Raw genomic sequence first — 288358 nt, forward strand, 5'->3', positions numbered from 1 at the left:
CCATTTTAAATTATAGAGAATGGACAAAGGAGAGAAAGGTTGAAACAGGGACAGGACAGAGGCAAAGAGGCACTGTGTGCAATATTAAATGAGGTACATCACTGCATCTACCACACAACCAGACAGAATTTAGATGTGATAGGCATGAACATCCATGTCCTCTATAGACACTGCTTTCTGCAAGGGTATACCTTGAAAGGTTTTTCTCTGTTATTTTGGCAAAACTGCCCCATAACAGAACAACAAATTGAGGATATATTCTTTAAATCTTCTGGTTTTCCTAATGCTTCTATTCATATGAGAATTCTTGTCTCAGACAAATCATTGTTATTCCACCCTACTCTCATACTGCTACACCTGTGTTTAATGTGACTGGTTCTGCTGGTTCTTCCAGGCAGACAGGACTCTTAAAGATAATTAGTATTTGCACCATTGATCTGAAAGACAATTTGCTGGGGTTTTTTTTCAGACCTGAAGCTGTACATGCTCCAGTCAGTTCACAGTGATACCGAGGCACAAAGGGACACAAACAGGATCAGCTGTTTTGCCTAGGAATGAAGCAATCCTCCTGTATCATAATGATGCACCTTATCCATCCTGTGGGAATATAAAACTTCCTACATGTGGGAATATAAAACATTGCAAAGGTGTGAGAGCATGGCCAGGACAGGCCATACTCCAGTTACTTTTGGCTAGAAAATTAAAATAGTTTATCAGTTTTGTCATGTTATCCTGTGGAAGAATGGCCGCATGAAGTATGAAAGTAGTAGGAGTATGAAAGTAAAGAATTAAATTAAATTCTTTACTTTTATGCTTGACAGAATTGTTACAAACTGCCCAAGGTGTAACAACATAGTAAGTCAGACTTTTGGTTTTTATGTGTAATTTTTACGAGAATGCTTAGCTTAGAGTGTCCTGAGGTATTACTGAAAAGCTGTGTCTGGAAATTGTCCTCAGCTAAGGACAGAAAGGACATAGATAAGAGTATGTCCAAATATTAATTGCTAGTATTTTTCAAAGTGCATGCAGAAAATCATTTGGCTGAAAAAGGATTTGGCCCTCGGTTCAAATCTTAATGCATAAGCTTTGCAGAATTCCTCTGCCAACCTGATTAGCTATTTTGTTCTCATATGTGGAAAAAAATAGGGATCTAAATCACTATTCCCTTGGGTTATTAACAATTGGGCAGATCACACGGGTGAGCATCCAATGCTGACAGACCAAAAGGCTTCACTCCAGACCTGTGGGCTGGTGTGAGTCCCTGCAAAGCCAACAGACAGTCACATAAGGTAGCTGGAGAAAGCAGAGGTACTAGGACCAAGAATATATTGTGTTCACTACTGGATATGTCTTTACTGTTCATGGACAAGCTTAATAGTCTGACTAGAACAGGATCTGTTTTATCAGAGTGTCTGGTTACTTATGTATCTGAAGCATACAGAGATTTCTGAGCAACATAGCCTATTCCATTAGCCAGCATGTTAGCTGTAATAAATCCAACTAATAAATCAAAGTTCTTATCATTCTTTTGTCCTAATGTCCTGGCCTCCTTTCTAAAACTAGTGCTAAAATGTGTGCTGTGCATGTGACAAACTCACCTATTAATTCAATCTTACAGGCACCCTACAGCCATAAATGGGGCTTTGCAGACACTTGTGGGACATTCTTCAGGTTTTTTCTACTCATGAAGAAAAAATACATTAAAATTCCATAAACAAGAAAAAATCATGTTCATTTACAGGAGAACACAGTGAAACCTTTGCTATAGCCTTCAGTGATCTGATGGATGGAATTCATTAAAATAATCAAATGTACAATACTCACAGCTCCAGACTTCCTTACACATGAAAACCTGTTCCCATGTGAAAACCTGCTGCCCCTCAGTGGCTTCTAAAGAAATCAACAGAACAACATCATCGAACATGCAGAACAAGGAGAACCTGCTTAGAATCTGCTCCTGTTGGTTAAGAATAAATTAAATCGAATTATTATAGCTAACTATTTGGTTAATACTAAAGAACAGTCTGATGCCAAGGAATAGTTTGTAAACAGTGTCTTGATGATAGTGCTACTTTGTTCTGCTTATTTCCTGAGCTTACCTCCTTCTATCCAAACAATGTCCGTTGCAATTCCTCTAGGGTGACAACAAACTTCGAGTTAAATGTTAGATATAGGTCTTACTAGATCTGGGAAACTTCAAGAAGGTACTACATTAGAGAAATTTTGCATTTCAGAAAACTGGGCCTGATGTTTAGAAGCATTGAGTGTTCTCAACTATGGATTAATATATGTGACCCAGCACTTTCTCTGACACAAAAAAAATGTTCATTAAGCAAAGGAAGTAAGACTGGGATTCATCATCTGAAATAACATCTAGTCCCTACAACCACTAATAATTCAAATAAACAATGTAGCAGAAGGCTGTGGTAATGAAAGTGTAATTCATCTGAAGAAGTTTATATAATTAGATTACATTTATATAACCTCCCTTCTTGCAATATCTCTGTGATTCATATTCTTTTAAAGTCCTTAATTTCACAGGCACCCAGTGAGTTAAAAAAATACTGACCATCTATTTTACATCTGGGAGGCCAAAGCAAAAGAATGAACAGGGGCAACATTCAGACTGGGTCATATAAATTTACTTCACTATTATAAATACTTTGTCCACTAGCTGGATCTTCCAGTTTTGTATAAATAGTGCTCTGAACTGCTGTGTGGCACACTCTTATAGGTAGATGCCATGGCAGTTGCAAAACCAAAGGCTTGTACTGACAGCACGCGGTCTGACTGAGGCCCTAAAGAGCTTGTCCATTGTCACGCTGAGGCTGAAGAAGAACAGAAAGCTGTCTTTGGATGCTTCCCAAGTCCTGCAGGTCAGGCAGGAAAAATCTGGGCAAAGGAGGATTTCTGAAAGTAATCCTTTAATGTAATGGCTCTTTAGGCAAATCAGAGGAAAGCACAGTGCCCTTACCTGGCTTCATAATGTCCTATAGGAGCTTCTGGCAGATATTCACAAACACACTTTGCTCTGGGATTCCTTTATCCCAAGATCTACTTAGCTCCCTCTCTGTGACTTCCCCCCCCCCCACCTTTTTAAGAGATCAAGAGCTTCATTTTCAATTCAAGTGAAGATGATTATAATTGATGTGAATTATGCAAAGCCTTTTGTTACATTTTCCATTCTGGCACATTCAAAGCCTTGGATCTGAAACACCACTCTGTATTGCTGTTCCAGGTTTCAATCTATAGAGCAATCCCATTTCTTGTTTCAGAAATTTTTGTCTGGTGGATCATATTAGTAATTATGATTAATAGGAATATAAGTCACTACATTTAAATTTGGGTCAGTGGATGAATACCATCAGATGAAACTGTCCTTTAGTAAGTCCTTTGCAATCCATAAATAACCCTGATGAGAACATAACAAAGGCCCTTTGTGTTATTGCAGAGTGGAGCCAAAAATGTTCTTGAAGCAAAGTTTGTTTTCAATATAATTACATACAGCTCATACATAAAACAGCTTCTTGTGCTGAAGCCAAAAATGTAGTCTTTTAGATGCTATGAACATCCTCATCTACATTAACAATAGAAACAAATGTATGGCAAGATCATTCATGTTTCACAGGTTCTTTTTATTCTGTTTGATATATTACTTCTAAACTGAGGACACAGTCCTGCAAGAATCTTACTGCTGGCACAAATATCTGCCTGTACAAACAGCCTTGAAGCACTGGGAGTTCAGTCAGTGAATGCAGGGCTGTTTTGCTGTCTTTTGCAGTACTGCCTGTCGCTGATCCTGACTGAAGACTTAGTAATCCTCAGAAAATGTAGCAAGTATATTTTAAAACACTGCAGTAAAAGTTGAAAGTGAATACCTAGGGTTTAGGTTTTCTTATATTGTGTGTACTAAGATGCATTCAAACTTTCCAATCAAAGTTAGATTTTTTTACTTTAGGAAACTGAGTATGTTCTAAGCCACCACCATCAGCTGAAGCATCCTGTCAGGATGGTCCATTTTAAGACTCTTCCACAATTAAATAATCATTCTGTTTGGCATGATGGAGACAATTTTGAATCCCACAAGTTTGGTGGGACAACCAGACAATTTTCCTTGCAAGGAAGTACCATAATTCACCTAGGAAATTTTCTTCCTTAGTCATTTGTCCTCACATCATGGCACCCTTCTGTGCCACAGCATAATGACGACAGAGTCAATGTCAATAATATCCTAATTCTCCATTGAGTTGACTCATATATTTCAGCATTTAATCTTTCTTTTTTAGAACACTAGTGGAAAACAAATTATGATTATCCACAGTGCTGTCTCACTCCTCACTAGCATATGTTTCTCTGCCATTGCAACATCTGGGTTTGTATGGTGCCAGGAAGAATCATTTTTTACAGAAAAATTGCCCCTGCACAGACATTTATAGTGACCCATCCCATCTTCATCATTATTCCCACTGAAAGGACAGAAGAGACGCAATGGCTATACTACAGTGAGAAGTGGAATGGACAGAGACAAAAGGACAGAGGTAGTTGGAATACTTCATATAAATGTCACTCTTCTCTGCTGGGGACAGGTCAAAACCCTGGAGGCTTTTGATCAACATAACCAATATTTGTGCATATTGCAATTTGCTTTGCTAGGAAGGCATGATCCAGATGCCACAGTTGGAAAATTTCTCTTACTGGTAGAAAAAGATTTTTTTCCATCTTAGTTTCTGAGTTCTTTTTCCAACAGGCAAACGACAGTTCTGATCCAGACACAACCTACACAATAAGAGCAGTATGTAGCTAATATTTCCACTGACATAACCTACACAATAAGGGCAGTATGTAGCTAATATTTCCACCAAAAAAATCACATCTTCAGAGAGCAATAGTACTATGATTTCTCTCTTTCACTTTCTTGCAGCACTTAGGGAAAGAGAAACATTCTTACAATAATGCTATTTTACTGTGACATTACCTGGCATCTCACCAGGGTGGAGCTAATGCTTGAGCACCACCTCTGACAGAGAAGCAGGGTGTAATAGAAAGTAGTGACTCTACAAGAGGCCTGCAGTACATTATAGTAGCAGCTTTGCCCCTTCCACTGCTTTATTTCCATTTTCTCACACTTCACACTCTACTGGTAGCAACAACTGGGAGCAACAAAGGCAATCAAAAACCCTTTTGCATTTCCCACACACATTTCCCTGACACATTGGTCAGACTAGCCTTGTTGCAAATAACAATCTAGATAAACACAGCCTGGAAATCATTGCGTCATTTAGGTTGGAAAAGCCTCCTAAGACCATTGAGTTCAACTGTTAACCCAGCACTGCCAGGCCACCATTAAACCATGTACTTAAGTACAACATCTACACACCTTTCAAAGACCTCCAGGGGTGGTGACTCAGCCACTTCCCTGGGCAGCGTGAGCAGTTCCAATGCTTGACAGATGAAGAAACTTTTTCTTAATATGCATTTAAACTTTATATCATCATGTTGTCATATCAACAATGACAACACAAAATTGTAACACAGGGCATAAAATAAATCCCTCACTGTCCCTTAGGTTTCTGGCTCTGATAAAAGTCACCATAACTCTAGAATGCATTTTTCTCATGGCACTCAAAGACAGAATCTAGAAAGAAACAAGATAAAATAATATATATTACGTAGGCATATCTGACCTAAAATTTAAAAACTGCCTGCTCATTACCTTGCAGAAAATGAAAATGTAAATTCTAAAAAAGAAAAAAAGTGAATAAATACATAAAAATACAAGGTCCCCACCCATGATGGATAATATCATTACATGGAAAGCATAGCTTTGCCTTTTCCATGGTAAGTAACTATTGGTTTATTGAGGCCAGGATTGAAGGCACTTGAGACAGTAGTTCATGTTTGGACTCAGGTGTTTATTATTTCTTATCAGTGAAACAGTCTCACAACTGTGAATTTGGTAGCCTTTCATTAGAAGGCACAAAATGGCTAACAATCTCTCGTTACAAGGTCTTTTAAGACTAAACTATGCAATTAAGAACTGACACCTAGATTATTTTCCCTTTTAACCCAATAACTGATCCCACAGAGCCCACAATGCAGACTTTTCTGTCCAATTAAAAAATGCCACCCAAAACCATGAAAAAGAAGGAAGAAGAAGATGAAGAAGAAGAATGTAAAGAAGAACAACCTGCCTCCAGCCTAAAACCTCCATCTTGCTAGATATTTATTTCTATATTCTAAAACCCCAGACTTCAAGTTTTCCACCCTGTGACATTACACCCTTCTAACTAACCACACACCTGTAATCCCAGTGCTATCAATCAATTTTGGAAGTCTTCTCCACAGCCTCACGTCAATTGCAGTGTTCTCTTGTGGGTCTGTGCCTTTAAGCACAGAAAGTTTAAAATTCTTACCATCCAGGATTCCAACAGTAACATCACAAGGGAACAGATTATTTTACTGGTATGACCTAAATAGACCTCATCACCAAATAGAAGATATGCCCCAAGGATTAATATGCATTTTATATTTACTGCTAAATCTCTGGAAATAAAAGAGTTAAATAACTGCTTGTGTAAGCAGTTTCAAGCTATCTTATAACATGCAGTGACAAAAAAAATACTTCATATAAGATCCAGAAGAAAACATAAATCCCATAAGGAATGTGTTGTGTTAAGGAAGGAAACTTCCCTATACACAATTCAAATGTCATAAATAAACCCTGGCAGAAAAGGGTTCCAGAAGAGAAGAACCTACAAAACAGCATTTTAAAATTTCAGCAGAAAAAAAAAAATTGAAAAACTAATAATAGATTTTGACTCTTGAAACCTTAAACCATGGGGAGAGTCTACCAAAGCAGAACTACCTGCAGCAAACTTTAAGGTAATGTGGCATGTATTCTCAACACACTGTGACCATCTATATATCTATGTAAACTGGTAGCACACAGGCAGCCTGGATCCTAATTCTATCCTTAAGCTTGTAGTTCAATGAAACTTCAGAATTAAGTAATGAAAACAATTATCAAATGCACTAGACACCTAAAGGGAAAAATTAGAAAAGCTGACCTGAAATTTTTACTATAGAACTTCATTCTAGTATGCAGCATTTATTTAGACAACCCAGTACTCAGCGAAGAGCAAGCTTAGTAGTAGAACTAAATCCCTGTGTTTTACTCTATTTCCTAAAATAGGAAATACTCCATATTCTGCCATAAAGAATATTCCATAGTTCTCCATCAGCTAACTTCCAGTGAATTAGCTTTTGTTCTGTGGGCAATTGCTTTGATGAAGTTGCTGGCACAACAATTATCCTTCATCCAGCTTATTTCAGGAAACAATTTGGAGGGACCCTCTTGTTCAGCAATGGCTAAAATAGCAGCAAATCTGTCACACAAGGACTAAGCCACTGAGGGTGGGGCAACTGCTCAACTGTAGGGTCCCATGAGATCTCCCCAAGTGTGGGAAAAGTCTCAGATCTATGGGATTGATTTGAATGCAGAATAATGTATATGAGTCTGTGTATGCATTCACACACAAGTGAACGTGTGTTTTTAACAAACATAGCAGCGAAGGGAATCTCTGCAGATGCAGACAAACAAGTTGGCAAAAAAAAGCAAGATATAGCCAGCAAAGGAGTGGCAGGAACAGGACTGTGAACAAAATCAAAGCAGCTTTTGGGCTCTCTGTGCTGTAAAAGGCTTCAAACTGAGAAAAGAGACATTTGCTTCTGTTACTTGAGTTCAAATATACTCAGAGGAATATGTTCAACCTCTTTAAAATCCCTGAATTGCATCATAAAATACCTTGCTGCATCTTCATTTTCTTCCTTTAGTGGAAATACCCTGAAATACTTTCCAAACTGATGAAATATTCATGCCAATAATGGTGAAACAATATTTAGAGAGAAAATTTGCAAAGCTGTACAGGAAGTGGAACTAAAATCAGAATCTGGAAAATATCTGCAACTAGTTTAATTTCTGGGGTTTGGGTGTATGTTTTTGAAATTGAAAGAAGGAATCCTTTCAGCTATTTGACTTATGAAAGTTGCACAATGCTATGTCTGTACTTATGTTCATTGAAAAAAAATCAGGTTGTAATTCAGTTTTTATTTAAACATATCTTGCTGCCTTCTGTAGCAGCCAAACTGCTGCCTCCGGCATGATGTTTTAGTCTTGCCTGCTCCTCCCTCACCTTGCCTATCAGAAAGCAAACCGAATGCACATCGTGACAGTGTCAAGGGGAACAGAAGAGGCTGTTACTGACTGAAATTACTATATTGGAAAAGAAACTATACCACATACATACTACAAATGAATTGCAGAATTTTCTTTATTTCTTTAAAAGCAAACAAACAAACTAAATAACCAAACGAATCAAAAGTTAAAAAGAAGAAAGAAGTGATTTAACAGATGTATTACCCTGTATTTCAGAGTAACTGTGCTGTTCCAAACATCATGTTTTTGATGGAAATCCAAAGTTATTACATGCTAAATACTGGAATATACTCAAAATATTACGTTCCTCCCTGTTGTAATTGCAAGAGCTTATAGAAGATTTAAATGATGCCCCTTTCACAAAGATGACTCCATATTAGAATCAAAATGTCTCATGGGAACTGGGAATTACAACTAGCAATCAAATCCAACTCCTGTCATGAGCAGTGCCAGTTACAAAATGAAAGAAAATTGAAGAAAATGGAAGTAAAAAGCATGCAGAAAAGAGCTGATCAAAGATGAAGGCACAGAAACCATTGCTTTGATTTAAATGTTAGTAATACTTCAAGGAAGAAAATGAGAAAATACCTCTGTGATGTATATATTCAGAGGCCAGTAGGAAAACCACTTGGAACTATTAATACATGGGTCAACATTTCAATTCAATTTTGTCATACACCAAAAACCCTTTAAGGCAAGATATACTGTCTAAGGAGAATGTAGTAGGGAAAATATTTTTTTCAATCCAAAAATGTAGTTAGATTTTAATTTGGACACTCAAAGGAGGCCAAGTGACAAATGATGGAGATAGACAGCAAAGAGGAAAATAGTAGCTAAATTAGGAAGAGAAGAAATGTAGGGAAAGTAGAACAGGAGGAAGGAGCAAAACAAACTATTTAGCTCTTGTTGCAGCTCCTGAAAGCTTTTGTGTTCCACATCTCTTTGACATTTACTGTGATCTCCCCAAGGATCTCTGTGTTGCACAACAGTAGAGATCATGAAAACATATTTGCATCACAGAGTATCCATTTCTCAACCTTCGTTTTTCTTAACTTGCTTCACACCTCCATCATTGACTACAATCTGCTAAAATTATTTAAAGTGCTTTTCTGAGCCACCAATCTGTCTCCAACAAACCCATCACCACAGACTCCCACCCAGCAGTCTCCTGCTCCTCTACAACTTCACCTTCCATTTCCCGCCAGGCTGCAGGTGCTCTTACTGATAGAGCTTGTAAGTGGTAAAATATATTCAGGTGTCTACATTGGAGAAACTGTTTCTTTCAAGACAGTAGAAAACCTAATTACAAAACAGCCCCTAGCCCATAGTTAGGCACCAATTAATTCCTATTGGGCTCCAAAACCCTTTCGTCTTCTATATCGAAGGCATAAGAGCTCGCATTGCTCCTTTGCAGTTTACAAGTCATAGTATTCCAGCAAAATAAGTTTGAAACTGCTCAGTATTTACAAGAAAAATGTTTATATTATTTAAAAGATTCAAAAACTTTCATTTTCAAAATGAAACAAATATTTTTCTCTAACTTCTGAGAAAGAAAATAAACAAAAACACAAAACCTATTTTCATTACATTTCTATGTAATGTCACTGAAATATCTTCTATTTCCAGCTCAAGGGGAAAAAAATAACAAAATTGAAAAAAGTCTTTGGTTTTTCTTGAAAATATTTTTATACTAAATCATCTGCCTTTTCCTACAAACTCAACAGAGTGAAAAGGCTGGACCTCCCACCTAGAACGTGGCCTAAGGAGGTGAAACATGTCTCAGGTTGTCCAAAGCACAAAAATCCAGCTCAGTTGGTATGAAGAAGATATGCAATCAATCTGATGGGAACTATTTAGTAGACTGCAAGATGAGAAATTAAATATATTAAATGTAAGTGAGAGTACATGTGCCACCATCTCAAGAGAAATGCAAGGGTTGGCATCCTGTGCGGAAGCCCAGCCAGAACAACTGTTTTGAACTGGGAGAAAAAAGGGACATAGAGACATCATCTGGTTCTAAAAGAGATACAAAAAAAAAAAAAGAAAACTAAATAAACTTTCATGGATTTTTAGTTGGCTGGTTGGGTTTATTTTGCAGCCAATTAGTGAGACACTGGAACAGGTTTCCCAGTAGATTCCCCATCCCTTTAAATGTTTAACCAAGGTTGAATGGAACTTCAAGAAACCTGGTGTAGAAGAAAACTGGTGAACATAGTGTTCAAGAAACCTGGAGTGGGTCTGTGTCCACAGCAGAGGGAGGTTTAAACTATATGGCCTTGAAGGTCTTTTCCAACACAACCTGCTTTACAGTTGTGTTATAAAATTAATGTTTCCTCCCAAAGTAATGAAGACAATGGTTAATAAGTAATGTTTCCTCCCAAAGGAATGAAGACAATGGTTAATAAGGGCCAGTTGACATTCACCCTCTATCCATTCCTACTCAAATAAAAGTGTAATGGTTCTTTAAAGAAAAAACACTCAGTGGCATGGCAAATCATGGTATTCAAATAGTTATGAATGGCTCTCAAACTGTAATTGGAATAGCATCTCAGATAATCTGAATATCTGATTTCCAAAGGCATTTGCTTTGAGAGAAGCTCAGAAAGGGAAATAATAGTCAGGAAACATCAGAGTTCAGCAAGCTGTCAGTGTTATCTACATAAGTCAAGAAAAAGATTAAAGAAGATTAAAGCTTGAAAGATCTCCAGGTACCTGTCCAAGCACCATGAAAAGACTGTGTGGCAAACAAGTACATCCATTGTGACCCCTCTGGGACTTTACTCAGCCCTGAGAAACACCGTGACTAGAGCAATGCCCGGTGTGTGCATGATACTGACTCTTCCTCCAGCTTCAGCAAATGCAACTGCTGAAGACAACTTTCACTCCTGCCATCACATCTTTTTACCAATGTCTCTTTCACTCCCCAACATTTTCTTCATTCTGGATCACTTGCTATGCCTTCAGCTTATGTCTTAGTTGGCTAGATCACTCTTTTTGGCAGCACCGATGCAAGTCTAAAACAGGCAGAGTAAAACAATGCTTTTGAACAGCTCAATGCTCGTAAAAGCCAAATCTTGAAGTCACTGTGTCTGCTCTAAGAACAATGCCATAAATGAAAGTCAAAGCAGAAACAGAAGATATATTTTCTAACTTGGGTTTTTTCTTCCCTTTTCCTCTTTGTGTGTCCATTCCCTAATTCATCATTGAGGAGGCAGATTCAGGCTTTTACCACAAAAGTAATAACATCAACTCCAGCTACTTCTTCATCCAGAAAGAACAGTTACTACCATCTTTAATACCACCTAAAAGGCTGCCAAATACAACAGCTTCCATTATTATAAAATACAAAACAAAATTAACAGCCACTACTGCAGCTATTGAGAAGGGAAGTAAGAAATGTGGTCAAAATTTTCCTCAACTCCTTTCCTGATTTTTTTTTGTCTTCTTTGTAGCTAATAAAGGTTTAAACTTCTGGGATTTGGCTGGATTTTTGTTGGTTTTTTGGTTTTTTTTTAAGTCTGGGTGCTTGTTGACAGATATTTGGGTGTCTCTGAATGGCCAGACTTTAATTATGTAGTATGTGCAGTGGGTCATATAAATAAATGCCTTTTACCCTCCTGACTCAGTTGTTCCAGTAAAACAGGCAAAACATTTGTAATTAACACAGGATGCCACTATCATGTCTCCGTCCCTCAGTGAGGACTCTATAAACTCTGTGTCATTGTTTCTTCATTATTTCCTTCATCCTAGTGCTCTTCCTCTCACAGCTCAGCTGCCAATCCCTGGGTTACCCCCCTGTTTTTACTGCCTTAGGAGCCTCAACCATGTCTCCTCTCCCTAGGCAAGAAGCTGCTCCAATCCTGACATCCATTTCTGAAGTGAAAGGCAGTCCTTTCTGCTAAAACTCAGAGTCTTCATTTTTTGATTGTGAAAACCTGAGAAACACAAAATGAGGTCTGAGGGCCTTTTTATATCTCAGATTGTTCATATTCTTGCCTTCAAGATTCTGGTTTACAGCTAAGGTATAATGGTTACACTGCAGTTCTACCCCTCCCTTTTGGCCTAAGCAGTCATTGCAGCATCTCCAGTCCTTTTTACAGCACCTCCCTCCTTTTTACAGATTGTCTTTTGTGTAGCCACCTTCCTTGGAAAGACTCTATACATGATGGGCTTCTGGGCATCCATTCTCTCAATTCACTATTCCCTATCACAGATTCCAGCAAAATATAGAGCCAAAGCACTTCACCCACTCTTGAAATGACAGAAGGTAAATAAATCACACACAAGGAAACATCTTCCCATCAGAAAGAAAACTCAGTGGTGTAGTTTACCTAACAAGACAGAGAAATCTCTGTTGTTGGACACATCAGTAAAGAGATGGCAGTCTTCTGGCAAGTTATCTTGTGAGGAGAGAGTTATCTGCAGTGGATTACATTCTGGGAGAATGGATGTTCTATGTGATCTCTTGAGACTCTTCCACACATAGTTCCTAATTTTGCAATAAAAGTAGGAATATCTGAGTACTGTTCAAGCAGCCATTTAAAAGCTATGGTTAAATTGCATTAGAGCTGAGCACTTGGTAACAAGTTGCTTAACAAAAGAAGTATGTTGCCACCACCTACGGCCTGGTTGCAGGTTGCCTTTTAAATGCAAGCCTTTTCCCAGATCCTTTCCCCTGCTTTGTAGTGCCTGCTATGACTGCAAACATGACAGGAGAAATAGCAGGAATATTTGCCATACCACTTGGAATGGAAAATATTCCTTTCAAGTCAGGGAGGCAATTCAGAGTAGTGAAGCAAAGCATGTAATTTCTGCAAAATATTAGTGTAATAACAATGAAGATTTGAGGGATTGTGGAGACTCGCACTTAAAACAGATGTAATAAGGAATTACAAATGGACCACATTGAAGGTAAACTTTCAGTGAGGGGAATGGCATTGAAGATTCTGATGTTGCACAAATTAAAAATAATGTGCTTCAGGAAATAGGTTTGGTAGCATTCAGATTACTCAGGAAAATTCCAAACGCAATTTGTGAAATTAAAATGAAGGGTGCTAAACAAAAGCACCAAATGGGGAGTCTGCTATTACTGATGAGATCACAAGGGAAACATTTGTTCCCTGAAAGAAATGATCAGTGTCTCACTGGAGGAAAGGTAAACAAAAGATGAGGTGATAGAAATTCTTGATTCAAGATGTTTAAACTCCCCTGACATATCCAATAAAATAAGAATGCAATGCAGCTGACTTGAATTAGTTGCAACTGGTGAAGTTCTTCAGTTGGTCCATTTCTGCCACCAGGTGGATTCAGAACTTTGAAAACTATCAAAATACAGAATAGATTAAAGTCCATCAAGTTTTATAGAAAACAGGGAGCCACTACAAAAATGCAGCTGTTAATTACAGAGGAATCATTGATATTTTAAATAAGCAGAAACAGAGTGATCAATGCAATGTGTAAATGAGTTTTCTGTGTTGGTAAACAAACAAGGAATTACCAAGCAAAATGAACAGGGTCATCTTTCAGTATTTACTAATTACAAAATTACATAATCAGACAATCAAAGTCTGTCCTAGTCCTGTAGACAATGTAAAGAGGAAGTAATAGAATTTAACAGCTACTGATCGTATCAATCAACAATATTTTTAAAACACATTTTTCTCCAACTTCATTTGTCTAATAAAAGGCATATCTCAGTCATTTTAACCATTGTTAGACTCTTTTTTTATAGCTATGGTTATAAATCTGAATATCTCCAAAAGGAGTAAACATACAGAATACAGCTTTGATAGAATTAAACATAAAACATTTGCCATGGTATGATGACAAGAAATTACCAACAGGAACTTTAATAACAACTCTGAATTCTTTAAATCTTGCATCAACAGCAAAGGATGTTGAGATGTGTTTGTCATATGATGTAATTCTAAGAATAAAGACTGGCTGGAAAAGGTGTCAGCTGGTAATTAATGACAAGCACATGACAAATCTTTAATAAAAGCTATTCCTATGGATGACCAGTTTCCATGCAAAAGCAAACAAGATCACAGTCATAAAGCAAATATACATTACCATAAGAAAAGTTGTTTTTTATGTGATTCTTTTACACATGCTATATAATGTTAAAATATGTATGACATATTATGTTAAAAGTAAACTGGTGACTGTTAGAATGTGTAATTACGTATAGAGTCGTTAAATTTCGTTTCAGTAATGTCAGGTATGAAACAAATTTACTGAACAGATGCTGAAAGTAGGACTTGGTAATATGAGATGCAGAGCCTGAGCTGGTAACTCTGAAATGAGAGTCTTGTACCCCACTGCTGGGTGTCTGAGGTGTCTGAGAAAAAAGGCTCACACAATCACCAGCCATTACTCTGTGTCCCTGCCACTCCACACCTAATAACACTTGAATGGGCTGGCCAATTCTTTCATTTGAATTGCAAAACAGTAATACATGCTGGATGAGTCTAAGTGATGAAGAATCCAAAGTTAAATCAATTTTAACAATTTGAGTCACAAAATTATTTGCACTGGATTAGACCTCAAGAGGTCATCTGGTTTCCACTGATGACGTGTCAATGGGTAAATTCATTTTTTCTAAGTTAAAAAAAAATTTCCATTAACTTGCATATTTATATGCAGAGCTTATGCTTTGTATCAGCTGACTGACCAACTAAGACACATGTACTAGTATTAACATAGCTCTAGGTGAGTCATAGCACATACCTATGCTTACCCAGATGGGATGGCACCCTGGCAAGTGCTGCGTGAGTTAGGACATTGAATTGAGGATACAGAACACAAATCTGTAAGAAAATAGCTTTGAACATTATATTACTCATGGAACTAAATTGTTGGCCTGAGGCATAAATGTAAGAACTGAAAATAGTATGACTTATTAAATGGGCTACAGAACAGTAGCATAACATCTAATGTAGGTAATCTTCTAATTTCAGCTTAAAACACCACGTTTCATTTACTTTAAAAAGCAATTAATTGTATGGACATTGTTTCTATTCTAAAGGGCCCACAATCAGAAGGTGAATTTCTGTGCAGAGTTTGAGATACTGCTTGAGGGGAAAAATGTTTATTTCTAAAAATGAAAGCTTCTTCTTCTCATTTGCAAGGCTGATTTTCTTTCAGATCATGTATTCACCAGCAATTACATGAAAGTAATAGACTCAAAGAAAACACCACCCTCTACAAATGCTGAACATTTTTCAAACTTCTGATCAAGACTTCTCTCCCTTCTTCAACACTTGCATTTAAATCACAAATCATAGTTCTACATGATCTCTCTCAGACTTTATTACTCTTCAAAATCTGATCATCTGACTCTGAGGAGGGATTTTATATATCTGTTGGGAAGCAGGAAGGCCCCTCAGCAGAAGATCTGTACTTGTTTTTTACAGAACTGTTCTGCTTTCCTCAGTGCAGGCAGTGGGATCACATGGCAATTTATCTGAGGATGGAACCTGATGAAGATACCATCTGTTTCTTCCGTACTGTGTAACTGGATCAGACTCAAGTATGTAGCAGCTGTGGGTGTAGCTATCTCTATAGACTGCAGCTGATGCTATCCAATACTTCTCCAGAAAAGTTTAATCAGGATGAGAACTTCTTTGGAAAGTCAGTTAATTGTCAGGCCTTCTACTGCTGCATATAGGAGAACACCTTAGATCTCCTAGATGTAGTGTCCTGTCTTGACATGCTCGTATGAACACTCAGGAGGAAGTCTTCACTGAACATCAGCAGCATTACAGAACACGAGTTTGTGCTGTTGTGTAGAGTGTTTCCACAGTAATCTGGACAATTTTGTTGCAAGAGTTTCTCACTTGTGTGTTCCTTTGCCCAGCAGGTTGTCCTCTGTCTTGAACTGTCTCTGATGTCACTGGATCCCAAAATGCTGGAACACAAATGTGCCAAACTATTACTGCTACCAGTAGCTATTTCTGCTGAAAAGCTGGTGAGGCTTAAACTTTACTCTGACTTGTGTTTTACAAGACGACAGAATTTCCAAACACCACGAAAAATAGCTGTGTTTAGTAAGTATCATAGAAATCTAGTTATTTTTTTATGTTCTAAAGTCTGCTAGTATTGGTGTTTACTTTCTGTTTTAGCTTCTGTCCCAAGTCTGCCTCTGTTTCAGCATACTTGGTTGCTCTTTTGGTAACCAAACCCAACTTTTTTAAGATGTTCCTTGTCAAAGGAATATTTAAGTATGTCTATACCAGAATCAGAGCTGTGACTGATCCCTGCACAGACTTATACAAGGCAGCTTTAACAGAAGGATGTTGGATATTTAGAAAAGTAAAGCTGAAATAGCAGGGACATTACAAACAGAGAGACATACTGTAGTTTCTGTGGTGAGTCTAGCAAGTGAATTAAAAGGCAATAGACATCCCTGAGAGAGAGAACAAATAATAAAGATCTCTAATTATTCATGGTCATCCCTGACCTGTATGAAAGCTGGGCAGAATGATACATATCATAATGTCTTGGGGAAAAAAAATACAGTGTGTTTATAAATATAAATTACAATTTATAATTGATACTTCTTATTATTGTAAACAAAATAAAGAAAGCAATAAAGATTAATGGAACAGGAAAAGGCAAATTCCCTGTCATTTCCTGAAGGTATTGCCTTGATTGACATCAAATTCCTAGTCTGGTAAGTCCTCTTTGAAATCACAAACATTGCAAACAAATCCTGATGTTTTCTTGGATCAGTGCAGATTTTTGTCATATTAATACATTAAATTTACCAGGTTTGAGCTAAGACCTCTTGTGTATTGGCTAGAAATGTAACACTTACCCCATAATCATGTAATTGAGCCATTGAGGTCCCTTACTTGATATATACTTGGCCTTTTAGAGAAAAGTATTTAGAAATTTTACAATCCAAACTGTGACCAAAAGACAGCATTGGATGTGCTTACAATGAGTTTGTTAGGCTCATCTGAGCCAACATATATGCAGTGACATAAACTCTGCAGAATCTTGCATAGGTCAGATTGCCTGGAAATGTACTGGAAATACAAGTGACTCATCAGTGCTCAATTTTCTTCCCTCACACTACAGAAAAAACAGCTTAAACATTTATGGGATATGCCAAGGATTACACATGAGAAAGATAAGAGGTTGCAGTGGGTTGATGTTAGCTGTCAGCTGGCCACCACAGCTGCTCTATCACTGTCCCTCCTCACCTTGATGGAGGGGAAGTAAATATGATGAAAGACTTGTGGGTCAAGGTATAGACAGGGAAAAATCACTCACCCATTACCATCATAGATAAAACAACTTGGGGACGTAATTTTAATTTATTGCCAATCAGATGATAAGAGGGAATAAGAAATAAGGACCAAACTAAAGACACGTTCCCCCCACCCCTCCCTAATTATTGGGCTCAACTTCACTCTGATTTTTTCTACCTCTTTCCCTTAACAGGGGAAGAGGGAATGGGGTCTGCAGTCAGCTCAACACAGATTGCTTTGCCACTTTTTCCTCCTCACACTCTTCCTCTACACCCGTGTGGGGGTCCCTCCCATGGGAAACAGTCCTTCATTAATTTCTCTGACACTAATCATTCCTACAAACTGTGGTCTTCAACTGCCCCAGTGTGATTCCCTCCCACTGGGTGCAGTACTTCAGGAATCACTGGGCTCTCCATGGCTCCAGCCCAGGCTCTCCATGGGCACACAATTCCTGCCAGCAAACCAGATCTAGTGTGGGCTCCTCTGTCTATGGATCCATAGGTCCAGCCAGAACCTACTCCACTGTGGGCTTCCAATGGGGGTTACAGCCTCTTTTGGGCATCCACATACTCCAGCTTGGGATCCGTCACAGGAGGCAGATGGATCTCTGATCCACCATGGATCTCTATGGGATACAGGGGCACAGATGTTTCACCTAGTCTTCACTACAAGCTGAAGGGGAACCTCTTCAGTGCCTGGAGCACCTCCTGTCCCTTCTTCTTCACTGGCCTTGGCATCTGCAGAGCTTTTTCTCTCTCATCATTTCACTCCTCTCTTAGGCTGCTGTTGCTATTGCATAGTTTTATCCCCCTTCTTGAATACATTATGAGATGAATGGCAGAGATGCTGCCACTGTCTCTGATGGTCTTAGCCTTGGGCATGGGCAGGTATTTCACAGAGCCACCTAGCATTTGCTCCATCAGACACAGGAAGCTTCTCACTGAGGCCAACCCCTGCAGCCCACTACCAAACCCCGTATAAACTCAATATAGAGGCCAAAAGCTTAGTGGTCTTGAATGTACTCTTTTAATCCAAAAGACAGTCCAGAATTCTTCACATAAATAATTTTCCATACATTCAAATAATTTTAGCACAGGCCTGGTATGATCTTGCAGACAGAGAGATTGATCTATCAGTGTATCAGAGATAGAGATGACACCTTCAAAATATCTGGACTGTTTTCTTGTCATTCGTTCCACTGATTAACCAGAAGGCAGACTGTATTAATGGCCATAGGAGCTATAATTTCCATTTTTAAGATTTGTGTAGGTATTTTATCTGCTGTAACTTGATGGCTGTTCTGTGGTTTGTGGCTACCCCTCCTAGTTCCAAATGTTCTTGATTGAGTTGAATTGTGGATGTGGCTAAACATATTGCTTCCTCTTTCCTTGAGTAATCTCTTTCAACACTCCACTACAGTCTTGATACTGCTGCAGAGATCAATACACTGTATTCAGAGCCAAGCAGACATCTTCTTTATAGAGAAATATTTTAAGATTCCGCAGGAATTACTTATGACTGCAGTTTTTCACTCTTGTCCTCAAAGAAAAAAAGACTTTTGAAAAACGTTTTTATAAAACTATTTTTTAAAATAATAAGATATTAAGAACAACAAAAAGTATTTCTAATGCCAGAAATATTTATTTCATTTTTATACCTAAGATAAAAAATTTTTTCAAAGACAATTTTGTATTTATCAAAGTTTAAAATTGTTCTTTCTGTCATCAGGATAGTTTTCTGTATCACCATGTACTTCCATATACAATATAAGAATAGTGTTTCTGTTAAACAAACAAGTTGACAAATTACTTTGTAAACCACTAGAAGAGCTGCAAGAAATACCACTCCCAAACAATCCAGCTTCCAAGAAAGGGGTCTTCCAATTTTCTCTCTTGCTGAAAAATATTTTCTATCTACCACAAAGACTACTTGTATCTTTAATGCAATTTAGTAAAATTCTTACTACTTAAGAGTGAAAACTAGTTAAATGGCACCTTTAAGGGTTTTGCATCATCTGATCTTACAAAGAGGGATTCTTGAGTATTATCAACATTATATTAAATTAATTCTGCCTTTTATTTGTACAGAGAAACTGACCTTGCCAGTGTATTTACTTGTTTTACGAGAAGGGAAAAGATCAACTTTCATGAACCATTATTTTAAAGGGAAGGAAATTATTTATACTTAAACTACTGTGCTCTCTCAGCAGTAAGCAAGCGATTACATTACACATTCAGTTCATCACACATTTGTAAAACTTACCATACAGTTATAATTCCACATGTTCTACAACTGCAATAATACTTGGTTGCAGAAAGTTCCTCAGTTTAGAGCCAGCATAAATACCCAAAGTATACAGTTGTGCTCCATAAAATGAATGGGCTATCACATGCACTGTAGCTATACTGGTACTGCTGTACAATGCAAATCCTTGTCCTTGGAAACTACCTGAAATGTTTTCAATCAAAACATTTCAATCAAAGCTGTTAGGGATGGGCACTTCCAGAATCTCAAGTGCAGATACAGCTACAAAGTATGCTTTCGGGTGGGTATTTCATTGCTACTAAGACATCACAAAGCCAACAGCGCTTGTATGCAGCTAGTTTCTTGTCTCACTTCACACAAACAGAATCACAGAAACACCATTAAAACTTTTGCCAGAATAAAAGAAGGACTCCAACCAACAACAAATAGATGTTGCTATTTGTCTTGCCCACACTAAAATTTGAATCACACTATCAACAGAAAACTACTAAAATGGCTTGTCCAGCATAGCAATGTTAAGCACAACACTTAACAGCAATTTCAGGACACCTAAACATAGTCCTGATGCTACAGTTCTTTGAATTACCTCCCCCTTTCATCAATTACAGTACTGAATTATCTCCCCCTTTCATCTCAATTACCAAAAGAAAATGCATTAACTGAGTTAATTAGTTAACTGAGACTCTATAGTTTTGTATTCAGGCAGAAATCACTTTTCTATAGCATGTGTTTGGAATTGATCAAACCTTAAACCAGGCTTCCCAGATGAGGCCTTGTTTCTCATGAACATTTTGTACTAAAGCTACTTTATCTAAGGTGGTCAAGGATTCAGATCCAGATGGGTATAATTTCAGCGCAGCCTGCAGCATGCTGCAGAAATCACAGACCATGTGCTAGAATGCTTGTATAAATACATACAGGAATATTTCTATTCCTGTTCAGAACATCAGCATGCAAAAGACAATTTAAGCAGCATTAGATGAGATCACTTTGCAAGGGTTCAGGTTAATCAAAGCATTTACACCTGGCAATTACTAATCCACCTCACACATGTGCCAGTACACATAGATGTGCAGTTCCATAGGATTTCATTCCATGGCCTGTTCACGTTTTGCATTCATTATGCATGGATCTGGCTAGGCAGGTCACCTTTTCTGCCAGATTTGGACTCTTCATTTTCCCTGTTCTCCCAACACTAGCCTGAACTGAGATCACATTGATAGAACCAGCAAACAGAGGCTCAGGGAAATGATACTGCTAGGGAGAAAAACCAGAAAACTCCTGGAAATTTGCAAATCTACTAGTTGCATTATCACTTGTTCAAGATTTTATTAAATATCACTGCCCAGGGGCAGCAATGACTCAAAGTACTCCCTACCTTAGTGCTCCCTACCTTAAAAGTTCTGTCACTTGACCCACTTCTTACAAAGAAATAGGACATCAATTGAATTCCTAACTTTACATTTCAGCTCACTAGTAACAGGACTCTTGTGGCCCTCTCTCATGGTTTGACAGTGGCTGAATGCCAGGCACCCTAGAGAGCTGCTTGCTCACCCTCCCCTGCAACAGCTGGGCAGAGGAGAGAGAAAAATTTAACAAAGGGTTCATCAATTGAGATAAGGACCAGGAGAAAACGCTTCAAGGGCAAAACAGGCTCAGCTTAGAGGTACAAAGTGAGTTTATTGCTAACAAAATCAGATGGCAATGAGAAGTAACATAAGCCTTTAAAGAGCACCTTTTACCCCCAACCCCTCCCTCCTTCCCACTGACAGGGCAGGGAGACAGGGCGTGGGGGTTTTGGTCAGTTCATCACCCGAGGTTTTCTTCTGCTGCGCAGGGGGAGAAATCCTTCCCCATTGAGGCCGTGGGGTCCCTCCCACAGGACACAGCTCTCTGTGAACTTTCCCAGCATGGTTCCAATCTCACAAGCAGCATTCCTCCCAAAGTGCTGCAGTGGTCACTCTTCCGTGGGGTGCAGTCCTCCAAGGACAGGCTGCTCCAGCCTGGAAGCAGGGCCCCCTCTCTCCATAGAGTCTCCCCCTGGACCACAGCCTCCTCCAGGCATCCACCTGCTCCAGCACGGGCAGCTGGTGAATCTCTGCATCCCCCATGGATCCCCATGGGCTGCAGGGGCACAGCTGCTGCACCATGGTCTGCACCATGGCCTGCAGAGGAATCTCAGCTCCAGTGCCTGGAGCACCTCCTGCCCTCCTTCTGCACTGACCTTGGAGTCTCCATGTTGTTTCCTTCACATGTTCTCATCTCCTCCTCTTCTCTGGCAAGGAAAAACTGTGCTCACTTTTTTTTGTTTTTATTTTTATATATGTTATCACAGAGACATTATCAACACCTCTAATTGGTCCAGGCTTGGCCACCAGCATGTCCATCCACAGAGCCACCAGGGATTGGTTCTGCCAGACATGGTGGAAGCTTCTGGCAGCTTCACACAGAAGCCACCTCTGTGGATCCCCTGCTACCAAAAACCAGGCTGTGCAAAACCAGCACACCCTCAAAAAGTTTTGGCTCTATTAACATAATAAGCCAGCTTGTTGCTACTTCTGAAAGCCCTCTTGGTAAGGTAAGCACGCCTCTCAGGCATGCAGTTTCCATGATAGTGGCAGGATTTCCATGTGCTGCAGTGTCACACTCTCAGCAGCAGCATGGCAGCAGCAGCAGTTTCCTTTCTCTCCAGAAAGTTTTGGGGTTTTTTTCAGAGACACTTGGCAGTAGTTCTTTCAGTGGCTGCAAACTTACCATCTTTTTAAGACATGTGAATCAACAACTCAGGTGGATTGAGTGCTACCTAAACCACTTTTTTTTTCAGTGGTGGATGGTCCAGTACATCCCACCACAAACTGCAAGCAATCTAGGTCTTTTAAAATGAGGTTTTAATTTTTTGCTGGTTTATTCAGGAACAATCAGTGATGTTTTGAAGAGTTATGGATGTTCCCCAATACAGAAGCTGCTATGAAGGCTACTCAATGCTTATTGGTAATGTAATTTTAAAAAGTTATTTCCTTGCAGGTCCCTTTCTGTAGGGGTACAATTTTAGCAAAGTATGACAGCTATTGAGACCTGATGCCATGGCTTTTCTGTGCCTGAAAAGAGGCTTATCAGAAACTTGATTGTGGCCAAGTGATTCCAGACTAGTTTTCAGCCAGCTCCTAAATGCGACATTTACCTAGTTCTTGCTTTAAATCATACCAGTTTTCCCCTCTGCAGTCTGAGAACAGCCAGAAGACCTCAGCCTCTGCACTAGTGTACCTGAAACAGACCAGGAGTCTCATCATTTGTCTGATGAAACATATTCGATCCATGTTAAATTTTCTTAAGCCTGGACATGTAGAGAGAGATATATATTGCTGCATCTTCACTGTTTTTTCTTTAACACATTAAAAAGACAAAGCTGGCCTGCTGATTACATCCCTCACATATAATTTTTTTTAACAGAATAACATAATCACAGAAGAGTGAGGGTTGGAAGGGACTCCTGGAGATCACCTAGGCCAAACCGCCCACCTACAGCAGTTTTCAAGCAACACATCCAGATGAGTTTCTAATGTCTCCACAGCGGGAGACTCCACCACCACCCTTTATACTTAACAGAAAGATACTATATTTTCTCCACCAATGTATTCTTTGCTTGCTTGAATGGCCACTTCTGGATGGGTTATAATCAAATATTTTTCACACCATTTCACAGGTGCTTTGGTCTGATGCCTACATTTACAGTAATAGGGAAGAATACTGCAATCCAAGATGTACAGAATATGTTGCCCTTAACCTTAAGAACAGAGATAGTACATCTTTGGGATACTGAGCCATTGTCCCCTCCTTTTTTCTAACAGCTAGAACTTTCAGAGACGTAACCTCTATTCTCCTGCACACACGAGGTTGCTTGGTTAATGCCCAGAGAATGCCTGAACTGCCAGAGGCCCTTCTCAAATACTTCAGCCTCCAGGGACAGGATGATAGTCAATACAGTAACTTTAGAAAAAGGTTGTGACTCATTCTGCCTTTCCTGGCAAAGTCTAATGAAATTTTTTTATTTCCTCAGCGTTTCCTCTAATTTGGAGCAGGACAACAATATCACCGATGGGCTGTATTTGGCCCAGCTGAGATGAATTTAATTTTCCCTACAGGAGGCCTCACAGTGCTGTGCTTTGCACTGGTAGCTACAGAGATGTTGATAACACACCAGTGTTTGGCTTCTGCTGTACAGTACTGGCACAGCACCAGCATTGTCTTCCCAACATTCTGCTCCCTGGGGGTAAGCAAGATTTTGGAAGGGGACACAAATAGGACAGCTGACCTGAACAGACCAAAGGGGTATTTAATACCATAGGATATAAAATATCATAAAGCATAAAAAATGTAAAATCTAGCAAAAGGAGGAAGAAGAAGGAGACATTTGTTATTTATGTTTGCCTTACAGAGCAATGGCTACTTGTGCTGATGTCCTGCTTCCCAGGAAGTGGTCTGACGTCACTTGCTGATGTGACATAATGAATAAAATCTTGGTATTTTTCCTTGACTTGTGTGCATAGAATCTTTAGCATTTGCTTAAGTAAAATGCTCTCAACTCATAAAGTGTCTTCCATCTTATTCTCTGTCCCCTGTCCAGCTGAGGAGGGGGAGTGATCAAGTAGTCGGTGGCTACCTGGCATCCAGCCAAGGTCAAGCCACCACAGCTCTTTTTGGCTTCCGATATGAGGCAAGACAATGGCAGTTTTATATCATGCATGCTATCATTATAGTGGTTGTTATGTAGCAAGCTCCCCTGCAGAACACTAAGTTTGTGAGCTGCTTTATTTTGTGAAGTTTAGGAACACGTTTACACAAACAATGACTCTATCCTTTGCCCTTACATTGATGGCTTTGCCATGCTGGGGGAGCTATCTTATGGGGATGATGAGGGAATACATCTCAATTTCTCTGACCATGATTGATGTAGATGGTTTTATTATGCAAGCTCCTGCAGTCCTTGTTCATCCCCACAGTGAGCTGTTTAATACTAATAATTAATACTGCTAGTATATTACGGGATTTGGGTAATCTGGTGTTGTCCTGATGTAATGGAAAACAGAAGATGCAACAGTTAAATGTGCTGAAGTGCTGCTTCCCAGGAAATGCCCAGACATCAGTTGCTGCTGGTGAGTAGAGAATGAAATGTCTTTTTCCTTAGCTTGCATGCAACATTTTGCTTTTGCTTCAGTGAACTACCTTATTTGAACTTACTGGTTGTTTTCTGTCCTACGTTTTCTCCTTTTTCAGGGGAGAGAAAAACTGAAAATGGGGACTGATAAAGCATCATCCAGCAAAGGTCAAAGGTCACCTACCATATCGGCCAATGCATATTGTCCACCAATCTTATTTTTGATGCAAATATTTTCAGTTTGTTTTAGTTAGAAGTATTTTTGTTCACTTGTACATAAGGATAAATGGGATATCCTAAAGTGCACCAGGAAAGAGCTTCCCTTGAGCTCAGAATCATTCAAAACAAGCTTGTGAGAATTGTCTCTCCAACCACACTGAAACCTACGTGTTTTGCAATAAAATTGGCAACCTGGGAAAGCACTACAGACACTGAAAATTCCCAAGGTGTGAGTACAAAACGCCAGGTCTCAGTGCAGTTTCCTTCAGTTATAAAGTATGTAACTGCCTCAAGACAGCTATTTCGGAACATGCCCTTGTCGCCAGGACTCCTCACAGAAGCTGCACGCTATTGCAGACTAAACAGGAGTGCACGCTCCTTTTGCACGGCGTGCCGCTAGGCGCTCCCGACGGCTATCTTTAAACTATTTTGCTTCAATGGCCAGTCAGAAATAACGCACAAACAGCCACCGAACCACTCTCGCCCGACGCCGCCTCCCTCTCTCCGCCCCCGCCGCTCCGTCCCCTCACAGCCCCCGCCGCACCGCCCCCTAGCGGCTCCTCCGCACGGCGCAGCGCCAGGGGCCCGAGCGGCCGCGCTGGGGCTCCGAGCGAAGGGGCGGGGCGTCGCCCTACCACGCCTACCGAGGTAGAGCGAGCGTGGCGGCTCCGCGGCGCGGCCGGGGCGCGAGGCTCCGCCCGCCCCTCTCCGCCAATGGGGGAAGGCGTTGCGGGGGGCGGGGCTGCAGCAGGCCGCGCGGGGGGCGGGGCCAGCGCGGAGTTGCCGCAGCGCCGCCGCTTGTAAACAGATCCCGCCCCACGTGACGCGCGTGCGGGGCTTGCGCGGGGGCGCCGCGCATTGTCCGCGTTGGTGACTGGCGGGACCCGCGCGGGGAGCGGAGGAGGCGATTCCCGTCCGCCCTTCCTCCCTCGTCGCTCCGGTGGGGAAGCAGCGCACCCTCCCCCTTGTACCCCGGCCGCTAAGATGGCTGGTGGTGGGCGGTAAGGCGGTGCGGGGCTGCGGAGCAGCTGACGGGACGGGAGCGCGGAGGGCGGGCGGCGTGTGCCCGTGTGCGGAGTCGCGCAGCGCCATGTCCGCCTTCGCCCTGGAGGAGACGCTGGAGGCCGACTGGGTGGCCGTCAGGCCGCACGCCTTCCAGGAGCGGGAGAAGCACAAGTTCGCCTTCATCGTGGCCTGGAACGAGATCGAGGGCAAGTTCGCCATCACCTGCCACAACCGCACGGCGCAGCGCCAGCGCAGCGGCTCCCGTGAGCTGCGCCGCGGCGGCCCCGAGGCCGGAGCCGTCCCCAAGGCTGGCGGCCCCGCGGTGCGCAGGGACCCGGGGCCACCCCGGGGCTGCGCCCATGCCCGGGCCGAGGCGCTGCCCAAGAGCCCGCTGCGCCCCAAGGGCAGCCCGGCGCGGAGGCCGCAGCGCGGCCCGGAGGCGGCAGGTGCCGCCGAGGAGATCGAAGTGCTGGAGCTGGGGAAGGAGGACGTGGCCGCCGCGCTGTCGCTGCCGCCGCCGCCCTCGCCGCCTCGGGCGAGCGAGTTGAGCGCTCCCGACGCGGAGCCGGTGGGGGAGGAGTGCAGCTGGGCCGGCCTGTTCTCCTTCCAAGACTTGCGGGCCGTGCACCAGCAGCTGTGCTCGGTGAACTCGGAGCTGGAGCCTTACCTGCCTGCCTTCCCCGAGGAGCCCTCGGGCATGTGGACGGTGCTTTTCGGAGCACCGGAACTATCCGAGCAGGAGATGGACGCTCTCTGCTACAAGCTGCAAGTTTACTTGGTTCACAGCTTGGATACCTGTGGCTGGAAGATCCTTTCGCAGGTGCTCTTCACCGAGACCGACGACCCCGAAGAGTATTACGAGAGTCTGAGTGAGCTGCGACAGAAGGGGTACGAGGAGGTGCTCCAGAGGGCCCGCAGGCGCATTCAGGAGGTGAGGTTGCTGCGTGTTGCAGATGCTCCCACTTTAGTGTTGCATTTAGTTTAATCTGTGCCATCTTTTTTAGCCGATTTTGTTCTTGTTGTCCTGTTCCTTAGTGACAAAAATGGGGCTTAGCCTTTCCAACGTCCCTAGGGTCAGGATTTAAGGAAGTGCAGATTTCCCGACTCCGATATCGGAGTGTGTGTGGCTCAGTACTTTTTTCCGTGCAGTCAAATGTAGATGTTTGTAAATAAATATCCGATGGATTTGGCAAGGTCTTGATCCCATATTTTTGTTATTGCGTTGTCTTGCGCCAGGAGGTGTTGGGGGCTGAATATTTTTCTGTTAAATGAGAGCAGCAACATGTGGTGTTTATTTTGATAGTGCAGTTTAGGCATTTAAGACCAGAAAATTCCAGGTTCATACAGTGGTGCTGAATCTGGTATTTATATAGCAAGATTATGTTCTCCAGTGGAGTAAGGGGTAAGTACAACTTTTGTTCAGCTGAGATGTTCCTAGAGTTGGAATTTAAAGAAAAAGGCAAGCTGTCTGGTCCTAGTGGGTATTTGCTGTGTTGGTGTTGGTATTGTCTGTCAAGACTTGGTTGTTACAGGACACTTCGTGTCTTTCTTAAACCATATACTGTTCTAGACAGAGTAGTTGAGGATGCCCATCTAACTAACTTCTAGCATTAGTGTATGAGAATTTTTGCTTTATCGGCCTTCGTGGACTGTGTTGTATGAGGACCCAGATTTCACAGGTATAAAATGAGAATTTTACACTCGTTTTTGTGCGTTTTGTGGCCTTCGTCCGGAATATACCCGGATCTATCAAGGTGTGACTATGAATATGAGTCAGGCTACACTGTGCTTTATTTTTACAAACATCATCTTAGTTCTGTTGTGGATATAGGTCAAGTTTGGCTGCTTCAGCTACCCACGTATATCCTGCCAATATTCTTTTGCAAAATGTGTGGTGGTAATTTTTTTTTCCTTGATGGAGTGTGAGTATATCTTCTTGCTCTCTCATGCATAGTTTTGAGTCCATAGAATTCATGCCAAGCTTTTCCTTTGTGACTGGAGTTACAGAGTATGAGAAAATTGTAGTATCCATGATGTAATCACGGTAAGAACATCCAAGTGTAGCATTGCCAGGTAGTTTAGTTCCAAACTGTTGTGTTAGGGTATATAATTTTGATTTTTTTTTCATGTCTATTTCAAGGACTTAATTAAATCTTGCTATATGGTCTACAATTGGCAATTTTTTTGATAAAATTCAGTGTAGAAGAATCAGTTTGATAAAATTCAGCAGTGGTTTTAATGCACAGACTATGAAAACATATTGTCTTTCACTGGCTTTTTAAGCTGTATGAATGCTTGGGAATGTATGCTTAAATTAGATTTAGTTTTCAATTCAGCAGTTTTTACAAGGAGCTGTGCAGGATAAGAGAAGTTCGTGTTAAGCACATGGAATTTGGGAGCTGGATACCTAACTCGAGGGATGTGGTGTTTTTGAGGAAATACTAGTTAAGAATTACTGAGCAAGAGCTACTTGTTTCTGGGGGAATCTCAATTTCTATTTTGCCAGTACTACTGGCAAAAATAAATTGGTTCTCTAAGCTACATAATTTTATTCTGTGTTAATGTTCTGAACTTGGTGCAGGTAAAATGGCAGAGCCTGTGTATGTATTTGACTACTGTACAACCCTCCTTTCCCATGATAATTAGTCTGGTAGTGTACCTAAAGTCAATACAGCTGTACTTCTGTCAGTTGTGTAAGTCGATCCTCCTTTAATTAAGGGTAGTTCATGTTTAAGAAAAGAAACCAATGGAATGACCTGCTCTTTCCCTCTTGGCTCTCGGGTTTCTCTTTTCCTACCTGTTAGGGGTTTGCTTGGTCTACAGGAAATGTCTTCCTTTAAGCAAATACTGATGCTCCTTGTCATTGCAATTCTAAGGAAATGAAGCAGTGGATGATGGGCACTGCTTGGTATTTTTGAAGTAAAGATTTTTGTACTTTAGAGAAAAAACATGCATTCAGTAGGTTATCTCACATTTTACTTTTCCATCTGTGCTGGAATTCTGTCAGCTGATAGCAGGAATGTTGGATCCAAGGAATTTTAAATAATTTTTCAAATTCTTACAAGAATTTTTTGGAAAAAGAGGAAGTGTGTGAGAAGCATTGGTAACCAGAATGGTATCTAGGAGGAAATGTGAAGCGTCTTCATTAATGTAAAATTGTGCAACTCCCAAGATTTTGACTTAGCATCTTAAAATGTGACTCTGTAGTTTATACTTATTTAATATATCTCTTACATTTTCTAGGACAAATTCCTCTGTGCAGTTAGACTATTACTTGAGAAATGCTTGTAGTCTCTGTTGATTTGTATTCTTAAGTGAGCAATCAAACCTCATGTTCATTGTTTTAGCATCCCCTGCTTGGACAGTCATTGCTTTCCATAAATAACACACAAGCCAGTTTATTTTCACAGCAGTTAGTAATCGTTGCTTTTTGTAATAGTAATTTTTATGTCAGTCCAAATTTTAGGCCTTTAATAAACCATAAGAATGTTGCAAGTAGAAACAGATCCAAGATGAGTAAGTACAATAGTTGTAGAGGAGCTGTGTGACCTGGGATTAATTTCTTCTGCCTGATTTGCAGTTTTGAAATAACATTTCTTTTATTTCTTTTCAAATAAAACTTAATAATTTTGAAATAGTTGAGGAATTTATTTAAAGTAAAAACTAGTTCAAATAAGTTTATACCTCTTTAAAAAAACCTTCAGGTACTCAGTTAAAAGATAAAAAGATATTATTTCAACAGAGAGTATACCATTGAATCCTTTTTTGGGATTCCAGCTTCCTGGACAGTATTTCCAAAATACTATACTTTGTGTCAGGAAGGCAGAAAAAGTTTGTACTCTTGGTCCTGCCAGTTGCCTGTTTATGTTCTTCCTACATAGAGAAGAGTTTTTCTGGATTAAGTGTAGATGTTTGTAGATTTCTGAGTTTAGTAATATCAGTAATGGTGCTGTATCTCTTTGTCCGTTCTGTGTTTTCAGAAGGCTGAAGGTTGTCATGTTTTCCTGAATAAAAAATGTTGTTAGTGTAAACTGTCATCAGGAGGGATGGGTGGCTTAGTCATGCCCCAAACATATTTCATTGTGTGCTCTTGCATAACAAGTTGACTATGTGGGAAATCTATCTGTATATTACATGTCTACTTCAGCACCTTTGAAATACCAGCTTCTGGGAATGTTCCTGTTCCATACAGCTCTTAGTAGACCAAAATTTGGTCTGTAGCCCCGGTTGGGTGAAATTTATTGGATGATAGTCTACAGGATCTTGAGCGCCAGGTATAAAACTAATCAGAAGCTTGCTTTGGTGTTCTTTTTGCTTTATAACATCTATGAATTCCAGTGTTTGCAGTCTTTGTCCAGTAGACAAAGACTCTTTTGTATCCCCACGCTGTGTGTTTTATTTTACATTTTTTTTAAATGTGAAAGTTCAAACACTTGTAAGTGCCCGATTAAATTCTGAAGTAATTCTGAAAGCATCTTCTCTTCAGTGGCTGACTTTAGACTGCCATGAAAGTGAGGAGCTACTGCTATTTATAATCTCCATCTCCTGTATGGTGATGTATTTGCTAAGCATGAGAATAATTCTGCTTGGTTTAGTTTTCCTTTGATTCAAAGAACTAGAAAGGCGAAGGAAAAATAAATCTATTTTGTTACAGTAACAACTTGTATGAGAAGAAAATGTAGCATTTTTTGATGGAAAGGTATATGATCACTTTATTTCTTTCATAATCAGATTTTTTCTATAAATGACTTTTGTGTGTTCTGAATGAATGAAATATGCTTGTGAAATTAGAGGAAGTGGCAAGGAATTGGTTCAGTTACATATAATGGAATTTTACATTTGTTACTTATCAACATGTATTTCTTCCATATTGTCACTCATTTCTGTTACAACAAAAAAGGTATATATTATCCAATAACATTTTGTTTTGTTGAAGCTGTTCCAATATTTTAGTAATCAATAATATTCAGGGTTGTCTCAGTAACTAGAAGAATTGCATTTCATTGTTTTTGGCTGTATGCATTCAGTTCTAAAATAAATGTTTATATGGTAGGTAGTGGGGCACTATAACAAAAGTGGAAGTTTTCCAAATGTGAGGTGACTGGATGCTGTTCAGTGATCTGCATCTAGACACAATAAGATTTGAAGAGAGTTTCAACATCAGAATCAAAGGTAATGCGAAAGTAAATATAAAACATGACAAAAAAGTATTCCGTGTTCCAGTAAAATATAAAAAATGTTAGCAACAGTAGTGTTTCCATCGAAACCAATGTAACATCTTTCTATGCAAGAAGAAAGAATAACTTAATATTGTATATGAACTGCAGTAGTTAGGTTTAGAAGATACATAAGGTGTTTCAGGAGGGAACAGAACACTGGTTTGAATTTAACATTGGGAGCACAGAAGATTAAAATAAGATACTGGGGATTTTTTTTCCTATTGGTATGAGGAAAGCAGAGTTAAGGCTAATGCTGGGCATTTGGGAAGTCCAAGCTAGTCTTGTTGGAATGCTTTTTTCTGTGTTTATTATTTGTAGAGTTAACGCTTGTTTCCACTAACACGGTTTGGATTATAAATGCATTGCAAAGAAGCTGTTTAAGTGCTGAACTGGTACTGTAAGTTAGTACTGACCAAAATATGTCAGCAGCTGTAGGATAAACTCTGTAGAACTGGCAGGTAGCCTCCAAGCTCTTCGGAGACCCCTACATGATGTTAATGCTCTGGCTGGTCTTGGGCACTTGCTAGAGCAAGTTGACAATGAGTACTGCACCTGTACCTGAAAGTCAGAGTGGCTGAAACAGTGTACATTTCTTCAAAACATGGGAAACTTATATGTTTTAAAAAGAAAAAGGCATTGACTTAAAAGATTAGATCATTCTTGACAGAATTTAAATCCTAGATGAAAAGTAAGGTGCATTCTGTGCAATATAGCAGTATTAGTAACCCTGGTCTTAATTTTTAGACCTGAAGACAGCAGCTTGCAAGTTTAGTAATTAATTTCCTTATCCAAATACCTGAAAGAGAAAAAACCCCCCCAGAAATGCAGTATATGGTCTTTTTAACTGCCTAACGTGGGATTGGGGAACCATTTATGTCTATTACTTGGGGGAGTACTCTGATGCTGAGACCATTTAATTTGATATTCCCCTAGTTTTCCTAGATATAAATTTTCCTCTGTTTTTTGTTTAAAATTGTTGGTATGTATTTGTAGTATTTTCATATGACAGAATATTTTGAAGAGGTGCAAACAATCTATGTAAGATATGTTCTGTACTCCACTGTGCTGCTCAGAATTCACAACTTCCTTCATTTCTTAGCCTTTAGAGATTATATTAGGTTGTACTTTCTTTGTGCTTACCCTTGTCTTGTGTATTTTTTCTCATTTTTTCCTACCATTATTTTCTTTGTCTTCAATTGGATGCCCTCCCTTCAAGTAAATGATGTTTTAAACTGCTTTCTTAAGCCAGTAACATTTTTTTCCTCTCCTTTTCTGCCTAGCATAGTATTTTTACCCCGGCAGGTGTTGAATTTGAAAGCAGATTCACTGTCATAGTTTAATGTCTTTATTTTTCTGTAACATGACAAGACACTGTTTGCAAATAGTCAGGGACGGTTGTGCTTTACATATGTAAATATTGCTACCACAAACCTAAAGAAGGCGGTAAAGAGGCAGAGATTTTTGGAAATTGCTGCATTTTTTGGTTTTGAGGCTGTGCTTTTACATTTATTTTTTAATATTATTGGAAACATAGCATTGCAATGCACCAGGATATTGCTGTTATTGGAGAGGACTTCTGCTGAATTGAGGGCGCAGTCCAGCTAAAGATATATCTGCCAAACTATTTTTGCAAGAGATGAAAACCTTGTCATTAGAAATATGGTAGAGAGAGAAGGAAGCTAGGACAGGAGGAGATGGAAAATTATATTCTAAGGATACAGAGCATCTGTGAGTTAGTCAATATATATATGTATATATGAGAAGACAGCTTCCCTGGCAAGCCAGGCTTTGGACATGATCATCTGCAGCCATTCATTGTAGATGTAAATAGAACGTGGGTGATATATCCTCATGACACCACTCACCAGTTAGAAAACCTTGGGCAGATACTGCTTTCAATTCAAAACCTTTCAGTGGTAAGACCCTGTGTCTGGGTTTCTTTTCTATCTATGCTTTTCCAGGTGTGGTGTTTTTGTAGGAATATCAGATGTATGTCTGTGAGTCTTTTTGATTACTAATGACAAACATTACCCATTCAGAGAAATTTGAACACTTGGACTTTTTTTGTTAAGGATTTGCTTCTGGAAAGGTCTTAGAAAACACTTCCAGTCTTAGAAAACACTTCCATTCACAGCAATCATTGAAATTTTTTTTAAAGGACCTTGAGTACTTCTGATTTCTTAATTAAAAATTTGGATTGTTTTATGTATTTATATACTGTTACAATACTTTCCAAAATGTATTTGTGGCAATTGGTTCTGACCTTCTTTTGGAAAAATGCTGTGATATTAGTGTGAGGGAACTGGATGGGTTTGGGTTTTTTTCTCTGAAAAATGTTATTTAAATAATCAATTAGCATTTGTTTGTGGTGACTTGCAGATGACTTATGTGACTTTTCACATAACAGTACTGCATCATGACTTGTTTGAGCTACTTTAGGGAAAGGTTGTTGTAAAAGATTTTCAATAATTTAGAATAATAGATTGTTATGTTAGGAGGGACCTTATTGTGTTTTCTAGTTTGACCCTATGCTTAAAATACAACTAGTTTTGATTAGGGCTTGCTTTTTTTTTAAAGGAAACCTGAAATTTAAAAAACACTGTGTTTTATATCTGTTGAAAGGAAATATTTTAAAAATGAAGAAGAAAAAGAAGAAATGAAAAAGATATGAATGTATTAATTAAGTTGTGAAAGTTTTGAGGGGTAAAATCTATAGATTAGTTCTAGAAGTTTCTAATTTTGTAATTTTTCTACAGTGGAAATAGCCTTGTGACTTCAGGTCCGAAATTCTTTAGCCTTTAGTAATGCGTTACTTGTTCACTATCATATGTCAAAATTTTAAATTTTAGCATGTTGTCACTTCAGAGTAGTATAATTCAGAAAAAAAAAATCATGTATGGGAGGAGGTTAAAAAAATCCCAAACTACTTGCAATATTGGAGGTCTTCTGGAGGAGTTGAATGAGTAGGTAAATGGTGTGTATAATTTCAAATGTGTTTTATCATGCTGCTTTATTGCACATGGATTTTATTTCCCTTAAACGTTTAAACTGAGTATCCGCTCCCATTCATTTCTCCCTAAGAACAGGAATAAAACCAATTCAAACAATTAGCACCACAGAATAAAAGTCTGTGTTCTCCTGGTGCTAATAGAAATTGCTTTTGCCTGAAATACTGTTCTGGTATGAAAGTGATATAGTAGCTTGTAATTTACTGTATTTGCTGTTAAGGTAGGAGGAAAAATATGCATGATTTGGGATCTAAGGATTTTCTTCATATCTTATTTAGCTTTTTGTTCTTAATAGTGGACTGTAAATATGTTCTTTCTACTGGGCTTTTTTTTGGACTTATTCAATTTTTAAATAAAATCCCTATTATTTCAGCTTGGAAGCTTTAAAAATTGCATTTAGGAAGGCAAAATGCTATTTTCTTAGGCCTGCCTTTCCATGATTGCACTGTAGTATAAGGCGCCATAGAGGCTGAACTCTACCAGCATTGAAAGAATTCACAGAGGGCCATTTGAGTTACCTCTCATCTGTCACCCAGGCTTAAAGGTGGTTCATCATCTATGTTGTTGAAGGGAGCTGAAGAACTGGATCATCAGCTTGCTGGCGTTGACAGGGGGGGATGCTATCGCTTTCTGTCCTCCCCCACGTCAGCTTTGTGTTCCTTCCTGTTCTGCTTCTATGTCCTTTCAGTATGCTGATTCAACTCAATAAACCTCAGTAAATTACTCCTAGAGAGACCACAAAGTAGTTTTTTGCCAGACGCTGAATTAGTTTGTTGAAGGATCTGAGAAATACTAAAGACAGTGAAGTGGAAAAGGAGAGCATAAGGAACATGGAACTGGAGTAGACTGGGAAGAAGAGGGGCAAGAGGGGATGGGAAGAGGAATCTTCTCTCAATGGGAGCAAGCTATTGGGTCAGCTTTAAAAAGTAAATTCACCCTCACAAGTACTTAGAATCTGGTATTGTCGTAAATCTTTTCCTGCTTTGAATTCAGTTTTTAAAAGTCTTAACAGTAGACTTATCAGACATTTGAGAATTATTTGCTACCATGCCAAATGCACTGTAAAACTGCTAAGAGTACTAATTCAGTGCTGCTGATCTAATTCCCATGAGCTGACTTCACAGTGAAATTGATTGTACCTCTTTTTTTTCTTCCCATCGAATGTTCTTTGTTTTCATAAAAGAACATTTGCTTTTTATGGCAGGTGAGTATTTGACTAGGCCTGTGTCTTGACATGGCAAATGTTGTATGAAAGGTTTTAAGACTAGCACTATAATACCTGCTAACTAAATGTATTTGTTCTATGCAAGTATTAGTTTGTTTAGATTATGGTCAGTTTTGATGCTCTTGAGTATATTGTCCTGACTAACAGCATAGTTCACAACAATAGAAGAAGACAGTCTGTGGACCAAAAGTTAAAGTATTTTATGGCACAGCCTGAACACTTATGTAATGCATGTTCTCAGTCTTCTAACCTGCATAAAAAAATACTTAGAACTCATTAGGATATGTGTAAAGTAAGTTCTTTGCCAAGCCTTCAGGGTGAGGTGTTGCCTAGAAGGCTTTTTGTTCAGAGTTACCATGTTCCAACCAACCAGTGATTCGTTAGTGACTTTATCTTTTAATTATTTTGCCCCTTTTCAAAGGAAAGGAGTCCCAAAATACCATAATAACTCTGAAATACAGATCTAAACAGATCTATTTCATTCATGAAATTGTGTTACAATGTAAATACCTATTTGGGTGTTACTAACAGGAAAAGGAAAACCTACCACTCCTGTACCATGACTGCTCCCATGCACTTAGCCCTTTGCTATGATTTCTGTAGCTCATCTATGGCTATCCAAGTAATATACTGAATTCAAACTAATACCTCATAGTTCTGGACACTCATTTAACATGGCAGTCTGACTAAGGAGTTGTACAGCTACATCACACAGTAAGGTAAGGTGACCAGACTAGTACCAGCTTAAAAAAACACTCCATGTGGTGTTACATGTTTGTCCTGTTTACAGAGAAGGAGATGCATAGTTTTTAGGTCTTGACATTTCCCTTTTGAGCTTTCAGAAGAGATCTAGTTTGCCATACATTGTTGTCAGAGCTGAGAGCTTTATGCCTGAGCCTTGTGATTTTCCAACAAGTTATATATATGTACATATAGTTCTGCTGAGATTTCTATTTAGAATTCCATGTGGGAGGAGAGAAGTTGCATTGTTCAGTAATGATGTATACATGGAAGTAATGTTTTGGCTCACTTGGCTGCATTAAAATACTGCTTCAGTTTTTCTTACTCAGTTCAGTTCTTTTCTTTATCTGTGGAGTAGTATTACGGGTAGTATGTTGAAATGAGGTGTGTTTTGGTAGGCAGTGTAAAAGAGCTAGACAAAGGTAATTGTTACTGTCCAGGAGCTGTAACCTGTGTATAAGGGAGAGTCACTGATAGGAGTGAAAAGTGGCCAAGCAATCTGTGCTGGTCATAAACTCCTGGGGTGTGCTCTTGCCATGGGTAGATGTTGTACATCAGATGGCCACCAGAGCTGCTCTGTGACTCCCCTCCTCAACTGGGCAGGGTGAGAATATGATGTGGCTCATGGGTTGAGATAAGGATAAGAAGAAATCACTCACCAATTACTGTCACAGGCAAAACAGAATCATCTTGGGGAAATTAATTTCATCTATTGCTGATAGATCAAATTTTGATAGTGAAAAATAAAACCAAATCATAAAGCATCTTCACACCACCCCTCCCTTCACCTTGGGCTCAACTTCCCTACTGATTTCTCTACCTCCTCTCCCTGGATACCATAGGAGGATAGGGAAGGAGGGTTGTGGTCAGTTCATCATGTGTTTTCTTTACCACTCCTTCCTCTTCATGTTTTTCCCCTGCTCTAGCATAGGTACTCACCCACAGGAGACAGACCTCCGTGGATTTCTGGCAGTGTAAGTGCATCTTATTGGGTGAAGTCCTTGGGGAACCAAGTGCTCCAGTGTCCTCCATGAGATCATAGGGGGTCCTGTCAGAAAACTTCTCCATTGTGGGCTCCCTTGTGCATAAGGCCACAGGTTGTCAGGAGCCTGCTCCAGCATGGGCTGTCTGTGAAATTACTTCAGGGGCCATCCATCTGCTCCAGTGGAGGAGTCTTCCACAGGCTGCAAGGATATCTCTACACAGCTGCTTGGAGAACCTCCCCCAGATTCTTCTTCACTGACCTTAGTATGTGCAAAGTTGTTCCTCTCACCTGTTCTTGCTCCTCTCTTGGGCTGCAGTTGTTGTGCCAGCACTCTTTCCCTGTCTTAAATGCATAATCCCAGGGTGCTGTTGTGGTTGCTGATGGATTTGGCCTTGGCCATTGGTGGGTCCATCTTGGAGCTTGCTGGCTTTAGCTCTGTTGGACATGGGGGATGCTTCTGGCATCTTCTCACAGGTGCCACTTCTGTAGTCCCCCAGTACAAAACCCTTTCCGCCCATCTGGAACACCTCTACACACATGTACTGAGGTCCTAGGCTTACTGTGTACAGGTAAAGGACTGTTTTACATAGTGTTTAAAGGGGAATGATGTGGTTCATTTTGTGTTAGTAGCTCTTAACAGGCCTAGATGACACATCTTAGGCAAGTATTCTTAATTTCTTGTGTTTTAAACACCCTGTGTTTTGCTTTCCAATATCTTTGTTGGGTTTTCTTGTTTGCTGTTCCATTTTTTGAAAACATGCAGCCTTTGAGCTTGTTTGCTATGCATGTTTTTTCTGTGCTTTTAGTTTAATTAGTTGAATTAGCTCAGTTCTTCTTTAAACAGCCATTTTAAAAACTACCCAAATCTAGGCAATAACCTTGCCAGTGCATTAGCATACACTTCAATTCCCCGTCTTCAGAAGCCTCTTTGAAAAAAAAATGGACAATTTTTGTGCGCTCAGTAGGTGGTCAGTTGCTGTGTTGTTTCCAAATAAATTACTATGGAATTCACTTGTTTTTATCTTTTTTAAATCTTAGAAGGTTAGACAGATGTAGTGCTGGATCCAGCACTTCCCATGCCAGTCAGTACTAACTAATTTATTTATGACATCCTCCCTCTCTATCTAGATTTTGTGTTCTCTTAGATGATTTCTGCCCTAGCAGTAAAATGTACTTTAGATCTGTGAGGGAGAGTCTGGCTTTGGTCTGTTACTGCTATAGTAATGCAACTGATATTTATTTACCACAAAGGTAAAGATTATTAATGGCAATGCAGTCATGCAAACAGCTGGATATCCTGGCAAGTCTTAATCTCTTAACTGTGATGGGTGACATTTAAGTACAGGACCACATGTTTGTAAGAGCAAGAAAAGCAGTTTGCCTGTAGTGAAGATTTCATGTAATTGAGTCTTCTGCTTATTGTCAGGACATGTAGGAGTATATTTGCTTTTAACAACAATTTCTTTTGTTTGGTTAAAGAGAAACAGTTCTAAACATCTGCTATGCAAAAAAAAAGGTGCCTTCTAAGTTCAGTTGCTAGAATTTTGCATACAGATTTTATGTATTCTCTAGCTTTACTTCTTTATAACTCATTGTCTGAATGTCGTTGCATACTATTGCCAGTGCATCATCAGGAGGCTTGAGTATTTTACTCCTAGGAATGCTGTTCTCTGGAAAAAGGATGGAGTATCTAAAACTACTCTTATCTGCAGTACTGTACTTCTCTCTGACACCAGCTATCTCTGGTTCTGCCTGTGAAACTGAATATGCTTCAATTTGAATCTTTAGAACTCTTCTTGGAAATGGCAGGTAATACTGCCAGGCTTCTGAGAGCCTAAATTCATAGAAAAATGGGGTGTTCTGTAGTTATTTCTGAAGTATGAAGGAATTTAAGAAGATACTGAAAAAATACCTCTATGACTGATTTTATCTAAAAATGCTTATGAGTCATATTGCAATGTTTTTATAAAATATGCCAAAAAAATAGGAGTAACAGGGAAAGTTTTGGGAGTATTAGCAAAGGAAATGTAAGACTTGACTCTTCTATGATTAAATTAAACTTTGGATTATGCACCCAGTTGAGGTCAACCTGCACATAATTACACTGTCTGTTGTAATGCTTTTAAAGCTTTTTGAACAAAATAAAAAAATAGAGAAAAAAATCTTTGTTATGTGGTTCAAATATATGTACTGTTACATTAAAAAAAAAAGTGTTTCCTGCTGGTTAGAGTGTATCTGCATAATAGTTGCCTAAAATATATGGATTCATTTAGTTGTGAACAATGTAACATCTGTGAAACATGGTTCTTAAAATAAATGCAGCATTCAATGGGTACAGAGCTAGTCAGGCCTGTACAGGATGTTACTCTGCTCTCCTCCACCCACTTCTTCAAATAATGTAATTAAAAAACTGTGAAAGCCAAAAATTCATACTGAGACTGTTGAAGTAAATGAGCAATAACACTGAATGTCTGTGCTGAGAACTAGTCCTCACTGGGGCATAAAACATGCCACAAAAATTGTTAGTGTGTTTTATGCCAACACCTTGAAAACTGCCTGGCTTTAATATTCTGGGTTGGTCTAGACACTTGGCTAGGTACTCATTTAGTACTGCCTGTGTGAAAATGGGAGCATACAGAATCAAACTATCTGTGGGTCTATGGAGGGTGGGTTTTCATTGTGACATTAATTCTCTGCTAGTCCCAGCATCCCAGGTATCTAGTTGTCTGAATACTGTCTGGGTAGCAGCCAGCTAAAAAAAAGGCTTTGGCTTGCTTTGGTCTGGAGCAGGAAAGCTCCATCAGACTGTGTGACAATGTGAGGTGCTCTGTGCAGCCAGTTTTACACCACCTGTTTCCTGTGTCAGTGCCCCTTCCATACGGGCGGCAGTGAAGCACCTGGATTCTTCATCAGGGTTAAAAGCCTCCATATAGAAGTAGAATCAAAGCCACTGGTCTTCTGTTCATACCAGCCCGGACTGTTGAAGCCTTGGTGGTTGGTACGCACTCCACTTCCAAAATGTGAGAGAGAATAGTTCTGTATTCCTTTAAACCACTTATACAGAATCCTTTAGGTCAGAGAAGGCCTTTAAAATCATCAGGTCAAACCATTTTTGTAGCGCTGCCAAGCCCACCACTAAACCTTGCTCCTAAGTGCTACATCTGTGCATCCCTTAAAAACCCCAGGGCTGGTGACTGAGCCACTTCACTGCACAGCCTGCTTCAGTGCTTGACAGTTCTTTCTGTGAAAAAATTCTTCTGCTGTCCAGTCTAAACCTGGCACAATTTGAGGTTGTTTCCTCTTGTCCTGTCACTTGTTGCATGAAAGAAGAGATGATCCCCACACAGCTAAAAAATATATATATATATATCAGTTAAAAAAAACAGTCACCAGTAAGACAAGCTCTACATTTGCGTTAGGCAAGATTAGGGAAGAGGGTTGGCAATGGTATTTCCAAGTGCTGTATAGCTATACTATTTTTTTTCTCTTTTTTTAATAAATTTAGAGTTGTCTTTTATAGTTAGTTCATACAGTTCAGGTGACTTTCCCTAGAAGCTGATCTACTCTTTTTGGGGAAGATTGGATATTTGCTTAAATACATCTCTTGAAGTGGGTTTTAAGTAAGCTACTGTACCATTTTGAGAAGTGCTGTATCTAGAAATCCCATTTGGGTTTTTGTAGATCTTTCCCTTCCTCTCTTCTCTTGGGGAAGCACATATTGCAGTAGGGCACTATAGTTTTTCTGCTTCCTGGTTCCTTGGTAGCTGGTAGGGCGAGCAGCTATTTTTAACCAGAAGGAGTCTGATCTTTTGATTTATTTAGGCTAATCTTGTAAAACTTATTCTCTAGACAATTCACCAGTTCCATGAAAGGCACCTTAGTGCTTTTTTTGTAATGAGGGTTCCAAAGCTGAATACAGGATTCAAGCTTTATGTCCAAGGTTAGTATTTCTCGTGAAAATAGGGTGTGAATAGATGGATGGGTGTAAAGAGGCTGTATGTAGCAAGTACTCTCAGGCTGATAATTTTCCTATCTGTTTTGAAGAATTGAAGAATACCCCTATTGAATAGCTCATTGATCTTTACATTGAACCAAATAAGATTATACTCTTTGGTTCCTAAGTAATTTTTCTTACTTTTTTTTTGGAACTGCCGAATAGACAAAATTTTGTTACCATTTTCGTTCAGAAAGCCCTCATTAGTAATAGGATTCTGCTTGCATCATTGCCTTAGAGATGAAGAATGGAAGCTTACCTTGTGTTAATAGTTAAAGAGTAAATATATGTATAATTCTGTATTAATTGGTTATGAATAACCTGCCCTTACTTCTGTGTTTGGTTTTTTTAATTGAAGGTTTGGTATTTTGGAAGGAGTTGAGAATTAGGATTTGATTTAGGTTTTGGGTAATCCCAGCAGCAGACTAACACAGACAAGACCATGAAGTTACGGCCATTTGCTTACCATTTGTATGCACAGGAATGTATTGATAATTCATTATTTTATCCCTGGTGTTTTCAGTGAGAGATGATTTTTTCAGAACAGCCAACTAGTTATAAGTAGCTACTAGTTTTTAGTGTTCTTAAGATGTCTTTGTACTATTCTGATAGTCATAAAATTGGGTTGGTCATCCATTTCTTGGCACTTTGACTCCAGCTTAGGCAAAGTTGTGCCCATCTACCAAAATATCAGAACTATTAAAAAGGACTTAAGAATGGTCTGTGAATAGAAAGGAAAAAGCCCTTCCATTGTATTGTTCTGTTCCTGGAATAAATGTACCTAAAATTCCCTGTTAAATGATTACATTTTCTTGAATTGTCATTTTTTGTTGCCCTCTAGAATTTATGTCCTAGTGGAGTAGTAATGTTTCACAATGAAACAGAGATGCAAATTTATTTAATAGTAAGATAATAATAGCCTAAGCAACTAAAAGGAAACTGTCATGTACTGGTAGAGTTTCTCCTTTGTGCCATGGGTGGCTTGAGAAGAAAGAATTAATACCTTGATGGAAGTCTGGTTATAGCTTTGGGACTGCAGAGGGATTTCTGGTTGTGCTCGGAGAAAGTAGGAGAAAGCTGGTATATGGCAACTCTGCTTTTAGGCCCTAGTGGCATGAAGTGGAGCTGAGGAAGATGGTGCATTCTTAGACCAGATGGTTGAAGCAAATAGTGAGTTGGAATAGTGTGAGATTCATAGGGACTTAAGGCATGAATCCAAGAGTATCTGGGTTTCTGTAGTTACAGGTTATGTTATGTGTGTCTAAGACTGAAAGTTAATAAAATATTAGTCTTACAGACTGCAAGCCCAAAGGCTTGTCTCAGTGAGAACTCAAATGCTACAAAATGCTGTGTGCTACTGGAAGAGTAGAAGAGCATAGGCAATGACTTTGTGACAGGAGCAATTGTCTGTGTGAAATTGTTTAGGTAACAAAGCAGTTTGCTGTGTGCTGAAGTTTCCTCCTTGAGAGGATTCTCACATGTGTTGTACATCCTCTCTCCCAGACCTTTCTTCTCTGCTAAACCTTAAGTGAAAGCTTTTCCTGTCTTCTCATGGAATCTGATTGTTGCTTTAATGGTGAACGTATGAATAAAGCCGCTACAAGCATCTCTGCTTTCTGCTCTGCACCCTCTCTCAAACCTTCTTTAGTGCTTCAAAAGTGGAGCTACAGAGATGTCCTAAAACAAACTTTCCATTACAAAGAAAGACATTTTTCATACCCATTCTGGTAACTGAAACACTGCTCACTATAGAGAGAAATTTCATGGATGGTTAGCATCCAACTTCAATGAACAGATAGAAAATAGGATGTATTTACACCACAGTGTTACTAATCTTTAAGTTTAAATAAACTTGGACTGTGAATATGTGCTTTTGGGATGATAATATAAAGGGCAAGAGACTTTGACTTAGAAAATTATATAAGAGGGAAATTAATTTCACATAATCTTGTCTTTGTAAATACATTAACTACTCTACATGTCTGTATGAGATTAGTTTTTATTAAACAAGTAAATATTTTTTTTAGACATGGTGAAGGGTTTCCAGCACCATGTGAAGTCTGCTCAGGCAAATGCCCGAAATAGATGCAAAATGAGCATATAGAATAAAAAAATCATACATCATAGCTGCTTTGTACAAGTGAATTTTCTGCTTCATAAGAACTAAAAGATAGAACAGACAGACTTCGATGTTGTATTTTCTTATATGAATTAAAGTCATTTTATATTAACATCTAAGTATTTTTTAAAGATAAGAATGCTTAGGTAATTCCCATTGTAAAAATAAAATGAATGAAAGGTTCATACATTTGAAGTTTTGTGATTGAACTTTCTAGGAAGTTTTGTTTCATATGGGTTACTCTCTGTCTGAGGCCACACGGATGTAGTGGGAGCTGTGTGTATCCAAAGAACAGACTGACAAAAAACTGCAAAACCTGAACACCAACATTCTCAAAAATTTAGAAAGTTGAAAATGCAACTTCTCTTTCTGTCTCCTTGTCTATCACTCAGTTTCCCCTGCTCTGTTACCCAAAAGTGGGAAGTGTCTGAAGTAGCATACCTGATCACTACATTATAAATTGTTAAGCTAAGTTGCTTTTTCTGTTTTCTTTGTGCTCATATTCATTACCTTCCAGAAATCTTTGGAAATTAAAAAGTCAGTCTGAGTGTTGCTCAGTTAAAGTTATCAGAGATGTGCTCATACTTAATTAGCTGAATTGAAGATGTGTTTTGGGGACTAAAATTGTTTTGTTTATTTGTCTGGTGATTTTGTGGGAAGGGGAAGATGATACAAAAGGATAGGTTAAAAAAAGTTTTTTAAATTGCTTTCACTTTTATCAGGAATGTTCCAATATTTTCATTAAAACTTGTACTTTTTCTGCAGCTTCTGGAAAAACATAAGAATACAGAAAGTATGGTAGAGCTCCTTGAACTGTACCAAATGGAAGATGAAGCCTACAGTAATCTTGCAGAGGCCACCACAGAGCTCTACCAGTACTTACTGCAACCATTCCGAGATATGAGGGAACTTGCGATGCTTAGAAGACAGCAGATAAAGGTAGGATAAAGTCAACTGAGATACTTATTATTTGGGAAGTTCTGCTTTCTAGTTCCTATTTACTAGTTCTATTATGCAGTATATGAAGTGATATTTTTCCACTCGATGCTGACCCTGTTTTTCTGGGCTCTTCACTAACATGAATGTTTTTGATGAGTGAGAACGTCTGACATATGTAGCTAAATACCACCTGTTTATCTTGCTGTCTTACCCTTCAAATGCATGGCTGAATTAAATAGGTCAAACTTAAAATTTTATGGTTGAGAATATTGAGTAATATATAAAATACAAAGAGATGTGCAGTATTTATGCTATTGTATATTCTAGAAGATTATTTCAGGTAACTAAAATGAAAAGTAATTTTCTGTGTAATCTGGTGAACTGTGAAAAGTCAGTAGCTTTTTTTCTGATGTTGCAAAAATCTTAAACTCATGTAACATAAATTAAAATACATAATTTGTTGTAACACTTGGACAGTGTATTTTCCTAAGAGCTAAAAACGCCATCTGAAGAATACTGCATTTTGGTAAATTTGTTCCGGAATTAGTATGTTTGTTATATTTGAAAGTAATTCTAATCTTCAATGCTTAGCCAGAACTAACAAAGGTTATCTTTATTGCATCTTGGATGTACTTTTGGTAAAACTATTAGTTCCTGTGTAGATTATTAAGACTACAGCCTTCTGATTCTAAGCTAAAATTTTATTTCATTTAATCTGTATTGTAAATGTCATTTTATCTCAGCTTGATACCTTGTTCAGTTAGCCAACAATTTTTTTACTGTTTTCAGCTTAAAAATAGCGTTCCTCTCTGGTTTTGAGAAAGAATGAGGGAGACAAAAGGATTTATGATGTACTAGTTTTATTTTGACATATTGTTGTGAGCCTAAAGTAATTTTTCAGAAAAATCAGCAATCTTAAAATAACTCATTTTATAATGTGATGATGTTTTAACTAAAAGTGCTTTTTCGTCTCTTGAATGATGTTACTGCACAGAGAATTGGCATGAGTATTTTTTTCAGACGTATGATACAGTTGAAGCCTATAAACACTTCATTTATTAATATGCTTTCTTCAAAGCATGGTGAAATAATTCCCATTTTATTGGAATTTATAGTAGAGAAAAAGATCATTTGCTTGTTCTTTTGTCAAATAAGAAAAGTAAATATTACAATGAGTAGATATACATATTAAGAGTTGTGTTGTGCTCTGTTTTGATCTTTTTTAAACCTCAACAATGTCTTGAATTCCAGTTTTAAAATGCATCATTTAATACTCTTCCTGAAAGATTAATGTTGATAAACTTCAGAGGTGTGTGCTGTGGTTGATTATTTTAGTAATACATAATTTCTTCTGAGGTACATTGTGTTCTCTTCCTAACTTGGCAATTTGTGAGTTAAAAAACTTGGTTGTCTGTGTAATGCACTAGAGAAAGATGCCATGTCTTGTTTTTCCTTTCATCGTTTGAGAGAAAGCAGTATCTATGATGACAAAACATATATTATACTGGGTAGCTAGGGTTGAAGAAATGTTTTATAAATAGAACTTGTGCATGAAATGTTTTTTATTAACTGGCTGCATATGTTTTTCTGGCAGGCTTTAAGTTTCAGACCTTTTCTGTATTAGGTATCTGTTTCTGATTTGTGGGGAAGTTGTTTTTGTTTGGTTTGTTTTTTTGGGGTTTTTTAAAGAATTTGGAAGGTTTTAAGTTTTTTAATGAGCTTAATTTTGTCAGTTTTCACAGTGAGTTTAGAAGGAAGTTAATTACATCACCCGTAATCTTTGGGAAGAGTGTTTTCTGATATTGAAGCAGGACATAAAAATTGGAATATATGTCACATGGTGTTAAATTTCTGCTGTTCTGTGAAATTTTGAGGAAGAGACAAGCCTGTAGGAGTCAGGGGAAAAACAAAAACAAAGTTCTGTCTTCAGTGGAAGCTTACTAGAGAGGGACATCTGTATTGTACCCAGATTCCTTCTTTGGGGAAAAAAACCAAACCAAACAACAAACAAAACAACTCAGAGTGAAAGTTCATAACAAGGTTAGAAACCATGTGGAAGCTTGGAAATGGAGGTTACTGCTTGCCATTTTAGACATGATAGAATCTTGTTTCATTTTGTATTTTGATCGTACACTCATTTTTCAGGTGTATTTTGCTTCATTTAGTGTAAAGGATGGAACATTTAGGTGTGTGAAGAGTCAAAACTATGAAGTAATCAAATATTTCTGGATTTGAAAAGCAGGATGAAAAAGGTATAAGATCATGAAAGGAAAAAAAGCTGGGTTATTATGAAATGAAATGTCACTGTGGAAAAGTAACTTCTAATGGCATTTCTGCTTAATTATGGGCTAGTCATGTGACCCTAGAACAATGTGTTCAGTAAGTGATATGCTTGTCTTTTTTTGGGCTTCCAGCATCAGAAACCTGATTTTGTTTATGTAAATGCTCTTTATATGTAAGTGCTGCTCAAATCCATGGGGACCTCCCTCCAAGCATGTCAAGATGCTTACCAGATACCATGCATTCTTGCAAGAGCTGAGCATTACAAGCACAGCTGTGTTTTGGACGTAAATCTTTGTATGTATAATATGGGAACGACCTTGCTTGCGCCAAGGCCTTTATGAGGGACACAGAAATAAAAGCCAACATGTAATGAATGGTATTACCAAATTGAGAAATGTCTATCAAAGAGGCAAGTCTGAACTCATTTCAAGATTAAAATAAAGATTCACTTACTAGACATACTCAGTGTGTTTAGTATGACTGTATTTTGTAAGGTAAATGTGAAAAGTTGTATTTATAAGCCAACCAAACAGTTCATATGTTCTCTGAATGCTGGAGAAGGCATAATAAAGGAATTGAAGACAGCATTATATTTTTTTATATACATAAAAGCTGGGCTGGATTTTTATAGGCATTTTCTGATTTAATTACAGACTGTTACTGATTTAGTTGTAATAATAGGTAAAGACATTCAAGCAGTGAGTTCTAGCATGGTAATTTCACTATATGCATTACTGGCCCTTTTCTTCTGATTTCACCTTTTCTTTCTGATTTCGCTGAGTATTATATAGGCACTAGGCAAGTGAAGCTTGATACTCAAATGCTGTGTTACATGTTTTGGGCTCTCTCTATAATCTTCCAAGAACTGGGAAGGCAACTATGAACATAAAACCACAGGATAAACAATGTTCATAGATTAATCTAGCATTGATGTTGGATTTTAAATGGAATTTAAGATACTCTTTTTGCTAAGAATCAGACTACTTGGCAACTAAGAAAGGATGTTAAACTGTTGATTCTAAAAATGTTTCACATTTGTGCCCACAAATTTTTCCTTAATCAAAAGAAATAATTTACCTGTGAAAAATTGCTTATTTTTTGTGTGTGCAGAACACACATTGCCATAGCAGAAAAGTTGGAGGTAGTAGTCATCAATAGCTGGAAATAAAAATGCTAAGTGTTTCTGAAATTTGGAGAAATCAGAGTAGGTACCTCTGTTCTGGTGCCTTTGATTTCAGAAAGTTAAATCTAAACTTTGTGAGATCCTCCATATATAGTGGTGTGTTCTTCAGAAAGTATGTAAGGGAGCAATGAGTTAGTGGTTGATAGCTGGTTGTAGAACTACTGGCCAGGTTATTGTAATCAAGCTTTAAGTCCCGTAAGACTAAGACATGAAGTTTTCTTTGATACAGGATACCAAATCTGGTAAATTAGAAAAGACAAAAAAATTATTTTAAAAAATTACTTCATGAGCTAAACCTCACTGGCTTTTTTGTCTGTACGTCTGCGTTCACCAGTTTTCATGCAGTCAAAGAAACTACCTTGCTACTTAGAATTTTTATGGCCTTGTAGTTGTGGACGGTACTTCAGTCATGATGAATAGGCACTGGGTTTGTTCGAACGCCAAGTGAAATCAGTGGGAGGCCTTCTCTTTTCATGCTTGAGGGTTTTTTGGATGTCCTTGATATTGGACTAAAGATAAAATGTAACAAATTGCTTCACATGTAGATGCCAACAAAACTTCAAAACATGCATTATTGAAGGTCTGAGTTGAGCTGGTTTTGCTTAACTGGAAAATGATAATATCTCATGATGGGTGAAAGCTTAGAGCCACCATTACATCTCAGCTCATCTTCAGGAAATAAGCACCCTGAAAACTTACTGTATGTTAAATGTATTAAACATACTTGTAGCTTCATTGCTTATGTGTTAATGATTTTTCCTTGCATGTTAGTTCACATGAATGTGAAGAGGTTTTAATGACTTCAGATACATTAATATTGAAGTCTGCCACTGGAAGCTAGAGATTAGAGCAGTATATATGTTGATGATTCATAACATCCTGCTTTTAAAATTTTTGAAATCTTTTATTAGTCTGTCTGAAAGTTTGCTTCCCTCTCAAGCTCACTTATGAGAATTCTGGTATATTAAAAATACAATTCTAGCTCAAACTATGTTTGAATTCCTTAATATATCGCGGTGAATTGCAGTAGTGAACTTTATAACTAATTTAACTTTGATTTATGCAAAATTAAGTACTTAGAAATAAATTACATTGTATTGAATATGTAAAATTTTGGTTAAATAATAGTTTAATGAAGTATGAAACAAGGTCAAGGGAAAAGAGATCTAGAGATGAGAACAGCTGGCAAAACTGAGAGAATTACTTCTAAAAGTACTTACAGAATATTTTGTTTTAAAAGTCTCTAATCACATAAAGATGTTTTGGACAAACTGTAAAACATCAAAGGATTTTAAACTTTTTTTAAAATCTATTTGCAGCTGAATGTGTGTCCTCACATCGTTAGGAATAGTACTTAAATAAACATAGCTTTTGAAAAACCTGTAGACTGGAGAAGAAATCTAAGTTTATGCAAAATGGTCAGAAACTTCGGGAAAATTACTGCTTGCTTGTTTGAGAATATGCTGCAATACGGTGAATTATGCTAATTGTCTTTATAGTTTGATTCAAGAAGATTGTATGTCAGTCTCTCTTTACAGTCTGGACTATAAATCCTCTAGACTATTATATGAACTCAGAACAGAATATTTTGCTGACTTAAAGTCAGGACCTTATGGACTTGCTCAAAAAGAAACTTGTTCCAAAGAGACAATCTGATAGAAAGCAGGCTGGTACCCTAAGTCATTTAGTGAAACTTAGTTCCCGGTAAGAGGTAGCTGGCTACAGAACTGTGGTGTGTGTCTGATTGGTTAAATCTGCTTCTCTGCAAAATGAGTAGAGTACAAGACTGCTCTAGGTATTCAGCTATAAAAGTGGTTAATAAGACTTAGAGAAAATTTTGATTATGTTAGAATGCCGAAAGGTTTGTTGTTTAGTTTTTTTTTAAAGTCGCAGTACAAAAAGCTGGTTTGGATAATAAAATGGTAGCTGAAATTTCAATAAGTAAAAATTAATGCACGTGCAGAAGGTTGATGACAACCTCCAAAAGGAGATATGCATATTTATGTGCACCTAATTAACTAACTACTACTCTTAAAGAAAAATGTTTAAGATTTATCTTGAGTTTGCTGCCAAATGCAGCAAAATGATGCTTTTGCCAAGCACCAAATAGGAAACATCTTTGGTGTACATTCATGATATATTTGTGTCTTGAATGTCAGAGTTTTAGTTTCTTCCTCTCAAAAACATACCACAGTATCAGAATAATGGCAGTATGGAGTGTAATGGTGTTTCCCTATTAAGCATCCTCAGTGCTAGACCGGAGTAAAAGATTGGATTGCCTTAATTTGGAAAGCATGTGATTTATCAAAGATATATAAATCATGAATGTTAAGGGGTGGAAAGTATAGAAAATAGGGGTACCTCAATGAACCTGTGGTGCTTTAAAACAACCTACAAATAAGGCAGAAACAAACTCTTAGTACACTTTACGTGCTCTGTGGCAATAATTTCCACAGTTGAACTCTGGACACCAAATATATAGTGTACAAAAGGAGAATCATCAGTGGCTGTTAATGATTCAGATTAACCATCAGCTTAGCAGGCATGTAAAAGAATTTAGGAGTTAGCAATGTATTTGTACCTTGTCTTCATTTTTTTTTCCTCGAGTGTTAGTAATGGAGGAAATAGTGCAGAAGAATGCAGAATCAGTGTATCGATTCAAAAAGGCATCTTGATGGAACTTGGAAAGGCTGGTGAACATGCAGAAAATTCTAAATTATGTGTCCCTGAGGATTAGAGTCAAGGAGGGTGAACCCTAGAAATTTATGTTGTTGTTTTGGTTTTTATTTTTCCTTGCAGTGTTGGTGATAGGGAAAGAGGGAAAAGGAGGAGACTTTGATGCAATGTTATTCAAACTGTGGAGGTCAAGGAGAGGGACCGAAGGCCTTCAGAGGCTGAAAAATTTGCTGAGAGTTTACAAAAAGATTTTTTACCTAAATATTTTAATTGCTTGAAATCTAGTACTTCTCAGTACTTCTTTTCAGTAGTGCTTTTTCAGTAGTGAAGAAAACCTTTTTTGTAAGCTTTCATCATATTTTCTAACTTCATACTGAAACTTATCAGACTTTATTTGCTAGTTATTACAGTTATTTTCAGTCTCTACGTTCATGGCTATTTGTATGTCTTTAATCTGATTTTTTCTGGCTAGTACTTTTGTCACTATTTCTCTTTTTTCAGTATATCTGTATATAAAAATTGTCAACCATATTTTGATGAACTCTTGATATATATATGCACTTAACATTTCATGTATTGCATATATTAAGGTTTTTTTAACTGAAGATTTAAAAATCCATCCAGTCATTTTCATGCACAAACAGAAACTGGAAACTGTCTGGAAACACTCAAGCCCGCTTGCCTTTGAGTTAACTTGGCTTAAACAACATTTTCAAATAACTAGAAGAATATGTCTTCTTAAAAGTATATTTTCTGAAAAATCATTCGTTTTGAAGGTGACCTCTCTTTTAGTTTAGGTCTCAGTCGGTGCAGCTGAAATCTATGGAAAGGTTTTGTGCTATACAGATGAATGAGTAAGGAAGGCATAATGCTGGGTACACTGTTAGCTTTAGTTCTGTCAATTTCCAATATAAAATACTGTAGCTTAGTGTTCCTAACACTGTAACTCTTTACATAAATGCTTGTGTGTCTTGGGAAAAAACACCAGTTAAATAAACCCAGTCTTTCCTCTTATACTTGCCCTAACCTACATCTTCTATGATTTTTCTCTTCTGACTACGTTTTAGTTTTTTAGCATTCTCTTTCATTTTGGAAAAAGCATTCACCACTGCACTTCACAGTAGTATGACAGTATTATTCAGTCTTCTTTCTGTATGTCCTAACATCTTGTTACCTTTTGGTTTGTTGCTTCCTTTACAGTCTCAACTGAATTGTATATGTTGTTCTCCTGTGTTTTAAGATAATCAAAACTCCTGCTGTTTGTATTTTAGTCCCAGGTGCCAGATATTTTGAGGAATCTAGACCATGCAAACTAAATGGGTTTTTGTGGGAACTCAGCACCTCAGGACTGATGTGCAGAGTAGTGACCGAGACCACCCTTGGGGGGCTCGGGAGTCCTGGAATGTTGCCAGAAGTGTCTGGTGGCTGGACTTTGATCCTACACGGGAGACGACGCCTGTATGAGGATAGGAGGATTTCACTGGGGTAAATGGTGAAGGGATAGGTTAATTAGAGTGTGAAACACAGGGTTTAAGATTTCTTTACAGGGGGGTCTAAAGAAGTAAGATGGAGGAATTGGGGCGTGTCCTGTCCTTCTTCTTCTTCTTGGCCTCCGTCTTCTGTGGTGATGTTGGCACTTTGGGATTGGTTATTACTAAAAGTGCACTGGTCAATAAGGGTAAAAGGTATTGGGGAAAATTGATAAATATTGTATACGTAACTTCGAGTATAAAGATAGGTGACCGCCCCGGGGGCTCTCAGTGTGCTCATGGCTGGCTTGCTGTGCAGACCTCTGTCGGGCCAAGAGAAAATCTTTTAGATAAACAACTAATAAACACTGGAGACCGAGAAAAAACCTGAAGCCTCTTCTCGTCCTTTGGAGCGCGGGCTGCCCAAAGCCATCTCCGAGCCTTTCCAGGTCATTAAAACAGCTGGGAAACCGACAGGTTTTTATGTATTAATATTGAAGTGCATGTCCATATTCCTTAGGGTAAAACTGTGAAGCTCTTTTCAAAGCAGAATGTTTTCACCTAATATATTTAGACCGGTATGTACAGAATTATAACTTATTTGGGGAAATAGTGTTGGGTTTGTGTTAACAGCTGGGAGCACAGTTAAATTAAAAACAACAACCATTAAAGTTATTAGGACTAACTTTGAGAAGTCTCTGACTAGGTGCTGAAATGTGTGTTTTCTGGCTGCTATGTCTAGCAAGCAGTGGTTGGACTTGCTTGTTTGACCTCTTGGAGAAGGCAGATAGCTGAGCCTTTGATCTGAAACATGCTTTCATGTATAAAGCCATTTAGCCATTTCCATTTTCTGTTTTGCCACTGTCATCTGCACTACTCACTCAGCTTACTTTTTTTTGTTCTTATAACTAACTGACCTGCTGTTACATGTCACATTTTTCTCCTTTTCTACCTATTACAAGTCCATCCAGGAGAAGGATAAAAAAGGGAGCTGGAGACATGTGGCATGTACCTGCCTAAGTTATTACATGGCCTGGGCCAACTCTTACTTCTGTCAACCTTGTCCGTTGTCCAGAAAAAAACATAGAAAGTATTAAAGACCTTCACTTAGTAGATGTATATTATATGTGTATCCCATCGTTTCAGGCCTGTTGCTCATATTTTCTCTCAATAAGCTTACTTTAGTCTCATCATAACTTAACCATATTTTGCCAGCTGTTCCAGAGAAGGATATTTCCAGTACAGGATTGCTTCTGTTGATCCATCCTCATTTGCTTATGGGCTAGTTTAGAAGCCTCCTTTCAGTTTGTTTTCTCTGAAGAATGCATTTGTTCTCCTTCAGAAACATATCAATACAGTGTTGAGATGCATTATTTTATGTTCCATTAGTCTGAAGCAATAACTGATGAAAATAGGTGTTTGTGCGATGTGTTGAAGTTAATGGCTTCTGCTGTTTCTATCCCTTCTTCTCTCTTTTGCGAAAACTACTTTTGTGAAAGTTGTCATAATTTTCTTAGCTTCAAAGCATCATTTGGAGTAAAACTTGTAAAACATAAAAGTGTACAAAAACAAGCTTCATCATTGGGGAAAAAAATCACAGCAAATTTTACTGTGAAGCTTGGATTCCTCTCAAGGAGAATATAGGATTTTTAAAGGAAGAATAGTTGGATTGTTTTATTGGTAAAGTGATGAGTAGAAGAGAAACTGTAGATTTGGCTTCTCATCTAGTTGTGAGATTAGAGATTTTTCTGTAGACCTGGCTTTCTCCAAAACTTTTGAGTCCAAATGAGCAATTCCAGGCCAAAAGTTCACTTTGAAAAAATGTTAGGTAACTGCAAAGCCTTTTAGGTTAGGAAGAAACTTCAACTACATTAGACTTCCTTAATTTTTAACTTACTTAATTAACTAATTTTAAAATATAATTAAGTCAGAAGTAGATACACAATTTTACAAGAAATGTCATTAGATGACAGCACTTTTGAATTATTCTTTGCCTTCTTTTAGTCATATTTAACATGGATGATGGTAATTTAAAAATTATTTGTTTAGTCTCTAAAATGACATATGCTCTTTTATGAGCTATAAAAACTGATGATGCTTGCATCATAAAGGTGAGCAAAATAAAGCATAAACAGGTTATGCATATATTGCAAACAATAATGGAATGCAGAAGCATGTTAGAGCTTCCTTTGATTCCATAATGAGAGTTGTTGTCTTACATCAAGGTGATTAATTATTGAAGAGAATATGGAAAACAAAGTCTTCAAGATTCACAAGCCTGTTCATGCTGATGTTTAATAGTCCATGGCTACTCCCTTTTCCTGTTTGAATTCTTAGCTAGGACAAAATGAGGGAGTGGTCACTTCTGTCTTGGAGGTGTTTGCAGGTGGGGAGAAAACTTGCCATTTCATAAGCATCAAACTCCAGAGGCATGTTCCTGATCTGATCTGTACTTCTCAACTTTTCCCCCTGTTACAGCTGTAGTCTTCATTTAAGCTATCTCTTTCCCCCAATGGGCTTACTTTCTATTTCCTGTGATAACATATACTATGAATAATTTCTATCTTGTATATAAATGTACCAAAGTAGTATTTTTTAAATTTAATATTATGATTTAGTATATATTTGTATAGATTTTCTCTAGTGGCATTTTGTTGGACTGAGATACAATGCCCAGACAGCTGTTTGGCAAGGGGGATCATATATTTTTCACCCCCATGTCTCAGTTTTTCGTTTCTGTTTTTCTCAGGAGATTCTGTGTCCTGCCCAGGATGACAAGCATAAGTTTAATTAATGACCAGTAGATTACAGTAATTCTCTAGCTAGGTTGCACTTGAGAACTGGTAATTCTTCTAAGTTGGTGCTGTCAGGATGTGTACTCATAATATGGCTATCTTTTTTAATATGTTTTCCCAAAGTGTGCCAGGTCCATGGCTAAAAGTGTCTTTTTGTATGCCCTCCATCTTCTAGTTTGTCATAGTTATTTGGTGTTGATTGTAAGGAATGACTGTAATTACCTTTGGAAAGGTTGCGATCAGTATTTTCTTTTATACTTCAGGTTTTTTTATTGTTTCTTTTTAATAACTATTTTTCATTTTTACTTTTTGATGGCAAAATTGAATCATGTAGAATGAAGTGGCTGGGTAGGAAGAGATGGGTTTTCCCACAGGGAGCATTGGATCACCTTCAGGCCACAGTGAGTGGCTCTCAGAAGGCCACGGGGCATGTGTGTCAGGCAAAGCCAGCAGAGCAAGCTTGGGCAGGAACATCACAAGCCTGAAGTAAGAAGCAGGGAGCAGTAGCCAGCTAGATCTGAGGCACCAAAGGAACTCCTGGAGTTTGCTGCCACTCAGAAAGTCATTGACCTAATAGAAACACGGGTGGGAGCTGTCTTCAAGGAGGCAGTGCAGACTCTATTATTTGAATACTTTTTTGGAGTCACCTTTTGACAAGTCTGCTTTTCCCAAAATTAGATCCTGTCTTTCATGTATCTAAAGAGTAATGAAGATCTTTGTGACTGAGAATTGTTACTCCAGCCTGGAAGCTTGTTCTTGAACTTTCTCATTTGGAATTTGTCACCTTCAACCTCAGTTCTCTCAGGCTGTCATAGCTGTGGAGAGGTTGTGACTGTGGTAGTCTGGTCCAGCAGCTTCAGAAGTGAAGGGAGCAAGCTTTTCAGTTCAAGGTTCATCCTTAGCTTCCAGCTGTTCAACTTTATTAAGAAAGCATGTGGGATATTTCACCTGTCAAAGATAGTTCTCCAGTGGTACTTAGATTCTGTTTTCACCTTTAGATTGGATGCTGCCTTTGTAGTAGTGAGAGCCTCATTCTTTGTCATAGTTGAGCCGTGCCCATCAACTAAACCCCACACGGCTGGAGGAGCTCACTCTAGCTCAGTGGTGGTGGGAAGAGAATAGGTGAGAAGACTCATGAGTTGAGATAAAGACAGTTCAATATGCAAAGCAAAAGCTTTGCACGTGAAAAAAGCAAAACAGGGAATTCATTCACCGATTCCTATGGGCAGGCAAGTGTTCTGCTATCTCCAAGAGTGCAGGGTAACAGTGACTTAGAAAGACAAACACCCATCCTTCTGAACATTACCTACTTCCCTCAGCTTTACTGCTGTGCACAGTGCTCTATGGTATAGAATGTCTCTGTTGTTCAGCTGGGGTCAGCTTTCCCACTTGTTTCCCTTTACTACTGGGAGGAACTCCCGATCTCCTCACTAGTGGAGTGGGATGAAAAGCAGAAAAGGCCTTGTCTGTGTGTCAGCACTGCTTAGCGGTAGCCAAAATATCCCTGTATTACTAAGACTGTTTGCACCACAATTCCAAAACAGAGCCCATACCAGCTAATACGAAGAATATTAATCTAGCCAAAAGCAGCACATCCATCGTCCATTATTTCGTGTCTTCAGAGCCAGAAAGCTAACACTCTGTGTGTGTATCCCTTATCCAAGCTGCAGAATGCAAAGTCCAAACATGAACGTTAGCTGTACCTTTGATTTTCTTTATTCTACTGCAAGATATTTAAGAACTGTTCTAAGACTTGACTATCTGGCTAGATGTGTAGGTGGGCAAGCATGAAGGCAGATCAAGTAACATTAGGGAAAAGTTTCTATCCATTTTATCTTTCGGGGGCTCCTTTCACGCTTCTTTTAAGCATACTACTGTTCCTGCAGCCTAAAGGCAAGTTGTTGATCTATTCTTCTTCATGCAGTTGAATAAAGCCACAACTTCTTAGGTTTTCTCTGTGTTGCTTTATGAGTACCTTTAGTGCTAATTATGATATATGGATGACATACTTGGGATTGTGGATAATGAAAAGATGCTTCCCTTTTTTGTTATTTGTAAATACTTGCTCTAGGGAACAAAGATACAATTATATTATGCAATCATAAAACTCTTTAGCTTGCACCATGTGTGAATAATATTTGGCAGACAAAACTTTATGAAAAAATGTTACTTTGAGGCTTATTCTCCTAGAACTCATGCCTAATAAGAATGTTATTCACATTATCAGTGATCCTTTGTCTATTCAGTGTCAAGTTACCTCATCTCTACCAAGGAGCAGAAAAGGATGACTTTTAACTGTGTTGCTTTTTATCCAGCTTCACAAATGAATTAGCTGTTTCAGAGTTCTGTGTAAATGGAAAGCATTAATTTCACCAGTGAGTAATTCACTGATATGTGTGTGTGTGTATATATATGTCTACAGTTCAATATTTATTTGGAAACCTCTAACATGGTGCATACCTGCTTCATAGAATGACATGTTACAATGTATCTTGTAAGTGTTATTCACTTAGCACTTGTCCACATTATGCTTCATCTGTTACCTTTCTAAGAGTTTGGGGAAAAAAATAAGTAGATGCAAATACCTTATTAATGTCTTAGTGTTTTTCAAGAAATGAACAAGTATTTAGAAGGCATCTGTTTTGTTTTACTTGTGAAAATCATCCATCTGAGAGACGCAGACAAGTGGGTATGCAGAAGTAGGTCCTGAACAGTCACTTAAAAACCTTTCACTCACAATTTGAGTGGAATGGCTATTTAGACCAAATTGAAGCTCTGTGAAATCAAGATTAATACTTGAGGCACTAGAACTTCAGGTTGAAATATTCAGGGATATACAAAGCACTTTTGGTTTTGTTCAGTTTTGCCTATACTATTAAGGTGTCTTTTTGACTGATAGATATGAAAAATATTAATAATTAATACTTTGGTATTGCATGAGCAGGCTTAAATTTTTAATTAAGATACAAGATATGTAGTCTATTGTTGTAGTGTGAATGGTGTGTAGAAATTCTCAGGTTTGGGAGAGAAAGCTGTGTATTTATTAATTCTAAAACAAACTCCAGGTTTTTATTGGCTTCAGATACTGGAATCTCAGAATAAAATTGCCTTGATCTTGGCAATGAAAGGATGTTTGAGCTCCCAGACACTAGGAAAATATACTTTTTAAAGTCATCTATAACAAAGAAAAACTTCTAAAATGTTGATCCTCACTTAGCACTTCCCCAGGACAACCATGGTTGCCAGCTTCATTCTGATCAAAGAGCATTTATTTACTTCAGAATGAAATAATCCAGGCTGGAAGAAAGCCTGAATGAAACATGAAGCATGTAATCTGCAGGTAATAAGATACATAATAAAAAGATGCTGACAAATCAAGCTTATAGGTGGGGGTTTTATGTGTCCAGTAAGAACAGTAATTATGAAAGATGGATGTACTTTTTCAGGAGGAGGGAGTGCTTCCAGAGAGTTTTTTACTGTTGAGTAGAAGCTGGGTGGTGGTTTTATCTCCATTTTGTTGCATTTTCATTCTTAGCCCTGAAACTGTTTGCTGTTGGCAGAACAGCTGCAATTAATTGTATTTTTAATTATGGGCTGATTTATTTACAGATCTCAATAGAGAATGACTACCTGGGGCCCAGAAGAATTGAGAGTCTGCAAAAAGAAGATGCTGATTGGCAGAAAAAAGCTCACATGGCTGTGCTTTCTATTCAAGATCTTACAGTTAAATATTTTGAAATAACAGCTAAAACACAAAAAGGTAGTTATTTCCTGTCATCCTATCCATCACATAAAAAATTAAGTTATTTAATGTTTACTATGCCTATGTTGTACCATGAGTAATTTTTTTCATCAATTCTTCATGAGGAAAATGCAGTTATCATTCTTGTTTGAATCTTTCTCTTGTAAACCTTTTCAGAACATTGTCAGCAGTGAACAGAATAGAAATTTTAGGTAGAAGTTTTACAGCCACTTTCTCAATGTAATTGTATTAGTGGTACTCCGTATTTGCAAAGGATTTAGGAGCATAGAGTCCCTGGTGGATTCTGTTTTCTGTATTGGATATGGCAGACCCTCATAGTAAATGTTAATTGTCTTTCAGTTGATTTTCTTTTCTAGTCTTCCTTGCCTTTCAGTAATTTTTTTCATAACTAAGCATTAAGCAGCACCTCAGTTTAACTACCCAATGAAAGCTGCTCTGTTGTTCCAAAGCCTTCATGGATATAGCCTTGGCTTTTCTGTGTTTGAAGAGTGTGATGGTTTCACTGAAAAGTGGTTCACTAAAGCGAGGTCAGATGACTTGGTATGTACACCCATGCTCTCATCCTTGTACCATTTTAACTTAAATAACCAGTTTAATAGGGCAAACAGACCTTTTTCTAGTTCACTGACAGAGTTTGTCCTGGTGTCCTCCCCTGCCTAACTGCAGGTCCCTGTTTCTTTCTTTGCCTTGGTGATAGGGATTGTGCAAGATCCACAGGAGAAATCCTTTTTTGACTGGTAGGTCTCTTGTCATCTCTGTACATGACTGCTACATCTGACTCAAGAGATGCAGGGCACTGCAAATTTATTCTGTTCAGTGACCACCCAAGTTAATGTGAAATTTCACATTACTCTGACTGAATGACTTAATAGGTTAGAGCATGTTGGAATAAATTTAATTAGAGGAAATTCTAAATGTACTAATCAGCTTTGCTTCTTTTCTAGTATTACATAGGCAGCCAGTAAGATACACTACTAGTTGACAATGCATATTTGTAAAAATTTACTTGTTGTTTTTGTTCACCCGATTTTTTATGTACAGCAGTTAGGATGTGGGGCAAAACCAGTGGAAAGTGACATGCCTGAAGGCTGATTACCGTGTAGATATTTAAAATACAGGTTACTTACCTGTTTTTTGTGTTTGGAGTTTTTCTTGGCCTCCTGCTGATGCAGGGTAGTCTTACATACCCAAATGTTAACAGACGGCAGAGGAAAAACACATGAAAATGTAAAGGTGCTTCTTATTACCTAAGAACAGCATGTAATAGCATGCGCTGACTTAATGCAACCCCTTTGATTCAATTACTTTTGTGGCTTTTGCTTTGCAATGCTAAGTACAGTGTTACATGACCTGTATATTAACAGTGGTGACAATCTTGTATGTGTCCGCCTAGATGTTATCTGAGGCCCAAGAATAGTAAGTCTGAATCACGCAAAGGACTTCAGTGTTTTGAGTTAAAAGATAGATGCTGTTTTAATGTCATGCAGTGCTCTTACAGAATTGCACTTGAAGTTAAGCTGAAATATTTGTTTTAAGTAGTATTTTTTTCAGTCTTCAGATTGACTTTAATTTATGACTGTACTATAAATGTTGTTAAGGTAAGCTGGAGACTTTAGTAGCTGATAATTGGTGGTTACAGAAGTGGGGAAAATTTGGGATCCTGTTCAAGACCAAATAGTTGTATTAATGAGATTTTTATGAAGTACAAATGTGTGCATTTTCTTTGCAGCAGGACGACTAGTGTTTGAAGAGTAGACTAATAAGATGCCTGCCTCTTTTTTTTTCCTTTCTGTAGCTGTGTATGATCGAATGCGAGCAGACCAGAAAAAATTTGGTAAGGCAGCATGGGCAGCAGCAGTGGAACGTATGGAAAAGCTTCAGTATGCGGTTTCTAAGGAGACTTTGCAGTTGATGCGTGCTAAAGAAATCTGTTTGGAGCAGAAGAAGCATGCTCTGAAAGAGGAGGTAAGTTTTCATGCCAGCAAGTAGAAAATTAAAGCACACAGAAAGAAGCAATGTTAGACAAATGATGTTGCAATGTAGGTGTGGTGAGTTTTGTGCCACTTATGTATGTTTTCTGCTCACCTTTTCCTGGTTAGTCAACCAGAAAGACAGTTTTTACTGTAAATGTTTACAGCCATCCACTGGGATGAGTAAAATGAAGATAAAGGATAGGACAGAAATTGGCTGCTGTGTAATCTACAGTTTAGCTCTGAGACATGACCACTTTTTCAGAAAAGCTCTGACATTCCAGATGGAAGGTGTCTAACCACTAGTAAATATATAGGTAGCTGGATGGTTGTGTTGCACTCTTCCTCTGCTTACCTTAATTACTAAGGTAATCTTCCAGAGGGGGCTGTACTAGTTACGGTTTTCCTGAGGAAAGAGTTCATGCATGAAACTGTGCTTAAATGCCTTAGCAGGAAAAAAATCCGCATTTATTGGATTTTATGATGTCTCAAAAGTAACAGTGTTTCAAATTCTCTTTTAAACTTTGCTACCATATGGATGTTTGATGCAAAGAACTTTCTGTCATACTAATGTTAGTGTGTGTTCTAGCAATTAGATGATTGTTTTAGGAGAACTTTTCAAATGTTTCAGCAAAATTTGACTAAACTGATGGTGCTGTTATGAAAAGGTTATCCAGAGAGCTCACGACTTTAGCACTGCAAAGGCTGGTAGATTTGTAAGGCTGATAGACTACGTGTCTATTTTGGGAGCTTCTGTAGAAGACAGCTTAAACTCCAGGGAAGGGAGAGTACCTGCAAGACCCAGAGCACAAAAATAGGTTTACTGCATTTCAATGCTCTTTAGATTTGGAAATCCAAGAGTTGTCTGAAAACCTGAGTTTATCAGGCTTTTGTCATTCTTAGTCAAGAGTTGATGAGTCAATCCAGCACAACTAATTGGAAATATGTTGAATATTTTCACTTAGAGTAACTGTGCATCTTCTTTTTGTGGCCCATTTATTTTTTTCCCTGTTGAGACCTGTGCATTTTCATAGAATGAGATCTCAGTCTGGTAAATGAGTGAGTGTTTGATCTGATATGCTCAAGTATTAGGGGCTGCACAGGAAAAGAAAGGATTCCTTGTAGTATACATCAGGATGAAAGTGACCTATGAGTTTGGGGCTTTTGGGGACAGAGAAATAAGGAATATCTAATGGCCATGGTGCTTTGGGATGGTGTATTACAAGGTATAGAAAGCTCTCAGTCTGAGTATAGTGATAGGGAGATAGCACTAACCAGATTCTGCTCTGATACACACCATGTCTTCTGGGAATGTAAAAGGTTTAAGTATAAAGAGTTGAATGTGAAAAACTTGACTGGGAATCCCATCTTTGCAAAGAATGGTGGCAGTCTTATAAAGATAATGTTTGTAGAACTGAAATACCTCCTGGCAAATCATTTAGCTACTATATTCTAGAAGATAAAAACAGGATGTTTGTTTGAAGATACTAAAATGCTCAAGAAATTAATACATCTGGATGTTAGCTGAGAAAAATGACAATTCAGAACAAAGCCGTGATATGACTTCACTTGAGGAAAGTGTTTGTGTTCAGCAGGATGTCTATGGATTTTTGAACATATAGTCTTGGAAAAGAAATTTTTTGCAAGGGCATATTGTAGTAAAAGAAGGGGAAATAGCTTTAAACTGAAGGTGGATGAATATTTTCAGAAGAAATTCTTTGAACTTTGAGGAAGCAGCACTGGAACGGGTTGCCCAGAGACGTTGTGGATCAACATCCTGAGAAGTGTTCAAGGCCAGGTTGGATGGAGCTCTGAGCAACCTGGTCTAGTAAAAGGTGTCCCTGCCCTGTGGAGGGGTTAGAACTTGATGACATTTCAAATTCCTTCCAACCCAAGCTGCTCTATGATTCAGTGAATGCAGCCACTCTGATTGGTATAGAGGCAACAACAAATACTGTGGAGATTAAATTATTTTCTTTCATTAGTGCAGAAAGTTGTGACATTACAGGAAATTGAACTTGGATCTTCCAAGTTTAAAGTTTTTGTTCCACCAGTGTGGTGTTTTAACCCCAGCCAGCAACCAAGACCCATGTGGCTGCTCACTTGCTCCCTCACAAGTGGGATCAGAAGGGTTGAAAGCTAGAAAACTCATTGAAGTAAAGACAGTTTAATAGTGAAAGCTAAAGCCAAACATGTGAGCAAAGCAAAATGAGGATTCATGTCTTCCCAGGGGCAGACAAGCGTTCAGCCACCTCCAGGAGTTCAGGGCCCCATCACAGGTAGCTGACTTGGGAATATGAAACGCCACTAAATCCTAACGTCCCTCCCTTCCTCTTTCTTCCCCCCACTTTATATACTGGGTGTGATGTCACATGGTCTGGAATATCCCTTTGGTCAGCTGGGGTCACCTGTTCTGGTTGTGTCTCTTCCCAACCTCCAATGCACTTCTGTCTTTCCTGCTAGAGTGACCATACAAAAAGCATATAAGGCTTTGGCTCTGTGCAAGCCCTGCTCAGCAATAACAAAAACATCTCTGTATTATCAACCCTGTGTTCAGCACAAGCCCAAAACACAGCACTAAAACAGACACTGAGAAGAAAATTAGCTCTAGTCCAGCCAAAACCAGCACAACTGCAGAATGCTGCCCCTACTGTTCCCATGTTAAATTTCTTTGTGTTTCTTTCACAATGTTGATCAACCTGAGAGCTACCAAGGATGCAGAAAATTAGTAGTACAGATTAGGTAAAAACTCATAAGAATTGCTCTCAATTAAGAAAAGAAATTTTTAACAGCATATACTGAAATATGTCCAAAAGTGATATCAAAAAGTGTTTTGAATTATCACACATTGAGTATCTTACATGAAGTTTTAACATAAATTGTTGAAATTCAAGGTCTTTGTTTTACTTTTTCATGGGGAGCCATTATGTAGCTAGGATATCTGCCCATGAATCATACAGCAGTACTAATTTCCCATTTCCTTTGCACCTGAAAGCTGAATAAAGTGGCGGGGTACCCCTAAAACAGAGCAGGTAACTAACATCATCTGTAGTGTATGCTCTTCGTAGGGCAAAGGTGCAATTGTCAGATGCTAAGGTCCTATATCAGTGCAACTGAATGAAGTACTCAGCTGTTATAACTTGGTGAGCTGATACTTTTGGAGATGGTCTATGTGTGTCTTTATGTCTTTATTCAGTTCTATATACATTGAGTATTTAAATTTTGGAACATCTGTTTTTGAGAAAAAAAATATGGAGGTTTGAGTAATTTTCACAGTTCATGGAAAAAGGGTAGTTCTTAGGTGTGGTCACATTTTACACTACCTTAATTTAAAAAGAAACAGACATTTCCCACAGTGACTTTCCTTACCCCCAAACCCACCGAATTTTTGCCTTTTTACAGTGAGGAAATCCTTGAAAAATGTCAAATTCTTTGAAAAATGCTAATATCGTGCCTGAACAATAAACATTATCCATCTTGCATGCAAAATTGGAGAGTTCAAGAGAATCAGTCCTTTTGTCTTGAAAAGTACCATGTGGTTCACTCTAATTATGCAATCAGTATGTCATTTACTGTTCTGGTCAAATTAACCTAATATGGATGCAAAGTAATAAAATGGCATAATAAGATATTTTTGTGTAACAAAGGACTAGCATATGCACGATACATTAATGATTGTGAGGTTTCTGTGTTCACTTAAGGACTTACTGGAGTTTTCAGACTAATAGTTGATATATGAAAAATGCATACAGAAGTAAAAAATATAGCAGAAGAAACTTAAATTAGAAGTTGCAAGAATTGATTAGCTGATCTTCTGTCCAGCAGTCTTATATGGAATTAAGTGTAGTACACAGAACTATTTGTGTTAAATTGAGCTGTGAAATCCCTGTCAATGGATAATGGTGCAGTTGCTAAAAGCTTACATGCTAAAAAAAACCAAAAGAGATAGGACAAATGTATTAATTAAGTCTAGTAAGTCTGTTTCATATAGGAGGCAGCAGTGTGGTTTAAGTTGTGCTACAGGTTGTGCTAGAGGCTGGTGAATTGTTTTGGGAAGATATCACTGCACTGCCTGTTTTGTTTCACTGTCATGGATTTCTGCAACATTTTCCCAAAACAGGATATTGACTGAAATGGGTCATTGGTTTAATTCATTACAGATACCTTTCTAGTTTACTACAGTCATATTTAAATACTCAAGGAACCCATTTGTAGCTGTTCGTTACAGACTCAGTTTTACAACTTGAAGATAACACCATAGTGTACAGAACATGCTAGCAAATATTTTATTAAATGTATCACTAAATAGGTTGGGTGTTTTTGCTTGGCAGACATCTCTCTTTAATGACTAACTGTCTATATTATGAAACTGGACATTTCTTCTGAATAATGAGGTAGACAGATCACAAATCTCTATTAAAATTTACCATTACTTTCATCCACTATCTGAGAGAAACTGTCGTATATACATAATTTGAGCAGGTAAAGAATTTGGCCCTAACTCTTCTGCATGCAGGTTGTAGAAGTGTGTGAAGAACACAGCCTCAGCACATAAGATTCCCTTATATGCTGGTATTTCTTACATAAGATCTGAATGGCTGACTGTATTGAGCAGATAAATCTTGTTTGACTGAATGAAGGAGAATGGTTGCAGTTCACTTTGGTTGTGTGTTACTTTTCTATTCAAACATATAATACAAATGAGTACTGAAATATATATAAGTATTTTAATCTGTGTTATTTATTCTCCTGTGAAGGATTCCAGAAAGAACAGAACAACTAAATTGTCATTACAGGATGATCAGTGCATGTATTTATCCCTGTCTGCACATCCTTTCACATTTTTTCCTCCTTTTACAGGTTTCCTCCTTTCACATTTCTCCTTTTATGGGTTTAAACTGTAGCTTTCTAGATGCCTACTTCCAGACTTGGGATTGAAGATAGTAGAATTCTAATTTAATTATGTACCCTCAGGGAATCAAGTGGTAGAGTAAAAGAATGTGTGGTGTGTTTCACACTATGCACTGTATGACTTGACACTTGACAGTTGCAAAGTGTAATTCAATGCAAATTGAAAATTTGCAAATTGCAGTTACAAAATGCAATTCAATGGTTTTATTTCATTGCCATGTAGAAAAAAGTCAGTTATTAAAGGCATCTTAAAGTGTGTGTCTGATCAGGACATATCTTAGGGACTTGATGTGTTCAATTTTAACATGTTACATTTACTGTACCAGACAGTATCTAGATGTAATAATAAAATCTGTGGTTCTGTTCTCATAATTATCCTGGAGTTGTATGGTTTTTGTTTGTTTGTTGTTTTCTCTTTTTATTTAGATGCAGAGCCTGAAAGGTGGTACAGAAGCATTAGCCCATTTGGACCACTTAGAAGCTGATTACTATGATCTACAGCTTCAGTTATATGAAGTGCAGTTCGAGATCTTGAAATGTGAAGAGCTGCTACTGACAGCGCAGCTTGAAAGCATCAGAAGATTGATGTCAGGTGCTTCATTATTTCAATTAATACAAATCTGTGAAAGATAATTTTCTTCCTAGGAGTCCACGGAAGCCTGTGGGAGTGAAATGAGAACAGATTCTTTGGCATGTGAAGAGGTGCAAAAGTACTGTTAAAGTAAAATTTACACCTGTTTATAAGGCATATACATACACATAAAGAAGTTCTGGTATGGTTCTCATTGCCTGTATTTGAAAATTTGCATATAAGATATGCAAACTATGTATGTTTGAAGAACTAAGATGAGGGAGGAGGAGATGTCTTAATTACTGGACTTGTCTGAAAATACGCAATATGCATTGATATTGCTCATTTTTTGAAAGTGACGGGTTTTCAAAAGCTATATCTGCAAATGGGGTTCCTTTTGCTACACTTGAAGCTCATATTGTTATCTCAGATTCAGAGCAGCAATGAAAACCTTATGCTTCCAGAACTATCCTACTACATCTCACGTACTTAGAAACTGTGAAAAGAGTACATGTAAATCATACAGCATTTTTCAATCCAGTTCTGTCCTTTAGACCTTTTTATTTTTAATGTTTGTATTTAAGCAAGCCTTGTTTTGCTGTTTTTAAGAGTGTAGGGGTTGAATAAAAAATTTTGCTATGGATAGAAAATTCTCCTAAGAGAAGTTTGAAGCTGGGTTGTATTTTGAGTTGCCACTGGAAAAGGAGAAAACAAAGGTATCACAGATTTGTCTCACTGTAACAGTTATCTCCACCTTTATGGCTTCTGATGGAAACAACTATAACTGTATGCTTGGAACATAAGGGTTGGAAATTTTGTAAATGAGTCACAGAAATGTGGCAGCTTTGACTGGGTAGATAATTAGTGCTTTTGAGGTAGATAGATTTTGGACTGGGAAATCAGACATGTAGTTTTGGTACTGAAGATGTCTGCTCATTTATGAACTGAAAGAAGTCCCCTGAACAGGAGATAGAGAAGACGTGTATCAAAATCCTTTGTCTTTGGTGTAGTAATAGTAAAACATCTGGGCTGTCAGAGACTAAGCTGTAAAAATGTCACAGGGCAATATAATTTGTTATTCATGTTTTCTCCAGAATCTCAGAAAAGACCTCAACCCACCCTAATCCAAAATAAAACCCTCAGACACCTAAACCATCACCCTGTTCCTTCCCTCACGGCAACAAAACAGTTCACCATTCTGGCTTCCTTTGCTATTTTAAATTTGTAAGATACTGCTTAATAATAAATCCAAAACTATCCCATAGGACAGAAGATGAAAAATACAGTTCCTGAATGTCTGGGAATTGTTCAACACGTGAAATTACCTTCTCAAGCTTTCCTTAGGTAGATAGAACAATTAATGTGAAAAATAATGTGATGTGCAAGTGACTACATATGTTTCAGACTATTCAATACCAAATCTGAATTCAAGCATCTAAAACATTTAGTGGTCTTTCAATATGTGTTGTTTCCTATGACATCAAAAGAAAAGCATGGACTGGTAAACTTTATTTTTGAAGTGTGCTGATAGTCAAGTAAGAGACTTTGATTTTGCACATCTGTATGATTTGAAATTTCACGTGTGTAAGCTGAGTAGATGCTGTTGCTTCTCTCTAGTCTCTGACTGTAGTGGTTCTGCAGAGATAATTCAGAGAATTCTCGACTGATGTTTTGAGAGCATGGTTAGAATTTACTGCAGTTGGCTGTGACCTAGAGGAACATCTTTGTAATAGATACATCTTTGATAATAGATTGTCATATTATGAGCAGCATTAGTCATTAAGCCAATACCTGCATTGAAATTGAAAAAACATGACTTTGTTAGGTAGAATTTACAATTTATGTTACTCATATGAAGTATGAGTACATTCTTGTCAAAATGGTTTTGTGATGAGTGAACTTCTATATTTCTGGTTTTAACTTTGCATTAAAGTCTTGTAAAGCAAAATTCAGGTGTAAATTCTCCCATTTTATAACTGCATGGTGAAATACAATTATCAGACATGAGTCTTCTTCTTACTCAGTGGTATCTCAAAGGCAGTTCCAGTGACTTGACAATTACATATTGGTGAAGCTTTACAGGGATTTTATTTTTTTAAGCTGAGTGCTGAAGTAAAGGGACTGTTTGGTATATTTTATTAGTTTTTCTTTTAAGGTGAATATCTTGCTGTGCTTTATTGTCTGGTCCTGCCATGGCTTCTGCTGAGCTGAAATCAGCATGGCAGTCGGAATTCTGGTTGCAGCAGAGACTGTACACACAAATTACATGAAGTGACAACTTAATGACAACAGCTTTTAAAATGGACTGTGTACTGAGGGAAATCCTGTGCCTTTCCCCAAATAATCAAGTAGCTGAAGTAGGAGAAATTACAGTCCTTCTGAAAGTAGTTGAAAAAAAAGTTTGATGTTGCTGTGGAATAGACACTTTACAGACATGCCAGCTGCATCTGCCCGTTTCAGACAGCAGTAATGCATTTCCTTCTTGCTGTATGACAAATATATCCTACTTTGTATGCCAGTGGAATAAGAACAAGAGGTCTTCACTGCTTCTTCATCCCAACATCTTCAAGGATTTATAATCACCACACTTTCCTTCTTGGCAAGAGATGAGAAGGCAGCATTTAAAGATGAGCTCAGTGTTATTCCAAATGCTTCACTCAGGAAGCTAAAAATCATGAGTGTTGATAAAACTATTAGTAATTACCTCCTTTTCAGGCCTATAATGCTTTGAAGGATTGCCTTGAAATTGCCCTCCCTCCCAGGAGCGGTGACTGGGACATCAAAAACCTGTGGGAGGATTTTTGGTGTCCTGTTGTGTGAGTCCCTTACATGAAATTACAAGTTGGTTGTAACAGAAGAATCTCATACCGAGGACTTCAGATAGTCTTGTCTATCCTGAACTTCATGGTGAACACCGGAGAAAATTGCTACACACCTTGGGTCCCTTGTGAGACCCAAAGACATGCATGGGCATTGTGTTCAAATTAGGCTACACATTATAGCTGTATGTTTAAAATTGCATTTGTGTTTTAATACTCTGAGCTTGCCTGAATAGCAGGCTGAGCTTCACTGGTATTAATTTCTGTTCCTCATAAAGACCTTAAAGCTGCACAGTGCCTTGCTGTGTAATGCTTTTCCTCTGACCTATTGATTTTTGGTAGTAGTCCTCTGAAAGGGCTGTGGCATTCTTCTGCATCATATCTTGCAAGTCAGTGGGAAGGTTGTTGTTGAGGAATACAAAATGTTAATCAAATGCAAACCATTGATTTGATTTTTTAATTTTTTTTTATTGCTGACATCTTTTAAACAGAGAAGAGAGATGAAGTGGTGTATTATGACACTTACGAAAGTATGGAAGCCATGCTTGAAAAAGAGGATATGGCAACATCTGTACACTTGCAAAAAGAGGAGCTGCAAAAGTTACAACAAAAAATCCGCCAGCTGGAAGCAAGGCGTGGACGTATTTCAGCCAAGAAAGCCTACCTCAGAAATAAGAAGGTACTGTTTTATTGCCTTTTTTTTTTTACATAATTAGCAAATTTAATAAAACTTCAAAAGGTTTCCTTGCAGATACAAATTTTCCAGAACTCTTGTGGATTATGTTCAATGTAAAGGGACTGTTTGCTAAAAGTTGTTTTGCAGAATACAAAATAAAATAGCATGTATTATTATATTGATACATTTAAGATTCTGTTTACCTTTCTTGTAGCTGTAAAGGAACCTTCAGTTACTTTGAAGTCAACAAATAGAAATAAGTTTATTAAATAATCAGAGTACTTTCGTGCAGGAAGTCCATGCTAGAATGAATGTTTTTAGGGACAGTAAAAGTATCAGCATAGTTTTGTATATGTTTGCCGGAAAGAAATTTCAAGTGTGGTTCTCACTAGTGAATTCTCTTTTCATTCTCTTACCATCCTTTTAAACTTATGTCATGTGTTGTTGATACTCTGTGTTTGGCAGATCTATATGAAATGCGGTCTGTATTCTTAATTTATAATTCTGGGTGTGCTATTTAGGTCAAAGTTTTGGGAGACCATTGTAATAATTGTTAGAAAATCAGTTCCACCCCACACTATGTGCTGTAAAACTATGCAGAAATGTCAGTTGATAGGCCTCATTCTGGTTTAGAGTGATTGGTCGGTTTGGTTGTGTGTTTGCAGTCATGCCCTTTATGTGAAAATGACCCCTTCATATAAAGAGTTCTAGCAGATTGACAATAAACCATTCAGGTTTTGCCTTCCCTTCATAACTAATATATATTTATTTCTGTATTGTCATGGTTTGACACTGGCACAATGCCAGTGGCCCCATGAAAATACCTTCTCCCTGGTGTCTACTGTGAGATGGGACCAGGAATAGAGCAAAGCAGGCTCCAGCTTAGGAATAGAAGGAAAAAAACTTTATTAACCTACAATATATAAAAGAAACACACAAAACTCAGGATGAAAACCTTCCAAACATTCCTCCTTCCCCCAAGCAAGTTCCCAATGCATCACAGTAAGACAAAACCTTGGACTCTCATTCAGTTGCCACGCCTCAGATCACCAACTCTCAGTCCATCAACACCCTTCTGATAATCAATTCTGAGTTCATGAAGAGGAGTCCTTCTTGTTCCCATGTCACTCATGGCATCACCTGGAGAACATCTGCCATTGTGATCTCTTCCGTCCATGTCCAGTGCTCTCACCGCTGCACATGGACCAGAGCTGCTTCTAGGGTTTTCCTTTTAAGGATGCTTTGTCCAGTTCCAAAAAGAGCACAGTCTCTCACTTTTGGGACACCGTCCCCCCCCAAAATTCACCCCCTGGGGCCGAGGGGTCTCAGTACTGAACTCTGTTGCCTCTCAGCCATTGCCTCCCCCTGTATATTGTCTCTGTGTCACAGGAAACATGGTTCTGTCCATGGCTATACAAGAAAAGTCCAGTTAAGGCCACTTCATCCTCTCCTGCCACCTAGTATTCTTCTCTACTCATTCAACTGCAGGAGGATCAGCATTAGGAGGATCAGCATTTGCAAGGTTTCCGTCATCTGAGAAAAGGGTTAAAAATCTCAGGCTCTGCCTGTCCAGAACTCCCACGGCTACCGGGCAACCCCCTTCTCCTTCTCGCCGGTCCTGCTATCAAATTTCAAGGTGGCACCGGCACAAACACCGGCTTTCTCTCTCTCCCTCCCTCCCTCTCTCTCTCTCCCCCTCCTGGGGGCAGAGTGGGGAGAGGGTGGCTGCCCGATGCCTCTTGGCGCTCCTCCACTCTTCCATCCTCAGGGCCAGGCTCACCTCACCCTGCCGCATGGCTTCCCCTCCCCTGCCCAGCCGCAGCAGCTGGGCAGGGGGGAGGTCTGAGCTCTTTCCCCACCGGAACCCAAGAGAGGTTTTCCTGGGAGTTCTCTGCTTTTAACCCCCGTATTCTCAGAGGCGTATCCATGTCCCCAGTGGCCACACCAGGTGCCAATATTCAAATCTGAGCACCTATTGGTTTGACCACAGCATCCCAAAAAACTCACTTCCTCTCAAACCATGACATGTATCTAAATCTGAAGCATAACAGAGCAAATGAAAAGCTGTTTATATATAATTTTATGTATTTTATTTTTTGTATTTTGTCAACCACTGCCTGGTTTCTAGTTAAGCCAATATGGAGAAGACTGCAAATGAAGTATTAGAAGAGAGGTCTCCTGTTAGCCGATTATGTGAAGTAGCATGCTTTGTCATTGTGTTTGTTTTACATGAGTTTGTAAAGAGAAAAGGTATCAAGAATGTTGTTAGTATTTTAAGAGAATTTACCAGTCGTGTTACGCTAATGTACACAGGCTATAGTATAATAAGATATTTTCTCCTGGATATGAGAAGACATTGCTGGCACCTTACAAAGTAGACAAACCTGTTTAAAAGTGATAACCTGTTTGCTATTCTCTGCTTAACTTATTGGAGCTCACAGGTCAAGAAGAAACTCTGAAGCAGGAATAGAGATTTTTTTTAGCATGCCCATATATCCATATAATGAACTAATCACCTTCAGTGGCTCATTTGTTTCAGTGTTGTGCTATGATAGAATACCTTTTTAAGCTGAAGGAGTTGGCTTTGGCTGTAGCAGGAGTATCAGCATGCCTGGTTGTGCACTGTGACGAGATGCAGAGCTGTGTGTGGTAGTGTTGCTTTTCTGCATCTGCATGCAGGAGTGGTACACTTAGATCTTGTCAACATTGTGCTGGAAAAGCTGTTGGCTATACTGCTTTCAGGACCTGAGGTAATGTCTCCATGTGGAACTTGGGCATTATACTGCTCTCAGAACTAGTTCCAGCTTTCATACTTATGTCATTGACCAGCATAGTATTCTCTGCAGTTGAGTGCTGTAGGGAGATACTTAGCCTCTAAGAAAAATCACAGAGTAGAACAATGTGTGCTTAAACTTACAGGAGAAAATAAATTACCTTTATTTGAGCAAAAAGAAAGGGCAGAATCTGTTGTGTGCCATTGTGTAGCACTTGTTGGGCAGAAAAGAATATGGCCATTTTTTAGCTTCTCACTGCTGGATAACACAGAGTCCTTCTAAGCTTTATGGCAATTACCTGGAAATGAGAGCTCATAGATTTGTCTCATTTCTTTAAGCAATCTTCGCATTTTCAATGGCCTTTCTAGTGATACTGTAAAACATTCATTAATGTTATTTATGGTGCCTGATGTGAGTACTTGTATTTGTGGGTAAAAAAGGTGTTCTTGTTCTGAAGTATTGGTAGGTTAAGTATGCAGAATTGAGATACAGATGGAAAACAAAAGCAGACTGTAGATGGTGAGAATGAGGGCAGTGATGACTGAATGCTATGTGAAGAAAAGTGACTTTTTGAGGGTGAATATGGAAAGTACATACTGTGTAGTAAATCTCTGTGTCTGTCTCAATTAAGAAACATTTATTGTTGAACTGAGATGAGAGTGTGCTTATTGCTTTTCAGATTGTGTTCCTGACTTCGCGTGTTTCAGCAAAGTATCTTAAAACAGGCTTTTAAACTGGTGTTCTGTTTTGGATTGGGTTGGTGAGATTTTGGTGGCAGATTGGTGGGGTTTTTCCTTCTTTTTTGTTGTGGTTTTTTTTTAAGCTTGTCAGTGCTGTAGATGAAAACAAAAGGTAAGTTATGCATTAAGTGGTGTATAGGACAGTCTTGCGATATGTTTAGAAATTACAGTCTTTTCTCATTATCAAGATTTTGGCAACTGAAAGTGCCCTTAGCAGAATGTCTCCTTTCTAGCACCAGATATCAGGATTAAGGAAACAATAGGAAATTTTTCTCTGTCATCAGTTTTATTTTTTGGAAGAAGGTAATTTCATCATCCAGGTATTTGAAAATTTTTCTATTGAGGAGATAACACAGTGAAAGGGAATAAATTACTCTTTGTTGAGTAAAATGATTTGTAATTTAAATATATGCTTCAGTGACTGTAGTCTCTATTTTGTTTTTCAGATATTGCCTCCCTAATTTTGCAGATGATGTATTAGTTTTTCAGTGGTGTTGTCAAATAATTGTATCAAGCTTTTATTTAGAAACTTTCGTTAGAGGCTTATTACAAACATAATTCAGTCATGACTCTTGAATAACTGAACAGGCATTTTAAAAATTTACGATTTTATGGGGTTTGATATTTTTCCACTGTAGCACCACGGGTATAAACTCTTCATTCTCTTTTTAATACAAATCTGATTTCTTTGCATTTGTTGAACAATCATTTCCTAATGTTCTTTTGTGTTGATGACAGTGAGTTATTAAAAATAAATTTTTAATAGCAGTTTAACCTTTTTTCCCCTTACTTCTAGAGAGTTAGCTGTAGATTTTTCATGCAGAAAATTGCTATTGTTATGCCAGTCTACCCCCTGCTGGCTGCACATTAGTATTAATTAGATAATCATATGGAACAAGCAGCTGATTTATTAGGGAGCTAGATTCATAGCAAGGAGTCAAGGTGAAAAAAAATGGTATAGAATGTATCTCGAAAACTCTGAAAACACAAAGTTGCAATGAAATCAATTACTTTGCACCCGGAAAGAGTATTCTTTATCACAGGCAGAGTGGGAGAAGCAACTGGTTAGTGAAGCTGTTTAGGGTGTGTTCATAATGTGTGCTTTCATCTAGGAAACTTCCTCGCATGCTTTTGTGCTCATTTAATAGGACATCTTTAGAAAGCCACATTTTAAAGCACAGCCCGTGCCAAAATAGGTGTTACGAAGATGCAGTGACAGGTGGGAAAGGCTTATTGGTATTCTGTTACTAACTTCTGTTACAACAACAGCAGCATAAGGCCGTAACTACACTGAATGCTTCTAGTAAAATATGGTTTCTGCACATGAAAAGCTAGCCTTTTAATTGGGATGTTAAAGCTGAATGCAGGGCTAAGGAACTAGTTAGATATAATACTAATGGAACTAGTTAGATATAATACTAATGCAGATCTCTTTTACATATATTCCATGTTACTAGTCTTACACATTGTAGTTCATGCAGTGACAAAGGTTGAAATGGTTCCTCAGCTCTCCCTTTTTGTCTCTTTAATAGAAGTACAACTTGACACTGTGAAATCAGTCAACTGATTAAAGAAAGAATGAATATTATCTTGTTGCTTTCCCAGTCCCATACAGTTGATCAACATATTTCTTGAGGTGTTGCTCTCACTCGACATAATTTCACAAGGAGGTGGTAAAATCATCCCTGAAGGTGTTTGAGAAGTGTCTGGATTTGGTGCTGGATGATGGTTTAGTGGTAACAATGGCAGTGCTGGGTGGACAGTTGGACTGAATGATCTTAAAGGTCTTTTCCAAACTTGATGATTCTATGTGACTGCTGTGACTGCTTCCCAGTGCTTAGAAGTAAGGACTGTCTTGCATGTGCAATAGACCTACTCATACACACAATTACTATGTTTGGTTTTGTTGTTTTGGTGTTTTTTGCAAGAGTTCATTGGTATATATTGAACTTGTCGTCTGCTGTAATCATCCAGTTGGTTTTCTTACAGCTGCCATTTGGGTGTTTTTAATTTCATCCTTTATTTGATGTCCCTTAATCTTGTCTACAAGTAGAACCCTGTATTTGTCCCTTAGAAATTGCAACCTTTCCTTTTTTTCTTAGACCATTTCTGTAATTAATTAAGATTATTCAGATTTCTGACCCTGACCTGCAACATGTTTTCAGCCCCTCCTAATTGTTTTTATTATTTCATGTCAAAGAGATCTAATTACATTGAAGTAAGTTGTTTTTTAAAACAAACTCAGCACTAAATACATTTTGGTCAGGTGTGTCCTCTTTATATAATTAAAATATCTTTCATTATTGCATTTAGTCAGAAATGTTTAAATACTGATGCTAAAGTGAATACCTTACATAAAATTGTGCCCCCTGAGTATCTGAGACATGTCAAAAAACCCAAACCATGCTTAATTTACATTTTCTCATTATTTTATAATATTTGCAGCCTAAATGAAGAATAAACTGTAAACTAGTTAGGAGTATTATAGAAAGTTGTTCGGATTTTCTGTTAGTATTATGTTGCTTGCTGTGTTTTTGAAACGCAGAGATGAAGTATTTTATACTTTTTCAGCTACAAATTAAATTGATTGACTGTTACAGGATTAACTCTTTTCACCAGGGGGAAAAAACCTCCAGAAAGAAATACAAAACCCAGATATGTTTAGCTGTGTGGATCTGTTAGAGCAAGTCCAGAGTAGGTCCACAAAGATGATCAGAGGGTTGGAGCACCTCTCCTGTAGTGACAGGCTGGGGTTGTTCAGCCTGGAGAAGAGAAGGCTCTGGGGAGACCTTAGTAAAGCCTTTCAGAACATAAAGGGAGCTTATAAGAAAGAGGGAGAGTGCCTTTTGACATGGACAGATATTTTACATGGACAAGAGGGAACAGTTTTAAACAAGGAGAGATTTGAATAGTTGTTAGAAATTTCTTTACTCTGGGGGTGGTGAGCAGCTGACACAAGTTGCCCCAAGAAGTTGTGGATGCCCCATCCCTGGAAATGTTCAAGGCTGGGTTGGATGGGGCCCCGAGTAGCCTGGTTTAGTGGAAGTTCCCTATCTGTGACAGGGAGGTTGGCACTAGATGAGCTTCAAGATGTCTTCCCACCTAAGCCATTCTGTGATATACCTCTGATAAAAGTGAGCCAGTATTTGCACAGAAATCTTTGCTTTAGTCAGTTACCTATATACAGCAGCAATATTGATGATTTTGCTTTCCTATACAGGAACACTGGTTCCTTTTTTCATGTGATCAAAGCGTGTCCATAGACAACTTGCAGAACAGCTTTTTCTGCATTTTTAAGCATCCAAAATAATGAGGTTTCTTTATTCCTTTCCCTCCTTATTTTTGTGCTTTACTTCATCAGCTCCCTCAAGCAATGCTTTTAATGGCAAAGCTCTTTTCTGAACCTACCCAAAAAGTCATACTAAATGATACTTGAGAACCCCATCAGCTCCATGCTCTATCTGGAGTCACACTTCAAACTGCTAACATTGCACCTTCTTGCACAACTGTGAGATTTGTTTATGACTGTACGTCTGACTTTGTTCTAGTTCTGCGTGGTGCTTGTACCAGGTCTAATTCTGTTGCTCATACTGTCCAATTTCCTGGCCCTCAGTATCATCCAGTGAAGTTGTCTGTCTACTTGAAGTTTGGCTGTTATCCTCTTTGTCAGCTGTTGTAACATGGCCTAGTTTTTTGCTTGTTTGTTTTTAACATATTCTTATTTGCAAACAGTGCAACAAATTTTTGTTTTATATGAGGTGTTGGAGATGTGAACTTAGTGGAGTAAATGAACATGCTGAATTGTAACAACTTGATTCTAGCCTGTGCTTTCAGAGAGTACATGGAAAAGATGATTTGACATCTGTAAATGGGAAACTGTCTATTTGCATAAACAGAAATATGTGGTGCATTCAAGAGTTAGTTATTTTCCATGGGTGCAAATACGTGGGGTTAAACAAGGTCTTTATGAAGTGTTGACAGATTGGTGACTTTTGCTACTCTTATATTGGTCCTGTAGAACAGACTTTCCAAGCAGCTGTCACTTGGATCTTCTTTTTTGATAGTTAAAAGTAATATATTTGGGGTCGTCTGACTTGTTTTATCTTTTTAGTTACAGTTCATTGTAAGTTAAATGAGCCTATATGAAATAGGCTTTGCAGTTTCTATTTTTCTACCTGCCATTTGCTAAATATGACATAATGTAAATCTGTATTTAAATTGCACGCTTTATAGGTTGTGGTTTGTGTCCCTGCAGGAGATCTGTATTGCAAAGCATAATGAGAAGATCCAGCAGCGTCACCAGAGCGAGAAGGAGTACAAAATGCACCATACTGTTCAGCTGGTAAGTTTGAGTTTTCTGCTGTTGAGCTTAGCCTGTCATTAATAGCTGGCATTCCTCATTATACATTAATTAGGGGAGCATTCAGAGTGATAGCTCTTCCAGAAGATGCTGTGTATCCCTGACCTTTGCACCATGCACAATTTCTGTGTCATATTATGCTGGCAAGGGGGAGTATATAGTTGTGTTAGGAAGACATGGGAACCAAGCAAGTAGAACAGTTCTTTATGCTAGATTGACATTCTGAGTGTTTTGTTATGTTTCTCATCATGTGCACATACATGATTCGGAGCATCTCTGAATGCCATGTTCGCTATGCTGATAGGAGCAAGGAAATCACACGTATTTATTCTTGAATCTTAATAAGCTTGGTTACTACTTTTCTTCCTTCTACAAAAGCAATTACTGGAATTATGTTGTGTAAACTTGTAGTTCCAGATGGATGCTCCATGATTTTTTTATAGTCTTGTTGCAGAGAATAGACCAGCTGGACTCTTATCCTGTACCTAATAGGCTTATCTTAAGGAATATTCAAATTTTGGACTAGGTCTTGGGAGCTGATATAGTATCAATATTTGATAAAGATCACTGACAAAGATGCATTGAAATCCAAGTCACTTTAATTCAGGCTTCAATTAGATTAGTGAAAGTGATTCTATTTCATCCTTATACATTTTTAACATTGATATTTTTGTCCAGGAAGTCAGCTGCATAATTTATTTTGTGGAAAGGCTACCTGTCAAAGTCAGTATGTATTGGTATATTCTTTAAGGAATTGAAAAAAAAATTTTTTTTTCACGAGTTCTTATAATAAGGCAGAGGAAGTTACTGTGTGGACTGTAGGCCATTTATCAGTCGTACAAATAAGACTTGACAAAGCCAAAGGACTTCATTGTCTCTCAAGTACTGCAGAGCTTTATATTATGGTGTTGCTTGCTTTAATGATATAAAGAACCTTGGCTAATTTTTTATGTTATTTCTGGTAAAAATGTGACTGAAAAATTCTAGCATTACAGTAAAATAGGTTTTAAATTACTGGATTTCATTAAGAATTTTGAAAAGAGGGAGTCCAAATTTGAAACCAAATAAGAATTGCAGTTTCACCATTTTACTTAAAAGTGAAACAAAACCAAATACACAAGTCGGCCAAAACAAAAAAAAAACAAAAAAAAAACCAAAAAAAAACCAAAAAAAAAAAAAAAAAAAAACAAAAAAACAAAAAAAACTTGATTTTGAGACTCCTTCAGGAAAAGTTTGATCTGAATGCATATGTAACATTTAGGTACAGTGATAGAACTACTTTTCTTCCTTTCTTTATGTTTCTGTTCTAACTTCTTTGGCCATTGTTCTTATTTTCTTTTACCACATGCTTTTCCTTCTCTTCACGTCTTTCTGTTTTCTGTCCTTACTATTTTTCAGACATGTTCTCATCTTTCTCTCCCTAATGCATCTATACTTCCTTCCTTCCAAATCACAGGAGTTGGCTTTTTGTGAAGGACACCAGCCACTAACTGACTTATGAAAATGGCAGGCAGACACTGCTTTTGTGGTGACTAAATGAGTGTAAAAGGTTCACAAAAGTGATCAGAATTTTTGATTATGAAGATAAGCTTTCAAAAGTAATATTAAATGCTGTGAGTCATTTTAAGAATTAAAGCTACTAGTTTTGCTCAGGGTTTTTGCTTTGTGGTCAGCTGTTACATCACTTTTCCTGATAGCTTCTGAACTTGCCTGCAGTGAATTTCACCTTCTGGTAATTAGCTTCCATTTCCAGTAAATTTGACTGAGGAGTGAGTGTTTGTTTCAAAGGTGCAGTAACTCTTGCTGAAATTCTGTAAGAAAGAGTGATTAGTTAAAGGAGATGTACCCAAAGGTATGTTTTCCATGAGGTAAAATCTCTGCACAAGTAAAAGCAACTGTACCAGGCATGAGGAAGAGTTTCAAACCTTTACTTAAGTGCAATTATGTAAAATCAAGCTGGATTAAGTAACAAAAGCTGGAGTAAATACAAACTTATATTTACTGTTGTAAATGTAAGGATGAAAACATTTACTTAATTTGCTTGCTGTTGGGTTCAAAACTTTGTGATGCTGAGTTCTGTGAATTCTTGTACTTTGAGAATACTAATACAGCTTGTTTAAATGGACAGCCTTGTGATTTGGACAGTCATTTTGTTATTGGAGTGAGGGGGAAATGATACTGCTTTGCTCTCTGGCTAATTTATATAACTTAAATTCAGTGGGACATCTCTAAGTATAGCATTCTGTCACTTGTTATTTCTCATGTCTCAAAGTAACAAGTCTACCAAGTGTTCCTGTTTGAGATTGAAACATTTTTTCCTGTTTTGCATTTCTTTGACAAAACAAACCAGGAAATGTATACTATTTTTTAAGGGGAAGTCAGAGGCCAAATTTTGAGGTTGTGTTCATTTGAGAAGTATCTTTTTAAGTAACTTTTCACATTTAGAAGAAGAGTTTTTTTCCTATTGAAGCCAAATAAAGCACTGGATGTAATATTTACATGTCTTCCATATATTTTCTCAGAAACGAGATCAGTTGCAAGATGAAGAAGAAAGAAAGAGCTCCTGGGTTAGTCAGGAACGACAGAAAACCCTGGACAGACTTCGTACATTTAAGCAGGTAACGGAAGAATAGTTTTTCTTTTCTGGCTGTTTTCTTTCCTAAAGAACTTCTCACTCATTCCAGTACTGGCATTCACTTTCCTATTAGTGATTCTTTTTCATTGTATAATTAACTGGCCTTTGGAAATTTCCTGACAAAATATGGCATTGGTAGTAACAGATTCCTCTAGCTGTTGCATTCCCAGTGCCATAATAAGGTTCTATTTACTCTTGCACTTATACCTTGTGACAAGACAATTGGCAAATATTCCTGAGAAGTATAATCTAAACAGTACTTCCCACAAAGAGCATTGTCATCTGACCTGGCACCCTGCTGCTGATTGCTAGAATACCTGACCCTTCTTATTACAATGGAGGCATCAGAAAATGCATAGAAGGTGGAACGAAGGGGAAGGAATAAGGAAAGGACTGAAAGTGAAAGAAAACAGAGACTGTATTAATTGGTGAAGACTTTTTGTTGTATACATTAAAAAAATAAAGGTATGAGAAGTTTCTTTGCTGGGAAGTTGTCTTCTTCAGTGGTATTTCAGAATTACATTCATGTCCTTATTGTTTGCAAGGCTCTTGAATTTTGTAACTTCTGTAAAATGAAGCAAATTTACTTATTTTAACCAGCAATTGTTCATGAGCTGACTTTTTCTACTAACATACTAAGGCTTTAGGCTATTGCTTTAGGCCTTCCACAGTTGTGCAAAAACTATTACACCTGTCTTTCGGAAGCAGCTTAATTTTTTGCTTTAAAAAGGCTATGGATGAAACTAATATGAAAAGACTGATAATGAGGCAGCAAATTTAAGAAGTAAATTAAGGCTAAAAGTTTTTGATGTTCTCAAGATATAGCTTTTAAAACAGTTTGATTCACATATAAGGCCAGTGTATTAAGTCAGGACTGGTCTGCACTTGCAGAGGGAGCCATTGACCAGGTTTAGAAGACGAAAGCAAGAGGGAATTTTGAATTTTAGTTTCCAGTAAAAAACCAGTTTTGAGTGTGTAATCTGATTCTTAGTAAAATCGTAATTCTAAACTATGTATTTCACTGATTAGGCTAATGAAATCGTGGCTTAAATAAGAAAAAAAATTACAAATAATTTTTTGCATAAAGCTGGGGATATATTTGCCTTGCTTTTGCATACAGAGCAAAATGAATATTGTTTGTCAGAAATGACAGGTACATAAAATCTAAAATAGTCCATTGCAATGGCTTACGTAATTGTCCATACCTTATTCACTTTAGCGGTACCCTGGGCAAGTAATACTTAAATCAACCAGACTGCGGCTGGCTCATGCAAGAAGAAAATGTGCAGCCAGCTCAGTGCCCTGTGTTGAGCAGTCTCAATCTTTGCCAGCAACAATACAAATCCAAGAGAAGAGTGAGGAGGTGGAATTGGAAAAAGCAGTTCAGCCTTTGCAAGTGCAGGAATCCACAAGCTTAAAACAACTTCAAGATGTCTCCTTGCCTCCTAATGGTGTTACCTCTGAACTGCCCTGTGTTAGCACTTCTCCACTCACCAGTGACCAGCTTCAGCCAGAGACTGCTACTGGAGTACAGCTTCCACCCCCTTTGCCTCCTCCACCTCCACCTCCACCTTTGCCCTCCAAGGAAGATGCCACCAAATCCTTAGAGAAAAGTGACAGCTTTGTTAAACGTCAGAGTGTGGAGAAGGGAGTCCAGCACTCTTCTGGTGTCCCACCAGCACATCTGTTTGATAGCAGTCAGCTAGTCAGTGCCAAGAAGAAGCTTAAGAAGACTGGTGATATAGAGGGTTTACAGAGAAGAAGAGGTAATGTTTTAATTTCTGCATATTTAATTTAAAATTTGTTGTTCTTAGTTTAAACATTGCAGTGCACATCAGTTCATTTTTAAATTATTGTGTAGGAAAATATATGCTGTGATTAATTTATTATTAATGGGAAAGTTGTTAAATCCTTTTTAGCTGAAAGATGCTGGCAACTAGGGCTTTTACGACAGCATGGCATACTTGTTCAGTGAAAACACTTGTGAAATTGAGTCTACATTATCCCATGTTAGACTAGATAGAAAATGGACCTAAATGCTGTTGAAAAGAATATTTATGTATCTACTTACTGCTATTCTGTGTTTCACCTGGGGATGCAGTGTTCTATTTAATAACAGAATAACTTTAATTTTTATGTGGTCCTACTGTTTATTTTACTCGCATTTTATCTTGCAATTTTTTATAAAGCAACTATTGTGTGTACAGTTTTGTATGCATCATAATATGACAAATATAAATTCAAATCAATTATTCCTCTTAAGAATATTGTTCCTGTCTGCAGCAGCACTCTACTCTACACTGAGATGTTCCAAGTTTTTAAGTGGCTTCAGAAATTTGTCTCTCTATGACAGACAGGGACATTACAGTCTGTCCTCTCTCCTTCAAATGTGCAATACTGTATTCTTTTATATTTCTCTTTTCATTGTGTTTTTTCTGTCTTCTAGGCCTTCAGTAGGACAGAGAAAGCTTATTCCTAAATGCATAACAGGTTTTAAAAAGCATATTGTACAATATACAAAAAAGAACCTGGAGATACATACGTATTGATAGAGAGGTGCTGCACAAATTACATGCTAGTGTATGCAAAGTGTTTAAACTTTATTATGCTTTATTATAATGCATTCTCTGAGGTGAAGATATTTCCCACTCATGGCCCTTACAAGAGCAAAAGCCTGATTTTTTTTTTGCAGAAGACTAGTTTCAAAATTAGGGATAAAGAAAGGATTTGCCATAAAGAACTATCTCTGACTTCTTTGTTTTCATTACTTATAAAGGAAGGCAATTTTTATAACTGTGCTGGGACTAGATGCCAACAAATACATGAACCCAAAGAAGCGACAAAATGCATGCTCTTGCAATTGACTATATTGCTGCTTCCCTTGCTGGCTTGTGGAAATAGTCATGCAATAGGTGAAAATAGCCTAAAAATGCAAGTGGAAAGAATGGATCCCACAGTCCAGTACATAAGACATGTATTCATTACCTGAGTTCTAAAGTAAAGAAAAGTGATGCAGTAAACACTTTCATTATATTGAAATCCTTGCAGTTTATTTGACTTTCCTGACTGCAAACAGAAAAGCCACATTGTTCAGAGAGTTTTTCTTCCTGATAGGAAGTTAAGTGGTTACAAAAATTACAACTGTCTGTATAAACCAGCTTTGCCCTGGTAATAAGGAAGATTATTTAGAACCTAAAACAGTATTGGAGCTACCATTATACTTGTAGTATGGGACTATCATATTAATAGTATGCTGGCACTTTTTGGTCTTGAGGAAATAAAAATTAAAACTGATAAAATTTTGTGAAAATAATACAAAGGTCTTTTGATTTGCTGCAGTGAGTTCCCCGATGGATGAAGTGCTGGCTTCCTTGAAACGTGGCAGCTTTCATTTAAGAAAAGTTGAGCAGAGAAGTCTCCCTCCTTTTCCTGATGAAGATGATAGCAATAACATCTTGGCACAGATCAGGAAAGGGGTGAAACTGAAGAAAGTGCAGAAAGATGTTTTGAGAGAATCCTTTACAATTCTGCCTGATACTGACCCTCTGACAAGGAGCATCCATGAAGCATTGCGAAGGATTAAGGAAGCCTCTCCTGAGTCAGAGGATGAAGAGGAGAGTTTGCCTTGCACAGACTGGGAAAACTAACCTGTAATTAAGCTACATTTAAAGATAATATTTCTACAACAGTTTTTTATAACAGTAGCAGCGAAGCCTCAGGTTGTGCGTTCTGGGAGACTTAGTAGGAATGTAACTAAACTGTCTGACATCCAGTGTGATAAAAATGCATATATGAATTGAGCATCACTGACTTTTCAAAGAATTTAAGGTTTATAATAAGGAAAAGCTCTTTTTAGACAGTATGTTAGCCTTTTACTGTTCCAGTACTTCTGTTGAATATTGACAGGATGACTTCATAAAAAAGCTCGATTTTATTTAGTTAATTTGAAGGGACAGTTCCGAGTTTACCTAAAAAGTTTAAAAAGCAGCACAATCACTCTGGGACACACCTTATACTTACTTGCTGATTATTTCTAGCCTTGTAAAAATTGGGTATGTCTTATTTCAGACTGAGTAACTTCTAAGTGAAGGACAGTTAGGTTTGAATGCTGAACACATTGAAATCTTGTGGGTTACCCTGAGATTTCTTATGGCCTGGTTTCAGTCTCTAAAATCTGACTTAATTGAATTTTCAGACTGTAAACAGTAAATATACAATTTATACCTCTGCTGGTCATAGGAATTCCATGAACTTGCATTAATACTAAGCTACAGTGCCTGAAAGTATAGATATCTGACTTCAGCAGATGAAATTAATGATTTCAGAACAAACCAAAAATCAGCAAGAGATCAATTTTCAAAATAATTGCTGCATCAGTAGCACAAAGATATTTGTGATTACAGCAGCAGCATAGGTTGCTTCTCTGTGGTGGCTCTCTCATGTTACACATGAATGAACTTGACTATCAGTGAAGGTTCCCGCTAAACTTAAAATCTGAGAAACCAGAGGCATGACAGTCTGAAAAGAAATTAAAAATCTGTTTAGAAAGGCTATTCAAACAGAATGGAAGACAAATATTTGTAATCCTTGCAACACAGTTAGCAGTAGAAAGAATATAACCTTTTTGAATGTTCACAATCCAGCATTTCTACCCTGGTTAGTTGTTAACATAGCTGGAGAGTGACTGTTGGTAAAGTGCTGCAGCTGTTTAAAAACTGATTCTGACTTGGCACATCATCTGCTGAATGTGCTTGTGATGATGAAGTACTGTCTCAATCGGTTGCATTGGTGTGGTATTTTCAAATTTTAATATTTTAATTTTTTGAATTCCTCACAAACTAGCCATTGGCCACCCTAATGATTTCACACTGTTTAATTATAGCTTGCTCCTTCTATTCCATACCAAATGTACTTCTAGTTTTGGAGTTGAAACTCCAGGAGTGGGGATGTGCTTAACTCTTGCTGAAACTCCAAGTAAAAATGATTTTTCTTTCATGTAACTTCTTTCAGTCCTTGCATATTGAAAACTCCCACTACCACAGCTCTTCAGAAATCAAGTGACAGCTATAAGAAAAGACATGTCTTGGAACTAACTTGGCTTTCCTAGTACAATTGCAATTGGACTGCAATCTCATTTCCCAGATAACAGATCAAATTTAAACTTTGTGATTTGATTTTGATTTTAGTAAATCTGTTTGACTGTTTAGGATTTTGTTTTCATTTTTTTTGCAAAATACAAAGAAATTTTCCAAGACTGACTTAATTTTTTTAAAATTAAATTGGTTGACCTCCTAAGCATTTTACACTGGAAGTGTGTCTTAGAAATATTCTGTGGTCATTGCCACACAATGTAAATAAATGTTTTTCTCTGCTATTTGCAGCCCCATAAAAGGAGTTCATAATGCAGGTTGAAAATCACTGCCAGGTAGTCCCTGGTTGTTGTCTCTTTTTTACCTGTCTACATCCTGCTGAAGTCCTGTGAAATCATTTAGACCGAAATGCAGTATTTGGTGTCAGTTCAGTGCCAGGAGTGTGTGCTCCTTGTTCTTTACATATCTGAGGCTTGCTTTCTTTTACCATTGTTGTGTTTTATTACAAAAACAACCCTGTTAGGATTTTTTTTAAATTAGATTATTTAACACATAATAGTTTAGATTGAAAAATGGTTGTAAAGAACAGCTCAGAAAATTTGGGGATATTCACTTCATCAAAAAATAGCTCAGAAGCAGCAGAGATTGAGACAAAGCCCTTGAAAAACGCAACTGAAAAAATGCTTTCCATATAGGTGAGCATACTTGCTTGAAGATACAGACTGGTTTACTAGCATTCATCATAAAAGAGCAAAGTAATGAAAATTTGTTGTAGAAATAGCAGGCTGGTATTTTTTACTGTAAGGTTATCCACTTAATATCATGCTTTAAGACTGATCAGCTGGTTTTTAACTTGCACTACACATGTCGAAACAGTAGCATAGAGATTTTAGGTTGAAAACATGTTTACAGTAGTGAGTTGGCACACATTTTTTTATGAATTATGCTTAATTACACATATGTCTGTATAGGCTAAGTGTAATGCACATATTTGCCTTACAAAAGGAAGGCTAAATCTGATACAGTGATGTATATTTATTAAGTACCAGAAAGTTCCTTGATACATGTGAAGGAGGGAGTGTTAGTAGTGCTCAGTGAAGTGGTTTCATTAATTATTGAAGTTTGAAGACAAAACTAACAGTAACTAATTCTTGCAGGAGACGTAGTAATTTCTTGTATTTCCTGTTCTGTGAGTTAACTTCTACATAAAGTTATGGCTAATCTTTTAAAGAACGGTTCTTTCCAGACAGACACTCTGAAACATGTAAAAAGATACTGAGGCATTCTGTATATTGAAGTAGCTGAGCAAGCAGTATAAATATGTAGTAGCCTCTGTATGAAAAATCTGAGAGATTACTGGTTAGCAAAAGTATCCTGAGAATATCTGCATATGAGTATATAACAGTGCACCATAGTACACTAAGAGTTCTGTAAGTAATGCAGAACCTGAGTTCCTGTCAGTGGTGGACAAAAGTCACAGATAACAAGGGAGATTTTGTTCTCTGATGCAGTATTTTGGGCCTCTTCAAACTCTAATCTGTGTTAACTGCCAGTAATACCAGAAGGCAAAAAAAAAAAGTCCTGGTCAAATGCGTGTTCTGGCTCCAGAGTCACTGTGTCATTATCCTGGGAGCAAAGAGAACCTTTGCTCAGTATATTGCACTGCTCACTGTATTGCATATTAGAATTGCCTAATATGTTGATAATATCTGTACAGCAGTTTAGTTTTCAGATGTTCCTTTTTCTTTCTTTCCAAACAGGTGCTTGACAGCCGCCAACGTGTGAAAAGAAACCCCAGTTGAAGATTTACTTTTCTTCTGCATTTTTGAGAATTCAGAGCCAGCAGTTATGACCATCAATTCTACAGGAGGCTTTCTTTGGCAAAGAAATAGTCTTTCTTTGGCAAATAACTCAGTACTTGGAAAAAATTGGCCTGAAATGTTAATTTCAGGCCACTTTTTTCTTTATTTGTTCAAACAAATTCTGGTTGGGGCACAAAGCGAAGTTGTTAAGACATGCATTTTATACTATCAAGAATGCCCAGTTATTAAGCACTTTTTATATTTGCGTTAGTAATGTACGGCCAGTTAAGTGAGGGGGCCATTTTGAGCTGGGAGACCACTTGCTATTAGAGTGACTTTGAGGTTCTAAACCAGCTGTAAAATGGCCCCTTCACTGCACTGAATATCTCATGTGCTTGAAAATTCAACAAAATGGCTCCCTGCAGAGAAGCTTGCTGTGTAGCAGTCTGATATTCCAGAAAGAGAATTCCTAGTTGCACTACAGTAGCTGAAATTCAGTAACATGCAACTAAGACTTTTTTTCTTCTTAGCTTGAAGAAGCATATATCAGTATGAAAAGCAACAAGTGACCACAGCACAATGAGAGTTAAGAGTTGAATTCAGTACATATTCAAGAATGTGTTTGTTTCCATCATGATATATTTAGTAAGACATACTGCAGCACCTTTTTAGAAGGTCATGTTTAGTCTGACATCTTTTTAAAGTAGACATTTTCATGCTTTTTAAAAATATTTAGCTATGCTGAACCAAGTTAGTTATACTTTTATCATTTGTTATAAGAAGCAATATTTTGTAATTTCATACTTAAAAATATTTTTCTCTTTTGGTTTAAAATGGCTTTTGATTAGTCTAAGCAGCCTTCTTTAAAAAAAGATCAAAGCACTTAAGCATTCTGATAATTGAGTTGTGAAAATCATGCTATTCTTGCTGGTTTTCATTTTTCCCTTTAGTGGCTGCGAAAATGTTTGTATTTCATACCCAAAGCCTACTGGCTGAAAAAAGTTTCTTTTGATTCTGACTGTTTTATTTTTAAAGGAGAGTTACAACTTCCTCTGCAGTGAATACTTAGGAGTAGTTCTAAACCTCATGACTAATGGCTGCAGGCAGCTACTCTTACGATACCACAGTACCAAGAGGTATGTCAATACAAAGATACAAGTAGCCTTGTACCACCTAAAAACCTCATGTGGTATTAAAAATCAGCCCGTTACACTTCTAGGAAAGCTGAATTTCCACTAGAATTTTGTTTTTACTAGTGTAACATACACTGTGTTTGAGAAATACACAGTCCCTGTCCTTTGTGTTGTGTGGTCCATTCACTGTTCCTCTTTTGACAGATAAACTACTTTATGGGGATCTGGGTTCTTTTAAGTGGAGTTACTCATTGCTGCTGTCGTGTAATGGAACACGTACTGTGTTAACATTTATAACAGGGGATTTCACGTCTTGCCGTTTACTTACAGAGAGAGGAGCAGGAGACCTTACCTTAGCAATAGGCTGTGTAATCTAAAGGAACCTCAGCTCTGGGACCCTTCAGTCTATTGAAGATGTTTTGCTGTGGCTGTCCAAAAATTAAAGCTCTGTCAAACATCTCGGGAGGATTTTCTTAACCATGTTGCCTTACTTATAAAGTTGGTGAACATTGATTTTCAAAGCACCTATGAGCAGCGTTACTGTAGAATTATATAGATTTTGCTGTGTTAGTTGCTAGGTCTCTATTTCTCAGCTGTGTGAAACACCTGATACTGGCTTCCCACAGGCCTAAAACTTCATGATGCTTTCTACTTAAACTTATTCTCCGAATTCTGCGCTACGTGGTATGGTTGTGAGCTGTCTGATGCTGTGTTCGTGCAGCAATAGCAGCACTTTCAAGGTTCATCATAATCATTCGACACTGCCTGTACCATCAGCTGTTTTGTTCTACATTTGTTTGTACTTTCAGTCACACCACACATTGAAATCAAGGTAATCAAATAAATTTTTGGCTGTAGCACAAAACAGAACTTTGATGTGAAATGGTAATAGACATTATATATTTCATCTGAAACTTAGTGCTAAATTAAACAAGGAACTTCTATGTTCATTTTTTCCTATTTTCCAGCCTGCGGTTTTATTCCTTAGAGTATGCATACAGAACACTAGCAAAATTTCAAGCCAAGGAAAAATAGTGTAATTTTAAAGTATTTGTGCAGTGGTTCCCTTGCACAACACGTTTGTCTGCAGTTTACCACTGTGTTGTTATCTAAATAGTTCCATGCTGTACTCTACTACAGTTTTCAGATATGTTTGCCATGTGATCTGTCATCTTTGCCTTGAAAAATGTGTGCATGATTGATGAAAATTACTATTATTAATCTGTTTCATATTTAGCTGAAATCTTAGATTTCTGTAGTAGCTTAGTCTCAGTAGAAATGGAGTTCTCATATGAGCATGTATTTTAATGGCACACAAAAAGTAGTTCTTACGCTGAGCATAGTAGTATGTATCAGTTCAAAGCTGCCATCTTCTATGTGGAAAATGAATGAATTTTTTTCCCTCATCCTACTAAAAAAAAAATCCTGAATTTAAATCTTCATGAGTCACTAGGTGTCACAATTTCACGTAATTTTCACTTTGATATAAAAATTATGCATATGTAGTGTATACAGGCTAATGCATAAAAGGTACCATCCTCTGCCATGCGAAATTTTCCAGTGGGATGGCTACTGCAGAAGAAGGGGAAAGTTTAGTGTATTTATAAGAAACTTAGGGCAATTATGACAGTCCTGCGTTGAGATCAGTTCCTCCATAGCTGAGAAACGCTGTAAAAATTGTGAGAAATCTTGGCAAGCATCACTAAGGAAAAACACGTAAACATGCGCAAGGAAAAAGAGCCTCCATAAAAAGACCTGCCTATTGATATTTTTCATTTTATTGTTGTGGCTGCATTGTTCTGTTGCTAGTTATTTATCTTAAGTAGTTTGTCAGCTTTTCGGCTTTTTTCTATTTTTAGAAACATTTCTTTTTTGAAATTAAAAGTTTTACTATGCTATAACATCCAGTGAAGTAAAGATTTGGGATGCATAATGTTTATTGTACAAATGCTTATGTAAGGATTGAAAAACCTTTTATAAATGGGAACAAGAAACCAAATCCTTGGTTTCTGCTAAAATAACCAAAATGAAAGGTAAACAGCAATAGTCTTGTTCAGAAATTGAATTTATATCAACAAGAATTTCATGTTCTCATTCATGGAGGTTTCCAGATCCTTTACAAATGACCAATAGTCTTACTCACTTTACTGTATTTTCATGTTAGTTATCTGTGTAGGGTAGATGAAGGCTTTTTTTTTATTCTTTTCAAACATCACTTCTAAGTTTTGCCTGGTTTTGTTTGGTTTTTCTTTTTTTTTTTCTGACAGTCTGCATTCTACACCAGACACTTGTAAAATAAATTAGTATGATTATATATTGTGTACTTTTGTGACTGAATTGGGGATAGAACTCAACATACTTCACTACATTATTTGTAAAGAATCATTTTGAGTATAAGCACTATATTCTGTACTGTTTAATAATAAAGTAATGATAGATGCATTATTGAAGATGCAACTTATTGAGAAGAGGAGGCAGAAACATTATTGGTTAATGTTACCCTTATTCCATTTGTTGCACTGAATTTCAGGAGTGTAATTTGTAAATCAAGTTTGCTCATGCGTGTAATCAGATTTTATTTTCATTGTAATGCTTATGTAATTAAATTACCTGAATGTATTTCTGGTAATGATTTCATAAGCATGGACAATATGTTGTTGATGTTTCGCACTACAGAATTAATGTTAAGAACAAGCAAAGCTTCTTGCAAAGAAAAGGAGTAACAGAAGCACCTTACTGGGAGAGCATGTTGCATGATTTCAGTCCTCTTGGAGCTGACAGTAGGTTATCCTAAACTTGACTGCAAATTGCTCTTTGGTGTAATAAGCACATCAACATTCTGCTATCAATGCTATCAACACAATGGCTATTTTTAACCTATAAATATACTGTAATTTAAGTTTTCCTACAAAGTCAATTTATATTTAATTGCTGCCTAATACATAAATACTTAGAATTTTTAGGAGGGTAAAGGGAGGGAGGGCGGGCATGCCAATATATTTGTGGGAGGGGCTGTTGCATATATGGGTCTTTGTACTTCCCTTTCATTTTGACTGTTAATCCAAAACTCACAGCTCTGGCTTTGGTGAATCTGCAACCTGGCATTTATGTATTTTTATTGTGATTCAGGTCTTCTATATTCTGTTGCTCAGAGCTTCAGAATTTGACAGAAAAGGTCATCTTTCCATTCTCAAATGTGAATGCTCTGTACCTCTAATATGGAAAATGACCAAGCAATTAATTTTATTCTGCTGAGTTTTTAATATTAATGTGTAGAGCATTATCTAAAGCTCGTTAACCAGTAGTGTGTCCATTGAAAACAAGCAGAAAGGATGATGCGCACCATTTTGGTGTGTATAGTCCAAACTCTGCAGAGACTTTATTCCAGAGACTGTCACCTATCCAGGAATTTGTTTGCCATAAACTGGCTTGATTTTCAGAGTATAAACATAGTTTTGACTTCTGAATTGGTTAATAGGTGTTGGGCATTGGGGATATTCACTTAACATCTTCCAGTGTGTTGCTGTTGCTATATGTTTTGAATTTCATTTTACATGTATACAAATGCGTCATCATGAAAGGAAAGCTAAAAAAATACAGATGGCTGCAAGTTGTCTTACATGAATGAAGCCAGTGAAGCTTAATGAAACGAACCTCTTTGTTAAGCCTGTAGAATAAATAAAAAATAATGAAAACAAATTTTCCATTCACTAGCTTTGTGTGCAGTATTATCATTAGACTAAGACACTACTAGCACATTGTGCTTGGCGTTAAGAAAGTTCTTTAATTCCATTATATTCAAAAGGACATATTAAATGCATATTTTATTGTAAACAACTCTGCAAATTTACTATGCCTGAAAATGCTCAAAGTTATTAAGTATTAAGCACAAGTATGTTTAAAAAAAAGTTTAATAACTAAACAAAGATTTCTAGCAATACCTAGAAACTAAAAAAAATTTAATTGTCTGCTTCTTGGTCTTTTTTCTTTCGTGCAGCTTTTCTGCAGTGCAAGTTTATTGCTGTGTATTTCATGGGGGTTTATTATCATGATTCAGAAATTTAAACCTGTACGCAAAGTACTGCATTCACCTTATTGTACATGCGATGTAACATCATACTCACAGTTTTGGTGCTTTAAAATTATTCCTCTTTTCTTTATTAAAGGATATTTATTTGATCACTGTCTTGGTTTTAACTTTGATTATATACTAGCATTTAAAAATACGTTTGGTTCCCACAAAAAGCAATTTCAGATTGAATTCATTTCAGTTCCCATTGGTATTCTTACAATTCCTCAAATTCTTTCTCATGGTTTAATGATAGGTGGTTGCTTCTAAGCTATGTTGCAGCCTGGAATATTTGTAGCTAGGTAACATCTTTGTAAATGAAGCCACATGAACAATATAAGTATTGCAGAAGAACCTTGCTCCTAAATGATGCTGGGTAGTTGTGCGTAATTACAAATCACACCCACTTTCCATCTCTTGATTAAAAGACAGAAACACTATCAAAAAGGGTGAAAGTTTAAATACTGAAATGTTAAGAGCTTGGCACCCTTATTTACACCTAACGTGTTCCTCACTAGAGTTCCTAGGTGTTTGTAAGTTCTTCCTTTATTGCTCTAGCCATTTTGTGTTACTATTTATGTAGACCTAAGTCTTGCAAAGAAGGTATCTTTATATTGTAACTCTTTTCCGTTTTGCTTCTGTGTTTTTGGTGCAGTGCAGTAGGTTCTATTTCTAGCTGGTTCCTTAACCTGAAGAAACAAAAACCCAGTGTATTTCTGAAACAGGAACTTTTTAGTGCTATTACAATCCTGAGAAAACAAGAAAAAAGGACGTTTCAAAGAGCAACATGAAACCAACTTTGTATTTGCAGTGCAAATCTACATTGCAACATGTCTTGTACAAAATGCAAAGCTGTCTGACTTTGGTTTCCCAATGGTGTTTTTCATGCCAGGAAATAATGACTTAATTTTGGGTTATGGAAGAACATGTAGAAGAAGTAGGAAATGTGTTTTGAAATAATCAGTTCTTTGATTGTTGCTGACTTAAGAGGGAAGAGAGTTACATTTGTGTCTGAGGACTGTTTCTAAAGCTCTGGCAGTGTGTGACCTTGATGTGGGTGCCTGCACAGGTTTTGCTCTGCGGGACAAACTGATGCTCCATCAGCTGGTTCTGTTTGGCACTGACTTCAGTAGATAAGTTGATTGTTTTTTTATAACTCTCTACAGTATCAGTACAGGTTGGAAGTGAATTTAGTGTATGCATCAGGATTGCAGATGAGTCAATGTAATCTTTAGGCAGACTTAAAAGGCAGTGGTATGCCATGCAAAATAAGGCCTCTTGTTTGTACAACACAGAAGATGAAAGAACCAATTTTTTTTTCCTGCTTGTAACATGTTAGATGTAAAACAAAGGTACATTATAAATAAACACTCAGTGGGCCACAATGCCTCTGAAATAGGAGAACTACTGATACGTGCAGGGTTTGTCTCTGTTCCACCTCTTAATGCTCAACAGAGGCAGTAGGTACAAGAGAAAGAAGTAAAAATGGAAGGTGTATTTTGCCGATTTTTTTTCCAAAACCTATGAACTCTTGCTTTTCTCAGCAGTTCTTACTGCTGCTTCCCATCATAGGGAGAAGCTCATTTTATAGCCTTCATTCTTCCTGCAATTGGAGGGAGCTTAGAGGAATCCTGGAGTGCCACAGTATCTCTGAATCTTGGGATCAGCAAGCCATCAGCATGTCACTGCCACCACTGCAGCTGGAGCTTTATGCTGAAGGCACAGGTCTAAATATACCATTACAGCGTTGTGCACACTGTGTGTGCCACTGTGTTTTTTACCATTTATAAAGGAAGGTTATAATGTCCATAAAAATGGATAAAATGGTGTCTTAAACCTTAGATATGTACCATGTCAGCATTTTAACTGTTACAGGCATCACTTGGCTTGCACAAACTGCCCTTAAGCAGAAAACCATCCCAGGGGTGTTCCCAAGAAGCTGCAGTATCATCGCTGTGTAACCTACCTTGCTCACAGAAGTGCTGCAAGTATCTCTCCCAATCTCCATTCTGCAGAACTGATCCCACAGAGAAGCATTTCTGCCTTTCCCCCTTTGTAGTAAGATTCTCAGTCTCTAATTACTTTCTCTAAACTTTATGCAAATCTTCACCACAGTCATGCTCACTGTCCAGATTTTCATCAGCTCAAAAACAGCACATCTCCCTTGAACTGTTGCCTCCACAGGAAGGGCTGTTGGATAAAAACAGGCACAGATTACTCTGTGCTGTTAAAGCTGCTGGCTCTGTTGTTGCTGGGGTTTGCTGATCATTAATCGACCAAAACTTTGGGAAAAAACCTAAACCAAAACAAAGGTTATATTCACATTCACACTGTATTTGCTGTCTTACCCCTTTTTCCTATTGTAGTTTTGTGCTGTTTCTGGGATGTTTGTTGGAGATACTTGTGCCATGGGCAAATCATCTGTATTGCTTTCTTGTCACTCGTTCCTCACCATGGAATGCAGCAGCCTGCTTGACTTCTCTGAGACATCTCACTATACCCCACATTGCTTACATAAGACTAAGCACATTCACAGACTTTCAAACATAAGTCACTGTTTACTTCATTCTTTCATCGTAACAACTTTTCTAATTAGCATCACATTCCCTTTGTACATTACTGTTTAAAAGTCAGGAATAAGGAAGATTGAAGAATCATGCAGTTCATACAAAGGACTTATATTAACTATACTTTTTCTTCCTCAGTACTTTATTTTAATCCCATTCAATTTCAGTAAGAGTGTAACTGAGTTCTTAGCATACAAAATCATCAGTGCATGCTCAAACTGCCATGCATGTTAAAAGCACAATTTAAACACCAGTAACAGACATTTATGAATCAACTTCTTTTGAAGCACCATAAAAGGATGGCCATTTTCCCCATCACATGCACTTGGCTGTGAGTAAAATGACTGTTGGAATGGACAAAGTCCCGTGAAAGCAATTTGACAGAAAAACCACTGCACACTGCTCTTGGTTTCTAATGATATGTTAAAAAATGTCTTAAATTGGCATTATAAAGTAATATTTATAGTATCAAAAAAGAAAGAAAAAGCACATATCCTATAGTTCTGTCAATGGCATACATATATTTTTGTCATGGTTTCCTAAAGATTTCTGCTGCTGAAAAGTCTTCTCTTAATAGCAGAGTAAGTTGAAACATAACGTTTGTTCTCCTGCCCAGCACCACTGCAGGAGGAAATTTATTTTCCCTGCTTTACCACAGTGTTTTTTGTGCCCCTGACACACCCATACCTTGCTCTGTCACTCAGCTCTATGTCAAACTGTGCTCAGTAAGTCAGGCTGTTGGCTTTTGCAAGGTCTGACCATTCATGGGCCATTCTATCAGTGCTTGTGGCCAGGAGATGGTCAAAAAACCCCAAGTAATACTTGGAGGGTGCCTACTCTCATTCAGCCATTATAGGAATTATAATGATTATAAAAGATTATAATTATAAAAGATTATAGGAGTGCAGAAATTGTCCTCAGTCAAAGGTTCTCTTAGTTAAAGCAAATCTCTGTTTAGGAGATCAGGTTTGTCAGTCTTTAAATTAAAAAAAGTCTACTTGGGCTATGTATTCAGGGAAAACGTGAGCCACACAGTGCCTACCAGGGCATGCTTTGCTTTATTGGTGTACAAAATAACATGCATTATATTTAAATACTCAAAAGCAGTTACATTTCCAAGTTAGTGCTATGTCCCATTTTGCAGAAAACCCCAACCCTTCAAGTACTCAGCTTTTAATCTCCATTTGCAGTAAGAAACTTTGAACAGAAACTTTGTGTTCCAGACAGCATTTGTTGAGACTGCGCTGTCAGCCATCTGGGATAAACCTGGGTCCTGCTCCCAGCCATTAGCTGCCTGAGATAACTACAGAATCCCTGCCTTTTGAGGCCCAGATGAATGAGTTTGCTGCAGTCCTTTGTGGATGCTCAAGGTTGCAGGGATGCTTCTGGATAAGGATGTGCTTGGTACTATCACTAATACCAGCTTGGCTAATTGAATGCAAACTTTAGCTTCTGCTCCCTTCTCAGTGGAAGGAGCCTAGCTGTTTCCCAACAGGATAGTGTCTTCTATTAACCCATCAATGTGTCATTGCAATAGCAAGCTGTGAAGTTTATGTTAAAAAAAAAAACCTCACCCTGAAATAATGTAAATTAGAATTTCTTCACTTAAATCCATGAAGACCTTCCAGGTGATGAAGGCCTGATCCCTTGACATGCCACTGTTACCCGCTGGCTATTTTCCAAGTAGCTGCATGCCAGCATTTATGCCATGTAAGACCCAGCACTGTGCTTGTGGGAACCATGGAAGTCACCTTACAACTGCCTCTTGTAGTGACCCCCTCTTCTGGTGCAGCCCCTCAAAAAATAGACTTGAAATACTATGACAAATTCCACAGCCACCTAACAGCTATTGCTGAGCTGTAAAACCGCCCTGAAGGTTGGTGAACTTGCTTGTTCTTATCCCATGTGAGTCATCCTCATTGCCAGGTTCAGAGAGACGATTCCATGTTTGGGCACACCAGCAGTTCCAGTGCAGTTGCTTGCTCAGTCACAGAGCTGACCAGCTCTGTGCTCTATGAGGCCTTATTCCCTTCTGGATTTTAGATATCTGTGTCCTTGTCACAGTTTGATCACTGCAACATGGCCCAAGTGTCAAAATTCCTTTAAACCCCTCTGAAAGGACAGTACTGTTTACCACCTACCCAACCTGTTACTCAAGACTAAGTCTCATAGATGGATTTCCCAGCCTGACTCAGGTACAGAGAACTGTTCTTGTCTTTGTACTTGTTCTGTCATGCAGATTTCCAACGTAGCTATAATTCATTTGCAAAAGACCTGTCACCTATTCTAGCTGATGACAGAAATCTTCTAGTTTGATGGGAACTTTTGCTGTCAATCCTAACACATTTTTGCATTTTAACTTGAGTTACATGTGCCTTATAAGTATTTTCTATTTGTGCAATACAGTTATCATCATTGGTGAAAAGCATGAAAACTCATGTCTTCTGAAAATACTTGCATTGCTGTCTCTATGACAGCTCTGATTCAAGGTACTTTCTAGTAACATGCCTCAGTATTGCTTCTTTAGGAGATCCCCTATGCTTCTTCACTGAGGTTGAGATGGTCGTGCACAACAGTCAGCACCTCATTCCCACAGGTATCTCTTTTGTGGGTGGGGTTTGGGTTTTTTTGGGTTACTGATGTCCCTGCTGGGTGAGCTTGACTGAATATTTATGTTTCTCATTCCATAAGCAGTTTAGGACTTATGTTGACTATAAACATGTTTGGTTGTTCCATGTTATGCAAGAGAAAAGAACACAGACAGAATGAAAGAAAAAATGCAAGAAATAGAGGATAATGAAAGTTTTGGCTGGTAAGTTCAAATGGTAACAATAACCACCTCAAATAAAGCTTTCATAATTTCTTTTTAAAGAGGTGGGGAAAAGCAGCTTATAGCAAATCTACATATTACTCTGCTTCTTTAAGATATACAGAATGAAATTTCCCCTTTTCTCCCCCTGCAAGCAAAACTTTGACTGTGCAAAATGCTCTGGAGCAAAAGGACTCCAGACTGGTAATGACAGAGCTACAGTTTTGAAGCAGCAGCTTCTGAACAAAGGACAGCAAGCCCTCCTGGGTTGCTTCTGGGACAGACAGCAAGTGCAGTTGGCAGGGTGTAGCAGTGAGGCTGTGCAGCAGGGACTAGATGCAGGATGCTCACATGAAATACTACTTGAGGCACTCAGCTACATACTTCTACCCTGGCTCCTCTCACTAAGTCAAAGAGAGCTGTACCTTACACTGATGGATTTCTGGTTCTCATTGCTGCAGATTCCTGAGAAACAAAACTTCTGGAATTATAAAAATAACCATATATATTCAGATGTGAAGAAATAAGTAGATTTAATGTTAAAATTCCCATCCATAAGTGAGGGCTATGGTCTTTCTCCTGCAGGCAAGTACAAGGTCATTTTGCTTTAAATTTCTTTTGTTTTGTTTAGACACAATTCCACTGAACATTTAACAAAATACAAGCCAGACTCAGAGAATTTCAAAGGCCTTGTTCCCTCTTTGCAAGTATCTGCATGACCATATTTAATTCAACAGGAGGAAATCCATATACACAGATTATGTTTACACATACCTTGTCAAGTGTAGCTCTTCCTCTCCCCTTAGCACCTGGATGCATGGTATTGTTTGTGAAGGTCCTTAGTTCTGCCCTCCTTCTTGATCTACTGGGGAAAAAATCCTTCTTCTTCAAGAATTACCACAGTCACAGAAATGCAAGTTCTCTTCCAAGAAAATGTCTATGTTGCTATTCTCAATCTAATGGAAGTGAAAGCACCTGACACACTGCTGGATCCATGCAGTGAGATGAGGCTTGGATGAGAGCAGATGAGAATTCCCAAAGCAGGGAACAAGGTTGGAAACTACGTGCAAGTTAAAAGAAAGAAAAAACCCCAAACTCAGCTCAGAAATCCATTACCATCGCAGGAACAAACATCATAGGATCAGATGGCAGCAGAAAACAGGGAGCACTGATGACTAATACTGGTATCAAACCTCTAGAGTGGTGAAGGTAAAAGACAGAAAGGACATGGGGTTTGCAGACTGTCAGGACTTCAGCTGTGTTCATGAAACACACCCCCAGTGCTGACCTTGGGAAGCCTCTAGCAATCAAGAGTGGACTTTCGGGGCAAGCCAGGTGTGCTCAATGTCAGCATGATGTGAGCACCTAAGGAAAGTGAGATCCTTTCAGGCGGTTTGTCATTCCCTATGCAAATCATTCTCACCGATTTTACAGCTACACAAGGGTTCCACACTAGGGAATCTTTTAGAAATCTGTGCTTCCCTCACCCACCCCGAATTTACAACACCTCTGATAGTTACTTTCCTTCCAATGCCTTTATCTGAAAATACTAAGGAATGCCAGATATATCGTTGCATCTGAGCTCTGCTTATGCAAGACCCAGAGATAAGGGGCAAAGTAGGTTTATTGTGTTTCTTTGGTCCTATGATGAGCTGCCAGCAGTGCAGAAGCAGAACTGGCCACTGCAGGTCCCTGAGAGGTTGTGGCGGGCAAGCTATGAGACCCCTTATGGTGTGAAAACCCCCTTATGTCTATAGTATCTAGAGGTATTGTGACATTTAGCCTCACACCTGCTTTTTGGCTAGGCATGGCCAGAAGAGTGGACACGAGCTGAACTGATCTGGGATCTGGGATCTAACACAAAACTCCGCTCATTGTTTCAAAATGTTTAACAAAACAGGGAAAATGCATCCATCTTGTCTGAAGTAAGTGGAGTAAAACGAGGAACTAAGGCTGCTAAGCAAAACCACAGATTTCAAATAATGTGTATATAATTTAATATCATTCCATGATATGGTCTCTGCTTAGCACTGTTCGAGGTAGTGCACAAATGCAGCATTACTAAGAAAATGTAAACAAGACAGTTTGAACATTGCTTAGCAGAGTCAGGTCCATTTTCTGAAAAAGAAACCCCAGTGTATAGGTGTGCACTTAACTGGCATGTTCAGTTAGTGAGACTGAACTACACACATTGGGATGGAGTTTCTTGATGGTATTTTTTAATTGTCTTCTGACATCCAGATCTAATCTCTAATTAGATCTGTCTTTGGCCTTAAGGTTTTTGCAACTAACCAAGTTAAGTGCTTTTACTGATATCTGCAGCTCTGCAGAGAATTAAGGTCTGCAACAGTTTTCCATTCCTCTCTCCATGCAGTATTTCTGAAAAATGGCTTTGATTTTGACTTTTGAATGCAGTGTTCACAGAGTGCTGTTCAGCAGCCACTTCAGTACAGAATATATGAGATGACAGAATGAAATCAGGTTTAGCCTCTTATTGAAGGCAAACCTGAAGTTAATCCCCAGCTGGTAGAAAAATGAGCAGAAATCAGAAACCTTTCACATTTGACAACAGAAAAGACATATCCCAAAACATTAATCTTTAATTGATGCATTGTTAATTCTAAGGTTTTCTTTAAAGGAATTATCTTGGGAATGCCACCGATAGCATTAAATGATACTTATTTGTGTAACAACTGGTTTAGCCCTTTATTTATTTATTTATTTATTTGTATTTTACCTGAAAATGTATTTTCTTAGAGATGTTATGACCGCATTTCTGCATTATCAGTTCATTTTTTTCTCCTCTTTCCTGGATATATTGGCCAGGAAAAGGAACTTCCAGTCATCTATAATGGACAGTTTAATTCACATGTTTAACTTTGTCCACATAGAAAAATGCAATTTCTAGATCATTGAGGCATATGGATTATGAACAATACACTCCAAAAACTAGCTATCCAGACGGGGATATACTTACAAAAATTTTTTATGTCAAAGTCAGGATTTCACAACATAACACAATAATGCAAAATCCAGTAGCACCTGAAAGATTAAGGTAGCTGCTGCTATCACTTGCACATACTTGAAAAAGATTAAAGGAAAAAAAAAAAAGAGTAATACATTCTCCAGAGAATAGCAAGTGTATTTAAAAATAAAGAACTGTGGGTTTAATTTCTCTTTTCTCCCCCTTTTGTTTTTTTGTTCTATTTCTGTATTTCTGTGAGGCTTATGGTAATTCTTTTGTTGTTTTTTTTTTTTTTTTTTTTGGTTGGGTTTTTTTTTTCCCCAAGACTGTAGTTGCCATGTAAATTTATACACAAAGTAACTGCTCTCCTCTCCAGTGCAAGTTCACGGTCATGTTTTCAGGCTACAGTACTGAACACTGTTTTCTTGTATACATATTCCCATAGTTTCATCAAAGATAGATACAATGTACAGTACTTGTCTCTGGGACAGTAATGTTTCAAATGGCAAAACCTTTACGTTAAAACAGAAGTGAAGAGGCTACAGTAGGTATAGCCACCTAAGTATGAATTTTAGATCACAATTTCTAAACACTTGCCTACTGTACATAAGCATTAAAAAGTCTTAGACATAGGATTTTATTTATATGTGCACGTATGTCCACCTCATCCCATATTTATGTTTGGCAACTATTTGGGAATTCAAAGGTGCAGCCCTCAGTAATTGTATTATTTAAAAAAAAAAAGAAATGAAGCTTATCTATTCTATGAGAAAAAGAAATTCTCAAATATCAATTTCCAATTTTAAATTTAATTTCAATAGGAAAATATTAAAAATGTGCACATCTAAATTTTTCCACGTTCTGTATATACATATGTGTGTGTACTTATACATAGAAATGCTCATGTACCACACATATTCACAAAATTTAAGTGGAAATATTTCTGTCCACTATTTTTCCCACACATATGACATCATATCTTTAAAAATGTCAAGAATAATATCATTAAAAATAATATTACATTTATTCCATCATTATGGTTTTTTTTTATTCTTTCTTCATCCTTATTATGTCCACTGAGCATTAACAGGCCGAATTCTCCTTGCACTTCCATGGATGTTATGCCAACGGAATGTTGCTGACATCACATCAAGGACACATCTGGTTTACAGCAGCACAAGTGACAGGAGAATCAGGCCCAAATATCCCCAGGAAAATTAAAAACTGGCTGTATCTGCTCATATGGACCTGATGAAGATATACACACTACTGTCTAAAATCCCCTGAATGATTAACATGTAGCTCACCACAAAATTTTCAACCAGAAGCACAATGAAACAAGCTCCCCCCACCCCTTTAATAAATGTGAGAAAATACCCTAAAAAATATGGAGAAAGCGTAAACATTGTGTATATTACATACCATATAATACATGACAGTTTTAGCATTTAACCTAAGCCACTTCCCTGACTAGTCAGGGGAGACCTGATATATTACCAGTTAAGGGAAAAGGAAAAGATATTTTAGAAATAAAGCATGTCTTCCCAATATAAATGACAACCTGCGTGTATTATATGGTACATACACACAGTACATACATGAAAACAAACTTATCTTTTCTAGTTTTGAATATCAGAATCTAAGTGAAGAAAACTGTTCTACAAATTGAATAAGCAGCTAGATTTCATGTTTAACATTCAAATTAATTTGGGGAGCAAACAAAGGTTCGTGCATCTTTCAACTCTGAGGTTTGACATTCATTCATACATTTTAAAAAAGCCCTCTTCATCATTACAAGCAATTTATGGGAAGAATGCACTGTAATGCAAGACACATGACAATTGGCTTACCTTTCAAAGAGTTGGGGTTTTTTAAATAAATCTATTATATAAAGAAATATGTGTTTGCCAAAAGTCTGTTAAAATTACATCAAAACAATTTTAAAACCTGCTCACTAAGGATAATTCAATTCAATGTCTTGTTTTTAAACACTTAATTAACAGTTCAGAATATTGCCTGGTGTAGTTTGGATAAAGATGTGATATGAAGACCCATAAAAGAGTAAACATGTCTTCAGTTCAATTTGCTATGACAACAAAACTTCAAGAAAAACTTCTAGCCTTTTTGGCCAGACACGTTCAGTGTACGAACAATCCCTTGCGGTACCTCTGTGCTCTTAATGAATCTGTAATAGAACAGTGCTCCCCGTAAGCCATTATTCACAGAACCTCTACTTCATGTCACATTCTGAAAAAGGCTCTTGCAGAACAGAATAACAGCAAATTGAACATTCAATATAAGTATCAAGGCCAGAAAAAAGAAAACCGGCCATTCCTTGTTATGTGTGCAGGTCAAATTTAAAATGTTAAGTTTACATTTAAAATTCTCAGGGCAGTTTGGGCTTTTTATTTTTCCCTTGGGACTCACCTTCTATCACTGGTTGGCTTCAAAATTTAGTTAAGTGGAAGATACTATCTCACTGTAAGTACATGGAATTCATATGAAAAACTAAACCTTACATTGGACAATATTGTAGAACACCAAAGTAAGCTCCATAAAGAAATACGGTATCTTCCAGTGTATATGTATAGCTCTAAAAAAAAACAAAAAACCAACCAGCCAACCAACCCCCCCCCAAAAAAAAAAAAAAAGAAGAAGTTTATACAAGCAATTATAGTAAATTTGTTTCAATTAAAGATGCAACTCTCTCTCATTCCTGGCAAGAATAAATTTGTTCCGGCACTGCTTCTCCACAGTGCAACATATCCTGAGAAATTATTAGAACAAAATACATAGGGCTGTCATCACTAAGTTTTTGCACAAAACACAGTATTTAAATATCTTAAATAAAACAGCCAATAACCTATATTGTATCTGTCACAAAATGGGGTGTGTCCTGGGACACTGCTAATTCTTCCATCACTGATAATTAGAAAAGGATTGCATTCAATTATTGTTAACGTTTTTCAAGTTATCTGTGGCCAATAATGTAAAAGGAGGTAATTTGTAATTCAAGTTTTTTTTGTTAGTTATTTTTTTCTTAAACTGGCTACAAGCTAAGTTCTAAATTTTACATTGAATTACAAGTCAAATTTAAAACAATCCATCTCAGAGGAGCATTTTCTAATTTTGTGCAACTTTGATGCAGAGCCCAACACAGTCCTATGAAGAGAGACAGTGCATCTTTAAGCTGATTGGCACTGAAATCCCATTTTCTTTAACTGCACTCTATTAGCTTGGCCAAGTTATCTCGTAATTCTGTTAGTTCAAATATTTTTCCATCAAGAATTTCTAAAAGTGTCTTCAAGTTATTGCGAAAAGCTTCTTGCTCATTCTGACTTTTCTCCAGACGTTGCTCTAGATCAGACAGCTGTCCTTCCAGGTCTTTGTTTCGAATTTCTACTTCCTTCAGAGAAAATACACAACATGTTAATGTGTTGTCTGCAAACACAAAGCAGTCTAACGTCCTCTTGGCACTCATGTGCTATTTTTGCCAACTGCTTTTTAAAATAATATGTAAACCTTTCTAGTTTTCAGTATGTCAAAACCAGAACCTGAATTGTTACTACGATTGCATATGAACTGCCACTTCCTCCATTTCTCCATAATTATCTGAAGGACTGAAACTTTTGGAGAGGAACAAACTTAATCAGTGAACAAATGATACACTTATTCAAGTGTGTTATCACTTCTATCATTCAGAAATGTACTGCCTAATGAAAACACCTTCTCAGAGTTTACTTACATTCAAGTATGCCCTGATTTAGACTACATGATTTGGTCAAGGACATGGTTCTCCATCCAAAGTTCTCATGCAAAAACCCATCCAGAACGCTGCTTTAGAGACAGAGGAGCACTGCCTTATTTCCATCCTATGTATGGGCTTTGCACTCTGAAAATTAAGACATGAACATGGCTGGGCCCAAGCAGAGGTCAAGGTGACTGTGACAAATGTAAACCAGGAGGTGCAACCTAGCACAGCACCCACCTGCGGAGCAGGGACACTGGGAGAGCCACCACTGCTGCACAGACCTGCCCGGCCCATGCAGTGTGGGAAAGATGGAGCAGCAGCATCTTGGACACAGCCCAGGGGGTCTGACCCTGAGCAAGCTCAGCTCTCACTCACAAGGAGAGGCCCTTGGCATCCACCCCTGGGACTCCTCCCAGCTCCAGCTTGCACCTGATGGGTAACGGTGCCAAGTGCTCTGCCCTGTGCAAGACCTGTGCCCTCTCTTCAATCAAATCACAAATGAACCAGTCACCTAGGTCTGGAATAGCATATTGTTCTTTGTTCGATTCATTGCCCACCTAATAAATTTATGCTAAGTTTTGTAATTTCAGTTACAAAAATAATTTTCAAAGGCAGCACAGAGACATTGTGTTTAGTATACCATACACCCTGTAGAGCACCTCTGGAAAAGTGCATAGTGAATTCATATTATGTATGGTAACATGTTTTTCAACACCTCCTCCCTTTACAATGGTTTTGTGCCACAAAGCTTTATCAGGCCTCGTCTGAGGTTTTACCACAACTAGTTTTACAAATAGGAAGGCAGATCTGGCAGCATTCAATGATTGCAACATGAGCAACTTCTCTTTCAGCCCTCCAACTCTCTCACTGGTTTTGGTGTGATTCTTCTGTCTCCCTCAAGGCTAAGAAATATATTCATGTTTATACTGGACAGATCTCAGCTACCCACAGAAAACAACCTGACCTATACAGAAAATATACTGGGTCATTCAAGAGTAACAGGTATGTAATGCCAGCCCTGTATCAAAGCCTGAGAAAGGTATCCACTTGCGAGGGGTCTGGCAGCAGCACTGATTGGGTGCTGCATCCCTGGCCAAAGAGAGGATGGGGTGACGTGGCCAGTGCTCAGTTTCAGCTCCCAGCCTCTGCAGCAGCCCAGAGTTCTGGGCCCCCCAGCAGTGCTGCAGGACTTTCACTGCCTCATCACTGTGGCTTCTTGCAGAGCCAAGGGTTACCTCCCAACCTACTTCTTGTTTGCAAATGAGCAAGTAAAAAACTATGGATTTTTGGGCACCAGTCTTGAACAGCCAGCACACCCGAGAGCAGGAATTACCTCTTACTGCCAGGCTCAAGAGAAGAATTAATTTGTTTAGCACTGAACAATTTAGTTGCCAAAGCACTAAAAGAAGCTAACTGGATAGCGCACTTGTAGAAATTATACAAATAAAATGCGCACATGCTTATATATTGAATAGCTACCTCACTGCTGCTACAAATGAAGACAACTGGTTATAACCCCGTCCTACCATGTAAAAACTCTTCTTCATTGGGCCTACTCCTGCCTTCCAAGCCAAGCACTTAAAAGTACTACCTGGTGTAGTGATTGCACATGTTCAAGACCCTCTGAGGGCCAAGTGATTACAGTATAGGACATAAACGTGAAATCCAAGGTCCTCTCAGCTTTGCCAGAGTGACACAGCCCTTTCTTTAGCTCACAGAAAACTGATTGCTGTTTTTCAGTATTTGCCCATCCTGTCATTGCTCCTCTCCTAGTCACCAAATCTGTGTGCTCTAGGAAGTTTTCTTGTCACTGCTGTAACCTCAATGATAATTAATTCCTGCAAGCAGGCAAGCCAGTGATGAAATAGATCACTTTGGGACAAACATATAGATACTTATATGGCTTTACATTGTAATATCTGGGCTTGACTAGAGCATTCTGCTGGCCTGTATCTAGCACTGAAGAACACCCTTCAGGCCCTTCTCACACATTTTTAATAAAATATGCCAGAAGATATTGCTTTTAACTTCTGGAAAATGCTACTTCTTAAATTTACGTTTGACCCTTATGCATATTTACCCTAAATTAGTATTAATGCTTTCTGCAATGTTATTGCATTGTAAGTTCATGTCCAGCTCACGTGCAGTTTCCTGTTTCAAATCAGACAACCACAAAACTTGCTTCTTGATTGGAAGAGGTGGATTACATGTAATCTATTCCCCTAACTGTGTCATTTCCCTTTACTGGCAGCTGATCTCATCCAACAACAAATTGAGTCTTTGATACATTCAGGCCCTTTTTAGAATGTATTTTGCACTTGGATTTTTTGCCTTTGGTTTTATAAGTTCTTCTTTCATCAGATGTAATCATTTCTTATATTTTGTCTTACAGAATAAATAAATCATTACTAGTTATGTTTGTTTTTCTAACTGTAACAATCTTTTGCAGAATTCAGTGCAAGGATCGGAATAAAATATTCAAACGATACACAACAGCAACATTTAGGAATTAGCCATATTAATAAAGATATTCTGACCTACTGTGAGAGTCATGCTGATCATGACTCACTGATATGACTTCTCTACATTACAAATGGAATTAGCAGCCCGATACTTAACCTTCATGACAACATATTGTTCTTCACTAGAGTTTTCCAATGATTGATATCTAATCGATTCCTGATGTGCATTTGTCAGAAATGCTGTACACCTTGAAATACTAATTTCTCTGTATAGCATTTTTCATAGAGGATTTTTACAAAAAAATTTTAAAGTTACATAATCCATTTGCAAAGTACAAGAAGGAGAAAAAAAGCACAAGAACAAAGAGTGAGAGAAACAGATACAAACCCCAGAGAGAATCAGCCTGAAAATAAATGATGAGTCAGGTAAGTGAACATACATGAGACAGTGTGAAACTACAGCAGACAATGTGACAGATGTAGGGTGAAGTGGCTCAGAGAACACCAGTATAATCAAAGCAGGACAACTACAGCAAAGCACAGACTCAAGACCTTTTTCATGGGCAGGATCAGGGCAGTAATTAAGTTTAAGCTTAATAAAGGCACCTTTTAACTCAGATCCTAAGTGATCCTTTAAATTTACTTGAATAAAACTATGTAGAGCCATTTCCAGAAACACATGTTACAATGTGACACACGGACATATATACAAAATATGTCCATTTGGTCATTAAACAATCACAGAATTATAAAATGGATTAGGTTAGGAGGACCCTTAAAACAACCCAACAAAGGGTTTCAATCCTTTGTCAGGGGCAGGAACCCTCTCCTTTAGATAAGGTTGCTCAAAGTGCCATCCAACCTAGCCTTGGACATTTCCAGGGATGGGGCATCCAAAACTTTTTTGGGTAACCTGAAGCAGTGCTTCACCACCATCATCAAGTAAAATTTCATCCTAGTGTCTATTATTAACCTACAATCTTTCAGTTTGAAGACATTACTCCTTGTCCTATCACTGCAGTTCCTGATGAAGAGTCCCTACCTGGCTCCCTGTAGGACACTGTCAGATACTCTGAAGCTGCTGACAGTAACCCCTCCATGCAACCTTCTCTTCTCCAGGCTGAACAGCCCAAATTTTCTCAGCCTCTCTTCACAGGGGAGGTGCTCCATCCCTCTGATCTCTCTGTGGCCTCCTCTGGACTCCCTCCAGCAGGTCCCTGTCCTTGCTGTGCTGTGCCCCCAGAGCTGACGCAGCCCTGCAGGTGGGGTCTCAGCAGAGCAGAGCAGAGGGGCAGAATCCCCTCCCTGCCCTGCTGCCCACCCTGCTCTGGATGCAGCCCAGGACACGTGTGGCTCTCTGGGCTGGGAGCACACACTGCTGGTTAGTGTTGAATTTTTCATCTACCATCACCCCTAAGTCCTTCTGGGCAGGGCTGCCCTCAATCACTTATACATAAATATACCAGAATGTAACTACTGACTTTATAAGGTAAAATTTTAATAAAAATTTACCATTTTCTAATCTTTAATTTCTTACTAATCTCATAATTCTGCTTGCTAAGAATAATTCTGGTTCACTGCTACTTTTCATATGATCTTACAATGAAATTACTGCATTTGCTATTGCTGGAACAATTTCCAACTCTCATTACAATGTCTCTTTTTAGTCTCACATAAATGCCTTTTCAAATGAAAACTTGTAGATTTAGCCTAAAACCAGCAACAATTTTTGGAACAGGCAAGGTCAATGTACTCAAAACACTCTTTAAACACTGTTCAAAGTAATAACATACTTTGTACAAACAAGTTGATGTAAGAATGGGGAAAATGAATGAACTCATTTTGATCTTTAGTGTTTTATTCTGCAGGTTAAAATTTGATTCATGGAGGTTCCAATTAATGTCACACATTTCAAAGAATACCTGCCTAATGATTTCTAAGCTATGGCTGTGATCTGATGGGGCTTGCTTTCAGCATGCTAAGCCACAGAACCAAGAGAATTCCCTTTCAGCACCTTAGGGTTGGAGCTATTTAATGCCTGAGTTTCCAGTTCCTTCAAAACTCAGAAAGCTGAACCCACAGTGTAATCCACATAAGCTTTGGTCATTCCAGCCGCAGGTGTGACAAGGAATGTGGCTATGCAGGCTGGTCAGTGCAGCAACAGACTGGAAAGAGCTCAGATGGAGCACGGGAGGATATAATGAGAAAACATGAATTCCAGAAGCCTCAGGTATCTGGTATTACACACAGTAAGAAACAACTGCTAAGAATAAAAACACAATGTTTCTAAATAATTCCAAGAAAATGTAGAAAGTGTGGTTTTAAAGCCTGTACAACACAAGAACACTTTACTCTTTACTTTCTCAGGACATATTAAAAAACTGAACACAAACTCCTCCCAGGCTGATGATACACAGACAGACCATTTCAGTGGCATGCAAAAATTATGGGAAGACACTGCTGTGAAAATGGACCAGAACTGTCCAGGACATGTATCAGGGAAGGATGTTTGCTAACCTGAGAGTACTCTGTGGACACGTAAAAGCAATGTGAATGTGTTTCCTCAGATACAAATAGAAATTTAGAGCAGGTAGAAATTTTGATACAAATTCCTAAGGGTCATCCCACCCCAGCACTTTCAGGGCAGTCTAACCCACACATTCAACTGGCACATTCAGTAAATATAGCACAAGTTGTACATGTGAACTGCTCACTTGCTGATAATTTTTCCCTTTTCTCTAAATTAAGATGATGCACTACAGCTCACCTGTAACTTCTGGGTCAGAGAATCCCTCTGCGCCTGGAGCTCTCTGGCATTTTCAATTTCTTGTTTCAATCCTTCTATTTCCTAAGGGAGAAGAAACAACCCTGCTAGCAATGTGTTACCTGGCTTGGCCTTGGTGCTGGTAATCTGGCTCCTGCTTCTTCTTCCGAGAAAGTCATTGCAACAATACCAAAACTGCCAGTTGGCTACTGCCCATCAGAGAACATGACGTGTAAGCCCTGCTCCCAATACTTCTTAATCACAGCCCCGAAACAGCAACTCCATTGTCAATGAACAACAATAGACAAAAGAATTTTCATTTGTAAAAGTCCAAGTTTTCTTCTCCCCCTGAAGAGGAGAAGCCCAAAAAATTAAGAAAACAAATTTTAAAATTAATTAATTCATTAATTTTTGAAATGTAATTAAAAACCGAATTTATACTTTAAATTTTATCAGAATCTACTCTTCCCTGTTTTTCAAGAAAAAAAATCCAATTTTCAAATGTAAACTGCTTATTATGTCACCAGCAGCAGGGCTGAACATCAAAAAACTGCCTTTTTGATTGACTTCTGTAAAAAGAGAATCTAAAAGAAATGGCATCTTTAATTTAGCAATTAGAAAACAATAAGGTATAAAATAAATATAGATGAAATAATGAACAGAAGAGAAACCTTAGGTTTCTTAGGTTCAGAGACAAGAACAGAAACAGTGAACAAAACTAAAAGGTATCAAACTTAAAACTAGTAAGTACTCTTGTCCAGATAGGCATATTCACTCCCCAGAACTCCTTTTGCCAAGATTTTTTTGCAGCCAACAACTCAGCATAATTCAAAAGAAATGGGTAACAAAATGGGAAACATTACCAAGCTGAGCCTAATCTTCTAAGTAGGAAGGAGTTTGGAAAAGGTTTCATTCCATTTTGAGAGGATATTCTGTAATGACTGTGCCTCTCCTGCATCCTCCTTGGAAACACCTCACAGCACTGGGGGAAGGCTTGGCAAGACACACTGCCCTCCAAGCACACATGCCAGTCCCCACAGTCTCTTACACGGGGCAAATAATTCCTCCTGTGCAGCTGCTTCCATCTCCTTTTTCCATGCATAAAGGGGTGATTCTTGATCCTTCTGTGGTACAGATACACTTTCCTCTAGGACATATGCCAATGCAGGTGTTACTCCAATTCCTTTTATTTACTTGCTGCAGCTCCAGGCCAAGGCACATGGCACAGTAAATACCAAGTTTCAGGCTGGGGTTTTGGCATGTGTTTAAGGAAATTGATCTTATGGAACTGATTTTATGGACCATAAAGGTCGCCTCTATTAGCAGAGCCTGAAAAAGGGACTGGCTGGACAAAGGCATTGACCTATTACTTGTCTCAAACCCTATTCTCCAGAAAAACAGAAAGCATGCCTACAACAGCTTCCTTTCTTAGGGAATCTGGACTGCATCAGTGTGATTATTGCCCTGTGGAAACCACTTATGACTTACTTTTACAAACAAAAATCTTTGGCAAAAGCAAACAGGAAAACATGATACGTTTTTTGCTGCTATCCAGATACCCAGCTCTATATTGGGCTAATGCAATTATATAAATGAAAAACACTAACAATGCCAAAAAGTTGAAAAATAATTTACTTTGTAACATCAATAGCAAATAATTCAGTATCTAGCCATCACAAGCTTAATATTGAAAGGTTTTAGAAATGATGTAACAGAAAAGCCAAAAACAAATGTTAGCAGATACCTCTTCTTTTTTCTTCAGCGTAGACTCTAATTCCTGTATTGTCTGGTTTAATTCTGTTTTATGAGTGTGGACTGCATTGGCTTGACTGCTCACACATTCCAGTTCAGTCACCTGTTGAAATAGGTAGAAGAAACACGTACAGAATTAATTTCAATATATTCAAGGTACTATTACTTCTTTGCATCAATAGCTGCCTTTGAAATACACCCTAACTTCTGGATGACTTCTACTCATTAAAATGGTCAAGGTGCTATTATAAAGTTAGCATAATGTTCCATTACATATTATTATGTAAGTTGTTGCTATGAATTCCTGGAAACAAAAAAATTAATTTGTTATATGCTGAGAAGAACACTAATTAAAACTTATACTAATTATCAAAAGTTTTAACAAAGTTCTGAATTACCACTTCAAACACAGTAATGCCTTGATGACTAAACACAGATCTGTCTGTCTAACTAACCTCTCCATCTGACACTTCTTAATCTTCTACCACCTTACTAAGTCACAACGTTCACACACTTCCTAGAAAGCCAATTAACATTTCACAGCATCACTCAGCATCAACAGTGCAACAGCAGACACTCAGCCAGCAAAGTACAGCTGCCAGCTTCTAACTTTCCTAGTAACGGAGCTCATCTCTCAGTCACAAAGGCAACAGCTAATGTCACAATTTGGATTTGCTCAGTTCCCCTTTTACTAGCAGACAGCAAGCACGTTCCATCTCCCCTTGATTATGTTAAGATACCTGGCAGTGGTATGCACTTTTGTTTTATTTCATAATCAAAATGATGCTAATATTCTGCCACTCACAGAAAAACAGTTTTAAAAAACAGCTGCTGCAACAAAGAGACAAAATCCATGCAGCTAGAGCCTATGCAGAAAAGTCTCTGTTTATGTACCTCTCACATTTCAGGTCAGAATATTAGAGAACTTTTACACCACGTCTGCCTACATGTGTGCACTAAAACATTTTTGTTTAATAACTAAAACCTAATAATGAATTTCTCTCCAGAAGTTATGAGCCTGTCAATCCTAATATAAAGTTTTCAACAGAGCTGCATGGCATACCTACAAATCTGGCCATAAAACTCCTTTGAACAAAATGCCAGTTAATTCTGCAACAAAAACCTTTAACACTCAATTTAACATTCTTGGAGAGGCAGCCATAAGGCAGAGGGCAGATATTTTCCAAGACAATTTTATTTCTTAGGTAAAATAGTATCTCAGGCAATCAAGGTTGCTCCTTTTCAGCACCAATGTCCCCTAGCTAATAAAGCCACTGTGATACCAGCAATTTCAGACTCTGAACTATTTGTAGGCTCAAAAGGTAGATTACTGAATCAAGTCCAAGGGAAGTCAAGATGAAACACAAGGAAATTAAAACAACTTCTCCTGTCTGACTCACAGACCACAAACCTCTCTTCTGCATAGCCATGGTGAATCTAGGTTCTTCTGCTGGAAAACTATTGGTTAAAAAAACTATTTCTGCACATGAGGTTTGTAATGGAGAGAACTGAGATTGGAACAAATTCCTGGCAGGGGGTAAAGGGAATGAGGGAGTAGGATATAGCTTGGTAAGGCAGCATGCCAAGAACTTTCTTATTTGCTGGTATTGTCCCAAAAGGAATACCAGTGCTCATGACAAGACCAAAAAAAATTTTTAAAAAACCCTTATTTGCTTCATTTTATTACATGCCCCTGAGCATTACAACTGAAGTCTTAGATGATTTTCTCAATTACACACATCTATCTGTATTTAGATTCTTATAATACTGTTACAGTGTTCACCACTGCAACTACACAAACAAGAACTGGAACACATCAATGAGGACAAACTTGTGTCTGCACAGTGTCTGACCTAGCATCTACAGGGAGCAAGAATCAGAAAGGCACAGAGCAATTTAGACTGGAAAGGGACTGGTGGACATCTGGTCAAGGCCTCCTGGTCAAAACAGGGCAAATTTTGAGGTCACATTTGCCTGCTCAGGGTCTTGCCCAGTCAAGAATCCTCCACTATTCAAGCAGAACTGTGACAGTTCGGACATTGCAGGTTTATGAAGAGCTCGAGCTCCTTCCTAAGTTTTGCTGGAACTGTCAAACTCATTCACCCCTTCCACCTTCAGCTCTTCTGATGTTTAACTTTTCAAACATTTCCAAGCTTTCCTGCTGAAATGTTGAATAGTAACTTCCAAGAAGACAATCTCTCTTCAAAAGCTGTTGCACTCAGCAAGAACCCACTGGCCCTCAGCAAGCATTAGCACAGGATGCTCACTTACACAAAACCTCATCTGGAGAGATGAAAGTAAGCCCAGTCCCCAAACTACCTCTGCCCCAGAACCTCATGCCTTGAAGCATGCCTGCAGAGGTCTCTCGTCCTGTGACTAAGGAAGCACCTGGACTCCCCCTGTTCTCCATATGGTTTCCTCTTGGCTGGTACACATAGAGAGGATGTATGTATTGGTGCAAGCTGGGAATCCAAGGGGTGATGAATCAAAGTGTTAGATGAAATGTTATGTTCTAACTTGCATCTATTATTGCTGGTTAAACACATCTCCTGCAGCAGCCCTGCCAGGTGCACAGTTCATGTGAGCACTCCCAAGTACACTCTGGTCCACGTTAACTCAACACACTTATTGAAATTGCTTAAGTAAACACAGATGATTATTCTTAAGCAGAGCAGGCCATGCTCCCACAAACCTTCTGCCAACAGAAGCAACTACTCTCAGAAGGACAATTAAGTGCCAGCACTAAAAAGGCTGTGATGTCTTACTCTAGCCAAGCTCTTCTCTGGGCAAACATCCATCTCTTACTGATTATGCAAGAAAATAATGTTCAACTGTTTTGTTTAGTGTTGACTGAAAACTCATAAGTTGGGAAGAAAAAGAACAAACTCAATTAAAAAACTGGGTTACTTTAATCAGTCTTATTTAAATGCCCATTTCTACAGAGATCTGAAAAGATGTCAAATATTTTCAGGTTTTTATCTTCTTGAATGTACCTATAAAGACGAAAAACATACTGTGACCCTTTCAAAAGATCTGTATAGTAAGATGGGCTGGAAAATGATGTGATATAAAGAATATGCAATTGAAAACAGAAGTAACAAAAGATAAAGCTCTAGGCAAAAATCTGCATAGCATATACTTGTCCTGTTTTTTGTCTCAAATTGCACTTAATTTTCCCATGATCAGTGGTCCAAAAATCATTACAAGTAACTGTTAATGCATTATGCACAGAAGGGGGCATAAAAGGAAGTTAAAGGGCTTTAGCCTGACCCTCCCAAAGGCTATTATCAGGGACACTCCTCATTCAGTGTTTCAGGTTTAAAAGCAAAGCTCAATCAATCCTTCAAACCCTTTCACAGCAGTATCAAGAAATGTACCCGTGATTACACCTCATTTTGAGTACAGAATTCAGACTGAAAGAACAATCTTTGAACAGTAACTGGCTAAACAAAGTCCTGCTATTGTGCTACCATAAGACTGCACTGACTTGCATATCTGAAAACGTCAATAACTCTGGCTTTGTGTTTGAGACTGAAAAAGAACAAAATTAGTGTTCTTAGCCTCTCTTTCTTTATTTTGCATTTATTATCCAGGTAAGGATTACGTGTAAAGAAAATATTCTGAAAAGGCTTTTTAGTGACTATTTACTGTGGAAACTCTTCTAGCATGTGGATGGTGTTATACTCAACTGCCTACTTCAGTGTTGAATATGTCAGCTGAAGTAGGACAGCAAGGCAACTTCTTCTGGTAGACCCTAGACCCTCCCAGCAGTGGCCATTGTAGAATTTTCTGGACATTTTAGTCTAGGTTCAACAACCAATAAATGCAGGAGGATTCCAGGAAGAGGTTTTCATTGCAGCAGAGGGCAAGCACACTGGGAAGACTGGAGGAGTGAGGCTTCAGGCACATAACACAACAAGGAGTAACAGCCTTGGTGTGAACTTAAGACAGTGACTGCCTAAAGCTTCAGAAAACTGAAAAGACTCTCAAGAAAATCCTGACCACAGAAAGTTACTTTGCAAGTGAAGACTTCAGTTAGACAGAAGAAAAGAAGTGGAATGGCACAAATATTTTGAATGGTGACCTGCCCCAAGCAATTATTGACTAAATGATTCTCTGCTGTGTTTGCTCCAGCTGGATTAATTTTTTCAAACCACTTTCTTGAGATTAATTGTACAGTTCAGTACCAACAGATCATGCAATTCCTTCTTACCTACATACAGAAATTATTCCAACTTCTACAGAAAGGCAAATCAAGACACATTAGACACAGAATCCATCTAGAACACAGAATTTGTCACACAACTGTAGAATAATTCAGGTTGGAGAAGACCCTTAAGATCATTGAGTCCAACAGTTAACCCAGCACAGCCAACTCTACCACTACGCCACATGTACAAGTACCACATTTACATGTCTCTCAAATACCTCCAAGGATAGTGACTACACCACTTCCCTGGACATCCTGTTCCAATGCTTGACAGCCCTTTCTGTGAAGAATTTTTTCCTACTAGCTAAACTGGCACAACTCAAGGCTATTTCCTCTGGTCCTCTTGCTTCTTACTCGGGTGAAGAGACCAACCCCCACCTACAGCCTCCTTTCAGGCAGTTGCAGAGAATGATTAGGTCCCCTCTGAGTCTCCTTTTCTCCAGGCTAAACACTCCCAGCTTCCTCAGTTGCTCCTCACAGGACTTGTGCTCCAGACCCTTCACCAACTCCACTGCCTTTCTCTGGACTCATTCCAGCACCAAAATGACCTTCCTGACCTGAGGGGATCAGGATTCCAGGGGTGGCCTCAGCAGGGCCCAGCACAGGGGGACAATCCCTGCCCTGGCCCTGCTGGCCACAGCATTGCTGATCCAGGCCAGGATGCCATTGGCCTTCTTGGCCCCCTGGGCACAGCCTGGCTCATGTTCAGCTGCTGTCACCAGCACCCCCAGCTCCTTTCCAGCCACTCTGCCCCAGCCAGTGGAGCTGCCTGGGGTTGTTGTGACCCAAGGGCAGGACCCAGCACTGGGCCTTGTTGAACCTCTCACCATTGGCCTCAGCCATGATGCAGCCTCTCCAGATCCCTCTGCAGAGCCTCCCTGCCCTCCAGCAGATCAGCACTCCCACCCAGCTTGGTGTCACCTGTGAACTGATTGAGGGTGCCCTCCATGAGATCACTGGTGAAGATGTTAAACAGGACTGGCCCCAGTACTGAGCCCTGGGGAGCAGCACTGGTGGCTGAACACCAGCTGGATGTAACTCCACTCACCACCACTCTCTGAGCCTGGCCATTCAAAAACTTTTTAAGCCATATTAGCATCATATATTCAGGGTGGTTGTCGCCTTTTTTCTCTAGCTGACACAACTAACTTGCTGTTTCTATATTGTATTTTTCTCCCTTTTATTTACTGTAGATGCAATATCCAAGATTTGCTAGCCCAAGCTACAGTGCAGAACACATAGAGTGCTCTGAAGTCACACAGACTGCTCATGCTAGACTGAAGTATTAATTACCTATTTTTAACTGATTAAGTTACATCCCTAAAAGGATCATAACTATGACTGTGACAGTATTGTTCCATCAATAATTGAAGATGAACTTCCCACAAATGAAAAAAGAGCCCTTTGCTTTCCATGAGCAGAAGAGAAATGCTATTTCATGGGTCAGCAAAACTGTGGTTAACTGCAAAAAGTTTCACATAATTTATGCAGAGAAAACATCTCAGTTCTTAAGGGTAGACAGTACTACAAAGCACAACAGCATGCAACAAGCTAATAATAACAATTATTCCAGCGCAGCTTTTAAGAATAAAAAATTCTGTGAAGATTTTTGGTGTTAAGAAATGTGAAAATGCAGAAAACAAAAAAAAATTATTTTTAAGGGTGATTCTGAAGGAACAAAAATCACACAATGGTATTATTCATATAAATCACTTCTGACAGGAAATTAATTACTGTAGTTTTCCAAGATTAACCCATAGATAAAGCAATAACCTGGGGGCAAGTGTTGTGCGCTACTAGCAATTTATTACTTTTTTCAACGGAGAAAACAGAAGATTTTACTGAAAAAGGACACATTTCTTCTTTAAGCAGGTGATGCCTTAAGCCATGGAAATACCAAAATGTTTTCCACAATAGATTAAATAGGAATAACCTATCATCTGCTTGATTTTTGTGAAGAAAGCAATGAAACTCTAGTAGAAATCTTTGAAAACATAACAAGTTTACCAGAATTGATGATTTGACCTTCAGCCATGCATTATTATTTGCAATTGATAAGGTAATACTAAATTCAAAGCACCTTCCTTTCCCTACAATCTAATTAGCAGATACTTTTTCCAGTCACCTGGCCAGTTCATGAAACACATGCAATGCAAACACCGTACAGATATCATCCTGAGGATCTAAATCCAGTCATTTTCTTATTCTCCTGCAGAGCTTTGGAATTATAGAATGTATTTAATTCTGCAGACTTTAACTGTGTAAACATCTTGTCGCATGCCTCCACAAAGCATGTGTTTTATAACTTGTAGATAACACTTTTCTTAGGATTTTCTAGAAATAAGAAGATGGTGATGAGAGAGCACTTCTGTGAAAAATTATTGTATTAGCCAGAGTCAGAGTAGCTTAGTTGTTGGTTTGTTAGGTTTTTTTTTTCCAAATTATTATCTTCTATATGACACATTCAGAGAAAGTGAATTCCCAGGAAAAGAAAAAAAAAAAAACCCTAGCAAAACAGTCTTGGGTCCTAAATGCAAAACTTCTCAAACAAAAAAAAAAAAAAAGGCAAATTCACATTTTGATTCAAGGAATGTAACCTTATACAGCTGCTCTGTCTGAAAAGAGATCATCGTTCTTGTAAAGTGCAATTATCAACCAAGGGTTGAATCTTCATAAATGCTAGGTGGATTGTCTGTATTAGGAATCATGGACACAAAGAGAGTTTAAAATATGTGCTGGGTTTCACAATTCTTCTTCTAAGAAATGCTCTGATAGCCTAAGGCTGACAGCACATACAATTTCAAAAATAATAAAGCACTTATGATGGCTGAAATGGATATTCAAGGGACTAAAATGTAGATCTGAGAAAAAATTCCCAACATATTGTCTGAAATAAAATGCTTGTATTTTTTTCCATTGCTATCCCTAATGCCATGCAAAAAAGTGGTCAACTATTTTCATTGTAAACAAGAAGTACAAAGCTGCTATCTAACCACATGATAATTACAGTATCTTAAGGAGAAGATTATACTTGGTTAACTTTTTTTCTTAATCAATCAATCAAAATTTATTCAAAGCTAAATTTGAATTGTTCAGTACGAGGGACACAGTCTTAAAGGGATAATGACAAGAGATAGACATCAAATGAAAAAGGTGAATTACCAGAAATTTTTTGGATCAGAACTCCATTCATAAATTTCTTGTTAGTATGTTTTCTGTCAAGTTCCTTCATATTTCCACTCTTAGATAAAGTTCTTCCTTGGGCATATAAAACCAAACAGTTTTCTACAGTCGTCACAGGGCTGCTAACAAGACTTGTCAGCAAATATGAAGTCCATGGCATGGGCTCCAACCCAGCAGATAAATTCATCACATTGCAATTGCACATTCAAAAGTTAGTTTTGGCTATTCAAGTATCAATGTAGCTGATGGAAATGTGGAGGTGACTTCTAAAGGATCTGCAAAGATTTCTGAACAGATGGTTTATACAGCACTCCATATTTCTTTTGAACTTTCACAGTCCTTTTACAGACTGTTGTTCTCTTTAAGTGACATGGAAACAGTCCAGTAAAATGACCATGTTTTTATTTTGGTATGCTCAGGCAATTTTTTAATATCCATTTTAAAAATTGTTTTAACAGTACGAAAATCACAGTCCATTATTTGTCAGGTGATTTTAATAACTACATAAGATATCTCACATTTATTTCATTCATTGAATGAAAGAACACAATAGCCTAATTTTTATCTTATGGGAAATTTTTGAAAAATAACAAGCTAGAATTCAAGAGTTTACCTCTCTGTTCTTTCATGACTACCCAGGAGCTTGATCACTTCCCTTCATCTCTTTTTATCTTAGACTTCTTTTCCTGAAGATGAATGATCTTCAAGGACTGCAGCTCTTATTATTATGCACTGGTGTTATTACTTTGTGCTATTGCCCAGTGTCATAGGATGATTTACTTAGCAGATAGCGTGCATGAAAAAAATTAATCATTTTCTTTTTTAACATGACAAAGACAGAACTGTGGGTTACTTTCCATAGTTTATATCATCATTCAATCCTTTCCTCTTTGTGGTAGCAGGATTAATGTTAGGGCCCATGCTATTCTATTTGTCTGAAGCAGCTTACTTCAGGGTTTTTCTTTCTGTTACTGAGCTATTCTAAACTCATGAATCCCTTTTGATGTCAAAAAGCTATGCAAGGTGTGTAGGAGTGCTCACCAGCCCCATTTAAGGGAAATTTTTGGTTGTTTCTGAGCAGATTAGAGAAGGCTGAAAGCTCCAAGTTAAGCTTGTGACTGGGCATCACATTTTCCTACAATTTTCTCTTTGTATTTGAGAGGTAAAAATCCATACACCCATTTAGCAAAGGTCTGAAAAATAAACTGTCTGATAAAATATCAAATACAGTGTTTCTCAATTAAGCCTAGAATGTATCAGGAGAAAGCACAACACTTTAATTTATTGAGAATGTTTCACTCAGCCACACTGAATCTGTATTATGCTTTATCTCAGCTCTAGGCATTATTAAGGCAGAGAACAAATGGAAGAAGGAAGAGAAAGGCCTCAGGGAAAGCAAACAAATGTAGGTTAACACAAAAAATTGAACTGATAAATGAGTAAAACTCAGAGATGGCCAAAAAAGAAAAGTGGAATTATTTCAAAAGTGCAACCAAAATCAAAGAAAGAGAAGCAACCTTAGACAGTTTCCTTAAGAGTGGAACTCTTACTATCCATGCTTTTGTCTCTACAAGAATTACTAGAAAAAAGGAGGACTATCTTTGACTTGTGGGAGATTGAAATTGTTAATGGGTCAGCACTGGCAAAATCACTGGAGGCCTTTTGCCGACTATAGCAAACTGCAAAGAAGCAGCTATTCATCTATGACCACCAAAGCCCACCCCTCCCCAAATACACCTACTAACCGGAATTTGGATTGTGACTGGAACTTAAGATGAAGGGGGTGCTATTGTCCAACCATTCTAGGGGGATGGCTGGGGAGAAGAATGCATCCACAAGTAATACTGGAAGAGAGACCGAAATGCTAAAGTCTCAGACATTCAGGGGGCAATCTGCTGATGTGCAAAGCACCCACCCAAGTGCAGAGGGCTGCCTGGGCAGTGTCAGGGACACTCACATGAGCCTGAAGGAAGCTCATCTCTGCTGATGGCCAGTGAGCTAAACTGCACTGGCACAATAGGCCAGCTGTAACAACAGTGAACCTCAGCATATAAAACTCATGAAATCTTTTGAGTTTTGTGGACTTTCCCCACCCCTGATGGACCAACATCTTCAATTCAGACAACACACATCAAAATTATACGAAGTCTCATTTCTGGAGCCAGCAAGGGGGGTTGACTATAAATCTTTCCTTATTTGCCCTTTTTTTCTCTTTCTTTTCCTTACACATTTTTAAGTGCTATTTTTATACTTTTACATTGCTATTTTTCTGCAGATAATAAGAACTAAACTGGCTACAATTGGCTGTTTGTCTTTTCAACTAAATTGTTTTCAAAGAAACTGTGTGCATATATATACACACATATGTTTACAGACACTGACTATTCAGTGTCATTTCACTCTAATCTGCCCCAAGGTATTTATTAAAAGAACATGGGTTACCCTTGTCTTCTACAGCAGGATGTAATATAAACTTGATATATAATTTATACATAATCTCAGGTGAGATTGATTCCAGTTTGGGGAATATTTTTTGGATCAACTGCAGCTACATGCTTATACAGAACAGATAAACTGCACAGAAAGATAGCACAAGACAGGGACTGAACAGTGCTTGCTACCACATTAGCTGTAACTTAAAGTCTCCAGATCTGCCATTTCAACAGCATATTTTTTATTTGTATAAGAAAGAAGCATCTGACTTGCAGTTTTTCTTTTGAAGAGAGGCACTAATTCAGTTTGAAAGATCAGTCTCCAGCATGTAATTTAGAAGAGTTTTTGTATTGCACTGCACTGTATGGTAACAGATGGAGATTGAATTTTTTTTTAACACTACATACATTTTTTGCTTAGAGAATTTAATTCTTTGGGTTAGCCAAGTCTATATATTTCTAAAAGCAATTCCAACAGAGGGCACTACTCCCAATTAACTCCCCTATTGTAATAAACCGGCATTCCCAGAGAGAGTTAGGAACAGAGTGTTTCCATATTCTTTGTGAAATATCAACAAGTCCTGAGGTCACAGGTTACAGAATCACCTAATAAAGGCATGTAAGCAATGAAAAGAGCATAGCGTAGATAATACCCTGTTATGGATTTTGTGTTTCCTCAGAAACACAAATAACTGCAGGAAATTTGCTCAAAAAAAGTTAAGAAAAATCATCAGCTATTAATGAATATAACCTCAAAGACTTGATTAATAACGTTAAATGTAGTATCAAATAAAAGCAAAATTAAATGCCAAAAAGTCCTATATTAATTAATTTTATTTTCATTAATTTAATTTTTCAGTAAGAGATTTTAAATAAGACTTGACTGAGAGTGGGAGTAACATAAAAAAAATAAAGGGATCTTTGCCTGTCTAGTCTGGTTGAGTCTCCCAAGACAAACACAGCTGCTGTTGTTGTGCATTACTTTTCTTTCTTAGGTAAGGATTTTATTGTCTCAGCTTTGCAACACAAAGCTGAGACAATACATTTTTTTAGGAAGAATGCTACCTTATTATGTCCACATTTAGCAATGAGTTATTCACTATAAAGCCTATCTAGTGTTCAAATTCACCTGAACATTTGCACTGTAGTAACTTTAATACAAGGCTGTAATTTAAATAATTTTATCAACTGTAACTGTTATCATCTATTCACAAACCTGGAGCACAGGCTACAACTCCCACTTTTCCAAAGGAGAAGCTTAAATGAGATGACAGACAAAGTGGCAGTCTCCCTCTGTACAAACACACATTACAAGCTTCTGCTTGACTGGAACACTTCTGAAGCAAAGTTTTGTCAGCAACCACCAATTTCTTGAACTGAAAGCACTTTGCAAAAATCACCAGTCTTAATTACATTTCATGTGTTTTGTCCAGTCAGCTATGGCACACAGAGTTACAGTCTGTTGGAAGTTGTTGTTTTTCCTATCAAATCCTTTGTCTGGGACTTCAGGAGTGTTGTCTGCAAGTCAGTCTAAGTGTAGGACATCCCCAACAACCTGCCATTTCCCTGAGCTTCTTAAACTGCAGGGTCTTCCTGTTTGTCTTTCACACAGGTTAGGAGTAGCCCACTGGATGAATACAGGATTACTCTTGGGACTACATGAACAGCCTCCAGTTAGACAAGTCCAGCATAGGTCTGAAAGATGGATTTTGCAGGACTTGGCTGTAATTGCCATATCTTATTTTCTATAGGTGACTACAGCATTCAAAATGGAGAGGTCTGCAATATTCACCCTTCTTTTTCAACATATCATGACAATTATTTTCATGCATAAGATTACAATGGTTTAGTTTGGGTTTTTTGCATTTTTTTCTTAAATAAGTGTCACAGAATCATAGAGTGGCCTGGATTGGGATGGATCTTAAAGATTATATCATTTCAACCTCCCCTGCCATGGGCAGAGACACCTTCGACTAGACCAGGTTGTTCAAAGCCCCATCCAACCTGGCCTTGGACACTTGCAGAGACGGGCATTCACAACTTCTCAGAGGAATCTGTTCCTGTGCCTTACCATGCTCACAGTGAAGAACACCTTCCTAATGTCTAATCTAAATCTACCACATTTCAGTTTGAAGCCACTTCCCCTTGTACTATACATGCCCTTGTAAATAGTACCACTCCAGTGTAAAGTACACCTCCATGATTTTTTCTAAGCTAACCTTATTAATGAAAGTGATAAAGCTTCATCTAAGACATCTCTTCTTCACATATGTTACTCATGCCTTCACTTTGGAGAGGAATATGCCCTTTAGCTATGACAAATTGATATGGATAAAGGTTGATAGACTATACAATACAGAGAGTCATATGTGAAAAGAGAAGCAAAATTAGATATTGAATACTTGTTTTCATAACTTAGACTTCAACCTTGCATGTTATATTTCTTCCTCAAACATTGTCCTTCCTTCCTTCCCCCATTGTGAACTAACTTCTGGTTTGGCAAATGATCTCTGCAAAATTTGTAATGAAGGCAACAGGACCCAGACCCTTCTGTGTGAAAACAGGTGCAGATTTCTACTTGCATATAGTGACCTTGTGTTTGTGTTGTTCAGAGTCCTTCCTGTGCAAGATGGAGGGCAAGTTCTTCATCTTTGTTATATGAGGGCATTACAATAAGGTTTCTTGAACTTAAAAATTCAATGTCAAGCTTCTGAGGGCTTAAATGCAGAAAGGACTAGACTTCAGTACTATTGAGAATGTAATGAAACAGATGTGATGGCATCAAATAAAGAGTTAAAGCTGACAAATAAGTCATAAGGTTTGATAACTTCTTGCAACAATAACCTTTGAGGAAAAAGAACTCCTACAAAGCAAATAATTCCAACTGGAGGAAATGCTTTTAAGAAAATCACTAATTTCTGTCTTGAAGATTAAACCTGAAGCTGCAACAGTAAACTTGTTTTACTTGAAAATGAGTGAATACAGTCACCATTTCCACCTCAAGGATCCTGGCCATTTGCTTTGACTTACCCGCTTATGAAGACGCTCTGCTTCCTCCTGATATGCAGCAAGTTGCTGTTTCCATTGTTTCACGTTGGCAGTGGACTCCAGCAGGGCTGCTGTGAGCTTAGCATTATTACCCTTGAGCGTGGCCAGTTCTGCCTCCCAATGCTTGCTGATTGTCGAACTGCACAGACAGAATGAGAATGGTCAGAACTCTCAAATCTCTTCCTTTATGCTTCTTAAATGTCTTATAAATTTTCTTTTAATATCCAGAAAAAAGAGAATTACACAAAAAATTATATAACGAACAATAACAATATCTGTTTGGTATATAATTATATACCAAACAAAACAACTAAATGAGAATCCAACTGTTCAAATCATCAAAACTATAAATTAAGAAAGTATAGGTAACACCATTATTGGAAAAAAAATCTACTTTTCCCATTCAACAGGGTGCATTTATAAATAAAATGTTAAAGATCATGAAACCCACATAAGTTTCACAAAAGCAACAGCATGAAATTCGAGAATATTCATATGATTAGTCACTCTTTTAATATATGCACATTGAATGGAAGTGCTTTTTTAATCCACTACTTTATTAAATGTGTGGTAGAAAAATATTTGTTATCAACTTGATTAAAGAGAGTTAATCACGTGCTTTGGAAGTGCAGCTTTGTTGTCCTAATGTAAGCCTTCCATTTCTGAAATATACTTTATTAAACACCATATTTAATTTGTTCTTGAAAATTGAAAGATCTTGAATTTCATAATACTGTTAATATTTTTTTCCTCACTAATATAAGCAAAGAGAGTAGAGATCAAGTAGGATGGATATACCACTGCTTTACTTCAAAGTGGAAGCTGATGTTGAGGTTTACTGAAGCAGTCTATAGAGGAAAATTCCTGCTTACAATTTAGTTGCTCTCTTGGCAAATGCAGGGTTTTAATTTTCACAGTAGTTAGTTTGCCATCATCTGCAGACCATATCTTTACACTCAGTATGCAAGGGAAAAGTATCTCAGACATATCAGGTGAATGCATTATATGCATTATATGCAAATAGCTCATTAACATGCACTTGTATAATGCTAACAACATGTGAGTTGCACACCTACATGGACACTACATGCAGAAAATCATTAATTTTGTTTCATTAGCTCACTATCAGAGGCATCAGTGAAAACCAAAAATCTATAACTCTGACCAAAATTATATCCTACAAAGAATTATTATATAATTACATATTTTAAATATATCTCTTAATATTATGAAATTAATTACTATTTTGAATGCAAGTTTACAGATTTATTTGACCTTTGTACACACGTATAATGAAATATTTTGCCATCACTTTGTCCACTTGGTTTCTTTCTTCCACTTCCTGCATATGCAAATTCCATCCCATCAAAGCATATTTCAAAAGCATTGACCCCTATAAATGCTCCTTAGGTGTTCAAAATTAATCAGATGGTGGGGAACATTCATTAACTATTCAGACCACACGTTTCACTAATATATTAGATCTGATTCCTCCATGGTATAGCATTTCCTTCCAAATAGTACTTTGTCCCCTTGAACAGGAATACAAGTTTCTCCAGAAGAGGAATATGCTCTAGCATATAATGATACAACTAATTACAAGTTCACCACTGGAAATTTTAGATCTTAAAGGACTAAACTAAAGTAGTTGTGATCCTACTTCCTCAGGGGACACAGATGCACATATTAAACAAGATAAGCATGAATTTCTGTAACCATGTTCACTCTTCTGTTCCTCTAATCAGATTAAAGTTTCACTTACATTAGCCCAGAAGATAAGCAAACTGTATTAAAAGAATGCTCAAAATGTCTAGTTTATTAGTATATTCATACTCCTCTCCTGATGTTCTGATCTGAGAACAGCCAATCCCGTAGTTTCATACAAGTGAGCTCCATTTAGCAGTCCTGCAGGACTATTGGCTACTACTAGCTTCTAGGAAATTGTTTACACATGAGACCGATACTCTCTTACGAAATGTGCCTTACTACTCATCTTTGCCCTCAGAAGATATATGCGCACAAACTGATGTAACACAGCTGTATCTCAGGCAAAGGCTAAGAACTGTCTGATTCATTATCCAAAGAACAGAAAAGATTTTTTTTAATCTATTAATGCATATATCTACAATGATACCCACTAATCCATGAAGAACCCAGAAGTCAGACTCTCAGGTAGTGATAAGCAATAATGTGAGGGTGATTTGTGGTGTGTATCACTTTCACCTTTGCCTGGTGCCCCTACTACAGTGTCTCCCAAGAAAATAGCCAGGAGCTTTTAAGTTATTCCTTGCATAATGAAATGTCAGTATGAAATATGAAGCATGTATTTTCTATTACTGCTACGGTTACCCTAGTTCAAAAGCTGTAAGGTTTCTTTGTATCTGGTTATTCTTCAATTGGCTATTCTCAATAGGAATGCATCAGTATTATCTCTCAACTGTACTCTTTTTCCCTAAGAGACCCACAGAGTTGGCAGGAACGTTCTGTTGTAATACAGGTTTGACTTGCATGCAGCATATACTGGGGGTTTTTTGCTATGAATAATTGTTACTGTATCTTCTACAGATTGTGCTACAGTGTCACAAAATGGAAACACTTTAGTTAAATTAGTCTAGTTCTGTATTTGGTAATATACAAAGACTTCCTAACTCTTTAGATTTATCCTTTCTTCTTAATGGATATCATACTGGGAAACACAGTCCCAAGGGTGTGGATTTTTTTGTTTCACAAAATAATAATTTGATCAAAATAGCCTGTAACCAGTCCTGGCAGTTTTGACTTTCTTTCCTCAAATACTTTCTTGAGATTAAAACAAAAGAAAGAAAAAGGAAAATAAAAACAACAAAGAAGATAATGAAATTATGCTCTGTGGATTAGCTTAGTTAAAACTGGATTTATATTAATTACTTTAGAACCAGATAAAAGCACACTTAGAGCATGCTGTTCTTAGGTTAGGCTGAGAATATCTGCACTGAAGCTTGTATCTGTAGAGCTATTACTGGTTCAAATTTACCAACCCTTCCTGAGAAAACACTGGGAAACATATGATTCAGACACAATGAAATTGTCCCTTGGAGGAGGAGATGCTGAGACTAGCCCCTGTGAAAGTGAATACCGAGATCAAGAAGATGATGGACAAAGGGAAAGGTCCCAGAAACTGCTCAAGCATGTAGCTGGAATTTTGATGGTGGAACAGGTGCACTATAGTCCTTTGGGATAGGTACAGGAGAGCTGCACATACTCTTTCTCTCTACCTTTTACTTAATTCCTGTCTGAAAGGCTTGCTGCTAAAAGGAATTTATTGTGCCCTCACTGCATTAGATTCTGTCATAGAAAATACACACAAGTTGTCTTAACAGTTGTAAACACCTAAACCTAATCTGAATCATCCCTCATGTGCTTTGAGACTATGTATTCTACAAAGCACTTCAAATATGTACACTTACTCAGTGATCACACTGATCCAAACAGTAATATCTACCAGAGCACTTTCCAGCTCTGCACTGTTGTGGAAAGCTGTATATAGACGCTGAGGGACACACAGTCATAGCCACTTGCAGTCTTGTGGGGCAAGAATTCAACCTGCATACATGCTTGTTTTCTTCTGAAAGCCATCCATCCCTTTGCTGGCAGTGTCACAATTTTAACAGTTATTTCTTGAAACCTGTCAGAATTAACATCACCGACTGCCTGACAAGCACAAAGTTTCAAGACAGTCCTTCAAAAAAAGAAATATTCTTAACACTCTGGCTTGTTGCCTGTTTTTCAGCATGAAAAACTACACAAAAGTTTTAAAAATACCCTAACAGAGAATAAAGCCTGGTCATTTCCCTTGGGAAACTTCAGAACATCTGAAAACGAAAGGACAAGCTGTTTTGCATGCATTCCATTGGTGCCAAATACAAGAGAGAGAAAGGGATCCTCTAAAGAATAATAGCAAACCATGAGTTTCATGTGCTCAACTACCATGCTAATTAAAAAAACAATAAAAGAAGCTTTCATAGCAGAGGATTGGGTCTCACAATGACAACTCTTCATGGGATTTCAAGTGCCCTTAAGTGAGCAAAAGGCCAAAACTCTCCTGAATCTCCTGTCCTTCATTTTGGCCACAGTATCTGGTATTAGACATGTCCACAGTCAGAACACCACATGGTGCCCCACTGTCAAGGCAAATGATTCAAAATGAGTTTTAACATTGTGACATCATGTAATTCAATCACTTTCACAAAACACTCCTAGAAAAATTGCTGGTGGGTACCACTCCACCTAACTGTGATACCCTCTGAAAATTGAAGTAGGAGTCAATGATCTTCCTTCCATACATTTAGGCATTCTGGCCAATTAACATCAGGCCAATCTCCTTTCTCACTAGGGATTAGTTACAAGCCCAGTAAGTCACTGAGGAATTGCTTTGGTATCTGTCCATCTGTGACCTGAATAGTGTGCCAGAGGCTATAAATGCATGATTATCTTTCTCTGCAAAGTAGGTCACTTAAGGAAAATTAATCCGAAAAGCTTCAGTCACCACATTTAGCCAGTTGGAGAAGACTGGCAAAGGGAAGGGGGGATAAGCACACATTGATGAGCTCCATTCAGAATGAAGTTATTTTGAGAAATGCTTTCATGAAACAAAGAAACAAAAGCACTTTAAATTATGTTTCTGCTTTTTGAATCATTATTGCTTATTTGCTGTTCACTTAGTTGAATGGAGAACCAATACTGTGAAACATGGTTTAAGGTTTATTTCAGTTTTTTATCAATAAAATGTGAAAAAAAAATCTACTTTATTAATATTTAGGGGTCTTAATATTGCATTCATTGCATAAAATTGATTAGTTTAAAATTTATTCTATAGCATAGTCATGGTTTCAAGAAACTACTGTTATTTGAGAGCAGGTAAATTATTTTCTTCAGGTGTCACTGCAATCTGCTCTGCAGGTGTGGGGTGAGCAATCCTGTCTTGGGACAGCAGATGTAAAGAGGAATTTAGCCAAGTAAGAATGGAATACTTTCAACAGAAAATGTGGATTCCGGTATAATAACGAAATCCATGAGACTTTACAAATATCAACAGAGCACAGTCCTGGTAGCAGCTGCCTAGATCATAAATAGTTGGCATGCATTGGAAGCAGCCCAAGAGTCTGGTGGAGTGAGCATTATCAAGCAGAGGGAGTGGTATGTCAACCAGCTGGTAACAAGGCATTAACTGTGCTGGCAGCAGGGAGTGACCCCTTCTGACAGCTGGGCTGGTAAAGCCTTACAGAGCAGCTTTTCATGCTCAACAGGGCACGGGCATTGTCAACCATTTGGTTCTGTTGCAGAAGCATCTGAGAGATCCAGTGAACACAAGGCATCACTTCTTCTCCTTGGAAGGGTAAGGCAAGTGTTTGCACTTCTGTAAAATTCCCTGGTACATTTGGAAAGGAATCCTGCAAAAGGTCCTTATGAAAGCCCCCATGTCAAATAAGCTCCAGCTAATGCAGAAGGCTGTAAGGGCAAGATCTCTTCAACAAGCTATGCTTGCTATTGCCTACACTGAAATGGGGTGACTGCTTGATTTGATGGAATTGTTGAATCTGCTGGTACAATAAGGGGTTGCAGCATCTCAAGGCATTCCTAAAAGCTCATAAGAAACCTCCTCTCATTCATGCTGAAAATGAGACTCAAGCGCCTCAGCTTACATGCTGATGTAGAAGAATTTTTAAACAAGCAATTTGGGAATTACACCCCTTTTTGGAGATTTCAATAAGCATTTACTGTGGCCATCTGTTAAATGTCTAAAACAACTTTGTGATGGAAAGGATTTAAACCTGATGGGTTCTGGGAGTTTGTGCCCTTGCTATTCCAAAGCACCATAAGCCTTCAATAATGATATGGAAATCTCTCCCTCTCCCTTGAATATTCAAAGCAATAGGGAAGAGAAGGAAATTTTATCTTCTATTAAACTATGGAGGAGGAGGAGGAGGAGGAGGAGGAGGAGGAGGAGGAGATCTACAATGAGCCAGAAGCTGAAGAAAGAGCCATAGAGTATACCAAGTTCTATCTCTACACTCCAGGAAGAGGCAAGAAAGAAAGGGTGTGAGTTGGTCTGCCATTTTTGTCTTCCTACAGAGCTGTCTGCTTGAGGCATCTAACTCTGAATTTATGTACATGTGGGACAGAGTCGCCCAGTTAAATAATTTTAAAAACAGCAAAAGAGGGGAATCTACACTAAGAACAAGAGATTTTGTAAGAGGAAAACATAAGACACAGAACAATTGCCTCTTCACAGCCACTGCTCACTGTCTTACATTCAGCTGTGATTAACCCTACACATGCAAAAGGAAGTCTTACTTGATAAACTGGAATTTATTAAAAAAAAAATAAATCTTCTCAAAGTTATAATCCAGAGATAATTACCAGGAAATCGCTTTGAGTTAAATATTTTGAGTGCGGCCAATGAAAACTAATTAATATTCAAAGAGATCCTTATCCTTAATTAGAGTATTCAAAATAATTTTTAGCAAAGGAGGATAGGTCCCCTGGGGAGAGAAGGAAGAATATTAACAGAGCATGAAAGATCTGTTCTTCCTTTTGGGATAAGGAATATCTACATGATCTCAGTGGAGTTACATCAGCACAAAACCAGAGAAACATGGTTGTGAATCAGCTCATAGCAAAAGAGATGAAGGAGGCCCTTGAAGCACATTGTACTTTAAGTGAGGTGCCTAATATCAAAGCCACCCTGCAGGAAAGCAAAACAGGCAGCTGAGTGGATGAAATAAGAAATCAGCAGATGAGAGAATTATGTGTCTGGGAGTCTCTCATTCTGTACAAATATTGAAGGTTCATCCCACTCCAGGACATGTTACTTTGTTTTGCACACACCTTTGTTCAACCTGGAACCTCAATATGCTTGAAATCCCAATTTCTATATCAATGTAGAAGGCAAACACAGAAGTTTTTACTGCAAATCTGGGCAGCTACAATATATGGAGATAGAACAGATTTCTTCCTCAAGGTGTTTCACATAGCTTTCACCTTTATTTAGCCTATCAGCTTGGCCAGCCTCTTGACTGGACTCTCAATCACCCAGAGTACCCACGCAGCTCATGGACACAAGACTTGCCTTTCCAGTTCTGTCACAGGCAGCACTGCTCTTAGGCAGCTCCTGTACTATGCCTTATCAGCTCATTGAGGAAAGATCAATAGTTTTGTGGACTTATTGGGTGAAAATGACAAAAGAAGTTGAGCAATGATAGACTCTTTCCATTATAAGACAGACCACTATGCAATGGAAATGGGTGCCTATCCTATTTAGCTTCACCACTTAAAGTCATGCTCTGTATTTTGTTATGCAGCCTTTATTAATCACAGGGCTATAGAAACCACCACAACACAGACTGCTTTATCATGGAGGAATAGACTGGACATGAAACTCAAATTTTTAACATAAATACCACATCCAGTAACCCAGCATTGTATGCCTGCAAAAGGCAACAAAGCCAGAGTTAAAAATGACAAAGTGTGTGTTCACTGCTCATGGAAACACTAAGAGTTAATAGAAAAGAGGAGCTCTTGAAAGACACTTCACAGGATATTAAGACAAAGTTAATGCTTCAGCAACAATCTCTAGTCATGCAGGACTTGGGTCCCAGTCCTGATCCATGTTAAAGGAAGGAACAAAGTTTTCTGTACTGCATATTATTGTACCCTGGATGTGTTTACACAGCTAACATTTAAACTCTGATTCTTATTTAAATTATGCTGTTAAGCACAGAACCAAGCATGATTTTGTACACTGCATCACAAAGTGAAAACCCTTTATTTAACCTGAACCAAGTCCCTGATCTCTCTGAAGAGGCTGAACTTCTGATTTTATACTTTTAGAAAGACCTTATTTTTATCAGTAATTAAATTTTATAAAGTAAACAGAATTTGTTATCTCTTTATGAAGGCCACAGCGTAAAAAGAAAGCACAGTAACTCTTTCTTATAACTTTAAGCCATTTGAAAGCACAAACATGGCTAATTAATTTCTAATTTCTAAAAACCTAATTTCTAGGTTTTTTGCAGTAATCATTAAAACCTTACTCACCTAACAATTATCACATATTCTGAAAAAGTGAAAGAAGAAATTGTCCTTGTCCCCTTATTGAAATAGCATATTGGTGTTGTTGGAAGTAATTTACTTTAGATCTGCAGTGTGTAACTGATACCCAGCAAGTACACTGAACAGTAGGCATAATTCCTTGCTGTTGCTATGGTGCTGAACATTTTTAAAATCAACAAAGTTTTTTAGGAACTTACATTCTATTTTCTGAAATGAGTAGGTATTTGACTGCAAAGAAAGTAAAATTGACTCTGGCATTTATGGCACTTAATCACTTTAAGAAATCAATTAGATGATGTGGCTATCAGCAAGTCAGATACTAGGACATGGTAACCCTGACACTAAAAATGATCTTCATTGTGGAACTTATCTGTACACACAAGAATTTAAAGCAGTTTAACTCAAATTCACTGAATTAGTATGGATTAATTCTGCTAGGCCCATGGCTAGGCAAAATCCCAAATTTCTTTCAAAAATCTGCTAATAACAATAATTTGTGTGTGCACTGAATCAATTTGCACTCTATCAGCAATGTAGCAGAATAGAGTATTTGACTTTCCTACGCACCTCTTACTTGGGCTGTCTTTTATTGAGTCCTGTTTAGATTTTAACAGTTTCACTGAACTGCGCTCTCAATTACACCTTCAGTGAGTTTTTTTGTTACAAAAACACTGTGCTAGTGAGGACAAGAAACAACTTTTTTCACAGTGACCACTTTCTCCACTTAGTAAAATAGGGCCAAAAGCCCTGAGCTTCCAGAGGTTGTAGGGACTGGGGAGTTTGCACTCTTCACAAACTGCCCTACCCAGTGACGCCTGGCAAAGTAGATTCTAAATACAGTTTGCCCGTGGTCACGTTTAGCACCCTTCCATCTTCACAATCTTCTAAGACCTTATGGGATCTGTAACCCTTCCATACCCACCTGAAACACTCCTGGGCATGCAGTGTTGATTTGTGTTTTTGTGCAAGGAGAATACCACTCAAGTGGATGGCAGTGAAGCCCTCTGATCACTGCAGGTATGTTGGAGTGGAAAAAAATGCCATACAAAACTCATTAACTGTGCCCTACAGCCACAAGGACACTGAACAGGTACAGAAGAGGAAGAATGAGGAAACAATTCAGCCCACAGACCTCAGTGCCAAGGCACATTTTATTTAGTGGTCTAGATGAGGTTCAGAAGGTTTTGCAAGCTGCCGGTCGATTTTACAGGACACAGCTCAGGTTTTCAGCTCTGCAACAACAGAGTGAAGACAGTAAGAGCTACTCTCTGGGCAACCACATGCAGAGCAATGAGCTGGCTGAAGAGACTTCTCCCAACCCTGTAAGCCTGACATAAACCTCACACAAGTAGTGGAGATCCTCAGCACAAGCCTCTGCCTGCATTTATAGGTGCTGTCACAGCTGTAACTGGAGCGTGTTGTGCCTCTGCTGAAGACGGAGCAGCTATTACAAGTGGTTCAATGTGAAAGATGTCTGGTTTAGCTCTTAGCAGAACCTTCTGTTACTGATACCACAGGATGGCTCAGCATATAAGACCCCTTAATGCTGGATCCCATCTTATTTTTTATAGCAAACGCTGACCTCAGCAGAAGACCCAATACAGCTGCTGGGCCTCACAACTTCACTACCAGCAATAGAAAGGCATATTTTTTTAGAATGACCTACAGAAATGGTTCTATATCATTTGCATAAAGATTCTGATTTATGGCTACTGGGCCTCCACCCAGGTACCTTAGGAGCTTAGGTTGTCTTATGATATCAAGTAGTAACTACTGGTGCAATTCATTTTTGCACCACAATTGGCAGTTTGCTTATCTCAGTAAATACAAAGACATGCATTAATCACACAGGTAGTGCCAGAGATGGACTCTCATTTGCATGCTGACAACAAAATAAGCTTATTCCATTAAGGGAACTGAAGCTACATGGAAACATTGAAAATTTAATTAAGTTTCATTTATCTCCTATGGTAGCCACACAATTACTTAAGAGTCAATAGCCTAAATATAAAGTCCAACCTAAAGCATCTATGGAACTCTCAGAAGTACAAGCAGTAAGTAGCATGATATGATGACAGTAAAATATTTATTGACTGCATATGTTTGAACAAAAAAAATCACAAGTGAGTTGTAACACATGCAGATACTGCAAGCCATATTTTTTTCCATTCCACTCTTTGAGAGAATGGAAGTATTACATTTGCCTTGTTTAAACCAAATCTGAATCCAAGAAGAGACTATATTACTTGCACTATGTTGATCCTAAAGCCAAATTTCCTGAAATCTAGTTAAATTGATGAATCAAGAGATTAAATTTAATACATGGGAAGCCTCTGATACTGATACTTTTCCCATTAACTACAGCTTAACTGTAGGAAGCAGTCCCTATGTAAGTTTCTCTCCCTAATTGTAAAATATCCCATTTTTAAAGAAAAAACTAACATGGCACCTTTCTTAACAAACTGGTAGTTAATAGTTCTTATTTACTCAGTCTAGACTAAGTAATTTTAGGTTTCCTTCATCTTCTTTTTGGAATAATGAAGATGATCAGGCTCAAGAATTCAGCTGGAAGGTAAAATATAATAATTTATAGATCCATTCTTTCCAATTCAACACTTAATTGATGTAACAGTTTCCAAGAAGAATATAAAGCTTGGGTCCCCTCTTATCTCCTCATCTCATCTTACTTAACTTATTGCAACCCAACAGGGAAAGAATGAAGTTGCACATGAGTCTTTCTAGTTGTGAGCTCACAGACAGCAGAGCAGAGACTGAACTTTCATCCTTTCATGAGGCTGTGCCTATGTGCCACATGTCATCATGTTTATTTTCTAGTATTGCAAGCTCTAGTTCACTTTTCCTGACAAGGCCTCTAGACAAGAGAAAGGGTAGGGCAAACACAATGATGTGAAGATGTTTAAAAGTCAGCTTTCTTCAGCCTCCCACTATGCTGATCAAAAGCCCAGCACAAATAATTCCTAAAGTGCCAAACAATAATCAAACCAAAATACTAAAACTTCTGGAGAGTATAAAAGGAAGGTACTGCACGATAGGTGTTGTCATGTAATTACATTAGTTTTACATTCCAAAGTATTTCCTAAATAAAGTGCAGGTAACTTGCCGTCATACACAGTGATCAGTTAGAACACACTTCACACACATAGGAAATTATTTTGGCTATTTTCTTAAAATGGGGCCAAATTAATCTGAGTGTATTACCTACATGCATTTGGCTTCAGACAACAAAACCCTATTTTCTGTTTGCATTATAGTGAAAAGAAAAATCCCTTTTATTTTTCTTCCTTTGGCAAATTACCAGAGCTGAATAATGAGTAGAATTCAGTCAATTCACTTTCAGGGTTTTGGTTTGGTTTTGGTTTTTTTGTGTGAACAATGTTATTTGAAGAAAATGACTTCTTAATTACCTGTGGGATTGCAGTCTCCCAGAAGAATGGTTTCCACTACTCTAACTTTAATTTAGAAACCAAACTCTCTGCATTTCATATCAGAAAGACAGAACATCATTACATCACAGTGCCATGGAGTAAAATCAGCAAAGGTAACAACTGTTGATTGTTGCTGATCAGCAGATGTGGACCACTCATAATGCTTTATTATTGTGTACTTGAGAAACCAGAGTTCTGGACATTCCAGATATTTTATTTCAACATGTTCACACAGCTCTAGCTTCATTTGCCAAATGGTTTACGAGCTGATTAAAAAATTCTTATATTCTAGTTCATTGCTGATTTGTGCCAACTTAATCCATTACAGACAAAACTTGATGGCTGTTTGGTGTTACTGTGAAATACTCTTAAACTCAAAAAGATAACGCATTAAGTACACATTTTTGACAGACAAAATAGTTGTGTTTATGTGTGCCTGCCCCTAACCTCTACCCATGTTTGCTAGAACAAGGCTAACACTATTGATTTCCCATTTCCAGGGGTCTGCCTGCTACAATGTGACAGAAAATCAACATGACACAATTATGTTTAATCAAACGACTTGTTCAGGTGCAGACTGAATGCTGTTTGCACATTTAGAGACGTCCTGAAATGGCTTAGAGGGAAGCAGCTTTGACTGTTTACCTGATCAATGAGATTTTACTCTATTCTTCTTGGGGCTTACACTATCTGGACAGGATCCTTAACCTGGAGGGTAGGGAGAGTAATTGAAACAGTCCATCAGGGAGCCATGGCAGGGTGACCGCAATCCCAGGGAACATCACGCTGTGTTGCCTCCATAAAATACAGAAAGCAATACTGTGGATTGCAACACTGCCAGGAGGTACAAATAAAGGCTGTATGTGGGAAAGAGGGTTTAGTGAATTAGACCTGTCTTCAGCAGGTTTAGATGTTTAAAAGCTAAGTGAGGTTAAGTATCCCAACATGGCACTTCACCCAGTTTTAGGTGCCTCTCTAAGAGGAAAAGCATCAGGCACTACAGAAGCCCTTCAGGTGTTATTTTTTGACCTCATTGTCACATGGATGTGGAAGAATTTGCTCCATCAGAGAACTCAGGCCACAAGATCCTCCAAGAGAATTACTACCTTAATTACTACCTATTAATTAATTAATTAATTAATTACTACTTATCACTAAAGAAGGGAAAAATCTTTAGCAATCCTAATTCATTTGACAAAACCAAGACACTTATAAAGTATCATATAAGTAAAATAGCATGGATCTTTTGCCTTGGACTTGAAACTAAGCTTTTAACTTCATGTAAAAATTAAGAGCTTCCCGTCCTTGGTCCACTGGTCTTGCAGGGATGTAAAATGATCCCTCAAAGGATATATATATCTTACATGCATGCATACATACATACACACACACACACACAAATAGATTTTATGAATTCCAGATACATTCTAGAAAAATAACATAGTTGAAAGCTATTTCTTGTCTAAGTTATTAATTTAAACATGAAATATTCCTTTTAAAAGGAAATCATGTTAGTACTCTTTTAACGTCGAGACTTTTCTAAATGGTATTCTCTTTTTTGTTGAACTTTTGCTTTCTTTCAAGAAGTGGACAGAGGTAATCCATTTCATTGAATCCTATCAATAAATATCTAAAACCAGCAAGTGGCTTCTTCAACATGATCTCTTTGCACCACACAGACAACTGTATGTTGGCTCTGAACTGGTGAAGTTAAAAGGCACAACAAAGGCACTTGTGCACCTGAGAATGAAAAATATTCCAGGGATAGAAGTGTTCTTGCAACTCCATCCTATGCTCCCTGTTCTGTGTAACCGCTGGATGACCCTGTATAAGCTCAAGGTACAGTTGTCAATTCTGAAGATTTACTCTGGCATCAGAAAGGTAGCAAAGGAACAGGAGGTGCATTCATATCTCCTGAATTCACACACTATTTCCGCCTCCTCTTAACCCAGGCAGAATTTGGTATAGCAGCACTTCTACCTCACATTTTCCACAAGAATAAAATCATAACTGAAGCCAGCTCTCTTTGCTTTAGCTCATTGGAAGTCCACATGGCCTTCATTAACACCATCTAAGCACTTTATAAATGGCAAAGCCCATGGATGAAAGAATCCATGTCGTGTGTTTCACGGGAATCCACAGCTAACATTTCACCAAGACTCAAAGTGGAAATGTTTCATGACTGAAGATGTTTGGCATCTTGTAACTGTGGTGTAGTGTACACTTTACACTCAGATGCAGTGTAAATTGCCCTCTCATATACCTAATACATCCCCTATCATTTAGCATATATTTAATACTATCCTCATCAATGACATCACAAATAAAATTAAAGACTGGCTCTTAAGCTTAAATACTTGCCGAAGATGGTGCTAGTCATCCTCTTTCTGTTTTCAGAATATATCTGTTGTCCAAAGAGAGAGAGCAGATAGGAAGGGAGTAATACAGCAAATTCTAAAAAGAATATAAAAATTCATAGACTAAGTTGGTCACTTCATCTTTAACATAAGGTATTAAAGGATGAAGTTCCATTTATTTATTTTTGAGAAAAATGAGTTCTACACTGTTTAAAGAATAGGAATTAATTAGTCTTTCTTTAATATTGTCATTATAGTTGTTTGTTTATCATAATGTCTACCGGATGGCAGTGAAACCATAAAGACACAGTCTACATAACTTCAGAAGCAGGTATCTATTTATATATGCAGCTTCTCATAGGAGATGTGCACACACCTCATGATTCCTTAGTACACCTCAAATAATACAGGAGGTAGAGTAACTTGTTGGTATCAGTAAAAAATATCCAAACTGATATATCCATCCAATGGAACTTCACTTGTGCTAAAAAGTGTATTCAGCTACAGGCTTTCATCTTATCCCCTCTCTCTTTTAAAAAAAACTTTCTTCAAGTATTCTACTGGGTTTGGCCCCACTACCCAAAAAGTGTATCATACATCTTGTCTCAGAATAAATCAGGCAGATAAGGAACAGCAACACAGGGAAGTTTCAAAAGAACATGGGAGGAGGTCAAACAGACACAATACCTGGTGCAGGGTAGAGGGGCCAAGGGACTTGGAAATGTAAACACCCTACAGGTGAAAAGAGCTTCTAACTGAAAGATTTGGGGTTATTTTATTTGTTTTATCATAGAATCACAGAATGGTATGGTTTGGTTTGGAAGAGACCTTAATGACCACCTACCTACAACCCGTCTGCTATAAGCAGGGTCATCTTCCACTAGACTAGGTTGCTCAGAACCCCTGTCCAACCTGTCCTTGAACACTTTCAAGGATGGGACATCCACGACTTCTCCAGACAGCCTGCTCCAGTGCGGCACCACCCTCATTCTAAAACATCTGGGTGAAGATGGGTATAAGATGAACAGCTGGAGATATTTCCTCATTAAAACATAAATATTCAAGAAAGTATGGCCTAGGGGAGGCAGGTTTATGTAGACTTTAAAGGAGTAAGCTTTAAAGCTGTATTTTGTAACTATGTTGTTGCTATGAGTTGGAACATATTTTAATACAAAAAACTAACAAAAAGCCAAGTTTTCTCTTGCTGAAGTTTTTTTAAACATGTTTTGAGCTTGTGGACTTTGAACTCAAAACTTTTTAGCAACACTTGAATTTCCTTTACTAAGGGGTACGACAGAGGCATTCTTCCATGACTACTGACTGTAAATTGCACAAATGCATCTGATTTTACTAAAAAAATCAAAGTTAACATGAAGTGAACCTTGGGATGAGTAAAATACACAAGAATTGAAATGCAATAGCAATGGAGATTGTTCTGCACAAATGTTCAATTCTCTTCAATGTTTTTTTCTCTAGAACTGTATAACCTTTTCAATAAATTCTATGTAAATGGAAATATGTACGCTGAAACCAAAGACTAGATTATTCTTGCACTTAAGAGAAACACATCATAATGACAGAGTCAATTTAGAGACAGAAAACAGTAAATTAACAAGTCTGGAAATGTTTCTTTAGCATTTGCCTACCCATACAGATGGTAGCATAAGCGTTGTACTTTGTGTTGGCACAGGTAAGGGGACTTGAAACAAAGCAGCTACACAATAGCTACTATGAGTCTTCATTTTCTAACATACACTTCTGACTGACTTCTGGGACATAAGACAGGGTACTGAAGGGGTCTCTTTGCTGAGGCAAAGCATGTGTGTGCGCAGACAGGTGTAAACTGTGTGACACTCTTACCTGCAGAAACAGACTGCCATAGAAAAGTCTCATTACAAATAGTCCAAATTTCAGGTTCCAAAGAAAGTCCCCAGCTTTTTTATCAATAATTAATTCTAGGCTGAATTTATAGGCATGGGTAGTTCATGTTATGTTGGTCTTGAAATACTTCCATGTAACTCCTTTCCTAGTCAATGAAGAGGAGATTGCGATGTTTGAGTGATCAGACCTGGTGAAAAACGTGTTTGTCCTGAAAAACATCCCCTCTGTCTTTCTTTTTAAAAAGGGCTTCTGTTTTCAAGATCAAGACTTTTGGAAAACCCATTGAGACCCAAGAGATCAACAGCCATGTGGTTGTTATGGCTTTTTATTCCCTGGCAACTTCAGGTATTATTGGCTTTCTGGTTTTGTTCCTTTAAATGGGAGGCTGAAAAATTCTAAGTATGCAGCGAAGTTTCCAATGCAAAGAAAGCATGACATTTGTTTCAAAGTGCTAAGTCTTTCCACAGATGAGTTTCAAATGAAAAGCAATTCTACAAAATTACTATTTCCTCTCAAAGCTTTTTGTTTGTTTATTTTCTTGGAGAATAGTGTGTTGAGACCTGCAGCATTTCTTTGATGTATCTGTTCTCTTTTATATTAACAATAATTTTCAGTCTTGAAAAAAAAAATTTAAAAGACATCCAAAAGAGATCTCTAATATATTATAGACAGGACTTTGGTCTACTTCATGGTGCCTCAGGGAAGTTCAATTTTGTAGTTTATAAAATTATAAAATGACAGAAGGCTAAGAGTTGGAGGGAACCTTAAAGACCTTCTAGTTGCCCCCACGCCATGGGCAGGGATACATCCCATTAGACCAGGTTGCTTAAGACCTTGTCCAGACTGGCTCTGAACACAGCCGAGGTTGGTGCACCAACCTTCTTGGGCAACCCGAGCTCCAGTACCTCACCAGATTCAAAGGAAATAATTTTTTTCTAATATCTAACCTAATTTCATGTCTTTCAATTTGTACCAATTACTCCTTGTCCTAGCACTACAGCTCCTGATGAAGAGCCCCTCTCTGACTTCCCTGTGGGCTCCTTCAGATACTGGAAGGTTGTTTGAGGTCTCCACACAACTTTCTCTTCTCCAGGTTCAACAGCCACAACTTTCTCAGTATGTCTTCATAGAAAAGGTGCTCCAGTTCTCTTAATCCTAATCCTTATACACCTAATCCCTTCTTACTGATTGAAAGGTTTCCCATAATGACATGAAACAATATCAAAAACAGTGATGGAAGGAGGAGTAAAGAAGACATGAGGTATGAACTGTCTACATAAGATCTTCTAAAACTACAGTTTTAATGTTTTTTGAAAAGATGGTGGCATGCTTAAGCTTACAACTCAAAATCCATCCAATTTTAAAAATTATATGTACAAATTGTACCATGTACCAACCTCACAGACACTGCTTACAAATTTAAACAAGTATTCACTCTGGCATCAAAATGCACAACAGAAAAGGTTTGTTATTCAAGTAAGTTACTTGGAAAATCTAGAATAAAGAAGTAGCTCCTCTACCACTGCCTAAAAGTTACAAAAACAGGTGATTTCATGCTTAAGAGTAGACTCCTAAAATGAAATAATGCATTTCAAAAATTGTATTTGTGAGAATATTAACAAAAGTAATGATTGTTAAATAATGGGTGCAACACAAAAATCCAACCCAAGCCACTCACCCTACCGAATCAGACTTAGCGTTAAGCATCACATATCCCAATTCACAAAGCCAATGTTTACAGTTGCTGAAGTATTAACAATCTTTAATGTCATCCAAACTTTGAATAGGTTGAACCCAATGCATTTACTTCAAAAATAGAATTTCATTCCTTAAGCAAGTTCATTTTCTTTTGGTTTTAACTGGTTTTGGGGGGTTTTTTTCTTATGTATGTGATTAAAGGAAGGAAAATCACACAGCAAAAGTAGTATGTTTTTGGCTTGTTTTGTTGTCTTGTTTTTTTTGAAATACAAATTGCATAAGAATTATATTCTGCCTCTAAGAATGTACTTGACAGGTATGTTTCAAGAGTACTTTGTTGTCCCTGAGGATGGTATTTATATAATCTAATTTCAGACACCCAGCTCATATAATTTACATCATTCTCTAGGAGTTCTTACTAAATAAACCCCAGGAAGTAAGCAATTCACATACTCTAAATAAGAACATTCCTATGTGTACAAGGGAGATGGTGAAATTGCTCTCTTAAGCATTAGATTATTTTTAGTTTTTTGCTTTCACCCATTTCCCCTGCTATTAAAATTAGCTCTATTAGTTCCAGAGTTTCTTAATTTTGAAGACTTAAGCAACATATACAACATGGACATTCTTCCTCTCTACCTCTCCTTTCATTACTAGAGATATCTTATTTAAATGCTTTACTATATATTTCAAAAGCATCTTAAAGAATCACCAGAAACTGACAAAATCAGGGAAGTCAGACAGAGAAAGAATAATTACACAAACACAGTGTGAGAACTTCTTTTCAAACTACTAATTTTCTAGAAGGAACTTTTGTTTTGAAGGCGACCCTATATGAGCTAGATTCCAGCAGCTAAGGCAGAAGTACAGGAGCTTGGGAAGCAGCAGGAATTGGGTCAGGAAAGGAGGGGAGAACACCAGGCTCATGCCAGTGAAGCACAAGAGGCTGGAAGAACAGTACAGCTGGCCTTCACAATATCAGAAAATGCTAGTTGAGGGCAAGTCATATCTAGGTCTAAGTTTCTATATTAACCAGTTCTTTGCTTACACTCACAGCTGGAACATATCACCTCTTAGTTTCTTCTCTGAATGTGACACAGGAAATAATCTTGTTCAACAGAGCAATTGAATTTTGCAGAATTCCTCTAGTGTGCCCTAAAATGTTACAGCTCACTATAGTGAATGTGCAATGTGAAGAAGTTGCTGCCTTTTATGTTATACAGAAACCTTTCAAAAATGCCTGATTTACCCTTTTCCATTCCAAAAAGCTTTCAAAACCCAGGTGGATAAAGTTTAGAGCAGCTTGATCTCATCTCATAGCTGTTCTTTAAGCAAGAGCTTTGATTAGAGAGATTGTGAGCATTCTCACAACAATAAATAATCCTCTGATCATGTTAAAAAGCATTCAAACCCAAGTATTTTTAAAAAAGCAATATGCGCCCCTGGACTACCTGATAAGGAAGCATAACTCTATAATAAGCATCTAAATACTAGGATTTGAGTTTAAATTCAAATTACAAAATACCCCAATAATTATTAACTCAAAGATTTTCCTTAAAACTAAATTAACAGTTCTGCCTGATTCACAAAGTACCTGTACTATAACACAACTACAATATTTAAGCTTGTAGAAGTGAGTAGCTTCAATACACACAGTGAAAAAATCTACTGAAGAGATTTCTATACACAACTTTTAATGAAAACTCAGAGAAAGAGCATGACCTAGCAGCAAGACTTTTTGGTTTTTCTTTGTTGTACAGCATTGGATTTACATGCAGCATTATTAAATGGTAACCTATCTAGACAATAACATATCTAAGATATAAGCATCATTCGAATTAAGTTCATTTTCACTAAGGCAATGAGTCAAAATTCCCTATTAAAAACTTGAATACAAAAATATGAGTTTTAACGAACAAGCAACAAACACACACATTATATATTCTCTGATTAAAACATTATGCAATAGAAATTCCAAGTTTATGTGTTACAAAATAAAATGAGGTAACAGGTACAAGTCATGGTCGACAGGAAATTGAAAAGTTTCGAAGTTTGTCCCAGAAGAATCCTCTTATATTTCCTTTCTGAAAATGTGTTTTATCAGCTTCTTAAGGTGTCAAAAATGGAATAAAGCTTTTTATAAGCAAATGTATTCTCTTCAAGAGTGAAAGAGCAAATTCAACAGTTATCAAAAAGCAGCACTGGCAAAAGTTCACCAAATACACTATTCAGCCTTAAAATATAATTCAGGTATTAAAACTGAATAGTTGTAATAAAAGTTTAATCCTCATGGTGCATAGTAGAAAATTGCTGGTCATGTGAAAGCTTTTAAAAGTTAGTCACATCTGTAAAGGTCAAAACTTTTTAGCAACTTTTTTTCTCTCCAAACCCCACTTTATAATCAACAGTTTTCAGTTGGAGAAAAAGATCAAAAAATCACAACTTGAAGAATGTGGAAAATATTTTTAAACAGGAAATATATCTGAGGAAACTAAATTTTACTTAAGAAATATGTATATAGAACGAAAATAGAAAATATGTATATGGAACAAAAATATGTACATTTTTTAGTCTTGATTTAAATGTTAGATTTGATTACCTAGATCTTGATAGAAAAAAGTCTTCTTGGACTAGCTATTGTTCAGAAAAGGACTGATAAATGTCATGGACGAGACTTTTAAAAATTCTGATGCCATTCTTTAAGCTACAATTTACCTCATTTGTTCTGGCAACATTTACCCATGACAGCAGTGCTCAGTGTGTAGAATATTATAGGATGTGGGAGTTCACAGTAATATTACTTCATTGTTCAACATTAACCATCATACATAGCTTAAAAAAGGCAAGATATTTAATTACACGAGTTTATCTTTGGTGCACAACTTGTTACTGTTTAGTACACTTATCTCTCAAGCAGTTGATCTGAATTACACTGCTTGCAAAGAGTATTAGGGCTTTCCAGATGAGAATTAAATTGAAGCAACTAGACTACAGCACTGTAATGCTCAAGGGGAATTAATGGAATTTTAGACATATTCTGGAGAATGTCAATTTCAATTCTTACAACTATTTACTGAAATAATAAGACATTTGAGTTCTAGTAAAACTCTGGTGACTCGAGTAATGCTGATTTTTGGGGTCAGAAAATAACTATATGTACAAAAGTAGTCCATACTCATGCAGCTGAAATAAAAGATCTCAGCTACTTATCCTAAGACATACAAGGCAGGAGAAAACATATCTGGCCAGAAAGACATGTTATAACAAAATCCAGCTGAACATTTTTCAGGTGTGCAGATTGAAAATGACAAGCAGTAGGATATAAACTAAAGCATGACCTTCACACCTGTAATTGCTGATCTTTTCCACTCCTGTCAGACCTCCAATTCATATAAGAACCTGAAACCTCTTACTTAAATCACTGTTTTGACAGTGGCCCCCTTCAAATCTTTACTCCTTCCCTCCTCTGCCACAGACACACCTGGCTCTGCTGTGCTTGACAACCTTCTTGGCAGCCACAGCTCTCACCTGGCCAGCCACTACTGCCACACAGAGCTGCTCACATCATCTTAGCTGCCTACAAAGCTACAGCACTTGCCCCATGACTGCATGGGCTCCTTCTGTGCCTCCCCACACCTGCTTCCGTGTGCTCCAACACACACTGAGGACTACACCTTTTCATTCTTCACACAATAAAGTATCTGGTGTTAATGCCAGAGCATAATGGAGCTTTCCCATTTATTGAATAAATGAACTTGCTATGGTAGTGTTATTTCAGAGCAGTGTAAACCAGCCTGGGTGACTCTCACATGCCCTACAGCTAAACTCACTGCAGGGAAATTCACAGTGCCTTTTCTTGTGAAAAGCACCTAGAGATTGATCAGCAGTTTCTGGACTAAAGGCAAATCCGTGAAAAGAAATGCCACAAACAAGACAACAATCAAATACCCTTGCAGCATTACCTTCCTCACCCAGAAGTGCTGACTAAACTTTACCTTTGCTGAAATGTAGAATGCAGAAGGAAAAGGCCCAGGATCAGCAGAAGTTACCAGGGTGCACAAGGAAAGGGCTTAGTTCAGCCATCTTCTCCATCACACACGGAGTGCCACACACACACCACATCATCAGAAAGGCAGGCAACAAGCAAAAGCACAGTTCTTTCCTGACACATGAGAAGCCCAGGGAATCTCCAATAATTGGGACGTAGGGTTTTAATTTTTTTTTCCTTGTAAGTCAGGGCAAGCAGACTGCCTGCGGAGAGCACCGTTCTAGACAGCACAAGCAGCTAGGTGTATCTACCTAGTTGCTAAGTTATTATTATGAAAACCCTCTACAAAAACATGCCCATTTAACCAGGCTTAACACAATCCTGGAGGCTTTGCTTTCCATCTCCTTTGTGCATGTGTTTCATGCATATTTATTTATTTATTTATTTATAGTAAATAAATAATAATAATTTATTTATAACAAAATTCTTACCTATTCCAAAAATTTAATTTATTTCAAAGAGGTATATAAACTTGGGTTTTCTTCAGTAATAGTTCATTAACAAACTTGAAGCTACCAATAGCAGGACAAAACACTGGTCTTTTGAGAATGAAGAAGAAGTAAATCTCAAAATGCAGAGTTATTGTTGGAAGATTAATTCTAGCTACTGATATCTAACAGGATAAAAACCTAAAACTAGGCACTCACGCTGCATACATTAAGTAGATAGAAAAATGCAACGCATGTAAAAATTTTGTAAACTCTATATCATTAAAAATGACAACAGGATTTCAAAAGTGTCTTCAGTAATGCTCAATGGAGACCAAACTTAGTTACTACATTGGCATACCAGAAAATATATTTACATACGCAGAACCAGAGGGGACATCTTCAAACTACCATTTTTTTAAAAGAACAAACCACACTGTTCATGTGCGGGCTTTATCACAACGCCTTTTCACAAAAATATTGATAGAAAGTTTTGATACTCAAACAGTTTAAACAAACTTGTTACAGAGCACTGATAGATCTGCAACATTTGTAATACTCCTTCACCATGCACATAACATTCTCACAATGCACCATTTCTTCTGAAACATACAATACATGCACTGGTGACAGTATAAAAATAATACATGCACTGGTGACAGTATAAAAATAAAAAAATAGTGTAAGAGGGTTTTTCTCATTTGAAAAATGCAAATTTTTTCCCCAGATGCTTAACAGTATTATTCTCTTACAAAAACTGAGATGTTCTGCACAATTTTGGTTTCACTTGTGCTCACTTTGAATTGCATAACATATCTGAAGTATTAATATTCCCCAAAATTTGATCAAGACCACTTAAACTCTACTTAGGCTGAATTACACAATACTTAAAAAATAAATCTAGTATTTCTAGATGTGTTCTAACTTTATTAAGTATTTCACTTACTCTCCATAGTCCCAATAAATTATGTGTTTTATTGAGAGCAACTCCTTTACAATTACTTCTAATAGGCAAGATATATCCATTGTAATTTGTCACTTGCATAATTAAATAAAAAGTCCTACCTTTCTCAAAGAACAGAGCACAGCATTCCTAGTGCAAAAAACAAGAATTCAGTCTGAAGCAGGGCTACACTTCTCTTGTATTTTGAAAAAAAAGCTGAAAAATTTTACAACTGTCAGAGAACTGTGCAATTAAAGCCTGCCGTAAACATCATAATCCAAAAATGCTGTAAGAGTCCCTTTCTTCCAAGAACTTGTCAATGAAAGGTTGTCAATGAAAGGTCCCATCAGCCACTCAAAGAATGTGTACAAAAATAATTTAATTGGAATATTCTATGAAGCAGGTAATTTTACCAAGAGCTCAGACATTGACATATTGATTCCTGTTAAAGGGACACCTACACTAACCAGTGTTCAAGGGCTGATTAAACTATAATGTTCCCCCAAATCTTATTTCAAGAGAATTTCTCATATCTTTTTTTTAAATTAGAAAAAATATTACAAATCCAAAAGTGAGTCCATTTTTGGGGTGAAAGGTGGGTTTGCTTTGTTTCTCCAAACAACATGGGAGAAGGTCCCTTTAACAAGGAAGGAGATAGGTATCACTTAATCAGGATGTGGGAATGGAATCTGTACCTATGGGTAAATGGCAATGCGTTCTGTGTTGGTTCAGCCCTTGGTTCTGAGTTCTGCGTCACTTCTGGCATCGCTCGCTCGTCATCTGTCCCATTAATGCTCTCCGGAGTTAAAGGAGACTGAATATCCCCTCCAGCTGATTCCTTAAGTGAAAAAAACAACATATTGAAATTACAAACTGACCTGCCCAGAAAGGTTATGTACATAAAAGCACTAACCTTCATTCTTAAACAACACACAAACTTTAGTTAGTATTAATATGGTGTTCAGATTTCCAGCATCCTTCATGGTCCCGTTTCATCATTTCTATTTAATACAAAATATATTACCAAAAGATTCACATTATCTTACACAAAACACAACTGGCATATGAATTCCTTGCAAGATCCAACCTTTCACTTACTACAGACCTCTCTCTTACCTGGTATTACATTCCACCCTCATTCTGATACACAGTGGGTAACCCTTGACACTTGGAATTCTTGTCTCATACTTTACATTCTAATGCAGTGAAACAAACAATTCTGGTATTTGTTTCAAAATCCAGCTTTTGTGCTGTTTATTAACCAAAGTGAAGGTTAATAGTAGGAGGGCCATTTGTAGTGTGTTCCAGTTTCACCTATGAGCCATCTCCAAAGAATACTTGTTCACTAAAGTACAGGCAAAAATTTTCATAGGCATGTTAGCCTGGCCTAGCTCTTGCTGGTCATGCTATTATCGGTGAAGTAGGATACTCCAGCTACAGCCAGGTGTACACATAGCTATGGCTATGCAATTGAACACCTGGAGAACTTAATGGCTGCCTCCCAGCAGAAGGCACTGCTGTGGTTTTCATTACCTTTCATCACACCAGCATGTACATTTGTGTATACTTTTAAGAAAGTATGAAAAAAAGAAGAGAGTTGATAATATAAAGAGGCAAAAAAAAATATTCTATACAAATGGCATGGTTTTGTCTCCTCCTCCTCCTCCTATTATTATTGTTATTATTATCATCATCTAATAGGATAGAACAGTTTCCACTGACAATAAATAAAAGACTTTCTGGATCTAAATGGTTTTCTTCTATTTTTTTCTTCTTCTCAAACTACATTATATATTATAAAAATTTACATACCACAGTTTAAAATATCTGAATAGCTTTAAGATATAGAAGCCTCTTTAAGATAAAATTCCTGCAACACTACTACTAGATACATAAAATCAGAGTGTACTTATTAAAATGTTTTAAATGTGAGTGCAAAAAATTATTTCAATAGAAGGAAAAAATTACAATTTCCATCTAAGCCTTTTTTTTCATTAAAGTACTTCCATAGACTTCTAATATTAATGAAATTCAAGTAACAAAAATTAAGGCAGAAAAACATCTCAGTCTATGTAATAGCTAAAGGTTCATGGCCTGCAAATTCATGAACAAAAGAAACAGCAGTTTTTAATGTGTTTCTCCCCCACAAAAAGTACAGGTTAATCAGTGCTTCCACACATTCACAACTACCCCTGCCTGATAAGTAATTTATTTGCAGACAACTCTAATGGAGCTGACTATGAACAAAGCACCAAATGTAACTGAAAAAGCCACTTACATTTGTGAAAAGATTTTTCACAAATGTTTACAAATAATATTTTCCCATTTTATATTAATTAGAGGAGTAAAAGTATTTTAGAAACATTTTGTGAGATGTGCATCTGTAATTAAGTTTTTATTGCATACCATTATAACTTCACATATCCACTCCAGATTTCACAAAATTGGACCTAACATTGTGATCTTTAGTATTTAAATTAAACATAATAGTGGGGTATTCATCAAAAGACATCTTATATTTCAACATCTTTAAAAAAACCCACAGAAGTGAGGGTTGCATCTTTTCTGCACTTACAGAAGAGTCCTTAAAGTAAAACAAGTAGACATTACAGCACAAATCAAACCACCTTTTAGTGATAACAATAAGGGACAGAAAAAATACAAGTTAGTGGTTCTAAAATAATGAACAAAAAACCCCCAAATATAGCATGTTTAGATATTGGGTATTATACTGTTATCTCAGTAAGGATTCCATACACCTTCTTCGCTCAGCTATTCTTCATAGTGCTTCTCTGCACTGGCTGGCAGTGGATAAGTCTACCAGCTACTGCCATCCAGACAGGTATGAAACATTTTTTGCAGTACTTGTTGCAAAAATTCATATAACATCTTGGATCTTTTTCCAAGCTCTAAGTGAATTTTGTACTTCTACAGAGAAAAAGACATAATAATGATGATATTATTAGAATCACAGACAAGACTGTGATTTTTAATATTTACCACCCCACAATTTCAGAAACCATAAAAGGTCTTAATCTGAAATGACTAGGGTCAGAAAAACACTATCAGAGCACAGTCATCCTTAGAAGAAAAGGACTGAGGTTCAGATGCCAACTGATTGGGGTGAATCCTCTCAAGACTGATGGGGTGCAACTGCAGACTGCTCTATTTTGTTATGCACTTAAATCTAATTAAGGTTGCTTTAAATTAAAAGAAAGGGGTGCAGGTAGGTAGACACAGTTGTCAGGCTATTGCTTCATGCAGTTCAGTGAACTTCAGATTTAAGTGCATGGGGAAGCTAGTAACTGAGAAATGGGTGGTTTGCCACGGCGAGATCCATGAGTTTTATAACAAAAGCAAAATTATTTCCTGTATTACAAGATGGATCTGGGAAATAGGAGGTGGCAAAGCAGGGGACCCAGTATTTCAGTTTTATGTAAACATAGTAAGAGGACTGCAAGTTTTTATTACCTAAGGCTCAGTTAAATGGACACCAGATGGTATAGCTATGTGCATAGGTGGTCTTAGAAGTCCCAAAATAGACAACGTCTTTCTAGACCAAAGCCTCCAGACATACCAGATATACCTAAATTGTGTACTATTATTTGAATCTGTCTTCATACAGATGGCTTTAAAGTACAGGTTCTCTGACACAGAAACAATATGCTACTCTTAATCTCAAGAAAGCCCAGGGTACTCAATGGGACTTACACATAAAAAAGCAGCACCTCTCTTCTAATTTGGTGGTCCAGGCCACTGTCTTTCTCTGAACAAGTAAAGTTCTCTTTATAGTTAAGGTAAATGGTGATTTTATCTATTATCTGATATTCTGGAAAATTAAAGTAAAGCCTGCTGGTAGGCAGGCGGAGAACAGGAGGTATTAAAGAAATAGGGAGAATGAAGAGTTTAAAATTAGCATGACCATTGCTTAGGGGACAAGGCACTCCTGCTAGAAAGAAACTGCGAATTAGGCTATGTATGGTTTTCTTTCTACCATGTGTTTCCCACACACTAAAAAAATCCAAAGAACATATTCCATTCCAAATGAAACAAAATATCAAAAAAACACATGGAACTTCTACTTCCTGGCCATTGAGGCCCTTTTAGGAGCAACACTTTGCTAAAGCACCTAACACTTGACAGAATCAACCTAATTTTAGTGGACTTAAGGCAAAATTGCTCTGAAATTTTAAATGGCTAGAGTCTGCTAAATATTTGAACTACAAATACGTATCAAATTTCTGAGATATTTTTGCTGCTATCTCTCGATTTCTATTTCTCTGCAGTTTCTTAAGTTTTTGCATGGCATTCAGAATTGAAACACACATAGCAGAGATATTTTCAGGCTTGCATCAAACAATAGTGAACAGCAAATGTCTTGTGCAGTGTTTTGTTACATTAATTGTAGAGATATTTCATAAAGACTCAATCTGTAAGGGCATACTGAGGCAGAAAAGTGTACTTTTACTCTTTCAGAATTCTGTAGTAGAGAGGGTGGGAAATGTACCATATCCAGTACCTGCACCATATACAGTACTTGCAGTAACTGATGAATAATGACATTTTTTAAAGCTGTACCAAGAGAAATAAAACATTCTATTTAAGTTTTATGTTTATATTTTCCAGTCTTGATATGCAGTATTTTCCTACTTATTACTAATTTAACACAGAAAGATATCTGCATGTCCAAGACTGCAGAGGGACTGATCCTTTTAGATACCTGAGTTATCATTACAGAGCTCATAAACCTCCCAATGTCCTTCCTGCCAATGCCACCAAAGCTCCACTGAAAAAGCCAGGTTCCTGCAAGACATTTTCTGACCATTAAAAATATCTTCTTCTTCTTCTTACACTCTCATTCTCTGCAATGGATCATTATGCAAAAGGGGAAGAAGAGCTAGAACATGATTCAGAAAGACAGCAATTCAATTGATTGCCTTGCAGCCACCTTTTAGTAGATGATGAAAATGAGGTGCTCTTTAAAATGTCTCTATGGTCCCAACTTTCCTAGTACCAAGCACCCATCCTCCTCCCAGCCATAAATCTGACTGAATGAGCCCAGTACCACAGAACTGCTGGAGTTTGTCATGATGTCATTGCTTCTTATCTGTTCTAAACTCTGAAGTTCTTGATTTGATTCCCTTATCTCTACGGAACTAGCATGTGAAAACTACTATGTTCATGTGTCAGCACTTGCACTAACTGAATAACTCAGAATAATACACTAGCTTAACAACACAGTGAAAAGCAAAGAGAAGAAAAGTAAGGCCTGAATAGGAAATTATGTTTAAGTGTGCCATAATGAAATTGCAGCCCACAATAGGCATTATAGAATCACTCAAAGTAACATTTCTGTAACTGCCTAGAGCATAAAATGTTAGGTTTCAACTGCAAAAAGAACTCTGTTCAGGAAAATGAACAGCATTAATAGCTCTCTCAGTTTAAGAGAAAGCTTTAACCCTGATGAGTTGCAAAACAAAAGCATCTTATCTCTGAGTGAATAGCTCAAATTTATGATCAAACCATGTAATAAGTCACTCCACATGACAGCGTCAGACTTAACTTCTGAGTCCAAAATATTAATCAATGTGTCAAAAGACAAGCATAATAATTTTTTGTCTATAACATCAAGTTACTAGAGGCCTGGGTGAAGCACTTCACTGTCACTAAAGTCAAATGTGTATTTTTGATAAGTGTATAATATTGAAATACATACTTCCATTGTCTCTGTGGAATTTATCAAAAATTTAGAGACAGTAAAGTAAACTTATAGAAATCCCTGCCTTATATTTCTTCCATTTCGTTGGAGTAAGAATTTTCCTATTAACAGCAAAAGCCAGCCTAGCATTTTGGCAAACTGCTTACAGGGAAAACAACATGATGCTTGTTCCTGTTGTATGTTCTGATTTCCACTGACTTCTCTTGGTAGGACACCAGATGTAGCTTTCTGGTAGCAATAAAACTATTTCTGCAGCACACTGCAAACTGCCTGCTATCCTTACTCCATCAAAGAGCAGGAGACTATTACAATAAAAAGCACTGAAGACAGACTGCTTCAATGAAAAGACTCCCCAGAAAAAAGTTTCAGTCTACTCAACTCAGGAATCTCTGCTGTAGTTTTAAAGCTATTGCATTCTCCAAGAGAAGGAATTGTATTTGCCTTCACTACTGCTTAAAACAAAACCAAGAGCTAACTGAGTCAAAAATCTTGGGCAGGAGGATTACAGAAGAGATGGGGCATAAAAGCCTCAAGAAGTTTCCTTTTTCAAGGCAAATTCAAGTATTCATAATTAATTATAGCAATAACTAATGTAAATGTGAATATAGTAACTGACTCTCTGTGCCTAGATTAACTCAGTTAGTGTTTTGAGATACCTTTTATAAACTCTTACTATACATCACAGCTAACTGTAACAGAACTCCAGAACCAGCCTGTGAATCTATCATCTTCCTCCAATGCATCTCACAAGAGAAAACTACACAGTAGGAAGTAAGTAAAAAAAGGTTTACTGTTTCAACCTTTATTTTTGGTGTAATGATTGTTCTATAAAAGTTATTTACAGTTTTGTGAAGTTTTGTGGATAAAATAGGAAATCGTACAAAAAGTGTTTAGTATAGTTCATTTACATAATCATGTTTATTCATTTTCTTGGGAAAGCTGAAATAAAGGAAAAGGAATAAAAAACCCACACAATTTTATGAACAACTCCCTTAGATTTGCTTGCAGTACATGTTAAATGCATTTTTAAGACTTCTTGACACTCTTGCTGACCAATGAGAGGATTCACAGTAACTGAGAAATCCCCCCTTAATTTTTAATAAATATGTATGTAAAGAACAATAACAATAAGTAGCACAGGCAAGATGTATGATGCTTGAATCAGGCAATAAGACTCACTTGAGAGGGTGTACTTGTTAGCTCCATCTTTTCATGGGATTTTTCCTTTGCTATTCGTGCAGCTTCTTTGAACTCCTGAAATTTTTCAGCAAACTGAAGGTACATATGTTTAAAGAATAAAAAAAAGAAAAGAGAGAAAGAGTAGGCGTGAAATAATACATTGCATGCAGAACAGAATGCTGTACTGTGCATTTCACAATGTCAAATTCTGTCAGTAATTTAAAAAATTTTTCTCCTTATTAGATACTCATTTAAATGAGTTACACAGTGACATACCTTTCAGGCACTTAATACATATCTTAATACACACTCTTTATATGTCAGGAAAATGACAATGCAATGAAGCATGATCTGTTGCTGGTAGTTTTAAGAAACTCACCTCAGAGATGGCTAATAATAGGGACAAACTGCCTTGCATAGCTGCTCTCAGATTCTGGTTTTACCCTCCTCAAACAACAAATAATCTCCTTCTGAAGCCTAATGTGGTCACCATGAGCTAGGAAAGCTTTCAATGTACTTTGTTCTTTCACGACTGAAACAATACTGACTTCTTCCCAAATGTTAACTGCATTTATAATTTCAATAGGTAATTAGAGAAGAAACAGTGGAAATACTGTGTTCATCTCTAGAACGTTCATTGACATCAATCAAGTTAAAGAACAAATTCACTGAATTAGAACTGCCTATACTGAACACTAAATCATGAAATTGCATATGGAACTGCCATAATAGGCTTTATTCCTATGCTACATGCATCTCTTCCAGAAAATAGATAAAGCAGCAATTTAGAAATATATGCCCTCTTAAACCTGAAAGATTAAATTAATTTGTTAAGAATAGGGCCTGGTTTCTCTGGCTGGAAAAAAATTGGCTTCACAGTTCTCACCTTGCCACTACACTAATTGCTAGAGTGGCCACAAATTTGTTTTTGTGTCCTACTTCTTTTATACAGACCATTATCTTAATATGATCAGTTTAAGAGCGAAATGATTCTGCAAAAATATCAGAAGCTTCTGCAGCAGCCTCTAAATCTCTTTGGCAACAGCATATGAAGAGATTGTTTTGCACTCGGTGTATATGCAAGGTACAAAGGCTAACTTTTCTGTGGCACAACCTCACCAATTATTTTCAATCAGAACTTCACTTACTATACAAGACCTAAAAACCTTAGTGTCTTTAAACCTTTTTCTGGCAGGCTACTAGTATCTGAGGACTTTAGTTTCTCTCTTCTTGTGTCCTGTATTTCATTTGTTACATTATTTGAAAGCTTATTTTTCCTGAAAGTTTAACCCAGCATCAAAAACAGTCTCAGAACAGATGATGAAATTGACAACAGATGATGAAACAGGACACCAGAATCAAATAATACTTTTTTCAGACTTGCAGCTAAACCTCAAAATTTCAGGGGTAACCTATTATTTAAATCAGTCTTAAGACCAGAGAATTATTAAACGGCAAATATGATTCTGAGGTTTGGAATAAATGGCTGAAGACAAAGGCAGTAATTATGACAGCCAGAGAATGTTTTTAAAGAAATCATAGATCAATAGACAGCATTCTAAGAACGAGCCAAAAAGCCCCATTTGGTGGAAATTTTCACAAATTTTCTGGAATTCTTTGAGACAGTCAGGTGATGAATAATAGCTATCGCTTGATAAAATTCCTGAATAACAAAGATGAGTCTCATGGTATGAAAGAAGTTTTCTGGAAGATCACATTTTTAAGGAAAGGATGAAAAACTGTGCATGGCGACTACATAAGGCTGCTGCCAATATCCATGGTGGCACTTTCCATTTAGCATATTCCTTAAGCTTTATGGAATAAATCAGGTCAGCTAACTCAAGAAGCTAAGACAGCATACCCTAAAAGGAGTATTTCTTATACATCAGGATACTACCAAAAGCACAGACATATTCTGAATGAGAAAGTAGTCTCAATTTTTCCTGAAAGTGAGAGGATATTGTGTTTCTCCTACTGTAGCAGCAAGAGGGACTCTGCTAACAAATTGTGGTCCTGTGAATATCCTTCAACACAGGTACCTTTCAGGTATCACTGACATCTGATGGAGCAGTCTTGAGATGAATTTGTGGTCTAACATTGAGAAAAGGCCTAGTGAACTATTTAATTAATTTTCTTCTATATTGTTTGTATGTGAAGTTGATTAGAGTGCCATTACTTTTCCATCAGACAGTCTCACTCCACTAATTTCTATTCAGAATAATTGTACAGAACAGAGGTTGCTAGTGTTGCATCAACCCTAGCAATCAGTTCAGAAGGACAGGGGTATGTGAAAAAGAAACAAATAGTACAGACGTCAAACATGTACTATAAGACATGCAGAAAATTATGTGAGACTAAACAGTTAACTTTATCTGCTGGGATTATTTGCATTATTAAACTGTGGAAACTGGTTACAGACTAGAACAACTTTTTTGTAGTTGCAGGCTGCCTTTTGCTCTCTGGAACTTAAAATACTTACAATCCTAAAGTGCTGGCTGTATCAGAGTGCTCTGGTAAACCTGGCTATGATGCACAGAAGTGGGGGTAAGTCATCTGAGGGAGGGACAAAACAAGAAAGAGAATATAGATATGATTTCTCTAAAGTTACAGGGCAAATCTAATTTGGGTCTTCTGATTCCCAATCAAACATACCTACCAGCTCAAGTGGCTGAATAGCTTCTAATCTAAAGAAAAGTTTTCTTTCCCCATCAATATATTTATAATTTTTAAATAACACAAAAAGTTAAATCTTTAGGAATTTTAGTAGTTGCAACAATTGGCAATTGCAACCCACATGAATATCAGTTTAATAATTAAGATATAATACAACAGGAACAGTATGCTGAAAAGGGCTCATAGATTCACCATAATCTTCAGAAAAGGTCTGTGACTCAGGATTTTTCTTAATAAATTTGTTTATTGTCCATAAAACAGCAATCTGAGTTTAAAAAAAAATACTCCAAAAAAAAGAAATTAGGAAAAAATGTCTACTGTAGCCTTTCAGATTAAATTTTCAACAGCAATATAGAGCTTTATGTCAAAGGAATAGTTAAAAGTCCTAGACATCTGTTTGATGGCAGTGAAAAGAATGGGATTGAGAGAACTGTAATTAAGAAGGTGACGGAGGGCAAAAGAGGAGTTGAGGACAAAAATTAAAAAAACCCAACATATTTCCACTGGCAAGGATAACCTAGAGCTTGAAGTCAGGCAAACAGAGTATACACGACTTCAGCAGGATGCTTTGCCTTCAAAGAATCATCTGTGAATAATAAAAACAAGCTAGTCTAAAAGACTAGTGAACTAGACTAGCATTTTTGCTAAAGCCATTGAAATATTAAGAGAAGTTATTACCATGTTGGTAAGCAAGTGCTTCTAGGACATACACACCAAATTAACTGATGAGGTTTCCAAGTTCACTGAAGCAATGATAGGTGTACAAATGCACGTGCAATACAAGAATCACTTGGAAAGTCCTGTGGCTGTGTTGCTTTGTGGAAATGAAAACCAAGTAATTATGAAAGAAAGAAACCTTACAAGTTTGATGCTTGTCCAAATAAAGTAGCTATACTGGGTCTCGTTTTAATGGTTTCCTGGGAGGCTGTGCTTATCCTTGCACAATGACAAATACTTTCTCAAAAGGGCTGCTATGATTACTCTTCCTTCAAACAGCTAGCCACCATTATTCCTTCCTGAACATGTATTTATCTTATTGCACTTATTTTCCAAATATTTTCTTTATTTCAAATATGAAAATTTTCTGCTTAATATAAACACAAGCTCTTAAACTGCACCGAAATTCCCCATCTGAAGAAAAAAACCACACTTGTACAGGTTCTTGGACTCATCTACCAGGGCAGCAGCAAAAACAAGTACTGTAATAAGGATGCTCAGAGGACCTATGCCATCAGTTTGAGAAACAGGGATTTCTTCTTTCTTTGGAGTGAGGTCTATTTCCTTCTTGCAGAAGTACATTAGAAAAGAAACTCATGTATGGCACATACTGCTTCAGCAAACATTTCCACTTCTGCATTCCAGCAGAAAATGTATTTTTCTTTTAAACTGAATATATTTCCCACTAGCTTTACTTTGAGGCTGCAAACTTTGAAATAACAGTAATTTGATGTACTACATAGTAGAAAAGTGAAAGTGAATGCAGCCTAAAAGACAAAAATGCATCTGAAGACTACAAACAGTTTTTTTGTAGGAGATCTAAATACACAAGAAACACCGAATTGTTTATTGCTTTAAATTCTATCATGGAAAAACTGTAATGGAAGAACAAGATTTTTGTTTTTAAAAGAAAATTTTTTAAGAAGAAAAACCTAACAAATCAGTAATTAGAAAGCATTAGCAATATAAAGTGTAATAGACTTCAATCTCTCTCCTTTTCTTCATCAGTTTGAAGAAAATTTGCAGATCACACTTACTCCTGTGCTTTTTACATTATAGGGATTGACAAGGAACAATTTTTTGTAATTATTTTTAAATAACAACAGTAGTGAGTACGGAGTCAAGACATAGTGAGCAGGAATGAAGTACACTTAGGTAGCCTCACTAGCTGAAGAGTTGCCACTGGCCATACTTACTTTTGAAAGGTGATGTTCAGATGAAAATCCCAAGCCATAGACTGTATTCGCCCTGCTGTCTGCCCACTGGCCAAACTTCTGGGATGTTTTAGTAAATGTCATGTTGGGGGTGATGGTGCTGTTTATTATTGCCTGAAAAAGGTAATAACTGTAAAAATGGGCTTCATGGTTTTTATTTATTTCTAAAGACAACTCATAATTGAAAATGTCAATATTGTAGACAATTATCTGAATACGCTGAATGAGACACACGCTGGGAACTAGGAAACAGTTTTCTAATTCAATGCCAGATAGAATTGCAAAGGCATATTTTTGCATACATTGTAAGGAGGAAATAGATGGGGAGGGGGAGTAGGCATCAATTCACAATTGCATGCAGTCCTTTAAAGTTTCTACATATAAGGACAATCAAAGTCCTTTTTTGTCTTGCACTTGTATTTTTTTGTCCCTTAAGGCAGTGCCTCTCCAGTTGCCTGTAAACTCCACTACTGCTCTTCCCCCACCCATATTGCAGATGAGATTTTCACTGAAAAACTCTCAATAATACAAAGGAGCACATTTTCTTTTTAGATCTCAGTTCTACAAGAGTCTGTTTCCTTTATACACATACAAGCAAGGCTAACAATGGCAGGGTCATATACCAGCTACAGAAGTGGAGCAACTCTTGTTTTAATTTTTCTTCTCTAATTCTTGTTCTTGTATCTACAGGATGCAAAAAATATCATCCTCCAGCATGTAAGTTCTGATAATATAAACACAAAATGAAATTACTAGGTGATATGCTCGTTCTACTAAAAACATTTTAAGTTTCACTGTGGATTTCAACAGTATTTCCATCACATTAAAGAGTATATATGTGAAATGCAAACTGTAGAGATGGGAAGAATGTAAGACCGTTTTCTCAGAATACTGACTGAGAAACTTTAACATCACAGAGACCAAGTACTGCTCTCCTAAGACAAAAATCCTTTAAAGTCAAAATCAATCTATACTACTTGAGTTATATGGACTTCTAGATGGATATAGAAATAAGTAGTTATTTAAAGGCGTTTACTTTGCACCCTTTGTTTTTGCTGAAAGATTTGAGTACCACTAGAGCACAGCTACCACCAAATTAAAATTTTCCATGAATTCTGCAGGGAAAGCCTGAAAAAATTACAGCCAAGCTCAAAAACAGCACCCATGTTCATACGGTGATTCTCAGATAAAGTAGTGGAGACGAGTATTGCAAGAAAGTTCAAAAGCATACATTTCAATGCAACATGTAGAAAGACAAGCAAAGATACTGCAGCACAGATAAATTTAACAAAACTCTTTCTTGGTGACTTTGGCAGCTTTGCTATACTCACCATTAATGAAGATGAGCAAATCTGAACATAGTCAATTCTTTCTGATAATTTTTGTCCCCAAATACAAATTTTGCCTACTGTGAACAACTCCTTGAAAATTCTGAAATGCCTGAAAGCTTACATTTGAGCCAGGAAGCCTCATCAGATCAAAGACAGGATTTGCTGTGTGACCAGAAAATGGAGAACTATCTCCAGCATTGTCTGAAAGACATCCCTCAGATGTTCATACAGAAGCTGCTTAGTGAAGTCACTGGTACACTAAACATTATTCTCCTTTCTTCAGGCATAAGGTTCGGAGCTCACATAAAGCCATCAGACTCCTACTTGCACTATCACCTCCAAATGACCACCTAGAAAACTGCTGTCTACATATAAGACAAAAGAGAGAATGTGAGACAGGACTTCTGAGAAAAGAGGTGCTCTGGAACTCTTTTTTACTTGTATGCTTATCTTCTTTTGCACTATTAGTGCTTGGAAGCCCACATTTGAAAAACCCAGGTGGAAGCCCAGAATAGAACTGTGCAAGCTCATTTAATGCTCAACCTCACTTCCTGTGGAAGCTGTCAACAGTACTATCCTTGAAATTAAACATCCTAGGGACTGTGTAGGACAGATTCCTCAATTCGGAAGAGGACTCCAATTCCAGAGAGCTAAGATCTCCAAGCAAAACACAGGTTTAAAGTCTCCACAGCTGCCATTTCTTGCAGTGACAGCAGTATAGCTGGCTGCAGCTTAACCCAGTCAAAACAGAGAAATGCTTCTGCTGACCACATGACAGGCTCCACCACGGAGAACCTGAACAGGGTGCCTGGTCCAGAATGGGATAGCTTTTTTGACAGCAGTCTGCATTTAGGCTGGGTTACATTGACTGTCAAATTGCTTTCTTCCAGAGAGAAAGGCAGGAAGAAAGCTTCAAAAATAATTGTGTTGAGAGAGAGTTGGCTGTGATTCTTTCCTTTATCTTCCAAGAAAAGAAGAAAAGTAAAGAGGTTTCAAGTCAGTAGTAGTGCTGGGACTGGGAAGACTGGGAAGACTACATTCAGATGCCAGTGATTAAAAAAAAAAAAGCCCTTTCACTGAGCTTACCATGAGTTTACCAATTTTACAACAAAATTAAAAGCCTTAGTATGCTAGGTTTCTCACATCCAAAACTATGCTTTTAAAAGTGCAATGCTAGAGCATCCTACAAATACACTCCAGTGTCAGATACCTCTGGAAAAAACTAGATACCAAGACTTTGTATATTTAACTTACAAAACATATATTTTTAAAATCAAAATTTATAATTAAGCCTGTCCTGTCCATTCAAATGCATACTGCTTTAACTGCTCTCCTCCAATCCAGATTTCACTGCATAGTTATCCATATAACAAGTGTCAAATATTTCATCAACTTCCAAGAATGCTGTTTCCAAAAATGAACAAGAGGATCTTAAAAACAGAACAGTGTCAATCTGACAGGAAAACATTTAGTTTTTGAAGAAAACTGATTTAGTTATCTTCAGGCTTTTTTGGAATTATAAAATAGCTTTCCTGTTTCCATTTCATATTACTTTAGCGATGAGAAAATAGGACATGTGTCTGAGCTGTTCATTTTATGAGCTGCAAACCTGATGGCTGCAAGATATATAGTAGTGGTCAAATACAATTTTGTCTTGTGCTTAAACTAATGGCAATAATAATTGAAGATACTGAACTTTCTAACTTCTTCAAAGGAAAATCACAGAACACTTGTGTGTACAGGTCTCACTTAAAACATTTATTGAGCATTTAAAAATTGTCACTTTAAAGTGAGACAATGATTAAAATAACAAGATCATCTGCAGTAACACTGCTGGGAGACTTGACTGAGTAATAATATATGCAAGGTTCATGGAACCTGCAGACTGGGAAACCACTCTTTTCCAGAATCTTCTCTGGTTCTAGATTAATATGAAATTTAAATTTATCTTCCTGCTTGGTAGCTGAGAAAAAAATTATCAGAGAGTTAACTAGTAAAGCAAGAACCACACTATACTTGGTCTCTTCCTTTTCTCAGCGATGGCAATAGACAAAATGCAAAAGACAGCAGGACTCAGAATAATCCTGACATCTGCCTGTACTATTACTGGAGAAACAATGGAAGCTTTGTTCAATCACCCAGGAGAAAGAAGTACTAAAACACATTTTCCCAAGGATCTCTGAAATGAGTATATAATTAATGAGAAGTGAGAGCCTTAGCAACAACTGCTCAATGTTGTCATGCCATACTACATAAGAAATCTTATTTTTCAGGCTTTCTTTTGAATCTGGGACTGGTAGGAGAAAAAAAGTCACATAAAAGATATTTACTCAAGAGGTCAGAGGAACCAGATTCAAGTTCAATCAGATTACTTGCATCAAGTTTTCTCTGCAATGGGCAACAGGTCTCCAAATATTGTCCATGACTATAAAATATATAGCCTGTACACTGAATATTTTATGGTACTAGAACACTTTTTGTAGTCAAGATAGAGGGACATACATGATATCTGGTGCAAGATATCTCAAGAGGAGACTGTAGCTTAGGAAAATATTACACAAAATGCATTAAAAGTAAGCAGAAGTGTCTGTAGGAACTATCTTGGCTAAATCAAGCTCAAATAAGGAAAAAACCCCCCTCTTTCAAAATTAACCAAAGACCCCATAAGTAAATTCAGGTTGGAAACTGCAATGCACAAAAGGGGAGTGAAGATCATGTTTTTAAATGTCCTATTGTTTTCAAGAAGAAAGATTTAATGACTCTTAGATAATCAGTAGAGAAGTTAAATTGTATCCAGGAATACTTCTGAAATGCACCAACCTAGAGAGAGAAGGGTGCAGGATAGAAATAGGATTTTACCTCTCAAATCTATAGTATACCTCTCTCCAGCATTCCTACTGCAGAAATATACATGTGAGCTGCCTTTACTTACTGACTTACTGCTCAGTGCCTGAGAACTGAGCACATCATTCTCTTCACTCTACAAACCCAAAGGATGCTGTTAAACCCCACCAGCAACCAGGTGTGCAATAAAACATGGCTGGATTTGTTCCCACTGAGGGAGGGGTGTGACAGCTTCAAAACCAGTAGGATTTGACAAGTGGTTTTGGCCATTGGCAACATGTGCATTATCAGCAGTGTTACTGACACCCAGCTATATACCATACAGCACAGACTCTCTCTGGTACACTCAAACTTAAAAATGCTTTACATTTACATTTAACTCTTTGCACATACAATATTGTACATAAACAGACATGCTAAAAAAAATGGATGGAGTCTTAAGTAAAAATAAACTAACTGTCTGGGAATTATGCTGGAAACCCACTTAAAATTCTTCCACATGTTCCTCTGCTATTCACCTGTGTATGTTTCAGAGCAGTGTGTATGTTTCAGAGCAGTTAATGCCTGAAAGAATGGGACTCTCTTAACCATGACTGGGATTCTAGATCTTCACCTAAGACTTGGATGAAAACATTATTAGGATTGCAGCACTCACAGAGTAAATAAAAGCGATGAACTGAATTATCAATGTACCTTGCCATTAGTACTGAATGTAGAGAGAATGCTGCAGCAGACAAAAGAACAACTAAATAGGTGAACAACTGCTTGACAATTTAATTCAGCTGGCGCCCAGCAGGAGTTGCAGCATTAGGATTAAGGCAGAGGAACCCCAGTGGATGTCAGAATAAGGATTTGGTATATTCCCCAGATCATTTTATAACTGGTACTCTTGATTTCATACATCATCTAGTTCCAATCCCAGTGTATTTATTCATTAATACTTACTCAAAACTTATTTTAATTATTTGATAGAACTAATTGAATCTTTTGAAGGAAGGCTGAGAAGGAAAAAAAACAAAGACAAAGCTGAAAAAAATCTGGTAGGCTCTGATGGTAGTCTCAGCCACTTCAAGCAGAGATTTTTGACTATGAGATCAATTTCTTTATACTTTTTCTGATAGAAAATCTCCTTTTACATTTAAAATAGCAAAATTCTGGATATTTTAAAAAATGCAGAGCAATAATTTTCAGCTTTCCATAAGTAAGCATAAAATCTCTGTGAATACTGCCATGATTTTAACAGAGCACCTAATTTCCAATCATTGTGAACTGATGTATTTCCAAAAGCTTCAAATGAAAGTCTCTGGAAAGGATCACAACTTTTGATTACAGACTGTATATCTTTAATGCCCTAAGTGTAGAGTTTTCTGCTACACTGTTTGTAAAGTTACTGTTATTATAGTTATGTGGGTAGAAACAGTCAAGGATTTTCTGCACGTCAAATTAATTTCTTAGACATGTTTTACAAGAGGAGCAGCTCAGCGCAATAACCTTTCTAGTTAAAACAGAGAAAAAACCCAAACCAAACCAAACAAAAAAAACCACCCACATAAATCCCCTACTAAAACCAAACCAACTGAGTCTAGATAAAAGCTTACCATTTATTAGGTAGGCTTTATTAGGAGGCAATCCTCGCATTCTCTACAGCAAAAATTGGAAGATTATATAACAAAGGATTTACTAACTGATTATGGCCTCTGAACAGATGTCCTTCATAAAGCTGAAGCTAATTACATTCATAAATGACTGAGTACAGAAATGAAAACAAGTTATTGTATCCCTATGAGTACTTTTTGTACAATTTTTGTCTTTTTATCCTTCTCATAGCATTATCCAAGGCACAGGTCACTACTTCAATTCAGCAATAGTTATAGAAGTCAACACAACTACATGGAAAACAGAATTTACAAATAAACACTTAAAACACATGATGAGGCAATGTTACCATTTTAAAATGTCAGTAATCTTTTGCTCAGATAATGATACAAACATCTGGGAAGAAACATGAAGAACATCAACCTAGAAAGTAGCAGCAAAAATGCTTCAGACAACTAGGTTTTCTGATATATCATTTACCTTTGAGCCATCCAAACTGATTATCCTGTAGACATTTCTTGTGCTGTCATAGAAGTAGGACACAGTAACAGCATGCTTGCTGGTGGGAACCCAGTTCTTCTTAGTGTTTGGGTCAATCTGGAAGACATGAGCTCGGGTGCTGAAGATGGGTTGTTCCCTGAAGGAAAGAGAGAAGAAGTAATGAATTTAATCTGTACATCATTGCACACAAGCTATCTGCCAGTTGTGTCCATTTGGATGTACATAAGTTACTCTGCAGAATAAACCTTGCCTGATGACTTCTGTATGTGCTGCTGCATAGAGCAGGTAAGTTTGTTTATACATATTTGCAAGCAAAACTCAAGTCTTCTAAGGCAAAAATCAACATCCAGTTTTGGAGTCAGATAAACACAGACATCTCTAATACAGATTCAGCACCATCCCATCCTCTCCCCAGCTCTTTACTGCCCACCTATCCCTCAAAACTAAATGGCGTTAATGCATGTGTAACTTCCCTCATTACACTGCACACTGCAGAATATGCATAACTTCAAGTCCACTTCTTCTCCAAAATCTTCTAATACTCTGATTATTCTCATCAACTTTATGCCACAATCTGGATCTGAACTGGTTGATCCAATGCAATTACTCTAAAACTAACATTAATTAAGGCCAGGAACACGCGTTGTGAATCCCTCATTCTTTGGAGATTTATGCCTGAAAGTGTAAAGGTATTTACCAACATTAAATAATATATGAAATACACTTTAAATTGTAAATTACTTAGCAAATAAAATTACATGAGGCAAAAAACCCCCCTTATTATAATTTAGAATTCACAGCATTTTTCCCCATGACCACTACCAGGACGCACAACATTGCACAGAACTCTAAATACATTTTAATATCACTAAGATGGCGATAAGACGGCGATAAGATGGCCTTCTACAAAAGAGTGACTGTATCAGTAGAGAAGAGGAGGGCTGTGGATGTCAGTTATCTGAACTTAGGTAAAGCCTTTGACACATGCCCTACAATATACTTCTCTCTACATTGGAAGAGGTGGATTCGATGAATGGACAGTTCGGTGGATAAGGAACTGGTTGGGCCGTCACATCTAGAGGGCAGTGACTAATGGCTCAGAGTCCCAATGGACATCAGTTTTGGTATGTTCATCAATGACAGAGAATGGAACCGACTGCACCTTCCACAAGTTTACACCTGACCCCAAGGTGAGTGGCACAGCTGATGCACCTGAGGGACGGCATGCCATCCAGAGAAACCTGGACAAGCTCTAAGGGAGGGCCCATGGGAATCTCATGAGGTTTAACAAGGCCAAATGCAAGGTGTTGCCCATGGGTCAGAGCAGCCCTGGTACCAGCACAGGCTGGGCATGAACAGATCCCAGCAGCCCTGCCCAGAAGGAATTGGGGGTGCTGGTGGCTGAGAGGCTGGACATGCCCCAGCCACGGGCACTGCCAGCCCAGAGAGCCACACGTGTCCTGGGCTGCATCCAGAGCAGGGTGGGCAGCAGGGCAGGGAGGGGATTCTGCCCCTCTGCTCTGCTCTGCTGAGACCCCACCTGCAGGGCTGCATCAGCTCTGGGGGCACAGCACAGCAAGGACAGGGACCTCCTGCAGAAAGGAGTCCAGAGGCCACAAAGATGATCAGAGGGATAGAACACATCTCTTATCAAGGAAGGCTGAGAAAGCTGGAGTTGTTCAGCCTGGGGAAGAGGAGACTCTGGGGGGACCTTACAGCAATCTCTCAGTACCTATTGCGGGGCTGCAAGAGCGGCAGTAGAGGCACTCTTTTTACCAGGGCATGCAGCAAGAAGACCAGTGGTGATGGCTTCAGACTGAAAGAGGGCAGGTTTAGATAAGACATTAGGAGGAAATTCTCTTCCATGAGGCTGGTGAGACACTGGAACAGGGTGTCCAGAGCAGATGTGGCTGTTCCATCCCTGGAAGTGTTCCGGGCCAGGCTCGATTGGGCATTGAGCAACCTGGTCTAGTGGAAGATGTCCCTGCCCATGCAAGCAGGTTGGAATTGGTTATCTTTATTGTCCTTTTTAATTCAAACTATTCTACAATACTGTAGTTGTCAGTTTAAGTTTAGCTACATTTTAATGACAAACTGATTGCTATATTTTTTTAAGGAATGCTGCCATCAAATCCCAAAGATACTAAGTACCAGGACTTCAGGTTGAATTTAACTTTTTAGGTATTTTGACTCTCAATTTCAGGGCATGAAAAAATATACCCTTTGACCTGCCCTCATTTTATTTTCAGAGGTATGTTTTCAACACTTTTTTCCCCCAAAATAAATTCCCACAGAATTTTAGGTACTTGTAGTCAAAGGAGTTTAATTTGACCTCACTACAGAGGGGTACATGTGAACTCAATGAACTATCTCTATTGCTCAGCAGGAAGAGCAGCTTTCAATAGTAGAATTGTATTACTCAGCTGGGAGTCAAGATTTCTTGAAGTTCACTAGATGACAGACATGGTGCTCTCCTATGTTGGGTGTTGGATGAAATGACAGAAGTATGCAGAACAGATCAGAGACAGCAAAACAGAGTTTCAGTGAAAGATGAAGAAGAAGGAAGGGAAGGCCAGTGGGATCAGTGCACATGCTAGTTCTCCACAGAAATCTACCCTCAGCTTCAATTCATCTTTTCCTTGTAAATCACCAAGGTTGATTTCCTTGTAAATCAACCACTAGAGGATGTTGCATAGTTGTTGCCCTGATCCAAATCTCTTGCATGCGAATGTTATGCAAAGGTGCTTGGCATTCATAGGCTTTTTGTTTAACAGAACAAACTAATTCTTTTTGCTCTTTTGAATATCTAAAATTACTTCTTCAATAATACTTTTGAAGAAGTATGATTGAAGAATCATACTTCAGTTGTCTTCAACATTAGATCTATTTTATAATTTACCTCCCAGTTAAGCATATGCCAATATCAAAGGGATGCATATTAACATAATGCACCAGCTCTTTAACCCTGGAAAATTAGAGAGCCCATCAAAAAATGGGAAACAATCTTAGAAGCCTGCCAATTGTTTTGATGAATATTGACATTGAAAGGAAACTATAAAGGTTCTGACCATGTTAATGAAAGATCAAAGAAGATCTGAATCCGGGACATAGATGTATGTGGTTAATGATGAGTGGTTAATGAATATGCATTTGACCAGCCCTGATGCTCAGTTCACTCCCAGTACAGTATATGACACAACTGGGACTTTCAGTATATCACACAACACACCACAGGTAGGGATTTTAATATGTAAAGGTAGGTGAGTGCAATGTGGCTGAAGTGAGTGTCAGTGAAAGTCAACTGTTCAGCCCTGGGATGCTGCTCTCCAGCACTGTCATCATAAAAATCTTCCACAGCTCCACCAAAATATCCTCAATTTGTTTAATGAGGTGGCCTGCATGTTCCTGTTGATTGCTCAGCACTGCTGCTCAAGACAAAGCAGAGCACTTTGCAGGGCAGAGTGTGGGTCTGGCATAGACGATATAGTTATATATGGAACAGTAAAAATCAAGCTAACCTACACTTCTTTAATCACTTCTGATAAAACCAGAGTTACAGTATTTTCTTTCCATGCCCAAAGTACAGCTTTACTGAATGACAAGCTGTCTTCGCTCTGTGGAAAAAGCACAGTGCCCTTTGTTAAATGAGTTGGATAAATCATGATTTTGCCAGATTACTAGAGTAATTAGGATTTTTTTCTGACAAAGACACTAAACTTCAGATGACTCTAGAATTAGACCACTGTTTTTACACTTGACAATGAACATTTATAAAGATTATTTCTGCAAGCTAATGGAAGTTATGCACTATATATCTACAGGATTACATGTATTATAGAACCAGTCACTGATGCACCACGGAAGTCCTTCAAAGCTGCTATGCAATTACATCACCTGCACTTTTCTGTAGCAACATATTATATAGAGCTACTTAAATTTTAGATTTTCTACACCTGTGAACATGCAATACATAATGTATAAAACATGTAAAAATATTTGCAACTGTAGCCAATACAACTTCACATAAAAGTTTTGCTCTTCAATTATCCACATAAGGACACAATGCCCTCCCAGTCTGGAAGTTTCAATCAATTCAGCTGAAACAATATTAATTTTAGGAATATGAGATAGGAAGATAGCTTCCTCTTTGCCTTCCTAGGTGGTCAAACAATTAATATGTGGTTTTTTAAATTATAATATATATTTCTATATATAAAAAAAGATCTTCTATTTTCCACAGGATCACAGAATAAGCTGAGTTGGAAGGGATCCTAAAGGATCATTGAGTCCAACTGTTGCCCTGCATAGCACCATCCCCTCCATATGAAGATGAGAAAGGAAGAACATCTTTAAAGAAGAAAAATCAATCCGGTACCAAATCACCCTACCAGCTTCTTACTCTTCCCTCTCTTCTCTTCCCCTTTCAGCTTTCTCTTCTTTTTCTTTCATTATCAGAAGGTATTCAGTACTCATTAAAGACATTAATAGGAACTAAGAGGAGAACTCCACACTAATTACAAAGCAAAGTAATTCATTTTTCCAGAAATATACTGATGCTGAACAAAAAGAAAACAAACTAACAAGAATGCCATAGTAACACAGTCTGACTATTAGAAATGTCTGCTCAGGCATGGTAAAAACATTAAGGCTCATATCCTACTGTTCTTAATTGCCTTAGGCTGCAACATTAGGGTGGTCAGACAAAGACTAACAAGAAATAAGTGCCAAATCCTCCTGGACCCAAGGAGCAATGTCATGAGTAAGAAAGTGTAGCATCACTTTAGCGATTGCATAAAAGAAGCTAAGTTAGTATAGAAGGTTAGAAAGTACTTTCCTTGCTAATTCACAATTAAGATAGGTTTCAATTTTTTTAAAAATCTCTATTCTTCAACATCTGGTACTTCTACAGCACTAGTGGTGAAGAGCTCTTCTTCCTTATTTCTTTCCTCACACTATTGCTTACCATGATTCTAAAATTACCTTGAATGCTATAATTTCTCAAGACTGGGATTCCATTATCTTAGTTACTCTGAAAACAATAAGGCCACTGAAAAGAAACTACGAACCTCTACAACTTTAATTGAGGTCCTACTTTCCTCCTCTTATGGAGTGTTAATGATGCTAAAAAACATATTAAAAATTAGATACAACCCTCCATTCCTCCTCCATACAGGGCTAAATTCACAGTGCTTTGGCAGAGAAGTTGCTGCACTACATAGGATGAAGTAATGAACTTCCCTGTATGGACACAAGACCAGGCCAGGATTGCAGATGAAGACAAAAGAGACACAGGCAATGACTCTTAAGCAAGAGCTGGAGTGAAGAGCTGCCCAGACAGAAGCAGACAGCAGACACCAAAATTAGGAAACACTGAGTGACTGTGGCTTATGGGGAACTGAGTTTTTAAAAAAAAAGAACTACCACGGGCAATGCCTCCTACCTGGAAGTTTCTCAGCAGAGGTACTCTCCCCAAACAGTAAGACAAAAAGGTAATGAACAAACATGTGTGATGGGGTGTTCTTACTCAGCTCAGTTTTGATAGTGAAAGTTCCATGAGATTCATGTCCACATCTCATCTATTTCTCCACAAACTCCAGTGCATTATCCAGACTTCCTGGCTTTGATGCACATGGAGTCCACATACAAGACTGCTTTCAAAACAAGTCAAACAAAATGTGCCTTGGTGATTTTTTCTTGTTGTAAAAAGTGCAAGATTTCATCCATCACGTTTCATAAAAAGAGTTTCAGAGGAAGATAATGCCACATTCAGGCAAAAACAGGGCAATATCCCTGTGCTCAAAATGGGAGCGCAGCCACACTCCAAGCTGACTGGAGTGGTGGAGACTGGACAAAAAGTGTGCTGTCCTCATGCCATTAGAGCCCTAGACACAGCAGACCCTGCCACATGACAGACGGCATGCTCAGCACTGTCTCTGGCAGTTGAGGACTGCAAACCCCCACAGTAGGCATGTTTTTGCAGGTGGTCATTTTGCACACACTGAATTCCAAGCCTCTGCAATAGCTGTCATCCAAGGAAACTTCTCCCCAAGTCAGACAACATGAACACTGCACATGGTATTTCAGGCATTTGCTGATTTAGGAGAGGACAAAGACCTTTTTGCTTTTTCCACATGTCAGCATACTAATCCCACAGCTTTTTCCCAGTGTCCTGCTAGCTATTCTCCCCTAGCTTGTTTCTGAAGCTGTAGCAAGCTTTTGTTACTCTAAGCAGCTTGAGATTCCTGAAAAGAAATGAGGAGACTGATTAAAAGTGCAACTATAGTCAAAACCACTTAATAAACTACAGCATCCAAACACAGTCAGTGTTGTTTAAGGAATATAAGTCAACAAGCAAACAGGAAACCACAGTTCAAAGCAACAGGAAACCACAGAATTTTCCATGTTCATAAAAATGCTCTGAGATCTGATAAAAATTGTATACATTTGGGGAAAAGTATTGCACAACATTGGCTTCCAATGTATGGAAACTGTTCTGAAATGTAATCCTTTTCTGGATGGCAAATAACTGACAATACCATCTTGAAGATAAAATTATGAAGTTGAACGAACACACTCAGTGCACTTGTGTAATGACTATGACTTCAGATTTTTCTTTCTGTCTTACACACAACTTTCAGGTACAATGTATATATACAATAACAACTTTCATATCTCAAAACAAGCTTTGAGATAGTAAAAAAGTGGAAGTTACAATCATGTAACCAAATCAAAATCTCTCCCATCCCACCAATGGTTTATCTAGTTCTACATCCACATTCTTAGACCTGTTCTTGCTGTTATGTTTTGGTTTATTTGAAGTCAGCAAATGTTTACAAATTTGCTACAAAAATGCTTGTTTTCTATATAAAGTTATCAGTTAATATGTGTAGCTGCCTATTTAGCTGTAAAGTTCAAACTATAAGCTTTACAGACTGTGCTCTGTAGCTATGTAACACTGCACAGGCAGTGCCTTCAAGCACTTTCTAAGCTATTTTATTTCTATTTAAGAATCAGCTTTTAGTATTAGATTTTTAAGCACTTAGGAGTTAGCACAGCATCACAAGAAATAACTGCCATTTTTCAGGATTTGAGGGGAGCAAAATTTTCTAGAGACTTTCACTAAACCTGTTAGGTTAAGTAAAAAATACATTTACCTTTGCCAGAAAAATAATTGTATACTGTCTCTTACGTCTGCAAGGACCTGAAGTTTTAATCAATTTGTTTCAGCTTGAAGTAGAATATTGCACAGTACTTAAAGAGAAAAAAGGTATAGGAAGTCAGTAGAAAATAATTTAGTGATTACCAGAAATCTATTATCTTTCAAATGTTAGTGCCTGTATAAAAACTAGTGAAAATCTGTTAGCCATTTGGACAACAGAGGGAAACGTTGCACTCTATTTTCATAAATACCCCACACTTTTGAAAAGGAAAAAAAAAAAACCAATAAAAACCCCAAACAACAACCTTGCAACATTTTACTGTGGGCTAAGGAGTATATAGAAAATATGTATGTATACATCTAAATGCAAAGAATATAGTTTTATACAAACCACATTAAATTTGATGCCTTTGAGCAGACAGAACTCGACTTAAAAGTCAGCAACTACAGACTTCCATTAGCAGAAAAACTGTTCCCTTGAATTATTGCATCAATTAATAGAAGTTTTATATTACACAGCCGACAAGTCAGGAAAGCACATAACTTCAAATATTTCTGAAATCAATTCCTTTTGGTAACATTTTGGCACATCCACTAAGATGGATGACATCTTCAGAAGGGTAACAGAGCTGGTGAAGGGACTGGAGCAAAAGTCATATGAGGAGCAGCTGAGGCAGCTGGGGGGATATAGCCTGAAGAAAAAAAGAGACTGAGGGGAGACCTTATTACTGTCTACCACTATCTCAAAGGAGGTTTTAGCCACGTGGGGGTCAGTCTCTTCTCCTGGGTAAAAAGTGATGGGATGAGAGAAAATAGCCTCAATTTGCATCAGGGGAGGTTTAGAGTACGTATTGAGAAAAAAATTATTTATGGTAAGGGTTTATCAAGCAGGGTGCCCAGGGAAGTGGTGGAGTCATCATTCCTGGAAGTGGATATGGCACTTGAGGACATGTTTTAGTGGTGATCATAGTGCTGGTTCTAGGCTGATTGTTGAACTTGGTGATCTTACAGGTCTTTTCCAACCTCAACAATTCTACAATTCACAGGTATGCAATCCTATAAAATAGTCTGTTTGGGGAACAAATGGATGACTCTATATGTACCAATCTCAACCAAATGCTCAGGAAGCCCACACACAGTACCTTCCAGAGAAGGAAGGGAAAGAAACGAGGTAGGAGAGTTTCATACAAACAGGCACTATAAGACAAACACGGACAGCATTTAAAATGTATGTGTATTGCCATCACATAAAATCCCAAGAGTTAGGATTACCATATCCAGGGAAATATAGCTCTTGCTACTGAACAAACATGAAGACAAAAGAGAAAGTTTACCTAACCTCATTCCTCTTCCATCTGAGCTTACAATTTGTGAGGGACTCATGAAGCATCTTAGTAAACTTTAGAAGAGTAAAGAGCTTTTTCCACAGCACAGATTTACATTGAGCTGTAGGACAGCACAGACATTACAGTCTCACAAATTTAGTAACATCAACAGCATGGAAGGTGGCAGAGTTGCAAAGCTGAGGACAAATCAGTGCCCACTACTTAAAATTAAGGCTTATATAGTACAACAAAGAAAAATCCCAACAAAACTCTTAAATTTTTGGTATAACGATAGTGAACATGGAGCTCTTTACACTAAAGATTAAGAAAGCTACCTGTAGGTTATGCATAGGGAAGTGTTAAACAGATAAAAAAAAAATTAAGGAAAATAAATACTGGATTTGCTTTCACTTCTGCAATTCTCTGGGTTTGTTTTAAATGCCTGTTCTCCAGTGCCCCCATATTATTGTATGCTGCTTATATTGTATGCTGCTCAAGTTCAGCAAGTAGGCAACCAGCTGAAGTGTTGCATTCACAGCTATAATTCATCACTGACTGTGAAAGTTACTCCCACAGCTGAATGATGGTCCATGTCTCTAAGGTTTTCCTTTTTTTGTCCTTCCACACAACCTTGAAAAGCTCATTTGCACAGCAGGAATCCAGGAAGAGTTCTGGGAAAAAAATGAGGTAACAAAAAGCATATTATCAAGTACTCTGCTTTATCTTCCTAAAGCTCTTACTTCAGTTTAGTAACTTATTCCAAGAATATACGTATATGTATAGGTATCTTCAGAATTTTTCTAGGTACCTAAGTGATTATTCCTCTCAATTGTGCAAGTAAGTGGACAAAGGTATCTCTCAATAAATGTTTACCTTAAGTTTGTTTTAATTACAAAATTGGACAGAACTAACCATTAGCTTTTAATAGCTTAAGAGCAGCTAAACTATGTTAGGTTGGATTTTACAATATATTATAAATTTATCTATAGTGAAAACACTAAGAAATCATGACACTAAAAAACTATAATTTCTTCTTGAATTTTGCTCTGTGCAAAAATTCCTGTCAGGAATCCAAGACAGGATTTCTTCTCTCGCTAGAACTAGAAAATTAATTTTAAGATGTGCAGTTTTTTTCCACATCTAGTCACTAGAAGTATTTATCAGAAGTAAACAAAAAATCCCCAACTTAATGTCAGGTTCTAGTCTATGAACAAAGAATCCTGAAATAACAGTGTAATGAGATGTTTCTGAAAGAAGTCTAGATATTAACATTCCTACAACAGCCCTTACATGCAGTAAGCTAAGCTATGCTGCACCTGGAATAAGAAATAAGCAGGCAATGAACAGTCTAAAAACATTCGTTTCTCTCCATTCTACAGCAAGGAAATCCAACTTAGCCACACTTGCAACACAAGCAGAAAAGAGAAGAAAGCAGAAAGGAAGAACTAACGTTATTCATGCTTGTTAGTAAAATAAGTTTAGAAAGGCCCAAAAGCAATCCACAACCAGGCTATCTAGTTAGTTCCCCCAGTTCCTTGATACTCTCTGTACAATTTTTCTGTTGCAATCTTTATCTAAAATCTCCCTGCAATGGAGTTCTGACAGTCAGACTACTCTTAGAGAACTCATGTAAATATTTTAATGGAGAATATTAAGTAGTTTAACTGCTTAGCTTGAGTTTCTACTGTTATCTAACAGAGTACTTTATTTACAAAGTCATGCAACAATTAAGTTATAGTTTCCTGTCTTCCTGCACCACCAGTTTTCTTCAGTTTAAATAAATGGATCTTTTCTATACACGGTCCTCGGGAACAATATCTATAGTCTTCAGAACCATTACAAGAGCTACAATTTAAAGGGGGGTGGGCAAAAAAAAAAAAAAATAAGAAGCCCCTTAGACCAGCAGCACAAGCACAGCTCTCCAAACAACAGAAGCTGAGAGAGCCAGAGCACAAAGTTGCTTTGGGATCCAGAGACACTGCTAGTGAGGCAGGAGTTTGTGTACTGCTTTACAAGCGGGCACAGCAGCAGTCTCCTTACCAGGGGCATGGAGAAGAATGAGGAAAATGAGGAGGAAGGCTCCAATTGGGACATAATTTTCAATCTCTGCAATCTCCAGAATGCAAGCCTATTCATGACCTGCATATTTTCCTTTTCACATTCCACAAACACCCTCAAATCAATTAATGGATTCTTGAAGAGCTGAAATTCAGTAGTTTCCTTTGCAAAATAATTTTCAGCTTGTGATAAGGACTGTTTATGCCACTCACAAGTAACTAATTAGACCAATTGATGCTGACTAAACAAGGTAAGAATTAAGCCAAATTGCATGGGGCCACTTAGGCACTCTTTCTGAGGCAGAGATAGGTAGAAACAGCACCTTGCATGGTCTTTGATGCTAATCATAGTGGTCAGTGGGATTTAAGGGTCATACAACAACACTGGTAGAAATACCAGCAGATTCAGAAGACTGACAGACTGAAACTCCTCACTTTGTCCTGACATGAAAGCATAAGACTGTCTGTAAATAAACATCCTCTGTTCTAAAGTTTGATTAGATCAATTTAGTGGATGTAATAAAATCCTTCAGCAGCACTGACAAGTGTCATCATGCACAGATAATGCAGTATGAAGGAAGTGAGAATAGAGGGATGGCACTAGGACATGAAGATATGTAAATCATTGAAATAATAACAGTGGCAATCCTACATAATCTTAGATTCTATAAAATACAGCAGAGTTCAATAAACAACGTAAACACAGTATTTTCTGATTTGACATTCGGTGTGATTTTGCATGCTCCATCAAGTCTCATCACTGCTTAGACAAGAATTTCTGTTCTGATGGCTGTATTTCACAGCTATGGAGCAAAGTGGCAAAGCTGTGGCTTTTGACTATAGACTGATGAGAATTCTGGAACCTAGAAAATAATAGAAGAAATACAAAATCATAGAATCAAGTCACCATGTGTTTCCATTGAGATAAATTGCAATTATATGGTAACCAGTGATACTATTTAAAAATTAGCCTAACTGCTGTTTTTCTAATCATCTTTGACTATGAGAGACAACACTAAAATAATACTAGTCATAATTTTGTTATTGTTAATACTAGATGTCTTGGCAATTTGCTAACAGCAGAAAACCCAAGGAATACATATCCTCCTTGTTTATTACTCCACATTTGGAATTAGCCTTAAAGATATGTCTGTACTAAAATGGGGTTTCCTCATTTGGCACCGCAGTGTTGACCAACTTCTCTTTGCTTTTTAATAGCTTTAATTCATCTCCTTATTGGCTCTAAATTTCCATTTTGCTTCCCTGTAGACCTTCATACAGAAACAATCACACCTCCTCACTACTTCTCACCCAATCAACCACATCCACTCCATCTTTTTCCACATCTCCAGGTTATTAATTTTGACATGCTTTCTCCATGTGAAAAAGCTTTTTCTTTAAGTGGGCCTGGCACTTGTCACACCTTTAATTTCCAGCTTAAAACCCACAAACAACATATTTGACATTAAGAATTCATCAGTTAACAGACAGTTTCAAGAGCTTTTCACTTAACCCTCAAAAATAAATACCCTGAAACAAACCACTAGACTACCACATGTTAACTGCAGATACCCCAAACCTGAATTCATGCTTCCACCAGAACCAGTGGAAGTATCAGAACTGATATAAGAAGGGGCTGAATAGACATGCATTTCATCACCAGGACTTCATCTTCAAACAATTTGCAATCCCAACCAGAGTGCTACAGTTGCATGTTAAGTTTCAAAGGAAAAAATAATCACTGTTCCAGCTCAGAAGATGAGAACTGGATCATTTTATTTGTATCAAGGAACTGAATTAGACTCCTAGAAAGGTAAACAAGTTAATTTTATATTCAGAAATAACAAATCAATTTGAATCATCCATTGAGCACTACAGGAACTATAAAGACTCTTTAATTCACTTTCAGCATGTTATTACTATGCCAGCAAGTTTCTCCCTTCTGATAACTTACAGCCAAGTAAACACTATTGAATTTTGGATGCAGTGGTTGAACCTATATTGACCTCTAATGGGGAATCCCAGGTCTGTTTCCCTGATTGTTCACAGCACACTTACGCCAAACACTCTGAGACATCCAAATATCATTCCTGACAGGTAATGCAGTTTTCTCACAGGATCACTGAAGGTATTCCTAAGATGGCTCCAAATCCTGTCTCTCCCAATGACATGCTTTGCACTGTCAGGCAACCTCCCGCTGTAGTGAGATGCAAAATAATGATAAGGGGCAAAATCCATTTTTAAATATACTAGTATGAACACACACCAAGCATGGAGCAAAGAGTGCTCTGCACAGTCCACTACAGCAGCTGACAAGGGAAAAGTTAGGTTTGCATAGTAAGCATCAGTCAAGGAAGCACTTATGTGAAGTACTATGCCACGGGGATGAACCTCAACAGGCAGAGAAGGGCAGTCACACCTGGACTAAGCTGTTCATTCCACAGATAAGCAGCTCGTGAGGAGAGAGCAGTCAATACTGTCTACTTGACTTGAGCAAGGCTTTTGACACCATCACTCATGTCCTCATTGACAGATTCAAGAAGTGTAGACTGAATGAGTGGACAGTGAGGTTGATTGAGAACTGGCTGAAAATCAGATCTCAGAGGGTCAAAATTATTGGCAAAGTTGGAGGCCTGTCCCTAGTGGTGTCCCCTAAGGTTCAATACTGGGCTCTAAATGTTTAACTTGTTCATCCTTGACCTGTAAAAAGGGGCAGATTTCTCCTCAGCAAATTCAGTTATGATACTATGCTGGGAGGAATGACTGACACCTCTAAGTTCTGTGCAACCCTTCAGAATGACCTTGACAGGATGGAAAGACAGGTAGAGAAGAACAATCTGAAATTCAGCAAGGGCAAATGCAAGGTCCTGCACTTGGGGAGGAACGACCCCAGGCATCGGCACAGGCTCGGCCTGACCCACTGGGGAGCAGTACTGTGGAGAAGGACCTGAGTGTTCCAGTGGACAACAAGCTGCCCATGAGCCAGCAGCGTGTCTGGGTAGCCAAAAAGGGGGGCATTAGGAAGAGCATTGCCATGCAATGGAAAAGCAGGTTATGGAAGGTGATCCTGCCCTTGTACTCAGCCCTGGTGAGGCCTCTCCTAGAGTGCTGTGTCCAGTTCTGGGCTCCTCATGGCAACAGAAACATGGAGCTCCAGGGGTGGGTTCAGCAGAGGCCACAGAGATGATGAAGGGTCTGGAGCATCTCTCTTATGATGAAAGGCTGAGGGAGCTGGGGCTGTTCAACATCAAGAAGAAACAACTGAGAGGGCATCTCATCGGTGTATACAAGTACTGGAAGTAAGGGTCTAAAGAAAATGGACCGGTGGTGGACCATCTTCTCAGAGGTCCCAAGCAATTTGACAAGAGGCAGTGGGCAGACACTGATGCACAGGAAATTCCACCTGGACATGAGGAAGAACTTCTTTATTGTGCAGTGACTGAGCACTGGAACAGATTGCCCAGAGAGGGTGTGGAGTCTCCCTCACTGGGGATACTCAAGAGCTGTCTGGACACAATCCTGTGCCATGTGCTCTGGGATGACACTGCTTGAGCAGGGAGCTTGACTCACAACATGACCCACTGTAGTCCCTTCCTATTTTACCCATTATGTGATTCTGCGAAGACAACAGTTCTGGAAACACGAAACGACATCAGTACTAGCCACAGGTATTGCTACTGAAATAATGTAAAGAAACATTTTTTCACTGACAGCTCATGTACTTCCTTTGATTATGCTGGTGGAGGCTGGTAAAGACAAAGTGTTATGTGTTGTACTGGAATTAGATTAGCAACCACTTTGCAAACAGCACTTCAAAATTTAGCTTATGCTTCTGAAAGGCACTTATGATGACCTTAGTTCCAACCCCAAGATAGCAGGTGGGCGTCAGGGCTTCACTCAGATGAAAATAATTTTTTAAAAATCAGGTCTCAGAACACTGCTTAGCATTTTGACAAACTGAGCAAAAAAAAAAAAAAAAAAAGGATAGCACACAGTTGGTGCAGAAGTTTTGGCTCCAACTGCCTACTTTAGAAGCCTATACTTACCAGCTCAATAAAAATATTCAGTAATAAATGCATGCTACTACAGTTAAGAAGCATCTAAACAAAGAGCAAGAACCAGTGTTTTTAAGAGCTAGTTATCTTAGCATGATTTTTTTTTTAATTAACAATTTTCCTTACATAGTACCTGAATGAACTGGTAGGGTTCCATACCTTCAAAACCTATGTATGAAACGAGAACTAGAAAAGCCTCCCTCACCCCCGCCTGTGCATATCAGAACAGATATTAAATGTATCAGACCAAGCCCCAGTGTTTCTGTACCCATGATATAAATAGTGGCCAAAACCTAGCAGGCTCATTAGCTACTTACAGAATGCTTCATTGCAAAATCAGTTTTAAAGAAGGCTGCATTTAAAAACATTTTATAGCTGTATGCTAAACATGGTATAGTCTTCTCAAACCAGAGCACTTAGGTGGTCCCATGGTTATGTCCAAAAGAGGCTTAGCTGAAGCATCAAATACTGGTCAATATAGCAGAAACTGCTATTTCTCACTCACTAACAAGTTTTGTGTTTACAAACAGACTGGTTAATACAGTAAATAGAATGCCATGAGCAGGAAGTACTCATACCATAATTAATTGCAAAATCTTTTCCAATGTTACAAGCAAATGAAGAGTAACAGTTCTTCAGGAAGATGAACAGTACAGATATAAGAAAAAATAATCTATGTTTTCCTGAATAAGCAAATTCTTGGGTTTTACAAAAACATTAACCAGTGGCAGAAGTACAAAGACAAAAAGACAAACATGATGGTGAAGCAGAAGGCAACGTTTGCAAGATTTAGATGTGAATTCCATCTGTAAAGGCTGACTTAGCACAAGTGATTTGAGGAGGACCATGTCCATCTCTGAGTACTCAAGATCAGCAGTATTCTTTATATGTTGGATTTGCGGTTGTTACTAAGGAGAAGAAAAGGACTCTTTAAATATATTTTAATGCCAAGTAAAATTGTTCTTTGTAAAGAACAGTTATAGAAGAGGTAGATTGTCTTTCTCTGTCTAAGAACTTCACTCAGAATAATATTAATTCTCCAGTTCTGCTAACAATAAAAGTGGCATATTTGAAAAGGACCCTATAATACTCATCATTCCATTCCAGTAACAGAAAAAGCTACATTCCAGTAGCTTTTTCTGCAGTCTGATTTTAAAAACTGTAATTAATGTGGACAAAAGAGGAAGCTTTGTTGTTGTTTTTAATTTCTATGTCATATTTTAGCTGAACAAATGCATGAGCCTCAGTAAAAGCTACTTCAGATCTTAAGTAGCCTATTAAGATCCATTGTAAGAGACATGGGCAGCATTTACATTCAGATATGAGGTTATCTTAGGGATTGTAGTGCTCAGTGCTCGTTTCACAAAATTCAGCCAAAATGGACCATTCTTTAATCATGTACTTCAGCACCAGTATCTTTTTTATGAAAACTTCTCAAAGATCCTTTATAGTTTTACTATCATATGTAGCCAGACATACTATCTGAGCTCTGCAGTACTTCTGAGAACCATGAGTACCTATGACTCCAATCAGCAGGACACCATCTATTCCCAAGCACTGCTAATTGTTTCCTAGTAAAAATCAGCTCCTCCACGTGTCTAGATGAAGAAAAGGGACTTACACTCAAATGTTGAAAAAGCACTTGGAAATCAGTATCCAGAAGCTGAAATTAAATCCAACAGAAGTGTTCCTGTCTAATTGCAGGTTAACTCTTTTAGTCACACACAGTCAGTGAAAAACCCCCAAGTAGTGCAAAAGCAAGGGTTAAAGCAAATTATCTGAATATGCACTTAGGACCCCAATTTACTGCATACAGCCAATTGACAAGATAAACACAGCCCATATTATTGCATATGCTTATTTCTGTTAGCATGAGAAGTAACGTAAGATACCTGCCATGGCTGTGTACTCCACATTAAGTCAGTGGAGAAAACAGGCTTTTTTCCTATATCACACAGTATATTCTTTCAGAATTATGGACTAGCAGTCTGTTGGAAATGAACAGGCCTAAGAAGTAGGCTTAAGAATTGTGAGAATACATGTCAAAGACTATTTATTTCATCAACACTTCATTGTAAAGTGTTGACCATTTAAAGCTTATTCTTCAGTTTTCAAAACTCTGCGAAGATATCATATGTCCTGTTACAAGAAGAGATTCAAGATTAATCGTGGATCCATACAGCATACTATTTACACAATAAGTAATTTCAAAGCACTTTAAAAACCCAAATTCTATACCCAGCAATATAACCTATTATCATTTGGGTTTAGTGAGTTTTTTTGTTTGGGTTTGGCTGTGGTGTTATTTTGTTTTACCACAAAAATACACTATTCAAAGGGGAAAAATAATACCATTTCTCAATAAGCTGAGATTCAACCTAGTGGACAGTCACAAAAAACCTTTCCAGACCTGAGCTTCAAAACAGAGGAGCAAAGTTAAACAGGAGTAGGTCTGAGTTCAGACCTTTTTAAACATTTCCCACCAGAGTAAACAGACACCACTGTAGTAAAAAGTAGGTCTCTCCCACCTGTAGTCGCCCTTCCCTTGTGCACACCCCTCCATTTGCAGTCAGCTAGGTCACAGTACTGACGTAGCTCACTGCACAAACATTGGTGCTGTAGTAGACAAATGGAGGAAGCAGTGCTTGCTTTCTGTGGTTCCCACCATTTGGTGGCAAGATCTGTGAAAATTAAATAATCAGGATGTTTGAAAAGAGCACAACCACAAACATCAACAAAACAGTGCCAGTGAATCATCTGCATGTATGTGGAGGAAGAAGAAAAACCTGAGAGGAGCTATGTATTTCAACTTCTCCCCTCTCATTACAGAAAACGAGCAATGATCGTTACTTAAAAACCAGAAATCATGACTAGTTACTGGAAAGGTCAATATAGGTTTGTATCTGGCAATCCAACATCATCTATTGCATGTTTAAACAGTATTTTCCTAGACAAATTTTTTAACGATGACTGGGATTCATCACTACTTGCCACCAAAAAAGTGTATCAGAGCACAGTCTGTTGCCAGAAGCATGATTGTGATGCAGTCCCAGAAAATCAATATAATATTGAAACACAGTTCAATTATTTCACCAAATGGAGCAATGCCACTACCAGGACTCTGTGTAGATAAAACAGAGCTCAACACTGCATAGTGCGAGGACCAGGTAGAATAAACCCACAGCTCCCTCTAGCCTCTTCTCCCCTCTAGTATTTCTGTCCTGAACACAATACTAATTTTGGTGGATCTCACATGGCTGAGCCTTGGGAAATATAAAAACTTGAAACAGAATAGTAAAAGAAGTCTACTATCAAAACTGGATATAAAGCAGATTATGAAAAAGGTTTTTCATAATGCAATGCTTTCATCACCCATTACACCTTAAGACTGAATATATCTGAAAAAGCCTTGCAGGAAGAACAGCACAAACCCCTGAACTAGAAAGCATGTTCTTTGAAATTTTTTTTTACAGAAAGCTTTCACCTAAGTGGGGCTTTTAAATAGGGCATTTATATACATGTTTCATGGTATCGTTAAATTAGAAGAAAAAAAATAGAAGAGGTGGAGTCTGGGGGGGGGGGGTTTCACTTTAAATAATACAGAATACTTAGTTTCTTTGTTCACTGTCACAGTTAACTGTTACTAACACTATTACCACACACACAGGGAAGCCTGAGAGTTTTCTCCAGTGCAAAACTGTCTCAGATAGGAAGTGCACACTGGAAAAACACAGGCACATGTACACATACTCATTCAATGTCCATTTGAGGCCTAGTCGCAGCCTGCCTGGGTATGAACACACCGGACTGGTTTCCTGGCTAAGCACCTCTTAACTTTTAACCTCTGGACTAGCAGAGACCTTGGTCCTTGGTAATTATTTTAGGCCTCAACAACTTCCAAATTAGAGACATCTAAAGGAGACGAAGAACAAGGTTCTAGTCTAGCTGAAGTGTCTGCATTGTTTATATGGTTTGGAATACCTTGGAAAACCATAGCTTCAACTAAAACAATGTCCAAGGCACTTATACTAATGAGAACCTACCAGTAAATTAGTGTTACATCATATGATAATGCTCTTCACTGAAGTACACTAGTGCATAGACACAGATTTGAAAGGCAATGATTTAAAGTGATTAACTAAGAGCCTTTAATCAAATTACAGTTTTATGATACAATCATAAACCTTAAATGTTTTGCAACAAAAATTCCCATAAATGTGATATCTAAATTCAACTTAAAATTTTTACTAATTAGCAGGCAGAAATACTCTGCTCAGCTCTAGTTAAATGTCATTGCCTTCCCTGATTAGAAGGGCTGACTTGTTACAGAATTATAAGCCACTGCAATTTCTGTGGCTCCAAGACTGTGTATTTCCTTAGATACTGGCTCAACATCTAGTTGAGTCCTGCAAAGATAATGGTAACTGAGGTAGAGCAAACACTGTTTTGGAAAAAGAAACCGCAAGAACACATATAACACACACACACATCTGATGCTTGCCTTGAGAGTAAAAATAATGAGAATAAATACTGAGAATAAAAATGAGAATAATACTGATAATAAAAATAATCCCAACATAATGAATCAGAAGGACTTAAATGTTTATTTTCAGCAGAAGTAGGATTTGTCCAAAAGGGTTGGCCTATGAAATCTTGATAATGCACGGAAATACCAAAACAGATCAATTGCAACCTTAATTCATTACAAATACCTTCACTAAATCAGCAATCATCACCTCATGATGCTCAGGGCACACATTTATGTTTTACCAGGCCAGAAGATCTGGCCTGGTTCAGATTTCTTATGCTTGTTTTGAAGTCAAAGTGACTGTGACAGAATATAATTTAAGCATGGTAGAAGTCTACACATATTGCTCTCTGAAAAGTAGTTTATTAACCATTTCAGGCTGACTTACACGCAGTCTGTTTTGGTATTTATACATTACTAATTCTTTACAGAAAACCAAGTTTTGTCATCTGTAAAACTTGTTTTACTCTCCATTCTGCTACAGAAGACAGCATAAACTACTTTGCTGCCATTGCTCTCATATAATAAGCACCTCATTTTACCCCTGAGACAGCAAAATGGTCAGGACTTGCAGTAACACTGAACTACTACCAAGAAGCTACGCCTTCCACTCTACTACTTCAAGCATCTCTGTGGAGCACAGCTGATAGAAGTATTGCTAAAACAAAGTCTGGGGGAAGCTACCATTAAGTCTTGTGGAAGGAAAACAGGTCAAAGAATTTGAGTCTGGACAAATTCAATAATACTTCTGGGTCCCAACAGCTTTACAGTGTTCATGTGTTGTTACCCAGATAGAGAAAGCAAACTGAAACATTTCAGGACAAGACTGTAGTTTGTCCTGTTTAAAGAAATGTGTTTGACTAACTGCACATACTTCAAATAGAGTAAGATCTAGGAGTGGATCAGCCAGTTGCAGACTACCAAAAATTAAAATACTTTTTTCTAGGCAAGTGCAGCACTAAAAAGTATACCCTAAAAGACTAATCTTTCTCAATATTCTCCAGTCAGCTTAAGAACCCTAGTATTCTAATTCTGCCATCTCAAACTGACACATATCATAACTACCTTTATGAGGATAACATACTAAATATAGGCCAACAAAACTGAAGATCAAGTCTTTATAAAGATACTTTGACTAACATGACATGACAGAGATGAGCACATCTTCCAGAAGCTTTTACCTTGTAATTCCTTATAATTCAGCATGAACGATGGGAAAAGCAAGTAGCAAATTTAGATATTTGTCCACCGCTGTCATGTAAAGGCCATCATGTGAAGTAGTTATGCATCAATAAATCTACGCATCAATAAATCAGGAATTAATACTAGATATTATGTTTAATAGGACATCAATTTCTGCATCTCTCCAGAATTCACAGCTGTGCAGCTTCCCCATTGTATTTGTAAAGAAGTGTATTAATTCCAGCCTTAACAACAACTGCATCCCTGTCTCTACTTTCCCTGCTCATAGATCGAAGTACAAGCTGTACCAATAACAAGAAAAATATAGTAACAGTTCCAACTTGAAACACAGTACTTACCTGGTCAATGCATACAACACCCTAGGCTGCCAATATAAATCCTGGGTATGCTTTAGAGCTGTTATTTGAGGATTTTTAATGCAATCAGACTTCTGATTGCATTGAAGAAGACAGTGCAATACTAGCAATGAACACATGAATACATGTAATGAACTAGGACAGAACACAAAATCCATGTTTTTCTGTTGAAGAATACTATATTGTATGTAGTCAATCCAACAAAAGGCTGTCCACAATGGTTATATCACTCAACAGTAACTATTGATAAGAACTTGTTTTATGCAACAGGAAGGAGGAACTGGGAGAAGTGAGACAGACTGGCAGATAGAGAAACAAGAAAGGACATTCTGTGTGTCTGGCCTATATAATCCACAGGGCTTGATACATTTACCTTCTGTGAGACGAAAGACACACACAAATATACAAGATACAGCAATAAGAAAGTGTCCTGAACTACTCTACATTTCTCTAGTTTCAAGTTTCCCCAAAAATGTTTAACAGCAGCACTGGCCCAAAGCCCAGTTACTCACCAGTTGGTTTCCACAACACACCCAATGGATAATTACCTGGCTTGCCTGATGGTACTGTATGTGCCAAACATTGCACAGCAGAACAATGAATTCTTCATTATATGTAATCAGACTGAGAAAGCTCCTGCTGGTTTGGCAAGCCAACTTCCCCCTCCCGAAGTTTTCTGTGTTCTAACCATCGAAATAGGTGCGATCTCCACCAGTCAGGTACTACAAAATCAGTCTATAAGCTCACACAGCATACCAGCACCCATTAAACACTGAATATAAGACACAGACCATCACGTGACCCAGGTACATTGAATTACCAATGATCTTGCAATTTGCTTATAGAATGCTCAATTTTTAGACCTTGGTAGAGTATAGAGTATCAACTGTTGAATTAAAAGCCCAGTGCATCCTGGTGTAGAAATACTCTGAAATCCATGGGTACTTGCATTTAGAAATTAATTCAAAACAGCTACCAAATCAAGACCTCTGCTCTGAACAGTAACAGATGTCTGTCTTACCAACAGTTACACTAAGTAGGTGCTGGCCCTGGCCTGGGTGTGCTCACTCAGATTTAGAGAGATACGGGCTTATCAGTAACATATTCCTACATTTCAGGGTTTGTCCTTCTTGTAAGAAGATGGTCTGCAAAGGAATTCTATATTGCAATACCCCAAAGCATACTGTCTAAAATGTGTTTAAAATATTCGCTAGCAAATTTAGTGTTCTTGACCTTAATGTGCCAAGATACCACTCAAGTCATCACACCAACAACTGTGTTTTTTAAGATTATGTCAGCTCTCAACAAATAGGGATTTGTAGTGTTTATTAAGAAGCTATGACAGTAAAACACTAGGAGAGCTGGAGTTCTGGAGACAAAATGTTTGCTCCTCTTCAACAGTTCAGTGGATTTGTAATATGATTAAGCTTAATCCAAACATCTACAAACACAGTATTGATTTTAAATCAATGAGAAGGCTTCCATTATTTTAATTTTACATAATCCTGTGTGTGATTAGCAATTTTACGTGTATACCCTCAAAAAATTATCGTATCATTTAGACTTTTGGCAGAAACATCACTTTCTTGGATACATAGACAGCTGCAAGTTTGGGCTTATTCTGCTCAAATATTTTTAATGGAAGGGAAGACAACAGAAAAATAAAAACTGGCCTAAGTAGCAAGGAGTCATTCCTTCCTACATCTTGACCTGTGACCCCAAATGATAGCACAGAGACAAGGATGCAGCTGTTATCACCACACACGCAAGGAAGTCAATAAATTGAAGAATTCAAATGTCCTAAACAGCTAGAGGAGACATCTGTAACTCCCATAGTAATATGCCAATTTCACATCCGAATTCCTAAGTGACCAAAATACAAAAGAACATGATTTGTAACTTTTGTAGACTGCCTCCACCTTGCAGTTTGCCAGATCATACCAGGTTTCTGTTGCTTTGGAACATGGATGAGTTTCCATTCCACTTTCAGACAAGCCCGGTAGGATGGATTATTTTTTCAAATCACTATACAAATTCCTAAGGATATGACTGTGGAAAGTTTTCACACGTATCTATGTCACATTTTTATCTAATAATTTGTATGAAATCTGACTAATTTTACAGATTTCATTCCTTCTAATTTTCTTAAGCTCTCAAGTGGATTCCCCAGTTTACTAGGGAACCTGCTGTGAGGCAGACTTCCTCAGAGCCTTCAATTTACTGAGAAATTCCCACGTAGTTCGACATTCTCTGAAGACTCCAGAAGAGTAGAAGCGAGCCTTCCTTGTTCTGGAATTTCACCCTAGCGCACTGAGTTTAAAGCACCCGTTTTCAAGACTGAACATCGCCTAACAACCCGAGAGAGGTCTTCACAGTGAGGAACTGGGAGCCGAGACGGCTCTTCCAGAATTCCGATGTGGCTACGGCGGAGACAAACCTCTGCAGATCGTGGTGCGCCCCTCACGGATCGCACGGCTCTCCCCTCACGGGGCTGATGCATGGCACCGACTGCAGCAGGATTCCTGCTGCTGGCGCACTCGCCAGTGAGACCCCTCGACTCCGTGCGCATCCAGCAGCGCCCGCAGCTCCGCGGGCGGCCGCTCCCACCCCCAGCCCCGGCACCAGCCCGGCGGCCCCCGCGACATCCTTACCCCATGGCGGCCGGCAGCGCCTGGCACCGGTGGTGCCGCGTCCCCGGGGCGCTCCTCGCCGCGCCGGCAGCTCCGCAGCCCCGTGGCGGCGGGGCCGCTGCTCTGGGCTCGCCGCAACCGCCGGGGGCCGAGCGGGGCCGCCCGCGCCCTAGGGAGCGCCCCCCGCGGGCCAGGCTCCCATGGCCACCGGCCCCGCCAAGCTCCCGCAGGCAGCGGCTCCGGCCCCCGGGAGGGCGGCAGCGGTGGCTTCGGGGACGGACGAGTCCCCTCCTGCAGGCGAACAGGGAGGCGCTCGCCTTCTTCGCGAGAGACTGGCGGTGGCTGCGGCGCTTCTCGCCGGGACGTGCGCGGCCGCTGAGGGCTCCGTGTGCCTCAGAGGCGGAGCGGGATGGGGCAGGCGGTGCGCACAGAGCTCCACGCCGACGCTCCCCCTAGCACCGCCGCCAGCAGCGTGGCGGGCACGGATGCATTTTCCCGAGAAGGCAGAGCGAGCCGTGGCACCGGCGCTGGCATCGGACTCCCGGCGAGAGGCCGCTACCGACGAGCTGCGGCCGCGCGTCGCCCGCGGGCACCGGGGCGCCGCGTTCCCCCGATCCGCCCGCCCGCCCACCCCCGGCTGCGGAGATGCGGGGCACCGCTCCTCCTTCCCGCGGTGGCGGGCCCGCTCCTCGCCGTCACGCCTTCTTCTGCAGCGAGCGGGCGGGCATCGTCCTGGGGCGCGGCGGATCGGTCACTGACAGCGGGCGGCGGGAGGGGCTGCCGCCGTCGAGCCCGCGCTGTTCTGCGGCGGGGCCGTGGGCTCAGCCCCGCCGGTGGAACGGAGGGAGGGAGCGATGGCCGCCTCAGGCGGTGCCCGGCTGCTCCGGCGCCTCCGAGCCGCCGCTTGTGCCTGCTCGCATCCCCCGCCTCCGCCTCACACCTCCGCCACCGCCCGCTCGTCCCCTCGCGGCGGGCTGGCGCAGCCGCCGCGCGGAGCCCGCACCTCCGTCCCGCTCCTCCTTCCCGGGGAACGGGGAGGGGAGGGGAGGGAAGGGGCGAGAAGAGCGGAGAGGAGCCGCGCCCTGCCCTACAGCCCCGCGCCGCACGCGGCCACCGTGCTCATGCCCGCGGCGGCACCTGCCCGCTCTGCCTCCATCCTCCGCCCGGGGAGCTTTAAATAGAACACGTCACCGCGCTCCCCTACGCACCGACGTCACGCCCCGCTCCCGGCGCTGACGTCACCGGGGTGCGGAGGATGATGTCAGAGTAGTCCACGCCGCCGGAAGCTCTTCTATAATAGGGAACGGCGGCGGGGGGGAGAGTGGAGCGGGGAGGGCTCGGGGTGCTGGCGGCGCCCGGGCCGCCTCCTCCCGCCCCCGGCCCCTGCGGCGCCGTCTCCACGGCAACGCCGCGCCCGGCGGCTCGGCGGGGAGAGCCAGTGTCGCGGAGTCACGGGCGAAGGCGGTGCGGAGCCCTCTCCGGAACGTGGCTACTGCAACTTCCCAGCCCTCTGCCTTGCGAAACACAGGCCCGCGTCCCCATGCTCTACAGACACTCTGCAGACATTTAACACAGACAGCGTTACCGGAAAAACGGGGAAGAAACACGGCAGCCGTTCTAAAATTGTCCCCCCAAAAACCTACATCCCCGCACATCCACGCTAGTATACTATCGAAAGAGCCAGCACTGTAGGCTGGATAGACCTGCAATATTAGGCTGAGTTCTTCAGTTGTGCCATGCAAACAGCAAGCTTCTAATCCAGCACAGTTCACAGTTACCCGAGCTCCAGCATCATGTACTATCTTGCAGGGATATACCTCATCTTAAGTTCTGCAAATACTTCCATTAACTCCCTGAGATTCCCTTAATTTGTAAACACTAGGTTTAACTACACCAGTACACTGCCAGTGGCATTGGGACACCCCAGGTGGAACATGCTCCTTGCTAGGATGTCTTTCAGTATATTCATGGCATTTTCTGCTTAAGTGAGGTTGTAGCTACCAGAGGCATATTAAACTACAATGAGCATAAGAGGAAGATATTGATACTATACTAGATACCAATCGCCACATAAAAATTGAAGAAGCCCAGAATATTGACAGTGTGTGTTACACAATTTTACAGCATGATAAAACCAACCATGTTAGAACTGTTGCTTTAACAAAGGGTTGTTTGTCCTCTCATAGAACCTCTATTACTTGTGACCAAGTGTATCCCATGAAGAGGCTGGAATAAAAGACAGCTAAAGCATTCACCTAACAATCTGATCTTCCTAGAGTCAGGATGCATGTTTCCAAAATTTATTTTAATTTACAGGTGCATGTTTTACAGACTTGTTTCAACATTTTGAGCTCTAAAAGTAATCAGCTATGGGAAAAGCAAGGATGATAAATTAAATATCAAGGCAAACCTACCCCAATCACAATCACAGGAAACCCAGCATGAATCATTACTATGGGAGTAGCAGCAAGGCATACTGCCTTACGAGGCAGAAAAGAACAGCTTCCTCAGTTGCCCATTTCTCATTTCCCACACACCACCTCATAAGCTACAGTAAAGGCACTGGAAAAAAAAAGAGCTAAAAAAACTTTAGTCTGAGTGACAACAGTCTACGGTTTGTTGTGTGCAGCGCTGAGAACCTGCATAGTTATGATGAGGCTGCATTACATTGCAGGACTGCAATTGCTGTGGTTGGGCTTCACCTGCTAGCTCTGAAATAGGAAGTTCTATGTATTTTCTGCTAAAAATCAAACTATGTGTGCAGGCTTCTATCAAAAAGTGGAGGTACTCTCTGGTGTTGGAGTGGGGGGAAGATGGAGATCCACAACTATTCCTTCTTCTATATGATTAGAGTGAAAAAGATCAAAATTAATGCCAACTAGGCAAGCATAAACAATGAGTAGCTTGTATGTACGTATTCACTGATGTCAAGTAGCTGGGAGTCTATATTCATTAGCTTCTAAAAGTCTGAAATGATACTCCGGCATGACCTGCAGTAATGGCAGGTCAACAGCAAGGAAATTAAGGCTTTAGTTTCATATGAGTAACTGTTGCATCAGTTTTGTTCTTTCAGCTCAAGCTTAGACACTAATGCAAACGCTTCAGTATTTCATTATGCTCATAGTATTTTGTTTAGATATCACAAAGATGATTCCATCTGTCTCTGCCTTTCAACTTGTTCATATATTTGTCTTGCATGAAGTATACTTTTCTACAGCATGGATACAAACTCAGAAATCCCCAAGAATGAAGATAAAAGAAAAAAATATAAAAGTAGACAAATACACACTGAACCCTGCGGTGAAGAATAGTGTGTTCACCTGAGAATCAGAGGTGTGAACAGAATCATGGACACAAAAACGTGGAATATCAATAATGTCTTTATTGACTTGTGAAATAAATGAGCTGTATATTTCATGCCCTTCTGTAAATAATCAAATATGAGTACTGGTATGGATAAGATCCTGGGTAGGGGGACAGAACTGTAGGGACAAAGAAACCTTTACTTCAAGTAAATCTGATTTATTTTTCATTCTTAATTCTTCATTTAAACAATTTTTATTTATTATTATATTTAAGTGCAGAAAGTCCACCTAATTGATTACTTCTCTTCCATATTTATTGTTACATTGCCTCCAGTTCTGACAGGTTTCTCTAAGATTTAAACTTTGTCTCAATTAAACCCTTTTACAATCTTGATTAGTTTCCAGGTTGATTTTGTCAAGTTAACATTATCTGTCTTGTGGAATAAGCCTCTGTTTATACTTGCCAACCTTACTGAAATCCCTTTTCTGTCTTGCCATTCCCCAAATTAATATATGATACAAAAACATGGTGATCTATGTCAGCTAAGGCAGAACTGTACATACAGATACAAAGTAAGCAAGCCAGGTGATTAATCATAGATATTAACAGGAGAAATACACAATCACCTCATCTTGAAGACTAAAGTGATATAAAATGGAGAATTTTAACAGTGATGACAAGACTTTTAGCTCTAAATTAATTGCTTTGGGGTTCTTCCCCTGGTATTTTAGAACACTTCTCTGTCTAGAGCACTTTGATGGAGGCAGTCTTGAGCATGCCTGGAAATCATCAGCAGCTTAGTGGCAGTTCCTTCACAAAAATACCAAGTAATGCCACAATCAAATTAAGAGACGGATGGTTTCAGGCAAGGCAAAGCACGGGGTGGTGCAGGAGCAAGAGTGTTATGCTGCAGAGTTGGAGTAGCATAGTCCTGGCGTGTATATTCATAGCCAGCTATTCGCTGCCAAACCCTGTTCTGACGCTCTAGCCCAGGGTGGCCAACCAGCTGGGGCAACACCTGTAAACTTGGCAGCAGTTACTGCTATCTCTGAAACGAATGCTACTTTGAGTCTCTCAGTGGGATACCTGTAGATCGGAAAAAAACCCAGATGGTTGTGCTGTCTGAATCTCAAGCCTGCTGTGTATCAACTTGGCCACTGCTCCAAGTCCTGGAACAGCAGAAGTACAGAGATGGAACATCAAGAAGCACTACAAAGGTCTGTATTTTGCATAACTTTGCATGGTACCTGTTTTTTCTCCATGCAAAACGAGATCTGTACCACTTGATTGCACACTGGCTATGAGCTACCATTCCTATGGAAAAGACAGGGGAATCTCTAAATGATGTTACACAGTGAAAACATTTGAACTGCAATTGTTTGTTCAGGTCTAGTTGACACACTCAAAACAAAAAAATTCTAGTTGCAGCAAACTCAGAAATTGTTAAAGGGTTGTTTAGGGAACCTCAGAGCAATTACGTGAGAATAGAAAACTAAAAATTGGCATGTTTGGTTTATGAAAATAAAATTCAATATGAGATATTTTTATGTTCTCCAAATATTTTGGGTGAGGTTAATACAAGCAAGGGAGCAAAAAGAGTTATTAAATGGCAAAAGAATTAACAAGTGTAAGCCTTCCATAAATGTTTTTTTTCTGCTACTCCAAAGGTTCTTGCTCTTCAAGAAGCTCATACCTTCAGGAGTAGCCTTCCTAAACAGGCATTGGGTACAAAAGCAGAAATGACTGAAAAGTAATCACAGATGGCAGCCATCTCTGACCCCACCTGGGAAAAGATAGAGATAACTAAGGACACAGACATTTTTGCTATAGCAGCTCACAGCCTGCAGGTCCTACTTCCTCCATGGGTCAGGGCTTAGGTACTACCACCCCCTTATAGCAGCTATTTTGTTCTGTTTGTACTGTTTGTTCAATACCAGGTGAGTTTAAATTCTGCAATTCCTAAGGAAACCAAGGATGCTTATGCCCGTTGAAGGTGAGGGAGCCAGGACCTCACACTTGCCTGCCTTCTCATGCATTGCTGCTATTTAGTGTCTCCTTCCTTCTCCTACTCATTTATATCTTCTTCTTGCCCTCTTTTCTCCTGTCTAATAGTGATTTCCCTCCCCACACACATGATTCTTTCAGTGAGTGGGATCACTTCTCCATCATTTTTCCTTGCAGGATCTGCATTTAATATATAAGTGGAGAAAAGAGGGGAGGAGAGTAAATGTCATCCTCTTCCCTGAGCCCAAGGTTTTTGTCTGCATTTTTATCAGTCTAGAATAAACTTCACTGTTACATCAGGTGGGCCTGGAGGGATTCTGGACTAATTTCACAGCCACTGTTTTTTCTCCTGGAATAGATGAAGAAACATAAGTGTTGCCTTATATTCAAGTAAATGTGGTACTCTCAAACTAAGACTAGATTTGATTTTGAAAGCAACTGTATGACATAATTCCCTGAGATGCCTTATGGTCCAATATTTCTAACTCTGTGCTGTTGCCACTGAATGCTAATTTTCCAGCACCCACTTCCAACATTTCATTGTCTTGCCACCAGAAATGTATTGCACATCTCCTACACAGCTCTGTGGCAGTACACCCCTACTGGAATTTTTAAAAGATACTGATCCCTGACTAATGCTTTTATTTCTTACTTTGGTTGATCAATGGCTGCTTTTCCTCCAGTGCTTTTTCTGACCATACAGAAGGCACAGTTTATGCCACTAGACTGATTAGGTCAACTTGTCATTTCTGTCTTTTTACACCAAGTTTGCCTAGAGACATCACTAAGTTTTGTTTTTGCAGTTTCAGCTGAAGATTTTTAGAATATTGTAAAATAATCACTGTGGTTTTTACATGTGAGTACTGAGAGAGTATGTATGCGAAGGAGGGAGGAGTGGGGGAAAGCATTTTTAAGCCTTGAGGTTCCTAATGTTCAACATCTGTGCATTCCTTGCATATAATTTGAGAATAGCCAATTAAAAGAAGACACAAGTTCACTTCACAAATCTGCCCCTTTATCTGCCAGATGCAGGAATTCTGAATTGGGCAAGAGAATATGCAGGCTTGTAGCCAAACTCAAGCTTTGCAGAGGCTTGCAACTCCTCACCAAGTTGCTGGGGAGGAAACTGGAGGAGGAGCAAGAGCTCTGTCCTGTGAAGTAGAACGTGAGCTGCTGCAGGGAAGAAGACACATTCGCAAATCACAAACTTTTTTCTTTTATTTTCACAACTTGTTGAAGAAGTGTACCATTTTACTGGTTAAATTGAACTATACTGAAGTTACTGCTTTCAGTTTACCTCTTGCAGATTACTTGTGTGTCCTAAGATTTTGCTTTTCATGTGATATTATTTTGAAATGTGATGGCCATACTGTGCAATTCTAACTCAGAAAATGTGCATTTTAATTCCTTGGCCAAAAGTTAGCCATGATGCTATTTTCTAGATACACATCATACAGTCACTTTAACATGAGAGTGACAGATAGAGTCAGCCACAGTTAACATCTGATTTTGATGTTTGCTGAGTAGCCAGTACCATTAATATGCATTTTAAGTAGCACTCAGTGTAATTAGAATTCACATTTTAAAAGCCACTTATATAGAGTTGGATGAAGGGGAAGTAATTAAAACCATAGTACACTACTTACCTAAAGGTGTAGAGTTAAGGCTTCCATGGCAACCTTAACTCTGCATTTCCTGCCTTTACTGATTTCAAAAGCTCAGCTTCCTTTAATATAGTATTTCACATTGAATATTTCACCAATAGAAAGGTTATTCTGAAACCTGACATTTCTAGGACTCCTAATACTAACCCAGTTTGCACAATAACAACTATAAATTATTCAGAAGAAACTGCACTAACACATAGTGCACAACAAAGACTGAACTTGCCTTAAGTTGGTGTAATTTATGGATATGGTGTATTATGGATATGTGGTAGCCTCTTCATAGATAAGGTGATGGCAGCTTCACTTTGGATCTCTGTTTCATTGCCTCTCTGACACTGGTTGAAGAACTATCTGGCCTGAAAAATACCATATAAAAACTGAAGATGAGAAGGAATATGCCTGCAAATAAAAAAATTAGAAAAATATTTTATTTTAATTATAACTCATGAAAAAACATTATCAAGTACACCTGGAAAATTGGTGGTGGTGATAGTGAATATAAGCAGCACTGTGGATTACTGTTTAAAATTGTTCCAATTTTGAACTTCTAACTTTTGCTTAGACTTTTGTAACTTGTTTCATGAAGTGTGTATGGCAAAAATATATGTGTCCGTCTCTTGGCTACCTGGATTTTAACACAAGTGTCAACTTTTATGGCTTCCTAGTAACACAAATTATATTGGCTTGAGAGATAAGGACTTCATTTTCAGAGACAAAGCACATGGCACCAGCTCTTTATAGGACGCTTTACTTAAATGGTTATTAAAAACTGTCTTCAGTTATTCCTATTATAGGGCTTCATAGAAAAGTTTTGAAGGAAACCTCTATTTGTATCATATTGCAAAGCTTAAGGCAATCCTTATTTTTGTTAACAAAAATATTCTAATTTCTTGAGTAAAACTCCGAAACACTAGTATATTTTATTTCAAAGATTTTATGGTACAGGAAAATGTTGCTCATTCATCTATGTCTATAAGTATCTGAAGGATGTCAAGACAGTTGATTCAGGCTTTTCACAGTGGTGCTAAGCAATAAAACAAGAGGCAGTGGGCAGACACTGATGCACAGGAAATTCCACCTGGACATGAGGAAGAACTTCTTAACTGTGCAGGTAACCATGCACTGGAACAGATTGCTCAGAGAGGGTGTGGAGTCTCCCTCACTGGAAATACTCAAGAACTGTCCGGACACAATCCTGTGAAACGTGTCCTGGGACAACCCTGCTGGAGCAGAGGTGACCCACTGTGGTTCCTCCCAACTTGACCCAAACTGTTTTGCTGCCAAATGTATTTGAAATTTGGCAAATTATAGAATAGTGTTTGTGCAAGTAGACATGTAATACTCAGAATATTAATAACATTAACAATCTGCTCTCTGGGGGTAAGATTAAAATCAAGGAATTTCTTAGTTGATAGGTACATATCTTTGACAACAAAACCATTATATAAGGGTTTTTTTCTATAAAATGCTGTCATCATTTACAGCCAAATGATGAAATTTAGTTCTTAAACCTGAACAAGCTCATGAATCAAATAAAACTGGGCATTCAGGTGCATTTTCCACAAACAAGTAAGCAACCAAAACCAGAGGTAAAAGCCTGAAAGACACAGTAAAGAAATATAATACAAGAGAACTTATGTTGGTCACCAATAGTTAGCCCTTTCAGCCTCCTCAGCCTCTGGCATTACATTCAGAAGATGTTAGGAAAACAGAACACTGGTAGGAAGCTATATTTTATTTACTAATCCACAGCAGAACCTTCACAATTTTTTCAAGTCCCAGTATGCTAATGGAAAACTCAAAAATCCTAAGTGCATGCTTAAATTTATCAATTTTTAAACAAATATAAAATAGAGATAATACTGACTTTATTAAATGTATAATTCAGTAGAGAAAAAAATTTGTATCTGTCTGTCTGGCAGTTTGGAGATGTTACTATATGCATGAAGATAAGTTTATGGATATTGCCTCCAGATCCATTAACCTTAAATCAACTTCTCTCAACTACTTATAAAAACTGGGCAACAGCTGATTATCTACTATTTATCTACAGTAAAATTCTTATTAAAATCTTAACCCTCAGAAACTGGCATATCAGGCATGTCCTTCAAAAACTTAACTGACTAGTTTAGGGCATGAGGAACATGAATATCCTCCTAAGGGTACAATGGGCTAATACAAAACTGGAAAAAAACCCAGTTTTCTACAGTTGTGCAGAATAAATTTGCTTTATCCACTGTTTACATTTGAAATTCATGACCCTGTGTTTTAAGACATGTCTCTCTTCATGAAAGAAAGAAAAGATTAAAATTTAGGAAAACCTAGATCTTCCTTTAAAACACTTGTATTTAAAGGAGTGTAATTACAAAATTTACAGAAACAAAGACTGAAGTAATAAAATTACTAGCAATTACTCATTAATCTAACCAGAGCAGAGCATTAACCATGTATCACAACACCTTACCTCTCATCAAATGCATATAGTACATTTTAAATGCTAATCTAAACAGCGCACTACAAAATACTCATCTGAAGAAGATACAGGGAAAATTCATATGTAGACACACCAAATGAAGATAACTGTCAGTACATATTTTGCTATAAATCATTATAGATTTATCAAGTCTGGATTTTATCTGGATTTTACAATTCAAAGTTGGAATTCACACATTTAACTGACATGTTTGAAAAGTTACCTCACATTTTCATGTGAGGCATTTCATGTGAGGCCTATGATATTAACTACATCTAATAAATCCTGTACTGTATATTATGTGATACCTATATGCATATAAAATTAGCACACTGTATGTAATAAATACTTTAAAAGCACTGAAAAAAATCATATAAGGGCATTCATAAGCATCACTGAATCTGGCTGAAGGTTGAACATCAGAGCAAGAATGTTGCACAGTGGGGAAAAATACTGCATTTGTGTAATTAATTATTAATTTTTCATTCAGTATTTACTTGCTAAACTTTCAAATCTTACTTTACATGCCTTTATACCCTTTTAATACTGTTTTCTAATGGACATCTAATTTATGTTCTTTGTATTATTATTAAAATCTTGTATTGTTTTCCTGGGGAAAGCTGCTTTTTCCCTGGAACATAAAATTTGTTTTAAACCTTACTGTCTGGCTTGGCTTCAATCCCAGAATATCCTGATTTCTAAATGAAATTTAAAGCATTGCATATGGGTATCATGACTAAGAAGCTTCAATCTTCACAGTGGATCCTGCACTGTATTAATCCCTGTTATACCATTTATTTCATTGTAGCTACATTTTTTATTTTAATATATTTGCTATGTTTGGTCTCAGTACCAAATATGAAAAAAGGATACTTAGAATGAAGCTCGGTGTTGATACAAGTTTCATTATTTCTGACCTGGTCCCAGACACTAGCAACATCATAAATGATCACATAATACAGGTGGTTTTGAAACTAAAAAACAAAAAAAGTTTCAAGTAAGTTAAATAAGTAAGTAGGGGCAGAGTATATAAATACATGTTTTTCATCACTGTTAATGAGTGCAGTAGTATAGGTGCCCTTTAATAAGGCTGTTTGCTATGGTAAAGCACATTCTAACCACACACCTGTCCAAACTCCCATAGGCCTTCTGAGGTACCAAGAGGCAAAAAAAAGTCTGTAGACTTTTCAAAGATTAAACAAAGGTTTCCATAGAGGAATTGACTTTTGTTTTTCATTTTTTCCCTCTTGAGCTACTGACAATTGAGATGCTTTGATCAAACTTTCCATCACTATTTACCTTCAGAGACTAACTAGCTGGAGCACTTCAGCTCCAAAAGCTTGAGAAAATTGCAACAAAAGCACTAAATAAGGATTTTTATGTTGCATAATAGTTTTCATTCTATGACAGAGATTGCAGATGGCTCATTAGAGATCTCTTTGTCAATTACTTCTGGAAACCACTCTCTTTCCTGCATATCAGAACTAAGTATAGTTTGTAGTTTATAGAGGCTGACTTTAGACTCTGCTTCTATTACAGATCACAAATTTCCTCCATTGATCGCTCAGTTTCGTGGCTGTCGTTCAAATAAATTAGTTTTACAAACAGTTCTTTTACAATAAATATACCATTTTTATTCTAATGCAAGCATCTTTTGAGGCAGGAACACAAGACTAGTCCTACAGCCATTCTGTTTGGGGGAATCTGTTGGAATCACTAGTGCATGTTCCCCAGTTCTTTATTGTATAGTTGTTCAGTTGAGTATCTGTAGACCAGCAGTCTGATTCCTGACTAAAACTAGAAGTAAGGCTTTACATGTCTTTTCTAACAGAAGAATATCTGTAAACTGTCTGAGATCAGAGTCAGGGTCAGGAAGAAAGACAGCACACATTGAAAAAATAGAACAGCTCTCAGCACATCAAAGCACAGAGATTTGTCTCAGAAGGCTGTTGGCAATTTGTAAAATGTCAGGTTATTTCAGGTGCCTCACTGAAATGTGCAGCTAGGTTGACAAGTGAATGCAGGCAAGACATGGGGAAAAATCCTTGAGTTAACAGTCTGTGCCAAAAAAAAAAAAAGGTTATTTAGTATCTCAATTAATGCAACACAAAATCAGGGTGCCTTATGCCAAGGAGCAGAGGAAAGGAAACCAGGAAAATACATAGCAACACAAGTTACTTCAATCAGTAAAGGCATTCCTAAATATTTTTAAAATTTTTTTCCTTTCTCTTTTTCATTTTTGCTGTATAAAAAGATGTTGATTTTTAACACCCTGCTCTAAACACTGCTGCTGAGTATATTGATTATGTTAGGTTAGATTTATCACAGACTCCATGGCAAATGTGACAAACCTAGGAGGAGCACGACATGTTTTGGTTAAGGGCTAGATTATGATGACAAAAGCAGTCAAATGATCCGGAGAACGCCATTTGAATGCGGCAGGTGGAGAACTGCAGCTATAAGGAGTTGTATCGCAGACTTCTAACAGTTAAGACACAACATTTCTGTCTTGAGCAGGAAGTAGAAAGTTAAGTCTTGATTCCAAACAAACAACACAGAAAGATTGTCATTGTTTAATCCCGTCTCACAACCAGCACTACACAGCCACTTCCTCACTTCTCCACTAGCAGGATCTGTGACAGAATCAGAAGGGTGAAAGTTAGAAAACATGGCTTGAGATACAGACAGTTTAATAGAAAAAGCAAAAGCTGTGCATGCAAGCATAGCAAAATAAGGAATTTATTCGCTGCTCCCCATGGACAGGCAGGTGTTCAGCCAGGACAGCTGGACTCCATCACAAGTCATGGTTACTCAGGAAGACAAACAGTATAATTCCAAATGCCCCCTCTTCTTCCTTGTTCCTCCCAGTTTATATACTGGGCATGATGTCACATGGTCTGGAATATCCCTTTGGTCATTTTGGGTCACTGTCCAGCTGTGTCTCATCCCATGCTCCCAAGCAGCCCTAGTCCGCTCACCAGAATAAAAATTTCTTACGGGAAATTTCTTTGTGGATGAGCTTTGCTTTACATCTTCATTCAAAGTATGCCACTAGATTTGTCTCTAAATAAATGCAATGCTAATCACAAACAGATCCTTATACGAAGATCCCATGTCATAGCCAAGAAAATAAAGTCGTCTCACAGCCCAAACTTTCCCTTGCTTGTCCATCTGCACTTCACTAGGCCCCAGTGTTTTGTCACTTTCTTATCTGTTAAGCCTTTCTCTGAGTAGCCAGAACCTTAAACCTTAGCAACTCCAGCTGTGGCCTGCTCTCATCTGAGCAAGCCCTCAGGTAGGAATTTTGAAGCTGAGCAAGCTTTCAACTTACCCCTTTCCTCTCAGACACGGGAGCTTCAACAGTGTGTCTATGCAAGCATAAAACTCACTGTTTCAGTACCTGCTCATGCCAAGAGCTCACTTATGTTAAGTGTAATCTTCAAGAAGGAATCACATTAAAGAGGACATTGACGTGCTGGAGTGTGTCCAGTGAAGGGCAACAAGGCTGGTGAAAGGACTAGAAAATGTGTCATATGAGGAACAGCTGAGGGAGCTGGGTTTGTTTAGTCTTAAGAAGAGTAGGCTCAGGGGGCACCTTATTCCTGAAAGGAAGGTGCCAGGTGGGAGCTGTTCTCTCCTGCGATGCCTGCAGGACTAGAGGAAATGTCCTTAAATTGAACCAGGGAACAGTACAATTACGTATTAATTATTTTTTCTCTATTACTAGGGTGGTTAAGCATTGGAATAGATTGCCTAAGGATGTAATTGAGTCACTTTGAGATGTCCTTGAGGTGTTTGGATATGGTGCTGGGTGATAGTTTAGTAGTTTAGGGATTAGTTGGTAGTGCTGGATGGACGGTTGATGGACTGCAGGTATCTTAAAAGTCTCTTCCAACATTGATGTTTCCATGATTCTATGATTTCGCTTCTGACATTCTTCAGGGAGCAAGCATTTCAATATGTTTGTGACTCCAGATTAATCCTAGCATGCCTATAATCCACGTTGCCCAAATCCTAGTATTTAGCCAAATATAATAGTTTGTGCACACTTCTGAACAGTAGCTCAGTAATAGTCCGCCAGTAATTGTAGAAAGCAAACCAGCTGCACTGTGGTGTCCCTCTCGGGCCCGGCCGGACCGGGTGCCAGAGATGCGCTCCGACTCTCGCCGCCGCCTCCCACCCGTCCCTCACGGTGCCGCCCCGCACATGCGTCCCGCCGCGCCGCTAGGGGGCGTGCGCGCCGGGAGGAGGCCGCGAAGTGGCGCAGGAACTGACGGAGCGAGCGCTTCCTGCCGCATCCCGGCCCTTCCTGCCGCGTGCCGGCCCTTCCTGCGGCGTCTCTGCATCCGAGGGACGGGACGGTGCTCGGCTGCGAGAACTGCTCTCCGCTGCTAGCCCGCCCCGCCTGCCTCCGCTCAGGCCCTACGTGAGTGTTCTGTGGGGGTCCCGCGTGGACGCGGCAGGAAGCGGCGTCGGGGTGCCGGGCTCTGGCCCCAGGGGTGGCGGCGGGCCCGGACACCTCTCCCGGCATGGGGCTGGGGGCTGGCGGGTTTCTGTGCGCACGGACTTACCTGCGCGGTTCACTCATGGGGCTCTGTGGGAAATACCTGCTTGTTTGGAAACGCTGCCCAAAGGGACAAAGGTAACTGGACTGCAAGTTACGAAGCTTGTTTAGGAGAGCCTGGCAATTCCTGGAGACGTAACCCGTGCTGGCGGTCACGGTAAAGGTCGTTGTCGCTGTTGTGAGAAAGCGGTGTTGCTGCATTGTTTTGAGTTGGGGAAGGTAACTCCTCTATTGCTTGTCTTCTTGGTGTTTACAGTTTCAAAGGCTAAACTGAACATGTGTTTCTTCTGTGCCTAACTCTTGAATTCTCGTTCATCGTTCTGATACTAGCTAATTGTATCCCTAAACTGCTTATTTCTATGGTGTGCTGTGGAGAGTGCCTGGTCTGCTCAGAGAGGAATGGGGCATGTTAACAATTGTTCTGTCTGCTAGAAATGGAAAGGTTTGGACAGCAGATACTCATCCAGACTAAATGTCAAGTGACTTACTTGTTATGCAACATGATGTAATTTCTTCAGCAGAACTGAAAGTGAACATCCAAATAGTAACTTCCATAATGCATACTGCTTCCCTTCACCCACCCCATCAGATGGGAAAAAAAAGAAAGGAACAACTCTAATAGTTTTCTCTTAGTGCTAGTGCAGCAAGAGCTAGTGCAGGTTTTTACTATTCACTAGTGTGGATTGTTATCACAGGAAATAAGGAGCAAAGCCAAACCCAACCATATAAACTCTTCATTATTAATTTTCTTATGCTTTGTCCTAATGCTGTCAACAGTGGCTGTCAGAATTATCTGGGAAGTTGTACCAGAATCAGTTTTGAGTTGAAAAGATAGTAAACCTATCTTTTTCTATGACAGAGTCTCTTCAGTAAAATAGTACTACATATGTATGATAAAGCATGATTAGATTAGTTGCAATTGATGTTATCATTTGTCTGCTTTTTTACGTTGTGTTGTGAAAATCACATAACTTGTAGTTCATGATTAGCTGAATCTTCATGCGCTTATGATGTACTCAAGGATTTCTTTCCATATATTGTGAACCTGTTTCAAATATGAAACAAATTCCACAGTTGCATGGTACTTTTCCCTGAGATGAAAACTGTTACATCTTGTGACATGTAATTTTTTTTTTTTTAATTAAACTAAAAATTGAGGGGATCATATAAAAATTCACTTTTAAACATAAATAAAGTAAGCAATAACTGGAGAGTGTGCAGCATTTTTGTTTAGTGTCTTATAATGACAGTAAATCCTGTGATCACCATTCTCTTCAGCAATTCCTGGAAGTATATTCTAGCTTACTTGAATTTTTAAACCAAGAGCTTAAAAGGTAACTGATATTTCTTTTTGCTTAATTTCAATTTCTTTTCTTCTTTTTTTTTTTTTTTTCTTTTTTTTAGATAAAAGGATACATGTTCACTTCAAGTAGAAAGGAGCATGTTCCCAAATTCTTCCAACTTGGGTCGTCCACCCTTTCCTCCAAAATATCAACAACAGAGTACTTTCTTCACTAAACTTCCTCTAAATATGCCTCCTACTCTTATGTCTCACCAGCAAATTGTCATTCCTCCGTTTCATCTTCACAGTGGAGTGTAAGTACAGTAAGGTTTGGTAGAAGGGGTTGGGTCTGAAAGAAATATTTCTCTTTGTGGAGGATAGTTTTCACTGTTTGTAACATTGAACTGCCCTGAACTTCACAAAATGTTAAGATGTCATGCATATAAAAAAGAGCTGTATAATTTCTCTTATGGACCTGCAAATCTATATGCTTGCCTGCGATGCATAATGCATGAGATGTAATGGCACTGATTAGAGTTGTTAATCCACAGCTCAGTTTTGAAGATCTTCAATTGTATTTGTTTATTAAGGAGAGCAGGGAGGAGATGAGAAGAGGAGGAAATGTTTATTCTTGGGTTTGTATTTGAAGACACTGTAGTGTTGTTTAGGCTTTTGAATTTAAAAGTTCCTTATGTGAATTTGTTTGCTTACCCCTTCTTACACATATGCTGTCAAGAGTGAACATTTCCTGTTTTTAATGAAGTACATATTATAAACTCAAATATATCTTCATGTTGAATAGAAAAGAAAGATGTATTCCTTCTAAAAAATACCCAAGTGACAGGACTTATAGAATTTAGTATTCAGTTAACAACTACCAATCCATGAAAAGTATCTTGGTTATCTTATGAATGACTGTTTTGGACTGTAGTCTTTCTAGAGCTCTTTTGAGTGGGAATGTTGAAACTACTCCAGCTACTACTCCAGCTGTTACATTGCAACCAGTGACTTACGGAAGTGTTAGTCCAGTGTCTACACCAGATGCCCTGACATCATTTCAAGGAAGAAAGTAAGTTCTTTTACATATGTGACCAATATTGGTTGTAATGTACCCATTGTGAAACTCTTCTGGTATCAATTTCTTAGGCAGTTTGAGTTATGTTAGAATACTGAATACTTTTTTCTTTTTGATGGAAACAGGCCATGTATTGGCACTTTAAAGCATTGTACCTGTTTGAGAATCTTAGTACTCAGAAGTGGCTTCCTGTACCTAGTTTTCTCTTCCACCATCTGTAGCCTTGCAGAAGTGATTTATTCTAATACTGCAGTGAATTGTGGTCTGTGTGGGTTTGACTTTAAGCTGCTTTGTGTCTATGAATGTTCTTTTATTGTTAATTTGTCAAGTTAAAAATAAGAGTGCACCCTCAATGTTTTATGGGAATTGTCATGTTTTCTTGATAACGCATTACATGTTTTTCCTAATTTTCTTAACTATGTGATATATTATTTTTCAAACACAAGGTGTTAAATTCAAGCATGTGTAAGTTCTTTTTTTTAAAGAGGATTTTATGGAAAACTAGTTTTTGTAGGTTGTTTTTTTTTTTTATTAACTTGAATTTACATTACTACCTTTGTTATTTTAGTTACCACAGAAAGGGAAATTTTACATAAATGTAGGGTTTAATTATCTTTTAATGCTTTAGAAAAAGCCAGTTCTCTTTATTTGTTCAGGTATACTAGTCGATACATGTTTCTAGTAATTGTCGGAATCAGCTGGAAGGAGGTTCTCTGTAGTGTGTCTTCAGTACTATCTCCTGAATGCTATTTCACTACCAAATCTAACATGAAAAAATAAGCACAGTCAAATATAAGCTATTAAGTTATAGCTGACTACGTAATTATCCCATGGACTAAGGAAGCTCCTGGTTTTATGCTGCATGCATTTTTTCCTCTTGAGCAGTCTGTTCTATGACAAGCTATGCTATGTTGGGAGATTTGTAGTCAGCTTAAACAAACTTGTCATTTGGGTTTCAGTTGGTTAAGTGCAGACGCTTGCCTTAAAGAATTGCATCAATCCAGTTCTCGGGTTGCTTTATTTCTCCTTTTTTATGTTCTCTTTTCCCATTCCAGGGTTGTTTCACATAGTACCTAGGATGGGCACACCTGTTCTGTAGCATACTTGGGCTTAGTGAAGTAGTTATGTCATTAAGTGTTAGTATTTGAACTTTGTAGAAACTGTCTTTTAATCATAAGTTGGAGCTTGTGAACTAGAGGAATTACGCAGTGTCTCTCTCTAGGAGACAAAGTCAACAGAGTGTTCCAGATGACGCCAAAAGGCAGCGGATTCATTCACATGATTCTGATACAGCTGTAGTTAACCAAGCAGTGCCTTTGCCAAAAGAACGTAGACGCTCCTTCCCAGCATCAGTTTCAGTTCAGTCTCCAGTGGTGCATGCGAGTGGCTCACCAAGTTTAATTGGATGTGTCCCTCCTTTGCAAGATACTTTGTTTCCAGATCCTACAGAAACCAGGCTCCCTGTTGCCAAGGACGAGGTAATGGCTTTCTCTGCCTGTGCTTTCTTCTGTCTTTTGAGTATGAGGTGATTTTGAGAATCTAGAGGTACTGTAGGAGACCACAAACATTTCTACCAGTGTTTTTGACAGTATCATGGGATATTTATTGATAAGCTGCCATTAGAAGGAGTATCAATAAGTGTGGCTGCCATTGTTGTTCTGTATCACCTCCTTGTCTGTGCTTGGGCTTGAAGCATTTATATGGTGGCAGGGGAAGTCAGGGTACTGTTTCTTTGTAAAACCCCACTGTAGTTATATGAGAGAAGCCCATTCTGAATAGATGCAGTATTTGGCCTGTAAAGATGTTTGCTCCCTCTTTTCAAGAAAATATAAAAGTTACTGCCATAGCTGTTCTGGAATATAGAAGAGAATGGAATGGAGTTTAGAACTGCTTCTTGTTCTGCACACACATGACAGAAGGGTTTTGGGTTTTTTAGTGTAAATATGCCTGTTGATTATAGAATATAACAATGTGGGAAAGGAAAACAGTCAGTACCTCCTTCCAACAAAGATCTGACTTCTTAATAAGTTTATATGGGATAAAAAAGAAAGCTAATTTAAATCAGGTTTTTTAATGATATATTTGTCCCCCTTACTGGTAGGCAAACTGTTGACATTGAAGTCAGAAGCAAATGTCTTAAGTCATTCATTACTTATTCCCTGAAATACTGCATATACTGATGATGCAAAAATTATTTTCTCTGGTTTGCTATTTTATAACAAATGGAACAAATTTCAATTTAAAAACTTAGCAGAAATGTTTTAAAGGAACTATTAATTGTGAATTCAAATGCAGTAAAACTCTAGACAGTGGAGTTGGTGAAATGGTGCTGAGTTTTGCATTAAAAAAACCCAACCTTCTGTGTTTCATGTAATTGCGTCTGTGACAAGAAAGAATGTTCACTTAGCTGTGTCTTTACTTTTTGTATGTGTGTGTTCAGTTAAGTAAACAGATTTTGGAGTTGTTTCAAGCATGTCGACAACAGGCCATTGATTTGGACAGAAAAGAGCTTTGCAGAACAGAACTCCAGAGAGAAATTCAGCTAATTTTTCCACGTATGTTTTGAATCTAATTACTTTATATCAGTTTGCATGTTCTTCAAGTTTGTGATTCTTCCTTCCTCTCAAACTGTAATATGTCACATCATGTATATTTTTTGTTACTCTTCTATTACAGAGAGCAGACTTTTTTTGGTTGGGTCCTCACTAAATGGATTTGGCACTCGTACTAGTGATGGTGATTTGTGCCTGGTGATTAAAGAAGAGCCAGTAAGTAATTTAAAACATACGTAGTTAAAACAACGTCTGGTTTTATGTATGTGCTGTTAAAAGGCTGGATCCCAAAATGACAAAATGGTAAAATCTTTTTGATTTAATAACATAGTTTTGCACTCATAATAGCCACAAACTTTGAGCCCATTAATGTGCAGATAAGAATTAAACCCTTATTAAACAAAATTAAACAAAACCTATTTTTAAAGCTTTACCTTCAATTCGTAAGTGCAAAAATACAGGAAAAGGGAAGCAGAATGCCTAGAATGATGAAGAAAACTATTTAGAGAACTCTTTTAGGTGCAGAAACAATTTCTAATAAGTAAAGGGGTTTTTTATTTCCCATTTTAGTGATCAGTCATAAAAATTTATTTAGTTTCTTAAACATTTTTTGTGAGAAAAAATGTTATGAGTAGAAATTAGGTAAACAGAAAGGATATCTGAAAGAAATTTAAGTAGACCATAATCTTGAAAGAATTTAAGCATAATTTAAAGGGAAAAAGAGGGCATTTTTGTGTAAATGGGCTAGGTTTTCATCTAGGTCTGTGATTTTTGAATGTCTGTTAATCACTTTGCATATTATGGGTTGTTCTGTCTGGCATTTACTGTTATAAATGTGTCTGTAGGCTGTGGAATGTGTTAGTGTACTTGTTCATGTATTATTCTGAGAACAAATTTCATTTTAAAACCAAAGCATGCTTACTTTGAATATTTAAATAAGAGATACCAAAATTTTTCATTAATTTTAATACCACATTTCAGGTGAATCAGAAGACTGAAGCAAGACGGATACTCAGCTTAGTCCAAAAACTCTTCAGTACTAAACTTTGTAAGTTACCATCTAAAGTGAGGTAGTAAGATATTTGGCAGTTCTGGAAGAAGTGTTGGTGCTCAGTTGTAACTAATGTATGTAATTGCATCTTGTCTAGGTTCTCATCTGGGTTCTTTCTGGGAAACCTCTGTTAGTGAACTCTTGCTAATATCTTAGATTGCAGTGTCTTCCTGGGAAAAATACTCCTAAGAATTTGTTAAATAAGATGTCACTCACAGTAGACTGTGTAGAATTGATTTTTTTCTTTTGAGAAGTAATTAACTTATGTGCCTAATGAAGAAAGTAATAAATGTTGACAGTACCAGCACATACAGATAAAACATACCAATTCATAGTTTCTTTAGCTCGTTGTTTAGACTCTCTTCAGATTAAGAATTCACATGGGTAGATCTTGACTTAAATGTGAAAGCCTTTTACTCCAAAGAGGCTTTTGTATCTTCCTTTGAATTATAAAATACTCTAACATTTACTGGTATCAATGACTTTATCTTGCTTCCCAGAATTGTGGTATATCTTTGATGCTAGTCCTTATAGTGATGTTTTGAACAGTCCTGCAGTGCTAAAAGGAACAAACCATAAGTTTAAATGCAGACTTGAAAATTTCTTCATTGGGAAGCATGCATGCATGCACGGATTTTAACAGCTCCCTTGGAAAAATTACTTGATACATCTATTGCTGAATAGGTATCTGATATTTAATGCTTATTACTACTGATTAATGACATTTGCGTAAGTCTGAAAATTAATCTGGGTTTGTCTGTGGTGCTCTCTCTGTCTATGGTGCAGTGCTTTCTGATAGTACAGTGATAACATAGGTGTGATTTCAGGGTTCAAGAAGCTTCTAAATGAGCAGTCTTTTTCAAGAGCTCTTGTTCTGAGACAAAGGCTTAGACAAAATCAGGTTTGTTTACCTGTATTGGAAGGTATGATAGCCATGTGCAAGTGATCCCCAAGTGATTTGTGCCTTTGCCCATTTTTGATTTTGTAATTCTCTGATACCTTGCAAGTGCATTTGGTCAGCTTGATTTAATCAAAATATTCTATGGAAGGTAAGACAGTACAAAGCACTGCTGAGATTACCACTCCTGTCAGGCTCCCTTAGTTGTGGTAGTTCTCTTACATCATCTCTTCAGAATCTTAACATCACTATGGCATTAATTCCTATTTGTAGCAGTCTGTCCTGTGTCTGTGTGTGGATGTAATGTGAATAGAACTAACAGACAAAGGTTGGTTAAAAATGTTCAAAACCAAAAGGCTTTGGCACATGATTAGATTTAGCTAATTTACAAGCTATAGCTGAGTTATGCCAAGGTTAAGTTGTTCTGGAACAGGAGGTGTCCTGGTTTCAGGTGAGATAGTTAATTTCTTCTTAGTATCTGATGCAGTGCTGTGGTTTGGATTTAATATGAGAATAATGTTGGTAACACACTGAAGTTTTACTTGTTCTCGGTAGTGCTTACTATAAATCAAGGAGAGCCTGTCTACCTAAAATGTATGAAGCTGCTTCTGGTAATTATTTTCAAATTTTTGCTGCCCTGTTAGCATGTATGATACTGCCCTATAATTTTAAGCTAATACCTCTCTGGCAATATTGGTTAAGTATTTCTTTCTTTCTTTTGTAGAAGAGAGACTGCAGCATGTTCTTAAACAAGTGTGTGAGCACTCATAAAACTTACTGTTGCTTCACAGGAGAGAATGGAAATAAACATGGTGTGGGCCAAACATTAAAGCTAGAAAAGCGTGTGTCAAGATATAAGAGAAACAACAACAGGGAGCAAATATAAAATGCTATTTAGAATAAGTTTTGCTCTGTTTTTTTGGAAGAGTTGAAGGACAAAAAGAAATAAGGAAGCTGGCATAGGTAAAGTTTTAGATTTTTTTTTAACCTTTTTCCAGATCACTTTGGTTCAGCAACTTGGGAGAAGTTTTTTCTATCTGTGCCTCTTACAACATCTCCTTTTTTGTTCTTGCTGTCTGCAGTGCTCCTGTGCATTTCAATGTAAGGACAGTAAAAGTGTGATTCTGTGCTTATTTCACCTTAATTTTATGATGGATAAATGAGGAAGTATTCCAAGTGCAAATTAGATCAGTCCCTTTCACAATTTGTTTTGTTTTCAGAACTTGAAGTGCCATGTCTTTTATCCTTCATATGGAGTTAAATGTGATTATTAGATTAGGAGGTTTGGGAAGTGGATTCAAAATTTGTATAAACTCTAGCTTGTTTCAGGTTTGTAAAAGGTAACAAGTCTGAGCAAGGAGTTTTAGTCCATCAAATTCTAAGTCTTATAGCAGAGGCTTTTCTGTATTGTCATTCTGCATCTTGAATACCACCTGAAATAAAATGTCTTCTGGTTTTGAATAGTCTAATAACAGAGAAAAGTGGGAAAAAGCTTCTGATATTTTATTCATTGTTTTTGTGTATATCTAAACCACTGAGAGTTAATGTCAGACTGATTCCCCACTTCAGATTCATCTATGTGGGATTCATTTGAAGAACACCATAATAGTATTAGGTTTACAAGTATTTACTATCTGCATAAATAGCCAAGAGCTCATTTTCCCTTAGATTTACAAAGAGGTAAAGTAGCACTGAGACTAGGGTATCAGAGTGGAATCTGCCTAATGGTGGTCTAGTGGGAATGTGTAACAGCTGGGGCAAGCAAAGGAGTTTGAACTCAGTTGAATGCCTTTGAAGAACTGTGCAGATCATGGAGTGAATTCCAGAAAGTCAGCAGTTACTTCATCCTGTGGTGGGTTGTACCTTCCTAGATTCTTCATTAATGTGGATTCTGACTTCTGTGTTTCTCCTTCTGTGGTATAACCAAATCGATAAGAGTAGGCTTTGTGCCCAGGATGTCAAAGATCTTTTTGGCATATGCCAGGTTTGGGATTAATATTCTGTTCAATTGCTTGATCTTTCATTATGTAAAAGAAGAGAGGGAATTAAGCTCTTCAGTCTGAAATTCTGCATGAATAAGTTATATATGAAGCAATGCTTAGTCTTCTTTGAAGCCACTTAGCTTCTTTTTTGCTGAGCTGAAGTGGTGTTCATGACCTTTCCATAGACATGCCTAAAACTGTGGAGCAGCTCCACAGATTTCTTTTCATGTATTTTAGTGTAGTATCTCTGGTCATAGCTTTCGTGATCACATAGTCATTTTACTAAGGCTCTTACTCCATCCTCAAGAATTCCACACCCCGTATTTGTGACTGTTTCTTCCCCTGTATATATGTGTAAGGTACAATATAGATTCTGCTAACAGCATCATTGGTCTGAGCCAAGAAAGAGAATACTGGCAGGAAGTTACTGCTTCTAGCTTCTTCTTACCTCTTCTGTCTTCTTCCTCGGTTTCTACCACCCTGTGAAACAGATTGGGATTATGTTTTGGGATGTATCTTTTTTTTCTTAGCCAGCTAATTTGACACAAGCATCCATCAGGTGTAGGGAGGCATTTGCAGACAAGAATGTGTTTGGAAGTGTGTTGTCCCTAGAATGAGTTCAGTTAACCTCTGAAGAGCTTTAGGAAGGGTCAAAGTGAGGAAAGTTGAATTGGTGTGGCATACAGGTAGACGTCTAACATTGCCTACCATGTGTTAGTACATTGGGAATCTTTGTCATAAATTTGTTAGTGAATAGAGAGGAGACAGAGAGCTCTGCATGCTTTAGACTCTTGCTTTAAAAATATTCTGCGATGCTGGAGGACAGATGCCTGGATGTGTCAGAAGGTGCAGCTAGAAAGAGAGGATGCTTGTGTTAATTTAGCAGACAGTGAGGATGAATTGAATTCGTTCATTTAAGATTCTCTCTTTAACATCAGTAAATTAGTAAGATTGTCTTTTATTCTGTGTGCCAGTCTGTGTGTTGCTTAGGTTTGTGTGATGCATTAAAATCCAGATAAAAGATTGCCTCAGGTCAAATCTGTCTGAACATGCATATCCACAAAACAGTTTCAGAAAGTCTCAAAAAAAGATTTGTTTTAATTGAGTATTGCACAGATTTTGTTCCACCAAATCTGAATTTATCATCCAAAAGCAATGGAGATTATGCTGGCTGTTCAGCTGATAGAAGTACCTTGTTGTTTTTTCTGGAGGGAAAGAAAAAATCATTTTATTCAAGGTTATTTTTTTGTCTGTATTACTTGTACTGTGCATGCTTATTTATGCTAATCTGAGGTTAATTTATAAAAACAATGGGAAAATATATGATGTTGGATGTGGACAAATTCAAGTGGTCCTAGATTTGGCAACAGAAGTAATTACTAAAATCACAGCTTTTGACCAAATTCATACCATACAACCTACAGGCTCTACCTTTCTTTCTTCTTTATTGCTTTCTTGGTCACAATATTCATTCAGGATTATAGGAAACTATTGAATATAGACTGAGGTGTCACGAAATCTAGGGAATTCATGACAGTATGGCTGATGCAATAGCTTTGGGGAGCTGCATGTGGAGGGTGCATTTGGTAGCATACTGTGTAGGTAATCATCTGATAATCATCAATGTGGATTTATTGCATGTCCTATCACTATTAAAACATAAGGCAGATAAAGCTTACCCCATTTTTGATAGAAAGTGTTTTCATGTTTTCAGTAGAATTTCTTGGTATGTTGTTTATAATTCAAATGAACAGTTTTCAGAACAAGTTTTGAGCCTATCATTAGCCCATCCTGGTTGGATATGTTCCTTCTCCTTTATTTTTGTATCTTAATTATAACAATTCAGGATTTGTATTACAAGTACTGCTCCATGAAAGCATTGTAGTACTACATTCCTTATGTTAAAATTTCTGGAATATATTTCCCTCAGTCTTCATGTTCTATTTACTTCTTCTCTAATGTTTAGTGTGGGGGGTGTTCCACCTGCTTACATAGGTTGTTTTTTTGCTACAGTTGCTAAATGTTACTTAGTTTTGTACAACCCTGCTAAATTTAATAAGCTGCTATTTGCGATAGATCAGTCGATTAGATTCTATTACAGGGTCTTCCGTTAAGATCTGCATCTTGCATGAAACTTAATTGCATATTTTCCTCCCTTTCAGCAAGTTACATTGAGCGACCTCAGCTGATCAGAGCAAAAGTGCCAATAGTGAAATTCAGGGATAAAGTCAGGCAAGTATTCTCTTCAGCCTAATCTTTTAAACTTTGACATGGGAAAGCATTCTATATGTGCACTGCCCTTACAAGTAGTCCCACCATTTTATGTGTTTATTTGTGTGGTGCTGTAAGTTGTTATGACAAGTTTGTAGAGCTAGCATGCAGTGGCAGTCAGCTTATTGCCTTGATGGTCTGAATCACCTCCTATGGTTGAGATACTGTTTAGTTCCTGTGATGTGAATTAGAAGCAGTGTATCACATATTTCTGGTGGATTATTTGTACATAGTGGACTCCAAGTTAACAAATAGTTTGACAGAAAAACAGTGGTAGGAAGAAAACTGTTGTGAAATATAATTTTGCTTGCTGTGCAGACATAAATGTTGAGCTGTACAAAGAACACTGAAACAAACTAGTTTGTGGTGATATTTTCTTGTATTCATTGTATATTCATTATGAAGACATGAGAATAATTTAGTGCATTGCACTAGGACAGATAATGATGCCTTTCTTATTGTGTGTGATTAAAGTGACAGGAAAAAGTCATGCAAACACTGAAATGTGTTGACAATCTGAGTAATGTTAATTGGCTTAGTTTTGTAATGCTGATATTTATCAGTTTCCTATAGTGACATAGTTTCATCCTTCTTTGTAAATTGGACTTTGAACAATGTAGCTCTCTTAACCTGTCTATACAGTTTTCAAATTTTGTAACCCTGTCTCTGTCTTTTAAGAACAAATAAGCATGCTTCTCTGGCCTCTCCCTATGAAAGCATATCACAACATGTTTCTATCACGGTATAACTTTATCATGGCTAGGTTCCTGCCCTGATAAAGCTAAATCTTTCATGTTTACAGTTTGAACTAAACTATATCACCAGTTTAAGCTTTTGTTTCTTCTGAGATTATACACACTTGTTAGAGTTTTCACTTTACACTTTTTTCTTCATTTACACCCAGTCCCATATTTACTTGAGTGTAATTGCCTACCTTCTTTTAAAAATTGTAATGTTTTTTACTTTCTCTTCTAACAGTAAAGAAGGTTGTTTCTTTCATGCTTCCTGGAAGTATGGTACTTGTCAAGCTAAAATTTGGGTTATTTGGATTAGCTACATATAGCAATGGTAGTTTTCATACATAAATGAAATTATACATTCCTGGTCCAAATATTGAATGAGTTATGGGATTATAGCAAGAATATTTTTTCCCCAATTTAAATTGAGAAAATAAAGTTTTTTAAAAAGAGACCTTTAGTATGGAACAGATAGAAGTGATTGTGTGAGGAGACTGAAGTCTGTTTGTAAGCACCGATTTCAAAAAATAAGTCATGATAATTGTATACCTTACAGATAGGATTTATAGAACTCTTTATTTTCCACTAAATCAAAGTGTGATCTTCTCAGACAAGAAGCAGCACATTATATTTTTGCAGAGTAAACAGCAATATTGTTCGCCATCTGATTTTCCATCTTCCACATTGCTTTTGTGGAAGAGGAGTGACAGTGAATGTCATCATTTTGGGTTGGGATTTTTTTTTGTTGTAGTTCATTTTTGTTTTGTTTTCTGTCTTTACAATTATCTTACTCTTACATAACCTGTCACCACCATGTTTTGTCTTTTCATTTAAGCATTTGTCTCTTTCTAGTCTTTTAGCAGTCTCTTGTCTTTTGTAGACTAAGATGTACAAAAAATGCATATGCATGCATTTTTTCACAGAGGTCTTGAAAAATTGATTGGCTATCCTGTGCATAGGGCACTAGGCCTGTCTATGCCAAAATTGAAACTAAACATTACAAGCTTCCTGTGAGAGGAGTTAGGAGTTTTTTTCATATGCTGGGGGAAGGTGGTTGAATTTGATGGGTGTTATCTCTGTATCTGGAGATGAACATTCTAATGTGTTACCAATAACTGAAATATGTATGTATTTCATATATAACTGAAAATGGCTGTTTCCCCTTACTTTGATTCAGTGAATGAGGAAGCATTCAGTTAGTATTTATTCTCTTTTATAACCTTTAAACTTGAGGGTTTATAGTGCTGTAAAAATAAGAGAAGATCAACTGCACTTAAAGACCTGCCATATTTTTTTTGGTAGTATTTCCCAGGAAATTATTCTAATGCTGGTTCTGCTTCCCGACAAGCCTTTGATCTTACCTTCTGACCTCTTCCAGTTCTCTTTCTCAGTTCATCCTAAACTAATACCCCAGAGAATCCTTCCTGGTATCAAAAGTTTTCTGTAATAAATAATGTATTGCAAGTGTAGGTGGAGAAAGATTTGATAAAAAATTAGAAAAGACATCCTAAGTTTCCTAAAGTCTTAAATTTATATCTACATGTATTCTTCATTTAAAACAACAATAACATCTTTATAACAAAGGAGTTCAAGTCTTTAAGAGGCTTAGGTGCTATAAACAAAACTAAATCACGGCATTTAAAACTCTGAAGACCGTTTCTATGGCTTTATATTAAAATTACTTTTCTCTATATCTGTCATAAAGTAGGTAGTAAACAATCAGAAATTAAATACCATGATGCTTCATTTTTTTTTTCTCCCTAATAGCAATGTGGATTTCGACTTGAATGTAAACAATGTGATAGGTATAAGAAATACATTCCTTCTGAGAAGCTATGCATTCAGTAAGTTTTTATTGTATTTTCTTATTTCTTTAAACTTTGCTTTTAGAGTTTGTATTTTGATATTGATATTTTATGAAAATTTAATAATTACTATATATATAATTACCTATTTAGCTACATTAAGTGGCTTTAAGATAAGTCCTTCTTGCTCATTGTAAATACATGGAGAAAACAGCTGTATGTTTTTAACTAAATATTATAATATTCAGAAGATAAAAAAGATTTTTCATATGCTGGTCCATATATCTACTACAAGGCCTACTTCAGGTATCCTGCAGATAATAAGATCATGATAATAATGGTTATCTAGTGGTATAATCTCCAGCTTCTTTTATTTCCTTACAGCCAATGGCAGTATGGATGGCTGATAGCAGCTATGTCTATTTGCTGTTGCAGAGTCTTTGCTTGGAAAATCCAAAATACTGCTTCAGTGTTTATACTAATCTCGAATCAAAATTGGTTTGTGTCTGCTCAGGAGTTTGCATTTTAGGGAGAGATTGTGAAACAGCCTTGTGAAAGGAAGGTAATAACAACAACGCTCTTAGTGGTAAACTAAGAGTTTCTTTCTTAGCATTGCAATGTCATTTGTCAGATAAGTACATAAAGAAGTGTGCCTCAGCCTTTTTCTTCTAGGCCATTTGCATTTATTCCTTTACCCTCTTCTTCAGTTCTTGCATAAAGGAATTTCTATTTAGGGTAGGCAGTTACCAATAGAAGCTGCCTTCACTAGTTGTTACTAACATTTCAGTCAAACTAGTTTGTGTTCCATATTCATGTTACTAGGAGAGTCTACAACTTGTCCTGGATCAGTTGGTTAACTGTAATTCCTTCATATGTTCAAGAAAGTCTAGGGCTGGGAAAGGATTTGCTTCCAAATACTAAAAATATTAGGAAGTAATCATTGAGCAGTCACTTCACGAAGTCTAATGTTGATATACTTGTTTGTAGCTTCTGTCACAGATTGTTTTTTGTCAGAAAATCACTGCAGGGCAGACAAGTCCAGATGGGAAAAGAGCGGTGGAAGCAGTCCTAGTATCGCACCTTCTCTTCTGTTCTGCTGTAGTGCTCACTTTTATAAGGCCAGCAAAGTTAACTTCATCTTTCCTGGTGAAGGCAAATAATATTTCTTGAGGTCAAAGAGTGAGTTAATAGCAAAGGGAGACCTGTGATTGAAAACATTGTCTTCTCAATGTTCTGGACCTTCCTAAATATCATACCGCATATACCTTGTCTGTCTTGTCTTCCTTAGACCAGAAAACTCACGTGACATAGGGCACACAAAACTTAATGGAAGCTTTTATCAGACTGTCTCCGTACTTTTTGTAAGTCATATGAGCAGGGATAGATAGCCTTATATGTATTATCCTGCTCACTTAAATGTGTAGTTGAAGGTCCATGTGTAGTTTAAGGTCTTCAACCTGAATAGGGGAAAAAATTATCAAATTACCTTTAATGTGGAAGATGTATTTGTCTGTTTTCCATTGGAACAAATTAGACGCTCAGGCAAACAAGGGACTATCTTAGTGAACATGATAAAAAAGCTAAAACTCAAAAAATTTCTGTGGATGCTCTTCTGTCTCTTTTGAAGTTAACTCTTCAGTGTGGGTGCATGAGTGCTCTAGAAAAATCAAGGATGATAAAGGCAGGCTGACACAAAACATCCACAGAAAATGTAGGTAGATTAGGCAGAGCTAGAAGGCAAAGTCTATGCTGTTGTTACCAGGAGTTTGTTGAAGGGGGCATGTCTGTGATTAATCAGCAGTTTTTGCTAGATATTTTTCAGATAGTGGAGGCTGGACTTTTTAGCTTTGTGCAAATAATATTACTGAGCATTTTCTTGAGAGGTAGCTTGTACTGAACCATCAGACAAAGTTTGCTGCCATATTGTACACTTACTTTGTCATGTACTAGTTACATGCACCAGCAGACAGAATTTAATATCTCAAAATGAGGTCAACTAAAAAAGATCTTTTCTGCTGTGACACAAAATAGCGATGTTTGAAACTGGAACCTATTTGCATTTTTCTCTCATGGAAAAATTCTATTCCAATTAATGCATCTTCATGTGGTATCGCTACAGTACTTTTTTGGCATCTCATAATTGGTGTACTAAGTTATATTTTTTGTTTAACCACTGGTGAGCAATGTCCGAAATAAGGTGATTGGTGTTAAGGAGTTTGGTTGTTTCCAAAAGGTGTTCCAGATGTAGTAGTACATAAATTCTGAGAAGAGTACCAGTTACGTCAGCATGTGTTCTGAGCCACTCTAAATATGTTGTGAGAAAATCATGCTTGATAGTTTTACAGAATAACAGAGAGTGCCCCAACTGATGCAGTTGTAGGATGTCTTTTGTCCTCATGTCCTGATAAGCAGAATACAAAATCTTAGTATGATGATGTCAGGTTAGAAAAAGCACTCCAGAATGTATAAGCTTTTTTTGATTATCTGCTTCTGCATACCTGCAAATAATAAACTATTCTGCAGAGTCCCAGGAGTTTGTGGTGGGTGGTGTTCAACTACATAGATTAATACTTCAATTAGAAGGTTATCTATATTTACCAGAAATTCAAAAGATCATACATGGCATATGGCTGTATATATGTTTTTCCTCATGAAATGCATATATATTAATTTAAAGACATATTGTATCTAACATGTCATCTGCATGAAAAGCTATTGAGGACAAGGCAAATTTAAAATTTATGTTGGTATACAGGGATTACTGCTGTCATGTATTCTGATGTAAACTTAAGAATCAGCTGTGTCCTCCAACTACAATAATTCTTTTCCCTGCCTTCAAAGTTTTTATAGCCTAAATTAAAAAATAACATAGGGTCTGTCCTGGCAGCAAATTTTTTCAGGGGAAATTGGTGCAATGAACTGGAGAGTCCTTAGAAGTAGAAAGATGCTTTGCAAATTTCCTAGTATACATCTCGTGGTGTGTCTGCGGATTTTACTATTCAAAAGGCTGTTTGCAAATGCAAGTACTATATTTTGATTTTTATAGGATGGATAGTAATTGGAGAATTCTGTAAGTAAATTCTATAAAATGCCTGCAGAATGTAACCTTAGAATAGAAAACTATCGTGTTGATCAAGTAAGAGCAAATGTTGATTAATTGCTATCTAGGTAAATGTACTTTTTTGAGATGTGTTTATTTTACTTGCAGTTGAGAATCGAGTTCGTCCATTAGTACTTGTTATTAAGAAGTGGGCAAGTTTTCATAAGATAAATGATGCCAGTCGTGGTACTTTAAGCAGCTATAGTCTTGTGTTGATGGTTTTGCACTATTTACAGAGTAAGTATTTTTTACATGTTTAAACTGTCCCTTTTAAGTTCATATTGATGTAGTTTTCCCTGTTGAATGAAGTAAAACAAGTATCTCCTACACAGAAATACTTTGAAGTAAAGTGAGTTTTACTCCATTTCTTTAGTGTTGCATTTGTCTTTAACAAGTGGACCTGCTCTTTGGAGACAGAATTACCACCTTTAAAGAGGTTTGGAAAAAAAATGTACCTGGAGGACACTGTGTAGCTATAAAATAAACTCAAGTACTACTTCACAAAAATGCATAAGTAGTCATCTGTAGTCTTCTCTGGCAGCCGCCACAGCTCTCTATGAAGGAGGAAAAAAAGTGTTCAAATAATCATTTTCATGCAAAGGTGTGATCAGTCAGCTGTCTTGGGAAGATCAGCAGTCCAGAAACCAAAGAGGAGCCTTCTACCTGTGCTTCCTCAGCCTTTTCTGTGGGGGAAAAAAAGCATGAAAAAAAAGACCCTGAGGTGTGGCCCTGCACACTGTACATGCATCTAAGCATCAGATTTTTAGGTTCTGATGTATTATTCATGCAGATTTTAAGCTTTTTTCTCCTGCTATATGCATGTGATGTTCCTGAAAATAGCCTGTGTCCTAGAATTTCTAATAGTATTTTTGTTGATACTGCGGAGAAAAAAAATAATACCTTTCTTTTGCACTAGTGTTCCTGCCTTTGCTAGGCAAATTTATTTTCTATAATTATTTCCATATTCGTATACTTATGTGGATGTCTTTGGACCCAAGTTTAGTGTGGCTTCAGTTTATTTTGTAGATACATCAGTATCTTGTACATGAGCTTTCTTCCAGATAATATGTCTAATTAACTTGAACAGTAAGAAAAGCAAACTCATAGGGCAAATGCTAGTGGTAAGTGGTAATTTTTCCCCTCCCGTCCATCCTCTTAGTAAAACTTACTAAAGCATACACACCTTGATTGTTTGCTCAGATTTTGTTGCCTTTTAATTTAGTGTGGTAGAGAACTGGAAAGTATCCAAGATGGTGCAGAAACATGAACACTCACAAACAAAAATGTTATTGAAGCAACTGTGGTAATTTTCTTAGCAGTCCTGATAATATGTTCTACTCTTTGAAGATACTCCAAGCACATTCTAAGAATTTTGCTATTCTGATTCTTAGACCCTATGGAAAAAGGATTCTGTGACATCTCTTCGCCTGTAAGACCTTATAAAAGAGTGAACTAAGTCCCGAGTTCAAGACCAAGAGTTTGTTATTTTCCATAGTGAATATTGTAGACCAATTTCTTAAACCATGCTGAAGACATGATGTTAAAGCCTTAGTTTGAGGAGTGCTCTGACAGTTCTATAGCTGCTTGAGTAGGATGTAATTACTTTGGGATTTTGAGTCATCTATAGGACCACCTAATCTGAGTGATTTTTTTTTAATGTATCTAATTTATATAGTTCTATAGATGCACTCTCAATCCATGGTTTTCATAAAAGTAACCAATATTTAGATAATTTTGTGTTTGTTAGTATTGTTAATGACGGCATGATCTTCATAACATATTTGCCGTTTAGCAGACCAGCTAATACTATTAGGCTGTATTTGTGTATTTTGTGGGAATTTTGCTGGCAATGCCTACTAAGTGTGTTCAGCATTTTTAATAGGTTACATTGGGAGACTCATTATGTAATACTTGGCAGCTGAAAAACGCATTCTTCTGCAGTAACTGTAGAATTGTATTAGATGTAAGGAAAAAAGATGATTGAAGCTCTAATTTTTCATTTAGAGAATCTAGATGATTTTCCCATAGCTATGAATTCTGAATATGAACTTCAGAAATAAAGCTATACCCAGCTGTTATAGAACTTTTCATGCCTTTTACATATAGTAGTATCTTGGTAAGACCTTTCATTAGCTGAATAAAAGTCCTATTGTACTGTACAGTACTAAATATAGTAATAGAAATGTTTGCCAAATAACTTATTTTATGAAATGCATGAAAGTAAAGTTATTGTTAAATTTTATAAGATAGAATTTCAGTGCAACTCTTTGGTGTAGTTGATATGCTATTGCTTCCATGTGAATTACATGAATCACAGCAATTTTGACCTTTTTTTTTATAGCCTTACCTGAACCCATCCTTCCATCCCTCCAAAAAAATTATCCAGTAAGTGTTTCTTATGGATTTACTATATCATATATGTGTGTGACCCTGCTTATCTAAATATATGAATTCTTAACTATCTCTAATTGGATTAAGTTGAATTAACAGTTCTAGTAGATCAGGTCATTGATATTCCAGACCTAGGTGTGAAAAAGATTATTTGCTACTTTTGATAATTTCTTTAATGAAAATTGTTATGTATGGGAAGATCTGACACACAGTTAGAAGAAAGTGCTAATGAAAACCACTGACCGAGTTCTCTTTATGCTGGCCTAGAAGTATTCCTGTGTCAGCTGTAACTTTCTGGTTCCTGTATCTTAATGTGTTTAGTGCCTTTTCATTCAGCTCTGTTGCTTCAGAATTCCATACCTTCCTACAGCTCTTGAGTTGCCTGATATTTCCATGTGCAGAAAGTGAGTGATACATGGTTTACTAAGGAAACTTGAGACATCACAACATTTGACTTCAATCCAAAAAGAAAGCACTTTTTTGGAACTTTGCTATTGTAGTCAGGTCATACTTTGTTCATTTGTGGAGAGGTCGATGAATCAGTATGCTTTGGTCCCTCCAGAATTAGGAGTGTTATAGTGAGATTTAATCTAAGAAAAATTATTTAGAAGAAAAAACTGCCCTCCTAAATATATACCTGTGCACAGAAGTGCTGTTGCTGAATAATTCTATGCTGTAATTTATTTACAAATAAATGCTCAAACGGGAAATATTTAGTGGTGCTGAACATCAGGGAGAAAATACTGTGGTGTTGGCCATTTTGGGTAATTGAGATAATTGAGATGCAAAAGAAAGCATTGGGCAATAATTCACTGCAGTTCTATTTATGCATTGTAAATCTGCATAAGGGGTACCTGTGCTATATTTTTATGGTCTTTATCTTTTCCTGTCATTTTTTATGGTATTCTATACCGTCTAGTTTCTTCATTGGGAGTGCTGAAGAGCTTTTGAAACTATCTTTCTCTTCTTGTATCCTTAGCTTTATCTGATAGGTTTTTGAATTGCTAGATTTGCTAATTACATTTCCTTAAAGTTTTTGTGCTGTAGTGTTCTAAGTTTTGTGTAGCATGTTATTTAGAGAAAAGTGTTTAGAACTGGCAACTTTTGACTCTTCTGTATTTATAATGCAGATATTTATATTTGTTGTGTTCGAACTTTGTGGAGACCTTCAGAATACTGTACAAGTATTTATGCTTTCAGTCATTAAAGCAAATGTAGATGGTATCTTAAGCTAAAAAATCTAATTAATCTAAATGCAAAGTTTTATCTTGTGTTGTGTGAAAATGGTAAATTACTTGCAGGTGAGCACTGCTGTAAGAACTGCATTTTTGCCCTTTTGATATAGATTATCCTTGGTTTTGTTGTTCTTATATTTGGAGAATGGATGAAATATGCTAGAATTGCTAACAAGATTAGAAGAATATTTTATGCATGCTTACTGCAAACCAAATTGCAAGTATGTTTTTGTTCTACTGTCTCCATTAGGAGTATAATTAAATGTTTAAAAATTATGAAACTTGAAATTTCTGAATACTGATATTTCAGAGGAATTTAAAGTGAAAAATGCAGTAAAATAATTTTAGTCTCGTGGTTTGCAGTAATAATTAAAGAGCACAGGCAAATTTCAGTGTCAAAAGAAACCATATATTTTTCTTATGATTGTAGCTGGTCAGAGTTGTGTCTGTATACAAAAACTATACAAACATACTGCATCTTCCCTATGTACATCTATCCACAATTTTTCAAAATCAAATCAATTGTTTGGTACTGTATAGGAGAGACATGCTTACATTGGGGAGGAAACAAAAGACAGATTCTGTGCCTCAGTGAATCCCTGCTACAAATGTGAAGGGTGAGAAGTCGTGGAAAGCCACCAGATTTGCCCACTTTTGCATTCTATTGTCGTGGGGGAGTTTCCAGCTGGCACCAAGCTGATGTGTTTTGCAGCCACTAGTTTAAAGGGAGTATCAGACCACATCAAAGGCAGGGTTGTATTCTGGGGCTTCCCATGCCCCCTAGCCAGGTAAGGTAGATGACAATAGCCCACCAAGTGCATTCATCAGTTTTGAAGTCTGTATAGTATGTGCTTCCATGTCAGTACTTCACGGATAATCTCTAGAGAACCTGTGGTGGATTAAACCATTGTGGCTGGTGAATGTGGCTGTCACTGGCACTCACAAGGAAACTTGTGCCTGACTCACCACTGTTTCAAGACGTCTGGTGTTTTAATTGAAGTCAAGATGAAATTGGGTTTCCATGAGTACTCTGAATGGTGAACTTCAAGGACTCTAGCATGAGCACATTTTTGTTTCTGCTGCTTCAGCTTCATGTCATGTCTTGCAAAGGGTGGGGCAGAAGGTAGGATGGTCTTTAACGTGAGAGTCAGCCCTTGGAAAGACGCAGTTAGCTTCACACTGAGTTGCACTTTTAAAAGATTTAAATATGAGTTAGGTACTTGCTTATAGGACTGGGGAAAAGAATATTTTAAGTGTGTTAAGACATTATGCTGATGTAACTATTAAATTTTTTTGAACAAAGGATCTTCTACATTCAGAGTTAAACTCACTATACATCAAAATACTCAAATATAAATCTTACTTTGATATACACTTTTGTTCCTCTCCGGTGTGTAAGGTGGAATGAGTTTACTTAAAAGCATTATGTAGCTTGAACATGAAGCATGTTGCTGAATACTGGTATTTCTTGAGAAATCAGCCAATCAAAGTAAAAATTAGAGATCCAGCAAAAAAAGCAAAAAACTTTCAGGTCTCTCTTCTGTGATATCTTAAAATAATGGAGAGCTCATTTGTATTTGTTGCTCAGTCAGATCCTGAATCTAATTTCTGTCTCTTAAGACAGCTTGAGGCAAAGACACAGTAAGCGAAATAGGGACTAGTTTTTAACAGAAGCTGAATCTTTTGCCTTCTAGAGCAAGTTAAGGAAAGAAAATGTACTTCCAAGGGTGCTTTGTAATTACATTTTTTAGCAACCTCACTTATGTGCAGAATCTGTAAGCCGTTCCTTATTTTATTTGTGTAGTTATTCCCTGAGTCCCTCTAGTGGGAAGGAAAATACTGTTATCCTTGTTTTACAGCAGGTAGATGGAGATGAGTTGAAGCTAGGGGATCATCATGGGTTGTCTGTGGCAAAGCAGAAAAAAATCTAGGTATCCCTTAGCTGGTCTGACCTCTTGTTCACTGGACATAGAGTGATTCCTTTGTTAAGAAATGACTTTAAATTACATTGTTGGTAATTGAATTATTGAATAATGGTATATCTTGACAGAAGCCATCACTAAATATTGCCAATTTTAAGTAGCAATTAATTTGGTTTTACGTGTAGAACTTTCTAATATGGTAATAGCAACTTAAATAACAAATTTTATGTATTTCAGAAAGGTGAAACACTTGGTTTTGCCTTCTCTGTGGGGTAATCAGCAGCCCACAATGCACAAAAAATAAACCTACCAACAGTATCACAAACATGTGATTAATACATTTCTTTTTTTTCCCTTAATAAGTCTTATTTTCTTCCAGAAAAGTCCAATCAGTTATGCCTTCTATTTTGCAACACTCGGTTGTCTTTTTAAGAGCATTTTTTTATAGTGACATATCCACTAAATCAAGTGGAAATGAGAATTACTTACATGTGTCTCTTGTCGACCTAAACTAGGTCGTTGGGGGTTTTAATAGTTAGCTGATATAGCCTGTAGCCTGTATTTTTACTAATGCGTGTGTCTAGAATAATATGCGTGTATTTGCTTGAAAGCAAAAGCCTTTATGATTTGAGAAAATCTTTGATTTGTCTGATATCTTATTGTCTACCAGTAAAAAAATAGCTTATTTTTATGAAAAAAATAATAAAATAAAGCCTAACTTTTTAGCTGTCGAGGCTATCAACCTCACTGTGATGGCAGAAGTTTCTTGCAATTGAGAGGTTCTCAGGCAATTCAATATTCAAAGTTTAAAAAAATTAATCTTGTCTTCCTTTTCTACTGCCTCCAAACATTTACTAGTCATAGTAGACATCTGTTGCAATTTCATTGCACTTCTGTTTTGTGTTTTCCTAGGTCAGTGGCCCATTTTCTTCTTCCTTTCCCCTCCTCCTTTGTATGTTTCTTCTTCAGCTGGTATACTGCTAATTCTAAATTCAATTTTTCTGACTCTTCCTGAGTTTTCTGTGGGGATGGGCAAGGAATGACTTTCACTGTAGTATCTTTCTGATTAACTTTTGGGTTAAAACTGTATTTACTATGTGGCATTGGAACAACTGCTCTTTCTAGATCTTTGTATACTGCATATCTGTTTTTTATGTCTGTGTTGCCATTGTTTTGGTGTCTTCTGATGAACTAGAAACTGTTAAATTCTGAGCTTTGTGAACTAAAATAATGTTTTACATATAACATTTTTATCATATGAGATCAACCATTGAAATTTTTATCTCTAGAAAAGTGGCTTTTTTTTCCCCAAAAGGTGTTGCACAAGGTTCCAGGAAGTTTTGCTGGAGCTGACAGAAAGAAGATGGGAGTCTCAAGACTTTCCAGTCCTACTGGTTTTGTCACTTAACAGTACTTTTCTCAGAGGAAGTAGTGCCAGCTGTGGACATGGAAATAATACTACACTGTGTAGTGCTTCTGTGCTATTCTAGTACTATAAAGTTTGAATCACACCTGATACTACTCTTAAAAATAAAAAATGAATGGGTGGGGAGGGGAAAGAAGATATAGTAATGAGTGAACAGGTTCCTAAATTTAAATAAATGTGTGTCTTTATCTGATTGTAATATTTGCTTCTGTGTACCTTGAGTTCATTTTCAGTAAAACACACAACACTGCTGTAAAATGGTGTTAAAACCAGGTATCAGCAAGTTAAAAAAATTGTTCCTGTAGCAAGAGGAGATATGTTTACTTCTATGTACCCCAGTCTATCACAAGAACCTAAAGGATGCAATGAACACTGAAACAGCAGGGCAGTTCTAAAACCATGTGTATTTAGTCTTCTATGTATTCCTTTTTAAGCTGCCAATGGTGCCTTCTTTTTATAGCAAACCTGATTTTTTCTTACCCCATCATACTCACCCTCTTCCCCTACAGAAAAGCATGCTTCAGCTGAAATGCAGCATTCTGTGTATTCACGTGTTTTGTATAACTTCATTGGTGGGTGGGGTTTTTTTGTTGGTTGTTGGGTTTTGGGGGGTTTTTTGGAGTTTTTTTGTGTTTGCTTTTTTTATTTCTTGGCTAGAGGAAGTCATACCTGCAGTCTTTGTTTTGTGGGTGGATGCAGGTTCATTTGTATGCAGTTTTTAACTTGGTGCTTGGGAGCAATGGTAGGCCTTCCTCTGGATTATTTCTGTACTTCAGTTAAGCTATGGGAAATTGACAGTAGGTGCATTAACTTCACCTATGTATTTCTCAGCTGAACTGTAGTCAGCTCAGTGCAGGCTCAGCTTTTACTTTGTGGTTTTAAATGCAAGTCCAGTTCAAAGATTCTCCCATGTTAAAATTCCTTATCTTGTATGCTCCTGTGCAAGATAATTCTACCTGAGTTCAGGGGGAGTAACTAGTATTCAGTGGGGCAGAAGAGGAATAGTCCTTGGCTTGTCCTTGATCTTATAATAAGCAAATAATAGGCAGCTTTCTTATTGTGGAAAGTACATGTATCTGAGTTAAGGCTATCTCTGTGTATATGTATGTATATATATATATATATATATATATACACACTCTGATTTTATTTTGACAGGAGTGTTTTGATCCTACTATGCAGTTGCATTTTGTTCATCAGGCGCCACGTACCATTCCTCCTTACGTCTCAAAAAATGGATCAAGCCTTGGAGATTTGCTAATAGGCTTCTTCAAATATTATGCCACAGAATTTGAGTAAGTAATAAGATGATTTTAGTGGTTTAGATGTGAAACTTTGATTCCTTCTATTCAATACAGCAACACTTTATAACACTTGAAAGAAAGAAAAGCAGCAATGCAAGAGGGGTAACTGAGAGAGAGGAAGGCTATGAATGGAAAGGCTAAATGACAGTAGGAATGCCAGTAAATTGTCTGATATCTTCTACTTAGCTACACATTCTTTCTTGGAAAATAGTTCCCAAAAGTTTTAAAATTGCTGGGGTTTGTTATACTGTTACACTATTCTGTAACTGCCTATTCACGTGTGAGATCTGTTCTTAGTTGTCATTTACGGCATCAACTGTCATATTAATTATTTGGACCTTGAGGGCTGTGCTTGTCTTTTGTCACACTTGAGTCAATGGAGGTGACTGGCCAGGTGGCTCCTTACTTTGATCAGAATATAGATCTGTACAGGCTTCACCTAGTGAAGAATTCTCTCATGTATAGTTGTTTCGCTCACATTATTGGTTTGCTAGAATCTGAGTTCAGTTTTGGCATCTGGACTTCTTTATATAAAAGGAGAGGCTTAAGTAGTGAGGACATCTGAAAAAGCCTTAAATTACAACTGTTTTGCCAAATTGTTACCCATGTACTTCTGAATTTCTTAGAAAAAATGCTTGTTCCTATAAAATATCAAATGGTTGTATCTCAATCAGCTTAAAGATCTTCTAAATAACATCTGAGGCAATTGTTTCATGCATGTTGCTGTTCTGCTTATGTGCATCATAGGAGAACAAAACAGACAATTGGATACGCATAATTTTGGAAGTGTTCATAATTTACTTTAATATAAGAAGTGAAAGACTATAAAATCATTAAAGCATTTCTGGGGTGTGCATCACATGTAAAATATGTAAGCTAAATCCCTATGGCCTGTAGTAATGCATGAACCAACTGCATTTTGTGCATGCTTAAGTCTGACTGAAAGATTTTCATGTAAGAAATTTTCTTTCAATGATCTCTGCAGATAAGAGAATGGTCTTTTGTCTGAGATGTTTCTCCTGACTACTTGTTTTTTCAGCTGACAAGGTGATGTTTACTAAAGAGGCAAATGAGAAGACAGTGCTGGGGGATAACCTTAGATTCTTAGTTTGTGTGGGATACTACATGAATCTTTTACTACTTGACTGTACAAGCTGTTAATCTTCTTATATATGAAAGTAAATATCTTATCCATTAAGGAATTTTCTGGTTTGCCTGTGCAAAGTACCAGAGATGATCTGGTCTAATTACAGGAAAAATACCTACTTTGACTTTTTTGAGTTTGGGTGCTTGTTAACATAGTCAAGACCAGATTTGTGCCTGAGTTGGTGGCTGGTCCAGAATGACTTAATTTTTGTCTGCTATTGGAAGGGATATGCTAAGACATATGCAGACCAAAAATTCTGCAATATCAGTGTTTGAGCTGATTGCAATCCCTAAATACTATTTTTCTGATGATTGTAAATCAGGAAAAAATAGATCTATTCATAGACACACAGAGGAGCTTCTGGATAAAAGAAAACTTGAAAAAGTAGATAGTGAAGATAGGATAGTTGCTGATGTCAGCAGAAGAAAATGTTTCAAAAAGCAGCTGAATAAAATGAACACCCGATGTGCTCTTCTGGTATTTAGTATTTGTTAAGTATTTAATCATTTCACTTGTGATATTCTGTTAAAAAAAAAAGAAGAAAATACCAGTAAAAACAGCCATTAGAATTCCTGTGTTGAAAATGCTACTACATAGCTGAGAAGTGATTTGAGGAAATTATGCACTTAGTGCCGCAGCATTTATTAGTTTTAACTCTTTCTGCTATGGAAATAAAATTTAGTGAAGTGTGCAGTTTATCTGTGTATCCCTTTCAACTATAAATCCTCTTAGAAAGGAATAGGATTGATAGTAAAATTCGATGTTAGTTTCATTGACTGGAGAGGACAAATTAGTGCACCACAGGGAGAAACATGAACATGGTGTTTAAAAAGTTTTGTGTGTGTGATAGCCAGCCAGTGAAAGTAAAAGTCTCATGCTAGCCACAGGACCTTTCATCTTTCCTTTGAAGTTGCTGATGGAAACAACAGTACAAATGAGAATGAGGGTAAGAATGAAATACATAGAATCACAGAGTAATAGAATATACTTGATTGGAAGGGACTCATCAGGAAAATTGAAATCCAGCTCCTGGCCCTGCATGGGATCATCCCTAAGATGCATTGTCCAAACACTTCTTGAACTCTGTCAGGCTGGTGCTGTGACCACTTCCCTGGGGAGCCTGTTCCAGTGCCCAACCTCTGGGTAAAAAATACTTTCCTAATATCCAAATTAAACTTCCCTTGACTCAGTTTCATGCTGTTACCTTAAGTCCTGTCATGAGAGTGAAGAGATCAAGGTCTGCTCCTCCTCTTCCCCTCATGAGGAAGTTGCAGACTGCAATGAGGTCTTCTCTGTCTCCTTTTCTCCAGGCAGAACAGACCAAGTGACCACAGCCACTCCTCATACAGCTTCTCCTCAAAGCCCTTCATGGTCCTTGTGGTTGTGCTTTGAACACTCCCCAATAGCTTCATGTCTTTCCTATACTGTGACACCCAGAACTGTTCATAGCACTCGAGGTGAGGCCATCCCAGTGCAGAGCAGAGCAGGACGATCCCTCCCTTGCCCGGCTGCTGATGCTGTCCCTGATGCCCTCAGGGCATAGGTGGCCCTCCTGGCTGCCAGGGCACTGCTGGCTCATGTTCAGCTTGCAAATACAGCAAACACAGGGCTCTCATAGTTCTGTTTTTCATGGAAGAAACTAGTTAGAGTGTGAGTGTTCCTTTTCTTTGATGTAATAAGTAGTTTTTTCACTGTTTTCCCTGTGAAACATTTACTAGTGTCTTTATGCACCAAAATTCTGAGATTGTATTTCAGACAGTGTGACTGTTAAATGAGGCTATATTTTTATGATCTGTTCGGAGCCACTGAACTTTCCCTGTTGGATTGTCATGTGTTTGATGAAAAGATTGCTTCAGAGATTGTGACTTCAGTTTTTGTAAGCTCCTATCTGTGGAGTAGGATGCACTACCAGATTTGATACACAGGAACCATTTTACTGAATGGGCAGCATGCAATCAAGAATGATCAGATCATGTGTAAAGATCATAATTTTGAACAGAATAAACCATTGAAGCCACCTATCTAGAATGTTTAACTACTGATCTATTTTACATGTAATCATCAGGAAGTTAAGAGAAGATGGACATATATTCTTTTAAATTTCTCCCTCTAGCAAAGGCCATTATGTATTTCAATTAAAATCAGTGATTTTTTTTTATTTGATGTAGGACAAGATGGGCTTAAAGAGTATAGCAAAGGAAGAAATAGGAGCTTTGCATCCTGTGCAGTCATGCATAAGTCCTTGTGCTATATTTATTTTCCCTTATGCTTTAAACTGTTTTGTTTATTTAGACTATAAGATGTTTCAGAAAATTGTTTATCCAGAGTCTTACTCTAGGGTTTTCAGTGTGTCCATAAGAAGTAATTTTTGTACTTCTTTATCCCTGTCCCCAAAGAAATGTGGTTTCTAAATTGCAGCATGTATTAGAATAGCACACCCTATATGGCAAAGCCTGTTTTACCTTTATGGTTGTATATTTATCTTACCATTAGAGTTCAAGTCTGTGTAATGCTTCTTATGATACAGCTGGCTAGGGTAGTCACTTCATTTTAACTTTACCTATTTAAAATTGTCCACTGATTAAGTAGTAAATGTAATCAAGAAAAAAGTGTACATGTTCCCCGAAGCAAGTATTTGGAAACGTGTTTACCAGCCCCACTGAAGGAGGTGTCTGATTCCAATTTTGCAGCCGTGAGTGAAGGCAGCAGGTTTTCACTTGGCTGTCTCCTTACAAAGTGAGACCTGAAGCAAGGTGTTGCTCACCTGAATTTATTCTTTGTGATTACTTCCCTTAAATTTACCATGACAGGTTAAGTAGCAGTTGTTTAAGATCATTCACTGATTTGTTTATGGTGCACATGGTAAAAGCTTGCTTACATTTTAATGACAAAATATAAAATTTCAGCAAGAAGTTGCTTGCAGCTCTTTTCACAATAGAATGAGTTAGGTAATAAAGGGATAATTTTTAATACTATATTGAATTAAATATATTTGTAACTTGTATCCATCTTACTGTGTGTACACAAGTGGCTTTGATTTGTAAGAATGCTCTGGAAAAGAAAAGATTTTTATCCTGTTTGTACTGTAGTCATACAAACACCTGAAATTTTCTAGTCTTCTCCTTTCAAATACTTACCCTTGCCATGAAGATGACATACTTAATGCATTCAGTGAATACAGAAATAATTGGTAGTTGAAGTAGCTGTTTAAATGGCAGTGTTAACTCACACATAGAAAATGTGTGCCAGGAGAGTATCTGCTTTATGTTGGCAACAATGAGGTTATTATATGCAAGCCAAAGTGGCTAAATTGACACACAAATAATTTGCTATTCATAATTAATTTCTAATTCAGTATGATCTTGGTACCAAGACAGTTCTGTATGACTGTCAGATAAAAGAGTTGTTTTCAAATTTAAATTTCAATTTGAAATAAAGAGCTTTTAAGTTTCAAATTTAAATAAAAGGCTTTTTAAACAGCAAGAAGTGCCAATTTTTTGTTGCTTTTTGCTGAACTAGTGTATTATAAATGCATTTATATTTTTGCTGAGGGATCAAGTATAGCCTAGGAAGAAAATAATTCAAGAGAAGAATTTCTGTTTCAAGTGAAACAGTACTGCCTTGTTAAACCAAATATATATCAAATACTTCTTTGCATGACTTTCTCTGTCACTCTCTCTCTCTCTCTTTCTCTCTTTCTCTCTTGCACCCTCTTGCTCTCTCTTGCTCCTCTTTCTCTCTTCCTCCACTGACCTGGATCTCTTATTTTTAAGTAAGGTTTTAAAAAAAGCAAACTGTAATCTTCTGCTTGCAACATGTGTTCTTGAGGTGCAGTTTAAGCTTGTTTGATGCTCTAAGCACAGGGGGCTTGTCTTTTTGTGTGTGTGTGTGTATGTGTGTATGTGTTTGAGGTTTTTGAGCAGTTCATCTGAATTAAGCCTATATTGATGATTGATTATGAAAAGACATGATAGGAAATTATTTGATGCTTGACATTCCTATTTATCACAAAAATTAAGGGAATGTGGGAATTAAGGAGAGGAAGTATTATGGGTTAGAATGGAGGCTTTAGTGTACATTGAATTCTAGAAAAGATGATCATCATTTACTAATTTTCTAAAGGATATATTAAGAGAAAGCTGAATATACACACTGAGGTATCCTAGATCTCTTCACGTGCTGTGTCCTGCATTTTTTAAAAATAGGCCCTATTCATAGTGTTAAATATTTCTGTTCTGTGGAATTACAGCTATTGAAACAACTGATCTCCATAGGAGGCTTTAATTATGGGTTGTATTCAAGATAACTTGTAAAATTACAGTCAGGATTTTTAGCTCTCTTGTCATTGTTGACTTAATGGAGTTACAACAGCAGATCTGTGGTCTAGGGAGGACAGAATTCTTTCAGATTTAACTGATGAATGAACGGATGACAGTATTTTAATTTACAGTTGATATCTACAGATTTACTGCTGGTGGTTAATATACCCAGCCTAGCTCCTCTGCCAGGTAAGACCAGTACAGCTGGAAGCATATTGCCCAGCTATTTCTACCCATCTAGTCAGGATATATGGTGATGTATTGGTGATCCAACTGTTTCACTGATGTGGTGGCTCCTGGGTTTGCAAAATCATCAAGATTAGAAGAGACCTTTTAGACCAACTTCCAATGCAGAACCACTGTAATCACCCCTACAATATATTCCCAGGTGCCACATCCAGACATCTCTTGGGCATTTCCAGAGATGGTGATTCCATCACTTCCCTAGGCAACTTATTCCAATGCCAGTTTACTCTTTCAGTGAAAAATTGTTTTCTAATACCTAATCTGAACCTCTACTAGTACAATTTAAGGCCATTTCTTCTTTTCCTTGACACATGGCAGAAGAGATTGACCCTCACGTGGCTACAACATTCTTGTAGTTGTAGAGAGAGTTAAGTTCCTCCTTGAGCTTCCATTTCTCAAGAATAAAAAGTTCCTCATAGGACATGTTTTCTAGACTCTTTCCCAGCTCTTCTTTCAACGAACATCAGGACCTCAGTGTCTTTCTTGTAATAAAGGGTGAAAAACTGGACACAGCACTGGAGGTGTGGCCTCACCAGTGCCCAGCACAGGGGGACAATCCCTGCCCTGCTCCTGCTGGCCACACCATTGCTGATCCAGGCCAGGATGCCATTGGCCTTCTTGGCCCCCTGGGCACAGCCTGGCTCATGTTCAGCTGCTGTCACCAGCACCCCCAGCTCCTTTCCAGCCACTCTGCCCCAGCCAGTGGAGCTGCCTGGGGTTGTTGTGACCCAAGGGCAGGACCCAGCACTGGGCCTTGTTGAACCTCTCACCATTGGCCTCAGCCATGATGCAGCCTGCCCAGATCCCTCTGCAGAGCCTCCCTGCCCTCCAGCAGATCAGCACTCCCACCCAGCTTGGTGTCACCTGTGAACTGATTGAGGGTGCCCTCCATGAGATCACTGGTGAAGATGTTAAACAGGACTGGCCCCAGTACTGAGCCCTGGGGAGCAGCACTGGTGGCTGAACACCAGCTGGATGTAACTCCACTCACCACCACTCTCTGAATAACACCAGGCAGTTATTCATTCAGTGAAAAGTGTACCTGCCCAAGCCATCAGCTGCCAGTTTCTCAAGGATAATGCTGTGGGAAATGGTGTCAAAGGCTTTGCTAAAGTCCATGCAGACTACATCCACAGCCCTCCCGTATCCATGTTGCCACAGAAGGAGATCAGGTTGGTCAGTCAGGATCTGCCTTTCATAAACTCCTTCTGGCTGGGCTTAGTCCCATGACTGTCTTGGATATGGGACATGATGGCATGCAGGATGAGCTGCCCTCTTTAGCTGAAAGCAGCTGAAAGGTGGCTGGGTAAATGGGAACATAAAACTGGAAGTGGGGGTTTTTTTGGCTTCCATTATGTTTTGGATATTGTTGTGCCAAGTGTTATAAAGATGATGGCACATCAAAAGGCCCTATAATCTACCTGCTGTTCCTGTTTAAATGTGGTAATTTCCATGTTTTGTTGTAAAGCTGCCTGCAGAAAGTGGTAGAGAGTTGTTGTACTTGCAGATCTAAAATTCATCATATATTGAAACTTTCTAGTAATAGGTTCCTTGCACAAGGAAGGCCTATGAGCAAATTATTTCTACATATCTTTATACTATTGAGTGTTGTTTATGGAATGCAGTATGTGACTTGTCTATACTTATTCCATATATTCCTTTTCTTCCTACAGAAAATTCTGAAAAATTTGACTCTGTATTTTATTTTGAACTTTGAAATAAATGTAGGTCACAATGTAAATTGTCACAAAGTTTGATGTTGTTAGTAGAAAAATTCCACTGTGAACATATGTTACTCATGGATAGCTGTGATGCTCTGTTTTGGAGATGCTTTTTGTACTTGAAGTTCTGTTAGTAGAAAAATTTTCTTGTTTCCTACTCATCATGTTAAACTAAATTACTCATTATAAAATACTGTGATATCCAGGCTTATAACATTGCAATCGGACAATTTTTTAATATAAACTGATAATTTGAAGATAACTAAGAGTTAAAATTTTTTACAAATTGTTTTCTTTTTCTTTAGTTGGAGCCATCAAATGATATCAGTTCGTGAGGCCAAGGCTATTGCAAGACCGGATGGTATTGAATGGAGAAACAAATTTATTTGTGTAGAAGGTAATACGTGAAGCTGCATTATAGTTTTTAAGTGTTAAGGCATTAAATACAAAAATCTATCAATTAAAATTTACCTTGGTTGTGTTTTGAGAAATATATTGCATGTGTGCATTATGTAGAGAAGGAAGTATAACCAATGTAAGTAGTTGTAAACAGGCCCGTCAAAAACATTTGAGAAGGAAGCTTTAAGCTCTAAAGTGTTTAAAAATAGTACTCCTGACCTTTTCTTTAAGAGCACTCATTGCCCTGTTACTTTTGGAACAGGGCTTAGGATTTTGATAAGGAATAGCCTTTATGCCAGTAGTGTGTTTTTTTCTGGTCCACAAAAATAGTTGTCAGTTTTGCCAAGTTAGGACTTCTGAAAAAACACAGCAGGCACATACTCAGATTATTCTTGAAGAATATGATTTGTTCTTGCAATGTTCTGGCATTGCACTGACCAGGTTATGTGTACGTTGATCTCCTTGTGGGTACTATTTTTGGCTGGCTAGTGGACATAGGCTTTGTGCAGAGACTACATGATGCCTTCCAGAACTGGAGGGTAAACCCAGGCTACCTGTTGGAGTTGCAGGTCTCAGCTGTCTCAGTGCAGAACTGAGTAGGAGCACTATACAGACAACCAGATTCATGTGCTAGTGACACCTTTCAGCTGCCGTGGGGAATGTACATGGAGAAGATGAGCAGGTAAGCATACATAGGAGATGAAGCTTGCAGTAAGGAAAGAGAAGATGATAAGCCAAGAGAAGGATTGAGATGTTAGGAGAATGAGGACAGACTGAAGGGACTGAGAGTTGCTGGGTAACTGGAGACAGTTGTCACAAAGGGAGAGGTGGCCTGAGTCCTGGCTTCAAATTAATAAAGGCTGTTAGGATATCAAGGGTTGACGTCATAGGATGAAATAGGAATATAACTTGAAGGGGAGACAAATGGTATGAGGAAAGTTGTTAGACTGAGAAGATTTTGCTGGGCAAGGAGGAGAATAAGTCTGTTCATCTGTGGGTGAACAGACATTCTTCAAGATTGATAAGGTTTAGGGTTGAGGTATGTATGTACTTTCCTGCATTTGTGCTGCTCTGTGCAGAGAATCGCCTTCAGTCAACTTCACCTGCATGTGAACTTGGTTATTCTGTGGTCCAGAGCTCATGGACTTGGCCATAGTCATATGAATGTCAGTGTAAAGCCACATGATGGGATTCTTATTCTTTATTTGACCCTTTGGGTAAAAGTCAACAGTTATAGGAGAAGAAGAACACACTGAAATATAGTTGCATTCGACTCTGTGGTCTTAGAGTTGAGAAAGGTGAGAATTAGAGTATCTGCACAGCTGAAATGATTCAGAATAGCGTAGTGAGGCACTGCCAAGGCTCTTGTCTGAATGTGGGAGGTGGGAATGCTGGGCTGCTATGTTTGCTGCTGTCACGTGATGCTGATCCACTGTGTTGCAGGGCACTGTGTGTTTGAAGCTCTCAAGTATTTTATGACATTACAAAGTGGTTGAATAATTAGGTTCTCTTTCTACCAGGCTGAAAAATAGAATATACATCAACATAGACTGATTACATAGAACTTTTCCTTAATGCGTTTGCTTTTGAACTATTAAAAAAGTCAAAATTATCTATAGGTGGCATATCTGATTCCTTCCTTGGTTCAAGACTTAGTGGGTTTAGCCTCACAAACCATCTTTTTTACTTCTGATTTGGGAGGGAAAAATAAAATCTACTTTTGCTCAAAGTAGACTTCATGTTTATAACAGCTGTTAAACTGAACTGGGTTAACAAAGTATGTACATTAATTTCTGTGTACTTGAGAAGAAGATTGCAAAAGTTAGGTAAACATGCCAATATATTCTGTTTTCCAAGTCTTTGTCAAATTTTCCTGTTCACAGAATAAAATTTCAGTAATTGGTACTATTGGATTTATTTTTAAATATCTAAAATGTATTTGTTGATAGATTACACAAGTCAGTGCAAGTTTCCACAATTTGCTTATAGTACTGTATTTAGATTAGCTCAAGAAAAACTGTATTATGTTTTAAATGTTATGGGCCTTAAGACTGATTCTCACATGTATTTCTGCTGTTAGAGAAACAAATATAGTAGAGATACTCTTTCCAGACACTTAAAAATATGATAGGCTTTTACCATTATGGGGATACAGAGATACAGAGAACCCTGCTTTTAGATAATATTTTGAACAATCCTTGTCAGACGCTCTAAATGGCAATTAACTATTCTAGTTTCAGTTTAAATCTTGTCTATGTCAAGTAATATCAACTTCTGTCCTGCTGGAAAATAGGAAATCTAGAAATGTGGCAATTTTATGAGATAATTACATTGATAATAATTTAGGGAAATCAAAACAGAAGCCGCCTAAGCTGTACCTGATTCATATTTGTAGTTTCAAGTCTTTCAGATCCACATGCTGAAAATAATTCAAAAAATAATTCCTCTGGCTTGGTTAGCAGCAGTTCAGGAGCTCTGTGATATCATGTATTCTTGTTTGGAAAAATGATTCCCTTTAGTCTTTCCCTCAAGCATCAGTGTTAAAGCTGTATTACTTTTTTCTTTTAATATTCTCATCTCTGTGTGTGAAGAAAATAACTTCAAGCAAACTCTTTACTGTCTTGATGGTTAGAAAATGTAGTGGTGTAAAGAGTAGCTGATTGTAAAATTATTCTTGCTGTGCTTCAGAGAACCAGTTTGTCTTTTGACAATCAGTAAATATGCAGGAATATTAAAGGGAAGATGTAAGTTAGCTTTTGTGACTGGAATGCCTTTTTTCCACTGATAGTTTGAGAAGATTGTACAGTTCAGCCCTTCTGGCTTTAAAATATAAATATGGCTTGACTCAGCATAAAGGTCCTAGCATTAAAAAAGCAGTTACCATCACATTTATGATACACAAATGAAATGGTGTATTTGTTCGCATAGTATATGTGAACTGGAGTTATTAATTATACTAGATCACTCTCGAATAATGGGACTGATATTAGAGGACTGTGTATGTTTTGTTTAGTTTTCAGTTTTTGTTCTAAACAAAAAGTATGATGCATTCTGAAATAAAAGAAGTCTGCCTGTAACTGTCCACTGAAAACCAGGTAGTTTGAAGAGAATCCTTCTAGAAGATTCCTAAATACAACATTTATTGCATGAAAGAATTTCTTAGTGAATTTAAATAGCTAGCAGGAATAAAAAAGCCATGGAGCACATACCAAATTTGAAATTCCAGTCCCCATAAAGGTATAAGCCCTTCTGGTATCTGTGTAATGCTTTATTTTGCTATACATCACTGTCTGAATGAAAGTAATTCATAACCAACTCGACAAAAAAAAATCCACATGATCTGACAAATACTTCTGTGTTTCTGTGGTCCTTGAGGACTTCCATACATTCTACCAGTGTGAAATACACAATATTACTTAAATAGTTCTCTATTAAGGAAAAAACAAAGACTATAAAATCTGTTTTGTAGCACACTGTAATGCATAGTGCCTGCATCATAATTTTTTAGTATCAATTGCTTTAATGTTGGCAACCTTATCAGTAGCAAGAACTGCTTTTTCAATCTTGCAATTGAAAAAGTTCCAAACTATTAATTAATTTAACGTCACATTTATTTGTCATCAGTTAGAATGTAGAATCCCCAAATGGTTAACTTATGAACAAATATTGCAGAATAGCTATGGTGTGATAATGGTATGAGCAGTTGGTATGTCTTATATTAAAATTATACTAAATATTTTACTATATTCTCAGTATTTCACTGAGAAACTGTAGAATGAGATGAATCTAAAGTGAATAGTTCCAAGAGTCTGATGTGTAATAAGTTTCAAAATATTTTAATATGCAAAATCATAGTCTGATATGTTATCACAGACTATTGAGCTGTAGCAGATAATTACTACTGCATAAATTCAGCACAATCATCGTATGCTTCAACAGATAATAAGCTGAGTTTATGAGGAATTACATATCATTAAAGCATTCATTGAATCATAGAATGGTTTAGGTTGGAAAAGAATTTTAAGTATCATCTCTTTCCAACTCCCCTGCCATGGACAGGGACATCTTTCACTAAACCGCTTTTCTCAGAGCCTTATCCAACCAGGCCTTGAGCACTTCTGGTGATGGGGCATCCATAGCTTCTCTAAGCAATGTCTTCCAGTGCCTCATCACATTCACAGTAAAGAATTTCTTCCTATTATCTAGTCTTAAGCTTGCCCTTTTTGGTTTAAACCTATTCTATCTGGTCCTATCACGACATGCTGTTGAGAAAAGTCCCTCTCCAGCTCTCTTGTAGGCCCCAGTTACATACTGGAAGGTGCTATGAGATCCATCCCAGAGTCTTCTCCCTAGGTAGAACAACCCCAGCTCTCTCAGTCTGTCCTTTCAGAAGAGGTTCTCCATCCCTCTGATCTCTCTGTGGCCTCCTCTGGACTCCCTCCAGCAGGTCCCTGTCCTTGCTGTGCTGTGCCCCCAGAGCTGATGCAGCCCTGCAGGTGGGGTCTCAGCAGAGCAGAGCAGAGGGGTAGAATCCCCTCCCTGCCCTGCTGCCCACCCTGCTCTGGATGCAGCCCAGGACACGTGTGGCTCTCTGGGCTGGCAGTGCCCGTGGCTGGGGCATGTCCAGCCTCTCAGCCACCACAGCCCCAAGCCCTTCTGGGCAGGGTGGCTCTGACTGACTTCTTCCAGTCTGTAATCACGTCTGGGATTGTCCCGACTCAGATGCAGCACTTCGCACTTGCAGTTGTTGAATTTTCATGAGATTCGCATGGGCCCACTGCACAAATTTGTCCATATGCCTCTGGATGGCATCCTGTCCTATAGTGTCATCTGCACTGCTCGGCTTTGTCTCTCTGACAGTGTTCTCTATTCAGAGCATTCAGAGAATTCAGTGTTTTGGTTTTGGGGGTTTTTTTTTGTTTTTTTGGGTTTTGGGGTTTTTTTGTGGTTGGGTTTTTTTTTTGTTGTTGTCAATTCCCTCCTCCTTTTTATTGGTTTGTTTGTTTTGTCTTGAGTTTTCTTGTTCTTGTGATGGGGCAGTTATTTTGTGTTATTGGTTCGTTTAGTTTAGTTTTGGTTTGGGTTTTTTTGGATAAATGTTACGTAGAAAGAAAGCATGAGAACTAAAGAGGAATTGAGTAAAGCACTTTTGGGAAGCAGTTGTACGCTTGACCCTGCTTTGTTAGCAGAGATAACCAACTCTAGATTTCTTTAAGTTTTCACATTTGATTTTGATCTTGCAGAGCCCTTTGATGGGACAAATACTGCTAGAGCTGTACATGAGAAACAGAAGTTTGATATGATCACAGATGAACTTGTACAGGTAAAAAGTAATCTCATGTAATTTTTCTGGTCACTTTGTTTTTCAAGATAGATTTACTATCTTGAAAATGCTAGTCATTAAACCTGCCTGTTTCTGATGTTTTATAGTTTGTACTGTAAGTAGTAAAAATGCATGTTTTTAAAAATATGTGGATAATTTAAGAATATTCTTTAATGTCTACCATTAAACTTCAGATTTACACTGAAATGGGTACTCAAACTAGTAAAAACCCTCTATCTTAGATTGTCTTGTGTGTGTAAAATTCTAACAATAGTTAAGACCTTTAAAGTTACCACTTTGTTTTCATTTATTATTTATTCCTACATTATTTGAGTGGCAATAGATAATATTTTATTCTTCTTACAATCCCCTTTTTTAATAAATATCACCACCAAAATAATGGGGGTTTTCTGATTTTTGATAACTTACTTAGGTGGGTACTTTTCTTTAGGGAGATCACACTCATAATTTTAGAACATGAGTAGTTCAAACATGAACTTTTACTGTCCTAGTCAGGGGACGAAAGGACACTTTGAAACAAGGAAAAATTTAGACTTTGGTTAAGCATTTTTCTGAAAATTTTTGCTATCAACTCTTTTATGCTTCTCTCCCATCATAGGCATTGCATAGGTATTGCAGCTCAAATTCTAGGTTTCTGAGATCTCTGACTATTTTTTATGTAGGTATGTCTAGGGATTAGTGGCTTCCAACTTCAACCAGTTAAGACTCCCCTGTTAAGCTGTCCTTGGAGGTTCGTGTTTACTCCAGTTATGCATGTCTTCAGGTACCTTGAAGGCTTCTCCAGCAAAACATAATTCAGTGCCAGATACTTGTAACAGAGCAAACGCTAAAAGAGACACCTTAGTCATTTTCCTTGTAATTCTATTCAGAAATGTTAATAAGTTTTTCTTTTATTAAACCATGTTAGCATACAAAATACTGAATCATTCACATACTGGTACATAAAATAGTTGATTTTGTGAATCTGCTGAAGTCACATTCACTACGTGGTTTAGGCTCTCACGGTACTCTGAAACTAGAGTGAACTTCTCTTTCCAGAGTTTTCAGTTAACAAAATTTGTTTCAAACCTCTGTGGTTTTCTGAAAAATGTAAAAGTAGATGTTTGATCCTAGCTGTCTGGAAGCAATATGCTAGAGTGAAATAGCCCTGAAAAATGTCCTTTTTACCAGATACCATAAGAATGACAATTGCTCTAAAAGTGCAAGTACTTTTTAATATCCTGCACTGTTTTTAAAAAAGCTTAAGCAATCTGTTTTGTCCTTGAGAGGATTATTCTTCTTGTGGCTTTCATTACACATTGGAGTATAAATGACTTCTGTATAAACATAGGAGGGTCATTGCAGTTGTTTGCAAGCTCATGGCATAGCAGATGTCCTGAAACTCACACTGGAACACAGAAAAAAGTTGAAATAACCTATTTTAGAGACACATCTTAGTTCTGGAAATGGCAGTGCATAACATTTAACATGTGTGAATTTTAGACAATTATTTTGCAGTTAGAGTACCAGTGTAATGCTTAAATATTGTTAACATTTCCAGTCTGTTCTTGAAAAACTTTACCTTCCTCATTAGTTTATTGCGTTTTGTGTACTTTTTGGATTTTGCTTCCCTTTAAAAATCCCAAAACCAAAGGACAAAAAATACCTCAACCCACAAATTTTCTTTTCAAGAAGGGGAAAAAATCAACCTTATATTTGTGGCACTGTGATGCTTACTGTTTATAATGGTATTTAAGTTTTAATGCAAAGATTATATAGTCTTTTCTAAAAAACTTTGTGGTTTTTTTCCTCAGGCTTGGCAGTTATTACGAGAGAAGAAAGACCTGAACTGTATATTGCCCTTAAAAGCAGTCAAACAGAAAAGATAACTGGCTTCTTTCATTTTCTCTTTTTTTTGGATCCTGCTGAACTAAAGAACATTGTCAAAATCAAGAGGCACTCACCCCATGGTTTTTATGACCTGTTTTTCTCTGTAAACTTTTGTTAAGGAAATGTTTATAAGGATGTGGCATATTTTATTATCAGTATTTGTTAATGCAGCTCTTCAAGATATGATTTCTGAAAATGCTTGCATTGTTGACTTCTAGAAGAAACTCACAGCAAACAAGAAGAATACATCTATTTTAAGGAAAGTATGGGGATATACTGACTTGTTTCTTGTGTGATCTGTGTAGCCGTTATTTCAGACAGATTTAATCATGAAAGATAGACATTCAAAGTTAAACCATGTGCAAATTGACTACATTCTTAAGGCACTGTGCACTACCAACTTCTTGATGAACAGAGTCTGTGCTTTACACCTGCTGAATTGCAGTAAGCACTTCTGCTCAACTTAGCACTTTCCAGTTTTATTTCACTTTTACTTGGAATAACAAGCAAGTGTTTATGAAAATGAAGCTAGGTTATAGTTGGTAGTACTCTGAATATCAAGAACTGTTATCTAAACCAAAATTTTCAAGCAACAGTTGTCCTATGAAGAAGTGGAAGTAAAAAAGCTCAATTCAGTGCACATAAATGCTTCACATTCACACAGTAGGTGGAAAATTTTTTGTGCTTCCGTTTACGTAGTTGAAGTAATAGTGGTGCCTCTTTTGGAGAAAAAGACCAAATCAAAATCAAAACACCTCACATCAGTGCTAAAATAAGCTGGGCTTCTTATTTGATTTTGTGTAAATGTTTGTGAATTGATCAGCCACTGTAAATTGAATCTAAGTAAGTAATATTGAAAAGTATAGCTCTTCCAAAAAAATTGCAAACCTTCTCTTAGACCTCCTATAGCACAATTTGTGTCTCTCATATATTTGTTATTGAAGACCAATTAATTTTTAAGGTTGTATTTACCACTGAAGTTGAATTCGTACTTCCATTTTTTAAAGTTTAATATTTTATATGGTGTCCAGTGAAATAAAGTTTATATATGGAAGATACGGGTTATTTTTCCAATTTATGTTATTTTGTACTGCATATTTAAAGTATTTCCTATAATTAAGTAGAATAGGAAATGCCCCATGAGCTAAGGCCCATATTGCAATTCATCAAGATCTGTCATGGCTATTCTGCAGTACATCTGTGAAAAGTTTGGTTTATTTCTTTCTCTAACAAAATTGTGAAAACTCTTCTAACCATAGAATAACAAGCATTGTCTTCTTGTGCAAACTATTAAGTTCTAGTTTATTTAGAAGTTCTAAGTACTGTAAACTATATGTCTGATGTGAGATTACTTCCTACACACTTTGTCATGGTCTACTCTATGTAGAATTTTGACTTTTTTCTGCAATTGACTTTTTCTTCTTAATTTTAACTGTCTTTCAGTTTTAAAATTACTCCAGCAGTCCACTGAAATGTTCTTCCTCCTTGCATATGTTCACCCTCACTGCCCTTTTTCTCTAGGATGGTAGACTTGAGTATCAGTGAAACATTCACTTTGATTCACTTTATGTAAAACTGAAGCACAAGATTTTAGGACAGGATGATGTCTGGATTCAGAGATGCTCTACAAGCTCTATGTAGATTCTGGGAAAAGAGAATGTTGGCTGTATCTTCTTGAAAAACATGTTGGCTATATCTTTGTCTGGAAAATTTAAAACTTTCCCAACCTAAGATAAATAAGAAGGGACATAAATGTTTAAAGTTGGTTTAAATGCATTTTAAGTGAGCTGAATGTGAGAAACAAAATTTTATAAAAGGCATAAAACTAGCTTATGAGTTTGTATTGCATCACCTAATATGTCAACATTTCTTACACCTTAAATTAATGCTTCATGTTTAATTTAATTCCTAGCTGTTTTTAAAAGGTTAGTTCAAAACATTGTGGTATACCTGAGCTACTCTATAAAAATGCCCTACCAATTAAGTGGTATTTTTAATACAAAGTAAGGTCTGTAACCACAACAGTCTGTGTCTTTCAAAAGAATCCTTTTGTATTTTTTTCTGAAGTTTACGTCCTTCTGATAAACCATGTCTATAACCAGAAAATCTAGATGGTAGTTTTCCCCAGTTTTTTTTGAACAGTACTGTTGATAGCATATTTGTTAAATAGTGGGCTGCAACTTTTGTCAGAAAACCTCAGATGTAGTACCACAAAGTAAATGGCTTGGGGAGAGTGGGTAGGAGCTGGACTTTAACTTTGGATTCAGTTCTGTATAGTCTGAGGTTTTTTGAGGTTTTATAGCCTGTATTTTCATCTCTGGGCAAGTATTCAGAGTAAAAAATTCACTAATGGCTACCATAAATTTTAGTGTTAGGGTAAAATTTTCAACTTTCCTCAGTTTTAAAAATTTTAAAATTTAAATTTAAAATTTTAAAAAATTAAAATTTAAAAATTGTAAAAATAAAAACTTTTACCTTCTTATCCCTTGGCATACATCCTGGCAGGAATAGTTTTTTCTAAGAGCTCTTTGGTATAAGGTATTTTTTGCAGCTGACCAAGGTGTCCGTGTGTGTGCAAGATGCTGTCTTCTTTGAAATTTGTTAATGCCTTGAAATAAAACTGGTTTTGTTCAGTGCTTTTATTTATTTAATTTTTAAAATTATTATTCTTGACTACTCATTTTGACATTGGGTTTTCTTGTCTGTTCTCACCTCGTGTGTCAGAAACCACTAGTGTCTTCTAAATTAATAGGCTCAAAGGTGCACAGTAGGAACAAACGTTGGCAAGAGCTTCATATTTGGTGACAGTGATGCAGAACTGGCATAGGCTGTGCACTGTGAAATTTAAAGTTTCTCTTCTAGCTCTTGCTCTCACTTGTCCTGAAATGTGAATGTGTAGGTGAACTCTGAGTACCTTTAGGTGAGTTGACAGTATAAGGTGTTACTTTTTAAAAATCTCTCAAATAAACCAATATAAATCAATTTTAAGACTCACACTGCAGGATGACATGGTGATTTGGGAGAAACAGGCAGTGATGATACAAGGATGTAACATGTTTTGTATAAAGCCTGAAGTTTGCATTTGTGAGCACATTATATTTGTGAATCCCAAACATTTATTTTGAACTTGTGTTACTGGACTTGAGTCACAGTATATTTGATGTTAAATTTAAGTCCATCACAGAATGTCACTCTTGATTTATTGTACTGTACTGCTACGGGTTGTCCTGTGGTTTGTGGTTTGTGGTTTTTTTTGCCTTGTTCTCTGTAATCCTTGTGTTTTCAGATATAAATATTTCCATTGATTTTACTGAGTGTGATGCTTGTCTGAACAGCATGAAAGAATGTGCGATTTTGGTCCATTTACAGGTCAAATTCACTTGTGAGAAGTACAGATGGAAATAAGTTGAAGGGTTTCTGGTAAAAGAGTACTTGCCTTTCTCTTGCTGTGCTGAAGACTGAATCAAAACTTGTGCAATGTATGTATGTTTCATCTATAAGCATTTCTAGAAGACCTGTAAAGCTCTTGCCTTCCACATGAAATTTAAGGAAGAGTACTTCTTATTCTTTACATTTTGCTGTGTACACTGTCTATGCTTATGATGAAATGTAGAGTTTAATTTAGTTTAATATCTGTTTCAAAATACACTTTTCAAAAAATTACACTGTCACCTTGTAAATTGTGTATGTCACTGTGTAGGTCAAGAGAGCAGAAAGACCTGTACATACTGTTTAGGAATGTTAGGAGAATTTTAATTTTGTGTGCAGAGATAGCTTGTAGTCAGAAGTACATGGCTGGGTGTTTATATACTTACAGCACTCTTAAGGAAGAGTTTGCTGATTGATTTATTACCAGATATTTATTTGAAGAACAATGAAAAAAAAAAAGCTGGGGACATTGGAGTTATACTGTGCAAACAGTTGTTTATACTTGAGATATCTTGGAAGTTCTTTACTTAGAATCAGGGGTTTAGTGCTTTTCCTCCTCTTCTAAATTTTTTTTTTTTTTAAATAAAGTCATTATGTTGACTAATACAGATGGGAAATATTTCTGTTTTGTGTGTGAAAAGCACTGCATTTTTTGTAAAATGCAGAATAATAAATCATAAATGTGGCTTAAACTAAATTCTGCATGGTAGTATAGTATATCTTTGCTTTATAATTGGTTCAAGTCTGCTCAAATAGGAAGTTTTAAATGTCCTGTGATTTAACACATTGATAAATCAAGGGTTTAAATACATTCCTTTTGCATGGTTAAATACCACAGTGCATCTGATAGCTCTTACATTATGGTATTAATAATTAAATGTGTTTTTCAGAGGCTTATTCACTAGTTACTGTATTTGACCTTTCCAGTTCGAGCTTGAGGCACTCTGGCTGTGCTGAAGGGCAGAACTTGTGAAATGTACCTTCTCTTGGGGCACAGATAAACTCTCTTTCTGCTTCATCTGTACCATCCACCCTGAATTTGCTAGAGGTGACTGGGGAAGGTCTGCTTGGCCCCCTTGCTCTCTGCTGCTGCCTGACTGCCCTGTCTGCTGTAGAAACAACTCTATGGCAGCAGTGGCAGGCGAAGGGGGAGAGCAGCTGGAGAGATGGCCACGGGGCCACGTGTCCTGGCACTGGGTTGGTGCTAGGAGACAGGGTAGGAACAGCAGCGACTCTGCGCTGTAACTTTGCTGCCTTCTATTTAAAGACTGCCCTGAGTCAGGAGAAGTGAGTGCTACTGGGGATGACAGTTGCTTCAGGCAGCCCTGGGGAGGACAGGGCTGGGGGTAAACATCACCGGCGAGGGCCTGAGCAGGGAAGGGAATGGAGGGCTCCCGTGGCGCTGATTGTGACAGGGCATCCGAGACTTCGTCCTTCATAGGAGATGAAGAAGAAGAAGAGGAGGAAGAGGAGGAGGACGAGGAGGAGGAGGAGGCCGTGGACCCAGAGGAAGCAGAGGAGCTGACTAATAGGTATGTCCCCCCCAAGGGATTTATAGCCCCAGAGGGAGCTGGCAACTCTACCCCAAAGCATCATCCCCCAGGAGATGCCAGAATTGGAGTCCCATGCTGGTTTATTGACTTTTCCGCCTTCCCTTGCCCTATTGCTGTAGATAAAAAAGGGGGGACTAGAGGGCTGTAATATTTTTTTCAGATGAGTATGGCTGTAATTAAATTTTGTGTGGTAAGCGCCTACCCCGAGTTCCCTGAAAGCTTTTCTATTTAAAGATCCTCTGATGTGCCAGCTCAAGTGGCATCTCCTTCCACTCCTCCCTCTCTGGCTGACTCTTTGTCACATATGGATCTTAAATGCTTTGCAGATTTGCTTGTCAGGGAGAAAATGCTCAAAGATTATAATGGTGCATTAAAATTGGCTCCTTTTTATGGCCCTTTATTCCTTCCCACTTGTCCCTCCCTCTTCAGTTGCTTCTTTCCTTGAAAAGAAAGAAGAAGAATGTTCAAAAATTTGTTGAACATGTCTCCTATTGCTGGTCATGATTTGTAAGGTTGATTTTTGTGGTGAAATGGGAAATATTCTATCCCTTTGATCTTTAATTTTTTTCTCTTAGTATTTCTGTTTTCTTAAGTTTTCCACAGAAACAGTTTATTGTCCTGTGATTGCTCTCCTACCGTTAGGAATGTAATGAGCAAGGCTGTGGCCCAGTGCCCTGCCCAATGGTCCTGCGCAGGATGCAGAGGCGTCTGCAACTTGGTCCAGTCAGTCAGACTCTGGCTGTGCCAGCACCATTGGTTTCATACAGAGACCACAAGGCCTGAGAGTCCCCCAGCCCATATCAAGTCTCAAGATTTCTTCCTTGTCTTGAGTAGACCCCATCAGTTTTAAGTGGATATTGTAGAAGAACCTAAGATGTTAATATTGGTAGCTTGAGTTTTTTCCAGAAACCCATTTTTTAAGAAACATGTCATATAGTTTCTAATACCTCTGTGCTGTGACACCATCTGCATTTACCATCACTCTGTGTGAATCACAGTTGAAAGTGCTTTCTTACATTGCTGATGGTCACTGGAGAAAAAAAGATGGCAGTGGGGAGCACTCTGCAGCTTAACCTACCCAAAGTGCTGCAAGAACGAAAGCCAAATGGAGAAGTGTATCCTAGAACTCTAGGAAAACCCTTCTGAAAATAAAGAGCTAGTTTCCCACAATGAGGGAACACCTGGTGTGTAATGCTGCTTTATTCTCAAGGGATATGTTGGCTTTTCAGTCCTATACTAGCAGAGAGAGGGATTACATGCCAATAAAACACTGTTTGCACATGGCTGTATCCCTGCAAGAAAACCAGCTAAAGTCCATGGAGTGGAGCTGCTCACTGCACACAGCTAAACCGTGATTTAGATAAATAATTTTTAACAGAATCCGGAATTAAATAGCTAATAATAAAACTGACATTGCAAAACACAAGTAGGAATAACTAAAAAGGGAGTGAAATCTATGTAGCCTCACAGTTATTTACTACTTGTGCTGAGAGGATGATTTTACCATGGGTGCCTTTTAGCAGCTCCTCACAGATGGGTCTCGCTTCTGGCTCGCAACCTCTGCAATGCAAATTTGGGCATTGCATCTCAGCACTTACTTTAATCACAGCAAACATTCCCTTTAGCTCCCAGTTATATTAAACACAGCAGAGTTTTTCTCTGTCCTTAACTGTCTTACTAATAAACAGGTCATAGTCTACCAGAAAGGTTTTTAACAGCTAAGCTAAGTGGTAACTGAACATATATAAATTGGTTTATTTAATTAGGTTAAAGGAGATGTAAAATTTTGGGTTCAGCACAAATGTGGTGACTGCAACAAGCACTTAGCAGTAGCTTGGAAAAGCTAAATAAAACTGACTTTTTAATTGCTTAGATGTTGTCACAAATGTCAGCAGGATTGTTGAGCTTCAGGCCTCCTCCTTTGGTCAGTGCCTGGGCAGACCTCCTGGCAAGATAAGACAGGTTGAGCCCCTGGGGCATACTTACTCAAGCCATGAGCTAATTATTTGTTGATAAACAGGTTTTCAAACCCCCCTTACAGAACAGATTGTTTTGAGTGCATGGGCTTTGAAAACATAGCTTAGAGGAGATGTAACTAATATGCAAACTTGGCTGAAGGCAGCTTGCCTTGGACCCTGCTGCCATCAATTTATTTTTAACAACCCCAAGTTCTCTGTTGCTTCTGCTTTCCTCCTTTGAATGTAGTTGAACAGTGCAAGTCAGCTTTCCTGCTGACTCCTTTTTCTGCCTTTCAAGCATGTTAAATAGCTTCATACCTAATTTATATGAGAATCATGGAATAAGGTCAGGAAGCACCTCTGTGAAACAAGTAGAAGAGCCCTGGTGGTCCTCTGTGACACCAGGCCCTGAGCTCTGACCAAACCACTCTGCTTCCACACTGTGCAGCAGCTGCAGCAAATAAAATCCCAAAAGCTGGAGCAGAAAGGATTATTTGTCTCAAAATTACAAGGCACACATGTGAAAGACAGAAGAGTTTGGGTTTCATGTCTTTATTACCCTTATTAATGTAATGTTTAAATAATTTGGTTTCCTAGCACACTTTTTTATATAAGTAATGAGACTATCATGCAGCATCAGAACCTATTAAAAAGGTGGGGTAGGGGTTTCATAACCTTGTCAGCACGAAAATGCCACTGATCTGTATAGCACCCATACAATAGTTTCTTGCCTTTGGTCATTTTACTGTCTAGGATAGATGATCATGGTAGATGACTTCTGTTTCTAGCTCCATGTATCCAATCAATCACCTAAACAGGGAAAATATTTTAAATACTGTGTTAAGGCAAGCATGAGTAGGAAGTTAACAGGTTTTAATTTTTGTATTGGCAATGGTGAAAATTAAGTCTTAACTAAAGTAAAATTGTTTACTGCTCAACTGGTTGACATACCCACTGCAATATTTGTGTGTCTAACAAACATGTGATGGGTGAGCTGTTCTGACACAGTTCTGTCTTTCAGACCATTCTCAGCTGATTTCCTTCTACAGTGGGAAGGTCTCTGGATGTGTCTGTGTGTGGGGTTTACATAAAAATGGCTCTGCAGCCAATTTAAGCGTTTCCAGACAGCTTGTTTGCCTGGAATAGGTAAATAGCATTTTATCTGCTTGTTTAGTGTTTACCTATAACCAGTAGAAGGGGAGAAACATGGGGAGAAAGTCCTTAAATTCTGGAAGGGGTTGAGTTTGTTTGTTTTATTAATGAAGCAAGCAGTCCTTACACAAGATCAGAGGTGTGTAAGCATTAGAGACAAGTGTCATTTATAATGATTGATGAAAATGAATATAAAGAGAAGGACAGTGGAGAAGGCGTCTTCCTGCCATGTGGGGGATGTTGCAGCATCTAGGAGAGCAAAAGACTGGAATGATAGCAAATGGATGGTGAGAAGGAAGGGGTGGGGAGTACTGTGGATTTGTCTTCCGAAAATAACAATTACCATACCCTACCCAAAGCAGAGAAAGGCATGGGGAAAGCATGTGTGATTTTTAGATGCCTTTAGATGAGGCAGTGCCTGACATGGACCAGCATGGAAGAGGCTGGCAGAGCTGTTCTTTTGCCACCTGCAGCAGGGAACGTGGGAGAAGTAGGAAGTAGAGTTGTGTGGGCCATTTCAGGCACATCACAGCAAAGGCTCAAGCAAAAGATAACTGAGCAGCTAAATGGGCCAGAATGCTGAGGTGGGGGCATTGAAGAGGGGAGGGGTGCAGCCAGCCCCCACTTGCTCCCACAGCTGGGCATTCCATGTTTTGTTTCTCTTTAGCTTTTTGATTAAAACTGAGTCCTTAATAAAGGCCTGTGTTGCGTAGGGCTCTCAGACTCAAGAAGTTCCCCACTGGGTCTCAACAGAGTGATTATGTAACTGTGTAAAGGAAGTGTCCCACCCAGACTGAAGTGTTTGGTACCTGTGTTCCCTCTACAACATGGTGGAGAATCCAGAATGCAGGAGCATGGCAGACCCCTGGGCATGGAGGTGCTGTGGATCTCTCAAGCAGCATCTGATCCTGCAAATGGCAATGCCACTAGGACATGACCTAGTGTCTGGAAAACAAACTAGGACTATACCAGGCTATGCTCCTTCATAAGAGATGGAACAAAACGCGTGAAACAAGCCCAGGTCCTGGCTCCCAGCTACTCATCATAAACCCCAGCTTTGTAGCTGGGCAAGCAGCTGTCTTACTGTTTTCATATAGTAGTTCCTTTGTATTTCAACACATGCATGAGCCACTTCATTGCCAGACAAAGCATCATTAATTGAAAGAAGTCAAAGGTGGAAGGCTGTGTTTGAAATTATGTCTTCCTGTAGCTCCTAGTTCACTTAGTCTAAAGAAGATGGATGTAGCCCTGGGAAATGCAGAACAATAGGCAGACACTTGCTGAGCATACTGATTGCTGTAGGGGGAAAGGGGCACCATGGTAAAGGCAGAAACTACAGATATGTACAGAATAAAAACACAACCACGGAGAAGTGCTTCCTTCAATTGGGAAGACAAGCTGGCAATACCAATTTCCACCACTCCTGCACTGTGCCTGAAGTAGGAGCTTTCAGAAAATGAGATCTTGTCTGTGCAGATTACAGACATAGGTTGACACCTTGGTCATTTAATCTATATTGTTTTCAGCTTGTGAGAAATTCTGCAGCAAACAGCTACAATTTTTATTATATCAGCAGTGGCAAGGTCTAATACGAAGAGGATAAAAGAGGCTAGGTAGAATTTTAGAAAGCTAATAGGCTGGCTACATGTATATCTCATAGTAGTGGCGTGCACAGGTGGGTAGACCCCACTCACTGTGTGAACACAACAGTAGCTGGGGTGGTTAAAACTCTTCCCTCATATGATTCATAGAGGAACATTTGTGCAGCCTGCAAGGCTGGACTAGAAACCTGAAATCCTAGTGGACACAGCACAGAAGTCATGAGAAGCAGGGAGCTGTGAGAAGCAGGAGGAGGCAGGAAGAAAAATCTGGGTTTGAGCTATTATGGCAACACAACTGGTTGTCAGTGTCTCCAAGACTAAGAAAAGGTTTAAGTCAATGTCCTAGAAGTGAAATAACATGCTGATAATATAAATGCCAACAAGAATGGGCATGAAATGTCTACATGGAAAAAAGTCAGCACTGGTTTTTGCCCTGGATGTCAGTGGCTTTATATCTACATTTACGAGCTGAAACATTGCAAATATTGCAAACATCTTTTTTCCAGTGGCAAACGCTTCCTCTGACTAGAGAGAGGTCTTTCAGCTACTACTGTGCAGTTTGTAAACAGTTCATAAAAGGGCAGCATTTGAAGTGCTTTGGAAGTAAATGTTTGAGTTCCACGTCTCTCATTCTGGTCTTAAAAGTGTAAAGCACTATCTCCTCACACTGTAGAGAAATATGAGCTGTAACTAGTTTGTGACCATGAAAATGAGATAATGAGGTATATAATTTAAGCTTTTTGCATAGGCAGGCCAGGGCAATCTATACTTATTCATTAATATCAGCTTGAGTGGAGTGCTGCTCTGTTCTGTATGAAGGTCTATTTAATTGCACCAAGTAGTGCAGAAAATAGGTTTAAAATATAAGAATGATTTAGAAGTTGAAAAATGTTAAAAAAAAAAATCTGTTATTGTAGACTCAAACAACTGAAAACTTCCTTAGTAGTATTGCTATTGATTTTTTTTGGGGGGGGGGGGTTTGTTTTTTTTAATTTAATCATATTTTGCTATGTCCAAGTCAGTGTTAAGCCATGGAACTGGCAAAGGAAAAACTAAGAGAAAAATTGGTATGAATGTGTTCTGCTATACCTCTTTCTCCAGCCTGTAAGTTTTCACCTATGGAGCTAGTCTGTCTACAGAGTACTATACCAAGGCAGATAATCAGCTGTACATGCTGGGGCTTAAATCTGAGGGCTGGGTTTGAGGGGCAGGAGGCGATTGGCTAACATGCAATTATTCAGTACTGCACTCTCAGACATGATTTGAATTGTGGACCTTCCAGTTGTCCTGTCAGCCACCATCTCCAGGCCAGCCCTGTCACCACAACTGCATTTAAGCTCCATCACTGGAGTCTGATATTGCGAGGTTCCACCATGGGCTGGTCAGGCTACTGTCCCACGGGGTGACTTCAGCCTTCAGTTAGCACTGACATCAGAGATGAACTGTGCCTCAGTCTGCACAGACCTGAGCATGGACCAGCCCAGGACAGCCCTTCTGGTTCTGGGCTCTGGAAAGTAAATTCATGGAAAGGTAAGGGTAACACCACCAGTGGCAGGATTACATTTCTGTTCCCATTAGGTTCTGAGCATTTTCACTGAGTGCCCTTTACAAAAAACTTACAGTTCTGAAAGTTTGCTTAACTAAGTACTTAATGACTTTCCACAGGATTTGTTTTCCTCCTTCAAAGACCTCTGCCTTCTGACAGGGGCTCAGTACCCTCTGGCATGGTGCCACCTTCTCCTCAGGGGTGTCCGCCTGCCTCTGCAAACTGCAGGTATCTCTGGCACCCGTGTGGTGCAGGGCCACAGCCCCTGGCAGTTGGTCAGACGGATTCTGCTTTTCTGATCCCTGATCAGTAGCTGGCTTTCTTCACTTTAGCTGAAACGCTTTTCTCTTTTTCAGTGGAAAAGTGACCCTTCCCTCTGTTCAGTGGAAGCAGGATGTTGTGTGGCCATAAATGTGCATTCGTCCATGGGAGCAACAGAGTGATTATGTAACTGTGTAAAGGAAGTGTCCCACCCAAAATTCACTGTTTCTGCTCTACTGAAGGCTACATCTTATCCAGCAGATACTCTCCCTTTCTTTCCATCAGCTACAAATGTGATTTCCATAAATGAACTACTGTCTACTCAAGAAATATTAGGGTCGAGCTTTGATTAACTTTTCTGTGCCCTTTTTTTTTTAAGTAAATATTGCAAGCCTAAAGATACTAAACCCTCCACACATTGTGTCTTTTAATTGCTTATGCTAATGTTTACACTCTTAATTTTAAGAACTTGAAGAATTTGAAGTTTTCTTTCCTAAAGCTTCTCATAAAAGCCTTTCTCCAGCCTTTTTACTATTTTAGCTGAAAGATTTGATTACAGCATATGACAGTGTATTGGTTACACATGATAAGGTTTAAAACTACCTTTATAAAACATTGCAGTTTCATTTGGGGAGGTGTCAGTATATTTTAATTGTTGAATGTATTCTAAATTACTTTGTTAAGTATCAAGAATGCTCAAAGGATAAAATACAAACCAGTGGATAGACTACGGCTTTGAGCATTGTATAATCATTCACACTTGTGCAAAGCAAGTGTGGGTGCTATTAAAACACTGACAGTATCTTTGAAGTGTTTAATGAAAGGTTTAATTTATACTGTGAAATAAACACATGCTGGAGAATAGCCTCAGAATCAGCTCAACCTCTCACTGGCAAAACAAGGTCAGATCAAAGACTGTTCTTCCTGCATTGTCAAGATCTTTTAAACACCTCCCCTTCATTGAATTAACCTTGCAACATGCAGTTTTACATCTAAATTCATCTAAAATATAGTTGTGAGGTGAAATATTACTTTTCTTATGCTTGTACTTCAAAATCTATGCTTATGCAGTATTTTTACAACTTTGAAAGCCATTTTAATTTTAATGAATAAATTCAGCTTTTTCCTCCAATAATTTAATTTGTTGTACGTTTTTAGAGCTTTCTTTTGTTTTTTTGTTTGTAGTTTAAAAGATCTTATCCAAAGTGAAGATGTGAAGCCCAAGCTGCAGTACATCATGACTAACCCTTCCTTTTCTATGGTAACATGCCAAAGTGAAGACAGTGGAATAACCTGGGAAACCAGCTCGAGCAGATGTTCTACTCCCTGGACCTCAGAAACAAGTACAACTTCTGATCTTTACAGTATGGAAAGTTCACCAGTAGGTTCTCCTCCAGGAAAAGTTATCTTTATTATGGATGAAGGCAAGATCGTTCGGAAAAGGACACGCAAATCTTCAAATAAGGTGCCAATGGCTACAAGACCAAAGGGAGGCCAGTGCAATAAAAAACGCGACTCTTCTGGAATGCAAAGGCAAGAACCAAGAACTGTTCTAGGAGATGTGCAAGCCTCCATGTTGAATGTAGAGCAGGTGGAAACAGAAGACACAGATGAGGAAATGTTGGACAACAAAGAGGATCAAGAGAATATCACAGAAGAGCCCGTAAAACGTGCTCCAATAAGATCAATATTTAGGGAGAGCAGACTGAGAAAAGTTGGTCCAATTCTTGGAGGACCAGTACAAGCTAGAATCCAACTGTTCAACTCAATTTTTGGAGGTACTGGGCCAGCCCCTGAAACATTGGAGAAAAACAGAATCCGGAGAAGTAGCTCAGCTTCAGGAGATTCTGAAAAGTTCCTTGAAACATCAGTAAAAGAAAGATTGCAGAAGTTTGGTTCACTCTCCACATATCCAAAACATTTCCAGGGAGCAAGAAGTAAAATTCTTGAAACACCTTCAGAGAGAAGGAGGAAACAAAGAGAGCAACTCACAGAACAAGCAAATCAAAGCTTTTCTTCACCAACATCACCTCTTGAAAAACAACTTACTAAGAAGAATGATGTTTCATCTGAAAATATTGAACCTTATAAAATGAAAGAATCAACTCTTCAACATGAAGAAAGAAAAGAGAGGAAACCTCTTTTAGAGACTCCAAATCAGGTTTCAGAACATTTATTGAAGAATGAAGAAGAAGCCAGGGAGCAGCAAAGTCATTCAGCCACAGCCAGAACATCAATAACAGAGTCAACAACCTCCACACCATTCAAGTCTGACAAAAAAGAAGTGCTGCTTCCCTCAGCTGAAAATGCAAAAAAGAAGCCAGACCAATCCCTGCCGCCAGCATCAGATCATCTAGATGAAGTGAAGAATCAGGAAGTTCAGCCTAATTCTGCACCACAGTCTGTTTCAGCAGATTTTGTTAGTGAATTAGATAGACCAAGTTCCCAGCATATTTTGCCTATAGAATCTATGTCGGAACATCCTGAGAGGGAAATAGAAAAGTCTTACTTACCTGATGTTCCATCAGCTAAATCCAAATATCCCACTTCAACTGAAACAAGACAGGAAGATGTTATTCCTCAGTCATCAGAAGCTGCACAGTCTGAGTCTGAACATGTGCTTTTACCTCATTCTGGAAATGAAACAGAAAAGCAAGAAACTGAGTGTCCATCATCAACTGCACTGTCAGAGTCAGCAACTTCAGGTGTAATGTATTCAGCTGAAAGAGAAGAGGGTAAAAAGACCCCATCTTCAGGAACTCAAAATGTTCATTTGGAGAACCAAACAAAGTCTGAACAAGACTTTTCACTTCAGAAAACAAAGAAGCAAGGAATTAAATTAAAACCACCAATTCCTGAAAATATAGATTCTAAATATTTTGGCATTTCATATCCTGTTCATACAGAAACAGAAGAAACACAGAAAACTTCAGCTACAAATAAAGCAGTAGATTTTGATCACTCTGATTTTTCCACTGAAGGAAACAAACAAGCTGAAGGTGGGCAAATGGAGATGGAGCATCCAGACCTCTCATATTCCACCGAAGAAACTGGAGAATCAGAGACAACACAGATGGAGACAGAGCATCTGGATTTCTCTTCTCCCAAGGAAGAAACAGAGGAATTGAAGGGTGAACAGAAGGAGATGGAGCATCCAGATTTCTCTTTTTCCAGGGAAGAAATAGAGGAACCAGGACGTGCACAGCTAGAGACAGAACTTCCAGATTTCTCATATTCTAAGGAAGAAACAGAGGGATCAGAGAGTGCAATACCAGATACAGACTACCCAGAACTGCTTTTTTCCACAAAAGAAAGAGAAAAATCAGGGAGATCCCAACTGGAGACAGAACAACCAGAATTTTCTTCCAAGGAAGAAACAATAGAACCAGAGAGTGCACAGCTGGAGATGGAGCATCCAGACTTTTCTTTTTCCAGGGAAGAAATGGAAGAATCAGACAACACACAGCTGGAGGCAGAGGTCTCCAGCTATGATAGATCTGGGGATCTATCATATTCCAGAGAAAAAATGGTGGAATCAGAGTGTGCACAGCTGGAGATGGGTCATCCAGACTCTTCTTTCACCCAGGAAGTAGTCAATGAAATGCAAAGTGCACAGCTGGGAAATGAACATCAAGTTTTTCTTTCCAGGGAAGAAACAGAAAACCATGCATTTAGTCCTTTTGAACAGGAACAGTCTTATTCCCCTGGAAAAGAAAATCAAGAAGAAAAAGAAGAGCTTGCACAGGTACATTCAGATTTACCATGTTTGATGGAGGAAGCAGAGAAAGAAAACACTGCAGAACTCCAGTTGGTACATCCAGATAGATTTGATTCCACTGGAAGGAATGAAAAACAAACTGGGTATCTGGAAACAGCATTTTCAGATTTATCACATCCCATTAATAAAACAAAGGAGAAAGAACTGTCACAAACTGACAAAGGAAAACAGCCACAGCCTGTACAGCAGGAGTCACAGTCTGAAGGTAAACTGGATTCCTCTGCCATGGCAATGCAAGGAGAAACTACTCAACTACAGTCAGAGCTTCCAGTTTGGCCACATTCTACCCAAAAAGAACAGGAAAATAAAACTTCACAGCTGAAGGTGAAACAGCCAGAGACAACATATTCTGCTGGCAAAACAGAACATCAAAAATTGCAACCAAAGCTGGAACAAACTGATCCACTGTATTCCCAGGGAGAGACGGTACAAGAAGCTGTACAGAGAAACTTAAAAGGTCCAGAGCCATCATGTTCCATTAGTGAAACAGAGCAGCATGAAAATGTACAAGTAGTTTCAGAAAAGAGGGATTTCTCATTTACCACTGAAGAAGCGACACAAGAAGGAGTCGAGGCCGGAACTTTGTGGTCACAACTGACTGACAGAGCAAAGCCCTGGGAAACAGCACAAATGGAGCAGGAGCAGTCTTTTCCTTCCTGTTCCATTGCTGGTACTCAGCAACAGGAAACACCATCACTCAATGTGCCCCAGCCAGATGTTTCACAGTCCTTTGGCAGGATGGAACAAGATACAGTACAAAGAGAGGTGAGACAGCAGGAAACAGATCGACAAGAAGCTGTGGCAATGGAAACAGAGTATTCAGGTATTTCAGAAAGCCTGGGTAAAGACCCACAGGTCACAGACGAAAATAATTTGGCACAGCAAGAAATAGCTCAACCAGGGTTAGTGCATCCATCTTTGCCATATTCATTCAGTAAACAAATGCAAGAAGAAATGCAAACAGAACTAGCATATCCAGAAAAAACATTTTATGTAAGTACAGAAACAGAGAAGGAAATTGTGCAGCACAAATCAGAGCAACAAGAAATAGTACATCAAGAGCTGGAGCAAACACTTTTGCCTCCTTCCAGTGAAAAAGAAGCTCCACTGGAAATGGAAATAATTTCAGAATATCCAGATTTGCCATATTCCTCTCATGAGCAAGAAAAATTATTGAAAAAACCAACCATACCATTCCATTTGAAGCAACAAGAAACTGAGCCAGTAATGGTGGAACATCCAGATGTTTCATGGGACAGTGGTGAATCAAAGCAAGTTGATATTGTGGAGCAGGAGTCAGGACATCCAGAGCTCTCATACACCATGGGAGAAACTCAGCAAAAATCAGAACATTTTGATTCACAAGGAAGCCTGAGTGAAGCAGCACAAGATGAAAATATGGAAATAGAATCTCAATACCCAAATCAGTCATGCTCACAACTGGATTCAAAATATTCAGATTCATCCTTTTTCTTTGGTAAAGGCAAAGAACAATCAACTCAAAAGTTTAAGTCTAAACACCAAGAATTGCCTAAAGTAGGTAAAAAAAGAACTTCTCCAGCAACTGCACAAATAGAGTCAAAACATACAGAAATTGCACCATGGGAGATGAAGCATCCTGATTTGTCACATTGCACCGGTGAGACAAGCCAGGAAGAAGTAGCACCATTGGATCAAAAACACAGAAAACTTTCTTTTGGCAGATTAAAGCAGCAGAAAGCCACAGAGCAGGAGTTAGAGCAAGAAAAGTTAACACATTCTCCCAATAAAAGGGACACTTCAGAATGTGCCCAGGAGATCTTGGAAGAACCAAATTTATCATTTTCCATTGAGAGGCCAGATGATGAAAGGATACCACCAGAGGTGGAGCATACTGATGCAATATCTCCTCTGGACCTCACAGAGGTACAACAAAAAGTACAAGAAACAGAGCAAACTTATCCCTTTGGACAAATGGAACAGAAAACAGCTCAGCCAGAAGTGGAAATTTCACATTTGTCGCGTTCTGTGGGTACAGCAGAGGAAACAGAAATGGCAGAACCAGGGCAGGGACATTCTAATTTGCCTTACTCTGTTTTCAAAGTAGGAGGGCTGCAAACATCGCAACTGAAACCTGATCACCCTGGGCTAGGACATTCCCTCAACAAAGTGCAGGAAACAATCCAGCTGGGATTGGAGAAGCCAGGTGCATTGTATGGTCATGACAAAATGGAGCAAATCCCACCTGCACAGCTGGAGCCAGGCCATGCAAGCTTGGCACCCCTGACGAAGGAAGTGGGGCAACGAGGGACAGAGCACACAGCTGTGGAATGCTCTAAAGGGGAACAGTCTGTCTGCAGAGCAGAGCATTCACAAGCTGCAAAGGAGAAACACAGAGTTCCAGATGCACCATCCCCAAGCAGAAAAATGGAGCAAGGAGAAATGTTAAAAGCAGAGCCAAAGCATCCTGATTCACTGCATTCCATTGATAAAGGAAAGCCACAAAGAACTACACAACCAGTGTTAGAAAAACCAGATCTGTCATCTGGCACAACAGAGCAAGAACAAACTGCTGGAGAGGTGAAGCAAGGCTTCTTGCATTCTTTCAAAAAAGAGGCACAAGGCAAGAAAGCATGGATAGAATTGGGACATTTAGAATTATGTCATTCTCTCAGTGAGGCAGAACAAGAAACTTTAAACGCAAAATCACACCATTCAGATTTATCTGCTGGCACATTAGAACACCATGAAATCATACAGCCAGAGGCAGAAACAATGGATTTATCATGTTCAATTGGTGAAACACAGCAAATTCAAATTGCTGATGAGGATTTTGAGTGCCTGGATTTATTTCATTCCACTGGCACAGTACAGCAAGAAAAGATTCAACCAGAGCAAGAAAAGACAAATGAGTTTTCATCATCTCTCAAAAAAGCAGAGGAATGGAAAGATGCAGGAATGCAAGCAGAACACCCTGAGCTACAGTGCTCTATGGAGAATACAGAAGGAATGCAAAATTCCCAAGCAAACTCAGAATATGCAGATTTGTCATTCTCTGTTGGCACAGCAGAACCTCATAAAACAACTCAGCCAGAGCTGAAAGAACAGAGTTTGTTGCATTCATCTGTCAAAACAGAGCCATCATGGGCTGCTCTACCTGAGTCTGAACATGCAAGTGTCATGGATGCCACGGGCAAAGTACTGCACACGGATTTGTCCTCTTCTGTTAGTGAAGAAAAACAAAGTGCACAGCTGGACGTCAAACAGGAGAGAAGAAGCTATACATTACACCCAGAGGAAATAGTGCAACTAAAATTGGAGCAACCAGTGTTTTCAAGTCCTCATGGCACGGAAGAGCAACCAAATACATCTACAGTGGAAGGGGAGTTCCCAGACTTCTTGTATTCCTCTGGCAAAACAGAAAAACAGGATGCTGCACAAGCAGGGTTCACTCCTTCTGATATTTCGTATTCCACAGGAAAATCAGAACAGTTGCAACCAGAAAAACTGAATTCAAAACATCCAGATTTGTCATACTCTCTTGGCAAAGCAGAGACTAATGTAATAAAGCCACTAGATTTATCATATTCCTGTAGCAAGGCTGATCAACCACAGCCTGCCCAGCTGGAGCATCCAGAGAAACCATATTTCACTGGCGAAACAAAGTGGAGGGATGAGGTCCAACCAGAACAGCCACATGTTAGTTTGCAGTCCCCTGATGTTGAAACAGAGCAGCCAGAAACACCTTCTGTAGCACATACCTTTGTCAGGACCGAGGTGCAGGGAACTAGGCAACCAGATTTCAAACAATCAGATTTATTAAGACCTACTTACAAAGCAGAAAAGCGTGAAATGGCCCCACTGAGAGCAGGATATTCACAGAAGCAAGACACTGGTGCTCCTTCATCTCGAAGTGCTCAGCTGGAAACTGAACAACAAAATTTATCATTTTCCACTGAGGAAGCACACAGCCACAAAATTCAACCATATTCATCTCTTACTGAACAAACAATGCCTGTACCTTTGGGTGCTTCACACGCTGTCTCTGAAACAAGCCCTGAAGGAAGTCCAAAGTCTTCACCTGTAACTGGAGGCTCACCCCCCAAACATTTAGAAATATCTTATTCAAGCTGTAAAACAGAACACTTAGAAACTGCTCTGCCTGAGCCAGGGTCCTCTTTTGCAAGAAAAGAAGTAGAGAATACAGAAAGTCTTCTACACTTGCCTGTAGCTGCAAAGTCAGAGGCTGAATATGAAATTTTACCTGAAGCTGAGAGAGAACAGACTCCACATTACTTTCATACAGCTATACAATTAGAATCTGAACAACTAAATTTATCATATTCTACAGATAAAACAGAAAGTCTAGAAAGTCAGGATTACCTGACTGTACCTTCAAAACTGCAGTCTGAACCTTCAGTTCCATTTTATTCAGCTGATGAAACATGCCAGCAAGAAGTTCCACCTTACTCAAAACCAGTTTCTGAATATATGATTCCCACACAGTCCCTTGCTAAACAAGAAAATAAAAAAATGCAGCCATTTATTACCCAGCCCATACAATCAGAGTGTGAACATGTAATTCCACCACACAATGAACAACAGTTGCAAAAAATTCAACTCAGTTCACCTGAAACAGCAAGCTTAAAGACAGTGCACTTGGAGAGTAGGTCTCAAGTGCAAGACCAAGACAAGCCCGAATCTTCTTTGTTGGATACAATATATTTGTCTCCAGACCAGCTCAGAAGTTCACCCAAATTCACTACTGAGCAATATGAGCAAGAAATGCAACCTGATGTACATACAGGGCCAAGGGCAATGACCACAGAGTCAAAGGTGACTTGTGTAGCAGACCAGCAAGCAGTGTCATCAGAGTCATTTATACCTTTTCATAAATTACCTGGAAAGTCAGAACTTGAAAAGCCAGTATCAGTGGCTCTCACTGATGATGAAGAGAAACAAAATATTCCATCATCTTTATCTGATGTAGCAGACATGCTTGGAAAGCAATCTAACAAATTTTCAGGCATTTATACTGAAGGAGAGCATAAACGTGAAATGCAACAAGGTTTTGAAGACCAAAAGCATACAACCTTGGAGCATCTGGGAGTTGTTCCGTCAGACCTTGTTCAAGAAACTGTGACACACAAAACACAGCATTATTCTGGTGAATTGGGTAGCCTCTCCTCAGCAGAGATTAAGCCCCTTAGCTCAAGTTCTGAAGAAAAGCAGAACCCAGATATTCCATCTTTTGGGCTGGCTAGCTGGCTGGCAGAAGAGGTGAAAGCTTGCTCAATTAGTCCAATAGGGACTGCAGAAGTAGACACGCAAGGAATTCAGCTTACTCCAAATGAAGCTTCCGATTTTGGATCAAAGCAATTCCCAGCTGGAAGTTGCACAGAATTCACAGTTCATGGGACTACAGAGACTAAGGGACATACATTTAGAGTTTCTGAATCAGTGTCAAATAAATTTTCTCACAGGAAGTCCTCAGACACTAGTCCCAAAACACAGAGGTACGATTTACCATCTCTGGTAGGAGATAATCAAGGTCCACATAAACTTCTGGAGCATGAAACTAGTACTTTAAACCCTACAAAAGCTGAAGCAATGCAACATCTGGAGGTAGGCAAAATGTCTGAAGTGTCTGAACATTACCTGAGAGGAGAAGAGGAAGAAATGGTACATGCAAGTGCTGTAGAAGACAGCCAGCATGGTCTGGAGACTACTGAACAAAAAGATCTATTTAATATCATTTCAGAAGGTTATGAAATACTCAATATTCATGCACCTACACATATTTCTTCTGTTGATCAAGAAGAAAGTAAACACATGCCTGATAAATTAGAATACTTGGAAACAAATCCTTCATTTAGAAGAAAATCAGTCGAGGATGGCCAGAGAGCCCTAACTTCTGGAAGAATCACAGAAATTTCAGAAAGCTCTCTATTGGGAAAGACTGCAAGCCATGAACTAACAGAATTGGTCAAAAAGGAGGATGAGGAGCAAACTGAAGAAACTCAAGAAGAAAATCTGTTGCCAGAAAACAATAATTGTGCCAAGTCGGATCCTAATAATGGTACTGCTGATATGGATTATTTTGAAAAATATACATTGATTGATGACAAATCCCCAATTAAGCCACAATTTGAAAGACGAATTTCATTGTCTCCTGTGACAGAAGACCCCAATGAATCTAAGGAAGAAGCCAAACCTTTTAAAGAGAGTACTGAGGTAGATACTTTGGAAGAGTTTTCCTTACTTAAGGACCTGGATGAAGTCTTTTACGGTACCATAAAAGGAGAAGGCAAAATGCAATCCTACGCAGATGCTTCAAAACCTTTACCATTGCAGAAATCAATTGATTCTAGCAATAAAAGCATTACAAATGTAGAAGATGAATGCAAGTCACCAGGAACCCCGCTCTTCGATTCAGAAGAAGGAGTGCTAGAACGATCTCTCTTGTTCCCTACCACTGTTGCTGCTGTTAACCCAGAGCTTTTAGAGGAGCCACCTGCTCTATCATTTTTATACAAGGACCTCTATGCAGAAGCAGTAGGAGAAAAGACAAAGGATGAGACTCCCTCCGATGAAGAAAGTGGTAATTCTAATGCTTCTTTCCCTAGCAGAAATTCAGACACAGATGATGGAACTGGAATTTATTTTGAAAAATACATTCTTAAAGATGAAATTCCAAGTAAAGCCATTGGGCCTCAGAAAGATCAGATACCAGAAGATGAGTCCTTTAGGGGAGGAATTTTGGTTTGGAGTTCAGAGAATAACCAGGAGGAGGGATCTGGTGATGTTCAATATGTCAGAACTGAGGTTCTGTCAGAAAGAGTTGTTATGGAGAGAGACAAATTCCAGGTTGACAGCAACATTCAAGCAACAATTTGCAAGCCAACACATGCCATTCCTTTTGGAAGCAAAACAGTTCTTTCAGGTGCAGGAACTGATACCACTGAACAAAGAGAAGAAGAAAATGTACCAGTAGAAAGAACTGAAGAGTTGCCAGAGCAGCCAAGTCAACAAAGATACAGTCATCAAGTGGAGTATCACGGAGCTGCGTATCAAGAAGCTAGTACTGAGCAGGAAGAACAGCAAGATATAACAGCATTTCCTCAGATGGAAAAGTATGTTCCATATGTCAGGGCTCCCACTGAAGACAGTGTAGATGATCAGTTTACTCAGGAACATCTGTCCTGTGTTCCTACCATTCAGCAAACAGAAAATCCAGACTTGCAAAGAGAGGAGCAGCGCGGTGATGTTTATGAAGATTTTGCTGAGTCAATGGACTATGATGTGATTACACAAGAAGAACTTTTGCAAGATGAAATATCATCTCAATTTACACACGAGGAGCTATTATTTGAAGACAGGGATTCGTTTGATCATGCTGCTGATAGTTATGAATTTGTTAATGAGACAGAACAAAGAACTCCTGTTGAGCTTGAAGATTCAGGCTTTGTGGTGATGTATCCTGAAAAATCAGCAACAAACATTCCTCAAGTTGAGAGCCCACAGAGAGAACTGAAAAAAGCACAAGTAGACACTTATTGTTACCACTGCAAATGCCCAATATCTGCTATTGATAAGCTTTTTGGAGAGCATAAAGACCATGAAGTCACAACACTAGATGATGCTGCAACCAAGATGAAGGTAAGTACTAATTTGGGCAAAAAAAGAAGCTACTAAGGCTAATTTCTCCAGTTCTCTTGCATTGTCAAGAGGAGAGGCTTCCAAGAGTAGTCCAGAAGCTAAGATGCAGTATCTATTAAATAAAAACTATTCCTACACACCTGCTGTAGATCTTGAAGGGAGACCATCTTATTAAGGTATTCTCTGGAGTCCTAGACTTGCTAAGCTGGTATTTTTATTTACTCATAAGTTTGAATGGTCTTGTTTATATGTAGTTGTTAGCAGACTTCCATTTTTCAGTCTTATCTGTATAAGTTTGATATGTAGGGGGAGAAATGGGAAGAATGTTGTTTCTATGAAAATAAAACTTCAGTAACAGCAGTTCACTTCACTTGACAAGGTACAGAAACCTTCATATGTGGAGACTGGTAACATCATAAAGTGTTCCCTGTCCCACTTACATGCGCTGGTTGCTTGGAGATGTTAGACAAATCACCCTACACAGTTTTGTTGAAGTACCAACTTATTTGCTGTTCCATTCACTTTCATCTGCAAAATGGCCTTAAACAGGAGAGGGAGGTTTCACAAGGGCATCTAGTGACAGGACAAGGGGCAATGTCTTTAAACTGAAGGGGGGGAGGTTTATATTAGAAATTAGGAAAAAATTCTTCATAGTGAGGGTGATGTGGCAGTGGAACAGGTTGTCCAGAGAAGTTGTGGATGACCCAGCCCTGGAAGTATTCAAGGCTGGGCTGGATGGGGCTCTGAGCAACCTGGTCTAATGGAAGATGTCCCTGCCCATGACAAGGAAATAGGAACTAAATGGCCTTTAAGGTCCCTTCCAACCCAAACCATTCTGTGCCAATAGCATTGTGGTGTCAGCACAGGCAAGAGTTTATAAAGTCCTACTTGCCACTATATCCAAGCTGTTCTCCCCTAATAGATAAAATGTCCTCCATTTCAGTAAGCTAGTCCATTGCAATAAATACCAGTGAAAATGCTTTTTCTGTGGAAGCTATTGTTCATTAAATTACAGTTTTGCTTGTGAAAACAACATGTATGTGATACGTCACTTCTCCCATATCAGATCTGCTCATGTACAAGTGAACATATCATACAGATGTTTCTTTCTTGATTAGCAGCTATTTACTCTCACCCCAGTAAATGAAAGGTGAGGTCTCTTTTTTGGCACATGTTCATTTGACGGGAATATAGATTTCATGTCATTTTACTGAAATTCCAGAAGGGCTTGTATTGGTGGTATTTAAATTATATTATCTCATATGTAGAAGAGAGAAATCAAAAGTAGGAGTCAATGTAACAGTTTCAATTATCAGTACTTGCAAACCATCTCAGATGTAGAGTTGTTTTTCATACATGGCCTTTCGGGTTTGACTTAGCAGTGATAACAAGGCACAAGTAAGTCAGCAATAAAGTCACAGATCCCATCCACCCCTCAAATGTACTCGCATTGCAGTGAGTCAAGCTGCAAATAAACATCCCATGACATCACTCCCTGGCTGTGGAACACAGATATAGAGCCAGTATTAAATTTGGCTGCAACACAGGCCTGGTTTCACATGATTTCTAACACTCAGGGCTCAGGTTACTTTGAGACTGCGTTTGTATGTCTCTTGTTACTTCTGTATAATTACTGAGAAAACATTAATATAGTAAAATGCTTGTTGTATGATTTTTAATTTTTTAATTTTTCTAAATTATTATTGCATGAAAACTGTGAGAACAGAGCTTCACAGTGAATTAAATGAGCTAGGGATGGCATTTGTCAGATTTTACAGTTCATCCCGACAAACAGAAATTTGTTTCCAAATCTTGATGATTTCCCTAAATATTTTTAAAGGGCACTTTCAATTGTATTCTCCAATGGCACATTTGTAATTAATGTAAAGTCTTGTGCTTTTCATCTAGCCGTAAAATTTTGCCGCAATAAGATAACCTTCCTTTTAAATTTATGCCATCAAATTAAAACTAAGCATTTCTATAAATTATGAATTGTGCCAGAGCGATTGAGCAACTTATTTTCATAAAAGGTCAAGAAGCACTAAGAAAAAGTTCTGAGTTGTCTTTGATCTGTGTGCCTTGGACTGCTTTTGTTTCCACATAACTCAACCAGTGATTTTGATGACTTCTTTTATATATATATATATATATATATATATATACACACACACACACATACATAAACATGTATCTATTTATCTATACATTAATCTATATAGAGACAGATATCTATCTTTTGAATTCTAATTTTAAAAGCCATGACACAGGTTTTAAGGTACCCTCACAACTACCTTTGTTATCTTTCTTTTTATGGGCTTGTTCCTGTGATCTCTCAAGGACACTCATGAGGCTATGAGTACCCTCACTCTCTGGCAAAGCTGCTTTGGAATTTTTAACGTTCAACAGCTTGTATGGACAGAGCGCCTTATCAAACTGAGCTCACTTGTTTTGGTTTGGAAACAATTCTGTGACTGTTCCAGTTGCTATTTCTGTGCTTGTCTTTGCAGCCAGGGTGATACTTGAACTTACTTAAAAATTGTCCAATGGTGGCTCATGGCAAAAGAAAAATATTCACCTAAAATAAATTCTGTGTAAAAAGCTTATAAAATAACCTGCCTAAGTTACTGAAACATTTTAAATTTCAGGATCAGTTAAGTAAATTGCTAACAGCACTGGAAGAAAAGTCAATGAAGATTGAAGAGTTTGTGAGTGATATTGAATTGAGATTTAATTCAGTTGAGGTAAGTCCAGTGTTTTATCACACTATTTTTCTTTTCCTCTGCCGGATTACTTCTAAAGTATGCTTGCCTATTTGTGCAGCATTATTGCTTCCACTAAAATGGGCTGCTGCTCCAGTCCTCAAATTGACTTCTCTGGAAGTTTACTGGAAGGTGTTAACTTCGGAGGAAGAAAAAGATTGCTTTTTTTGCATATTACTGCAGAGGGGAATATGTAACTGACAAACACTGAAGGAAAAAGTTCCCTTAATTTTGTTTATGCCTATAAAAAGCTCACATGGTGTTTTATTTAGAATCCCATGCAAAGCATTTAAATTAGTTGGACAGTATCTTAAATTCTGATTGCCCAAGTTCTTAAGGCTTGAGAACTGTATTAACTCCAGTTGTAACTATGCATTTTTAGCTATTTTTTTGGTCAGACTTCCTATCTCAGTGATGAAATATTAAAGTTTAATTTTAAAGAGTTAAAAAAATAAAAAGCTGTTGTTGTTATTGATTTATTTCTCTAGACATATTTCTCACAGAGGAGTTTGCCTGCAGAAATAAAATTGTCTTATTGTCAATGTGCCAGAATCAATATGGTGGATGGCTCGTCTGTGGGTAATTTAGAATTTCTGTGTATTCATTAAATGTTGTCATTTTATTCTGCAGGAAAACTGTAAAAAAAATGCATATTTATTGGAAAAGCAGAATGAAGACATGCTTAAGAAAGTGGTAGCGCAATATGATGAGAAATCAGAGAACTTCGAGGAAGTGAAGAAGATGAAAATGGAGTACCTGTATGAGCAGATGGTAAATTTCCAGCAAACTGTTGATTCAGCAAAGGAAACTTTGGAGACAACAGTAAAAGAAACAGATCAAGTGGATGGATTTGTTTTCCTAAATGTAAGTGGAATTGGCTTTCATGCTGTAGCTTTTATTATATTAGTTAGGAAAAGACTTATGTATCTAGGGTCTCAATGAATTTTATTTTTTTAAGATGGCTAAATCCTGCTAGCTCAGCTATTCCACTCTGAAACTGCTGGATCATTTGGTTTTGATGTGGGAATTCTCAGAGAGAACTGTAGAGAGGATGCACAGGACAAAAATATGACATGCTAGTAAAATGGTTTTGTTCTTTTTTAAAGTTAAAAAGACAGTTTGATAATATATCTAGAATTAATAACTGAAAAGTAAGAGATGTTAGAGTGTTTAGGTATTTTACCACATGAAAAATTAAATACATATTATGTATAATAATAAACAACAAGAAAGTGATCTTTGAAACAAGAAAATGTAATAGAAAAGTAAAATTGTTTCTGGGCTGTAGGGTTTTTTGTCATGTATTGTTGTTGGTTTTGGGGTGTTTTTAATAAGCAGATGGACAGTATTTATGCACTCAATTTACTGAGGCTATGATAAATAATTACTGTTGAAAAACAGTGAGGGGCCGTGTTGGTTGCTGACTGGGGTGAAACCATGACAATGAGATAGACTGAGGGCTGTGCATGTGATGTGTGTGGCTCTAATGCTCCTTCCTGGATGTAAAAAACAACTCCAGTGAATCTGCAGGACTGGACCTACTAACTCATACAGTCATTAGTCTTAAACTTTGCTCAGAGGATGTTGCTGGTCCTGGGTCCTTCAATACTGTTCTTCTGCTGCAAGACTTGTCCTTAAGTGAGTGACAGCACTTCTTCTCTCCACAAGTGTACTACCAGTCTCAAAGAGGCTGGAGTTTCTGGGATAATAATCTTCCCCCATTATGGAATTAGCATGTGGCCTGGAAGTTGCAGATAAACTATCTTGGAATGCCAGAAATAGAAAGGTCAAATTACTGTCTAAAGACTGATCACTCACACAAAATAAGCCAGCTTTCGAAATACAAGTGTCCAGCCCACATGGGCCCCAGCAGCCACATTATGAAATTATGCCAATATTTGGCTTTCTTCTCTTCTCTGTGCCACACAATGTTGTAGTATCCTGTAACCAAGTGAATGTTGTGGTAGATTTGCTATTTTGGGATTAGATTATTTTCCTGATTTTGTGAGGATCAGTGTTTTGGCAAATATAATTTTGTAATCTGTAATTCTTTTCTGGGAGTGTGAAAATTACTGGATTTCCCTGCTCCCTTCTGTTAGTGATAAAGGATAGAAACTTTTTTGTTCACAGGCCAGGAAACACTATCTGAAGATTCCTGAGGCATGGGACAACTTTCATTACATAAGTAAAAGTACCACATGGCTTCTAGTAATAAGAAGTTATGAAGTACATTTTAGACAGAATTTGGATTTAACTGTTCTTAATGTGCATTCTTAAGTCATTCTTAAGTGATTTCTTTCTCTAGAAGTCCTGGTTTTAGAAAGTACTTGATTATGCTCCATCTTTAAATCTAGATCTTGAATACTGACCCCTCAAGCACTTAAAATGAGATTTATACTCTAATACCCTTCTGAGCCAGAGCTTTGAAATGAAATATTTCTAAGGAAGTAAATTTTCTTCTGTTGTGAATGAGCAGCATTCCACACAACCTCAAGTCAACAAAGCTGGGTGGTTTTTGTCTGTGGAGAGTAGAAAGACTGTTAGATGACCACGACTGGCTTTTCAACACTTCGAGGGTTTTGGAAACTGTTAACACATTTCTTTTCCCTTCTCTAGTCATCTAAAGAATTGAATAAAAGGTACATGAAGTATGGGTTAAGTGCGCTGTAGTGAGTACTAGGCCTAGCATGCTGGATGCTTCATTTAGTATTTGTGAGCTTTTGAAAACACACCGCTAGCAATCAGAGCTACCTTTATAAACCTTGCAAATAATGAAATTTAGAAAAGCAGCTTTATACTTGTTGCTGTAACTGACTGGTTTTGAAGTGTTTTGCACACATTCTGTAATACATTAATTAAACAAATAGCATGTAAAAACATCAGCTCAATTTTAAATCTCTACACAGACATTTTTAAACAGATGCTCCTTGTAGTTTTTGCTATACATACATATACAACAACCATTGTGACCATGCTTCCATCTTTTAGACATACCACTGATGGTATGTCTTATCAGTCAGATGGTATTACATCTCTTTTTTCACTGGTCTGGTTCTGTAACACATAGTCTCTGAAAGGTTATAACACAAAGCAACACAGGTAATTTGACTATGTTTCTGAACACAGCTCCAGAAAAATGAGACAAAGTAGATTTCAAAACCTGGCTAGGAGACTATGAGCTGATGTTTTCCTATGGCTTTCCACAATCATTGCCTGATTCACAGTGTGTCACAGGGCTGGTTCCTCGTTGTACCTGCATCTGCCTGTACACACCAGTAAATGTATACAATCACAAACAGTTCTCTGCCATGTGGGATTTTCTCAAGGGAGTTGTTTTGGTGAGTCCCATGCCTTATGAGAGACATGTTCAACCATAAGCCCATATTCCCCAAAAAAATTCTCTATGGTAAAGGGAAATCTTTCAGAGCAGTTGGCTGCAGGCTTCTCCTGTGCAAACCCCCAAAACTGCACTGCCCAGCCCACCACCCCTGACTCTCCCCAGAGGGCCTGGGCACTGTGCAGTGTGTATCAAACATTCCCTTGTCAGTGCTGCCTCAGCCATCACAGGGATATGTGTGCTGACATCGTCTGGGGTATAGCACTAACACCGTGGTTTCAGTTTGCAGTCAAATTACAACCCCGGGAGAGCAATCTGAAAATAATGTGTCAAACACCCCTTCAAGGTTTCTATAAATTTCCAGAATTAGAACTATAAATCTGGACTCACCTGTTGCAAGTCAAACTGTCTGGACATGTATCTGCATTTAGTTTATTGCATAAGATTAGAGCAGGTAAAACGGGACAAAACAGTGTCCCAAGGCTTTCTGTCCACTTGATCTTTACTTTTTTACTTACACAATGAAGTTTATTTTGCTTGGTGCATGGGCTTGGTTATTACTTTAGTTTGATAATACCAGTCTACATAAAATAGGTTAAGAACAAGTCTATTTAACAATGCATGTTTTTCTTTAAAAAGTGTATTTTATATTTGTTGTACTTTGTTAAGATTATGTATAATTTACTACTTCCATGACTGAAATAAAATGAAGGGGAGAAATATAAAATTCAGATGCCTTGAAAAAAAACCTTCCATTTTCTTGAGTTTGCTTCTGTCCCAGGGTTAAAAATGTTTGGGTTTTTTTAATATAATGAACCCAGTAAATACAGGGCAATTAAGTAGAATCTATCTTCCCTCTCATGCTTTTAGCTTGCCACAAGCAGCTGCTTTACATTACATCTCTGGAGTCAGCTGCTGTAGTTAGCTCTAAGGTTTGTAACCTTTAAAGGCATTGCATTAGCAAGCCCAAACCCCTGTTTGAGAGTTCTTGAGAGTCTTGCTGAGAACTTCCACACCTTCACATTCTCATGGGTTAAGTATAAACAGACCCATGAGCACTCATTGTGCTCCTGATTCAAAACTGCAGGATGGTGTAAATGTTCAAAATGAGGGAGACATCTTCTGCTTGTATGCTGTCCGTAAGTTCCCAGGAAATATTCAAAGCAGTACATGTCACGTGGTCTTTGCTTCTGGCCTTTGAAAAACTATGCTATGCTGCAAAGGATTTACACGGACAGATATGTGTTTTCTTCCAATTAGGTTACTTTCTGCAATGGATACCACCCTCTCTTTAGAGAAGGTGCCCAGTGCTTTTTCCCTGTTTGAGCACTATGCAGACAGTCCAGGACAAAGCAATCAACACTCCTTACAACACACGGCTGGTAAGAAACTCCAGATATTGTCTTCACAAAAGCTAACATTTTGGCAATACTTTGGAAATTTCAGGAAGCTAATAATAGAATCTATATGAGAAGTGTAGATTTGCAAACCATGTAATTAGCAATCACAGTTGAATGTAAAATGAGGTTTAATTGTGCACAAGTGTTTGGCTTATAGTAGGTACAGTAAAATGAGCAAGAAGGAGAAGTGCTAAATTGGGGGATTCTTGCATCATTTTAGACATCTGTACCTCAGACAAGCTGAAAGTCTTGATCTCTAAATCTCCCAGGGCTAAAGAAGTTGCTTTTCCTTGCATACAGAGATAGAAGAAGCAATCAAAGGGTCTCCTGAGCTGTCTTCATCTGAGGGTGGCAGTCCCAGAATGCTTGGTGTGGGAATGAGAGCAGGGGGCTGATTGATGGCTGAGGTCCCTGGACTTGTCACAAGTGAATGGAGGCACCTGAAAATCCCAAGGGATGTGAAAGGGAAAGTGGTTAACTATAGCTAGAAACAGCCTCTGCCTGGGAGAATAGCAGTAAAAATTGCACATGAGAAAGGGGTTTACTTATCTCTGTCTGATATTTCATGTCCTTTAAAAGGCCTGCCTGGGTCTTCTGCTCTGCCTGTATACAGAAGTGTATTATCTTGATCTGGATAGCTGTCAACAAAGATCTTATCAGCACCATTTTGCAGATTCATTTTCTTCATAATGGAACCCCACTCCAGGGTTTCTTTTTCAAGAGAACAATGGTTTAGGGATCTCACATCTCACCATCATGCTTTGTGCCCTCCCATTCGTCAGCACATGCGCCATTGCCATCATAGTCATTCCCTGGGTTTTGAAGGGAAGCCCCTTTGTCATGTGTTTGGTCCCTGAGCACTGAAACTAGAGCATTAGATTCCCTAAGCTGATTTGTTCATGGCTGGATTTTCAAGACTAATGGGACGCTGGAGAAGTGCCCACCTTGTGGTGCTGACTCTCTGATGTCTAATAAGGGCTGAGCGCACTTTGTAGCAGTGTCAGTATGGGGAGATTGTCTCTCTCCTCCACACCACTGCTTTTATTAGACTTGGAGGAACTCAAATATATCTGAGATGTTAATGTCCTTGTCAGATGTGTATGAATTTGCCTGTGGCATTTGAAGCTTCTCCAGTGAAGCTGGACAGGCATTTGTGTATGCAGCATTATCTCAGTGTCATTTTTTTAGGAAGTCAGATAAAAAGACCATTTTTGTAACTCACTCTGCCAGTTAACTTGCTGGTGTAAATGTGCTGTGTTTCTTGGCTTAGTTCCTAAACTTCCTCTTGCAGTCCCATGGGTGCAGTCGTTCATTCCTCCTAGGCTGTTGCCTACTGGCAAGGTCATACAGGAGAATGGAGCCACGTACTTCTTTTTCCCACAAGCCTCTCCAGCATTTATTTTCCTAAACTGCTGAAGTCTGCTTTCTGGGTTAGTTTGCATTAGCTACTGGGTTTGCTGGCTCCAGACCAGTTTGCTTTGACAAACTGCAAATGAATAATTGTCCATTAGTAAGAGATCTTTAAAGCGCCTCATCCTTTGTGCCTACTTACTATCTAAAATACCAAATTTTCTGTCTTCACTTTTACTGCAAAGTATTTCAACTGCTATCATGATTTTTACTTTGGTAAGCAGCAGACAAAAAAATTGGTGTGTTTCTTTTCATTTGTTTGATAGTTTGTTTTTTCAAGGTTACAACCTTCCTGAAGAAAAACAGTTACGTGAATACATGAAACTTGATTTGGAGTTAAATGGAATTGAATGGCCATGAATTTATCACATACTGGGGACCATTTTCAGACACTTGGAATTTTATTTGACTGAAGCCACATGATGAAATGAATGTGAATGTGCCAGGTTTCTGCAATCTATGTATTTTCCTTCCTAAAGAATTGTGTTTTACTGAACAATTTCATAGAACATTATTTTCAACACTTCTGAAATATTTTCCTTCAAAATGCCCTCCATTTCCAAATTTTACATATCCCCTAATGAAAAGCCCTTTTCCCTCAAGTTCTTCCTCCTTTCATGTAATCCATTTCCATTCATAAATGCATTAGCATAAAATACCCTTGCAGCATGCAGATGAGCATAATGGAACCCAGGTTCTGCCTGGGAATAGAAAAGTGGGAATAATTAAAAAATTAAAAATTATTATTTCCAAAGCTCACTGCAAGTCCTGACCTTTTATACTGGAAGGCAAGGACCTTTGCTGATTGTAAAAAAGTTTCAAATCAAGTCACAGAGGAATGTATCTGCTCTCCTTCTTCAAGTACACAATGCCAAGGAAATAAGGAAATATTGTTTCTCATTACACCAGAAAACACATGGATTACTGTGGAGATTACACAGCATGACAGAAAACTTCCTTACACCACAGGACTTCAATGAAAACTGAACTGATGAGAACATATGCCACTTTTGTTGAAAAATATCAGTTAGTCAAACTCATATTGCAAATACTTCATTTTTTTATTAAAATTCACTTAAAAGGGACCACTTAAAAGAGGATAATGCATAAATGTTCTGTTTCTGAAGAGAATAGTTCAGCTTCCTGTTTTGAAATTGCTTCCTATTAAATTGTTTCATATTATGCAAAAGGAAATTAGAAATCAAATGTTTCTCAGTATTGCTGAACTGAATTTTGATCTATTTTTTTTTTCAGAAGTTTCATTCAGTAAACTAGCTTCTGTTCAGATTTGGCATAATAATAGATCTTGCAACTCTGGGGTTTCTGTGATCAAAAACAGTGGTTTCTAGGCAACTTCATGGGGAAAAAAATGGTTTCCCCATCATGTCCACTGAAAGGAAGTATTTTCCTAAAGATGATACATTTCCTAATTGCCAACTCTAGATGCAGTCAAAAGACAAAATTAGGATTGTTTTTAGCAATAAGAAGGATAATTTTTTTTTGCAATGGGTAGCAGATGTAATGCTACTGTACTGGTGGCTCTCTGTATAAATCATAAGGAAACAGCCCAGCATCTGCATTTGCCTTTTTCATGCCACAGGGGATTATCATCATTACTGTGGAGATAACTGAAAAGAAAACTGAAGCTTTCTGCTGAGATTCTAAGAGAATTCATGAAATATGGAAATTTACTGGGTGAAGAAATAGAACCATGTATTTTCGTTCCCTGCAATCATTTTAACAATTATCATCTTTTGGGGTTTTTGTTTCTTTCTTTGCCCTCCCTCTCTTCTATGACATAATCACAGAGGCAAACAATATCTCATCTGGGGCTGGATCTGTGTCAATCAGGAGACAAAAGTTGGTGTGAAAGCTGGGGAACCTTGGAAATCTTTGAAGCACTTGTGAGGAATGATTCTGGTAGCCCCATGGGGTTCAGGTGCCTTGGCAGAGTTCAGCTTCAACTGCAAACCAAGGATTCTCAGTCCTCTTGGTCTGTGGGGAAATGACCATGGCAGGAAGGAGTGCCAAGCTGTGCGTGTGCAGTAGGAGTCCACGCCAGGGCAGAGTGTAGTTAGAGCGTTCTCTGAGAGTGCAGTCAGAGCCTCCTCTGCCTGAAGCACATCCCTGCTGCTGTCACTGGCACTGACACACTGCATGAATCCCCTCCTGCTGTGGCAGGTCCTTTCCGCTGCCCACGTTTCTCGGATCAGTACACCAATATCTCTGTGGAGGAGGGTACAAGCACATGCTTTGTGCTGGTTTTGGCTGGTCCCAGTACTAGGACTGCATCTTATTTTGTCCAGACTTGTGAGGCAAATGGGGGGCTTCCAATGCTGAGCAGATACTTTTTTCTGTTCCTAGTTTATGAGAATCTGTTGCTCTAAGACTGCACCAGTATTCTGTATTTCCTGCTGCACTTGCTCTCTGGAAATATGCAACCTGAGTGAAAATAAGCAATTGGGTTGACTCATGAATTTGTAGGTAATTCGGCTGACAACACAGGAGCATGTATAAGAATGGGAAACTTTCCTCTCAGTCCCACAGACACCGACTGTCATACCTCAGGAGCCAAACTCAGCCACCAGCACCTCCATTGCTGTCTACTGGGCTGTGAATGATGGGGACACCATCGACTGCTTCCAGGTCTACTGTACGGAGGAGCTGCAAGCCAGCAAAGATGCAGGGGGTGCGTAAGATCTGCCCTTTCAGCCCTGGCTCAGGGTAAGCAGGTGGGAGGTTGTGCTGCAGGGGAGTGCCCAGGACATGGGAAGAGCAATGGCTGTGAAGACATAATGCATAAAACTAAAGACAGACAATGGTGGGGGAGATCATGAGGAAGATGCTGCTTCTTCTCCTCCCCTTTGTCGCCACAAATGCAAAATAATATCACGCTCTGTAAAATCAAGGGCGGTTGTTTTCACCGCTTGAAGTGCCTTCTCATGAAGAGGCCTGACCATCAGAGAGGATATGTCCATGCTGCCTCGCTGTTACTCATGGGGACTGCAGACAGAGCTCCCAAGGGGAGAGCTCCCATTATGCTTTTGGGACCCTGCATGTACTTCAGAAATATGTTCTCACTGAAAAAGCATTAGGAAGTATTTCCACATGTAGACAGAGATTTTTGTTTTCAAAATATTTCAAACATTAAAAATTTAAATTTAATAAAGGGGATTGAAATGCTTATTTGTTAAAAAGCTCAAAGTAGACCAGGCTCTGCACAAATCCATTTATGCATATACATCTAGGTTAAAGGATGTGAAGGGGTTTTTGTAATATGTAATTTATACCTAAGTGCTATATAGTTTATTATGAGGAATTTTTGCTGTATAGTGGTGACATCAGAGTGGGTAACTGCTGCTTGCATGTCCCAAACTTGCAGTCCAGTAGGACTGAGGGCAATAATCTCCACTTGCCATGAATGGCATTTGTATTCTCAACTCAAGCGCATGTCTAAAGCTTTCTGTCAGTCAGAGTGAAATATGGAGATCTTAGCTAGTAATAATTTCTGCATCTTTTTCAATTGACTGTTTTTAATGTGTTATTTAAGAGGTTTAGTTGTAAACCCTACCAGTGCGATGGTGTGAGGTCCTGTGCATGTGTGTGTTCTCCTAGCTTTAGTGGAAGAGTACAGAGTGACAGTGAAAGAGAGCCACTGCATTCTGGAGGACCTGGAGCCAGATCGCTGCTACAGTGTGTGGGTCATGGCTGTGAATGGCACAGGCTGCAGTCTACCCAGTGAAAAAGCCGTTTTTAAAACAGGTATGTACATTTTTAGTAATTTGATTATTATTACAAGTTTCAGGTCCTTAGACTAATTCAGTCCACAGTGTTACTGATGCAGAAGAAACGGCTCCATTTTGCCCATCTGGCAGATAGCAGGCAGTTCATGGTCATTCCCTTGTTTGCTCAGAGATAGTGACATAATTGTTCCTGAGAGGAAACTTGAAGGCATTCAATTTGAAGATGTTTCCAGTGTTGGGCCACATGGCTGCAGCATCAGAGTGGCACATTATGTATTTATCTTCTGAGTCTGCTGCACCGCTCCATGGAAGCTCTGGGAAAGCCCCCTGGCTGCTCCCTGCTGCTGCTCCCTCTTCTGCCCACAGTGGAGGAGATGGCTGCATGTTTTACCTCTATCCCTGAATACATGTATGTTGCATTGATTTAAGGTATTAATTTTTCAAGGGAAGGACTGCTTTACTGATGTTGCATGCTGTGTCTTGCTCAGTGGGACACAAATCTCAGGTGTGGCTGAGAGGCTCTGCTGTTGTTTAAGTACTATAAATTGAGATGAGTAACTAGTTGAGTATTGCTTATGAGCTTCATTTGACTGATTAAGTTTTCTGAGCATTAATTTCTTTAATAATTTGTATTGACAAAACGATTGCTTCTTGAATTGCAAGCAAGGAGAAGCATTCTTGTGTTTGAGGCCCTCCTGTCAGACAATTTTTTCAGTGCTGCAGGATAAAAACAATTACTCCATTCCTGAAGCCACAAATACAGGCAAGGATTTGTAACAATTTCATAGCAAAAAATTCTATGTTCCATTCAGTTCCACACTGAGTTTCTTGTCAAAATTACTTGGCAGCAGCCACAGCTTCAAGCCTTTTGCTTAACCTACTAGACTTCACATATGTTGATAATTCTCTCCGATACTTAATTTGTGATTTATATTTTAACAAAGGTTATTTTCCAGAGAACTCAAAGGGGAAATTCAAATTTTTGGCTTCAGCAATGCAACTGTGAAGATAGTGGAGACTTTCTGCCAAATGCACAAATAATTATGAGTTATTGCTACCTAATAAATCATCATTTTAAAAGGAGGTTTCACCTTTCTTAAACCATTATTTTTAAGAAATCTCTTTGTCTTTTGGTGTCAAGCTCACTACACTTTTTTTCCTAAAAATTGAATCCTTCTAAGAAAAGTTAATTTATATGAGTCTTTAATGGCTTTCCTCAGCTTGTTTCTTTAAGAAAACAAATAAACTGGGTAAAATGTGGGCTTATTGAACACCTTCCTTAAAACTCAGCTGAGCTCCCTCTGGAGTGCATGAGCCTCAAATGGACTTTTTTGGGACACTGCTGAGGACTGGCTGATGAAAAATTGCTGCATCTTTTCAACACCGAAGGCAGAAAGATAAGTACCCGTAATGGAAGCCAATTCTTCAGTGGGAGTCCAGCTGCTTTGATACAAAGACAAATTTCAATTCTTCAAGTAGCCCAATAAAGTCAGAAGGAAGAATGTAGAGGTTTTTTTAGTAATTCAGACTGAAAGTTCACACATACAAAAAAATAATTTGCTTATACATGCAGTTAATAGCAGAACAAAGCTGAGTCTCTTCCAGTTCTTGAGAATGCTCACAAAATTTCTCTGTTGGCACTGCACCCATGGAAGTGTCAGTGTAGCCTGGAGAGTTGTGGGGAATGCAGGTAAATGCTGCTGTAGGATCCCCCCAGAGCCCCCCAACTCTTGCTCCTCCACCTCCCAGACTCACAGCCTGCCCTTCCCTCCACTGAGGAGCATTGTTTCCAAACAGTGTTTTCTGTGAGGGGATGATGCTCAAGGCAAGAAGTATCTCTCTATCCCCCAGAGCTCTCCCCCACTACTGATCTTCTCTCTCCTTGCAGTCCTAAAGACATCGAAGTACATCTGCTGTTGCTCAAAACCTGCATGATTTTCACCCTGTTTGGTCTTTGCCTCTTACACAAACACTTGCATAAGTTCCAGAATATTACAATAAAATTAGATTTTGTATTCTAGCTGCAGTTAATTTGTTAAAAAAATCTCAGAAGCACAGTAACAGCTTTTTCTAGTATGCTCACTTCAGCTACTCTTTAGACAGATCTTTTCAAATTACAGTAAAAACAGTTTAATGTCTTGTGACATGCTGTTTACCCATACATACATGTTGGTATGTGTGTAAGCTGCTGACTGCAGGTATTCGAGGATTCAGCCATTAGGATTGTTTATGTGAGTTTCACAACAGGTGGTAAGATGTTTTCTGTTGCTATTTCCCAGAATGGGGAAAAACAAGAGAATACAAGTGATCCATTTTCAGCCTACAGTGTTGAATATGCAGTTTCACACAATAGCTTTTGATTACTTGCAGCTAGTGCATTGTTTTATATTCCGTTTTCTGTATTGCAGTTGGGCCTGTAGCTCTTAAACAGAATCTCTAAAAAGGAGAAATTACAGGACCGAATTTTAGCATTGCAAAAATAAAAAGACATAATTAAACAGAAAGTCAGCATCTCCCTGTCATTTCTGCAGCAGCACATTTGTTCTGATGCAGTTCATGCAGAGGCTGCTGAGGACAGGATTGAGGCAATGCAGAGAGCTGTAGGCAGTGCTGCCTCGGTGCTCTGCTCCTTGCAGACTGGCAGAAATGAGGAAACATTGCTTGAGGAAAGGCATAAAAATTTACCTTTCTAAAGTAAATGTGACAAATGCACAACTATTCACAATGACTTTCCCAGCATGTTTTTATTGTTTGTTTTCCCTGTAATGTAGCCCTCTGCCATTCAAATACAAACAAGCAAAAGATCACTGCGGGATGAGCAAAGATCTATCGCAAGGGTTTTCACGGAGGTGACTGTTGCTTCCCTTCCCAAGACGCCCCTCGGGCACCCTCCTCACAGCACAGCTAACGTGTCCTTGTGTCCCCAGCGCCCGCTGTGCCCACCATCAGAGCCGAGGATTGCACCGTGTGCTGGGACACAGCCACGGTCCGCTGGCGCGCCGCATCCGTGTCCGCCGAGTCTTTTATCCTGGAGTACTGCCGGCAGCACTGTCCGGAAGGAGAAGGCCTCAGGTCAGTGCCTCGGTCACACCGGCAGCCGCTGCGCCCGGCCTGCGGAGCGCCGCCCGTTACGCAAGAGATTATTCCGCCTGCAGCCACGCAAGTAGGAAATCTGCTTCTGTGTGCTGAGGAATTTAAGGGGCAGGCACTAATCCGTGAGATTAGGCTGAGACATAAAAGTACTTCCTTTTCATTCTGGTTAACCGGACAATCCCTTTCATTTGAGGCCAAAACCGCGGAGATGTTGTGCTGTCTGCAATGAAGCCGAAGTTCCAGGGCTGTGCTGGGCGGGGAAGCGCCGCTGCCGCAGCCCCGGGGCAAGGCAGAGCAGGGCAGCTCCACGGGAAGGCGAGTGATGGAGGAGCGTGGCCGAGTTTGCTCTTGCCTTTGTGGAGAGCAAGATGGAAGTCATCTCTGGGCATAGTAAGGGTGATATGGGTGTTTCAGTAATACTGGTGACCCATCTGTGCTGTCTAGACGTGCGTGCAGAGACCTCTAAACACACAGCTGAGCTCGGTGCTGCCTGGCTGTGCAGGCATGCCACAGGGCTCCAAAAGTAGCTTTGAAGTTCAGGGTAGTGGCTGTTTATGCCAGACCCTCTCTGGTTTCCCCTATGCTAAGCCTGTGCTGCATAGAGGAGCGGACAAGGGGGGATGTTGGCACCTCTGAGCCAGGTAACTGTGCACTGTGCTGAAATGCCCAGAAAATTGTTGCAGAATCATCAAATCTTAGAATAGCCTTGGTTGGAAGAGACCTTAAACATCATCTAGTTCCAACCCCTCAGCTGTAGGCAGGGAACTACATGGTTGTCTGCAGGTCCTTAGGGCTTGGGGGTCCTTGTTTGCCTTATAAAAACAGTGACAATATTCTAGCAAAATGCAGCTGCATAGGTCTGAGAAGTTTTGTGAAGTGGAGAGGGGTGACTTGCCATACAGAACCCCATGGAAGAGCCTCAGCCCAGCTGAGGTTGTCTTTTTCACTTCCTGAGAAGCTGGATTAGGGTCTTCAACTATGGGCTAGTTCACATGGACATCATGAAGATGGGGTAGAGAGGTATGAGCTCCTTGAAGAGGAGGGAAGGGTTTGCAGTCAAAATTAGTTAAGTGGACTGAAGTGTTCTTAGCTTTGTAGGAGAGAAGTACAACTGTGAAATTGTGAATGCCTTGCTCCTTACAAAAGTAGGCTGAAAACTGAAATTAAAAGTTTCTGTGTGGGTGGGAGACTTTTTATCATGCAGTACCAGTGTGCTGCATTACTGCAATCAAGGAGAAGTCTCGCCCAGTTCTTCTGCTTCTCGGAGGGTCTTGCTGTGTTTCGTACCTATTTCATGAGGCCATCAGGTCCCTGTCAACCTGCCAAAGTTGCTGCTGGTCAAAGATAATGGATCTGAAACATATGCTGGTTGTTTGCCCTCAAGTTTCTATGCTGTTATCTGAAACTGACTTTTTTCCTCTAAACCAGAAGCTGTGCTGATATCTGTAATCCATGAGCAAGGTGTTGGTAACATAAAGTGTTTTCTTGTGTGGTGATAAATGTGGCAAAAAAGCTTCCAGAACAGACCCCTTTGCTTTCTCAAGTGACCTTGTGTAAAATCTACCATGTTTATAATTATACTGAGTTACATTTGACTTTTTGGCCTCCTTGTCAGCAGAAGCTGGCCTTTAACTGTGACAAGTGTGAAAACTTTCCACAGGACATAAAAATGAATTTTCTCAGAATTGCTATAGCTTAAAATTCTCTATTTGTAGAAAGGCTTTGACCTCTTTTTGTGTGTCAAAACCAAATGTTTTACCACTTACTTTCCCTGAAAACAATTTCCCTTTTTTCCCCCTAAATCAACCCCTTGAGAATAACCTGGAAATCTTCTGTAGTGTCACAAGTTGTTATAGTGATGGAGAAGTTTTTTTAAAGATTTCTATTTAAGATTTTAGATAAAATTGAGGGGGGTAAAGCCTACTGCTAGATGGAGAATTGCCTGTATCACTCATATCCAGGGCCCCCAAAGGAGCAATTTAGAATTAGAAATCAACTTGAATTAAAATCAACTTGACTAGAAGCCAAGTACCTATATAAGGTAGAATAAAACTCTGACTCTATGCACACCCAGAATTTTGGATTCAAATCTTGTAGATGTTTGTTTAGTTTTGTTGTTTTTTTTTTTTTTTTTCCCTTGAAAGCTTGGGGTTTGTCCTTTGCAGGTTTCCTGAGCAACGTGCATCTTGGGGATCAGCTGAATGTGGAGCCCTCTCATAGACAGCCTGTGCCTTTTGTGCTTGCAGCAGCCCTGGAACTAAGCAATTTCCCAGTCCCTGGGTGCGAGTTCAAACACATTTCTCAGCAACCCTAGAAGGTTCATTCAGTTGCTGCTGCGAGCACAGTGTGAAAGCAGAGGTCAGGGAAGAGCATTCAAGAAAAGTTCAGGAGAAGGCAGCATGGTCCCATCCCCATAAGGCTACTTCCACAGATATCATTCTGGAAGCTCACCCAAGGGAAAGGACACTGCCAAGGGATCAAACAGGGAGAAACGCCCTCATTGAACAGCTAGAGACTGGTCTGAGTCAGTGACATGTAGACTTCAGCATGCCACAGAATCACAGTGTGGTTGAGGCTGGAAGGAACCTTTGGAGATCACCTAGAGTAACACCCCTGATCAAACAGAGCCCCCTAGAGCCAGTTGCCCAGGATGCTTTTGAATAACTCCAAAAACATCCTTGGAGCCATCCCAGCTCCCGAGGGAGAGAATATGAAGCATATTTGGAAATGGAACCTCACTAAAGTTTCCTTTCAAATACTGTCAAAAAACAAAACAAAACAACCAAACAAAAAAAAACCCACAAAACCCCAGTAATGGGATTTGTAGAAGTCCCACACAGTTTGCATCCGTATGCAAACTTTGAGATAAGAAATGCTGACTTAGAAATGCCGTGGAATAGGACAGATATTGCTGAGAGAAATGGAGCTAGAAAAAAGTTTCAAAAGATGGCCTTGCAAATAAGACTAGATACTTTGGAGAAATAGAACAATGAATGATGCATTGGGGTAGGACCCACAAGGGGTAGTTTTAGATGATTGGCTTTAAGGCACACAGTATGGCGTGGCAAAAAGCTGATAGGCCAAGAAACGCTTATAGTGTGTTGGAATCAGGAAATAATCGGCTTCTGATTGTGATGGTGTGAATTATCTCTATTGTCTCACCCTTCTCATGAGACTGAAAATGGAATCAAAGTTTTTGAAATGCCTCTCAGTTGCCCCATATCTAAGTTAAGAAAAAGGTATTATCCAACACCCAACCAACCAAAACACACAAAAAACCATCCAACCAACCAAAAAAACCCCACACAAATTTACATTTTCCCTTCTCCTTTCTGTCTTCTTGCCAGCTTGCCACCTGAGGGACATAATTTCATATAAAATCACCTTAAATCTTCAGCAAAAATGAGTCCCTGGCCTGCTGCAGTGGTTTTAAAGCTCTTTCACAGGTTGAATCTTTTTCCAGAATCTTTATGAGTGACTCTTGGAAATGTTTCTTTCAGTTTCAAGAGCTCTGCTATTTTCTTACTGTTCAGCAGCCTCTTTGTGTTGAGAAGTCAATGGAGTTGTGGGTGGAAGATGGAAAGCTGTGAGAAATGTAGTCCAGGGATTAGGTATGTAGGCTGTTCAGATGGAAAGCCTGTGTCACATCATGAGAAATCTGTAAGACTCAGAGAGGCAGAAATAAGTGCAGTATGCAGTGAGCTTGTGAAAGTGGAAGTTACTGTATGTCATCTTTTCTGACAGAGCAAGACCAGCACTTCTGGGGAATGAAATTTTTGGGTTCCTGATGAAGCAAGTCTAATGCTGGAACAAAAGGAGCAAGTCTCCCTCCTCTTTCATTGCCCACATGGTAGTCATGGTAGCTCAGGAAACAGGGTGTTGGAAACGCAGAACCTTCCTTCCCTCTTAACTCTGCCAATTGCAGATAGCAGCAAGCAGGAGGTGTTTTCGTGACCTAATCCCAAAACAGCCTGAGCTAGGACAGAGGAGAGGAGAGGAAAGGAAAGGAGGCATGTGGCACAGCTGGGAGCAAACTCAGAGCTATTTGCTCTTTATTTTTAGCTTCAAGAGCTTTTTTCCACTAATGGTGCACCCTTTCTGTACGCTTCCACATGTATCTTGAGAAGCTTGCATACTTTCACCCTAACTCCATGTCAGTGATAGCAGCACAGCTCTGGAGGTACTGTTTCAGTGGGATCTTGGGGGTGGAAATGACAATTATAGCACAGAGGGTGTTGTGATTCACTGCAAGGCATATCATTTGCTGGGTTCAGGCAATATTAAAAGAACATCCCCTAGATGTTGTTTCCTTTAAATAAATGAGGATGCTGATGAGAAAAATGAGCTTGAAAACGCAAGATCCGATGTCCCTAAAACCAGAGTAATCACAGATTTAGCATAAAACTGCTACTATAATATTCCTTGGCAACTTAAATGTGAAGGAACATGCGAGTCCTTTTTGTTCTGCTTTAAATAGCACATACCTGATATTTGAAGAGTGGATTTTCAGTCTTACAGATTCATCTTACAATGAAAGGATTGAGAGGAGATACTTAAAATAGTTAACTTTGAATGCTTCTTGACTTTTTGTGCACTAATTTTTGTATCAACAATACCAAGAAATTGAGAGGACAGTGCAAGTAAGATAACGTTTAATCTAAAGACCAGGATGCTTCACACTTTGATAGCAACTTTATTACATCTCAAATCATCTCTGAAGTGGGCAGGTGTATATAAAGTAGAAACTATCTGACATTAGAAATATTGTAGGTGGATTTCTTTTTCTTTCAAAATTACAGTTCACTACTTAAGGTGAGCTTGAGGAAGATCCATCTGCAGTGCTTGTTACAAGAAATCAGAAATGAAACAGCCTTCCACCAACACAGTCAGGATGCATTTTCCCTCGCCTTCTCCTACACATAACCTGTATGCTGTAAGCTAAGTACTAATCATACCTTCTTCTCATACTTGCTTTTGTGGAGACAGTCTAAAGCGTGATAAACTACTGTGATTGCTGGGACCCCTCAGTATTCACTCTCCCCTTTTACCCTACCCTCTGGACAGGGGAGGCAACAGATTGCAAGACCTATTTCTTCTTTGCATGCAGCTTCTTTTGCTCTTGGATCTGGCTCAGAATGTAGAAAATGAAATTCCTTCTTGTCAGCATATTCTGCTTCATTAGTTGGCAGCAGCAGGACTGTTTTTAAGCTTTAATCATAGCTAAAATTGATGGGCTCTTATTCTTAGGCAGCTTAAAGCTGGCTGAAATAGATTACCAAGCAGATAATACTTTCAAAAATCTGATCACCGTTTTACAGCCCAGAGCAGATTGAAGTCAAGATTTTTCTGTCTCACTGTTATGACTGAAAAGCAGCATGCCATTGACCTCTGATTTAAATATGCATCCAAATTCTGATTTGGAGAATTTCGCATTTGTAAGAGACCAAAGTCTGAACTTCGATCGCTGACTCTATTCTGCAAATGACTGGACCCAAGATGTTTTCTAAATACCTATGAGACATCTCTGGGATCTACACTTCAGATTATAAATACCCCATGTCTACTTATTATACCACAATGTAACTATCTAATTGAATTTAGAAGTGATTTTGTATTTTATTATTTAATCATCTGATGAGTAGTACATAGTGAAAAAGATCTCCTAATTTCTATGGAAGGATACTGACTTACATAACATTTTCCAGATGACAGAAGAAGGAGCCGTGTACAGGGCATCACTGTGCTTAAGGCATGCTGATCTACATAGTGCCACAGACAGCTTTCAAGGAATAGCTTAGCATGTCCTCTTTTCATGTCACTTGTAACTCTTTGCTTAAAACTCCTCTCTGGTGGTCTGTGCTTCAGATTCGCATCAAAAATGTCAGTGTGCTGCTTTTAAGGAACAGATTGGGTAAGTCTTGCCTAGGAAGCTTGGGCAAATTTCTTAAAAGCTTAGGTGCCTACTTCTTTTCTCCTGCCTCTGCTTCTATCGTGTTTTTTCCTTTCTCTCCTTTCATATTTGCCTCCTTTCTCAGTTCCCATCTCGTAGCTTTCTTCGAATCATCTTTTTTTTTTCTCTTGTCTCCTATTCTCAAGTCTAAAGAGCTTGTGTTCTCATTCATCTATTCATCAGGTTGCACCTCTTCCCTAAACCTTTCAGCCTGCTGTGCTGTCAGTGCCTTGCTGAAGTGGTCTTGTGGTCAGGGCCTTGGTGAGTCAGGAGGGTGAAGCAAACCATGCAATTTCTGCCATTTCTCTTTACTTCATCAGTTCCAGCATTAATGTGACACATTCCCTGAAAGTAGCATAGTCTTGTGCTGATCATGCCAGAGCCCCAGACTCTTTGAAATTCTTTTAAATTGAAGGTACACATCACAGAAGCACCCAGTGCATTTTCTTGATGCTTTTAATTGCCCTTAATGACAACTGTCAGTGCAAAATACCTGTCACAGAATGACACACCAGTCTTTTCTGAAGATGCCATCCTCCTAGAAAGAGATCTGTGTGGTGTAAGCAGGAATCTGGTGTATTAAGAGCGGTGAGATTTTACCTTGATGTGATAAATGCAGCAGAAGCAGGCGTGTGAAAAATCCCAATGGATGAGTACTGATTATTCATCAGCTTGTACTGCTCTCTGGTGGGATATGTGTGTAAAAACAGTAACCCCTAATTGAATAGAACGATCTGATCTGACTGCTGACTTGCTTGCCTTACCTCCTCTGGGTTCACAGCAATTTGTGCTGCAAAAAGTAATTTATTTAGTCTAGCTTTTCTCAGGGGCATTGCTTGCCATTGTGGAGAGAGACCATCATGGACTCTACTCTCAAACCTGAGGTAGAAGGGAAAGTGTCTTGCTCACTCTCCAAAGGCAGGTCTCCCATTCTGGAATTTAAATACTTGTCTTGTAGATTCCTAAAAGCATTTCTTGAAGGAAATTACCTACTTAATACAGATAAACAATCTTTACCTACAGGCATACAATGCAGAGCATGTATTTTGTCTGGCTTTGCTGTTATCATAAGAGGCAAAAAATGAGGAAAATCAAGGTCCAGTGTAAGAGAATTTGTTAAGCCAATCTTTCTTACTGCTGTCAATGTTGAAAATAAAATGGCATCTTTCTAGCCATCCAAAATACTTTCACGGATACTTTAAAGCACCTGTGAAGCAGATTGAGTGGGTGCTGACTCCTGCTTTCTAGCAGTGTATGAAGACACCAGGGGTAGAGGATGTGAGGGCTAGAGAGTTTTTAAGGCACTGCACTGGACAGCATAGTCAAAGCAGGGAACTGTGTGAAGGCAGCTCCTCTTCTCTGCCTCCTGCAAAACTGCCCTGTTAGAGTGCATGGTACCACAGCAAAGACAGAGCTCAGGCTTGGCTGTTAAAAGATTTGTCAGTGAGGAGTTCCTCATAAGAAGTTAATCACCATTCTATGATGATTTTATGATGAAGAGCATGATTTGTGTGCTGCATCAGATAATGGTATCAATTCTTTTGGACTTGTAGCATGTGCCCAGATAGTAAAACACAAGTGTATTCAGTGTCATGTAACTAATTAATTAAAAGTGGATTTTTTCCTTCAGAAACTTGCTTATTTTGTAAAGAAAAAACAGACTTTTCACAGGA

The 288358-nt window shown here is 38.3% G+C and overlaps 4 protein-coding genes across 4 annotated transcripts in view; 3 read left to right on the plus strand and 1 right to left on the minus strand.

Annotated features, from left to right (window-relative positions):
• The first annotated feature begins 26066 nt into the window (after positions 1–26066).
• Positions 26067–92157, plus strand: JMY (junction mediating and regulatory protein, p53 cofactor). Its single transcript, XM_058823450.1, has 11 exons — positions 26067–27047; positions 44173–44346; positions 58362–58512; positions 60311–60480; positions 65823–65988; positions 69278–69465; positions 77232–77318; positions 79859–79954; positions 81191–81737; positions 83311–83621; positions 86822–92157. Exons 1-10 carry the CDS (start codon positions 26202–26204, stop codon positions 83616–83618), a joined length of 2733 nt encoding a protein of 910 aa, XP_058679433.1. The 5' UTR covers positions 26067–26201; the 3' UTR covers positions 83619–83621; positions 86822–92157.
• Positions 92158–100676: 8519 nt separating this feature from the next.
• HOMER1 (homer scaffold protein 1) lies at positions 100677–188186 on the minus strand. Its single transcript, XM_058823531.1, has 9 exons — positions 188009–188186; positions 164654–164810; positions 158385–158516; positions 153799–153891; positions 147596–147738; positions 123991–124147; positions 111128–111238; positions 109387–109467; positions 100677–103812 (listed from the first exon to the last, which is right to left on the minus strand). Exons 1-9 carry the CDS (start codon positions 188011–188013, stop codon positions 103624–103626), a joined length of 1068 nt encoding a protein of 355 aa, XP_058679514.1. The 5' UTR covers positions 188014–188186; the 3' UTR covers positions 100677–103623.
• Positions 188187–201748: 13562 nt separating this feature from the next.
• Positions 201749–246203, plus strand: TENT2 (terminal nucleotidyltransferase 2). The gene is made up of 15 exons (XM_058823271.1): positions 201749–201863; positions 203406–203597; positions 204215–204352; positions 205581–205836; positions 206799–206913; positions 207035–207126; positions 207892–207958; positions 213004–213073; positions 215617–215693; positions 218863–218991; positions 221096–221139; positions 226887–227023; positions 234771–234862; positions 240108–240187; positions 242002–246203. The coding sequence occupies exons 2-15, from the start codon at positions 203443–203445 to the stop codon at positions 242074–242076; spliced, it is 1527 nt and encodes a 508-aa protein (XP_058679254.1). The 5' UTR covers positions 201749–201863; positions 203406–203442; the 3' UTR covers positions 242077–246203.
• Positions 246204–246804: 601 nt separating this feature from the next.
• Positions 246805–288358, plus strand: part of CMYA5 (cardiomyopathy associated 5) — a 45419-nt gene continuing 3865 nt past the window's right edge. The window contains exons 1-9 of the mRNA XM_058823618.1: positions 246805–247038; positions 254763–264993; positions 267639–267734; positions 268383–268616; positions 270369–270391; positions 272350–272471; positions 276439–276588; positions 277515–277661; positions 280570–280714. Of these exons, the coding sequence (XP_058679601.1) occupies positions 246890–247038; positions 254763–264993; positions 267639–267734; positions 268383–268616; positions 270369–270391; positions 272350–272471; positions 276439–276588; positions 277515–277661; positions 280570–280714 (11297 nt within the window). The 5' untranslated portion in view covers positions 246805–246889. The remainder of the gene's footprint in view (positions 247039–254762; positions 264994–267638; positions 267735–268382; positions 268617–270368; positions 270392–272349; positions 272472–276438; positions 276589–277514; positions 277662–280569; positions 280715–288358) is intronic.

This window comes from Ammospiza caudacuta, chromosome Z (genome assembly GCF_027887145.1).
Source record: "Ammospiza caudacuta isolate bAmmCau1 chromosome Z, bAmmCau1.pri, whole genome shotgun sequence".
NCBI classification, from domain to species: domain Eukaryota; kingdom Metazoa; phylum Chordata; class Aves; order Passeriformes; family Passerellidae; genus Ammospiza; species Ammospiza caudacuta.

What these genes read in the sequence shown, in the direction of transcription:
- TENT2 (XM_058823271.1), top strand. Translation starts at nt 203,443, where the DNA reads ATGTTCCCAAATTCTTCCAACTTGGGTCGTCCACCCTTTCCTCCAAAA. An exon ending in AATTCAGCTAATTTTTCCAC is followed by an intron (nt 206,914 to 207,034) that starts GTATGTTTTGAA and finishes CTTCTATTACAG; the next exon opens with AGAGCAGACTTTTTTTGGTT. An exon ending in TATTATGCCACAGAATTTGA is followed by an intron (nt 227,024 to 234,770) that starts GTAAGTAATAAG and finishes CTTTTTCTTTAG; the next exon opens with TTGGAGCCATCAAATGATAT.
- HOMER1 (XM_058823531.1), bottom strand. An exon ending in TAACAAGTACACCCTCTCAA is followed by an intron (nt 147,739 to 153,798) that starts GTGAGTCTTATT and finishes TTTTCACTTAAG; the next exon opens with GAATCAGCTGGAGGGGATAT. An exon ending in CTCTGACCCAGAAGTTACAG is followed by an intron (nt 103,813 to 109,386) that starts GTGAGCTGTAGT and finishes TTTTCTCTGAAG; the next exon opens with GAAGTAGAAATTCGAAACAA.
- JMY (XM_058823450.1), top strand. Translation starts at nt 26,202, where the DNA reads ATGTCCGCCTTCGCCCTGGAGGAGACGCTGGAGGCCGACTGGGTGGCC. An exon ending in AGCATGCTCTGAAAGAGGAG is followed by an intron (nt 60,481 to 65,822) that starts GTAAGTTTTCAT and finishes CTTTTTATTTAG; the next exon opens with ATGCAGAGCCTGAAAGGTGG. An exon ending in CCTACCTCAGAAATAAGAAG is followed by an intron (nt 69,466 to 77,231) that starts GTACTGTTTTAT and finishes GTGTCCCTGCAG; the next exon opens with GAGATCTGTATTGCAAAGCA.